Raw genomic sequence first — 282,866 nt, forward strand, 5'->3', positions numbered from 1 at the left:
TGGGCAGCCACTGCAGACAGAGGCCTAGGGGCTCAATTTATTGCATGCTCATGATTGGCAATTCACAGAGGTTTTTCAGTCAATTTCATGATGTTGTCAACAACCAGGACCTTTCCTGTGGAATTCTCTAGAAATCCCGGCTTTTAAAGTGATAATAGCTGGGAAATAGCAGGATCATCCACCACTAGATAGTGCTGTCTCAATAGAACTGAATGGAACTGAACGGAGAGGAAGTATTCAATTCAAACCCCTTGTCGCCCCTCTCCTCTCATGTAATGCAGCCCATAACAACTGCGCAAAAAAAAAAAAAAAAAAAAAACAGGAAGCAGAAAAGTCCTGGGCAAACAACGTGATTTCCTTTAATGTAGAGATGTTCTAGGTGGCCCTCTCAGTAGCAGTGTTGGGTGGAGTGCCAGGCCCACACACTTGAGCGAGAGGCAGGTGAACTAGCCAGAGTGAGAGCCAAGTGAACAAGCAGGTGATCCACAGAGGGAGAGCAGGTACAGGTGCTCTGGTGAGTGGGACCCCACAGTCTAAATGGTATAGTCCACTCGCATGCCTCAGGATTCTACCGCTTCAGTTAGTGCATACACAGAGCAGGACTCAGTCAAGGTGGACAGGGGAAACTGTGTTGCTTCTGCATCCTATATATAACACCCAGCCCAGAGCTAGCGCTAAGGAAGTGTAGAAATATATCATCACTAGCAGCCTGTATACAAGCGAGATCATAGCTTGTGCATGAATTTGCATGTAGTGAAAAGCAACGGCTGTTTGTCTTCTGTATTTTCAGCATCATAAGAGTCTCAGCTTTCATTTAAAAACAACAGCAGCATGTTCCTAATCCTTACGGCTGCAAAGTCAAGCTTAAAAATATACACACAAACTCCATGCCCTTTGCCACATCTAACAAAAGCACAATGTTGTTCAGCATAATTTGTCATATGCAAACTTTTGCCATGTATGCTGTTGGGTTTTCCTGGGCACAGAATCTGGATTTTCCTGCCCACCCCCAAACCCCAAATTAAATAAAGACCGGAATACATGTAACCCTCCTCCAAATCTCTCTGTATCATCGCCTCCGTAGCGGCTGTCGTTGCGTGGCAGTTCGAATGACGCCCCAGGACCCCCGGCTCCCTGTTCTTAGAGGCACCAGTGTGAAATGGAGCTCAGAAGTCCGGCTGTGAGACCCGGCGGCCGAGCTGTCTGCTGGAATGCGCTGCCCCGGCCTCCTGTGCGGTTGGATCTCCTAGAGAAGCTGATCTGAAAACCAGGTTAACACCTGTCTTCACATTTCACGGGGCTCTTCTCCTTTCCTGCGCCTGGACAAAGAGAGTCTTTCATGGGCTTTGGGGAGAGAGACATTCCCAGGTTAACATTCCAAGTTGGCCTTTGCGCCGGGGGTGAATGGCGTGAAATGCCGGAAGCGGCAGTCCTTAGCCATGACGAAACGTTGGTGGCACGGGCCAAGGAACGGAAGAGCAAGAAGGCCACAGGCTCACCTGTTTGCAAGTATCACACACTGGACGAGGCTCTTACAAGATACAAGGAGATCCCCCCCCCACCTTGACAATTTGCTATGGGGCCTGGAAGCAGAGAGGGACCCCGCCTGGCTTGTCTGCCAACTCCCCTACAAGAACAGGATTCTCCAGATGTAAACTATGCCTGACAGTTGATCACCCATGCAGTTGTCTCTTCAGCTTTGTCCATGGGAGGCCATTCTACATCTTCTCTGGCTGATACACCCCACTGCCTCAAATGTAGGGTGACCATATGGAAAGGAGGACAGGGCTCCTCTCTCTCTGTGTGTGTGTGTGTGTGTGTTTCTCTCAGGTTTGGTCTCTCCCCAACCCCTCCCATCTGCAATAGGTAGGATAATGGTAGTAGGGTGACCATATGGAAAGGAGGCAGTTCTAGGCACCACACTTCAAGAAGGACGCAGACAAGCTGGAGGGGGTTCAGAGGAGGGCAACCAGGATGATCAGGGGTCTGGAAACAAAGCCCTATGAAGAGAGACTGAAAGAACTGGGCATGTTTAGCCTGGAGAAGAGAAGATGGAGGGGAGACATGATAGCTCTTAATAAAATAAAAATCAATAAAAAAATAGGACTCTTCAAATCCTTAAAAGGTTGTCACACAGAGGAGGGCCAGGATCTCTTCTTGATCCTCCCAGAGTGCAGGACACAGAATAACGGGCTCAAGTTACAGGAAGTCAGATTCCGGCTGGACATAAGGTGATCCACTGTCTGTCAATGTGGTCCATTGGTCCACATGGAATAATGGGCTCAAGTTACAGGAAGCCAGATTCCGGCTGGACATCAGGAAAAACTTCCTGACTGTTAGAGCAGTACGACAATGGAATCAGTTCCCTAGGGGGGAGGGGGGCTCTCCCACACTAGAGGCCTTCAAGAGGCAGCTGGACAGCCATCTGTCAGGGATGCTTTAGGGTAGGTTCCTGCACTGAGCAGAGGGTTGGACTCGATGGCCTTATAGGCCCCTTCCAACTCTGCTGTTCTATGATTCTATGAGGACCGGGCTCCTGTATCTTTAACAATCGCGTAGAAAAGGGAATTCCATCAGGTGTCATTTGTATGCCTGCAGCACCTGGTGAAATTTCCTCTTCATCACAGCAGTTAAAGCTTCAGGAGCCCTGCCTAGCATGACCAGATCCAAAAGAGGGCAGGGCCTTGAGCTCTTTGAAAGCAAGTTGGGATATACAGGTCAATGCTCTTCCTCCTTCAACTGTTTTTTTAAAAGCTGTGCAGCATTGCTCAATAGACGGCTTTTGTGCTAGGCTCCGGCCCTGTACCTGTCCCCAAATACTTGCTTGGGAGTTGATGGGAGTTGTAGTTAGGGATGTCCATCACTGGGAAATCCAGTTCTTTTTGACTTGATAGGCTTCTGCAGCATGTACGGCTGGATTTATGTTTGCGAGCTGAACTGCGGGATTTCCCCTGAACTCTGGAAACTTTTATTTGTGCATTTCCCCCCTGTAGGTTCTTCAACTTGTGCGCATTTCTGTGCAGGAATGTTATTTGCATTTCTGTGCAAATAACAACCGAATTCGTACAAATTGCTCAGAAATTCGGGCATATTGCTCAGGAATCCACGCAAATTGCAGGACCCACAAAAGAAAATGTGCAAAATGCCGGGAAAGTCCTGGCTTGCTGCAGATTGAGTAAGGTGCCAAAGTGGGAACCGAAACAAAGTCCAGGAGGGAGGGGAGAACCCAGTGGAAGCTGGTAGCTCAGATGTCAGTGGGGTAGTTAAACCCCTCTCAGCCAGAACCAGTCAGAACTCTAAAAGAGCTCTCCAAGGCATGGAGTGGATTCACAGCTCCGCTGACATGGATGCCACCATTGTCCAACCCTAGAAAAACTCATTGAACCTCCCCCAAATAGAATTCCCCAAAATCCCTAACTGTAATCCAATTCGAGAGCACCAGGTAGGGGAAGGTTGCTAGGTGGACCAACCTTTCTGCCACTACTTGGTGATGATTGAATCATAGAATCATAGAATAGCAGAGTTGGAAGGGGCCTACAAGGCCATCTAGTCCAACCTCCCACTCAATGCAGGAATCCACCTCAAAGCATCCCTGACAGATGGTTGTCCAGCTGCCTCTTGAAGGCCTCTAGTGTGGGAGAGCCCACAACCTCCCTAGGTAACTGGTTCCATTGTCGTACTGCTCTAACAGTCAGGAAGTTTTTCCTGATGTCCAGCTGGAATCTGGCTTCCTTTAACTTGAGCCCGTTAGTCCGTGTCCTGCACTCTGGGATGATCGAGAAGAGATCCTGACCCTCCTCTTTGTGACAACCTTTTAAGCATTTGAAGAGTGCTATCGTGTCTCCCCTCAATCTTCTCTTCTCCAGGCTAAACATAGAATCATAGAATAGTAGACTTGGAAGGGGCCTACATAGCCATCGAGTCCAACCCCCTGCTCAAGGCAGGAATCCACCCTAAAGCATCCCTGACAGATGGTTGTCCAGCTGCCTCTTGAAGGCCTCTAGTGTGGGAGAGCTCACAACCTCCCTAGGTAACTGATTCCATTGTCGTACTGCTCTAACAGTCAGGAAGTTTTTCCTGATGTCCAGCCAGAATCTGGCTTCCTGTAACTTGAGCCCGTTATTCCGTGTCCTGCACTCTGGGAGGAACAAGAAGAGATCCTGGCCCTCCTCTGTGTGACAACCTTTCAAGGACTTGAAGAGTGCTATCATGTCTCCCCTCAATCTTCTCTTCTCCAGGCTAAACATGCCCAGTTCTTTCAGTCTCTCTTCCTAGGGCTTTGTTTCCAGACCCCTGATCATCCTTGTTGCCCTCCTCTGAACACGCTCCAGCTTGTCTGCATCCTTCTTCAATTGTGGAGACTAGGCTTCTAAACCTAGAATCCAGACTAGGATTCTAAACCTTGATGTCCCGGGGCAGGGTCTGGTAGCAGGCCAGGCCTGTGAAAGGGTTAACTCCGGGCGGGTGATGTCATACGCGAGCGGCCTGGAAAGTCTGCCGGAGAAGGGACTCCTGATATTTTCTTTCCTTGAAAGTCAATCCCGGGCCCCGCCGGAGTCCTTGGGGCTCGAGCAACGCGAAACTAATAGCTCCATGACTTCAGCCGTCACTAACGCAGCTCACGCACACCATTAGAGCAAGCAACAGCTCGTCCTGCCGGGGGACCGGCATGTCTGCACAGCACATGTGTCGGGAATCATGCGCCCTTGGGGAGGCCGAGATGGGGGCGGCACTGGTCCTGTTGCTTGTGGCGGGATCCGTGTTCCCTTTCCAGACTTCAAGGCAAACTCTGAGCCAAACTGCCATGCGGCTCTTTTAATTATTATTATTATTTTTAGAAGGACGCACTTTCCAGAATCTCCTCCTTCATGTTTGAGGCCTTGCTGAAGCAGGCGGTTTGCAAGCCGACAGCAAGCTGATTTCAATTACTTTGCCTCTACTTACATACTTCTTTATTACGATCCATAGATCCATGAAAAAAACAAAGAACAAGAATCAAACATGAAATCATACAGTTGGAGCTATTATCAACTTATGTCTAATACATAGAGAGCTCTAATCCTGGCCGCCACTGTAAGAAATTTAGCAACGGCCAACGTTATTCTTGAGGACTTATCTTCCAACAGAAACTTAACATAAAATTTGTCTGAACTTCTGGACAGTTTGCTCAACAATGGGGTGATCATAAGATGGCGGGCCTGATTATAAAAGCTACAGGACAGAAGGATATGCTCCATCGTCTCCACTTCCATGTTCCTACAGGGGCAGATGACTTTGCCTCTTGTCATGAACAAAAAATGCCGGGTGAATTCAACTGCAGCCGCTGCTCAAGACGGCAGGATTCCGTGCGCGGGTCCCTCAGCCAGCACCAACACGGCCTTCGTATTTAAATTTGCTGTTCTTCCCTGGCCCGAATTTTATTCCTACGCCTCGCTAGAAAATATTTTACGGCCTTGTTGAAGGAGGTGTAACCGGACCCCTCTTGTAGGACCCAGAGTGTCTGTAACCCGTTGAACGTGGGCCCTGCTCTGCTTTTGCTGCTCTGCTTTGAAAGAACATCCCATTTTGACCAGCCGGACCACGTCATCGGTGCTTTGCTTGTGGGCTTTTGCTTTGGACGCCGGAGAAGAGTTCTGTGTAAATGGGAAGTTTGGTTCCAAACCCACCACAACTCATGACTGAAGGCTGATTTCAGGCTACTTTGTTTTTGTTTTTAAGGATCTTTTGTTTCGTTGTCGTTGGGTCTTACAGCATTATTTTTGCTCCTATTGCAGTGGAGGCTGGTGGCTCTGATATCAGTGGGGTGGTGAACCCGCTCCGGGTTTCAGTCAGAATCCGTCAGAACTCTGACGGGTTCCGACTGAAACCCGGAGAGGATTCACCATCCCACTGACATTGGAGCCACCAGCCTTTACTGATTGATGGGCGCCTTCAACGCCTCTGCCTACTCTCCTTCCTTATGGGTCTTTTTTGGCCAGATCTACATAAGCAGGATATATCACTTTGAAAAGGGTTTGAAGACTGTATAGGGAGTGTGTCCTGGGCCTCAACAGTTGTCACTACTGTTATAAACTGTTTTAAAATGGTAGTGTGGATCCTGCCCTGATCTTTAAACCGGGGATGGACTGGACAGTCCTTCAAATAGAGGCATGTAAAGTAGGACCCATGTCCATGCCTGGCATCGACCATGGCTGACTGGTTTTGACTGAAACCCAGAACGGAATTACCACCCTACTGACATCAAGCCTCCAGCCTCCACAGCCAGCTTGGTGCCGCCCATGCTGGTTGTGGATTATGGGAATTGCAGTCCAACACTTCTGGAAACACAGATTCGACAAGGCTGTCCTAGGCCAACCTGACGCACAAATCCCCACATGCAACAGGGGTTTATTGCATCCTGGTCAGGAGCAGGAGGCCCCATGGACCTGGCAATGGAGACCCAGCCAGGCTTCCGGTGTGTGCGTGTCTTGAACCAGGTGGTCCCAGCAATCGAGCTGCGGGGTCTTATCTCCGCCCCCCCCTTAGTTCTATGGCCCCACTGTAAGCCTGGCAGATGTGAGCTCTACGGTTTGGGGGGCGCCATCTAGGGCGCAGTCCCAGCCTGCCTGAGCGTTCTGTCAGGTGATCCCAGCAGGGCCAATCCCAGCCCACCAGGCCTTATAAAGCCCTAGCCTCAGGGCTTGCGCTCAGTCTGAGCAAGTTACTTCTGAGGTAAAGACACTGCCTTAAGCTCCTGTTCCCAAGTTGCTGATTTGCATGTTGACCGTCGGCTGGTTTTGACTGTGCATCTTCTTCTGGCTCCATTGATCCCGCTTGCTGCTCTGGGACCCCTCCCCACCTCATGCTCTGAACCATGCACCTGCTTCCAGGACATTTTTGCTACCTGAGGCAAAGGGCAAGGTGGTGCCCCACCCCCACCCCATTCCACATACAAAAGCTGGCTAGACCGGCAGTTGAATTTTCTTTAACACTGATGATGGGCTAAGATCCTTCACTGCACCTAAAGGGAGGAGAATAGATTAGTGGCACAGCACAGGACACGCAGAACACAGCACTCTCCTCCGAGACCTTGCTGCCGCCTCCCAGCGTCTGCCGCCTGAGGCAACTGCCTCACTTTGCCTAACGAGAGGGCTGGCCATGCCTCCCTCTGGCCTGCTTGGCCCTCTCAGCCAGTGCCCCTGGCAGGCCTATCCAGTAGAATTTTAGGATATTTTTAGTATGTTTTTAGGATGTTTTTAAACAGTGTATGCCATGTTTTTAATCAGTATTTTATGTATTTCATCCTTGCTGTTGTTTCCTGCCTCGATCCAATCAGAGAGGCGGGTAAGAAATATATTATTATTATTATTATTATTATTATTATTATTATTATTATTCCAGAACCCAGCAGCCTGACGTCTGTCCCTTTCTGAGGCCTGACAGACCCATGAGCCTGCTGGCCCATCAAGGCCATCCCCACCATGAGGCAAAATGAAGCAACTGCCTCAGGCGGCAGGTGCTGTGGGCGGCAGTAGCAATCCCTTGGCTGTTTCTCTTGAACCCCTTAGGCCATTCCCCTCTGTTGGGGGACAGAGCTGTTGTGTACCCCTGTATGTGTGTCCTCATCCTCCAAACTGGCCTGTGGCCATGAGGTGTGGTAGAGGATGCTATCCCAACGCCAGTACTGAAGTCAGATTCAACTGGCACCGAAGTTGGCTTCTGAATGTGGATTTTTCGAAGGAGACCCCCCTCCCATATTGTCCTTTCCCTCATGCAGAAAAATGTCTTAGGCCAGCCTTGCTGCCCATATGCTTCTACAGTCGCTAATTTGCCGCTACTGCTGTTACTTCTAATTTATATCATGCCATCAGTAAATACAGCATTTTACAGAGTATAAGACTACAGACCTCTGCCCCGAGTCCCTTACAATTTAAACTTCAGCACAAGAGAAACAACTGGGGAAAAGAAGAGAAAGGAAGTTGAGGCACAGGTACATCGCACTGGGGAATTAATGCGCATTTGCCTTCAGGGAGCTTTTGGAACACTTAAAAAAAAAGATCCAGTGCAGAACACACTTTTGCAAAGTAAAATAGTATAGCTGAAGCAGAGAAGAGCCTGCCACAATATGCAATACTTTCAATTTAGCCTGTAAAAATGTGTTGTTTTAACGTTTTTAATGTTTTTAATGTGCTTGTTGTTAGGTTTCCTTGTTTAAAATTGATGTACAATGCCTGGATGACTTTTTAGCAGATAAAGCAATCTATAAATAATAACAATAAAGAAAAGAAAAAACCACACTCTTTAGGAAATTTCCCATCCTTTCACGTAAGGTATGCTTTAAGGTGGATTCCTGCATTGAGCAGGGGGTTGGACTCGATGGCCTTGTAGGCCCCTTCCAACTCTACTGTACTATGACTATGAAAAGAGCACTCTCTTTGGGGTGGGTAGGTGGGTCATCACACCGGTGTTTGTGGGATTTGCCAGCATGAAATCATCAAAGGTGTTGCGTGAAATCATTCCTCCTTGTAAGACATCAAGGGTCAAGTTGACCTCTATCTCTCGGCTTGTTAAAGTGTCCAGATTACCGGTATGTACATCTTCATGTTTTGTCATACTTTGTTCCCTAGTCACTCTCCCAAATGCCTCACGAAACCATTTAGCTAAAGTTGGTGGCATTATTAAGCCCAAAGCTCAACACTCGTCTCTAAACAGTAAAAGAGATGCCTCTGATGTTTACTGGGTTCAGTTTTCTGAGGTTCTGAGGCCCAACCATTAGATAGATAGATATGGAACACATCCAGCGTTCTTCTTCCCCAAAGGTCACTGCTTTTACCGTCACTCTGCCATCATATGTTGACTCAGGAGGAAGATAATCCAATTTGTACCTTGACGCCCTACCATGGAAATCTGAATACTTCAAGGAAACCTGACACAGCAGACATAACAGAAGAATTAACCCCTCTCTTTTGTGTGAGGTGGAGAAGTCTTTCTCGGAATGGACAAGATGGCAGAAGGGCCATGGCAGCCAAGTGTAAACATGACCTGTGGAAACTTTTGCGTGTTGCCTCAGGAAAGCGCACTTGTATGATTTCGCTAGGGCAGGATCTACACGACTGCTTTAAAATGTTTTATAACTGTAGTGACAACAGTTGGGACCCAGGACACGCTCCTGTATCTTTAACAGTTGTATTGAAAAGGGAATTTCAGCAGGTGTCATTTGTATATCTCAAGAACCTGGTGAAATTCCCTCTTCATCACAACAGTTAAAGTGCAGGAGCTATACTAGAGTGACCAGATTTAAAAGAGGGCAGGGCTCCTGCACCTTTAACTGTGGCGATGAAGAGGAAATTTCACCAGGTTCTCCAGATATACAAATGACACCTGCTGAAATTCCCTTTTCAATACAACTGTTAAAGATACAGGAGCCCTGTCCTCCATTTCATATGGTCACCCTAACCTAGCCACATTCCTGGTGAAATGTGCTATTTCTATTTAAACTATAATAATAATTTACAAATTAGCATCTATAATATAAATTAGTATATGTAAAGTTTATGCAAATAACGGTCCTCTTTTTGGTGATTTACAAGCGGCCACCCTAACTGGGGCTTACAGGCCTCTACATCTGACTGGGTGTCTTTGGAAACAGCGATGGATCAGAGGCACTTCTGGTCTGATCCAATATGGTAGTGTAATGTTTTTATTAAGTCCTCCGTTGTACGCGATGAGTACATCTAATCCCCTAAAATAGAGCCATCTGGCCACACTCTTATAAATATGCCCTGATATTTGAAGATGTTGAGTCCAAACGGCTGGTTTTCCTCAGCCCACCCTGATGCCTGTGAAAGCAGAAGGCTGTTCTCTGTTTCGCAGGATTGGGCCCTTAGGAATGGCATATAAACTAGTGATGGCAAGTAGAACGGCATTCTGTTTCACAACATCTCTGGAATAGAATGAAAAATGTCGCGTAGCTTTGGCCATGAGAACAACAACCCAATAAAAACCAGAAATGAAGCTTTTCTATTTCTATAATTGGAATTCCCACGAGATTGCCATTCTTCGACTCAAAGACCCCTTATTTTACAAGAGTTCCTCTGGGGTTGATAGGCTGTAATACAGGCCTTGAAATCATGCAGGAAGAGAGACGGCAGACACAACTGAGGCAAACCAACAGGGGCTCTTTATTCCAGAGTAGTAGGGTGGCTATGTGAAAAGGAGGACAGGGCTCCTGTATCTTTAACAGTTGCATTGAAAAGGGAATTTCATCAGGTGTCATTTGTATATATGGAGAACCTGGTGAAATTTCCTCTTCATCCCAACAGTAAAAACTGCAGGAGCCCTGCCTTCTTTTGTATCTGGTCACTCTAGTATAGCTCCTGCAGCTTTAACTGTTGTGATGAAGAGGAAATTTCACCAGGTTCTCCATATATACAAATGACACCTGATGAAATTCCCTTTTCTATGCAACTGTTAAAGATACAGGAGCCCTGTCCTCCTTTTCATAGGGTCACCCAAGTTAACCTGGATGCAATCATTGGAAGCTGGTGGCTCTGGTCTCAGTGGGGCGATGTATCCGCTCCAGGTTTCAGTCGGAAGCAGTCAGTACAGTCAAGGGGCTCCGCAGCTTGGTCAGCTGTTTTAGAAGTCTGCCAGAAATCCGGAGCGGATTCTCCACCCCACTGAAATTGGAGCCGCCAGCCTCCACTGGGTGTACTGCAACCAAAAGCATTTTCCTGAGGTGAGTCAATCTCAAACAGGCAAGGATGGGGACGATCCCAGGAGAGGCCGGCCGACGGCGATGACTCCTCTGTCATAACAACCCTTGTAAACTTTACTCTTTCAAGCAAGCTGTATTTTATGGGATGAGAATGTAAACGGGGATTCTCCTGAAGGTCAGGGGGCAACCTAAAAAGAAATGGGTGCACCCAACGGGAGCCAAGCCACTGCTAAGAGACAAATCTCTCTTTGAGGAAGCCCTGCTCTACCAGATTTCTAAGCCTCCTGGGAGGCCTGAGTGAATCCTGGATGTTTTAAGTGGAAAGATTGAAACCCACAAGCAAAAGCAATTTGGTCAGTTTCAGGAGCAAGCAAATCACAGGTTACCTTTTGAAATGACTGTATTATTGCGATTATTTTACACCGTTCTGGGGAATGCTGAGTGGTGGGCCACTGAAAAGCAGGGTTTAAATTTTAGAAATAAAAGAGAGGAATCCCATGTCTAGCATAAGAACATCAGAAGAGCCCTGCTGGATCAGACCAAGGGCCCATCTAGTCCACAGGCCAACCAGCCATCGGCCAGGGACGAACACGCAGGACATGGTGCAACAGCACCCTCCCACCCATGTTCCCCAGCAACTGGGGCACACAGGCTTACTGCCTTTTATACTGGAGGTAGCACACACCCATAAAAACCCATCTAGTCCAGCACTCTGTTCACACAGTGGCCAACCAGCTATCGACCAGAGACAAACAAAGCAGAACATGGTGCAACAGTACCCTCCCACCCATGTTCCCCAGCAACTGGGGCACACAGGCTTACTGCCTTTTATACTGGAGGTAGCATATAGCCATCAGGACTAGTAGCCATTGATAGCCTTCTCCTCCAGGAATTTCTCCAACCCCCTTTTAAAACCCTCCAAATTGGTGGCCTTCGCTACATCTTGTGAGTAGTGAGTTCCATAGTTCATCTATGCGCTGTGTGAAGGAGTCCTTCCTTTTATCTGTACTGGATCTCCCACCAATCAGCTCCAAGCTTGCTTCTCTTCACTTCGGGCCAAACTACACGTTACATAGGAGATCTTTAATCAGGAATGGCGAAGTTTTATTTTTTATGTACAAGCAGATGCAGGGAAGGCAGTGTGAGTGAGTGTGTGTGTGTGTGAATTGATTGGATCCTCTTTCCTCCAGTGCTGTTGCTCTAATCCAGTTCAGGCCTCTGTGATTGCTTTTCAGTGAAAATCAAAAATATGATCATTAAGTGTAATTTGGACCCATGGGGCTCCTCTAAATGAGCGGTTTTTTACACGCCCATAATTGGCCACTCACAGAGGTTTTTTGGTCCATTACATGAAGTCGTGAATGACCAGGATGTCTCCTGCAGTATCCCCTGGAAATCCCGGTATGAAAAAAAACACCTTTAAAGTGGTAATAGCCAGGGGAAGCAGGATCTTCCACTACTAGATGGCCCAGTCTCAATAGAAGTGAAGGGAGGGGAAGTATTCATAAGAAGAGCCATGCTGGATCAGACCAAGGATCCATTTAGTCTAGCATTCTATTCACATGGTGGCCAACTATCTCTCTGCCCATGTAATGCAGTCCATAACAATTGCGCCAGAGAAAAAGGAAACAAAAGCCCCGGGTAAACAATGCGATTTCCCTAAATGCAGAGACACTCATTGTATCAAGAAGACAGCTCAGTGCAACAGCGTGGGATCCCAGGTCTGATCTTGGGTTTCCATTGGACGAAAAGAAAAAGAAGCTCTTTTTTCCGTTAACTTTTTAAATTGTCAATCGTTGTAGCCCGGAGGCTTAGGTTCCTTGCTGAAGTGCAGCTTTAGCCTTTGCCTCAGATCGGTTCCAAGAGAGAAAGATGGGAGACAGATGTATATGGAAACCCAGGGAAAACAGCTGGCTCCCTCTCTAAACAACAGCACAATGGAGACTGGAACACCGCCAACCTTGAATTTTTAATTTCTCTAGACATAAGCAAGGATGACATCATTAAACCTTGCAGCCAAGCTAATGTAGAATGGCTGCATAGCCAAGGATACTTTCTTCCAGCTACCTGATTTCCTTGCAATGCCGAGGAATAGCAGACGTCCAGGATTAGGCAGACTGTACAAGAATGAATTGTTATGTCCGCTGTCTAGCACAACATGCATCCTGGGCCGCTTCCATGTTATGGCCCTTTTGGCATTTATGAGGCTTTGCTTTTCCACAGTTGGCTGGAAATGGAAGGGTTCTACCACACTTAATATAGGACTATCTTATCTGGCAAATGCCCATCCTCACGGTTAAGGTCCTTCTATCATGTTTACTTAGAAGTAAGTCCTGTTGAATAAAGGTTCCTTGCAACTTTATTTAGAAGCTTCCTCCTTGAAGGTTCTGCCTGTGTAATTGCTTTAGAATGGAAGTGTTATTAGTGAATTGACACTTATTTGGCTCTTCGTTACTCAATTTCTGTTCCCAGCAAAAGAGGGTGTTTTAATTGGTGGTTTCCTCTGTTTTTTAAATAAAAAAAAAGTATTGGCATATTAAAAACAATAATGAGGGGAAACCAGTAATTAAACTAAGCCCTGTTCCAAATGTTTTGTGAACCGCCCAGAGAGCTCCGGCTATTGGGCGGTATAGAAATGTAATAAATAAATAAATAAATAAATAAATAAATAAATAAATAAATAAATAAATAAAAAATGGGGAACAGGAAATGAGTAATTAAGAGCCAATTAAGGGGGAAATTATAAATGTTGTGACCCCACAGAACAGAAGAAATGGCAGGGGCTAAAGCCTCAAGAAGAAGCTTCTAATTATAAGCACAGTAGCCCTGAAAAGCCTCAACAGCTCTTTGCCAGTTGACACTGAGCAGGCTGACACTGCAGTTATATTTCAAGAGGGGGAAAATTGCCATAAATCATCTCTGAAAAAAGACAGGGGCACAACCAAGAGAACATTGGAACGCAGCGGGCTGGCACTGAAGTATCTGAGGAAAATGTGAGTGAGCAAAGGATTTTCTGCTCTAGACTAAATGGCTAGTACGGAAGAAATATTGGATTTATTGTGAGGATAAATTAAGGATTCTGCAGCTCTGAATTCTCTCCCCTGTATAAAGCAGGGGTAGGCAACTTGTGGGCCTCCAGATGTTTTGACCTACAACTCCCATCAGCCCTAGTCAGTGGAGCCAATGGTGAGGAATGATGGGAATTGTAGGCCAAAATATTTGAAGGCCCACAAGTTGCTCACAGCTGGAATAAAGAGTGTTGCTGTTAGAGAGTAGGGCTGGATGTTTGAGGGGGCCCTCAGCAAAGTGCACTCCAGTAAGTCTTCTCCTATACTGGTAGGTCTTCTCCTATACTGGTAAGGCTTCTCCTATACTGGTAGGTCTTCTCCTATACTGGTAGGACATCCATCATGGGCTTCTCTGGTGACTGACTGCAGCATTAGGTAGACATTTCAATTTCACACAATGCCCCTGCGACGGTACACCTATACTAGGCCTGTCGCATAAACTTTTCTCGGGCCAAGCATCACCACTTGAAAACCTGAAGGAGGGTTGAATAAAACCTTTCCTCTAGCTATGAGGGAAACAGGTGAAATATAGGATCAGTTTTACTACTGTGGGTATATTCCGGTGAGGGTGTTTGATAACTGTGAAGCAGGTAAATAATGCCAAGCTGACAAGCGGGTAATTGGTAGCTAACAAAATAATAATAAATTTATTGTCACGTTAGGGTGACCCTATGAAAAGGAGGACAGGGCTCCTGTATCTTTAACAGTTGCATAGAAAAGGGAATTTCAGTAAGTGTCTTTTGTATATATGGAGAACCTGGGGAAATTCCTTCTTTATCACAACAGTTAAAGCTGCAGGAGCTACACTAGAGTGACCAGATACAAAAGAGAGCAGGGCTCCTGCAGCTTTAACTGTTGCGATGAAGAGGCTTTTTCACCAGGTGCTGCATGCATACAAACGACACCTGCTGAAATTCTCTTTTCAATACAACTGTTAAAGATACAGGAGCCTGTCCTCCTTTTCATAGGGTCACCCTATGTCATGTTAACAGCTTTAAATGAAAATATAATGCTTCCAATCCTGCCTAATCCAAACTCCCCACACCAACCACCTCTCTTTCTCTCTCCACACCAATCCTAAATCCCTAGCAATTAATCTCCTCTCACTCCTCAAACAACTCCAATCTCCATTCCCAACAACACCTAACTCACTGCTCCACCCCTCAGTCACTCTTTATATACTCCTTCCCCCCACCCTACCTATGACATCACAAACCACACCCACTCAGTTCTAACATTCCATACTCACCAGACATACTAAACTAGAATATATACAAGATACTCAATTGTGGGGTAACGCCACAGCCCCCAATATAGAATGGGAAATTTAAATAGCTGACTGCCATGTGTAAAATTGCAGCTGGGGCCCTGACCAAGTCACCCATTGTGGGCCAGCTTTACAATTAAGCAATTATAAATGCTATGTATATAAACGTGAATATACCCGGTCACTACGTTCAACATCTAAGGTCCTCCTCCGGGTGCCTGCTCCGAGAGATGCTCGGAGTGTGGCAACGAAGGACAGGGCCTTTTCGGTGGTGGCCCCCAGACTATGGAACGATCTCCCTGACGAGGCTCGCTGGTGCCAACGCTGCTATCTTTCCGGCGCCAGGTTAAGACTTTCCTTTTTGCCCAGGCATATGGCAGCACATCTTAATCACCCACATGTTTAGTTTTTTAATAGTTTTTAATGCTTTACGTGTGTATGTTCTGTGTTTTAGAATTTTAAATTTTGTATACTCGTTTTTATCTTAATTTTAGAATTTCTGTAAACCGCCCAGAGAGCCCTGGCTATGGGGGCGGTATATAAGTGCAATAAATGAAATAAATAAATAAATAAAAGGCCGGAAGCACACCAAGCAGGTTACAGTGGTATGAAAGCGGTCTATGGTATGTTTTCAGTGGGCCCCAACAGTTGTCAGTGTACTTCAATACTGCTATGAAGCAGTCGTGTGGCTTCTGCCTTTTATATACCGCTTTCATAGTGCAATATCCTGCTTGGTGTAGATTGGGCCAAAGACTAGCAAAGGATACCTGCAATGCTGGGGAATATCTCTTTCAGGGCGCGTGCCCCTTGCACGTAGAGTAAAAAAACCACATCCGGTCATGGCCATGTGTTCCCCCACACCGCAGCCTGCTTTGGAAAGCCCCATGAAAAGCTGACCTGCGTTTCGACGGAGTGCTTGAGCCGAAACATAAGACCAAACATGGCTCCATTTTTGTTTCCATTTTCCAAACAATCGCTATTCAATAATCTCGTCTCCCTTTTCTCGGAGGTCATCCGAACCACCCTGAGAGCGTGGGACCCCCAGTGCAAATCAAAACAATATTTTATAGCAGTTGCTGATTTGCGTGCCTTTCCGTCGCAGACCAATTCGGCTTCCCTGTAAATCTTTGAAAGTTGAGCCAGAGTTACTTAACTCAATCTGAACTCCGAGTTTAGCCATGTTCCCGGTCATCATCCTGCACCCGCGGAAGGATTACCAGTGTGTGTCTGTCTTGCTTTGCTCCTAATGGGGCGAAAGCTACAAAGAGCTGAGGGAGAGACAGACATATATTTGTCATCACTTTCTAATTCCCTGGCTCTGGCTAAGCACTCCCTCTGGAACAACCTGCTCTTCGTGAGAAGTCCAACTCCATTTGTCTTTCTGTCGCCACCGTAAATTTGCCAGGAATGAAGGCCACAAATATCAAACTCTTGGATGAGGGTTATGAAAGACCATCATGAGAAATGTTTTCTTTTTTAATGGTCTCTTTAAATCTCTCTCTCTCACACACACACACACACACACACAAAATCAGGACTTCCAAAGCATTGTGGTGCTGACAGCTGCTACTTGTGTGTGTGGAGGCAGGCGTTGGCTCTAAGAACAAGGCAGACGTGTAGCAAAACGAGGCTCAAAGAACTATGAATATGCATTGAGCTCACTTTTAATTTAAGTGTGGCTGTAGCAAGCGTCAAATCGGAAGCAGCTAAGCTAAAGCCCCTGAGCTGGCTGCTCCATCAGGGCTACCTCTTCCTCCTCTACTTATGGCTCAAAGTGCCTGCAGCCGCTTCCCTGAGGTGGGAGGAGCATGTAGGTGGGAGGAGCTTATAGGTGGGAGGAGCTTCCTTTCCCAGCTGCAGCAGGAGCAAGTGACTTTCCTGTGCACAAAAGGGAGGCGGCTTACTCAGCCTTGGTATAGCAGCCTTCCCAGACCGGTTGCCCTCCAGATGTTTTGGACGACAAATCCTAACATCCCTGGCCATTGGCCAAGCTCATTGGCACTGATGCCTGTTGTAGTCTAAAACATCTGGAGGGCACCAAAGCTGAGCCTTAAGAGCCTTCTCCAACCTCTGCCCTCCAGATATGTTGGATCACACATTCAGAGATAGGATGCTGGGAGTTGTAGTCCAACACATCTGGATGGCACTGGGTTGGGGAAGTTTGGGCTCTAACAGCTTTCAGTTATCCTAGTCATACATTCGCACTTACTATGCTGATCGGAACACAGTTACCCTTTGGGTTTTCACACTTCTTTGAATTCTGTGATACAGTTCTCGGTGCTACAAATGTAGTAAAATGTCTATAAAACTGTGCAGTTAAGGGTAAAGTGTACAAAAGTGGATATTTTATGAAAGAACATAAGAACAGCCATGCTGGATCAGAACAAGGGTCCATCTAGTCCAGAACTCTGTTCACACAGTGGCCAACCAGCTGTTGACCAGGGACCAACAAAGCAGGACATGGTGCAACTGCACCCTCCTACCCATGTTCCCCAGCAACTGGTGCATACAGGCTTACTGCCTCGAATACTGGAGATAGCACACAACCATCAGGGCTACTAGCCATAGATAGCCTTCTCCTCCAGGAATTTATCCAACCCCCTTTTAAAGCCATCCAAATGGGTGGCCATCACTACATCTTGTGGTAGTGAGTTCCATAGTTTAACTATGCACTGTGTGAAGAAGTCCTTCCTCTTATCTTTCCTGAATCTCCTACCAACAGGTGAAAAAATGCAGACTTCCATGCAGTTTCCTTTTCTTCTAAAGCAAATGGATGCGGACATTTAGCATGGTTGCATAGCGGAACCACAGGGAGTGGCACGGTTTCTGTTCGTGTGGCAGGCCAGCTTGTCATGGACCTGTTACCCTTCTCCTCTGCCTACTTCCACAACCAACCACCGGCCCTCTGTTTTGCCTTTTGTTTCTCTCTCTCTGCTAATTGCCTTTCCAACAGGAAGCATCAATACTAAATCACGCCATCAGGAACAAGGCAAAGAAGTGTGTGGTCATCTGGGGAGCCCTGGAGGGCTGTATTGGGACTGCAAGACGACCAGAGTGGCCCCCGGGGCCTGAGGTTCCCCACCGCTGCTTTAGGGTGTGTGCGACACCATGCAGAACAGGCGGAACACCCACCAACGATCACTCCTTTTGCCTGGATAGCGTCTGATTGTTCGACCTCCTCCAGTCTATTATTACACCCCAGAACTGGCTCAGACTTGCTGCTACCTGGCTGCAGACAGCCCCAATCACACCGCAAATTTGACGGAAACCAGGTCAGGTCCTAGAGAACTCCGAGAGACTCCTGTGCAAAAAGCGAGGCAAGGAGGAGCTGCATGGCAGGGAAGGCGTTCGAAATCAGGGAGGCTCCCTTTACAAACAGCGACTAGGTTGAGGTTATCTTGGCAACCCCTCAAAGGCAACTCCCTGTTCCACATGAGATTGCCCTTCTGGAGCTGGGCCAGGGTAAGAGGCAAGGCCGGGTGCAATGAATCAGCAGCCCCAGGAATGGTAACAGCAGCAGATCAGGAGGGATGTGGGAAAGGGCCAAGCCTCCTCCTTGCTTGCGCGACAATCTTCGGAGTCCACGGCCAGGAAGAAGGAAAGGTACATAGAACTCCTGCATGCGCCAGGTGGCTTCACGTTTTATGCTGTCTGCTTTGTTGTTTTTATTAGAATCTTTGTGGTACAGCTACGTTGTAATCAAGCACAGTGACTACTTCTTCTTCTTCTTCTTCTTCTTCTTCTTCTTCTTCTTCTTCTTCTTCTTCTTCTTCTTCTTCTTCTTCTTCTTCTTCTCCTCCTCCTCCTCCTCCTCCTCCTCCTCCTCCTCCTCCTCCTCCTTCTTCTCCTCCTCCTCCTCCTCCTCCTCCTCCTCCTCAACCACCAACCACCAACCACCCACCACCACAAAATTTATTGGACACTTTTCTCTAAAAAAAAGACTCAAAGTGCCTTTCAGCAGGGGTTAAACCATACACAACATTAAAACAATTTAAACAATTTTAAATGCCAAGTCTTCGTAAAATAACTAAATAAGGAAGCCCCTGCATATGCCCTCAAATGCCTGGGACTGGAGGAAAGCCTTAACCTGGCACTGAAAGGGTGACCGTGTCAGTGGCCACTGGGGAGAGCACGCCACCAGGGCCGGCCCTACCATGAAGTGTTAGGAAGCAGGTGAAGCAGGTGGAGGAGGAGGAGGAGGAGGAGGAGGAGAGGAACAGGGGCACTTCTCCCCCTCCAACAGGTCAGCCGCTTCTTGCCAGACATGCAGGCAGCCAGCAGGCCCAAGAAGCAGCTGCCGCCACTTGCTCACCTGTGCGCCATGTGACTCCTGCCTCGCTGCGCTTCCTGACCTTGCCAGCCAGGTCAGCTTACTTTCCCGAGCAGGGACACGCGTGCCTCTGCAAGGTGGGCAGGCGTGCGGATTGTGCACGGGAGGGGGGACGGAGGGAGGGGAAAGTCACGGGGGGAGGGGATCGTGGGAGAGGGCACTGGAGGCCGTGGGGGAGGGGATTTCAGGAGGGGAGACGGGAGGAGTGGGTTTCCACTTCACAGAGTGCTACCACCAAGAAGCCCCTCGCCTTGTCTCTATCCTCCAAACTACCCTCGAAGGAGGGCCTCAAATGTTGATCGTAACACACCAGAAGGTACATACTGGGAGAGGTGTTGCGTCAAGTATTTCGTTCCTGAGCAATGTATTTATTCATCATGCCATTTAATAGGGTGATCATATGGTCACCCTATTGGCTGGATTTTTGATGACAAATCCAGGAGGGGAAATCCGGATTTTTCCAAAGAGCAGCTCTGATGGGAATTAACAAAAATGCTTATAACTCCATCATTTTTTTTAAGATAAAGACATGAAACTTGGCACGATGATAGCTTTTAGGTAGAGCTTTAGCCATACCAAATTTGAAACAGTTCTGTTCATCCATTGATTTTTAGGAATGTTTTAAAATTTGAGGGTTTTTTTAAAAAAATGTTATTTTTAAAGATCAAGAGATGAAACTTGGCATCATGATTGCTCTTAACAAGGACTTTAGCTATGCCAAGTTTGAAACAGATCTGTCCATCCATTGAGTTTTAGGAGTTTTTTTTTTTAAAGTTTGAGGTTTTAAAATTATTTTTAAAAAATAATTTTAACATGGTGACCATGTTGTCCTCCTTTTTGGTTTCCAAAATATGGTCACCCTAATTAGATCTCACCTTTAACATTTTGCAAGGAACCAGGGGTGGCTTACATAGTCCTCCTCCTCATTTCATCCTCACAACAAACCTGTGAGGTAGGCTGGGCTGAGAGTCAGTGACTGGCCCAAATGTTACCCAGGGATTTCATGGTCAAGTGGGGTCTAGAATCCGAATCTCTGAAGTCCCGGTGAAACTCTACATCTTTAAAGCCCTGTAGGTCAACGCCAGCACCTTGAATGGGGCTTGGAAACACAAAGGCAGCCAGTGCAAGTGGGCGAGAAGCAGAGTTATATGCTCAGACATTCAGGTCCAACCCCCTTTTAAGGCCATCCATACTGACGGCCCTCACAATATCATGTGTTAGTGGGATCTGTAGTTTAACTATGTGCTATGCGACGAAGGATGATTGCTCTCAGGCTTATGAAGAACTGAGACCCACTAAGAACAGTATTCTTTGCAAGAATATCAGCAATCATCACGTGCTCTAGGTGGGTCACCAGAAACGAGGTGGGCCACAGTTCTACCTTTTGTAGACAAGTAACATCTTTACAAGACACTATTGCAAAATCATAGAACCATGGAACGTTAGAGTTTGAAGAGTCCTTGGAAGTCACATAGTCCAACGCTAGTTTCCCTCCATTGGGCACTGGTTTGGCCTCCTCCTGAGTATTGCGTCCAGTTCTGGGCACCACACTTCAAGAAAGATGCAGACAAGCTGGAGCGTGTTCAGAGGAGGGCAACCAGGATGATCAGGGGTCTGGAAACAAAGCCCTATGAAGAGAGACTGAAAGAACTGGGCATGTTTAGCCTGGAGAAGAGAAGATGGAGGGGAGACATGAGAGCACTCTTCAAATACTTAAAAGGTTGTCACACAGAGGAGGGCCAGGATCTCTTCTCGATCCTCCCAGAGTGCAGGACACGGAATAATGGGCTCAAGTAACAGGAAGCCAGATTCCGGCTGGACATCAGGAAAAACTTCCTGACTATTAGAGCAGTACGACAATGGAACCAGTTACCTAGGGAGGTTGTGGGCTCTCCCACACTAGAGGCCTTCAAGAGGCAGCTGGACAACCATCTGTCAGGGATGCTTTAGGGTGGATTCCTGCATTGAGCAGGGGGTTGGACTCGATGGCCTTATAGGCCCCTTCCAACTCTGCTATTCTATGATTCTATGAGTATAGGTTTGGCCCAAATTATTACCGCTGCTGCTGTTAGCATCCCTTATTTCAGGGATGCACAACCTTTTCTGTGGATGCTGGTTGAGGTTTGGGGGCTGCATACATATGCGCAAGCTACCAGACACATGTGCAAGCTACCAGACCCAACTCTGCTATTCTATGATTCTATACAATGCGGCAGGGCCTTGCTATTTACTGTTTTACTCTTTACAGCACCATGTACATTGATGGTGCTATATAAATAAATAATTAAATAAATAATAATAATAATAATAATAATAATAATAATAATAATAATGGAACCCATGACCTAGGGAGGTTGTGGGCTCTCCCACACTAGAGGCCCTCAAGAGGCAGCTGGACAACCCTCTGTCAGGGATGCTTTAGGGTGGATTCCTACATTGAGCAGGGGGTTGGACTTGATGGCCTTGTAGGCCCCTTCCAACTCTATTATTCTATGATTCTATGATTCTATGAACCCACAGGTCCATGCAGGATCTAAAACACAAAATGGGGCATGTGTTAGGGATGCTGGTGGCTCCGATGTCAGTGGGGTGGTGAATCCACTCCAGGTTTCAGTCAGAACAGTCAGAACTCTGAAGGAGCTATCTAAGATATACTTTGGAGAGCTCCTTCAGAATTCTGACTGGTTCTGACGGAAACCCGGAGTGGATTCACTGCCCCACTGACATCAGAGCCTCCACTGTCTCTGTCAGATGGCCGTCCAGGCTATGCTTAAATATTTATTTATTTATTACATTTTTATACCGCCCAATAGCCGAAGCTCTCTGGACGGTTCACAAAAATTAAAACCATAATAAAACAACCAACAGGTTAAAAACACAAATACAAAATACAGTATCAAAAGCACAACCAGGATAAAACCACGCAGCAAAATTGATATAAGATTATAATACAGAGTTAGAACAGCAACATTTAAATTTAAGTTAAAATTAAGTGTTAAAATACTGAGAGAATAAAAAGGTCTTCAGCTGGCGACGAAAGGAGTACAGTGTAGGCGCCGGGCGGACCTCTCTGGGGAGCTCATTCCACAGCCGGGGTGCCACAGCGGAGAAGGCCCTCCTCCTAGTAGCCACCTGCCTCACTTCCTTTGGCAGGGGCTCACAGAGAAGGACCCCTGTAGATGATCTTAAGGTCCGGGCAGGTACACATGGGAGGAGGCGTTCCTTCAAATATTTCCAATGAAGAAAAGCCATCCACCTCCTGAAGCAGACTGTTCCACTGTCAAACAGCTCTTACCTTTAGGAAGCTTCTCCTGAGGGTTAGCTGAAATCTGCTTGTCCTACAGTTTCCACCCACTGGATCTAGTCCTGCCGTTGGGAGCCACAGAGAACAACTCTGCTCCATCTTCTGCCGACAGCCTTTCAGAGATCTGAAGTCCACTATCATGTCTCCCCTTAATCGCTTCTCCTCCAGGCTAATGCCATCAAGAGTGTTAAAAAATATATAAAAGATTGAATTCCTCCCACACACCCTGTACAAGATTACAGGTAAAGGAATGATTATACTCCATTTTAATTTTACTAAGCTTGCGCCTGTTCATTGGACACAAAAGAGCCTTTTCAACAGCTTATGATTTAAAACCACAATACAATTTCCATAACCTTCCGCCAATCCAAATAATTTAACCGGCATAAAATATAATAAAATATGTCTAGGATATATGCAACACACCATAAACTTGATGCTGCTCAGTTTCTAGTCCAGCAAAAGCCGGGTGGAGTCAAACCAGAGGGTTTCTAGGAATGAATGAACGTCTCACTCACTACCTGCCACCTCCTTTCTTGTGTTTTTTTCCTCCCCAGGGCCGGCTCTAGAGGGTGGTAAAATTGGGCATTTGCCAGGGTCCCAAATTCAGCAGAGGGCCCACTACTCTAACAACGCGACCATTTCGAATTTTCACAGAGCATCCAAGAAGTTCCAGAGCAGCCATCTCTTCCAGGGACTTGGCCATACGGCTTGTTTACCACGACCTAAATGCGCATATTCGCGTTTTAGGTTACATGACGCAGCCGTCCATTCGCCACAGTGCCGGGTTTTTAACCCGATAATGCGCATCTTCGCATTCGCGATTTACCACGACTTTTAGATCACGTCCGAGTTTGCACCACGTTATGGCTATGTGTCTTTGGGGGAGTTAAATTGGATTTTGACATGTGGGCGGAGCTTTGAGGGTAGGACAACATGATTGGCCGATTTCCCGATTTTGCACCCGTCGGCTGCCACGTTGGTTCGTGCTGATTTTAGTTTGAAGTCTCTTTGCGGAGCACTGCAGAGAAAGCTTCTTAGAACAAATTTCTTTACGTACGTATGTATTTATTGCATTTCTGTACTGCCCAATATGCGAAGCTTTCTGGGAGGTTCACAAAAACAAAGAGAGGGAAATGGGCAGCGAGACGAAGGAGACGTGTTCTGCTGCCTCGTTCCTTTCCCTCTGCTGCCTCTTTCCTTCCCCACCTCCCGCTCCCGGTTTGTGTGTTATATGAATCTGCAGAGCTCTGCATATAAAATTTATAGCTTCGATCCTCTCTCCTCCATAGCATCGTATCATTGTATATGCGATAATGCGCATGTGCGCATTTATAACTCACTAGAAAAATAAATTCAGGCCATAAATCACTGTTGCTGTTGCAGTGTGACGCTCTTTACCTACATTCGAATCAACGAAAAATCGGGTTTATATTTAATGAGGAGCTATCCCGTTGTTGTATAGATGGGAGCCAGGTATCCCATCTCTTCCAGGTTGGGGTCCCACTAAAGATTTATACGCCCAAGCCATCCCCAGCCTCTGCCACATCCTGCAACCAGCACTGTTTTTATTCAACCAGTTATTTCAAACCCGTTGATTATTTAAAGCCTGACTTTTTTACCTGTGTTTTTTTTATCTTGCCCCACACATGTGGATAACTCACTTGCCCCCTTCCGTCTCATCCTTAAAGACTTTTTTAATTCCTTCATGCTTTGTATTGTTGGCCCCCAATATATAATTTCATCCATTTTTTTTTAATGATACGCTTGTTCCATATATTTCAAAACACACATTGTAAACACATGTTAATAAGTGACGGTGAATGAAATCAGTATCATCACTTTGCTGCTGCTGTTTTGGTGCTAGCATTGTTTTGACATCTGAAAACTGCTAGAAATCCTCAGAGCTGGGGCAGCAGGGCTGGCATCAAGGGTAGGCCTGTTGGAGCACCTGGGTCCTCTCCTGCTCCTCCTTATTACCACCACCGTTGACTGGGCTAGAACGAGAGGCAGGTGAACAAGCAGGTTGCAAGAGAAGATTGAGGGGAGACATGATAGCACTCTTCAAATACTTAAAAGGTTGTCACACAGAGGAGGGCCAGGATCTCTTCTCCATCCTCCCAGAGTGCAGGACACGGAATAATGGGCTCAAGTTAAAGGAAGCCAGATTCCGACTGGACATCAGGAAAAACTTCCTGACTGTTAGAGTAGTACGACAATGGAACCAGTTCCCTAGGGAGGTTGAGGGCTCTCCCACACTAGAGGCCTTCAAGAGGCAGCTGGACAACCATCTGTCAGGGATGCTTTAGGGTGGATTCCTGCATTGAGCAGGGGGTTGGACTCGATGGCCTTGTAGGCCCCTTCCAACTCTGCTATTCTATGATTCTATGATTCTAGGGAGGAGGTTATGGGGTCTCTCTTGTCAGTGGGCCCCTGCTGCGGCGTGGGCCCTTGGCCAGTGCCCGTACATTCCCACCCTTGACAGCCCTGGCCAACAGGTCAGGGAGTACATTTGGCCCAGCTCTCAAATCTGTAGAGTGAGCTGTGCCTTCAGCTTCAATCCATAAATAAAAGCATACCTCAAGAGGGTAGCGACAAGAGAGAGGGCCTTCTCTGCGGTGGCCCCCCAACTGTGGAACAATCTCCCTGACAAAGCCCACCTGGCGCCGACATTGTCATCTTTTCAGCACCAAGTCAAGACTTTTCTCTTCTCCCAGGCATTTAGCAATATGTAATGACCGTGGGTCTGGGATTTTTTTTATTTATTTTTTGGCTCATCGTTTTTAAAGATGTTATAGTGGTTTTAAATGTATGTGTATTTTGCTTGTTTTTGTGGTTTTTAATCTTTGTATATTGTTTTTAAGTGTTTTTATCTTATGTGAACCGCCCAGAGAGCTTCGGCTATGGGGAAGTATACAAATACAATAAATAAAAATTTAAAAATGGGGGGACATTGTAAGTAACACACTGGTTGGAGCACAGTTTGAGATTTGGATAATAGGGCCACGGAGCAAGAGAGTTTGGGCTGACGGGAACAAGTCCATTGGTGCTCCAAATCAAGGCAGGCTCCGGCCTGGGTTTCAGGCCAACTGGCCTCTCTCATAGACACTTCAAGTTGCTATTTATTTAGCTAGTTATTTTCAAGTTTGGCCAACTTGATACATGTTTGCCCCCTAGTGGCTAATGTTGTTATTGGCCTCGTAAAAAGTGTAATGCTCAACTCCATCTTCATCAACGAAGGTGGAGCAGCTTGGTTTGTCAGATATAGGTTCAGAACAAGCCTAAAGGAAGGACATGCGTGTCTTCGGCCAGTGCAAAACTGGCCTGTGGAATTCCTTGCTGCAGGATGTTGTCAGGACACTAGCCAGCAGGGGTGCTTTTCTTTCAAATCTGGCCCTTTGGGGAGGGGGGTGTCGTGTTTCTCAGAACACTCCTGCTTTCGATTGCTAAGTAATCCACAAAGCTTTTATTAAGCAACAAACGTCTCTTCTACCTGAATAGAGTCTAACCCAGTGGTTTCCAAAGTGGGCGGTACTGCCCCCTTGGGGGCAGTGGGATTGCATAGGGGGACGTTAAGAGGCAAGGGGGCAGCAGGGGGGCGCTCGAGGTGGTCTTTTCCAAGAAGCGCCTCTCCATAAGGTCTTAAAACCCAGGGATATTTTTATGGGAGAAGGTAGTTTGGTCCCAAGCCATATAGGGGAAGAATCCACACATGTATTAATACCGTTTAAGAAGAGTCCTTTTAACGGTGAATTGAAATGTTTCAAAAGCACCAAAACGCTAATGAAGAGACATACCCTGCTTGGTGTGCCCTGCCATGCCGGCTGCAAAACAGAGGCATTCGCTCTTTTCCCTCCCTCCCTTGGCAAGCCTGCAGCAGGTGCTTCGGATTTTGAATAAATATTCAATTAATTGTTACTGTTTTGAATTTTATTGTTATTATCTTCCTTTGTGGGTCGCTGAAAACCGCTATTCTGAATAATGATTTTTATAGTGTAGGGTAGGTGGCACTGGGCATGAGTTTGTGGAACCAAGGGGGCGGTTACCTGAAAAAGTTTGGGAACCACTGGTCTAACCTCTTGGAAACGTCCCCCTAGGCAAAACTATGCAAACTAAGCAAGACAATTGTCCGTTCAAGAAGAATAGGAAGCCACTTCCCAAACGCCCATAACTTTAGAGCGTCTGGTGTGGAGGCCGATTCTGGCGTAATCGAACCGACTTTCTCATGCCTTCCTTCCGCACCATGCGTTTCAGCTTCCAGCGGACCCTAGCATCAGCTAGCTTGTTGGGACGCTCACCTCCAGAAGAAGGCTCACTTCCCACCGAGTGTGTAAGATTTGGCCTTCAGGAGATAAGCTCTGGAGAGGGCTGACTCCCAGCTGGGGAATCGACCATGAGAGCTTCCTCCCTCACTGGTACAGGCTGGCTGGTGTCTGGCGCTGCGTCTTCCAGTTCTGAATCTGAGTCTGATTGATTACCTGAAACATCTTCTCCCAAAAAAGGGGCAGTAGGGTTAGACATGACGGGGGTGGTGGGTGGTTGTATACCCTGACAATGCTGTGTAAAATAATAAATTGTTGTTTATTCGTTCAGTTGCTTCCGACTCTTTGTGACTTCATGGACCAGCCCACGCCAGAGCTTTCTGTCGGCCGTCGCCACCCCTAGCTCCCCCAAGGTCGAGTATGTCACCTCCAGAATATCATCCCTCCATCTTGCCCTTGGTCTTCCTTTTGCCTTCCACTTTCCCTAGCATCAGCATCTTCTCCAGGGTATCTGTCTTCTCATTATGTGGCCAAAGTACTTCAGTTTTGCCTTTAATACCATTCCCTCAAGTGAGCAGTCTGGCTTTATTTCCTGGAGTATGGACTGGTTGGATCTTCTTGCAGTCCACGGCACTCTCAGAATTTTCCTCCAACACCACAGTTCAAAAGCATCTCTCTTCCTTCGCTCAGCTTTCCTTATGGTCCAGCTCTCGCAGCCATAGGTTACTACGGGGAATACCATTGCTTTAACTATGCGGACCTTTGTTGTCAGTGTGGTGTCTCTGCTCTTAACTATTTGATCAAGATTTGTCATTGCTCTCCTCCCAAGAAGTAAGTGTCTTCTGATTTCCTGGCTGCAGTCAGCGTCTGCAGTAATCTTTGCGCCCAGAAACACAAAGTCTGTCACTGCCTCCACGTTTTCTCCCTCTATTTGCCAGTTATCAATCAAGCTGGTTGCCATAATCTTGGTTTTTTTGAGGTTTAACTGCAACCCAGCTTTTGCACTTTCTTCTTTCACCTTCGTCATAAGGCTCCTCAGCTCCTCCTCACTTGATACTCAGCCATCAAAGTGGTGTCAGGATAGGCCCTTTACCTCCTCTCTCTCCTCTGAACGGTCTCCCTGTCCCCTGTTGAAGCTTTAAATTGCAAACGACTTGGGGCAGCGGCTACCTTTACAGCAGTGGTATAGAAGCTGAGGCACAGGGACCAAATCTGGTCTACCTGGGGTCCCAATCCAGCCCTCCAGGTTTTCCGAGAAGGCCCTGCCCTCTTCCTTTGTCCCCGCCTCCTTTTACCCAAGCACTAACCATTGAGTGGTTTCTCAGGTTTTGTGCCGTTTTCGCCCCATTCTAAAAGGTTGAAATGCAAACGCCTCTCCTTAGCCTTCATGACTGGCAGGAGCAGCTATAATCTAAAATATGCCGGTGTCGTGACTCCAAACCCTCCGGCCGAGATGTGAGACAAAAAAGAGGTCATTCCATAAAGTTAATTCAGTAAATCGACGTCTCTTCACACCTGAAGGGAACGTGAAACAACTGGGCATGTTTAGCCTGGAGAAGAGAAGATTGAGGGGAGACAGGATAGCACTCTTCAAATACTTAAAAGGTTGTCCCACAGAGGAGGGCCAGGATCTCTTCTCGATCATGAGTGCAGGACATGGAATAACGGGCTCAAGTTACAGGAAGCCAGATTCTGGCTGGACATCAGGAAAAACTTCCTGACTGTTAGAGCAGTACGACAATGGAACCAGTTCCCTAGGGAAGTTGTGGGCTCTCCCACACTAGAGACCTTCAAGAGGCAGCTGGACAGCCATCTGTCAGGGATGCTTTAGGGTGGATTCCTGCATTGAGCAGGGGGTTGGACTCGATGGCCTTGTAGGCCCCTTCCAATTCTGCTATTCTATGATTCTATGAATGCTATGAGCTATCCTGTAAGCTTAAGTAGCCTAACAAAGCACAGCAGTTGCCTATCAACTAAATAGATGGTTTCCCGCAGTGCCTGATAGGTGTTTACTAAACCCCTCCTTCGGGAGTGTCTTCAAGTTGTAACTTCTGGCGAGTGGCTAGCCTAGTGGACCGCCTCCCACCTCCACCCACTTGGTCCTGTGGAGGACTCTGGGATCTGTCCATTCCGATGCTCCCTCCTCCTCTGACAAAGACAGAGTTCCCAGGGGTAAAGAGGATGATCTCTGAGCCTGGGCCTCCTATCTGATAAGTTCCTGGGAAGATTCCTCCTTGACTCCTGGAGCATCTTGGAGAATTTCCTCCCCTGCTTCCTGTCTTGGCTGGTCCACTTCTTCCTTTTCAGGCTCGGAGTGCAATTCGGGATACACTCCAGGGAGACCAAACCTGATCCCGACACTTGGTATTTTTGTTACTTAAGCCCTGCCCTTCTCCCACACCCCAGACTGGAATGTGCACCCCCCCAAGAGTTTGTTCAAAATGGAATTGACCCTCAGGCTGGAGGTGTTGGTATCCAACTCCTATCATCTCCAGCCAAGACCAAATGACTGGGGATGACGGGAATTGCAGTCCAATCACATCTAGAGAGCTACAGGTTCTCTACCTTTGATCTAAGTGTTGGCGGTTGATGTGACGACATTCGGAGGGCAGAGAAGGAGCAAATCTGATAAACAGCTAGTAGTGTGGGGCTCAGCCAAAAGTTTTACAGAAAAGGTGTGTTTTGAGGAGTTACTGGGGAGGAGGGCTCTCAGTTTCATGCCACATATTTTCTTCCACTACATTCAGAATTTTTTTTAACAATTTTTTTTTTTAGAAATGCAACTCGCTTGTCTGTGCATGTAAGTCGTTAATTTCCTCCTTGATGTTTCCATTTTAGCTAACAGCAGACCAGCCTCTTTTGCCTCCATGTTCTATTACATACACATGTGGAAAAACCTGAAAGGGTCCCCTTTGACAGAGAGTTTTAGCCTACGGCTAGGAAACTGTAGAGATTTCCCCATCTGCTCAAGACCTTTTTGTATTTAGCATCGATGCAGACAGATAAGGCACCAGCTGCAATCTGGATTCAGAAAGAGCTGGAAGATACTATTTAACCCTCAAAGGCTTGTGCTTTTTTGCTTTTTTTTAATGTTGTCTTCTTCTTTTCTCAAGGCAATAAAAATGTATTTTTTGGGGGGGGGGTTCTTTTTAAAATCGCAATTCTTCCCATCTCCAACCGCACAGGGGATGCTCCTGAAACTGGATTTTCCTCGCTTACGTTGCCTGCCGCCTTTGCCATTGCAGCTTTTCTCCTGTTGCTTCTTCCTTGTCAGCCTTTGGGTTTTAAGTTCCTTGGGGCAGTCCTCTCCCCACCTCACTGCTTTCTTGATCATTCTGAAAAGTTCCACGTACGTTGACAGCGTTGTGTAAATGAGAAATTATAATCACTCCCTCCAAAAGTGGCCAGTGTGGTGTAGTGGCTAGAATGTCGGACTGGGTGTCTGGAGATCCGGGTTCTAGTCCCCACTCGGATAAGGAAACACACTGGGTGACTTTGGGCCAGTGACAGACTCTCAGCCCAACCTACCTCACAGGGTTGTTGTGTGGATAAAGTGGAGAGGAGGAGGAGTATGTACACCACCTTGGGTTCCTTGCAGGAAAAAAGGTGGGATATAAATGCAATAATAAATAAATAAAATAAATAAAAGTGAACTCAGGGGATGAGTGCTGATGGCTATTTATTTATTTATTTATTTTGCATTTCTATTCCACTTGGTAGCTCTCTGAGTGGTTCACAACGATTAAGATCATAAAATACAGCAGGATATAACACAATGTAAAACTTTTTAAAAGTTTAAAACTATAGTATAAAACCAAAGTTAAAAAAACAGCAGCAGACTAAAGACTTTAAAAAATATGGTAACAGGTTTAAAAAAAGAAAGAAAGAAAGAAAGGGTTGGGTAAATACGACCTTCGTAAACCTTATAGGCTCCTTCTAATTATACTATTGTATGATTTTATCTGGCCCCCAAAACAGCACAATGTAGGCACCAGGCAAACTAGTCTGGGAAGCTCATTCCACAACTGGGAAACATGGAAAAGACCTTCTCCTTTAAGCTAAAATGAGGCCACTGAGAAAGAAGAGGCGGGTGTGAACTTGCTTGGAGTAGCCCCAAAGTTTGAAGAAGTACAAAAGATAACTCCCTAAGTGGGCAACTCCTGTCAAAAAGAGAGGACAGAGCACGCTCAGTAGCTATGGAATTTTGTAGCTGGAAAAAGCAACAATGGAGTATCCTGCAAGAGGGCATGTTGGGTTTGCTGGAACCTTGAGGAGGAGAATTCCTGTTTAGTGGTGAGGTTATAGTAGAGCAACTACATAATTAATTTTTTTTTGGCAATTTGGTTTCTGTTCTGCCCACAACAGCCATTCCATGCTTTACAACTAGAGATGTAAAATTTCCAGAAATTTTGAAGCCAGAGGGGGAAAAACTTGTCTTTTTCCCATGGGAATCAGAAATTTTGGGGAAAATGGAAAAATAAGAAATACTTAGTTTTGAGATGGAAATAAGGAATGGAAGGAACAACTCTGCTGGGTATCTTACAGAGAGTATTCAAAAAGCATTTCCCCTTTGGCTTCATTATTTCCAGACATTTTATATCTCTAGTCTTCCTGTACAAGAGTTCTTATTACACAGTTTTTAGAAGTTATTTTGGGGGGAGTAAAGGGTAAAAATATATAAACACCATGTCTTAAATTCTAAAAGAAAATATTTCATAATCTAAAGCTCTTCAATTTTTACAATACTTGGATGTATGAGCATTTCTTTTCTGTGCGCAAATCTTGCAAACGTGTCCCGTTGCAATGCGAACGAGAGAACACGTCCTCCAAAAATGTTCGCAAATCCCCAAATTTGGGTTTGTGCTCGGGAAAAATGTGCCCTTTTATTCTATGGGGGAAACTGCGCGTTTCTGTGCATTTTTTTTAAAAAAATGTGCCTTTTTTCTCTACGAGCAAGATGAAAAAACAACAGAAAGGCAAGTGGAGAATGAAGGAAAATGAGCTGCTAATTGATGTTCATTTGATGAATGTCGTTTGTTCACCCGTCCATAGCTTACACTGTTGTCAGTGGGCGTCCCGTGCTTACCACGATTTCTACTTTTGCCCCGGGATTGAATCATATCATAGAATCATAGAAGAGCAGAATTGGAAGGGGCCTACAAGGCCATCGAGTCCAACCCCCTGCTCAAGGCAGGCATCCCTGACAGATGGTTGTCCAGCTGCCTCTTGAAGGCCTCTAGTGTGGGATCCTGACTTGGTGTAGATGCTCAGATTATTCAAGATGGTGGAAACACCTGCAGACTCCAAAACCAGGTGAATGGGCAATGAAATGGTCAGTGTGGTGGAATGCAAGTCAGCGTCAAGTGACTCACGTTGGGGTAAAAATAAATAAATCCTAACTTCACCTGTACACTGATGGGATCAGGGCTGGCTTTTGACTCACCAGGAAAGTTTGTACGGTCAATAGCTTAATGAAAATGTCAATTGAGTGTGCAGCGGCTGTGGAAAAGGTAAGTTTTGGAGGAGGAATTATAGAATCATAGAATAGCAGAGCTGGAAGGGGCCTACAAGGTCATCGAGTCCAACCCCCTGCTCAATGCAGGAATCCATCCTAAAGCATCCCTGACAGACGGTTGTCCAGCTTCCTCTTGAAGGCCTCTAGTGTGGGAGAGCCCACCACCTCCCTAGGTAACTGGTTCCATTGTCATACTGCTCTAACAGTCAGGAAGTTTTTCCTGATGTCCAGCTGGAATCTGGCTTCGTGTAACTTGAGCCCATTATTCCGTGTCCTGCACTCTGGGAGGATCGAGAAGAGATCCTGGCCCTCCTCTGTGTGACCTTTTAAGTATTTGAAGAGTGCTCTCATGTCTCCCCTCCATCTTCTCTTCTCCAGGCTAAACATGCCCAGTTCTTTCAGTCTCTCCTCATAGGGCTTTGTTTCCAGACCCCTGATCATTCTGGTTGCCCTCCTCTGAACTGGACTGAAAGGACGTAGAACTCTGGGGAGCTCCCGGTTGGGGAAAGATGCTGAAAGCAATATTGAACTAGATGGACCAATGGTCCGACCTAATGGAAAAGGTCGCTTCTGTTTCTAGGGCTTGTCTATATGGCTTATTTACCCTGACCTAAATGCGTATATTCGCATTTCAGGACACATGACGCAGCCATCCAGTCACTGTAGCGCTGAATTTTTAACATGATAATGTGCATATTCACATTTGCGATTTACTGCAACATTTGGATCACGTCCGAGTTTGCACCGCATTATGGTTATATGTCGTTGGGGGAGTTAAATTGCATTTTGACATATGGGCATAGCTTTGAGGGTAGGACAAAGTGATTGGCCGATTTCCCGCCTTCCCACCTATCGGCTGCCTCGTTCCTTCGCGCTGTTTTCAGTTTGAATTCTATGATTCTGCGAAGCTCCGCATATAGAGGTTATTAAAACAAACGGGGAAACGGGCAGCCAGAGGAAAGAGACGTGTTCAATCCCCCTCTTGCATCCTCCTCTGCTGCCTCGTTCCTTTCCCCCCTCCTGATTTGTCTCTTCTATGAATCTGTGGAGCTCCACATATAAAATGTATAGCTTCCCTCGTCTCTCCTCTGTATCATCGCATCATCGTACATGCGCATGTGCGCATCAATAACTGCACTACAAAAAAAATCAGGAGATAAATCGCTGTTGCTGCTGCAGCATGATGCACTTTGCCTAGTTTTGAATCAACGAAAATTTGGGTTTATATTCAATGAGGAGCAATCCCGTTGTCGTATAGATGGGGCCTAATAAGGCATTTCTTAAAAAGCAAAAATAAAGACTAATCAGGGCTGGAGCGATTCACAAAAGGACAGGAACAAAGAAATGTGGCAAACGGAACATGGCTTCTACATAGGCTGTGTTTGAAATCTCACTCGTGAGCTTCTAACCTTTCGCCCTGAGCCAGAAGAAAAAGCTTTAAATGCAAGATGTTTAGGAGCGGTGGGAAGGGAAAGCAAGTGGTGCGCTTGGCCCATGTGTTAGCATTTAAGAAAATTCAGGAGCTATAAAACAGGCCCCCGGCCAGGAGGCTTAAAAAAAGTCCCCCCCCCTCCAATTCCCTCCTCCCTATAACTTGGCACGCAAACAGCTCCTTTACTGTAAAGCAAACCTAAAGGGCTTGTTCATAATGGAAAAAATGTCAAGCCGCACCTCTCCGGGGCTCCGCGCCCTGGGCCTGACGGCGTCCAAACTAAACAAAAAGCTGCGTTCACAGACGGAACTAGTTAAGGGAAGAGGATGGAAATGCACGGCTCTCCTTCAGGAAGAGGCCAGGAGACGGGGCAAGGTGAGCGGCAGGCATGGAAGCAATTAAGCGACCGTTCAGAACTAGGCAGAGCCAGCTGGAGAGGTTCAGGTGCCCCAAGCAGCTGGCGGCTCAAAATGGCACCCTCTGCTTCCTGCTAGGGAACTTAAGAAACTGATCCTCTGTGCAGAGTTCCCCTGCATCAACTCCATTGGCAGTATCCGGAAAGGGAATCTTCACAAAGTGAGGATTGGGCTTCCTGGGACAAAGCTGCCTGCAAGGGAGGGGGTGGGTGGGAGTAGTAGTGGCTGCTTTTACTTCATTTTCTTCCCTTTTTCTGCTCCCAGGGCATCTCCTGTCCTGTCTTGCAAGGCTCCGGCAAGCTTCAACCTGGGAATCTGGCAGCAGGGCAAAAGCACGTTATACTCATTGCCACTGGAACAGCTCACGAGTGGAGGGAGGTTCTAGCCTGATCCCTGCTGCTCTACAGCGCCACTCTGGTAATGGCCAGAAGGGGTACTGCAAGTGCACCTCCCCACCGTGCCTGGGTCCAGCTCCAGCTGAGAGCCCCCTCCCTCCTGATGTCAACTGTCTCTGCAGAGGCCACCAGTGAGGGAGGAAGCAGCAGCCAGGCACCTCTCCACCGTGCCTGGGTCCAGCTCCAGCTCAAAGCGCCCTCCCTCCTGCTACCAACTGTCTCTGGAGAGGCCACCAGTGAGGGAGGAAGCAGCAGCCAGGCACCTCTCCACCGTGCCTGGGTCCAGCTCCAGCTGAGAGCACCCCTCCCTCCTGCTGTCACCTGTAACTGCTGAACTTTCCAACTAAGATTGTAGTGCCTGAATTTGCTTTCCTTTCCCTCCTCCCCCCTCCCAGTCCCCTTTCCTTTTGTGTCATGTCTTTTAGATTGTAAGCCTGTGGGCAGGGACTGTCAAGAAATACTTTTGTAAGCTGCCGTGAGAGCCTTTTTTGGCTGAATGGCGGCATAAAAATCCTTAAATAAATAAATAAATAAATAAAATAAGTGATCTGGGCAGGTAATAGGGACCCTGCTGGCCCTATGTAACTTAAGGTGACAATACGAAAAGAAGGACAGGGCTCCTGTATCTTTAACAGTTGTGATGAAGAGGGAATTTCAGCAGGTGTCATTTGTATCTGGTCAAGAGGGCAGGGCTCCTGCAGCTTTAACTGTGAAGAAGTTGAGGGAATTTCACCAGGTGCTACAAATGACACCTGCTGAAATTCCCTTTTCAATACAACTGTTAAAGATACAGGAGCCCGGTCCTCCTTTTCATGTGGTCACCCTATATAAGGAGGGGGGCCTTCTCTGCTGTGGCACCCTGGCTGTGGAATGAGCTCCCTAAGAAGGTTCGCTTGGCACCTACATTATAGACCTTTAGACACCAGGTGAAGACCTTTTTATTCTCCCAGCATTTTAACAGTCTATAAATAAATTTTAACTTGGTGTTTTAAATTTGTAATTTTGCATTGCTGCTGTTTTTATCTGGTTGCGCTTTTCTACTGTATTTTATATTATGGTTTTGTACTGTTGTTTTATACTTTGAATGTTTTTAATTTTTGTGAACCGCCCAGAGAGCTCCGGCTATTGGGCGGTATAGAAATGTAATAAATAAATAAATAAATGCTACCTCTGTTTTAGCTCTCCAGTCTAAGTATCTTATCCACCAGACTAATTATCCTACAAGAAATGGTAGTGTTGCCTTAAACAGCACCTTTTACCAGCTTCACTGGTTTATCAGCTGTGAGCTTTCCTGGACCAGTAATCCAAGCTAGAGGTTATAAGGGCAGGGGGCAGTGTTTGTTTATTTATTTATTTATTTAATTACATCTATATACCGCCCCACAGCCGAAGCTCTCTGGGCGGTTTACAACAATTAAAAATAGTAAACATTAAAAGTATACAAAAATTTAAAAAACATAAAAACAGTATATGTCCTTGTAACCGCTAGGTTGGATTACTGTAAAACTTTCTACGTGGGGCCGCCCTTGGAAACAGTTTGGAAGCTCCCAATAGCAGGAGCCGCCTATTTGCTATCGAGCCCAATTCAAGGCGCTGGTGTTTTAAAGACCTAAATGATGTGTGCCAAATAGCTCCTCCTCCCATAATCAGAAGAGGCTTTTCTCTCTATTCCTGCCACAAGAAATGTATATATTTTCTTCATCTACAACAGAGAGGGCCTGCTCTGTGATGGCACCCCGACTTTGGAATGGGAGGTACATCTTGCACCAACATTGTACTCTCAACACCAGGTTAAACCCTTTTTATTTGAGCAGTTTTTTTTTTAAAAAAAATTGCTTGCCACCTTGAACGTCATTTGGGGCAGAAAAGCAGGAAATAAATGGAATAGATAAATCAGGAAAACGTGAATGAGAAAACCATCTCCTGCTGCACAAGGGGTGAACATGGCCAGTGAACCAGGCTGTGAACTCACTGTGGCTGTTTCAAGTTTGTTTATTTATTTATTTATTTAATTACATTTATATACCGCCCCATAGCTGAAGCTCTCTGGGCGGTTTACAACAATTAAAGTCGGCTTTGATTTCATAGTTTGGATGTCATTTCATAATTTATTTATTTATTTAAAGTATTTTTATCCCACTCCTCAGCAAGAAAGTCTCCCAGGGTGGCTTACATGCAACGCGTAAAACAAGTCCCTGCCTGCAGGCTTACAATCTAAAATGTCACAACACACAAGGAAAAAGAGATGGGGAGGGAAGAGGAGGGGGAAAAGGAAGGCAGTCTTTCAGCTGGGCGGGTTGAATGGCCCTATTTCTCCTCTCCTTTCCCTCTGTTACAGCCTGCTGGAACGGCGGCTGATGTATATATGGGACCTGTGTGTCTAATATGTTTCAGCATCTTGTCTTTAAGGGTAATTTGGTTATGTATTCATAAGAAGAGCCCTGCTGGATCAGACCAAGGGTCCATCTAGTCAAGCACTCTGTTCACACAGTGGCCAACCAGCCCTCGGCCAGGGATGAACAAGCAGGACATGGTGCAACAGCACCCTCCCACCCATGTTCCCCAGCAACTGGTGCACACAGGCTTACTGCCTCGAATACTGGAGGTAGCACACAACCATCAGAGCTAGGAGCCATCGATAGCCTTTGCCTCCAGGAATTGATCCAACCCCTTTTTAAAGCCATCCAAATTGGTGGCCATCACTACATCTTGTGGTAGTGAGTTCCATAATTTAACTATGCGCTGCATGAAGAAGTCCTTCCTCTTATTTGCCCTGGATCTCCCACCCATCAGCTTCATGGGATGACCTCAATGGGTTCTAATATTATGGGAGAGGGAGAAAAATGTCTCCCTCTCCACATTCTCTACACCATGCATAATTTTGTACACCTCTATCATGTCCCCCTTCAGCCTCCTCTTCTCCAAGCTAAACAATCCCAGCTGATGTAACCTTCCCTCGTAGGGGAGATGCTCCAGCCCCTGAATCATTTTAGTTGCTTTTTCCTGCACTTTTTCCAGCTCTATAATATCCTTTTTTAGGTCTGGTGACCAGAACTGCACACAGTATTCTACGTGTGGTTGCACCATAGATTTGTGTCAAGGCTATATGATACTGGCTGTTTTATTCTCAATTCTTTTTCTTATAATGCCTAACATGGAGTTTGCCTTCTTTACAGCGGCCGCACACCTCTCCTGTTTTGGTGGGCATGGCATTTCTTTTCCATTGCGGCCCATAGTTCCCTCTCTTTGGCTTATTCGTTGACGCCTCTACTTTATGCACGAGAAGGCAGTCACACTGTCTGGCTTGGTGTCGCCTAACGTGAGCTGGAGCACCAAACAGATCTGGTCCACAGCTACAGCGAATGCTAAATCGCTTTTCCTGTCCACCCTGCCCCAATGAGCCAACCAACCAAAACTTGGCTGCCTGGCCGTGGTGAAGATTTTTCCGACTCTGCATCTCACCACTTCGTTGTTTTTGGACCAGGTTGGCGACTTTGGAATAAAGCCGCAGGCTGCAATCCAATGCCAATAAATTCTCCTAGCAGCTGCCAGCAACACATAACGGGAGGAGTCACATAGACTGCATGAAAAGAGGGGATAAACCCCGAAGTCACACCTGGGGATGAACAGTGTTTGAATTGGAGAGCTCTCGGTTCATAGATCACAAAAGTCGGAAGCGAAACAAGAGACCAAGCAAGAGAACCTATAAATAAAGAGTCACTGGTCCAAAAGAAGCTGGTTGGCCACTGTGTGAACAGAGTACCGGACTAGAAGGTTTGATCCAGCAGGGCTCTTCTAATATTCTCATGAGACTCCACCACGTCCTTTGAAAACTTAGTAATTTCAGGGCTGAATTGCTCTTTTATCATTCAGAGGTGCTTCCTAATCAACATCAGTCGTCTTATCTGTAATCTAAGCCCATTGCTTATATTATTATTTATTGTATTGCTTTTATATGTATTATATTTTATTTGGTGTGGTTCCCTGCCTTTATTCAGAGGGAGAGGCGGGTAATAGAAACCAAATGCACAGTTACAAGATGGGGGATACTTGGCTCAGCAATACTACAAACGGGAAGGATCTTGGAATTGTTGTAGATTGCAAGCTGAATATGAGCCAACAGTGTAATATGGCTGCAAGAAAGGCAAATGCTGTTTTGGGCTGCATTAATAGAAGTAGAGCTTCCAAATCATGTGAGGTACTGGTTTCTCTCTATTTGGCCCTGGTTAGGCCTCATCTAGAGTATTGCGTCCAGTTCTGGGCTCCACAATTCAAGAAGGACGCAGACAAGCTGGAGCGGGTTCAGAGGAGGGCAACCAGGATGATCAGGGGTCTGGAAACAAAGCCCTATGAAGAGAGACTGAAAGAACTGGGCATGTTTAGCCTGGAGAAGAGAAGATGGAGGGGAGACATGACAGCACTCTTCAAATACTTAAAACGTTGCCACACAGAGGAGGGCCAGGATCTCTTCTCGATCCTCCCAGAGTGCAGGACACGGAATAATGGGCTCAAGTTACACGTAGCCAGATTCCAGCTGGACATCAGGAAAAACTTCCTGACTGTTAGAGCAGTGTGACAATGGAATCAGTTACCTAGGGAGGTTGTGGGCTCTCCCACGCTAGAGGCCTTCAAGAGGCAGCTGGACAACCATCTGTCAGGGATGCTTTAGGGTGGATTCCTGCATTGAGCAGGGGGTTGGACTTGATGGCCTTGTAGGCCCCTTCCAACTCTGCTATTCTATGATTCTATTAAATAATAATAATAATAATAATAATAATAATAATAATAATAATAATAATAATAATAATTTCAGTGGAATGTACAGGGAACTGTTCTCCACCAATTTATTTTTCAGATTAGGGCTACATTGCCTGAAGTCTTCCCATATATTCATGCCTGGACCCTAAAATAATCTTCAGCAGTCCTTCTCCGAGAGTTCCTGCCAAAAGAAATACTGTCAGGTGGATGGCTACTAAGAGGAGGGCCTTTACTGTTGTGGCACCCCTGCTGTGGAATAAGCTTCCCAGAGAGGCTCACCTGGCACCCAACATTGTGCTCTTTTCGGTGCCAGGTGAAGATCTCATTTCCCCAGGCATTTTAGTCTTTAATTTTCTGTTGTTTTAAATTTATTTATTTATTTATTACATTTATATACCGCCCCCATAGCTAGAGCTCTCTGGGCGGTTTACAGAAATTCTAAAATGAGATAAAAACCAGTATACAAAATTTAAAATTCTAAAACAGAGAACATACGTACATGAAGCATTAAAAACCGTTAAAAATAAACATGTGGGTGATTAAGAAGTGCCGCCCTATGCCTGGATAAAGAAGAAAGTCTTAACCTGGTGCTGGAAAGATAGCAGCGTTGGCGCCAGGCGAGCCTCATCAGGGAGTTCGTTCCACAGTCTGGGGGCCACCACTGAAAAGGCCCTGTCCCTCGTTGCCACACTCCGAGCCTCTCTCGGAGTAGGCACCCGGAGGAGGACCTTAGATGTTGAATGTAGTGACCGGGTATATTCACGTCGGGAGAGGTGTTCCGTCAGGTATTGTGGTCCCAAGCCGTGTAAGGCTTTATAGGTCAAAAACAGCACCTTGAATTGGGCTCGGAAACATACAGGCAGCCAGTGCAAGAGGACCAGAGCAGGTGTTATATGGTCGAACCTTCTGGTTCCTGAAATCAATCTGGCCGCTGCATTTTGCACGAGCTGCAGCTTCTGAACCGTCTTCAAAGGCAGTCCTACGTAGAGTACATTGCAGTAATCTAACTTGGAGGTTACCAGAGCATGGACAGCTGAAGCCAGGTTATCCCTGTCCAGATAGGGGCGTAGCTGGGCCACCAACTGGAGTTTGTAGAAGGCACTCCCTGCCACTGAGGTCACCTGAGCCTCAAGTGACAATGACGGATCTAAATACGTTATATTTAAAATCTTTGCATCACTGCAGGTTTTGAGAGCACTTCTAAAACCTGCAAAACCTATTCAATGAGAGATCGTAACGGGACAGAAAATAACTGACCACATGCACACATGGTAAATGATATATTTCACCGCCTATTGGTGGCATCTAGCCAGAACATGAGTGCTAAGAAACCACAAAACGCCGAATCCTTTTTCACGCTGGTGTTGCCGTACCTCCTTTGGGGCGCTCTGGATGCTGGTGAAGCGTAAACAGTTAAGAGCCGGAGCTGTGAACCGGTGCGCCCACGTTCACCTCCATTCTGACGCAAGCGCGGCGCCTCCGAAACGGGAACAGCGGGGAAATTATTCTGCATGGGGTTCTTGCAAGGCGTGCGCGCGGGCGCTTTGCGTGTTCAGGACAGCACCATAAGAATATTAAGAGCTATTACGGGAACAGGCTGCGAAGGAGAAGACCCCGCCTGTCCGGCATCAGACGGCAGATTTCTCATAAATACTATTTACATCCTTTAAATTAAAACCATTTCTGAAGAGTTGCCTGAGATCAGCGTGACGAGAACGGCCTTGCGTGGCACGGGCTTGGTGGCACCCTGGAGCGGCACCTTCCCGGGTCGATCAGTTATAGGAGAGGAAGTCGATTAATCGCAGAGGAATGTGGAGCTTGGAGATTTTCTCCAGGGCTTGCCGGCCAAGGGCTCTCCTCAGGCTCAGCCGGCAGAGCTGGGACAAGCACAGCGGAGTTTCTGCAGGGGAGGAAAATAAAATGGGTGAGGTGCGGTGGAGGAGAAAGGAGGCAGAACTTCCTTTTTTAAAAAAAATCAGAACTTAAGAGCAGTGCTGGATCAGGCCAACGGGCTGTCTCGTCCAGTCAGTGGTCTTCAACTGATTCAGACCTAAGATCCATCTTATTTATTTATTTATTTATTTTATTACATTTATATACCGCCCAACAGCCGAAGCTCTCTGGGCGGTTTACAACAATTAAAAATGGTAAACATTAAAAGTATACAAAATTTAAAAACCATAAAAACCATAAAAAACAATATAAAAACAACAGTATCCATTTAAAAACAACAATTCTGGGGTTCGTTAAAGACAAACTTAACATTGTTAAATGCTGTTAAAATGCCTGGGAGAAGAGAAAAGTCTTGACCTGGCGCCGAAAAGATAACAATGTTGGCGCCAGGCGAGCCTCATCGGGGAGATCATTCCACAGTCGGGGGGCAACCACCGAAAAGGCCCTCTCCCTTGGAGCCATTCTCTGAGCTTCCCTTGGAGTAGGCACTTGGAGGAGGACCTTAGATGTTGAGCGCAGTGTATGGGTAGGTTCATGTCGGGAGAGGCGTTCCATCAAGTATTGCAGTCCCAAGCAGTGTAAGGCTTTATAGGTCAAAACCAGCACCTTGAATTGGGCTCGGAAACATAAAAGCAGCCAATGCAAGCAGGCCTGAATCGGTGTCATATGCTCAAATCTCCCTGTTCCAGCTATCAATCTGGCCGCTGCCTTTTGCACAAGCTGCAGCTTCCGGACCGTCTTCAAAGGCAGCCCCATGTAGAGGGTATTGCAGTAATCTAATTTGGAAGTTACCAAAGTATGGACAACTGAAGCTAGGTTATCCCTGTCCAGATAGGGGCGTAGCTGGGCCACCAACCAAAGTTGGTAGAAAGTACTCTGTGCCACCGAGGCCACCTGAGCCCCAAGTGACAAAGATGGTTCTAGGAGAACCCCCAAGCTACGAACCTGCTCTTTCAGGGGGAGTGCAACCCCATCCAGAACCAGTTGAACCATCTTGGACTGCCAACCTGCAACATGGGACCCACTTCGACAATGCCACAATGCCAGATACAAACCAAAGGAACCCAAAAGGCGACCGCTGTAGAAACAAAATAAACCCAACGAAATAAATCGTCATTCAAAAATTACACACACTTATTTATACAAGAATAACTGTTTTCAATACAATACTAATACAAGTCTACAACAATCCACTATCACATCAGTGTGGCATTTCATTACCGTATTTCTTCGATTCTAAGATGCACTTTTCCCCCCATATAAACATCTCTAAAAACAGGGTGCATCTTAGAATCGCAGGTGCGTTTATAGAATCATAGAATAGTAGAGTTGGAAGGGGCCTCCAAGGCCATCGAGTCCAACCCCCTGCTCAATGCAGGAATCCACCCTAAAGCATCTCTGACAGATGGTTGTCCAGCTGCCTCTTGAAGGCCTCTAGTGTGGGAGAGCCCACAACCTCCCTAGGTAACTGATTCCATTGTCGTACTGCTCTAACAGTCAGGAAGTTTTTCCTGATGTCCAGCCGGAATCTGGCTTCCTTTAACTTGAGCCCATTATTCCGTGTCCTGCACTCTGGGAGGATCGAGAAGAGATCCTGGCCCTCCTCTGTGTGACAACCTTTTAAGTCTTTGAAGAGTGCTATCATGTCTCCCCTCAATCTTTTCTTCTCCAGGCTAAACATGCCCAGTTCTTTCATTTATTATTTCTTAGAATCAAAGCTTTTCTTTATTATTTCTTAGAATCAAAGCTTTTTTTTCTGTTGGTGGTACTGAAATTAGTGTGTGTCTTACAATCGATGGTGTCTTACAATCGAAGAAATACGGTACATGTCAGTATAGCATTCAATTGTAAATTAACAATAATTTCAAACCAGATTTAAACAGTCATTGCATTGAAATCCGACCCATAGACACCAGGCACTAATCACATAAACAATGTATTAAGACCAAATTTAGTCAACAAAGTTCATGTTATTCCTTGTTTCGAAGTATCTTCTTCGAAAACGTCGGTCTAAGTAGTCGCCAACAGGCAGTGGAAAAACTCACCCAATCTCTCTTTATTAAATTTTTCAAGGTGAGACCATCTTCCGGTATTATATCAAGATCAGTAAAACGTATTTGGCTTCGTCACACTGAGAAACAGAAAACGATGTGACGAAACGAAATACGTTTTACCGATTTATGTGATCAGGTGATGGCGTCTGATGTCTGCGGGTCGGATTTCCATGCAATGACTGTTTAAATCTGGTTTGAAATGATTGTTAATTTACAATTGAATGCTATTGATATGTAATGAAATGCTACACTGATGTGATAGTGGATTGTTGTAGACTTGTATTAGTATTGTATTGAAAACAGTTATTCTAGAATAAAGAAGTGTGTATAATTTTTGAATGACGATTTATTTCGTTGGGTTTATTTCGTTTCTACGGTGGTCGCCTTTTGGGTTCCTTTGGTTTACATTTTCACCACCACTGCCTCCCTTACTATAGTTACAATGCCAGATACTTCTGTTAGTTCACTTGCTTTCAATAAGAAAGTTAAGGAGAAATGCTGGTCTTAAATACTATGTAAGTAATGGTTATTCTATATGTTATCTTATCCCCTATGATGTTTAACATATACATGAAGCCGCTGGGGGAGGTTATCCGGAGATGTGGACTGAGGTGTCATCAATATGCGGATGATACCCAGCTCTACCTTTCCTTTTCATCAAACCCAGGTGAGGCAGTGGCTGTTCTGAACCAGTGCCTGGGCACGGTAATGGACTGGATGAGGGCTAACAAACTGAGACTTAATCCAGACAAGATGGAGGGACTGTTAGCGGGTGGTTCATCTGTCCGGCGAGGTGATGTTTGCCCTGTCCTGGATGGGGTTGCACTCCCCCTAAAGGATCGGGTCCGTAGTTTGGGGGTGCTCTTGGATCCAGAACTGTCACTTGAAGCACAGGTGAACTCAGTGGCAAAGAGCACCTTTTATCAGCTGAGGCTGATATACCAACTGCGCCCTTATCTGGATGGAGATAACCTAGCTACCATGCTCTGATAACCTCTCGTTTGGATTTCTGCAATGCGTTATACGTGGGGCTGCCTTTGAAAATGGTCCGGAAACTTCCACTGGTACAAAACAGGGCAGCCATTTACTAACAGGGACTGGCCAACGAGACCACATCACGCCAGTCCTTTTCCAGCTTCATTGGCTGCCAGTCCAGGTCCGGGCCCGATTCAAAGTGCAGGTACTAACATTCAAAGCCCTAAACAGTTTGGAGCCAAGTTATTTGAAGGAACGCCTCCTCCCATATATATCTGCCCGGACCTTAAGATCATCTACAGGGGCCCTTCTCTGTGAGCCCCTGCCAGAGAAAGTGAGGCAGGTGGCTACTAGGAGGAGGGCCTTATCCGCTGTGGCACCCCAGCTGTGGAATGAGCTCCCCAGAGAGGTCCGCCTGGCGCCTACACTGTACTCTTTTTATCGCCAGCTGAAGACCTTTTTATTCTCTTAGTATTTTTACACTTAATTTTAACTTAAATTTAATTTTTACTGTTCTAACTCTGTATTTTAATCTTATATCAATATTTGCTCTGTGGTTTTATCCTGGTTGTGCTTTTTATACTGTATTTTGTATTTGTGTTTTTAACCTGTTGGTTGCTTTATTATGGTTTTAATTTTTGTGAATCGCCCAGAGAACTTTGGCTATTGGGCGGTATAAAAATGTAATAAATAAATAAATAAATAAATAATATTTTTTTATGTTCTATATAGCGTGTCCTGAGGAAGCATTCCTGGCAAAACAGGTTAAATGTACCGGACTCCTGTTGTTACTGAACTACAACATGCTGCATAATTGTTTTCATTACATGAATGTCATTACCAAACGCTGTAAAATTGTTTTCATTATATTAATGTACTTTATCGTGAGCATTACTAATGTATATGTTACACGCCACCAATATACACACACATATACATACTTTTGAAATAGAATAATTGGCCATAAGTATTTTGTTTTAAATTGGATAATTGGCCATAAGTATTTTGTTTAAATTGGAGATAGGACATGCAATAGTACATTGATGTGATAGGTTATGATTTAAAAACAATATGTTTACATAGTTTGAGGCAGTGTAACATAACTTGCCAATGAGAACAAGATATATATATATATACATCTAATTAACAGTTTTTGTGTTTATTTGGTTTTTTCTGTTTACGGTTAGAGGGTGTTCACCCACAGCTTTGCCGTGACCCATCTGGGCTGATCGCACGACCCACCAGTTGAAGACTGCGGATCTAGGGCACGTCTACACCTGCCAGATTTCACAGGGTTATCTCTAGGTTGTCCCTGTGTGCATCCATATGACGCAGGGGGTATCCCGGGGGGAACCTGAGACGACCAGGGGCTTTCCCCGGGATATCTGGGACCATGGATTTCCCAATATTTTGTCATAATTCTCTACCAGTAGATAATTCCATTGCCAGGGTGCCACCAATGAAAAGGCCCTGCCCCACGAGCTGCATTCTTCAAGAGCACCACAATGGGCTGCATTAATAGAAGTAGAGCTTCCAAATCGCGTGAGGTCCTGGTTCCTCTCTATTCAGCCCTGGTTAGGCCTCATCTAGAGTATTGCATCCAGTTCTGGGCTCCACAATTCAAGAATGACGCAGACAAGCTGGAGCGTGTTCAGAGGAGGGCAACCAGGATGATCAGGGTCTGGAAACAAAGCCCTATGAAGAGAGACTGAAAGAACTGGGCCTGTTTAGCCTGGAGAAGAGAAGATTCAGGGGAGACATGAGAGCACTCTTCAAAGACTTAAAAGGTTGTCACACAGAGGAGGACCAGGATCTCTTCTCAATCATCCCAGTGTGCAGGACACGGAATAACGGGCTCAAGTTACAGGAAGCCAGATTCTGGCTGGACATCAGGAAAATCTTCCTGACTGTTAGAGCAGTACGACAATGGAATCAGTTACCTAGGGAGGTTGTGGGCTCTCCCACACTCGAGGCCTTCAAGAGGCAGCTGGACCACCATCTGTCAGGGATGCTTTAGGGTGGATTCCTGCATTGAGCAGGGGGTTGGACTCGATGGCCTTGTAGGCCCCTTCCAACTCTGCTATTCTATGATTCTATGATTCTATGAAAAAACCTCCCCGGCTGATCTTAAACCCAAGGATGCTCCCCCAATATACAGCTGTCAGGACTAATAACCATTGATAAAAGTTATCTCCTATATGCATTCATTGATGGCTCTTTAGAAAGTCTCAAGAAATTGCAACAGAGGAATGCACATCGGCACGTGACAAATAGGGAAAAGGTAGTGGGAGGAAGGGGCTGCCATGCTCAGCCACCGAGAGACAACAGCAGGACCCTCACTCACTTTCGTAATGCTCAAAGCACTTGGCCGCTTGGCTGTTGCTCCAGGTATAGTCCGAAGGTTTCTTGCCCCGGTTGTCCCGGGCATAAATGTTTCCCCCGAACTCGACCAGCATCTCCACCAGATCAGCGTTTTTCACCTTGGCGGCGTGATGGAGGGCTGTCTCGTGAAGTTTGGCGGCATTCACGTTGGCCCCTGATGGCACGGACAAAAAATAAGAGAGAGACGGTCGACAAAGTGAGATGGGTACAAGTCAGAAGAACCCGAAGTCGCCAGTGGTCCCTGTGGCTTTGCGGACGAATTTCAACCTACGCCGTGACGCGAGGTTGGTTTCCCATCAGTTTATGGGAATATGGGGTTAATCACCCTTCCCCAACTGGGTGCCCTCCAAATGTTCAAGTCCCATCAGCCCCGGACAGCATGTCCAATAGTCAGGAATCCTGGGAGTTGGGTGGGAATTGTGGGAGCTGCAGTCCAATACATCTGGAAAACTCCAGGGGGCTGTCTATACGTCTTCTAAGCTGCGCAGTGGCGCTGTGTCAGTTATATGATGCAGCCACCACCACGCAGCCATCGCCGGGCTTTTCGTCAAAGCTGCGCGGTAAAAACGTCGGGAACTTACACTTAACTTTTTCTTTAAAGTGAGGTCACCACGGCCCTTCCGCTGTGTGACCTTGCTCCAGGGTTGAGCCGGGGGCGGATGGCAACCCCTGACTGGTTGCCGGAAGCCGGGCAGGGTTGTGCTAATTAACTTCTCTGATACTGCGTTAACTCACCCCAATTTATGTCCAAAACTGCGCATTTGTGCAGGGAGCTTTTATCCTTTACTTTGCTGATGCACAGCTGTGCATCTCCAGTTTATAAAAACAGGGATCTGCTGTGCTCCCTGACAGTTTGCTTTAATGGGGTGAAATGGGGGGTGCCCTCCCTATGAGAGCACCCCCTCCCAATTTCGCCCCATTAGAGCAAACGGTCTGGGAACGCAGCAGATCCCTATTTTTATGAACTGGAGACGCACAGCTGTGCGTCAGCGAAGTAAAGGATAAAAGCTCCCTGCGCAAATGTTCAGATGCTCCTTTCAGATCCTGTGCTGGATAACTTGGAATTTCTGCTTCTTCTCAGAACAGTGGGCATAATGGGGGGAGGGGGTGGGAACTATTACATCCGCCCCGCCCCACCCGGAAGTATGTTTTCCGGGTTTTAGGGACGGCCAGCTCTGCTGTATAACGCTGTAGGTGAAGAGCTGATTTCATCCTACTGCAGAGAATAAGAGCAATGCGCTTTCCTCCCGTGCTCCTCAGGATGAAGCCCAGGTTGGGGAAGGCAGGTCTTTGGGCAACTTGAAATGGATATTGGCCATTGGTGGGAGATCCAGGACAAATAAAAGGAAGGACTTCTTCACACAGCGCATAGTAAATTATGGAACTCACTACCAGAAGATGTAGTGGTGGCTACCAATTTGGATGGCTTTAAAAGGGGGTTGGATCAATTCCTGGAGGAGAAGGCTATCCATGGCTACTAGCCCTGATGGTTGTGTGCTATCGCCAGTATCAGAGGTAGTAAGCCTGTGTGCCCCAGTTGCTGGGGAACATGGGCGGGAGGGCGCTGTTGCACCATATCCTGCTTGTGGGTCATAGAATCATAGAATCATAGAATAGCAGAGTTGGAAGGGGCCTACAAGGCCATCGAGTCCAACCCCCTGCTCAAGGCAGGAATCCACCCTAAAGCATCCCTGACAGATGGTTGTCCAGCTGCCTCTTGAAGGCCTCTAGTGTGGGAGAGCCCACAACCTCACCAGGCAACTGATTATATTGTCGTACTGCTCTAACAGTCAGGAAGTTTTTCCTGATGTCCAGCTGGAATCTGGCTTCCTTTAACTTGAGCCTGTTATTCCGTGTCCTGCACTCTGGGAGGATCGAGAAGAGATCCTGGCCCACCTCTGTGTGACAACCTTTCAAGTATTTGAAGAGTGCTATCACGTCTCCCCTCAATCTTCTCTTCTCCAGGCTAAACCTGCCCAGTTCTTTCAGTCTCTCCTCATAGGGCTTTGTTTCCAGACCCCTGATCATCCTGGTTGCCCTCCTCTGAACACGCTCCAGCTGGGTCCCTGGTTGACAGCTGGTTGGCCACTGTGTGAACAGAGTGTTGGACTAGATGGACCCTTGGTCTGATCCAGCAGGGCTCCTCTTATATTCTTACTGACTACACAGCTCATGAAAACGTTCTTCCCTCGCCTGCTGGATCCTGAAATCTCAGGGCTCTTTGTTGTCCAGCCATGCAAGACTTTTCTGCTGGACCTCGCATTCAAAAGCCGGGAGTTAACCTGGTCAGACGGGGTATCAAACCTCTTTCAGGCCAAGGGCTGAATTCAATTTCAGACAAGGTCTCGGGGAAAGGGGGGGCACATTCCAGGGATGGGTGGGGCCGAAGGAAAAGAGGTGTGGCCAAAATGCCAGCCTATTTTAGCTTAAAACTCTGAGTGCCAGTAACTAAGGGGAGACATTTCAACATTTTAGAATGGGGGGGGGAACCATGCAAAAGCCAGAAAACCACCAAATAATTGACAGTCATGAGAGAGTTGGTGGGGCCAGGGCAATGGGGCGTGGCCATCTACGGAATGCCGGAGGGCCCGATTAGAATTCCAAGTGGGCCAGGTTCGGCCCACGGGCCTGAGGTTCAACACCCCCGTGGCAGGAGGCCATTTTTCAATGTGTTACATGGCTCATCTTGCACCTTTCAGATCACTGCCCTCTTGTACATGACACAGGCCTGGTTGCTACCCATCCTAAGACATTGGGATACACATAAACAGGATACCCCACAATATGGAAACCAGGGTGCATGTTTCCCACACCTGCGTTGAGCAATATCTTCACGCAATCCAGGTGCTCTCTGGCGCATGCCAAGTGCAAAGGAGTCCCGAAGTGGCAATCGTGGGCCTCCAGGTTAGCGCCGACGCAGATCAGCAGACGGACGCACTCGGCACTGCCTTAAAAAAAACAGAACAGAGGTGGCCAAATCAACAGAGAACACTGAGATTGTCTCGAACAGGGGTCCGGAATGTAGTGCCCACACAGCCCTTTTCTCCCTGCTCCCTTCAAAAGCATTTATTTTAATTACAAAGATAGAAAAATATTAGGGGACGACAGGTTCTTCCTTTTCCTGAGCCTGCCGCTGATCAGCTGTGCAGTGGGCTGGAAGGGAAAGCAAGGGGGAAAGGTAGAAGAGAGAGAAAGATCGAGGCTAGAGGCTGGGAGTGAAAGAAACAGGAAAATAAAGGGGTGAGTAGAATAGGAAGTGCAAGGCTAGGCGCTAGGAATTGGAGAGGCAGAAGAGGGCTGGGGTCAGGGAAAAGAGAGAAAGAACGAAGGAAGGGGTTGGGGAGAGAAATAGCGAGGCTAGAGGCTGCGAGTGGAGGGAGAGATTGAGAGAGATCATAACCAATGGTGGTTTAAATAGAATCATAGAATAGCAGAGTTGGAAGGGGCCTACAAGGCCATCGAGTCCAACCCCCTGCTCAATGCAGGAATCCACCCTAAAGCATCCCTGACAGATGGCTGTCCAGCTGCCTCTTAAAGGCCTCTAGGGTGGGAGAGCCCACCACCTCCCTAGGGAACTGATTCCATTGTCGTACTGCTCTAACAATCAGGATGTTTTTCCTGATGTCCAGCCGGAATCTGGCTTCCTTTAACTTGAGCCCGTTATTCCATGTCCTGCACTCTGGGAGGATCGAGAAGAGATCCTGGCCCTCCTCTGTGTGACAACCTTTTAAGTTTTTGAAGAGTGCTATCATGTCTCCCGGAGGGCTTTCTCCCCTGTGGCACCCCGGTTGTGGAATGAGCTCTCCAGAGAGGTCCGCCTGGCACCTACACTGTACTGCTTTCGTCGCCAGCTGAAGACCTTTTTATTCTCTCAGTATTTTAACACTTAATTTTAACTTAAATTTAAATTTTACTGTTCTAACTCTGCATTTTAATCTTATATCAATTTTGTTGCGTGGTTTTATCCTGGTTGTGCTTTTTATACTGTATTTTGTAATTGTGCTTTTAAGCTGTTGGTTGTTTTATTATGGTTTTAATTTTCGTGAACCGCCCAGAGAGCTTCGGCTATTGGGCGGTATAGAAATGTAATAAATAAACAAATAAATAAATAAATCTTCTCTTCTCCAGGCTAAATATGCCCAGTTCTTTCAGTCTCTCTTCATAGGGCTTTGTTTCCAGACGCCTGATCATCCTGGTTGCCCTCCCCTGAACATGCTCCAGCTTGTCTGCGTCCTTCTTGAATTGTGGAGCCCAGAACTGGACGCAATACTCTAGAGGAGACCTAACCAGGGCTGAATAGAGAGGAACCAGGACCTCACGCGATTTGGAAGTTATACTTCTATAAATAGACAACTGTTGGTTATTTAACCCGCCATCGGTTATCGTGTTGTGTGGAGGGCACCGTCGGTTCCTTCCTTGGCCATCGTAGGTTATTTCATCAGCCACAGAGTCGCAAAGCAAGAGTGGTCGAAACGGTGGCTGCCGCTCTAGTCCAGCTGGTTGGATATGATTTTGGGCAGCAATGGCTGCTGGGATACTAGTGGGAGGACTGAGAAGGGAGAGAGGGCGGGGGATGAGTGAGTCAACTCAGCGTGGACTAGTAGTCAACTCAGCGTTAACCCTAATCCACACCACGGTTGATTATTATCACGTCGTCTGGGAAATAACCCCTACATAAACAACGGTCGAGTTGATTATTATTAGGGGTGTGCTCCGCTCCGTTACGGATCCCCGGATTCGAAGCGGAGCAGGCCAAACCAGACCTCCGAAGCCCAGTTCCGGAGCAGATTGGGGGAGGTTCGGATCGACCCGAAGTGATTCGGGCCCGATCCAAAAGGTCTGGATCGGGTTCCGAAGCGGTTCGGGTAGGAGGTGCACAACCCTAATTATTATCCCACCATTGACTATCGTGTTGTCTGAATGCAGCAGATTGGGCAGGCCAGGAAGCAACTCCTTCCGTTTCTCCCTCCCTCTCAGCCTCTAGGCTCACTATTTCTCCCCCTGTAACACACATCTCTTGACTAGCAAGGCCCTCACAGCAGCCATTATGCGACTACCCACATCCTCCATGGGATCTGTTCCTAAACATGCCCGCAGTTCTGCAAGTCTCCAGAAAACCTCGTGTGTAAATAAGGGACGAATCCTATTTTCAAATTGTCATCGGAGGGCCTGTAATACGTCTCGCCACCTAGAGAGGTCAGGTTGGTGGGAATTCAAAACAGGGCCTTTTTTGTAACAGCACCCCGATTCCGGAACCCCTTCCCTCGGGAGACCAGGGGTGGATATTGTTCCACCCCGCAGGGGTATGGATGACATCAAGGGGCAAGGGCCCTCAAACTCCGCCTCTCCCCCAAGTCCCACCCCCCTACCCTTATTGGACCTCCTGGCACAGAGAAGCAAAAGGGAACAGAGAAAGGGGCAGCCCTTTCTGAGCACGAGAGAAACGCTGCCTTTCTCTAGCCTTGAGAAGGGATTAATTGTCACGGGCCGGGCCGGCACGGAGGGAGGAGGCTTTCGGATGTCTTGCTCACGGGCCCTCAGAAACGTGGCGCAGGCAGCGGTCCCAAATTATCTGCCTCCTGCATGTCCGTATGTGACCGGCGGCTGGTTACCACAAGCGAGAACTGCGGTTGTGCTGTTCTGTTAAGGGTGATTGTTGGGTGAGTGTGGGGTACATGGCTGAGAGGAGGTCTGAACGGGGGAATGAGTGTTGCGAGGGTGTAGGTAAGGATGTTCTTGGGAAACCCTGATGCAGGGACCCCGGGAGAGGGCAGGAGGACACATGGCAGGAGAAGGGCGTCGGGACACCAATCTGGAATTAGGAGTGAGCAGTGAAGTGGCAGAGTTTGCTGATGACACGAAATCCCTGAAGGTAGTTAAAACACAAAGGGATTGCGAAGAGCACTTTGTTTCTTTAAAAATGTACTTCTAATGTGCTTTTCTTCTGCTTTTCTTCTATTTTATTTTGTCCACCGCTCCGAAATTCTGAATGGGGAGTGGTATATAAATATTGTAAATAAATAAATAAATTATTTTATTGCTATAATGTATGAGTTTGATTCTGCTTTTATTGCTGTTTTACCTGAGTCTTGCAAATCACCTTTAGCACCCAGTGGGCCATGGGGAGATTTATACATAAGTCAGATAAACAAAATTTATTTATTTAATTTTTAAACATATGTATTTATTTATTAAATTTATATCCCGCTCCATAGCCGAAGCTAAACACAGCCTTAAAATTACATGTTAGGTTTTGGGGCATCGGTGTTCATTAGAGACACAGCTAGATTTCAAGCCGAGCGATAAGAGGCAAAGAGAAAAAATTTAAAGTTTATAATGAATTTTCAGGAAGGTGAAATCTCTTTGTGCACCGGGTGTGTGTGTGTGTGAGGCAGAGCAAAAAAGTAAAGTCTGAAGGATGAAAAGGGACTCAGAGGAACTGGAGACCTGTGGAATCGCAGAGAGGAAAAAAGGCGTGGATATAGGCAAAGAGATAAAAAGAGGGGGGAAATGAGATAAAGTGTAACAAAAATTGCTTTTCTATTGTTAATGTATTTGTATTTACCGTATTTCTTCGATTCTAAGACACCATCGAGTGTAAGACGCACACTAATTTCAGTACCACCAACAGAAAAAAAGCTTTGATTCTAAGAATAATAATGGCACCCGCAATTCTAAGACGTGCCCCGTTTTTAGAGATGTTTATATGGGGGGAAAAGTGTGCCTTAGAATCGAAGAAATACAGTATATCCCTTCCTTTCCTCCAAGGAGCCCAAGGAGGGATGCCTCGTCCTCCTTTTTGTTTTTTCCCTCACAACAACAACCCTGTGAGGCAGGTTAGGCTGAGAATCAGTGCCTGGTACCTGGCCCGAAGTCACCCAGTGGGTTTCAGGCCAAGTGAGAACTAGAACCCAATTCTCCCCAGTCCAGCGCTCCAACCACTACACCACACTGCCTCCCTGTAACGGAGCCATGCAACCTGCTTTTTTGTAACATCTTGCCTGATGAAGAGATCTGGTAATCAAAAAAGCTTACACATTTTATTTTAATTTTTTGGCAAGCTTTTGTTTGGCCTAAAAAGGGTATTACTCTAAGATGGATTTTAATAACATAAAGTGGTCCTCAGAGAGCGATTGGAGTACAGCGCTGTTGAGGCAGCTGAATGCTACTGTGGGTGCTGTCGGCTTACCATTCATGCAGGCCTCGTGGAGGGGAGACGCCGTGTAGAGCGGAGGGTTAACCTTGGCCCCATGTGAGAGCAGGACTTTCACACACTCTAGGCTCCCAGAGGCACAGGCGTCGCAGAGGGGCGTGCTGCCGTCTATGTTTCTGGCATCCACCTGTGACATAATAGTAGAATCATAGAATAGCAGAGTGGGAAGGGGCCTACAAGGCCATCAAGTCCAAACCCCTGCTCAATGCGGGAATCCACCCTAAAGCATCCCTGACAGATGGTTGTCCAGCTGCCTCTTGAAGGCCTCTAGTGTGGGAGAGCCCACAACCTCCCTAGGTAACTGGTTCCATTGTCGTACTGCTCTAACAGTCAGGAAGTTTTTCCTGACGACCAGCTGGAATCTGGCTTCCTTTAACTTGAGCCCATTTTTCCGTGTCCTGCACTCTGGGAGGATCGAGAAGAGATCCTGGCCCTCTTCTGTGTGACAACCTTTTAAGTCTTTGAAGAGTGCTCTCATGTCTCCCCTCAATCTTCTCTTCTCCAGGCTCAACATGCCCAGTTCTTTCAGTCTCTCTTCATAGGCCTTTGTTTCCAGACCCCTGATCATCCTGGTTGCCCTCCTCTGAACACGCTCCAGCTTGTCTGTGTCCTTCTTGAATTGTAGAGCCCAGAACTGGACGCAATACTCTAGATGAGGCCTAACCAGGGCCGAATAGAGAGGAACCAGTACCTCACGTGACTTGGAAGCTATACTTCTATTAATGCAGCCCCAAAGAGCATTTGCCTTTCTTGCAGCCATATCACACTGTTGGCTGATATTCAGCTTGTGATCTACAACAATTCCAAGATCCTTCTCGTTTGTAGTATAGCTGAGCCAAGTATCCCCCATCTTGTAACTGTGCCTTTGGTTTCTATTTCCTAAATGTAGAACTTGGCATTTATCCCTATTAAATTTCATTCTGTTGTTTTCAGCCCAGCACTCCAGCCTATCAGAAAGGCCTCTGTCCATGATTGGCTCAGCAGCCTGCTGCTCATCCAATCAGAGAGGCCTCTGGGTCCGATCAGCTGAGCAGCTCAGCTCCTAGAAAAAAAGCAGAATCCGCAGGGTAAACGTTGGAATCTTCACAACCAGCCTGCAAGGCAGGCCGGTTGTTATCTCCATATTACAGATGGGTGTCGAAAGACGGCAGCTTCTCTGCGGCCGCCTAGTCTCTTAGCCCCCATGCTGCCCTAGCTCTCGTGGGCCAGGGGGGCTGTAGAGGCGAGAAGGTCTCACATACGGATTTGAAATAACTCAGGTTAGTGGGTGCTCATTTGGCTTCCGTATCCCCCTTCGTCTGCTCCCAGCAGGCTCTTGGGTTGCTTGGAATCTATGCTGCTCTTTCCTTGACCCTGAACCATGCACACACACCCACACCCACAGACACACCTGTGCCCCTGCGGCCAGGAGGATTTTCACGCTCTGGGTCTGGCCGCACAGGCTGGCCTCATGCAGCGGCGTGATGGAATCATAGGTGACCAGGTTGACGCAGGCGCCGCTCTTAATGAGCTCTTGCAGCTGCAGGATTTCTCCCCTCCGGGCTGCTTCGTGAACCGGCGTCCTCTCCGCCCAAAAACCTGGCGAGGAAAAGGAGCAAAGCTATTGAGCGGGACGGAAAGAAGAAAAGACAGATGCACGGGGGAATAAAACAACCCAGTCTCGACGTACCAGCTTCCCCTAACCTAGCGTGTGTGTCAGGTGTGATGGACTACAACGCCCATAATCCCCAACCAGCATGGCTGTAGGCCTTGACAGCACCCCACCCACCCACACATATCAAGATCAGAACCGGGACGGGCACGATTATTTGCAGAAACAGAGTCAAGCTGCACAGGAGACTTGCAAAGATGCAGAGATGGATCAGGGCCAGGGCAGCAGTGAGACTGAGAAACAGACATCATTTCCTGGGGGTGGTTGGTTGTTGAATTAGGCAGAAAAGGAGTTGCAGGGAAGCCGTCCTTAGTCTCCTGGGCAGAGATTCCAAGAGACTAAGGACGCAATCTTGTGCATGTTTAGATAGGGGGGGGGGGAACTCTTATAATTCCCACGGCTGGCTGGGGAAAGCTGGGCGTCGCAGGGCTTTTTTTCCCCTGTCTAAACGTGCATAGGATTGCACCTTCGTTTGGGCTTCTCTCCTTTCACCTCTGCACAACCAATGCGGCGGCAAGTTACACCTCCTTTTGAGTAGGGTGACCATATGAAAAGGAGGACAGGGCTCCTGTAACTTTAACAGTAGTTTAGAAAAGGGAAGTTTAGCAGATGTCCTTTGTATGCATGCAACACCTGGTGAAATTCTCCCTCCAGCACAACGTTTTAAGCTGCAGGACCTATACTGCAGCTATACTGTGACTAGATTTAAAAGAGGGCAGGGCATCTGCAACTTTAAATGTTTTGATGAAGAGGAAACTTCACCAGGTTCCCCATATATACAAATGACACTTGCTGAAATTCCCTTTTCGATACAACTGTTAAAGATACAGGAGCCCTGTCCTCCTTTTCATAGGGTCACCCTACTGTTGAGCCACGAATACCACATTCATTGCAACATCCAGCAGTCTTGCATTGGAGTTAACTGCACAACATCGAACTGCACTGAAGCACAGCGAGTGTTTGTTCCCTTAACTGTTGACAGAGAGAGAGAGAGAGAGAGAGAGCTGCTGCTTCACGTGCATGCACTGCAAGGCTGCCTTCCCCAACACATTGTTCTTCACAAAAAACGTGGTTAAGCAATGGAGTTTGGTCCCACAAGATGCAGTGATGGCCACCAACTTGGACGGCTACCATTCCAGATGGCTATTAGTCCAGTGGCTACTAGTCCAGATGGCTATGTGCTATCTCCAGTACTAGAGGCAGTAAGCCTATGTGCCCCAGTTGCTGGGGAACATGGGTGGGAGGGTCCTGTTGCACTCATGTCCTCTTTGTGGTCTTCCCCGTGGGCATCCAGTAAGCCACTGTGCAAACGGAATACTGGACCGGGTGAGTTTTTGGCCTGATCCAGCACCGCTTCTATGTTCTTAATCCTATATCCATTTACCTGGTAGTAACTCCCATTAAAACCCATGGGATTTACTTCTGAGTAGACATGTGTAACATTGAACTGTAAATTCTAATTTAAGATATCTCTGATTGATCGATTGATTGATTGCATTTTTATACTGCCCAATAGCCAAAGCTGGACTTTGGCTTTTTATTCTCTCAGTAGTTTAACACTTAATTTTAACTTAAATTTAAATTTTCCTGTTCTAACACTGTATTTTAATCTTATATCAATTTTTGCTGCGTGGTTTTATCCTGGTTGTGCTTTTTATACTGTATTTTGTATTTGTGTTTTTAAACTGTTGGTTGTTTTATTATGGTTTTAATTTTTGTGAACCGCCCAGAGAGCTTTGGCTATTGGGCGGTATAAAAATGTAATAAATAAATAAATAAATAAATAAATAACAGCTCCCTGGGCGATTCACAAAAATAAAACCATCCAAAGTATAAAACAAACAGTATTAAAGCATGATATAAAATACAATATAAAAACTATACATACATATATACACCGTATTTCTTCGATTCTAAGACACACTTCCCCCACCCCATATAAACATCTCTAAAAACGGGGCACGTCTTAGAATCGCGGGTGTGTTTATTATTTCTTAGAATCAAAGCTTTTTTTCTGTTGGTGGTACTGAAATTAGTGTGTGTCTTACAATCGATGGCATCTTAGAATCAAAGAAATATATATATATTGCTTTTATATTGCTTAATTACTTTATATTGCTTAATTACTTCTGTATATGGGGAAAGATAAATACCAAAAAATGGAAATGAAAGTAAATATTAAACATCCTGTTAAGTAATGGTCGTTTTACATTTGTATGCTTAACACCGGATTTGTATAATATCAGACAGTGATCCAAAATACGTATTACGCAAAAGGGAGGAACCCTCACTGCGAAACAGGAACAAACAGAAGGACATCTGTTACTGTTTAAATGTAGATGTGTGTGTTAGATAAATGTGGGTTTATGTTCATGAATTTCAAAATACTGTATACATGTAAGGTGACCATATGGAAAGGAGGACAGGGCTCCTGTATCTTTAACAGTTGTATTGAAAAGGGAATTGCAGCAGGTGTCATTTGTATGCATGTCGCACCTGGTGAAATTTCCTCTTCATCACAACAGTTAAAGCTGCAGGAGCTATGCTGCAGCTATACTGCGACCAGATTTAAAAGAGGGCAGAGCACCTGCAGCTTTAACTGTTGTGATGAAGAGGGAATTTCACCAGGTTCCCCATATATACAAAGGACACCTGCTGAAATTCCCTTTTCAATACAACTGTTAAAGATACAGGATCCCGGTCCTCCTTTTCATATAGTCACCCTATATACATGTGTTTACTTGTATCGATGTCCTGTATATGAGTCTGTGCTTAATGAGGTGAATAAGATATTTCGCCCCAAGTTGTAATCTCATATCATGAGCCTTGCATCTGTGTAAGGGTTGTCATACTTCAATGCATATTGACCATTCATATCAATGTTTGTATAACATATTGTGCAACGTCAACAAATTTTTGCATATGTTGAGTTTTTGGTGATACATACAGCCCAGATAATACAGATTAAGAATCACCCCCAAAAAACCCAACTTGTACACAGTTCTATTCATTACTTCCCTGGGGTCATTCTGTTTGTTCCAGTGACCCCCAAATACAACAGCTCTACAGAGAGGTGGGTAGGGTGAGTTAACAAGCAATTGCAAAAGAAGTGCTTAAGCTAGCACAAAAGGGCAAAATAAATGGTTAACAGTGGATTCCTCCGCATGTTCACTTTGAAATAAGTCCCACTTTGCTCAGTGGGGCTTTCTTCCATTCCTAGTAATTGCATCGAGGATTGCAGCAGGAAAATATTTACCACACGCACTCCCCGGACTTAGGCCACGTGGACTGCATGCTGTTAACCCGAGGAAGGCCAAACAAAGACATGGGAAAGGCAGCCAGGGCATATTGATCTTCAAATACTTAAAAGGTTGTCACACAGAGGAGGGCCAGGATCTCTTCTCAATCCTCCCAGAGTGCAGGACACCGAATAACGGGCTCAAGTTAAAGGAAGCCAGATTCCAGCTAGACATCAGAAAAAACTTCCTGACTGTTAGAGCAGTACGACAATGGAACCAGTTACCTAGGGAGGTTATGGGCTCTCCCACACTAGAGGCCTTCAAGAGGCAGCTGGGCACCCATCTGTCAGGGATGCTTTAGGGTGGATTCCTGCATTGAGCAGAGGGTTGGACTTGATGGCTTGTAGGCCCCTTCCAACTCTGCTATTCTATGATTCTATGATCAGCTCCCAGACTGCAATCTAGTATTAGGTACAAAGTTTGGTGCAGGGAGAATAGAGAAACCCAGGGCTCCATCTAGACCAAGTTATGCACGGGAGCAACCAAATCCTTAACATGTTTACCATAGTGTGGGCAGCACATTTCATTAGGGTGTACACCCAGGGAATTATTATTTTTTAAAGGTGAACATTTATTGAATATTCAGTCATAAGTATCCTAAGGTCCAGCAGAGGCCTTGTGGCTGAGGGGGTGCAGCTCCCAGCACAGAGATTCCTTTTCGCTATTAGGGTGTGCCTGAGCACCCCAGGCACACACACCCCCTCGTGCATGCCTACGATGTTTACTTGGAACTGAGTTCCACTGTGTTCAATACAGCTGACTCCCTTTAAGGGGGCATAGAATTGCAGCCCAACACCCCAATATTTCAGCAGGAGAGATTTACGAACATGCGGTATCTTTTCCATGCAACTGCGTGACCGGATCATGCCCTTCCCCAAGCAGCGATAAAAACCATCTATGGCCTACTAAACAGGCAAACTCGGGAAATATTTACAGACCCTTCCTATGCTCTTTTAATTGTATGTATTTGATTGACATTGTATTGTTGTACTAATGTTGTTCCTTGCCTCGATCCAAATAAATAAATAAATTATTATTCCTCTCTGCTATCATCAGAATTACATCTGGCTTGCCTTCCCTAAGCTGAGGCTGTCCAGATGTGTTGGACTACAACTCCCATAATCTCACAGCCAGCTTCGTGACTTCGTGGACCAGCCCACGCCAGAACTTTCTGTCGGCCGTCACCACCCCCAGCTCCTGTCACCTCCAGAATATCATCCCTCCATCTCGCCCTTGGTCGGTCCCTCTTCCTTTTGCCTTCCACTTTCCCTTGCATCAGCCTCTTCTCCAGGGTATCCTGTCTTCTCATTATATGGCCAAAGTACTTCCGTTTTGCCTTTAATACCATTCCCTCAAGTGAGCAGTCTGGCTTTATTTCCTGGAGTCTGGCCTGGTTTGATCTTCTTGCAGTCCAGGGCACTCTCAGAATTTTCCTCCAACACCACAGTTCAAAAGCATCTATCTTCCTTCGCTCAGCTTTCCTTATGGTCCAGCTCTCGCAGCCATAGGTTACTACGGGGAATACCATTGCTTTAACTATGCGGACCTTTGTTGTCAGTGTGGTGTCTCTGCTCTTAACTATTTTATCAAGATTTGTCATTGCTCTCCTCCCAAGAAGTCAACATCTTCTGATTTCCTGGCTGCAGTCAGCGTCTGCAGTAATCTTTGCGCCCAGAAATACAAAGTCTGTCACTGCCTCCATGTTTTCGCCCTCTGTTTGTCAGTTTTCAATCAAGCTGGTTGCAATTTGGGGGAAACTGGGCGTCTCAGGTGGCATTGCCCAGCTACAAAATTCTAGAGACCACACTCAGGACTAGCAACATGATAAGGCTAAACCCCAGGGGTAACCTGAGAGAAAGCGCCCGCTTCTGATCTCCCCTCTTCTTTAGAATCATAGAATCATAGAATAGCAGAGTTGGAAGGGGTCAACAAGACCATCGAGTCCAACCCCCTGCTCAATGCAGGAATCCACCCTAAAGCAACCCTGACAGATGGTTGTCCAGCTGCCTCTTGATGGCCTCTAGTGTGGGAGAGCCCACAACCTCCCTAGGGAACTGATTCCATTGTCATACTGCTCTAACAGTCAGGAAGTTTTTCCTGATGTCCATCTGGAATCTGGCTTCCTTTAACTTGAGCCCGTTATTCCTTGTCCTGCACTCTGGGAGGATCGAGAAGAGATCCTGGCCCTCCTCTGTGTGACAACCTTTTAAGTATTTGAGGAGTGCTATGTCTCCCCTCAACCTTCTCTTCTCCAGGCTAAACATGCCCAGTTCTTTCAGTCTCTCTTCATAGGGCTTTGTTTCCAGACCCCTGGTCACCTTCATTGCCCTCCTCTGAACACGCTCCAACTTGTCTGCGTCCTTCTTGAATGTCCCCCACCCCCTTTCCCCCACCCCCCCTAGCAACACCCCCCAGCCCACCCCCCAACTTCCCCCTTCAAGCCTGGACTCACCAATCTCGCCCAGCAAGGAGCCGCTGGCCATAGCCCTCTCCATAGCTTACCCAGCCCAAACTACAAGTCCCAGGAGCCCCCCCCTTCCGCCGCCGGCGCACGGAGAGGCGGCGCGCTTCGCAGGCCTTCGCCACGCGCCGCGGGGCCTGTTGTTGTTGTTGTTGGATGCCGGTGATCCAGGGACTTGGGGAGCCGGACGCGAAAGGGCAGGGCGTCGTCGCAAAGGCCGCTGGGAGTTGGAGTTCTTTCCGCCGTCTGTGGGCCGCCGGTGTTATGCAATGCTGCGGAGGCGGCGGCTGCAAAGAGGAGGGAGGGGAGCCAGAGTCAGAACGCAGCGCGTCTCCCTGGGAGGAGGAAGCCAGTGGTTCTGCCTTTCTTTCTCTTGCAAACATTTTCCTTCCTTCCTACACATTTTCTCTCTCAGCCTCAGTCTCTCCTTTCCCACATCCATCCTTCCATCTCCTTCCTTCCTTCCTTCCTTCCTTCCTTCCAACACATTGTCTCTCTTAGCCTTACAGTCTGTCTGGCTGAGTTCGGACAACCGTTGATTAATGTGTCGTCCGAACTCGGCCTCTGCCTTTGCCACATCCATCCCTCTCTCTCTCTCTCTCTCTCTCTCTCTCTCGCCGTAGGGAGACCTAAGGTTTATCCCAGGATCACCCTGGGGGTGTCAAACCTGTTCATCTAAGACCGTAGCTAGTCCTAAGGTTTATCCCAGGATCACCCTGGGGGGTCAAACTTGTTCATCTAAGGTCATAGCTAGACCTAAGTTTTATCCCAGGATGGTCCTGGGGTCAAACCTGTTCATCTAAGGGCCTAGCTAGATCTAAGGTTTATCCCAGGATCGACCTGGGGTCAAACCTGTTCATCTAAGGCCGTAGCTAGACCTAAGGTTTATCCCAGGATGGTTGGAGTTGGAAGGGGCCTACAAGGCCAACCCCCTGCTCAATGCAGGAATCCACCCTAAAGCATCCCTGACAGATGGTTGTCCAGCTGCCTCTTGAAGGCCTCTAGTGTGGGAGAGCCCACCACCTCCCTAGGTAACTGATTCCATTGTCGTACTGCTCTAACAGTCAGGAAGTTTTTCCTGATGTCCAGCTGGAATCGGGCTTCCTGTAACTTGAGCCCGTTATAACATGTCCTGCACTCTGGGAGGATCGAGAAGAGATCTTGGTCCTCCTCTGTGTGACATGTCTCCCCTCCATCTTCTCTTCTCCAGGCTAAACCTGCCCAGTTCTTTCAGTCTCTCTTCATAGGGCTTTGTTTCAGTTCAGTTGTCACAGGGAGATAGAGCTGTGTGTCATCAGCGTATTGATGGCATTTAGCTCCAAATCCCCTAATGACGGCTCCCAACAGCTTCATATAGATGTTAAATAACATTGGGGACAAGATGGTGCCCTGTGGCACTCCATAGCTCAATTGCCAAGGAGCTAAGGAGGTGTTGAGTGCTGTCAAGAGAGTAGCCAACACAGAGCCACTAAAAAACAAAAGGAGATTATGGCTGGCATGTTCAGAGGAACCCTGAAGTTTGCAGAACTACAAAAAACAGGGAGAGAGTGCGGACTTTCTGTGGTCATGTGATGTTTTGTTGGGGGAAAACATGTTTATGTGGTTGCATGCGGTTCAAAGGAATATGAAATGTTTGCACGCGGCTGATTTGGGCTGGGAGACAGCCTAACGTGGCAGCTGAACTAAGTCTAACAAGGCAGTTACTGTGATCTGATGTTTGATCGGGGATATTTTTGGCTGGAAAACTAGATCTGCTATTGGCAAAAAGTGACCATTATGATGATGATGATGGTTGGCTGGGTGCAGCATTTTAAGGCACTGCTTAACAACCCTAAGATTCGAATTACACTTGGGCTCAGTTCAGACGACACAATAACCACTTGCAGTTTTAGTCGTCAACTGTTAGTTGAGCAGTCAACCGTTGGTATTTGTGTTGCCTGTTGGGTAAAAACCACGCCACAGTTGACTTTTTCGTCAAAAAAACCCCACTGGAGAAACACAACCGGCTGCAGACTTGACTAGCTGCACAACTGGTGGTTACTGTGTTGTCTGAATTGAGCCAGTTCAGTTATTACTATTTTGCAGGGTTGAGTTGACTATCTCGGCTGGCTACAGAGTTCCCAGCCAAAAGTGGCCAAAACCGCTCCGGCAGCTCTGCTACACCTGGCACAATTTGCAGAGGCTGCTGGGATAGCACCGGGAGGACTGAGGGAGGGAGGGGGCGGGCGCTGTGTCAGTCAAATGCCAGGTTGACTATTAGTCCACTCAATGCCAGCCCCATCCAACCACGGTTGTGTTGGAACAAATAACCAACTGAGGCCGTAGCTAGACTTAAGGTTTATCCCAGGGTTGTCCTGGGGTCAAACCTGTTCATCTAAGTGCCACACAGGGCATCCAGTGCTCAGGCAGGGATGAACCCGGGATGCTCCTGGGATAAACCTTAGGTCTAGCTACGGCCTGAATTGACTGTTCCCCCCAACATTGGCTGAATTTGGATGATGCACTAATCAACCAGAGGGCGGGTGGAATAGGAACAGAATGGGAAACAACCGTTGATTAGTGTGTCGTCCAAACTCAGCCATTGGCTAGAACAGTGGTTCCCAATTGGTGGTCCGTGGACCCCAGGGGGTCCGCGTAACCCACCCAGGGGGTCCGTAGCACCATTCACATATTAGCTCTGCAAGGTCCGCATTTTAATAAAAGAAAATACGCCATCTCCCGTGCTCCGTTTGCTTCGACGGTGACGTCATGCGCGAAAGCACCTGCGTGATTTAGTGGCTAGCTTCAGAGATTACTTCCCTGCACCTAATCCTGAAAACTCATGGAGAAGGAATCCTTTTGAATGTAGTGATGTACAACTAACAACTCTATCTGCGGAAGAGCAAGATGCACTTGTTGCCGTGACTTGTGATGGTTCACTAAAATCATTTTTCAAAGAATATAGACTGGACCGGTTCTGGGTGAAGGTTTTTCCTGATTATAAGAAGTTAGGTGAAAAAGCTTGGAAACATCTAGTTCCCTTTTGTTCCACATATCTTTGTGAACAAACATTTTCGACATTTTGTTACATGAAGAACAAATATAGAAATCGGCTCGATGTTGATCCGGATTTGAGAGTAAAAGTAGGAAATATTGAACCGGATGTGTCAGGGATTGTTCGGGACAAAAAGAGGCATGATTTCTCCCATCACATTTAGGTTTAGTAGCTGCTAGACAAGTCATAATTTGTTAAACTGTAAACTAGACGTTAGTAAAATTAAATTCGTCTTTATGTTCCTAACTAAATCATTGTCATTTCCCCGTGGTAATATCACAAATTTTATGGTCTGTTTTTTAGTATCCCTAAAATCCTTTGCTTATTAGGGGCTACCTCTTATTCTCTCCAAAAAATTGCTCCGCACAGGTAACTACCATAGAGATAACAATTTTTTCAAAAGTAGGGGGTCCATGGCTTGGCATTTGAAAAACAAGGGGTCCGCAGTACTTAGCTAATTGGGAACCACTGGACTAGAATGTTGTCCAAACACAGCCATTTTTTAAAAAATGAGGGGGGGCACGAAGCTGATTGGAGAAGTGGCAACTGGGGAGGGGTAGTTAACACTTTCCCTTCAGGTTGTTTTTGCAATCAAAATACACCCAACTACATGAGAACCCTGTTTCCCACAGCTGACTGGGGAATGCTTGAAATTACAGGACTTTTTTCAGCCTAAACGTGTGTAAGATTGCACCCTTTAGTGTATTTTAGGCCACAGCTAGACCTAAGGTTTATCCTGGGATCATCCAGGGTTTGCCCCTGCCTGAGCACTGGATCCCCTGTGGGCCTTGCTAGACCTACCTGATAATCCGATGGGGAGTCGGGGCGAGGCCGCGCTGCAGCTAGCGTGCGTCGTCGCCCCTAGCTAGACGTAACACGCGACGGGGTAAGGGAAAGCCCCGTCGCGTCCTCCATTTTTTTTTTAACTTAAAGGGCTATGTGCGCAGGAGCGCACCAATGGAAAAGTAAGTCATTTTTTTAAAAAAATAAAGGGTTCCCTGCTCCCCCTGCCCGTGATTCCCCCCAAAGTCTGATGCCCCCCTGCCCGCTCACTTGCCCGTCCTCGCCCCGCTCGCCATGCCCGTCCCCGCTCGCCACGCCCGTCTCCGCTCGCCGTGCCCTGGACCCGTTCTTCCCTCCACCGTCCGCCATGTCTGATGCCCCCCCTGCCCACTCGCCATACCCACCCAATCACCTGCCTGCCATGTCCGATGCCCCCTCCGCGCGCCCCCGTCTGTGATCTCCCCCCCCCCGGCTCCGCTCTCCCCCCCATCTCTCCTGCCGTGTCTGCTCTTTCCCCCAGCCCCCATCTCCCCCCGTGATTCCCCCCCCACGGCCCGATGGGCACAGCGCTCCTATGGAGTGCTGTGCCCAGTGCGTGGCTTCTCCCGGCTACTTGCGAGTAAGCGAGCAGCCGGGAAAAGCCATTGAAGTCACTCAGCCCAGGGCTGCGGAAAAGCCGGGCCATAAGCGGATCCGGTTATCCCAGGTCAAGGGAGGACGTAGCCCAGCCTGACCCCAGGATCCCCTGTGCGTCGTCTGGATGCACAGCAGGGAGCCCGGGCCTCACACCGAGCTAAGTCCTCGTCTAGCAACGGCCTGTGTGTCTCCTAAATGAACAGGTTTGACCCCTGGACTATCCAGGGATAAAACTTAGGTCTAGCTATGGCCATAGTGTTCATATGCTATACCAGAACAAAACAAAATACCACCAGTAGTGCATTGAGTTTATAAATGTATAATTTAAATTTTTATTTTTTTATATAGATTGAAAAATGACTCTCTCTCTCTCTCTCTTCTCTATACACAATTTTTAATATGTGAAATGTTTCCGTATAAAACACCAGCTTCAGTCACAAACAAGAGTATGCTACAATTCCATTTATAACCTGAGCCAGAACCAATCAGGAACAGGCCAAAATTCAGGGAGGGAACATGGATTAACAATCACCACTTGGATTCAACAGCCCATCAAGGCGCATTAATACACATCTTGGCTTGTTTCATCTCATCCTTTACATTGATATCTGATCTGGCATGTATAACCGAGACCTGGGTGGGTGAGCAGGGAGGAGTCAGTCTCTCCCAGCTATGCCCACCGGGGTACTTGGTTCAGCATCAGGGTAGACCTGAGGGCCGGGGAGGGGGGGTTGCTGTGGTCTGTAGGAATTCTATCTCCCTCTGCAGGCTCCCTGTCCATGTGACTACTGGTCTGGAGTGTTTGCACCTTGTGTTGGGTCAGCGGGACAGATTAGGGATTCTGTTGGTGTACCGCCCACCCTGCTGCTCAACAGACTCCCTAGGTGAGCTGATGGAGGTGGTCTCGGCTGCAATGCTGAGACCCCCCAGACTGTTGGTTCTGGGGGATGTCAACATTCATGCCGAGGGTGCCTTATCCAGGGCGGCTCAGGATTTTATGGTCTCCATGACAACCATGGGACTGTCCCAACATGTCATCGGCCCAACACATGTAGCGGGGCACACTCTTGACCTGGTTTTCACAACTGGACACGGAGATGGTGATCTGGAAGTGGGGGACCTTACATCAGTCCCTTTGTCATGGTCGGATCACTGCTTGCTGAGGTTTAGACTTACAGCAGCTTTTCCCCTCTGCAAGGGTGGGGGACCTATTAAGATGGTCCGCCCCCGGAGACTAATGGATCCGGATGGTTTCCAAAGGGCTCTGGGGAGTTTTCCGGCTGATAGGGCTGGCTCTCCTGTCGAAACCCTGGTTGATCTGTGGAATGCAGAAATGACCCGGGCAGTTGACAGGATTGCTCCCGAGCGCCCTCTCCTGAGTAGAGCTCGTACGGCTCCGTGGTATACCCCAGAGCTGAGAGCGATGAAACAAAATAGGAGAAGGCTTGAGGGCAGGTGGAGACGAACTCCTGGTGGATGCAATCAAATATTGGTAAGTGCCTATAGTAAGGCATATTCAGGGGCACTGAGGGCAGCAAAAAAACAATACTTTGCTGCCACTATTAAATCTTCAATTTGCCGCCCAGCGGAGCTTTTTAGAGTTGTCCGGGGGCTATTACATGCTGGTCCCAAGGACACGGTAGAATCATCTGAGGCCCGCTGTAATGAATTTGCTAGGCACTTCCAGAATAAAATCTTTTGCATCCGCCAGGACTTAGACTCCAGTGTTATAGCAGGTGAATCTAGTGAGGTGTCCAGAGTACAGTCTTGTCCTGTAATCTTGGATGAGTTTCAGTTGGTACAGCTCGAGGATGTGGACAAGGTGCTTGGACAGGTCCGCGCAACCACCTCTGTACTGGATCCTTGCCCCTCTTGGCTAATAAAAGCTAGTAGGGATGGAACAGCCGGCTGGGCCAAGGAGGGGATTAATGCCTCTCTACGAGAGGGAGTGGTCCCAGACCGTCTGAAAGAGGCGGTAGTGAGACCACTCCTGAAGAAAACTTCCTTGGACCCGGAAAATCTTAGTAACTACAGGCCGGTAGCAAATGTTCCATTCCTGGGCAAGGTCCTTGAGCGGGAGGTGACGGGCCAGCTCCAGACACTCTTGGATGAGACTGATTATCTGGATCCATTTCAGTCGGGTTTCAGGCCCGGCTTTGGCATGGAAACAGCCTTGGTCGCCCTGTATGATGACCTATGTCGGGAGAAGGACAGGGGGAGTGTGACTTTGTTGATTCTCCTTGATCTCTCAGCGGCTTTCGATACCATCGACCATGGTATCCTTCTGGAACGTCTGGCTGAGTTGGGAGTGGGGGGCACTGCATTGCAGTGGTTCCGCTCCTACTTAGCAGGACGGCTCCAGAAGGTGGTGCTTGGGGGACATTGCTCGGCCCCGTGGACTCTTCAGTATGGAGTTCCGCAGGGATCGGTCTTGTCCCCCATGCTGTTTAACATGTACATGAAACCGTTGGGTGCGGTCATCCGGAGTTTTGGAGTGCGCTGTCATCAGTACGCTGATGACACGCAGCTCTACTGCTCCTTTTCATCCTCATCAGGTGTGGCTGTGGATGTGCTGAACCGGTGCTTGGCTGCGACAATGGACTGGATGAGGGCTAATAAACTGAGGCTCAATCCAGACAAGACTGAGATGCTGCTGGTGGGTGGTTCCTCTGATCGGATGGGGGGTGTTCAACCGGTTCTGGATGGGGTTGCACTCCCCCTGAAGGAGCAGGTTCGTAGCTTGGGGGTTCTCCTAGAACCATCTTTGTCACTTGAGGCTCAGGTGGCCTCGGTGGCACGGAGTGCTTTCTACCAACTTCAGTTGGTGGCCCAGCTACACCCCTATCTGGACAGGGATAACCTAGCTTCAGTTGTCCATACTCTGGTAACTTCCAAATTAGATTACTGCAATGCCCTCTACATGGGGCTGCCTTTGAAGACGGTCCGGAAGCTGCAGCTTGTGCAAAATGCGGCTGCCAGATTGATAGCTGGAACAGGGAGGTTTGAGCATGTAACACCGATTCTGGCCCGCTTGCATTGGCTGCCTATATGCTTCCGAGCCCAATTCAAGGTGCTGGTCTTAACCTATAAAGCCCTACATGGCTTGGGACCACAATACCTGATGGAACGCCTCTCCCGACATGAACCTACCCGTACACTGCGCTCAACATCTAAGGTCCTCCTCCGAGTGCCTACTCCAAGGGAAGCTCGGAGGATGGCAACAAGGGAGAGGGCCTTTTCAGTGGTAGCCCCCCGACTGTGGAATGATCTCCCCGATGAGGCTCGCCTGGCGCCAACATTGTTATCTTTTCGGCGACAGGTCAAGACTTTTCTCTTCTCCCAGGCATTTTTAACAGCATTTTAACAGCATTTAACAACGTTAAGTTTGTTTTTAATGGACCCCACAATTGTTGTTTTTAAATGGATACTGTTGTTTTTATGTGTGTGTGTGTGTGTGTGTTTTTAAATTGTATACTTTTAATGTTTACTATTTTTAAATGTTGTAAACCGCCCAGAGAGCTTCGGCTGTGGGGCGGTATATAAATGTAAATAAATAAATAAATAAATAAATAAATATCAGGTTTCAGCTAGCAATAAACATTGGCTGTAGTTAGACCGCGACGGAGGGGTGAAAATGTCGCAATGGTTTTATCACAAGATCCCTCCTAAGTTTAAACACGGCACATGATGACCTCAGAGAGAGAAGCATCACGCCCGCCATTTTTTAAAGTAAGGATTCTTTTTTAAAAAATAATAATTTCCCTGCTAACAGTTTCTCATATATCATATTGCACAGATGCTGGATTATATATGTCATGGAACTAGAAGGATATTACAGTATCCTGTTACAGTATACCTCTCCTCATATGTACTGTTATTTTAAATGGATACCGTTGTTTTTATACTGTTGTTTTTACGTTTTTGATGGTTTTAAATTTTGTATACTTTTTAATGTTCAGTTTTTAACTTTTGTAAACCACCCAGAGAGCTTCGGCTATGGGGCGGTATATCAATGTAATAAATAAATAAATAAATAAAGATCAGTATGGTATTTGACTGAATAGTTATATTGTATGATCTTATTATACAGATCATGTTTGTTTGTTTATTTCGGTCATAGACCAACACAGCAGAAAACATCATCACAATAATATTAAAAACCCCAACATACAATAAAATACATACATAAAATACAAAAAACACGGCAGTCTCAGCTTAAAGGTACAATAAAATTCTTCAACATCATGGATTTTTGTACTTATTTTGATGTGACTGTGTGAGATTTGATGATGGATTTATTTATTTATTGTACAAGTCACTTCTAGGTTTCTTTAACACCAATCTAAAAAGTGAAAATGAAAAACTAAAGGAAGACTACTGGAAAACCAGATGCACTTGTGTGTCGCCTGTATCTTTTGTCGACCTCCACGGCAATGCCTTTGATTAAAATAAAAATAAAGAAATAGCCAGAACCATCTACTAACGCAACTCGTGAGAATGTCTGCACACACACACACACCACTTCAATCAAAAACCCAAAGCAGGTTAATAGCACAATCTAGCCTCCCCACCCACCGACCCACCCTCTCTCTCTCTCTCTCTCTTTTGCACAAACAAAATCTCCATTTGAAGACACAAAATCCTCCTCCTCCCTCCCAATCCCCTTTCCTTTTGTGTCATGTCTTTTAGATTGTAAGCCTGTGGGCAGGGACTGTCAAGAAATACTTTTGTAAGCCGCCATGAGAGCCTTTTTTGGCTGAATGGCGGCATAAAAATCCTTAAATAAATAAATAATAAATAAATAAAATCTCTCTTTTTCTTTGGCCACAGCTAGACCTAAGCTTTGCCCTGGGATCATCCAGGGTTCGCCCCTGCCTGCGCACTGGATCCCCTGCGTGTCACCCAAATGAACAGGTTTGACCCCTGGACGATCCAGGGATAAACCTTTTTTCCTAGCTAATGGCCCCAAGCCTCAAAACAAAAAAAACCCATCAAACAACAAAACCCCGTCGCGGTTTTGAACGGGTGGCAACTCCCTGCATCGCTAAGCCTCTTTCTATCCCTCTTACTTTATTTTAAATTATTTCCAACCCCCCCCCCTCTTTTTGTGTGTGCTTTCTTTCTTGCAATCGTGGCGCCTCGTGGCGAATCCTTTCTTTGGCAGAGCGCACAAATCCCTCCTGCTACGCATTGAGCGCATTGCAAAAATAAAATAAAATATTTATTTATTTATTTATTTATTTAAAAAAAAATTGCACATCCTCCTGGCTCTGCAGGAAGTTCAACTGTCCTGGAGCCAGCGGAGGACCGGAGCCTTTCCGGGTCAGTTTTCACTTTCTTTCTGTCTCTCTCTCTCTCTCGTCCTGTTCTCTCTCTGGCGTCTCCACGTTCCCTTCCCTCGGTTTGCAGCAAAGCGCCGTTTTCACTTCCTGGGGTCGGCGGATGAGTGGTTCGCCTCCCACCTACCCCAAAGGAGACTTGAGCAGACGGACATGTTTCTCTTTTTCTGGGGCGCCTAACAGGGTCCCCTTTGCCCCTCTTTTTGGGGGCGATGCGGATCCCCCCCCAACCCTCTCCTCGGCTTAGACAACTGAAGGCGAGGATGAGGCCATCTTAAAAGGCTGCGATCCCGTTGGCATCAGGGGTTTTATATTTCCCCCCCTCCTCCTCTTCATCTTTGCTTTCTTTCTTTCTCTTGGATCTCGCAAGAATCAGCATTTGGGAACTGAATCACAAAAAGAAAAAAGGGGTGGAAAAGAACACACACACACCCCAAAAAAAGTTGCCTTGCAGGTTTCCTTCTCTTCTTGCGTTTTTATCCCAGAAGATTCGAATTGATTCTTCTGCCTTTTTCTTTCTTTTCATTTTTTTGTGTATTTTTTGGCGATCTCTTGCATTTTTGTTGCCGTTGAAATTATTGGAGACCCTTCTCTCAAAACCCAAAGCTTGGAGTGGAAGGGGTGGGGGAAATATATCTGTAGGAATAGCAAACCTGAGGGTTGCTGCGTTCTCACGTGACGTGAAGGAACGCGGGTTGGCTTCGGATCTTAGCGAAAGGCCAGGACGGGCCGGGGGGGTAAGCAAAAAACAAGCAGCGGCAGTTTTATGGTGTTTGGGGTATTTTTTTTTTAAAAGAAGAAGAAGAAGTGGATCCGAAGGAGAGGGCGAAATCTCGCTGGCGCTTCGACCATGGAAGAGCACCGGAGCAAGTGCCAGAGGATTTTGACACCTGTTACGGGTGAGTGTGGACGCGGAGACGGGAGGACACGTGTCGGCCGATCGGGTTAAGTGGACGAGTGCGGCTCTCCTTCGCAACCGTGCCGTGTTTTCTCGGGAGTAAGCCCCCATTGCAGTCGATGGGGTTTATTCCTAGGTCCTGGGAGCGTCGTCTTCGTTGCAAGCTCGGGCAGCGTGCGCGGAGCTCGTGGGAACCCAGCGCCGCCGTCTTCTACTCGGGAGTAAGATCTGGGTAGGGTCGCAAAGCTGTCCTCCTGTTGGGTGCTGGTGGAGGATGGGATGGGAGATCAAGGAAGGATAGAGGAAGAGCCATCCGTTGGGAAGCTCTCCTGCGCTAAAGCCCCGCGGGGTGTGTGAAAGGCAGCTGCGCAGGAGCATTGCCGTGGAATGGATGAGAAAGAGGATGCCAACCCTGCGGGAAGTGCTCCTGCGCAAAAAGCGCAAGTGGAATGAATGGGACCTGCTCCCATTCATTCCGATGGATTACCCCCTTCGGTGATCGTTGTCTGGTTGCGTTCGGGGAACGAAAAGGAACCGTGGGCGGTTGGTGGATCCGTTCCGAGTTGTGCCTACGTCACAAATCGGTTCTGAGAAGGGCAAGGAACGTGGTTGACACACGGCCCCGATCCTCTAGGGCAGCGCTTCTTCGGAAGTGAAGCCCCACCTGGCCTCGGGGCTTACTCCCGTGTAAGCCTTTGAGAGGGGGACAGCCTTAAAATCGTTCCGAGGGTGTTTGGGTGTTTGGGTTTTCTCCAGACGTTTCCACCGCGATCCTGTGCATGATTACTCAAAAGTAAGTCCCACGTGCTGTCCAAGGGGGGCTTACTCTGGAGAAAGTATATTTAGGATTGATTGACATTGTCATGTTTGTGTATGAGAGAGAGAGAATCCACAAAACAACCTATCCTAGCTGCACAACCCAAAATCCAATACCTTAAACCTGCAATCCTGTATGTACTTACTTGGGAGTAAACCCCATGCAACCTAATGGGACTTACATATGAGTAAAGCCTGCATAAAGATCCAGCTTCAAATAAAACTGGTGACCAGGTTTCCATGAATTTTGAGAGTGGCATCTAGTGCCTGCTTGCTTGGAAATAAATCCCACTGTTCCATGACCCCTGCTCCTGAGTAAGTCTGCCATGGATTGCAGAACTTGGTCCTTCATTTTATAGTTTTAAAAAGCATTTTACGATTTTGCTGTTTCTATGCAGCCTTTGGGTAGCTGGCATCAGGGATTTGCTCAAGATCCAGTATTCCTAAAAGTTGCCCCTGCATCAATAATTTGGCAAAAGCCCTAAATGAGAGTAGGCGTTCTTTTTGCAGTTTTAGATTTTTGAGATATGTCTCTGGACAAATGATAGCTTTTTGGTGTGTTTCCTTCACTCATCTTCCTCTCTCCTTTACTAGGAAACTTATCAGTAAGGGCATAAGAGGAAGAGAATGTAAAATGACAGGTTTTTTAAAAAGTATCAACCGAAACTACAAAAATACCTTTATAAAAAGTCTTAATTGAAGGGTAGATATTTTTTCTTGGTGTTTTAAATCAAGTCCCATTTTATAATTCTTATTTTTCCTGAACAAGCATGAGTTGCTATTATACAGTTTTTAAATTATTTTACACAATGTATACAACTCCAGAGCATAATCAAAGCCTTTGGATATATATCCTACATGCCTTTATAATCATACAGAGCAGTCCTATATATGTCTACTCAGATGTCAGCCCCATTGCATTCAGGGCTTACTCCCAGGAACTTTGAATAGGATTGCAGCTTTAGAGAAAAGACTTTGTACACAATGCAAGAATATTAAGAAAGTTCTGAGTAAACATACATAAAACATGAGATCCTTCATATAGGCTCAGTGGATGAGTTACCCTGATGAGATACAGGATAGCATTTTCTGGATCCTAGACCTGTGTCTCTTGAGTCTTCTAGAGAGTCCTTTAAATAAATATAACAGAAGACTGTGCCATTAACGCAGCAATCTACAGTGACCTGGGAGTAAAACCTGTTGAACTCAATGGTGGTTCATCCGCCCGGCTAAATGATGTTCAGCTTGATGTGCAGGGGGTTGCACTCCCCCTAAAGGATCAGATTTGTAGTTTTGGGGTGCTCTTGGATCCGGCATTGTCGCTAGAGGCAAAAGTGGACTCAGTGGCACAGACCACCTTTCATCAGCTTAGGCACTTTATCTGGACAGAGTTATCCTAGTTACAGTTATCCATGCTCTGGTAACCTCTCATCTGGATTACTGCAATGTGTTATACATGGGCTGCCTTTGTAATTGGTCTGGAAACTTCAGCTGGCTCAAAATAGGGCCGTGAGATTGTTAACAGGAAATTCCCAGTACTTTTCCATCTGGTGTGGCTGCCAGTCCATTTCCAGGCCCAATTCAAAGGTCTGGTATAACATTCAAAGCCCTAAATAGGTTCAGACCAGGCTACCTGAAGCATCATCTCCGCCCGCGTATATCTGCCCAGACCTTCAGATGGGCTTCAGCAGTTCTTGTCCGACAGCCCCCGCCAAAGGAAGTGAAGTGAAGTGAAGTGAAGTGAAGGCTCCCAGAGAGCCTTGCCTTGTGCTTTTTTCCAGACCAAGTGAAGACTTTATTTTCCCAGGCATTTTAGTGTTTCCGTTTCGGTGGTTTTAAATCTGGGACTGGATTTTCAATCTTTGCATTGCTGTTAGCTTTGTTTTTATTTTACAATGTAGTTTTACACTTTTATCATATTTTATCATATTGCATTTGATGGTTTTAATTGTTGTGAACTGCCCAGAAAGCTTCAGCTACCGGGCGGCATGGAAAAGTAATAAATCATAAATAAATGAGACTTAGTTCAAGACATAGGATTGCACTGTAATAGTACTTAAGCGCACGTTGGATTTTTTTTCACCATGTTTTTTTTTTATGTAGGAAAAAAGCAATCTTTTAACTTGGTGAGTTTGACAGATGGTCATGATTCAGTGTATGAGATTAGGTTGTAACTTGCTTGTATTAAATACAGATTTCCTTTTCAACCAGATGATTTTTAAAATTGATTTCAAAGAAGGAGAAGAAATAATTAAGAAATGCTTTGCCTTCTGTCCATCCGTGGTGAATTGTAATGAATTCCAGTTGATTTCTAATCCTAATTAAAGATGCTTGTTCTTACCCTACTGGCCTGGATCCTGTATGCGTTGCCTCCTCCATTTTGTGACACCTCCCCTGCCCTGCAAACACATCAAATATCAGTGCCCAAATCCTGCATATTCCACCTTTAAGATTTTAAAAGAACACGTAACAGGCCTTTCTTAGTTATTCCACCTTCCCAGGTGAACTCCCTTCTTAGGAACCATTAAAGATGTTGTTACTCACAAGTAAGTCCAATGGAATTCAGTGGGTCATACTCCCAAGTATGGGTGCAAAAGTTTCCAGCCTGTTGAATCTTATGGTTTCTGGATTTTAATTACAGCATGGCTCTTACTGGTTCCTTCCACACACCCCTTTCCATCTCTGTGTTTATGGTTTGTATAGCTAATCCAGACAAAACAGAGGTGCTTGCTGTCAAGGGCTCTGACCTAAGTTTGGAGGTGTGTCAACCGGTTCTGGATGGGGCTACACTCCCCCTTAAAGACTGTGTTTGCAGTTTGGGGGTGCTCCTGGATCCGTTGCTCCAAATGACAGCCCAGATAGATGCGACAGCCAGGAGTGCCTACTATCAGCTTCGGCTGTTGCGCCAGTTGCGACCTTTTCTAGAGTTGGAAGACCTAAAGATAGTAGTGTATGCGCTGGTAACCTCAAGGCTTGACTTCTGCAATGCGCTCTACATAGGGCTACCATTGCACCTAGTTTGGAAACTTCAACTAGTTCAAAATATGGCAGCCAGGTTGGTCACCAGTACATCTAGGGGTGAGCATATTACCCCAACATTAAAATCACTCCACTGGCTGCCGATTAGTTTCCGGGCAAAGTACAAAGTGTTGGTCATTACCTTTAAAGCCCTACATGGTTTGGGTCCAGGTTACCTATGGGATCGCCTTCTCCCATACAGTCCGCCCCGCACACTCAGGTCCTCTGGGGAGAACTTACTTCAGGCCACAGCTAGACCTAAGGTTTATCCTGGGATCATCCAAGGTTCGCCCCTGCCTGAGCACTGGAGTCCCTGTGTGGCACTTAGATAAACAGGTTTGACCCCAGGACAATCCTGGGATAAACCTTAGGTCTAGTTATGGCCTTAGTTAAGGCTGGTTGTAGCAGCGTCGCTAGTGATGTGCTCTAGCATCACCTGGCAACCCAAACACCTGGATGGCCTCAGTCAGCCAAGAGTAGGCTGACATCAGTTTCCCAGAGGACCTTTTCTTCTGTCGCCCCTGGATTGTGGAACGGCCTGCCGGATGAGATTTGTAAAATTAACTCTCTATATGTGATTTTAAGGCAGCTTTGAAGACTAGCCTTTTCTGGCAGGCCTACCCAGACAATGTATAATCAAGAGTTTTTAAGATGTGTTGATTCCTGTACTAATGTTGTTCCCTGCCTCGATCCAAAGGGAGAGGTGGGTAAGATGATATATTATAATTATTATTGTTATTATTATTATTATTATTTGGAGAACTGCATTTTTGTGATGATATACATTGCTTTGAGCGCCCTGTGTGGGGTTGGGATTGTAACTCAAAACATTTTAGAAATAATAATAATAAAAAATAAAGACGAACAAACCCCCAAAACTAAAAAGTAAGGCTGAAATGTTTTAACTGATAATGACAAAGTGGGCCGGTTCGCATGACACGACAGCATAACCATGGTTGCATATTCATAATGGTGGACAGCGCAAGCAGAAGCTTCTCTGGGGTAAATGAACCCACGATCCAGGCCATTGCATCCTTGAGCCCGGTCATTAGAAACTCAAGATGTGTGTGTGTGTGTGTTTGAGCACTGCCATCTTATTAAAGGGAGTCTTTTGTGCTGTTAGTAAGAACGTCATTAATCTGTGTATGTCACTTGGTTCAGCTGGTGTGTTTTAGGATAATTTTTTAAAACATTAAATTGCTTGTGTTTAAGACAAACTCCAGTTTCCTTTAAGTTCAAAATATCCGTTGCACTGAGAACGTTGACCTCGTGGAGGAGAAGATCAAGTTACTAACAGTGCAACAGTCAGAAGGTAATGAACCCAATAGGAATTAATGTGGGCCAGGGTGGTGAGGAACAGTTTTGATATGTTGCAAACTATTTCTTCGATTCTAAGACATCATCGATTGTAAGACGCAGACTAATTTCAGTACCACCAACAGAAATAAAGCTTTGATTCTAAGAAATAATAAACGCACCCGCAATTCTAAGACGCACCCCGTTTTTAGAGATGTTTATATGGGGGGAAAAGTGTGTCTTAGAATCGAAGAAATACGGTATTTTGTAGAATCATAGAATAGCAGAGTTGGAAGGGGCCTACAAGGCCATTGAGTCCAACCCCCTGCTCAATGCAGGAATCCACCCTAAAGCATCCCTGACAGATGGTTGTCCAGCTGCCTCTTGAATGCCTCTAGTGTGGGAGAACCCACAACCTCCCTAGGTAACTGATTCCATTGTCATACTGCTCTAACAGTCAGGAAGTTTTTCCTGATGTCCAGCTGGAATCTGGCTTCCTTTAACTTGAGCCCGTTATTCCGTGTCCTGCACTCTGGGAGGATCAAGAAGAGATCCTGGCCCTCCTCTGTGTGACAACCTTTGAAGAGTGCTAACATGTCTCCCCTCAATCTTCTCTTCTCCAGGCTAAACATGCCCAGTTCTTTCAGGCCATAGCTAGACCTAAGGTTTATCATGGGATCATTCAGGGTTCGCCCCTGCCTGAGCACTGGATCCCCTATGTGTCACCTAGATGAACAGGTTTGACCCCTGAACGATCCAGGGATAAACCTTAGGTCTAGCTATGGCCTCAGTCTCTCTTCATAGGGCTTTGTTTCCAGACCCCTGATCATCCTGGTTGCCCTCCACTGAACACGCTCCAGCTTGTCTGCGTCCTTCTTGAATTGTGGATCCTAGAACTGGACGCAATACTCTAGATGAGGCCTAACCAGTGTGGAACAGAGAGGAACCAGTACCTCATGTGATTTGGAAGCTATACTTCTATTAATGCAGCCCAAAATAGCATTTGCGTTTCTTGCAGCCATATCGCACTGTTGGCTCATATTCAGCTTGCAATCTACAATTTGAATAAGTTTCATCTGGAACTTCCAGGAACTTCCAACTTGATATGTTCTCAATGTGCTGGTAGGCAGCAGAAGGTCGGCAGCGAGGTCTGGTGGGTGCCCCCAGGAGCCCTGGTGGGCATTGCTGAGCCCGTGGGTGCTGTGTCGCTGAGCCCTGGCTCAGTAGTATAGCACTACTTTGTATGTAGAAGCTCTTGGATTCAATCTCTGGCATTCCTGGTTAAAATAAGCATCAGCTATAGGTAAAACCATCAGTAAAACGTTTAAAAAACATTAGAATCACCAACACTACTAAAACAATTTAAAAAGTTAAGGAGATGCACCTTGACAACTTTTCAGAAGCTGGGGGATGATGGGAGTTATAGTCCAACGTATCAGGAGGGCACCAGGTTGGGGAAGGCTGCCATAGACCATACTGGGCTAGATGGACAATTGCTCTGGTATTATTATTATTATTATTATTATTATTATTATTTATTTATTTATATAGCACCATCAATGTACATGGTGCTGTACATAGTAAAACAGTAAATAGTGAGACCCTGCCGCATAGGCTTACATTCTAATAAAACCATGATAAAACAATAAGGAGGGGAAGAGAAAGCAAACAGGCACTGGGTAGGGTAAAACTAACAGTATAAAGTCAGAACAAAATCAACTTCCGACGTTACTGGTAGTGAGATCTTTTTGGAGAGTTGCCACCTTTATTTCCTGACACTGTTCCCATCTGTTAAAAGCTAGGCACACAGAAATTAGAAAGAGGTGGCTTTCTAACTGCTCTCCATGCCAGAAAAACCTCACTTGTTAAACGTTTGTATCCAGTTGCTGGAAATATAAACCGGGACAGTCCCTCTACTTCCTGTGCGATGTTCTGGGAGATGGTTGAGTTGTTTCCTACGATCAGGTGAGCTTTGTGTATTTGGAAAAGCCAGGTAAGAGGCCTTCAACGTATGCCTCATACGAAACTATGCAGCACGAAAGCCTGTCTAACAAGTTTAAGCAGCTGGTCTCCTGGAGAAACCATGGAGCAATAAACTGCTTTTTTGAGGATCCCAGCCGTCTGGCTTTCTAAGGTTTTCGTTGGTCCTGTTTCACGTCACATACTTTGCAGAGAATGAGAGACAGCAGCAAGTGAAGTTCTTCTGTTGTGATTTTCTTCCTAATGATGGCACCGTGCTCTGTAAGCAGCAGTACTAATTGGCATACAACAATGGAAATTAATTTGAGAGTTCGTTATAACAGCATGTGCATGGATAATAACACAGTTTCTTGAGTTGTTGTGGCCCTGTGAGACGTAAGCAGAATGGATTAGTCTCCCGGGTTTGTTTGCCTTCTGAAATAACGAAAGCTACAGAGGCCTGCCTCAGTGATGCGACTTGTAAACCAGCAGAATCGCTGGGAAACTAGCTGTGCGGTCACTTCCAGTTGGGGTGGTGTTTGCAGTGAGGGAGTGTCTGAACCCAGCCTCACAAACAAACCATGGTTTGTTAACCAGCTCTAAACCAAAAATGGATCCCATCATTTGATCGTTAGCTTGGGAAGTCTATCTGGTTCCTCTCTATTCGGCCCTGGTTAGGCCTCATCTAGAGTATTGCATCCAGTTCTGGGCTCCACAATTCAAGAAGGACGCAGACAAGCTGGAGCGGGTTCAGAGGAGGGCAACCAGGATGATCAGGGGTCTGGAAACAAAGCCCTATGAGGAGAGACTGGAAGAACTGGGCCTGTTTAGCCTGGAGAAGAGAAGACTGAGGGGAGACATGATAGCACTCTTCAAAGACTTAAAAGGTTGTCACACAGAGGAGGGCCAGGATCTCTTCTTGATCCTCCCAGAGTGCAGGACACGGAATAACGGGCTCAAGTTAAAGGAAGCCAGATTCCAGCTGGACATCAGGAAAAACTTCCTGACTGTTAGAGCAGTACGACAATGGAATCAGTTCACTAGGGAGGTTGTGGGCTCTCCCACACTAGAGGCCTTCAAGAGGCAGCTGGACAACCATCTGTCAGGGATGCTTTAAGGTAGATTCCTGCATTGAGCAGGGGGTTGGACTCGATGGCCTTGTAGGCCCCTTCCAACTCTGCTATTCTACAATTCTATGATCTTGATTAAATCATGGCTTGTTATGATGTCTGAACCCAGAGGAGCACATGTTTTGCATGCAGAAGATCTGAAGTTCGATCGCTGGAAAGTCTGGAAAATCTCCTGCCTGAAAGCCTGGAGAGGCACTGCTGCCGGTCGGTGTCAACAATACTAAACTAGATGGACCAAGGGTCTGACTCCGGGCTCATCTACCCCAAGCAGGATATTGCACTATGAAAGTGGTATGAAAGCAGAATATAAAAGGCAGGAGCCACACTACGGCTTTATAGCGGTACTGAAGTGCACTGACAACTGTTGGGGCCCATTGACACAGACCATAGACCACTTTCATACCACTTTCGTAGTGTTATATCCTGCTTGGTGTAGATGTGTCATGGGCCCCAACAGTTGTCAGTGCACTTCAGTACCACTATAAAGCAGTAGTGTAGATCCTTCTGTGCACATCAATACTGCTATAAAGCAGTCTTGCGGCTACTGCCTTTTATATACCGCTGTCATACTACTTCCATAGTGGAATATCCTGCTTGGTGTAGCTGAGCCCTCAGTGTGAAACAGTGCCTTGTGTTCCTAAACATGACTTATTCCTGGCCTGTTTGTGCTGCTCTCTGCCCTGAAACAGAGGTGCCCAGCAAGAACAGGCTGAAAATGGAACCTTTCGGACCACTGGCAAAAATGCACAGGAGAGAAGCAAACCAGAAATAGGGAAAACAAACTGTGGTTTGTTTGCTTGTCTGCAAAACAATGGCCTGGTTTGGATGTCACAACAGCCCTGTTTTCGTTTCGTTTTTTAAACCCTGGGTTGTTGTGAAGGATGCGGGAGCACTTGGGCTGGTTCCTGCTGCCTGATCACTCCTGCTCTGTCCCTGGGTTGTTAAACATGATGTGTGAATGGGGATTTCTGGGTTGTTGGGGGAGAGACAACACAGAGTTGGAACTGATGGCTTACCAAGAGATGCCCACAAGTGCACAACTGCCACTCCCCCAGAGAAATCCCTTTGTAATCTCCAATCACACATTGGAAGTAACTAGGAGATTCCCTTTCCTGCCTCTTTCCAAAGCCCTCGATTGCCTCCAGGCCAGGGGGTAGGCTTGGGAATGGGGAGGAGCTTGGAATGGGAGGGGAAGGGGTCCAAGCCTCTATGGGCCAGATGGGCAACTTCTGCAGGCTGGATTAGGCCGATGAGCCAGAGGTATTATTATTATTATTACTATTATCATATTTATTTGTATCCCACTTTTTCCCCAATACTGGGCCTCATGGCAGTATTACAAAGTTTAAAACATAAACATTTTAAAACCTAGGAAAAGAAATTACATTTTTTAAAAAAATTACAATATTAAAACATTAAACGTTTAAAATACACGACAATTTTACAAGTCATTAACATAGATGGAGGACCAGATTATTCTCCAAAGGCCTGCTGGAACAAAGAAGTTTTTGCCTGCTTCCGAAAGCCCATCGAGGAGGGAGCCAGCCTAGCTTCCCCGGGAAGAGAGTTCCAGAGCACTGGAGCAGCCACCGAGAAGGCCCTCTCCCATGTTCCCACCAGACGCGCCTGTGGTGGGACTGAAAGAAGGGCTTCTCCAGAAGATCTCAAAGCATGGGCAGGCTCATAAGGGAGAATACGGTCTTTCGGCTAACCTGGAACCGAGCCATATAGGGTTTTATGCTCTCAAAGCCCACCTATGCTTTAAGAACATAAAATGTACTATGTATAACTTGGTTTGCTCATTAAATTATAATTAAAAATTAAAAATGAACTGTAAATTTGTACTTATTGTCTGAATAAGCTATACTTTTATGTTTAATGTAATTTACCAAACACAATGATTTTATAGTAGCCAAGTTATAAATAGTACATTTTCGTTTCCCATTTTGTGCCAGAACAGAAGAACTTTGACAAGTTGTTCCGGAAACATTCAGTTCCCATTTTATGTCTGAATAGAAGAACTCTGGGAAGTAGTTCCTGTGGCATTCTAGAAGCCGCAAGAATCAGGAAGAGCTGGAGGCAGAGGCAGACTTGTGTACAGTATCGATTCCTGTTTTCGTGGAAGACATATTTTCAGCAAATGACCTGACGGACTCTGTGCTGGTAGACACACCTTTCTGGTGTACATTTGAGATCCGTTGCCCATGGGCCTAGGGTCCTGGCTCTCCCAAACCCCTTCTGAGGTTGGAGACTTCAAAGTGGCCATGATACCTACCCATCCATGTGAACTAGAAAGAGGTTATTTTCTGGTGTAAGAGGAATCTTTGGGGTTCTACTGATGCCATGGGGTTCTGTGCCACTGTGTGCACAATGGTTATCAGTTTCCGTTTGGCAAAATCAGATAATTCTGTAGTGAGCGTTTTCTGCCTAACTGAATTGTCTTATCTTAAGGAGTCAGATAAATTTGAGGGTTACCAGTGCATACTAATGTATCCCTTAGTTTATGAAATTAAGGTATTTCATAAGAACATAAGAAGTGACCTGCTGGATCAGACCAAGGGTCCATCTAATCCAGCACTGTGTTCACACAGTGGCCAACCAGCCATTGCCCAGGGAACAACAAAGCAGGTCATGGTGCAACAGCACCCTCCCACCCATGTTCCCCAGCAACTGGTGCACACAAGCTTACTGCCTTGAATACTGGAGAATAGCGCACAACCATCAAGGCTAGCAGTCATTGATAGCCTTTGCCTCCAGGAATTTATCCAACCCCCTTTTAAAGTCATCCAAATTGGTGGCCATCATTACATCTTGTGGTAGCGAGTTCCATAATTTAACTATTTCAAGAGATTAATCCCCCAATTGTTCATGCTGAGTGTAGCTTTACACACATTTTTACAGACTCCGATTTTGCTGTAAAAATAGAGCTTCGGCTATTGGGTTAATGTAATAATTAAATAAATAAATTAGAACAGCATGAAAGTTGACTATCGAACAGCTTCGTACAGCACCATGTACACTGATGGTGCTATATAAATAAATAATAATAATAATAATAATAATAATAATAATTGCAGAATTACATTACTACATTAAGAACTGAGCGAAATAGGCTTATGTTTGAAAAACTGGGATTTTGCAGCATAACATTGAAGGAACCACCGGTAAAGCTGTCAGCAAAACCTTGAATAAAGTTAAAAAGCTGAGATGATCACTTTAAACTGAAAGTTGCAGCCTATGTTTCATATTGACGTAGATTCTTTTGTCTCTCTGGTAGGGCGCTTGCGTGGTAGAAAGAGCAAAATAGTTTCACTCTTGTTTCTATTTTAATCAGTTTCACTTTCCACTTCTCAGTGTTAGAGAAGCATTAAGCACGTTTTCCTCTGGATTATAATACAACTACTACAAAACGATTAAAAGTTATTCTTAAAATTTAAAATTGAAACCTAACTACAATATCAGAGGGGTGGGAAATCGAAAATTACATTATGTGGTGTACTTTGAGTCTCTTCTATGCATAACCTGGATTTACAGTGGTTGTTCCATTCAAACTTGCACACATTCATATGAGAATATTATTGCTTTATTTGCACTGTGTTGCTTTGGAATATAACAGGCTTCATGGAGGATGGGCTTATTGATGTCAAACTGGGAATAAAGCCAAAGCTCCTGCTGTTGTTGTTATTTATTCCTTCTCCTCTCCTGAAAACCAAAAATGGTCCCTTACTACTCCCTCTCATATTGGCGCTAAAGGATGGGCTACATGTCTAAGGAATGTTTTATTTAATGCTCCCCCCTATAAAAATATCTCCCTGTGGGCTGAAAGCTAGCACTTCAGGGATGAGTCTCGCTAAAGATATTTTCTCCTGATGTGCTGGTTTTCTACACTGAAGAACATTCACAAATGCAGTTTCTTCAACCTGCAGTCCAAAGTGAAAGGGTTTAAAAAAGGAAGGCCTCCACTGTGTAATTTTCCTGAATGTAGCTGTTCTTCCACTACTTGCTCATTTTCTCTACACTTAGTAGACAGGCCCAGCTTTCCAGCCATGGCCATAAAAGCCTGCCCCCGTACCTTACTTCCTTACCAGGATTAGGACCTTCTATAGGACATTTTTCCTGTGCTCCTTGCAAATATTGTGAACCTTGTTTGAAACTGAAACATTTTGTGAACCCATGCCCTGCTTTTTATGCGAGCAGCAAAAGCTGCAGGAGCCCTGCCCTCTTTTGTATCGGGTCACTCTAGTATAGCTCCTGCAGCTTTAACTGTTGTGATAAGACGGAATTTCACCAGGTGCTGCTCGCATAAAAATGACACCTGCTAAAATTACCTTTTCAATACAACTGTTAAAGATACAGGAGCCCTGTCCTTCTTTTCATATGGTCAACTTAATCATAATTATCTTTAATCCGTTGATGTATACTGAACTAATTATTGTGATTGATAAAATTGACTTTTTGTCTTTGTAAATATTATACATACATATATACATATATATCAGTCCTTGGAGATTACCCTGAGGAAGGACTTTTTGGTCCGAAACGCGTTGGTAATTTTTTAATAAAATACCATATCTCTGTTTTCACCCTCTTGCCTCTGGCTTATTTGGCTTCCTTCCTGGGGGTTCCTTCCTTTTTTGGATTTTGTTCTTAAGACCCGTCATAATATTAACTAATAATTAGTCTTTGGTACTCATTTTTCAGTGGCTCAGTATTTCCCCCCTTCTGTCTAATGCAGGACAAGGCTTTCTCCGGCCAGAAGAAAATAAGTGGCTATACCAAGGAAGAACTTGAGGAGACCTACGATTTTCTCTTGCTCTGTAACAAAACAGAGGTAAAAATTTGTAACCTTTATTGAGTCTCAGGAGGCGTTTATGTGTATCGTCGCTTTGAGTGTGGTTCATCTCTAGGGAAGCCACTTCGACTTGCTCCTAACCACTTTTAGTTTCAGTCTGTACGTCGGGCTGGCAGTGGTGACGACTTTTGATTATGGTTGCTTAATGCAAGGGATGAGTTATCTGGATTGAGAAGGGCCCTTTGCTTACCATCGGATTTACAGTTCATTGTGTTGATGTTTATTGTACAAGAACAAACAGACCTCTGCAAACAGAGTAAGTAAACTAATCCCCGTTAGACATATTTGCCAGGATGAGAGTAGGTGTGGCTCTCTCCTGTGCATTCATATCCCAGTTAAGAACATAAGAAGGACCCTGCTGGATCAGATGAGGGTCTATCTAGTCCAGCACTCTGTTCACACAGTGGCCAACCAGCTGTCGGCCAGGGACCCACAAAGCAGGACATGGGTGCCACAGAACCCTTCCACCCATGTTCCCCAGCAACTGGTGGACACAAGCTTACTTCCTCGGATACTGGAGGTAGCACATAACTATTGGGATATGTTGGTTTATATTTACAACCTTATTTAGTTATTGCCAGACTGGGCTTCTGGCCAATAACCATATAGCAGAGTTTTTGCAGCGGTTTCTAGCAAAGTCAGCACAGACACAGATTAAGACTGAGACTTTCAGTAGGTTTAAACAAACCTTTACTGGCATATAAAAATATAATTTAGTTATGGCAATCACAAATACAAATACTTACATACGGTCAGTCAATACAGCTCTGATACATAGATGGAGTGATCTCTGATAGAGTGATCATTACTGAGTGATCATTTCTGATACATGTACATGGGAATACATTCCTTTTTATAGGCTAACTGTACAGTGATGCAACTGCTTGCAATCCCTTAATTGAAACAATCAAGTTACCAATTATTCAATCATGACATCAATGTCCAGGTGCAACGTTGACCTTTAAGTTTTCTGCTGAGTCTTCTGATTCCTCCAGCTCCTCAGCAATTAGTAAATCCATGGAAACATAACCAGGATCCATTCCAGGATCCAACAATAACCATCAAGGCTAGTAGCCATTGATAGCCTTCTCCTCCAGTTAAACCAATTAGGCCAAACTACGTGGCAAGAAAGGCCATAGCTAGACCTAAGGTTTATCCCTGGATCGTCCAGGGGTCAAACCTGTTCACCTAGGTGACACACAGGGGATCCAGTGCACAGGCAGGGGCGAACCCTGGATGATCCCAGGATAAACCTTAGGTCTAGCTGTGGCCAAAGCCTCTCAAGTCAGTAACCATGGTTGGCCCAAGTCTACATTTGTTGTCTGAACTAAACTGTGTATGGGGCTGCAGGGTTAAGAAACCACTCGGTAGCCCCCTGAGTGGGGCCGTAGCCACAGGAGAGCCTGAGTGGTGTTTTTTTTGGGAGGGGGTGTCTGCTTCTCAAGAATATTCCAGGTCTCCTCCCTGAATGTTCAATGCTCATGAAGGGCCTCGCCCTTAAAAGCAGCCTAAAAATAATATTAAATAAACAGCAATTAAGACTGCATCTATAGTCCTTTAACTTGTGAAGAAACACAACAACTTGCTCACTAAGACATTATTTTTTATTATTATTATTATTATTATTATTATTATTATTATATTCAAAGTTGGAAGTTTATTGCTCATCCCTTTTTAACTGCCTTCCCATTGACTGATTGTCACGAAACTTATTTCATAGGAAAACTATTGACGCACAGATTCTACAAATAACAATGGTTTTCACTATAATTCAAAGTCGAGGATTTATATGTCCATAAAGCTTCCTTATTTTTTTTTAAAGAACTAGACTATCTTCCATAACAGTGTACCTTTTATTTTTAATATAAAAATATCAAATATAATTAAACAAACCTAATTAATTGCAAATTGAACAAAATGAAATATGAACAGACAAAAAAAAAAGTCACTCTACACCTTTATAAATACCAGTGCTGGCCAAAATACAGTGATATACCAGTAACATACGGCCTTTAAACAAGTCATGAAGGGATTTGTTACTTAGTTAAAAGTAACCCAGTCAAAATTTAGTTATTGCTCTGAAAGGAAGTCTGTAGCTGTTAGATTTAACAGAATAACATTTAAATGTCTTAGTACACCTTTACTTAAATTAAAACTTTTGTAAGATTTGATTTCCCCCCAAGAACTCTGTCTGCATGGAACCATCTGGTGCTTCTTGTTAGATGATGATGATGATGTGATTCAATGTCAGTCAGTCAGTCAAATTTATTGCTTTTGGCCAGTGACCTTTTATCTGGTTGAGCTTTTATATTGTATTTTATATTATGGTTTTATACTTTGAATGGTTTTAATTTTTGTGAACCGCCCAGAGAGCTTCGGCTATTGGGCGGTATAAAAATGTAATAAATAAAATAAAAATAAAATAAAATAAAATAAAATAAAGAGCTCCGGCTATTGGGCGGTATAGAAATGTAAGAAATAAATAAAACAAACGAACAACAATACAATTGTTAGAAAAAAGAGACTCCTGCACTTTAACTGTTGTGATAAAGAGCGAATTTCACCAGGTTCCCCATATATACAAATGTCACCTGCAGAAATTCCCTTTTCTATGCAACTGTTAAAGATACAGGAGCCCTGTCCTCCTTTCCATAGGGTCACCCTATTACACTTATATACCGCCCCCATAGCCAGAGCTCTCTGGGCGGTTTACAGAAATTCTAAAATTGAGTTAAAAACAAATATACAAAATTTTAAATTTTAAAACACAGAATGCGTATAAACATATTGCATGTAACGGATGATATACATAATTTAAAAGTTTTAAAGTATGAAATAGCATGTCACGATTCAATGTTTTTCAACACGTTAGACCAGCGGTTCTCAACCTGTGGGTCGGGACCCCTTTGGGGGTCGAATGACCCTTTCACAGGGGTCGCCGAAGACCATCAGAAAACACATATTTCCGATGGTTTAGGAAACTGTATTGACTGAACTATATCATGTATCATCTTTTGTATTATTAAAGCTATTGCTATGTATTATTTTCATTAGCAAACCATCCCATGACAATGGATTGTGTAGAGAAGAATGAAAATAATTTCATGGTTGGGGGTCACCACAACATGAGGAACTGTATTAAAGGGTCGTGGCATTAGGAAGGTTGAGAACCACTGCGTTAGACGATGTGTGACATGCGTTTGGGCCACTGTGTAATGATTCCCTGCCCCTTGCTATAAAATGTCTGTTACAAGACATAAGACCCCTTCCTGCCTCTCCCAGCCCATGGTGGACCCTTATGGCCTCCCTCTGTGTCTGTCCCCCCCCCCCGCTCTTTTTGCTAGCGGTTACAATTTGGGGTCTTTGAACCAGGTTACTCGGTAACCAGGTTCAGTGGCAGTTGGGATTTTGAACTGAGGGAGATTTCCCTTCCTGTCAATATGGAGGGCTGAAAATACTTGCAGAGCAGAGGTGGGCCTCTCTGCAGGCTTAACTGACACTGTTCTAGAAGATTCTCTTGCCTATAAATGGGCAAACCATTTCCTCTCTTTGTCTCCTTCCTGGAGCTCAAGTAGTCAATTGGAGAAGGAGTGTGTGTTTGTGTTTGTGTGTGTGTGTGTGTTTACAGTTTTCTGCTGCCATTTTTTTGTTAAATCGCAGAGAAGCAGTGAGATGGTGTAAAAAACAAAAAAACACCCTCACAGATGAAATTCTGTTAGGGAAATTCTTTACATGCCCCCGTGGTGCAAGATGCTCTATGTCCTACGACTTTATGAGGACCACATCTCCATGAGGGCTAGTGTACACTGAGGTGTCTCCTCTTTAAATCTCACTTCAGCCATGAATTCACAGGGAGGCCTTAGGCAAGCCATTGTGCCTCAGCTCCCCAACTGCAATGTCGGGATTGTAATATTGATCTATGTTACAGAACTGTTGTTGGGCCTGTTCAAACAACACACTAAGCCATGTTTAGGCCTCTAACCCTTTTGCAGAAAATGGTTAGTAAGCGTGATTAAATCCCGGTTATGTAGCTGTTGTCCCTTAACCAGGGATTTAAAGGCCCGCTTCCCCGGCGCGTTAATAGCCAATCAAACACACGAGGCTGGAGAATACACTTAATCCATTTACTTCCGATACTGCAGTATGGGGGTGCTCTCCGGTTCCACAAGATGGAGGCACCCAGAACAAAGGAATCTCACAGTATATATAGGCCCTGACTACAAGAGGGTGTTAGTCTCTTTCTAACCCTTCTATTGGTCAGTTCTGGATTAGCAAGTTAAATTACATTCAGTTTTCAAGTTATGGTGCACAATCTCAACGAGTCATAGGTTACATTCGATGCTCTGTTGGTTGAAAGTTTTTCCCTTTGTCTGATGTCCACCATTAAGGAATGCAAATCTGGCATATAGCCACATGTAGCCACCCTTTGGCAGAGAAGCCATCTTTAACCCTTGGCACATTACATTCATTAGAGAGATGAAACCTCTCCCTGGGGCCATCATAGGCACCATAATTGGGAATGGTTCACATGACATGCTAAGCCATAATGTTTAGCTCAAAATGCTTAACCACCGTGGTTTAGCGTGTTGTCTGAACAGGGTGGTCATTAAGATTACTGAGATTATGTTTGTAAAGAAGTTTGGACACTCAAAAAGGATTATTATTATTATTATTATTATTATTATTATTATTATTATTATTATTATTTGTATCCTGCCTTTTGCCCAATACTGGGCCTCACAGCAGCCATATTGAGCCTTAGACTATGTACTTTTAAATTATTATTACTATTATTATTATATTTATTTGTATCCTGCCTTTTGCCCAATACTGGACCTCACGGCGGCCATATTGGGTCTCAGACTATGTACTTTTAAATTATTATTACTATTATTATATTTATTTTTATCCTGCCTTTTGCCCAATACTGGGCCTCACGGCGGCCATATTGGGCCTCAGACTATGTACTTTTAAATTATTATTACTATTATTATTATATTTATTTGTATCCTGCCTTTTGCCCAATACTGGGCCTCACGGCGGCCATATTGGGCCTCAGACTATGTGCTTTTAAATTATTATTACTATTATTATTATATTTATTTGTATCCTGCCTTTTGCCCAATACTGGGCCTCACGGCGGCCATATTGGGCCTCAGACTATTTACTTTTAAATTATTATTACTATTATTATTATATTTATTTTTATCCTGCCTTTTGCCCAATACTGGGCCTCACGGCGGCCATATTGGGCCTCAGACTATGTACTTTTAAATTATTATTACTATTATTATTATATTTATTTGTATCCTGCCTTTTGCCCAATACTGGGCTTCACGGCGGCCATATTGGGCCTCAGACTATGTACTTTTATATTATTATTATTATTATTATTATATTTATTTTTATCCTGCCTTTTGCCCAATACTGGGCCTCACGGCGGCCATATTGGGCCTCAGACTATGTACTTTTATATTATTATTATTACTATTATTATATTTATTTGTATCCTGCCTTTTGCCCAATACTGGGCCTCACGGCGGCCATATTGGGCCTCAGACTATGTACTTTTAAATTATTATTACTATTATTATTATATTTATTTTTATCCTGCCTTTTGCCCAATACTGGGCCTCACGGCGGCCATATTGGGCCTCAGACTATGTACTTTTATATTATTATTATTATTATTATTATTATTATTATTATTATTATTATTCCAGCATTACTTGTATGAATTTTCTGCTTGTGGAGTTGTGGAACATCCTTGGCGGATCTGCCCCTATGTAACTATCGTTCTTTAGTGCTGTGAGCTTCAAAGGATGCCGCCATTAAACCACAAGAGCACGTAAGCAGCTTTAAAACTATAAAATAATTTGTGCTTTATGGTTTCTTCTGTTTTAAAATAACCCTTTTCTTCTTCTTCTCTCTCCCACCCCCTCTGAATTTAGAGCTGAATGTACGACAGAAGGTAAGAGCTCCCTTTGCTGGTATGGAGTACCTTTCATTTTTGAGGTATTGCCCTCTTCTGTCACTGAATTTAATCTATTCCCCTCTGTGATTTTTAAAATGTTTAGTGCTGTATCACGCCTGGAAAGGACAGCTATTCATTCACGAACAGCCACTGTGTGACGTCGTCTTTCAGTCACCATTTAGTAGTCCCATCCCAGCACAATTGTAAGCATGAATATTTATTTATCATTTCTCGGATGTCTGTAGAGGAGCAGGAGGGAAAAGAAGAGAACATGTCAGGAGGCTGAGAGTGCTCAGCTTAGCATTTATACAGCACTTAGAGCGTCTAGAGCTGTGGTTCTCAACCTTCCTAATGCCGCGACCCTTTAATACAGTTCCTCATGTTGTGGTGACCCCCAACCATAAAATTATTTTCGTTCTTCTCTACACGATCCATTGTCATGGGATGGTTTGCTAATGAAAATAATACATAACAATAGCTTTAATAATACAAAAGATGATACATGACATAGTTCAGTCAATACAGTTTCCTAAAACCATCGGAAATATGTGTTTTCCGATGGTCTTAGGCGACCCCTATGAAAGGGTCATTCAACCCCCAAAGGGGTCCCGACACAGGTTGAGAACCATTGGTCTAGAGCATTTCACTAAGGGTTGTCGCAACGACGCCCCTGCAAGGTAGGTCAGGGAGTGAAAGCTGTGAAACCTGTTCCAGTCTTGCCTTGGCTGGGAATGCTCTAGATGGCTTTAGGCAAAGCGCTATTACCAGCCTCCACCTTGCCCTGCTATCTATAAAATGGGGATAATTTTAACCTGGGGAAAACCTCCAGAATCCAGCAGGTGGATGAGACAAATGTTTTGGTAGCAGTTGTATAAATTGCAGTCTGTTTTAAGCAAATCACTCTTCAGCATATCTGTTATTCACACCAGGAGGTAAAGTACAAATATTATAATTTCTTAGATGACTTCATCCAAAAAGAGCCACTACTGAAACCGACAATGGTGGGTTCACTATACGTGTGTGTATTCCTTTTACCTTTCATTCTTCCCCGCTCCAGAATCTGTTTAGATGTGGAGTGGTATATAAAAGGTGTGAGCGATATTATGAACGGTAAAAGGAATAAAATGAAATATTAAAAGTTCAAAACAAAACATCAGAATACCAAGAAAAACTGTGACTGGTCAATCAAGGAAGGCTTGTTTTATTATGGTTTTAATTTTTGTGAACCGCCCAGAGAGCTTCGGCTATTGGGCGGTATAAAAATGTAATAAATAAATAAATAAATAAATTGTTGAAATAAAAAATGTCTTCAGCAGGTGCTGAAAATAGATAAGGCTCAGGATTGACTAGTCCCCAGTAGTGATAGTGGTGCTGGTAGGGGAGTAACAGCTCTACTATTAATATGGCAACCTAGTTATTTGGGCTTTGTGGACAAAAGAACAGTTCAAGTTCTACTGTTTGGCCTCGTATAGTCCAAGACATTGGTCACATTCTCACAGAACAATAAGCCAGGATTCTGGAAAATGCTGCACATAGCCCATTTGCTCCTATTTGTCACCTCTTGCTGGCGTGACCAGGACCACAAACCAGGGTTTGTTCTTGGTTTACAAATCCTGACTTGTTTGGGTGCGACAAGCCAAAATCCTTAGTTCAGACAATATGCTGTGGTTTCCTGGTTTGGACAGCATGCTAGTGGAAGAAGCTAATCAAGAATGAACAGGCAGCTGCTGGAGAGGTTGTCAAAAGAAAGGAACGTATTTACACATGTGGTGGGAATGCGAATTTGTACAAAAATTATAGAAAATGGTGTTTAATGAGATAAAAGAAATTTTAGGAATGGAGATTGACGAGACACCTATAGTGGCATTGTTATCATTATATGGAGAACTGAATTGTAATAAAGAGACAAAAGAATTGATAACGAATTTGTTAACAGCAGCAAGATTAATGATATCTAGAAACTGGAAGGTTCAAGGGGATTATCATATAGAAGATTGGTATAAAGAAATATGAGATATTGCTATTAATGATAAATTAACATGTAATATAAAAGTGAGAAGAGGGATGATGAAAACAAATGATTTTGAGGGAATATGGAAACAGTTTCTAGAATTTGTTTTATCAAAGGGGAGAGGGAAAACACCTTCAGAGGAAGCAATGAGATTCTGGAAACATGAATAAGATCCCGTGGGTGGGGGGAGCACTTTTATGCTAAGTATGATTATGTTAATAGAATTAATCTAGAATATATGTTATCAAATGTTTATTTTATATTATTGTGTATTGTGTAGTATTGTTTTATTTGTATTGATGTATTGATTTGTGTTGATGTTTAATAAAAAGTTTTTTTAAAAAAAGAATGAACAGGTAGCTTATACCACCATTTGGAATAAACCAGGATTCTCCAGAATTCTTGATTATCGTTCCATGCGAACATGGACATGGCCTTGCCCTCACCTTCTGTTGCTTCCTGCAGCCAACCTGGGTGGTTACTTATCTCCAGCCGTGTTTACTTAAGAGCCAAGTAATTCCATTTTTAATTACTCCCAATTTGAGCACTGCAGCCAAGATGGGTCAGTTTTAATGTGACTTTTTAAGATTGTCGCTGGACTGGGAAGTTTCAGGGCATGCCTCGTATGTATAACCTCGTCCTTTCTCATTTTGCTAGACCAGCCAAACTAGAGGTCAGACATGTTGTGGGTGTATCTGAGTTGAGAAAAAAGTTTCCCGAAGCAGCATTTCAGAAAAACAGTTACGCAAATCCTGAAGGTACAGTTTTAAATGATCTATGCAGTGAAGAGAGCTGCTTCCTTAATTTCTTTTTAAAGTGGTCAGTAGCTTCCTTTTGGTGTCATTTTCTGGACGTGGTGGCTGTATGGGACAATGATTGCTTTCATTCTATTGTGGTGTTCCTCTAATTTTTCATAGATCTTTTTTTTCTGAGTTGAAATGGGAAGCACACTTCACTCTTATGCCTGGAAAGCATTTATTAGGATCTTGTGCCTTTTTCTTTCTTTCTTTTTGAAGTTAAAAGAATCATTGCAGGGGGACTTCTGTTGGAACTTCATCGCTCCGCTGGTAGGGGAGTATTTAGCCCTCCTAGACTTTTCCTGGTTTAAACCCCACTCTCCCCCGGTGGTGGCAGTGGTGGTAGGGGAATAAACAAGCTCATATAGTGATTTATCATTGAACCCACTGGTTGTAATATTCTTTTATGTAAGTTTTATTGTTCTTCTGAAGGTATGGAAGTGGTCGTTTATCTTTTAACGGTAGCAAGGATGGCTACGAGTTATAAATAGAAAAAGGAAACTCACCTTTGGGACACGGTATATATAGGGTGACCATATGAAAAGGAGGACAGGGCTCCTGTATCTTTAACAGTAATGTAGAAAACGGAATTGCAGCAGGTGTCAATTGAAGAGGGTGAACTTCCCTCTTCATCACAACAGTTCAAGCTACACTAGCTATAGTAGAGTGACCAGATACAAAAGAGGGCAGGGCTTCTGCAGCTTTAACTGTTGTGATGAAGAGGGAATTTCACCCTCTTCAATTGACACCTGCTGAAATTCTCTTTTCTACATTACTGTTAAAGATACAAGAGCCCTGTCCTCCTTTTCATATGGTCACCCTAGGTATATATCATAGTGCAGAACCTCAAGCCTGGGAGCCATATCCAGGCTGCCTTGGGGGGTATATGTTGTCCCCATGCCCTCTCTCTTCACCCCCCCCTTTTGTTTGGGCATTTTCTGGCTTTGTGGTATTTTCCCCATTCTAAAAGATTGAAAGGCCTCTCCTAAGGCTTAGCTTTATTGGCAGTCAGAGCTTTAAGCTAAAATATGCTAATTTGGTAATTTGGTCCTACCGTTTTTGCCTATGGCACCGCCCACCACTGGATTTTGGTTCCTGAGAGCTGCTCTGAAATGGAATTTGACCCCCAGGCTGAAAAATGGTTCAACGCCCATGAGATATATATATATATATATATATATATATATATATATATATATATATAATTAAATTAACAAATACTATCGATGGGAAGGAGGGAAGGTGGACAAATAATTTATTGAGAAAAGGAAAGGAACCTCTCGTGCAAGCACTGAGTCATTATTGACTCTTGGAGAGACGCCATCTTTCGCTGACGTTTTCTTGGCAGACCTTATAGCGGGGTGGTTTGCCATTGCCTTCCCCGGCCGTGATTACCTTTCCCCCAGCTAACTGGGTACTCATTTTACCGACCTCAGGAGGATGGAAGGCTGAGTCCACCCAAGCCGGCTGCCTGAAACCAGCTTCCGCTGGGATTGAACTCAGGCCGTGGGGAGAGTTTCAGCTGCAGAAACTGCTTATGCATTTTTTCTTAACTGACCCCAGAATAGTTGTTTAAATGGATATTGTCTGTTTTTATGCTTTTTATGCTTTAAAATTTTGTATATTTGTTTTTAATGTTCACTGTTTTTAACCTTTGTAAACCGCCCAGAGAGCTTTGGCTGGGGGAGGGGGAGGGAATATAAATGTAATAAATAAATAATTTTTTTTGAACCATTGCTGTTGGTTTGTTTTTGGTGGTGTTTATTTTTAAATGACCACAATAATTATATTATGGGACTCACACTGTATTGAGTTCTTATGTACAGAATAACATTTAAACACAGTTTTACTTAAATACTTAAATTATGAACGTGTTTGTTTTCTCTGCAGTCTGCTATCAAGGAATTTTGTTCTGTTTATATGAAGTAGAAATACTAAATCAAAGTGAATTGAAAGTGGATCAGTTATTACGGAGTTTGAAAGAAAAAGATCTGGTAAGGACTTGAACCATTGGTGAGCAATTATCTATCTGGATTTTTGTGGATGGGTGTTTGTTAATTCTGTCTCCTAATTATTCCGAGCAAATCAACATCTGCATCTCTCCAGTTTGAAAGATCTTTGTGGCCTTGGACTTTATTCAGCAGATTCTCATTCTTGGGAAACCTATGAAGTCCAGTGCCTGTTTTGATTTAATGGATGTGGTGTGGGGGTGAGGTTGCTGCATGGGTTATATAGCTGTGTAGGTTATGAATTAATATATAATAACTGTTAATATTTAAGTGGTCCTGCTGAAAATATGTAATCATGGACCGCATAAACTGGCCAAAGTTGAAAAGTTTTAAGGCCCACACATTTCAATTGAATGAAGCGAATGGGACTTAAAACATGCTTGACTCTGGAACGTGCACAGAGATGTTTACTCAGCTTAACAATATATCCTGGTTACGGCAACTGCAGTGTAACTCACAATCCAAACTCTTGCAAAAACTTGAATAAAAAGAGAAAGTTACAATACGGGCCAGCAGCAAGAAGGAACATGTAATGCAATGTGAGGGCCCAGTTTGGCACGGTCCTTTGGTGATGACTTTCTTCCCCCATCCCCCGGTGCTTTTAGCATAGCTAAAAGCGAAAGTAAAACGTCTCAGCTATCAAACCACAGCTGTCAATACTAAAAGTGAAACCAGACTGCCCTACAAGACTTCTCCACTTCCACTACTTTAAATGAATTTTAAAAAAACCCAGTTGATTTGTACAGAGAGCTGGTGTTTTGTATTTTTCAGGCACAGGGAGAGCGGCCAACACAGCTGGGGTAGTGTGACCAAGGATGCTTCCAGACTTGCCTTTTATTTTGCAATTGCACTTCTTCAAACACAAGTTTTATAGGGATCAAGACAACTTCGGACTCATCTACGATAAGCAGGATATTCCACTATGAAAGTGTTATGAAAGCAGCATATAAAAGGCAGGAGCCACACGACTGCTTTATAGCGGTATTGAAGTGCACTGACAACTCTTGGGGCCCATTGACACATCTACACCAAGCAGGATATAGCACTATGAAAGTGGTCTATGGTCTGTGTCAATGGGCCCCAACAGTTGTCAGTGCACTTCAATACTGCTATAAAGCAGTAGTGTGGTTCTTGCCTTTTATATACTGCTTTCATACCGCTTTCAGAGTGGAATATCTTGCTTGGTGTAGATCAGCCCTTCATCTTCAGTCTATAATTTTCCCATCCCTTCTTCCATCTTTTTTTCTTACCAGAAAAAAATCCATTAGGGAAGGGTAAATGGAATAACTGGTAAGGAATTTAATTGTTAGCGCTCAGAGCCTTCAATCTGGGAGCACCCTAAGAGACTGAGTTAGGAATCACAGAATCATAGAATAGCAGAGTTGGAAGGGGCCTACAAGGCCATTGAGTCCAACCCCCTGCTCAATGCAGGAATCCACCCTAAAGCATCCCTGACAGATGGTTGTCCAGCTGCTTCTTGAAGGCCTCTAGTGTGGGAGAGCCCACCACCTCCCTAGGTAACTGATTCCATTGTCGTACTGCTCAAGAAGTCAAGAATCAAGAAGTCCCTGGTTCAGATATCACCTCCATAGTCAACTCACAAGGTTGCTCCAGGCAAGCCCCTCCCATAACGGCAGTAAACAGGATAACAGCACTAATCCACTTTGCAGGGTTGTTGTGGAAAATGCAACAAGATAATGTGTGTGAAGCGCTTTGAACACTCAGAAGCATTTGATAGATGCTGGATGGTATTCTTATTCTATTCCAGCTATTAATGAAACATTTTGAAAGGGAAAGAAAAGCACACCCTGGCATTATGAAGAATGTTGGATCTGGCCCAGGGAGATGTTGGTTGAACATAGGAGAAGTCTCACTGGATCAGACCAGTGATCCATCTAGTCTACCATCTTGTTTCCCATTATGGCCAACCAGTTTGAATCCCCACTCCCCCACCCACACCTTGCTGGGTGTTACCCTGGACAAGTCACACACACTATTAGTCTAACAGACTTGACTTGGCTGCTGTGTGGATAAAATGAAATCACTCTCATTTATGGTGCCTTGAGCTCTTTGGAGATTAAAATGTATGCACAAATTCACATAAGCATTTAAAATAAATAGGAACCATATTTATTGCCTTGATTGATCAAACCAAGGTTAATTCAGAGCAGCAGGATTTTTTTTCTCCCAAACCAAAAAAAGGGGTTAAATTCATGTTATTTCTCTGTTTTGTAGGCACTTGTCAAATATTTAAATGACCGGGGTGTTCTTGTCTTACTTGCCTCGTCTTCCTTGGTAAAAGAAAAAGGTAAGAATTAAAAGTCTTAGGGCCTTGCTAGACCTACCAGTTAATGCGGAGAGGAGAAGGAGCGAGGCTGCGCTACAGCTAGCGCAGGCCGTCGCCCTTTTCTACACGTAAGACGCGACAGGGAAAGGAAAGCCCCGTCGCGTCCTGCATTTTAAAAAAAACCTTAAAGGGCCATCTGCGTAGGAGCGCACCAACAAAAAGGTAAGTCCTTGTTTTTTTAAAAAAGGGTGCCCCGCTCCCCCTGCCCCCGATTTCCCCCCCACAATGTATGATGCCCCCCCGCTCGCCCCCTCGCTCACCCCGTCCGTCCGCTCACCCTCCCACTCACCCCCTTGCTCGCTCGCCCCCCACTCACGCCCTCACTCGCCCGTCCAGCCTCACTCACTATGTCCACCCCCCGCTCACCATGTCCACCCCTCCGCTCGCCCATCCACCCCCCCGCTTGTCCACACCCCGCTCACCATGTCCACCCCCCGCTCACCATGTCCTCGCCATGTCCACCCCTCCACTCGCCATGTCCACCCTCCACTCGCCATATCCACCCCCCGCTCACTATGTCCACCCCCCCGCTCACTATGTCCACCCCCCCGCTCGCCATGTCCACCCCCCGTCCATGCCCAGTGCGCGGCTTCTCCTGGCTACTCTCGTGTAAGCAAGCAGCCGGGAAAAGCCACGGAACTAACTAGACCTTCTGCAGCCCCGGCCTGAGCCCAGGGCTGCAGAAAAACCAGGCCATAAGCGGATCCGGTTATCCCGGGTCAAGGGAGGGTTTAGCCCGGCCTGACCCCGGGATCCCCTGTGCGTCGTCTGCACGCACAGCAGGGAGCCCGGGCCATGCACCGGGCTAAACCCTCGTCTAGCAATGGCCTTAAACTTACAGTGGATTAAAAACTTATATACATACATGCATTTACGGAGGAGTCCAATGTATAACGTTTATCATTCCACCTGTCTCCCAACAGATTCTGACCCAGATGAACCTACATGTCTTCAGGCTTTGTTTTTGATCTCGTCACCAAGGCCAAAGTGTTTAACAGGTAGAACGTCTTTGCCCGGCATAGAGGCAGGATTCAGGCAACCCTTCAAGGAACCAGAAATAACTGGCAGGCCCACATGGTCTTCCTTCCTCTGTCCTCCCCCATCGCAGATGGCTTCCGTTTCGGTCTGAATTGGCAAATTCTGGTTTGGAGGGGAAGCGCTAGCCATAATTGCGAATTTGGATGTTATGGTTAACACTTATCCGGAAACAAAGTGAAACCACATGCGCCAGGAGAGGAAGAACGCAAACCCTCAGCTAGTTCGTCATCCTACATTGGCTGGAGGATTATATGAACACAGCCATGGAATCTTCCTCTCCCTGCAACCCTTTACATTGGCTGAGTTCAGACGACACTTTAGGCCAGTGGTTCTCAACCTGGGGCGCTCCAGATGTGTTGGACTGCATCTCCCAGAATGCCCCAGCCAGCTGGCTGGGGCATTCTGGGAGTTGTAGTCCAACACATCTGGAGCGCCCCAGGTTGAGAAAGGCTGCTTTAGGCAAACGGGGGGTGGGGGGAATGGGCAATTCACCGTGTGTATGTTGTCCTGCCCCTGCCCCACAGCTGAAAGTCCAGCTGTCCTTCCAGGCGGGTGGTACTCCTCCCTCAGTACCCCCGGCCCTATCCCATCATGCATTGCCAGTTCTGCCAGCTGTACAGGAGCAGCCGGGGCACTTTCGGCCGCTCCTGCTGGAGAACTCTATGGCCAATGGAAATAACGCAGCTGCCTGCAATTAAAGTGTTAAGCGTGATCTGGTGAAGCTATGAAACAGCTATAAATATCTGGAGTAACTGTTATCTCATACTGTTGTGTATCCCACTCTTGACTATTTGGCATTCATTATTTGTATTTATACGTTCACAGTAATTGTTCATTGTGTCATAAGTAGTTCTCACCTACCACAACAATTTTTTATGTATCAGCGGTACCTTTTGATTCTTGTGTTCTGGTTGGTGACCCCTCTCTTTTTACAGCATTGAGTGGATCTCTCTGTTTTTTTACTTAAGCTTTTGGTGCCGTAGTTGGTGCCGTACTTGGGTGAGTTGCAAAGCCCTCAAGCGCTTTGCCACAAAAGGCAGCTTCAGAAATTATGGGCTTGCTGTGCGATTGGACCGTTGGTCGTGTAACGGTCTATTCATTCTGTTGTATGCCACATAGTTTAATGGCTTGTGCATCACAATGAAAACCTTAATTTGGCATCTGATAGAGTGGGCTGTGGTCCACAAATGCTTATGCCGTAGTCGCTTTGTTAGCCTTTAAGGCAGGGGTACAAAATACCTTACAGCCTGAAGGCCGGATTCTGTTTTGGTGACGCTCTTGGGGGCCACATTCCTGTGGTGAGCAGAGCTGAAGGCTAGTGAGGTGAAGGCCCAAACCCAAAAATACAGTATACTGCCAGAAACTAAGACTGAGAGCCATTTCAATCTTTTGGAATTGTGGGGGGGGGGGGGACTGAACAAAAGCTAGGAATTCACCTAAAGATTAGTGGGTAGGGAAAAGAGGGGGGGCCAAGGGCCCGTGACCTTCTGGGGCCCTGTAGGACTGGATTTGACTCCAGGGCCTAAGGTTCAATGCCCCTACTTTAAGGTGCAGGACACGGAATAATGGGCTCAAGTTACAGAAAGCCAGATTCTGGCTGGACATCAGGAAAATCTTCCTGACTGTTAGAGCGGTACAACAATGGAACCAGTTACCCAGGGAGGTTGTGGCCTCTCCCACACAAGAGGCATTCAAGAGGCAGCTGGACAACCATCTGTTGGAGATGCTTTGAGGTGGATTCCTGCATTGAGCAGGGGGTTGGACTCGATAGCCTTGTAGGCCCCTTCCAACTCTACTATTCTTTGAGGTGCCATAAGCAAGAATTCCTATTTTTTTGCTGTAAAAAAGCTACATCTCTGGAAATTGCTTTCATATAAACCTCTCACAGGTCTGGTATAGATAACATACAGGTTTAGCCTGGATTTTCTCTCTAGAGTAATTAGAAACTGTGGCCATAGCTAGACCTAAGGTTTATCCCTGGATCATCCAGGGGTCAAACCAGTTCATCTAGGTGACACACAGGGGATCCAGTGCTCAGGCAGGGGCAAACCCTGGATGATCCCAGGAGAAACCTTCAGTCTAGCTGTGGCCTGTGAGTTCTGTTGAATTGCTCTTCCTCCTGCTTTCCAGAACATTTAACGTGTGTGGCTTACCTGGTAGACGGGGCTGTGCATTTTTGCTTTCATTTTAATTTGTGTACGTTTTCTTAAACCTTTATCTCTTCTTGGTAGCAACCGATTGGAAATGTGAACGTGGGGAGAGTGACCGATCTTTGCAAGTCACGTTGGTTCTGCCGGGCCTTCGCCACGCCTTGGTAGAAGCAGCCAAGGTGCCAGATGGTGGAGCTTCTCCTAGTTCCTTGGTTAAGCTGCACATCCAAGAGTTTGCAAAGCTGCATAAGGATTTACCACCAACCTTTGGCAGCCTTGATAGCCAACCCTTCTCTTTTGATCTGTTCCTAAAGAACCCGGACCTCGATGCTTTTTCCGAAAAGTGTCTCCCAACCTCTTTTAATCACCTGCAATTCTACCTGTCGCATCCTCAAAACTATATCCTGGAAATGTCAGCAGCCGTTGCTTGTTTGAAAGACCGCTCTCCGTCGGCCGGCAGCGGTGGCGTGCAGGATGCTGACAGTTCTTCGGGTTTAAATGTGGACTCCTTGCCTCCTGGTGGCACTCCTGAGGCTGTCGAAACCACCCGGCCCCGGCGTGCTGTGCAGTCAAATCCGTCGAACAAAGATGCTGCAGCGAAAACCACCTTGACGGGTGATCGACCTTTGCAACGATGTAAAAGGAAATCTAGCAGGCTCCTTGGGGCAAGTGCGAGGAAGAAATGGTCCCCTCTGAAGGTCCTTTGCCTCATGGAGAGCAACAAAAAGCGGAAGAAAACCAGGAAGAAAAAGAAGAGTCCTTCTCCCTCATCTTCTAAAAATTCGGGACCTGCAGTAAATTCTAATGAACCCACCCTTAAATTAAAAAACCTTCAGAATCCACTAAGGAGGAAGAGGGGTAAGTGCGGTCTAAAACCTCTTCTGTTGATGGTTTGGGTTCCTTCAGGGGTCATCGGTCCAGGGCCCCAGGTTGATGGTGGGTGGGGCCACCCCACTTTCTCGTTGTGTGCCTGTGTCTGTCCCCTTTGTTTGCCTCCTGTATGTGTGTGTCTTGCTGCCCCTTCTCTCTCACACGCACACCCTTTCTGTGTGCATGTGTGTGCAGCCCCTTCTGTCTCTTTCTCTCTCTTTCTGCCACCCCTTTTTTGTGTGTCTGCCACTCCTCCCTCTCCCCCTCTCTCTCTCTGTCTTCCACCCCTTTTTCTCTTTCTCTGTCTGCCACCCCACTTTCTCGTTGTGTGCCTGTGTCTGTCACTGCTATTCTCTCTTTGTTTGCCTCCTCTGTGTGTGTTTTGCTGCCCCTTCTCTCTCTCTCTCACCCCCTTTCTGTGTGCAGCCCCTTCTGTCTCTCTCTCTCTGATTCTTTTTTTCTGCTACCCCTTTTCTCTTTCTGCCCCCCTTTTTTGTGTGTCTCCCACTCCTCCCTCCCTCTCTCCCTCTCTCTCTCTCTCTCTGTGTGTCTTCCACCCCTTTTTCTCTTTCTCTGTCTGTGCATGTATGTGTCTGTTAGCCCCTTCTCTCTTTCTGTGTATGTGTGTTTGACACGCCTATTCTCTCTCTCTGTGCCAACCTCTATTTTTTCTTTTTCTCTCTGCTACCCTTTCCTGTGTGTGTCTGCTATCCCATCTTAGAGAGAGAGAGAGAAAGCTCCTTTCTCTTTGTTGGCCTCCCTTCTTTGCCTGCCACTTCCGCTTCCTCCTCCCCACCCAGTGAGCTGCTGGAGAAGGGAGAGATTGGTCTAGCCAGGGGTCAGAAGTAATCCACTGCAGAAGTTAGGCTGAGGGTCTCAGGCTGCCTACCCGGCATCTAACCAAAAGACCTTTATGACCACTGCACTATGTACTCGTTCCAAGTTGACTTGTCTCAAGCGCAGGCCATGGGAAAGCACTTCCATGCATTTAAAAGCACGTTGCCTTGTGCACGCAGCCCATGGTGTCACTGCTAGCACAGGCGTACAGCACTGGCAGGCAGACTCTACAGCAGCCTTTCCCAGCCTGGGCTCCTCCAGATGTGTTGAACTACGGCTGGCTGGGGGATGCTGGGAGTTGTTGGGGAAAACTAGTCTACAGTTATTCATGCTGTAGTAACTTCTGGGCTTCATTCCTGCAATCCATTATAAATGTCTTCAAAACCTCAGCTGGTACAGAATGCTGCAGCCGTTCTGTACCAGCTCCATGGGGGCTGGCTAGTATGATCCCATCATACAACTTCTTAAAAGAGCTTTAACTCCCAATTCGTTGCTGGGCATCATATTTAAGATTTGGGAATTTGAGAAACCGCTATGAGTACTACCACAAAATGGCTCCCGCAGAGATTGTGGTTAGTCACAGAATGACTGCTGTGGGGGGTCTGGCTAGTCAAAGGTCAACTAAAGAGGTAGAGCAGGGGGGGTGGGCGGGGCGGGGGAGAGTACTAGTAGGGGGAGGGGGAAAAGCAAGGCAAGGGGGTAGAGGGCAGAGAAAGACCAAGATTAGAGACTCGAAAGGGAGAGAAAGAAGAAGGAATTGTTGTAGATCACAAGCTGAATATGAGCCAACAGTGTGGTGTAGCTGCAAAAAAATCAAATGCTATTTTGGGCTGCATTGATAGACGTACAGCTCCCAAATTGCGGGAGGTACTGGTTCCCCTCTATTCGGCACTGGTTAGGCCTCACCTTGTTCCCTCTTCACCACAGCAGTTAAAGCTGCAGGAGCTATGCTAGAGGGACCAGATATGAAAGAGGGCAGGGCTCCTGCAGCTTTAACTGTTGCGATGGAGAGGGAATTTCACCAGGTGCTGCCTGCATACAAATGACACCTGTGGAAATTCCCTTTTCTATACAACTGTTAAAGATACAGGAGCCCTGTCCTCCTTTCCATGCGGTCACCCTATCCTGCTGACAGGAGAAGACAGGTGTATATATGGAGAAGGATCAGCCATATTTTCTGAGCCTCCTTTAAACTCCTTAAGCACCTTGTTAGCCAAGCAGTCCAGTGCAGAGACTGAAACAACTGGGCATGTTTAGCCTGGAGAAGAGAAGATGGAGGGGAGACATGGTAGCACTCTTCAAATACTTAAAAGGTTGTCACACAGAGGAGGGCCAGGATCTCTTCTCGATCCTCCCAGAGTGCAGGACACAGAATAACGGGCTCAAGTTAAAGGAAGCCAGATTCCGGCTGGACATCAGGAAAAACTTCCTGACTGTAAGAGTGGTACAACAATGGAACCAGTTACCTAGGGATGTCGTGGGCTCTCCCACACTAGAGGCATTCAAGAGGCAGGTGGACAACCATCTGTCAGGGATGCATTAGGGTGGATTCCTGCACTGAGCAGGGGGGTGGACTCGATGGCCTTGTAGGCCCCTTCCAACTCTGCTATTCTATGATTCTAGGTGTATAACCATCTCCAAGCTAGGCAAGACAATCAGACCAGTTCCCGTACAATATAATTATTAAGAGCCAAGCAGAGAGAATGTGAGGAATACTCAATTGCTTTTAAAAAAAATCAAAGGAAACATCGAACCTAGCTCATTACACATTAATTAGTAAGATTCGAAGAGTAACTCACCCAAGCAGCTTTACCGCTGGGCCCACACCTGGGACTTGTAGCTAGGCTGATGTTGCCTCTTTGCTTTCCTCTCAAGGACAAAGAGCATCTCGAAAGAGCCCAGGTATTTCTAAGAGGCTGAGGAGTTTCCAGAGAGGGAAATGCAAACTTCTCAACCAGGAGCTTGGGAGCTCCTGGTCTTTTCATCCCCCCAGGCGATTCCTGTTGTACTTCTTTTATGTAAGCCCAGTTATGAGGGAGGGGAAAGTGAAGCCTGCAAGGCATGGAGATGTAAATGGTGTGTGGGTGTGGGGGCGTGTCTGTTGCATCCTTCCGCAGGCATTGCCCTGTTCTTTGTTTGGGGGGGGGGGCGGGGGAGGTGTTGCTTGGTTCTTCCCAGGTGGAATAAACTTTTTTAAAATAAGGATGATCCATATGTACTATTCTTTTATATTGCCTAATGATTTGCAGTTCAACGAACGAATGAGTGGCGTGGTGGTGGTGCTGTTTAAAATATGTGAAGTAAATAATGATCACTTTAAAAACACATGAATTAGGGGCTGAGTGTACAGAAGGCTTTTTTAAACAGGCGGGGCTGGTGGGGCTCTTCTGTGGGCTGTGCGTGGGGCATGCGTCGACTTTGGATTGAGCCAGCATTTAATGTCGCTCATGAGTTCTCTGGGGCAGGGGCTGTGTCTTTCCACGCACTGAGCCTGGGGCTTTGTTGGGTGCTTTAATAAATGCAAATCAGCAATGCGAATGGCTGCTTGCGTCCGCTAAAAAGGCCTTTGTTTTGCCAAGGTGCCGAGGTTTTGTCTGCGGAGTTTGTGCAGAGAACCAGGTGCGAGTCCGCTTCGAAAGCCGCTTCTGAGGGCCTTGGGGGTCAGGGAGAAAAAAAGCCCCGGCTCTTGAAGCACAAAAAGGATACCGACAAAGTTAAAAGTGAGGAGAAAATGGACACAAGGAGGCAAAGTAAGAACATGGTGCTTGAATTTTGGAGATCTTGCGGTTTTGGGGGATGGGGGAGGGTTTCAGGATCTCCGGTGGTGGTGGGCAGAGCTGAAAGTGGGCAAAGACAAAGCACTCTTTAATCCCTCCTCTGCCTAGAGTTAAGTGTGGCAGAGGTGCTGCCCATGTTCGCCACTGATGTGTCTTAGGCCATAGTAGACCTAAGGTTTATCCCAAGATCATCCCAGGTTCATCCCTTCCTGAGCGCTGGATGCCCTGTGAGGCACTTAGATGAACAGGTTTGACCCCAGGACCATCCTGGGATAAACCTTAGGTCTAGCTATGGCCTCAGCCTTTCTCGCCCATGTGAGAACCCAGGGTGAAGAGTGAGCACCCGATCCCAGGGAAAAAGGGAATTCTCATGAGGCCTCTTGCAGTTTGTTTATTTATTTATTTCATTTCTATACAGCCCAATAGCCGAAGCTCTCTGGGCGGTTCACAAAATTAAGACAATTCAAGTATAAAACAACAGTATAAAACCATAATATAAAATACAATATAAAAGCACAACCAAGAGAAAAACAGTAGCAATGCAAAATTACAAATTTAAAACACCAAGTTCAAATTAATTTATAGACTGTTAAAATACTGGGAGAATAAAAAGGTCTTCACCTGGCGTCTAAAAGAATATAATGTAGGTGCCAAGTGAACCTCATAGAATCATAGAATAGCAGAGCTGGAAGGGTCCTACAGGGCCATCGAGTCCAACCCCATGCTCAATGCAGGGATCCACCCTACAGCATCCCTCCTTAGGGAGCTCATTCCACAGACGGGGTGCCACAGCAGAGAAGGCCCTCCTCCTGGTAGCCACCTGCCTCACTTCCTTGTTAACAGCAGGGAGTAGGGAGTTGTTCTTCACGTTTTCTCAAACATTTTAACTACGCATAACAGCATTTGTTACCATTATTTTACTTCAAGGACAGATTCAAGGTGGTCTCCCTCCTTTTTGTAAGGCTTGAAATATCCCACTACCAGTCAACATCCATTAGGGTGACCTTATGAAAAGGAGGACAGGGCTCCTGTATCTTTAACAGTTGCATAGGAAAGGGAATTTCAGCAGATGTCATTTATATATATGGAGAACCTGGTGAAATTCCCTCTTCATCACAACAGTTAAAGCTGCAGGAGTTATACTAGAGCGACCAAATACAAAAGAGGGCAGGGCACCTGCAGCTTTAACTGTAGTGATGGAGAGGGAATTTTCCAGGTTCTCCATAAATACAAATGACCCCTGCTGAAATTCCCTTTTCTATGCAACTGTTAAAGATACAGGAGCCCTGTCCTCCTTTTCATAGGGTCACCCTAGTGAAGGTTCTGGGGAACTGGCAGCTACCTGAGTTTGAATGGATTTATCTCTATTGATCGATTGATATTTGTGTTTCTATTCCGCCCATTCTCTTAAGAGCTTAGTGCAGTGTACAAGACTCCCCAGAGTTTATCCTCACAAGAGCTCTATGTTAGGGTGAAAGAGACAGACAGACAGACTATCCGAAGGTTATCCAATGACCTTCATGGCTGAATGAGGATTCTGCATCCTGGCCTGACGCTCCAATCGCTACAGCTGATTAGCATTCAGAAATTAGCATTTGATGCTACTTTCTCCCTATTGAACTACATTAGAAGCCTGTTCTGATGCTTATTCCCTTTCTTATACAGTCACCAGGAAAAGCGCCCGTCGCAATATGGATGACACCCCACTGGAAAGCCAGCGGGTGGTTGCCGATGAGAACGATCCGGTGGGTGAAAGAGCAGCGACTCAGGAGGCTTGCCCAGCTCCAAAAAAGGAAGAATGCGATTCCCACGCCTTGAACATGTTGGCTGACCTGGCGCTGAGCTCCTGCAACTCTCCGTTGGTCAGTAACAGCAGCAAGGCTTCCTCGCCCTCCGGCCCATTGCGGGAGCGCTGCCGCCTGCAGAGAGGGAAGCCTTTGCACAAGTCTTCTGACCACGAATATCATAGAGCCACCAAAAAATTGAAGGGTGCCTCCCTTTCGAGCAAAACTTGCCCAAAGGCTCTTTTGACTCCCGGGCAAAGTAGCCTAGCTTCGGAATCTCCTTCTAGCTCTCAAGAGAGAGGCCAAGTGAGCTCTAGCAAAAAGAGGACCGCGAGGCCTGGTCCGGCTAAGCCCCACGCAGCCCCTCCGAAGGAGGCCGGGGATCTCTTGGACTCGGGCATGCACTCCCTGATTTCCTCTGAGCACTCGTACGCCTCTCCCGTAGCGGAGTCTTTGAAGAAAGGCGCGCCGGGTTCTCCCAGCTCCAAGAACGGGGTGAAGAATGTCAAATCGGGGCCCTTGGTTGGGAAAGTGCTGCCTTTCCGGCACCAGCAGAGCGTTTGCCACCCGCACAAACAGTTCAAGAACTACTTGCCCTTCATGCGCTCCACCGTCATGGCTGCGAGGTTGAAGGACGACTTCTCCAAGTCCCACAAAGTGGCCTTTTGTGACAAAACTGTTAAAGTGACGTTCCAGTGGGAGGCGGAATACCTCTTCAGTTTAGATAGCAAATACACTAATAGTTCCTTAGAGAAAACAGTGATTCGGGCTGTGCACGGGTAAGTGATGGTCAGGTTTGGAAAGATAAGCCCTGGTTTTTTTTTCTAGACCAGGATGGGACCCGGTTATGTTGTGTATCTGCTAGAAAGAGAAATCAACTCTGGTGCTTGAAAAACGTGTTAAAAACGATTTTATTCTTTTAATCCAAAAATGCTCTGCTCAACGTTTCGGACGTATCGCCCTTCGTCAGGAGCTGGAAACAGTTGCTGTGCTAGCAGGAGCTACTGTGTCTCCCTGGTTTTCTCACCCGCAGTTATGCTAGCACAGCAACTGTTTCCAGCTCCTGACGAAGGGCGATACGTCCAAAACGTTGAGCAGAGCATTTTTGGATTAAAAGAATAAAATCGTTTTTAACACGTTTATCAAGCACCAGAGTTGATTTCTCTTTTTAGCATCCACGTTTATTGGTGCGGTTTTCCCCCCTACATTGGGCATACCGGTATATGTTATGCATCACCTTCTCTTGTCCTGTGTGTCCAGTTCTAACAAGGCTGAGCCCAGAGAAAGATTACTGGGGAGGGGGCAAGGAAGCCAGTCTAGGAAGCAGGATGTAAAGAGGGGCTCCCCTCCCAGGCCAGGAACCATAGACTGGAAAACAAGGGCAACGAGAGCTGGGTCCTTACGTACCGTGCGCCAATCACAGGGAGCAGATGATACCTGGACACGCCAGTGTAGTGCCCATGATGTTCTCTGCCCCTTCTGGTTTTTAAAGTTCTTGGCCAACTTACTTCTAGCCTCAGCAATTTGTCTTCTGGGATATGGGTCTTTAGCGACTGTCCATGGCAGCCATTTTTCAAATGGGGAAGCCCCTGCCCCCATGGCAGCCATTTTGTAAAAGCAACCACGAGACTGTCTCAAAATATGCCCTCTGGGCCTGACTGTCCTTTCCGGGCTCTCCCACTTCTTGAGGAGCACAGAGCTTTCATAGAATCATAGAATAGCAGAGTTGGAAGGGGCCTACAAGGCCATCGAGTCCGACCCCCTGCTCAAGGCAGGAATCCACCCTAAAGCATCCCTGACAGGTGGTTGTCCAGCTGCCTCTTGAAGGCCTCTAGTGTGGGAGAGCCCACAACCTCCCTAGGTAACTGATTCAATTGTCGTACTGCTCTAACAGTCAGGAAGTTTTTCCTGATGTCCAGCTGGAATCTGGCTTCCTTTAACTTGAGCTTTAAAGGGGCAGCCCTCTGGCCTGAGGCCTCTTTGCTATTTCCCATTGGGCATGTTGCCTGTATTGGTGGACAGATCCTGAGGAACATGAGGCCCTTGCTGTTGAGGACACTGCCCCCCACTTTGGAGGAATGTAGCTATAGAGTTTGCTGTCTCTGGGGTTCTCTAGCTGGTTTGGAAAAGTCCAGGGTCTCTGCAGTCTACGCCACTGATCTCCAGAGCAAGCTGGCTCCTATCCTCTTGTGTCCATGCCCAAGTCATTCCTCATGGTTGATGTCATGGCAGTAACCTTCAATGGAATGACAACGAGCCACTATGAAGGCTTAAGGACAAATTTAGCTTGTTTTCAAACAGGCCTAATTTAGTTAGTGGTGAAAGCTTAAAAAGAAGTTGGATTGGATAAGCTGAATATGAGCAGGGCTGACACGTATAATCAGAGCAGAGTTAATATACAATATGTTTTGGACATGCCCTAAAATAGTTTGGAAACTTCAACTAGTTCAAAATATGGCAGCCAGGTTGGTCACCAGTACACCTAGGGGTGAGCATATTACCCCAACATTAAAATCACTCCACTGGCTGCCGATTAGTTTCCGGGCAAAGTACAAAGTGTTGGTCATTACTTTTAAAGCCCTAAATGGTTTGGGTCCAGGTTACCTGCGGGATCGCCTTCTCCCATACAGTCCGCCCCACACACTCAGGTCCTCTGGGGAGAACTTACTTCAGTCAGCCAAGACTAGGCTGACATCAGTTTCCCAGAGGACCTTTTCTTCTGCCGCCCCTGGATTATGGAACAGCCTGCTGGAGGAGATTCGTAAAATTAACTCCCTCTGTGATTTTTAAGGCAGCTTTGAAGACTAGCCTTTTCCGGCAGGCCTACCCAGATTAATGTATAATCAAGAATTTTAAAGATGTGTTGATTCCTGTACTAATGCTGTTCCCCGCCTCGATCCAAAGGGAGAGGCGGGTAAGAAATAAATAAAATTATTATTATTATTATTATTATTATTATTATTATTATTATTATTATTATGTAGAACCAAGTTTTCCTTGTCTAGAAGGCTTTGAAAAATAATAGGGAATTTTTTTTATATCCCTTAAAAGACTTTTCTATAATTTCAGCAGTGGTACCACCACTGAAAAGACCCTGTTCCAGCCAGCCACAGGCTGAACCTCTCTAATGGATGGCATTTAGGGGAATGGGAAGGTCTATATGGGAGGAGGTGCTTCTTGGGACATGTGGGACTCAAGATGTATAAGGCTGAAGTGATGTGTGGCAATTTTGTCCACTCAGCTAGACAAACGTAAAATGATAAGACCACTCAAAGATCAAGGTATGTTGCTCGGCTTTCTCTTTTTCTCTAGGCCCTGGGATGTCAGCCGGACAGATGATCTGGAAGAAATGAAGCTCATCCTTCACATGTGGGTGGCTCTATTTTATAGCAAGCCATTCAAATCCCCTACAGTAAGGAAAGTGGTTGAACACAGCAACCCTGCCAAGTATGTATCGCTGAACAGTGTCGTGGATCCTTTGGAACTAATTGACGACTGCGAAGGGCCTTACAGTTTGGAGAAATGCCCAGCGGATTCTCTCTCCGACGCTAACCAGCCCCCCGGCGAAGTGGAAGAGAGAGCGGTTTCTCCCTCTGAGAAGCCCCTCTCCTGCAATGAACTGTCCTCCACGAATTGCCTAGAGGATGAGGGGCCCCTTGTGAACCCTGAGGAACCCAGCGATCTGCCTTTGAAGGAAGATCAGCTCCGCACCACCGCCCACAATTCTGAAGACACCATGCGTTCCTTGGATAAGGTAAGGCTTTTGTAGATCAGCCAGGGCCAGCTGCCAGGGCTGAGACATAGGCAGCTAGCAAGGGCCACGAGTCATGTACCAGCAAATGCTATTTTGGACTGTGTTAATGGAAATCTAGCTTCCAAATCGCGCAAGGTACTGGTTCCCCTCTATTTGGCACTGGTTAGGCCTCATCTAGAGTATTGCGTCCAGTTCTGGGCACAGACAAGTGGGGGGGTGGTCAGAGGAGGGCAACCAGGATGATCAGGGGTCTAGAAACAAAGCCCTATGAGGAGAGACTGAAAGAACTGGGCATGTTTAGCCTGGAGAAGAGAAGATGGAGGGGAGACATGACAGCACTCTTCAAATACTTAAAAGGTTGTCACACAGAAGAAGGCCAGGATCTCTTCTCCATCCTCCCAGAGTGCAGGACACGGAATAATGGGCTCAAGTTAAAGGAAGCTGGATTCCAGCTGGACATCAGGAAAAATTCCTGACTGTTAGAGCAGTGCGACAATGGAATCAGTTGCCTGGTGAGGTTGTGGGCTCTCCCATACTAGAGTCATTCAAGAGGCAGCTGGACAACCATCTGTCAGGGATGCTTTAGGGTGGATTCCTGCATTGAGCAGGGGGTTGGACTTGATGGCCTTATAGGCCCCTTCCAACTCTACTATTCTATGATTCTATGGATTTGACAACATAGTAAACTTGGGGCTATTTAGCAAGAAAGTCTTGAAGATTATAGAGCATATTGCATACAAAAATCTAACTAAGATTTAAGCTTAAGGCCTGGAATCTCTCACAGTTTTGAAAAAGGTGTTGCTAAGCAGTGGAACTTTGGGTGAAGTTCCTGATACATCTTGACTGTTTTTTGTAGGGCTGTTAGGGGGAAGAAAAACAACTGCTTCAAGGGCTGGATCTGGGCCACATGCTGCTGCTTGTGACCCTCCACGTGTGCAAAACCTGTGGCCCACATGCTGCTCCTAGTGCGCCCCGCACAGCTGGACTACTGGAGGAAAAAAAATTGCTGTTATTCCAGTGCTGCTATTAGTGCTGGAACAATAATCTCACAAAAGCCTTGAGCTGCAGACTATGCAATGAAAGAAGGGGCAGAGCAAGCCAATATGTTGCTTGCAGCACAGACATGCTTGAGAAAGAGCCAGGATATATGAAGAGCCTTTTCCTTCTCACTTTAGTGACTACGGGTCTTTTCTGATCCGATGGCTTCTCAGATGCTGGGGAATGTTCCTGAGACCCTCTGCATGCAAAGCTATGGGACTCTCAGCTCCTTTTTTAAATTATTTAGCTTATCGCTTGTATTTCTGTGGCAGTATTTCCCGTCATATATTGCACTTCCCACAGAACTTGATACCTCTTTTTCAAAGAAGATCAGAAAAGCTCAGGAGGACATGATAGGGAGACATGAGAGCATGTCTGAATACTGAAAGGGTTGTCACACAGAGGAGGGCCAGGATCTCTTCTCCATCCTCCCAGAGTGCAGGACACGGAATAACGGGCTCAAGTTAAAGGAAGCCAGATTCCAGCTGGACAAGAGGAAAAACTTCCTGACTGTTAGAGCAGTACGACAATGGAATCAGTTACCTAGGAAGGTTGTGGGCTCTCCCACACTAGAGGCCTTCAAGAGGCAGATGGACAACCATCTGTCAGGGATGCTTTAGGGTGGATTCCTGCATTGAGCAGTGGGTTGGACTCCATGGCCTTGTAGGCCCTTCCAACTCTGCTATTCTATGATTCTATGATTCTAGGATGAAAGAAATGGGGTGGGACTGGTAGGTACTTGTATTTACCCACAGGTTGGGTCACGGCACAGCGAGATGGCCTTAGAATCATAGAATAGTAGAGTTGGAAGAGGCCTATAAGACCATTGAGTCCAACCCCCTGCTCATTGCAGGAACCCACCTTAAACCATCCCTGACAGATGGCTGTCCAGCTGCCTCTTGAAGGCCTTCTTAATATTAAATTGATCTGGGTCCTATCAGTTGTTGGAATAGTGTTTTAGAACCGGCCACATAACAATAGAGCAATGGCCCATGACAAAACCCCTCTTTTTGCTACCTACCTGGAACTGTAAAAATTAGGGTTGTCCCTCGCAGGCCACAATGCATAGGTAATATTTATATATTTACTTATTCATTGCATTTCTATACTGCCCAACAGCCAAAACTCTCTGGGCAGTTCACAAAAATTAAAACCATGAAGGCAATTCAAAATATAAACCAACAACAGTATAATAACGCAGTATAAAAGTACAATATGAAAGCACAACCAGGATAAAACCGAGCAGCAATGCAGAGATTAATACAGATTTAAAATACAGATTTTAAAACAGCAAAGTTTAAAAAAATACTAAGATGATAAACTGTTAGTATATTGGGAAAATAAAAAGGTCTTCACCTGGCATTTTGTTTGGGAGAGTGACAGGTTGTGGCAGCTTGTTCTAGAGTCATCCTATCCAGGTGAGCCTGGAAGGAATTAGAAGGTTGGAAGAGGCTGAGGTGGTTCGATTATTTATTTATTGCATTTTTATAATTTTTAGGCAGAAGGTGTACTAGTAATGCTTGGTAAAAAAAATTGCACTGTTTGCTGACTCTGTTTTAACTGTTCTCAGATAGTTGACAGTTTTTTAAAACTGCAGGGATTGTATCTGTGGCTGCATCAGTCTCTCTGAACGTTTGAAACTTGAACATTTTCAGGTGGTGGCTGGAGCGGAACCTGAAGAAGAATGCTTGCTGGATCCTGTTCTCTCCGGTGAAACCCCGAACGTAAACTCATCGGGGGAACACAGTACCGGGTGCTCCAGGCCTTGGGCGTATAGAACGGAGGCAGTGTCAGATGCAAGTCGAGCTGTTCACGTAGTTGAAGCTTCCCAAAGTGATGCCACTGCCGTATGTGCTGAACCTCCAGAGGATTCATCAGGCAAACAGCCTGCAGCAAGCAACCAGGCTGCCGTTTCTGTGGGGAGTTGGGAAATAAACATTGCCACTCCTTCCGCAGAGGGGAAGGAAGACAATCACCAGACTGGGGGTGTTGAATTACTACATATGTCTGAAGCAGTGTGGTTAGAAGCAAATGCTGATTGTAGAGAAGATGATAGCCCTTGCCAAGACGTGAGAGAGTTACAGGACCAGCCCATGGACGAGGAAGATGCAGAGAGTGTGGAGTGGGAATCCATTGATCTCGCTCTTTCAGAAAGCAACGATGCGGACATGGAACCCCGAGATGTGGACCTGGATGAAGAGAACAAAGAATTTCCTGGGGAATATTGCGTGACGGAAGAGAGAGAAACAGCCAGTGTGTGTGACTTGGCATCATCAGGTTGTGACAGCCGGTGCAGTTCTGTAGCATCACCAGGTACAGTTTCTGTGTGTCAGGCGGAATTGCCCGAGAGCCAAGAAGAGCCTGTAGTATCAGACCAAAATTCTGCATCTCTGACCCGAAACGATGTGGTTGAGGATTTCTGCCTTTTGGAGAAAGATAGGGTAGACAGTCTGGTTGATTCGGTTCCACGACAGGATAGCCCTGTTCATCAAAAGACCCTTGATGAAGAAGCTGAATTGCCAAGGATTGATAACGCAGTTGTTCCAGCCAAACGTCCCATATCTCCAGACCAAATGGATGTGGTTGAAAGTCCCTATATTTCCCAGGAAGATAAAGGCATCAGCTTGGCAGACTCAGCTTCCGTACGAGCTTCTGAATCATTCCAACCACAGAATGATATGGAAACTGAAGGAGAATCAGCAGGAAGCCAAGATCCTCCAGTATCAACAAAAAACTCCATCCTTCCAAACACAGTTGATTTGGTTGATATTTCCTGTGTTTCCATGGAAAACAAAGGAATCAATCGGGTCGATGCAGTTTCAAGGCATTCTAATCCTGTCCATCATACGGCTCCTAATGAAGTAATAGAATTGCCAACGAACCAAGAAGATTCTGCAGAATCAACCAGGTTTCATTTATCTACAAATCTAATGGATTTGATTGAAGATATTTCCCAGGAATCCATTCACCTCTCCGATTCAGCTCCACTGCAAATGTCTGAAGAGTGCCAAGTACAAAACAGGATGGCGACTCAAGGGGAATATTCAGGAAGCCAAGAAAATGCTGTTGTACCAGCCCAAAATCTTGCACCTGCAAAAGAAATGGATTTGGCTCAAGGTTCCGGTGTGCCCCAGGATGAGGAAGGAATCCAGATGGCTGATACAGCTCGGTTACGGGCTAGTCCTGTCAATCAAGCAACATCAAATGAAGTAGCAGAGTTGCTAGGAAACCCAGATAACGATGCCATGTCAGCCAAAAATACTGTACTTCTAGAGCAAACGAATGTGGCTGAGGATTCCTGCGCTCCCCAGGAAAAGGAAGTAATCTACCTGCCTGATGCAGCTCTGTTGCCTGCTAATGAAGTTCACCAAATACAGCACAGTACAGTCACTCAAGATGGACTGAAGGTTAGACAAACAGCAGAAGTACTGAATGATTCTCAAAGCAAAAAAGAATACCAGAGCTTGGAGATGGAAGATATGGCGATTGAAGCTAACTCTGCAAATGAAAGGTTTTGTGTCAGAAGCGAGGGCACTGGAGTCTCTTCTGCAACTCCAGAAGTAGCATCTGATGTTGATACAGTAAATCAGATGGACGTTATTGTATCTGAAGATATCAAGTCTGTCCTTTATGAGTTGATAGACACTGTGAGTGCCACGGCTATGGAGTGTGAAGGAACTTGTGTTAAAGAGAATCCAGGCTTGAACTGGATTAGTTCTATAACCCTCGAGTGTGTGACCCCTCCTGAGAGTGATGGAGAGAGTTGTACAACTGACCATTTTGCCCGTACTAATCCAGCATGGATGGCTAATGAAAGTTTAGAGCAGCATAGCATCTTTGTTGACCAGGAGAAAGCAACTTCACAAGGGCAAAGGCAGCGTCCTTTGGGGCCGCATGAAAGTCTGAGATCCGGTCAAGTGGATGTGTTTGAAAGAAGGTCCCTCCAAGAGAATGAAGCTGCTATGGGTGTCCTTCCAAGCCCCTGTTGCACAAATTGGGGAAAGACGGGCAGAGAAAGCCTAGAATGCAAATCTCCACTGGCTCAAACAGCTGTGTCATCAAGGGAGGACGGTACCATGGTTTCCATGTTGTATGAAGTTGACCCAGGGCAAGCTAGCCAGGAAGCATCTGCGTCCCAGGAGGAAGACCAGTTCAGGGAGGCACGTACAGAAATCTTGCCTTTTGTGCCTGCAGAAGGTCAGATTGAATATTCATCGGAAGAATCTGATTCACTTACAGATGAAAACGCAAGAGAGAGTTTGGGGTACTCTGGAAACTCTCTGCAGGGAGACACAAGAGAGAGTTTGCGGGATGCTGAAGATGCATCAGCCGGTGAAATAATATCGCCCACTGAAGCTGCAGATATGAATATGAACTGGGAAGAGGAGTCTTTTTCTGTCGATGGTGACCAAGAACTTGTTGGAGATCCCTATCAGAGAAATAAGCCTGGGAGTTCTTGTTGTATGAGATCCTCTGCCCCATCAGAAGCTACTGTAGCTAATTATGTCTGTGACTTGGACCTCGAGGAAGACATCCATAAAAGTGGCCATTGGGAGTACCTGGAAAATAAGGAAGGAGTGTCTGATGCTGAGGCTGAGGCTAAGAAGCGTGACTGGCATTTTACGTTTAAAGAAGGTGAGAGGTCTGTACCGTTTTCTCTTGATCCGGACCGTGAGCCGGGGCTCTTAAAGGATTATATAAACTTTTCTGTGACCACGAAGCACAAAGAAAAAACTAGAACGTTTCACTCTTCCATGAAGCATGACATTTTCACAGGAGAGTTGGGATTTATAAACTCCTTGAATAGGACTTGGAGATTTTTGAATGATCCCGTTCAAAACACTTTAGATATGGAGTGTTTGCGTTTCCATTACAAGGTAAAACAGATCCTGAAGAAGTCACAACATTCTACCTCCACTGAGACCTTGACGAAAGAGTTTTCACCTCAGGTAATAGCAGAAACATTACCATTGAGAAAGGTACCTGACCCTCCTGCTTTGAGTCAACCGCCCAGAAGCCAAAGTCCACTTCTGGTTACTATTGTGAATCCAGGCTTGAGACCTAGCGCCTCACATCGGCACCCAAGGAGCAGCAGATATGGTGACTCCTTTGAGCCTCCTCCTCTCACTTCCACACAAGATACAACCAGCAAAGCTGCTAGGCTTAGAAACCAAGGACAGGGCGCAACGGCTCCTTTCCATCTCAACAAATTAACTTACAATAATAAGCTAAAAGATTTCCGAGGAGATATCTCGGTTATCATGGATGAGTTTGCCGAGTTAAGCAGGGTGATGACACTGGACAACAGGCAGACAGGTAACAAAGGCAGAGACCCAAATACTACCTCAGAAGATGCTCCAGAGAAAAGGTGCCCATCCTTGTCCAGATGGACAGCATCCTACGAGCACCTCTTCAATGAACTGAGCAACACACTACATTTCAGACTGAAAAATGTTGCCCACGAAGCGTGCAAAAAACCCTACGCGTTCTACCTGATGGAAACGGACGACGATCCTTTCTTTGGGAGAGTAAAGGTAAAAATATTGGCTTTTTAAGTTTGTACATTTTAAGTACTTGAGAAGTAACAGGGTATAGCAGAATTTTAATGCTTGTTAGATCTAGTAGAGATGTAACTCCTGGCTTCCAGCAAACCATCCAGGGTGGATAAAAATCAATGTTTTTTTTAAAAAAAAAACACGTTTTTTTTATTTAAATCAGATTTTTTTTTAATAAAATGCTTTTTGAGGAAAAATCTATCTAAAGATAGTTTTCTATTTAAAATACATTATAGTCCAAAGGTCATCATGAAATAAGGATTAGTTTTTAATTGTGTAGCATGAGGCTGTTTAAATTTTTTGGTAAATGAATTCCATTTATCCATTCACAATGTCATGCTCTTCCAGAGGTTTCTGTAAGATTATTTTTCTCCTTCCAATAAAGTACAGCAGAAAAGTTCTCCAAATATGAATGATTAACCTATTAAACTGAAGATACCGTATTTCTTCGATTCTAAGACGCACTTTTCCCCCCCATATAAACATCTCTAAAAACGGGGTGCGTCTTAGAATTGAGGTTCCGTTTCTTATTTCTTAGAATCAAAGCTTTTTTTTCTGTTGGTGGTACTGAAATTAGTGTGCATCTTTTAATCGATGGCGTCTTAGAATCAAAGAAATATGGTAGTTCACCTTGCAATAATTTCAAAATTATCTATCTAGGATGTGTTTCTAATAGTATAACTAAATCAGTATTTTTTTATATATAACTGCAAAACTAATCTGAAAAGTTGCTATTCTAAAAATGAAACCTTCATCTGGTTCTAAATATTAAGATTATACCAGCAAAAATGAATCTTTGGTGACTCTGAGTTGTGTAAAATATAGCGAGGAAGAGTGCACTTTTTTGCGGGGAGGGGGGTGTCACATGATTTAATCGAGTCTTTCTGAGTAGTGATTTAAATCGTGATTTAAATCAAATCCACCCTGAAGCAATCATTTGCAAATTGGGAACCATCTTCTGGATTGCCCAAGCTGTCCCGCATGGGTGGTGGTTGTTGTTGTTGTTGTTATTATTATTATTATTATATTTATTTGTATCCCGCCTTTTGCCCAATGCTGGGCCTCAAGGCGGCCTTACAAAGTTTAAAACATACATTGCCGGGGGAGTGGGAAACAAAACCATAAACATTTAAAATACACAACAAAATTATAAGACATTAACATAGATGGAGGGCCAGATTATTCTCCAAATGCCTGCTGGAACAAAAAATTTTTAGCCTGCTTCCGAAAGCCCATCAAGGAGGGAGCCAGCCTAGCTTCCCCGGGTAGAGAGTTCCAGAGCACCGGAGCAGCCACCGAAAAGGCCCTCTCCCATGTCCCCACCAGGCGCGCCTGTGAAGATGGTGGGACTGAAAGAAGGGCTTCTCCAGAAAATCTTAAAGCACGGGCAGGCTCATAAGGGAGAAGACGGTCTTTCAAATAACCTGGACCCGAGCCATATAGGGCTTTATAGGTCATAACCAGCACTTTGAATAGTGCCCGGAAACAGACTGGAAGCCAGTGGAGCTGTTTTAACACAGGAGTTTCCACCTCCCTTCCCTTAACCATGGATTAGCATAAGGCGAGGAATGACACTAACAAGGAATCCCCTCTTAGTCAACTTCGAATTCTGCTTTCCAAACTCTGGTTACGAGGGGACCCCTGGGTAGCATCTTTATACCTGTAACTATAATATGAACCGCCCAGAGAGCTCCGGCTATTGGGCGGTATAAAAATGTAATTAATAAATAAATAAATAAATAATATATGGTTAAACAAAGGAAAGGAAGGGGTGTTCTGCAATCCAGAGAGGAAGCACGTGTTCCTTGTTTACAAGCCGTGGCGTGCAATGAGCCAGCGGCTGTCTGTGCTCAGCCTTAGTGTTCAAATGGCGGCACCAGCAAGGATGCCTGACCTCCCTCCGTCGTAAATGGCTTCGACATCCCATCCCATTTTCATCAGCACCTCCTAACGTAGAAAGCTTTCCCGCTCTTCGTGGGCTATTTGCTGGATGGCTAGAAGTGGTTTTTGGAGGGAATGTAATACTAAAGCATCCTCTGGTCTGTGGGGGTGCTCCATTTGGCCCACAATGGGTTGGCCACCCTCGATGGGCCTCTTCACACCCCACCTATTATCTCTGATCAAAGATAACAAGGGGATTCCCCTGCGAACAAGGGTGTGAAGGGGACTCCCTTTGTGATCTCCGGTGGGAGAACAGAAATAACCTGGGGGTTCTTCCTGTAAGGCCCCGGCTGCGTTTCTTTCTCCATGCAGAAAATGGTACAGAGCTCTGTTCCTCTCTTGGTATGGAGGGGGGGAAAGTGGCTGGGGGTGGATGATGTCACAGGAAAGGGAAGGGGAGGGTGGTCTCACTTGAAGTCATAGAATCATAGAATAGCAGAGTTGGAAGGCGTCTACAAGGCCATTGAGTCCAACCCCCTGCTCAATGCAGGAATCCACCCTAAAGCATCCCTGACAGGTGGTTGTCCAGCTGCCTCTTGAAGGCCTCTAGGATGATGGAGAGCCCACAACCTCCCTGGGTCATTGGTTCCATTGTCGTATAGAATCATTGAATCATAGAACAGTTGAGTTGGAAGGGGCCTCCAAGGCTATCGAGTCCAACCCCCTGCTCAATGCAGGAATCCACCCTAAAGCATCCCTGACAGGCGATTGTCCAGCTGCCTCTTGAAGGCCTCTAGTGTGGGAGAGCCCACAACCTCCCTGGGTAACTGGTTCCATTGTCGTACTGCTCTAACAGTCAGGAAGTCATCTGACCTAATGGCTTGGTCCGGGAGGCCATCTGGCCTCTGGACAGTAGTGGTGGTCTGGACCATAGTGGTCACCTGCCCCTGAACTAAATGGTGAAACAGATGGATGACTTCATGGCAGGAGTCCTGAAAACAGAAGAAGAGCGTCAGCAACCCTACAGCTATGTCTAAACTGCAAACAAAAATCGCTTCGAATTCTCGGGGCTTGCTGTACCTCCTGACCCCCATCCTCAGAAGTCTGAGAGTAGAGAGCACAGGAAGCAGAAGAGGGAGCTTTGACTACCCTTGTATTTATTTATTTATTTATTTATTTATTTAATTTTTAATTACAATACATTTATTTATTATATTTATATACCCCGCCCCATAGCCGAAGCTCTCTGGGCGGTTTGCGAAGATTAAAACATTGAACGTTTAAGAAAACAGATATAGAAAATTTAAAAACCATAAAAACATAAAACAGATAATATACAAAGACAATATCCATTTAAACCTGCCCAATAATGAACATTCTCAGTAATATCCGACATATTTGCATCTTTTAAAATCGGTTTTAAAGTGTTTTATTCTGTTTTTATTTTATTTTATCTCGTGCACCGCTCCGAAATCTTCAATGGGGAACGGTATATAAATATTGTAAATAAATAACATTTCTCAGCAAGGAGCCACGGAGAATCCTGACCCTGGTCTATCACTTAGCCACAGAGCGCTGGTCATTTCTACACCAGTAATTCTTTGCCTCACCCTGGTTTACCACCCATCCACACCTAGTTCTCTCTGAGGTCATCAACCAGGCTTTGGGCTGTACCACTTCAGGTTGCAAGTGAGGACTCACATGACTGAGATGATTTGATTTGATTTTATTTATTACATTTATATACCGCCCCATAGCCGAAGCTCTCTGGGCAGTTTACAACAACAACAAAAAATGCTCCTTCATTTAAAACAAAACAAAGCAAAACAAATCCCTGCATATAGAAAACTAGCATGTCAGGATGAAGGCTAGAATTTGGTATGGAGGAGCATTCAGTCTTGTGAACTCTGCAGTTTGTAGTGATACAGCCCAGACACAGGTTGAGCAACTTAAGTGGCAACTGGGCTACAGAAACCTCCGTTGTGTATGTGAATTGTAAAATGGATACATTGATTTTGAAAGAATACCTGCTGCTGTTTTTGTAGGTTGGTTTGGTGGCTTGCTAGTTATTAATGGATCGAGGTAGGGTGTTGTTTTTCTAAATGGAGTTTTAGGAAAGAATTTGCTTTTTCATTACTATTATTTCTCCGGAATTGGTTTCAAATGAGAAGCAGCATATAAATTTTGCTAATGAATTAATTAACATGTTTGTAGTAGCACTTACAGATGTTTTGTCAGTAAAATTTCAGATCTTATTTAAGTTACTTTAACATATTATTTCATTTTACGTTGGTTGATTACGTTTCAGAAGTTGCCCTTTAATCAAGTTTTATTTCACATGCTTTAATTATTCATTTTTACACTATTGTTTTAATATAAAAACCCAATAATTTAAAAATGTGGACTGAACCTATGAAAAATATGTTTACGCTGGCAGTGCTAACACAGATGTATGATTAACAAATGTCTATATGAGGTGTTCTTGTAGCCAGTGCGATGTGGTGCTGAACTCAGGGAGACCCAGGGCGCGGTGTCCTATTCGATGGCAGCGCGAACATGAATTACGTTGTGCCAGCGGAAGTGGCCTCAGTGCAAGCAGCATCTGCTGGCAAGGCAGGCTTCAGGTGAGGCCTGTCCCAGCAGCAAGCGTTATTGGCCTTGTACTTGTGTATGTTACTGGCTTCCGCTAGGACAACAGAATTGACATTAGCACTACTGTCAATTTGATCCTGCCCCTGGATTTAAATCTCCGCTGCTGGTTAGGCCTCATCTAGAGTATTGCATCCAGTTCTGGGCTCCACAATTCAAGAAGGACGCAGACAAGCTGGAGTGTGTTCAGAGGAGGGCAACCAGGATGATCAGGGGTCTGGAAAAAAAGCCCTATGAAGAGAGACTGAAAGAACTGGGCATGTTTAGCCTGGAGAAGAGAAGGCTGAGGGGAGACATGACAGCACTCTTCAATGACTTGAAAGGTTGTCACACAGAGGAAGGCCAGGATCTCTTCTCGATCCTCCCAGAGTGCAGGACACGGAATAACGGGCTCAAGTTAAAGGAAGCCAGACTGTTAGAGCAGTATGACAATGGAACCAGTTCCCTAGGGAGGTTGAGGGCTCTCCCACCCTAGAAGCCTTCAAGAGGCAGCTGGACAACCATCTGTCAGGGATGCTTTAGGGTGGATTCTTGCATTGAGCAGGGGTTGGACTTGATGGCCTTGTAGGCCCCTTCCAACTCTGCTATTCTATGATTCTATGATTAAGCTCATTGGGGTGATGTTGGACCAGTCACACATTCTGCCTCACTTACCTCTCATGGCTGTTGTGAGGCGAAGACTGGGGAGGCCATGTATGCCACGTTGAGGTCCTTGGATAAAAGGCGGGATTAAAAAAAAGAATTAAATTGTCTAATAAATGGCATTTGTTTTGATTTTTCTTTTCTTGAAAAAACAAAAAGACCTGTTTGTTTGTTTTTGCTAGCTGCTTCCACCCCAAATCGTTTTTGTAAGTAAATGAAATCCTGTGTTCTGCAAATGTTGTATGGCTGAACAAGGGCATGTTGGCAGGAGGATACTGCATCACAGGCGCGTGGGCCATGGGTTTGGGGAGATACGTGTTTTAGAGAGGAAAGTGAGAGGAAGGGCTACATTGATTAAAGTAGGTCTATCCCCATCCCTTAGTTAAAGATTCTTGAGGCAGAGAACCGCTTAGAGATATTTTAAATGTGGTATATAATTTTTAAAAAAATGTTTAAAGGTTTTTAGTTTTACTGTATTTATTTATTTATTTATTTATTGCATTTTTATACCGCCCAATAGCCGAAGCTCTCTGGGCGGTTTACAAAATATAATTTTAATTCTGTTTTAACTTTCGTAAATCTATATTTGTATGTTTTGTATGCCTACACTGTACTCCTTTCGTCGCCAGCTGAAGACCTTTTTATTCACTCAGTATTTTAACACTTAATTTTAACTTAAATTTAAATTATCCTGTTTTAACTCTGTATTTTAACCTTATATCAATTTTGCTGCGTGGTTTTATCCTGGTTGTGCTTTTTATATGGTATTTTGTATTTGTGTTTTTAACTTGTTGGTTGTTCTATGATGGTTTTAATTTTTGTGAACCGCCCAGAGAGCTTCGGCTATTGGGCGGTATAAAAATGTAATAAATAAATAAATAAAAATAAAATAAATAAATTTTAATTGTATATGTTTTGATCTTGTAAACCGCCTTGAGTCCCAGTATTGGAAAGGCTGAATAATTTATTTATTACACTTATATACTGCCCCCATAGCCAGGGCTTTCTGGGCGGTTTACAGAAATTCTAAAAAATTAAGATAAAAACAAGTATACAAAATTTAAAATTCTAAAACACCTAACATACACACATAAAGCATTAAAAACCGTTAAAAAAAACTAAACATGTGGGTGATTAAGATGTGCCGCCATATGCCTGGGCAAAGAAGAAAGTCATAACCTGGCACCGGAAAGATAGCAGCGTTGGCGCCAGGCGATAATGATGATGATGATGATGATGATCATGATAATAATAATAATAATAATAATAATAATAATAATAATAATAATAGCAGTACAGTCCTGTGCCTGTTTAGATAGAAAAAAGCCTTCCAGCATGCCTGAGCCGGGGTTGTGCCCTAAATCTATTAAATATAATAATACTAATACTAATAATTAATAATTAATAATAATAATTTGGCTTGTGGCACTTGGTGGTGCTCAGGCCTCGCTCGCCCTTTCTCCTCACCTGGCTTATAGGTATGTTTGACATCGTCAGAGTAGGTCGGTTGGTTGAATGAGATTTCTATGCCATCTTTCAATCTGAATTTCCTTTTTTTTTTTTTTTATAATAATTTTTATTCATTTTCAACACTATATAAACATAGATAAACATTTCCAAAATATAACTGAAACTAACACAATAAGAAAAAAAATACATCAAATATCTGCTGCATACATATTGAATAATTGTTGAGTACAAATATCAAAAACTATTACATATGCCTTATCACACTACAACATCTTCATTCTTAACATAAATGTGCACCCCCCACCTCGGGATCATTCTTGAGTCCAAAATCTAATTTCTTCTGCTGGTGGTTTCCCACTTCCCTTAGTAAACACAAACACTAGGAACTGTTTCCAGATTCCTTCGAACTCATTTATTTTAGTTACGCCTTTTCTCCACTTAATATTGCATGTCAGTTTATCATTAATGGCTATGTCCCATACTTCTTTGTACCATTCCTCAATAGAATATTCCCCTTGGATCTTCCAGTTCCTAGCTATCATCAATCGTGCTGCAACCAACAAACTCGATATCAGCTCTATAGTTCCTTTTCCACACTTTATATCTTCAAATAGTGACAGCAATGCTATTTTTGGTGTTTGTTCTATTTTCATTCCCACTATTTCTTCAATTTCTGAAAACACCATCTTCCATAATCTTTGTACATATTTGCATTGCCACCACATATGTAAATACGTTCCTTTTTCCCCACATCCTCTCCAACAATTTGCTGAATGTTGATCACTTATCTTATTCAATCTAACCGGGGTTAGGTACCACCTCCATAAAATTTTAAAATAATTCTCCTTTATTCTTACTGATAAACTTCTCAACACTCTTTGTTTCCATAGTCCCTCCCAGCTCTGTCGCCCTATTTGTATCTTCAAATCTGATTCCCAAATCATTTTCTCTGTATTCTCTCTAAACTCCTTCTCTAACAATATTTTATATATTTCACTCATTAATCCTTTTGAAACTATACTACTTCCTTTTCCTTTCTCCTTACTTACTACTAATTCTTCAAACCTCGTCATCTTTCTGCACATTCTATTATCTTTAATCCACTTTTTATTCCATTGTTCTAATTGACCATATTCTAGCCAAGATAGCTTCTTCTCCTTTAACAAATTTTCCATATCTTCTCTTGTTTTAATATCTCTTACCCAATCCTTTAATTTTATTTTATTTTTCTCTTTTAATATTTTACATAATCTATCCTTTAGATCCTCTGGGAAATTCTTTAACATTATTATCGGTGCTAAGGGAGAGTTGCTCGGAAGCAGCTTCCCTTTAAATTTACTCCAAATTTCCCATTGAGTCCTCAGGAGTGGATTATCTATACTTCCAACCCACTTTCTTCCTCCATCTTTAAAAAAAACATTCTCCAGATTCATCTCTACCTTACTTATGATTTTTTCTTCCATCCAATATAAATCTCCTATTCCCATAATTGCTTCTACAACATGTCTTAATCTATTTGCTACGTAGTATAATTTTATGTTTGGGAGACCCATTCCCCCCTTTTTTTGGCTTAGGTACCAATTATTTTTATTCACTCTTGCTCTCTTTTCTCCATTACAATATTTATTAATAATATTTTGCCAACTTTTTATCTCGGTTTCTGATATTTTTATAGGTAACATCCTAAATACAAAATTAATTTTAGCTAATATCTTCATTTTTATCAAAGCTATTCTCCCAAACCAAGATAAATTTAATCTTTTATATTTTTCCAATTTCTCTAGTACCTCCTTCTTTAACCTCGTTAAATTTTCCCTTTCTAAATTCTCTAGATTTTTTGTAATTTTAATTCCCAAATATTTAATCTCGTTCTTAACTTTCAATTCCATTCCCTTAAATTCCCAATCCTTTTCTTCCTTCTTAGTATAGTTAAACAACATCATCTCTGATTTAGACCAATTTATTTTTAACCCTGTAATTTCCTCAAATTCCCTCAACTGATATTTAATTCTTTCTAATTTTCTTAATGGATTCTTAATGGTCAATAAAGTATCATCCGCAAACATGTTTAGCTTTATTTCCCTTACCTCTCCAATTCCTTCTAATTCTTTATCCTCCCTTAGTGCCTTCGCCAAAACTTCCATAACCATTACAAAAAGGACCGGCGAGAGCGGACATCCTTGTCTTGTTCCTCTGGCTAGTCGTATCTTTTCAGTAAGTCCGTCATTTACCACCACTACCGCCGTATTTTGGGAATATAGCTGTTCTATTACATTTTTAAATTTATTTCCAAATCCCAATTTATCTATAATACTCTTTAGTGCCTGCCAGCTCACACAATCAAAAGCTTTAAAAATATCTAATGCCATAATACCTGCCTTAATATTTGCTTTTTTTATTACATTTATTACATTTAAAACTCTACCCACTAAATTATGCATATGTCTTCCTACCACAAACCCACATTGATCTGCTCCTATATATTCTGCCAAAAATTTATTTAGTCGTTTGGCCATAATAGATGTAAAAATTTTAGCATCCTGATTTATTAAAGAAATAGGTCTATAAGAATCGGGATTAGTCAAATCTTTATCTGGTTTTGGGATCAGAATTATCACTGAATGTTCCCATGATTCGGGTATCTTCTCTCCTGATAATATCCTATTATAAAGTTCCATTAATTTTGGAACTAAACAGTCTTTGAAGACCTTATAATATTCTGGACCCAAACCATCTGCTCCTGGTGATTTACCCACTTTTAACTTATCAATAACCTCTTCAACTTCTCTTTGAGTTATTACTGACTCCATTAACTCCTTATATTCTGATTTTATTTCCTTCTTTATAAACCTTCCAATATACTCCTCCACCTTTTCTTGTTGAATTTCTTTACCCTTGTACAATTCCTGATAAAATTCCTGAAAAATTTTTATTTTAGTTTTCATTGCATGACAATAATTCCCTCGGCTATCTTTCAACGTTTCTATCCCATTCCTCCCTTTTTCTTTTTGTGTGAGCTTGGCAAGCAACCTCGAGTTCTTATCACTGTTTTCAAAATATTCCCTTTTCATATACATTAAATTCTTTTGAATCTCTTCTATATTTAAATTTTCTAATTGTTTCTTCTTAGCTTGTATTTCCACTAATTTATATTTATCTTTACTTCGCCAATATCTTTCCTCCAAGTTTTTAATTTCTATCTCTAACTTTTCCTGTTCTGCACGTTGTTGTCTTTTTAAACTACATGTTTCTCTAATACAGATTCCTCTTGCTACAGCCTTCATGGTGTCCCAAATGACTGACCCAGCTGTTCCTCCTTTTTCATTAATTTCCCATGACTCCGACAGTTCCTTCCGAATTTTATCTACTATTTTATTGTATTTCAATATCTTTGTGTTCAACTTCCATCTATATGCCTCTTTATAATCTTTCTTAACTGTAAATTCTAAACTTAACAAGGCATGATCAGTTACTTTTATTACCCCCATTTCCATTTTACAAATCCTCGTTGCAAAGTCTTTTGAAACAAATATATGATCTATCCTGGAGTATGTATGATGAACTGGGGAAAAGAATGAGAATCCAGGCCTATTCCCATTAAGTAAGCGCCACGAATCTAAATAATCATTTTCTTTTACTAATTTATTCAATATAGTCATATTGTTCCTCTTTTCAGCATTAGTGGGATTTGACCTGTCTCTTTTATTATCCATAACCATATTAAAATCCCCAGCTAATATAGCATACCCCTCCTTAAATTCTTCTATTTCTTTAAACAACTTTATAAAAAACTCTCTATGCCTCTCATTTGGGGCATAAACATTAATCAAAGTATAAACCTTTCCCTCAATTTTACCTTTTAACATAAGATATCTACCCTTATCATCCTTTTTTACCTCTTCTAATGTAAACCCACTTTTTTTTTAAATCAAAGTGGCCACTCCATTTTTTTTTGATGTCCCTAATGCCTTTTCATAATAGGCTAGCCACTTTAATTTTATCATATTCGAATTCTCGGAGCCTTGGTGTGTCTCTTGGATCATTATAATATCTGATCCCTCTTTATTAAGCATTTGTTCTATTCTCTTCCTTTTCACGACTGCCCCTAAACCTTTAACATTGAGTGTTGATACCTTTATCTTTTTATCCATAATCACCCTTTTGAAATCTCTTCCGATCCCTTGTGCTCAGCAGTTCAAACTTGCTTACATAAAAACACAAACTCCATACATAAAACCCCCACCCTCCTACCCCAATCCCTCCTCCCCTACCTTCCCCCCCTCCCCACCCCCCCACTCTAATCCCCCCCATATCCCCGTGAGTCTAGTACTCCAGCCATCTACTTTAAAGGGGGAGGGGGGAGGGGGGAGGCAGTGCTGTGCCTGGCCGGCAGGTTTCTATATTAGCATTTTAGCCAGCTACAATATAAAACGGCCACAGCCAAGTCATAAAACAGAAGAACGGTTAAAATACCAAACCATAAATAAACCACAGGGCGGTCCGAAGTGTGTTAGGGGTCCTCAGCTTCCAATTGGCACAACTGAAAAAGAAGGTCTCCGTCTGCTTCTGGAAGGATGACGGAGGGGGGGCCATACGCCCCGCGCCCACCCATGGGAGAGCATTCCATAGTTTTGGGGCTATGGCAGAAAAGGCCCTGGGCTTCGCAGGGGCCAACCTGGCCTCCATGTTAGCTGACCCAGTTGTGCATTGGGACATGCCTATTCATGCGTGCACACCTCTCTTTGTTTTTTCTTTGTTTATTTATTTATTTATTACATTTTTATACCGCCCAGTTCACAAAAATTAAAACCATAATAAAACAACCAACAGGTTAAAAGAACAAATACAAAATACAGTATAAAAAGCACAACCAGGATAAAACCACACAGCAAAATTGATATAAGATTAAAATACAGAGTTAGAACAGTAAAATTTAAATTTAAGTTAAAATTAAGTGTTAAAATATTGAGAGAATAAGAAGGTCTTCAGCTGGCGACGAAAGGAGTACAGTATAGGCGCCAGGCGGACCTCTCTGGGGAGCTCATTCCACAACCAGGGTGCCACAGCGGAGAAAGCCCTGCTCCTGGTAGCCACCTGCCTCACTTCCTTCGGCAGGGGCTCACGGAGAAGGGCCCCTGTCAATCTTAAGGTCCGGGCAGGTACATATGGGAGGAGGCGTTCCTTCAGATAACCTGGCCCCAAGCCATTTTATTTATTTATTTATTTATTTATTACATTTCTATACCGCCCAATAGCCGGAGCTCTCTGGGCGGTTCACAAAAATTAAAAATGTTTAGGGCTTTGTATGTTAGTACCAGCACTTTGAATCGGGCCCGGACCTGGACTGGCAGCCAATGAAACTGGAAAAGAACTGGTGTGATGTGGTCTCGTCAGCCAGTCCCTGTTCGTAACTGTGCTGCCCTGTTTTGTACCAGTGGAAGTTTCCGGATGGTTTTCAAAGGCAGCCCCACGTATAATGCATTGCAGTAATCCAAACGAGAGGTTATCAGAGCATGGATCACTGTAGCTAGGCTATCTCTGTCCAGATAAGGGTGTAGTTGGTATATCAGCCTCAGCTGATAAAAGGTGCTCTTTGCCACTGAGTTCACCTGTGCCTCAAGTGACAGTTCTGGATCCAAGAGCACCCCCAAACTACGGACCCGATCCTTTAGGGAGAGTGCAACCCTGTCCAGGACAGGGCAAACATCACCTCGCTGGACAGATGAACCACCCGCTAACAGTACCTCCGTCTTGTCTGGATTAAGTCTCAGTTTATTAGCCCTCATCCAGTCCATTACCGTGCCCAGGCACTGGTTCAGAACAGCCACTGCCTCACCTGGGTTTGATGAAAAGGAAAGGTAGAGCTGGGTATCATCTGCATATTGATGACACCTCAGTCCACATCTCCAGATAACCTCCCCCAGCGGCTTCATGTATATGTTATATGTTTTTTCTTTGTTTAGAGAAATGCAATATTTAATGTGAATGTGCAGCAATGGTTGGCCCTCTGCTCTTCCGGTTTGTGTACTTGGAAAGAGCCTATGGGTGCAATTTATTGGCACATCTCCCATCGCGACGCGGTTACAGATGTGGACGACAAAGCATGACAACACGTATTTTGCTGCGCGAAAGCAAACGCCTTTGTCCCTTTTCCCCCCTTCCCTTCTCTGCTGATTTATCATCCGATTGCTGCTAGAAGACCTAGAAAATTGCTGTCTTGTTTTGTGTTTAAGCAGAAATGTAAAAAGTGTCGCCCAAAGTGAAATTCTGTTTCAGTGTTGGATTTTTATTTTATTTTTTAAAAATCATTTCTTTCAGAATTTGCTGAAAAAAGGGGGTCACACAGAAACTGAGCCCCTGCATTTCTGTAAGGCAAGCCACGCGGAAACGGACTGTCTGATGGTCATCATTAGAAATGAGGACATATTTCCACATATACATAAAGTATGTTCAAAAATCTCTCTCTCATCACAGAAGATAATTTCCCGATATTAAAACCCTGCCTTACCCCTAAATTCTTGCCGCTCTTGCAGGTACTTATATGGATAGGGTATTATCTATATAAGTACCTCCATAGTGTACAGAAGTAGCTAAGAGAGCAGGGCGGTGTAGTGGTTAGAGTGCTGGACTGGGGAGACCCGGGTTCTAGTCCCCACTCGGCCATGAAGCTCCCTGGGTGATTTTGGGCCAGTCACTGACTTTCAGCTAAAACCTACCTCGCAGGGTTGTTGTTGTGAGGATAAAATGGACATGAGGAGAATCAGGTAATTGTGCTCTTTGGAGGAAAAGAGGGATATGAATGTAACAAATAAATAAGGATCGGGACAAAATTTTAACACAGGCTTTCCTAGCCTGGTGCCTTCCAGATGTGTTGAACTAATGGGAGTTGTAGTCCAACACATCTGGAAGGCACCAGGTCAGGGAAGACTGTGGTAATGTATTAATTAGCGGCATGCACTCTGCCCCTGAGCTGATTAACCCTTGCTTGGGTGGCTTTCAAATGGGATTAGACCTTCATGGAAGAGAACAGGGCTAACCATAGCAGTCAGTCTTGATAATGAAATGGAACTTCCATGTACAGGCCCAGTGTACCTTTCCAGACCAGTTGATGGGGAATAAATAACAGAGATCTGTTGCTTTTACGTCCTGCTTGGGAACCTTTTAGAGTCAACTGGTGGATCATTGAGGACAAGGAAGTGGGAGGGGGGACTAGGTAGACCTTGGACTGATCCACCAGTTTGGTTTCGATGGTCATATGTCCCATTCTGTCCCGTCCCCTTGATGCAGATGGTTAAATTTTAATCTTAGGTTCTCACTGTAGGTTGAAAGCTGTATCAGTTGCCCAAATGAATGAATGCCTCACACTGTGAAGGCCCCAGAGTTAGGGCCAGCAGGGTCAGTTGTGCAAGCAGTCAGCCGGAGGGGGCCAGGCACCCACAGCTTTGCCCAAGGCCAGTTTCCAGGGATGGCCATCAAAGGGGTCGTAGGGCGGGTCCAAAGCAGGCGAGTGGTCGCATCCCGAGAGCGGCAGCAAAAGGGCCGGCAGCAGGAGATGCAACCTAGCCCGGCTTGGCTGGTTTCCAGCAGAGAGTCTCCAGAGCAGGCGCGGGGGATCTTTTGCCCATGAAGGGCCACTGGCCCATGGGAAAAGCCAATCGCCTGCAGCCGATGAGCCCAAAGTACGGGCTTGTCGCTCTGCGGGATTGGCTAGCTCTTTCTCTCTGTGTGCCACCCCATCCCTTCTCTACTTCCCGGAGGGGGCAGTCTGGGGGACAAGAGTCACCCTGAAGCCCCTGGAGGGCCACATGATAATAAGCTGAGGGCTACGGGTTCGCCTCCCCTGGCTATGGAGCCACGACGTTGACTGACAAATTGCTCAGTAGGAATCTCAGGAGATGTTCTGCCAGCTTTGCTCAGTTGGCCCTGAATGTGAATAGCCTGCATGAAGATTTTAAATGCTTGGGGGCTTTTTGGGGTGGGGGAATAAGCCCTGGTTATACCTCTGGCGGATGGAAGCTCTCCGTTCCTTTTGTGCCTCCCTCCTCCAAATCCGAGAAGGAACCGGCCTCCTTACGGGTGTACGTGGTCCACCTCCCCATTGTCTGTTGCCATACAAGCCAGGCTTAGCCCACCCTAGGCAATCCGAACAGCTGGAGAGATGCTATACACGAGAAACCTTTGTGTCTTGAACAGATCCCTTCCTTGCTGCGGCTAAAGCACTTTCCCAGTGTGACGTTTGCTGGCGTGGACAACCCTGAGGACGTCCTGGATCACACCTATCAGGAGCTGTTCTGCAGTGGAGGCTTCGTGGTGACGGATGATGCAGTGCTGGAGACGCTGACGCTGGGTGAGCCGCTGCATCTTCTTTGCCCACAGGCTCAGAAAAAAGCAAAGCCCTCTGGGAGCTCTATCATAGAATCATAGAATAGCAGAGTTGGAAGGGTCCTACAAGGCCATCAAGTCCAACCCCCTGCTCAATGCAGGAATCCACCCTAAAGCATCCCTGACAGATGGTTGTCCAGCTGCCTCTTGAAGGCCTCTAGGGTGGGAGAGCCCACAACCTCCCTAGGTAACTGATTCCGTTCTCGTACTGCTCTAACAGTCAGAAAGTTTTTCCTGATGTCCAGCCGGAATCTGGCTTCCTTGAACTTGAGCCCGTTATTCCGTGTCCTGCACTCTGGGAGGATCGAGAAGAGATCCTGGCCCTCCTCTGTGTGACAACCTTTTAAGTATTTGAAGAGTGCTATCATGTCTCCCCTCAATCTTCTCTTCTCCAGGCTAAACATGCCCAGTTCTTTCAGTCTCTCTTCATAGGGCTTTGTTTCCAGACCCCTGATCATCCTGGTTGCCCTCCTCTGAACCCTATATTGCTAGGGACTGCAAAGGGGAATTCCTGCAATCACATTTTTAGCCAGTGTTAACAGAACAAAACCTCCCTGCACATAGAAAAGTAGCATGTCAGGGAAAATCTGCCTGTCGTCTTTCAGTTAGACAAAAGGAAGGGAACAGAATGTTTTCAGATCACCCCTTTTCTCACAGAGACCAATGCCAAAGTGACCTTTACTTATCCAGATTTTAAAAATGCAAATTTTTCAGTTCTGCAGCATTTTTAACGTCTGATTGTTAAGTTATTAGATTAATGTAGAGCTGGTGGCCTGTAGTGGTTCAAGGGTCAAGCTGTGAACTAGGAGCTCAATCCCAGCCATCAACTCACTGGGTGAGTTAAGACAAGCTGTACTTCCTCAGTCTAAGACAGACATGCACACACTGTTCAGATGTAATGACGGTGTTCAGTGGCAACTCCGGGGTTAATTAACCTATGGTTTGTTCTTGGGTTAACTTGGGGTTGTTTAACCCACGAATAACCCCAAGTTCAGATGTCACGGTAACATGCAGCATTCATACGTTGTTGCTAGAAACTAGAAGTGGCTCATGGGCGGCGTGTATCCCCTGCATTTTGTGGGTTAATTAATTGCATGGTGTGGGGGTTAATTAACCCACAAATTGCCACTGAACACCTCCATTATGTCTTAACAAGATCACGCACACTGTTCGGATGTAATGGTGGAGTTTGGTGGCAGTTCTTGGGTATTGCTAGGTTGTTGCTAGAAACCGGAAGTGGCTCATGTGTATCCCCACATTTCATGGGTCGATTAATTGCATGGGGTGGGGGTTCATTTAACCCACAAATTGCCGCCGAACACCACCATTCTGTCCAAACAAGGTCACAGACAGAGGCAGATAGATACACACACACACACACACACACACACACACACACACACGCATTGAAATATGGGGAGAATAACCCTGGCCTACTCAACAGGGGGGTTGTAAACCTCACTAGGGCAAATGGAACCTTCGGTTGCCGCCTAGACATGCGTGGCCCCCTGAGGCGGCAGCTCCGTCCACTTTGCCTGCCCCTCGCCTTGATGGGGGTGATGGGTGGCGTCAGGAACGGCAGCTCCAGAGCACTTTGACCGCCTTGAGGCGGTGGCCTCCCCTAGAGCTGGCTCCTCTCTCACCGTTCTCCAGGCGGCCGGCGTTTCAGGTAGGGGGCCGGGTCTTGGCGGGCTGAATTAGGCCTGCAGCCGGAGGGTTGCCTTCTCAGCCCTGGTGCGCATAAAACTCTTTGAGCACTTCGTTATGCAAATACACTGATCAGCCTCTTTTCTGTCAATGGTCTTGAGACAGTAGCTGCTTATAATGCAACAGGCGGTATATATATAAAAAAAGCAGATTGGAAGGAGGAAGGAACTTTGCGCAGTTTTAGATGCCGGCTCTTTCTCTCTCTTGTATAGTGAAGTCATAGAACGACCAGGGGTGGGGGTGGGTGGGGGTGGAACCCTGCGCTAGCCCCCAAGGGGTTGGAAGAGACCTTGATTTCTTGCCTCTGTCCGGTGGGAAGGCTGCTGACGGAGGCCGTTCTGCTCCACCAGAAGCCGCTCAGGGCAACTCTCTGACAAACCCAAAGCCTTAGCGATATGAGCAATCAAGCCATACCTTGTGCCGGCCAAGAGCTCGCCCAGGGCCGCCAAACTTGACAATTGCCACTGCTGTCTTACCTCGACGCTCTTTCCGTAGGGGAGCTGAAGGAGATGGTCAAAACCCTGGAGAAGCTCAATGGTCACAGCAGGTGGAAGTGGCTCCTTCACTACAAGGAGACGAAGAAGCTGAGAGAGGACGCCAGGTGAGGACGGGGGGCAGCTGCCACGGAGGCCCTGTCAGGCACCTGAGGTGCTTGGGTTTGGCCGTCGCTTGCGGGGGCCCCAAACGCTGTGCCCCGATTCACAGAAAGCCCCCCCCCCTTCTTCCAATGGCTGCTGGCGAGAATTTCAGCCTGCCTTTCCCTGCCAACCCACAGGCACCAGAATCAAGCAGAGCAAGTGGGAGCAGTGTGGCATAGTGATTAGAGAGCTAGACCGTGAGATCTGGGTTCTAGTCCCCACTCAGCCATGGAAGCTCCCCAGGGGTCTTTGGGCCAGTCATTTGACTCTCAGACTAACCTACCTCACAAGGTTGTTGTGAGGATCAAATGGAGAGGAGTTGGAGGAGGACCACGTCTGCCATCTTGAGCTCCTTGGAGGAAACGCAGGATATAAATGAGAGGCAGTGTGGTGTAGTGGCTAAAGTGTTGGACTGGGAGTCGGGAGATCCGGGTTCTAGTCCCCACTCGGGGTGACTCTGGGCCAGTCACAGACTCTCAGCCCGGCCTACATCACAGGGTTGTTGTTGTGAGGATAAAGTGGAGAGGAGGAGGATTATGTATGCTGCCTTGGGTTACTTGGAGGAAAAAAGGCAGGGTATAAATGTAATAATAATAGTAATAATATAAATGTAATGCTTAATTAATTACTTTTATTTAACCCAAGTGCTCTGAAGCTGGAGCACTCCGACATTTCCTAAATCCCGCCAACTCCTGCTGTCAAGGCAGAAGGAGCGGCATTCCTTCCAAAAAATTAATCATTTCCCTCCCTTTAGACCAGCTCTAGAGCTGGTCTGAATGTCCCCCATGCTGGGGCCATGGTGGGGACTGGGACAGCTTTGGATCCTTTAGCGCTCTGACGCTTGAAGGGTCAGGGGCACAGATCTACCTGCAGAACCCCGAGTCTCCAGCCTCGGAGGGGATTTCCACCCTGCGGGCCCCTAGGACACTTGCCCATACATCCATGAGCGGTGCAGTCAGCTACATGCCATCACACGCACCCATAGGAACATGACGAAACGCTGTGCAAAATATGATGGCATGTCGGAATGGCTGCATCCAGGTTACTTAAGGCGAGTTCATTAGCGCAGGTAGCTGTCCTCGCTGGACAGGATCTGCGTCACGTGTCAGAGAGGTGTCTTTGAGCAGAGCGTAACTCAAAGCCATTGAGGCCCGGCCTGACTGTCCCTTGCCTCGCAGGGTGGATCCCGCCGCTCATGCCAAGGAATCGCTCCTGCAGTCCTGCCAGGGGGCCAACATCACTAAAGCCCTGCACTACCATCAGTGCGATTCCAGGTCCTGCCCGAGAGATGAGCGATCGCATTGCTTGCTGCTCTTGCAGGTCCAGCAGATCAGTGAGAGGTTTGCCGTGTTCCTCACAGGTAAGAAACCCACCTGGGCCTTCCCTTCTCGTCACACCCTTCGGTTCCGGCGTGCCACGTCCTAGCTGGCGTTGCAGCTGTGATGCAATTCCCTCCCCCCTACCTCAAAAAAACCCCTAAAGACAAAAACCACAGGAAGGGTTTAGGAAGTATCCACATGAATAAAGAGACCTGCAGAAGCACCATTTGCAAGTGTCACTACCGTGATGTAGGGAAGGACGTTTCCTTGGCAGTCGTGCCAAGGTGGGTAACATCTGCGTCACGCCAACTTCTTGACTTTTTGAAACATCTTCAGAGGTTTTAGCACATCCCTGAGCTGGGGAGCAGCCACCAAGGACATGACGCACCTAGAATATGGATCTTATTGGAAAGGGAAAGGAACCTCTCGTGCAAGCACTGAGTCATTACTGACTCTTGGAGGGACGCCAGCTTTCGCTGACGTTTTCTTGGCAGGCCTTATAGCGGGGTGGTTTGCCGTTGCCTTCCCCGGCCGTGATGACCTTTCCCCCAGCTAACTGGGTACTCATTTTACCGACCTCGGGAGGATGGAAGGCTGAGTCCACCCAAGCCGGCTGCCTGAGAACCAGCTTCCGCTGGGATCGAACTCAGGCCGTGGGGAGAGTTTCAGCTGCAGAAACTGCTGCTTTACCGCTCTGCCCCACACGAGGCTCATGGATCTTATTAAGGGGGTGGAAATGGGCCCCTGCAGCCTCCAAAGTTTCCTCCCCCTGCTTTAATCCGCCAACAAATTGTGCTGAGCCGCCTTGTCTTTTATGTAGACAGCAGTAACCCCTCCCCCTCATTCTCCCATGGCAGGAAAGACCAGCGCCAGCCGAGAGGCCTTGGAGAGCAAAGGGATCCTCGTGCTGGATGTAAATACTTTCATTGCAACCGCTCAAGATATGGTGACATCGTCGAGAAGTGGCTATTGGTAAGGAGAGCCGGGGTGGGGGTGGGGGCGTCCCTGGGGGAGTGAATCGGGCAGGGAGGCGAAATGGAGGAACTGGACGTCTGAGTAGGGTGACCCTATGGAAAGGAGGACAGGGCTCCTGTGTCTTTAACGGTTGTATAGAAAAGGGAATTTCAGCAGGTGTCATTTGTCTGCATGTAGCACCTGGCGAAATACCCTCTTCATCAAAACAGTTAAAGCTGCAGGAGCTATTCTAGAGTGACCAGATACAAAAGGGAATGACCAGATACAAAAGGGAGGCCAAATGGAGGAACTGGAAGTCTGAATAGGGTGACCCTATGGAAAGGAGGACAGGGCTCCTGTGACTTTAACAGTTGTACAGAAAAGGGAATTTCAGCAGGGGTCATTTGTATGCATGTAGCACCTGGCGAAATACCCTCTTCATCACAACAGTTAAAGCTGCAGGAGCCCTGCCCTGCCCCCTTTTGCATCTGGTCATGCTAGGCAGGGCTCCTGCAGCTTTGACTGTTGTGATGCGGAGGGAATTTCGCCAGGTGCTGCATGCGTACAAATGACACCTGTTGAAATTCCCTTTTCTACATAACTGTTAAAGATACAGGAGCCCTGCCCTCCTTTTCATACCATCACCCTAAGTCTGAGATCATCTGGAATGGTTTTTTTTTTTCATGCATGGGGGAGAAATGCAGAGTTTGGGAGCCCCTTCCATCCCTCCCAGAAGCCGCTTTGAGGACTGCTGCTTGCATGAGTTAGCGCAGCGTAGCGCTAAGGAGGCTGAGCTGCGAATCAGGAAGCCCCCAGCTGGAGGCTCACCTCTGCCGTGACCCCACGGAGAGGGCTAAAGCAGGTTTTTCTCAGCCTCACTCCCCGTTCCCTGCAGTTGCAGTATGTGGATGATAAAAAATTGGCCTCCCTTCCAGGCTGGAGTGTGTGGATTGCTTTGAAGCCTTGAAGACACCATTCAAATGCAAAGTTTCGTTGAGATTATTAATGCTAAAAGGCTGCCATCTGGTGGCTTGTAAGACCTGTGTTTGTCACTCAATTCTTCCTGCCTCTTCTGATTTCCTACTCTCCAGTGCTTCTTTACTGCTTTTAGCCATTCTGTTTGCCTTCCTCCCAAGCACTCAGGATGCAATCCGTGGGCTCCCCATACTTCCTGTTTTATCCTTGCAACAGCTGTGTGTGTGAGAGAGCGTCAGCTAAGAGGGAGGGGCTGGCCTGAGCTCACTGGGTGACCTCATAGAGGAAGAGGTATCTGAGCCTCAACTCCTGGCGGTGGCTGTTTGGAATGGCTGCTGTTTGGCAGGGAGAGGTGCAGATCCGTAGGCACCTCTTGGTTAATAAGGTCGGTCCTGGATGCTCTTGAGGCAAGAAGATTCCAGGGCCGATGTTGTGAGCAGAGGCTATTGAGCAGTGGGGGCGTTCCCTTCTTTAGTCTTAAACTGGAACGGAAGCGGTGTCTCGTAGATCTAAGGTGAGACCACGCCTCGAACAGAATGATCAGAAATGGCAGCCAGGCCTGCTTGGACAAAGGGACAAGGGATGCTTTCCCTTTTGGAAATATCAACCACCAATAGCAATGGAGATCTGGTTCTCACCCAACCAGCCTGTAGATGTTTCAGCTAGTGGGCAACGGGGGAATGTTTGTGGGGCAGGAAGCAGCATAGGCTGCCGCGCATCTATGACTAACAAGAAATGCTGCTGGATCTTTCGATGAAATGGAAACCCTGGGTTTGGTCTGAAAAAGCTTACTAGGCTATTCATACCGTTTAGGAACTTCCTGCTTGGGTACAATTCTGAGAAACGTGTTGTGGGGGACTAGAGTTCAGAGGAAACACCTTTTGGAATGGCAGAATCTCATTGGCCCTGTTCAGAAGACACCTTAAACCACAGTGGTTAAAGGCTAAGATACACCGTGGTTTAAGGTGTCTTCTGAACAGGGACAGTCTATTGCTCTAGTGCTGGAGTTGTCAAGTTGTTAGGGTGACCATATGAAACAGAGGACAGGGCTCCTGTATCTTTAACAGTTGTATTGAAAAGGGCATTTCAGCAGGTGTCATTTGTATATATGGGGAACCTGGGGAAATTCCCTCTTCATCACAACAGTTAAAGCTGCCGGTGTCCTGCCCTCTTTTAAATCTGGTCACTCTAATATAGCTCCTGCAGCTTTAACTGTTGTGATGAAGAGGGAATTTCACCATATATACAAATGACACCTGCTGAAATTCCCTTTTCTATGCAACTGTTATACAGGAGCCCTGTCCTCCTTTTCATAGGGTCACCCTATAAGTTGTGGCCTCCGGTATGTTTGGCCTACAAGTTGCCCACCCTAGTGCTAGAAGGCGGCATGCTACTAAAACAGGGTAGGCGCTGCATTTTTTCACAGCCTCTCCTTCCAGACCTTTAGCAGTTAGATGTTCACCACTTCTTTTTTGCAGCTTCTCAGCATATCTTGAATGGTCCTAACCGTGGCTGGTTTCCCTTTATTTCAGAAAACCAAGATGGATGCCTTTCTGACCCTTTAACACAGAACAAACCTCTTTTCTGTTTTCTCTCTCAAAATCCTTGGAGACACATCCTCGGAGGCACATGCACAATAAAAGCTGCCCATGCAGCCACAACGGAATATATATTCTTTTTAATTTCCACTCCTCCTCCCTTGAATAGAACGGTAGCCGTTTTATTTAAGCTCTGCAGAGAAGACTTCTCTTTATTTAACCACAATGTGGTTATATAAAGGAAAATGTATTTTTAATGTTCTCAGTTGTCTTGACTAGAAGAAAGCATTTAAAGTATGATTGTGAAGCTAAATAGAACGATCATAGGAAAAAATAAATAACCCTGTTTACTTGAAGGTTTAGAAATCAGTCCATTTAAGCCAGTTTTGCAGACAAGGTACATAACGGCCTCACTCCAACTAGAAGTTTTCCTCTTCAAGCTACGTTACCACCAATGCTTTTGCACAGCTCCCATTCATTTTAGCAGAGCTTGTGAAGGATGACCCCCAGGTGGATTGTGACAGGTGTACTTGAATCTCAAACATCTTAGGGTCCTGAAGTTTTTTGTACATCAAAACCAATATTTGATGTTCCTGTGCAATGAACGTTACCTTTCAAGTTTTTCTTTTTTGCTGATGGGTATTATTAACTAGTAATGAATAGAACTTTCTCCTCTTGTAGATAGCATGGTTTGAAATCTGGAATTGGGCTTCCTTCCTTTTGACAAGTCTATTTATGGTATTGCAATAAAGGGTTTCACTAAATTGCAGCACTAATAAAAGCAAACCTTGTAAGATACCGTGCATATCTCTTTGGAGACTTTTTTTTGTAACTAATCTTTATAAATAAAGGTGACTAAAAATGTGTTAGCCTGACTTGGTGTAGATGCTCAGATTATTCAAGATGGTGGAAACACCTGCAGACTCCAAAACCAGGTGAATGGGCAATGAAATGGTCAGTGTGGTGGAATGCAAGTCAGCGTCAAGTGACTCATGTTGGGGTAAAAATAAATAAATCCTAACTTCACCTGTACACTGATGGGATCAGGGCTGGCTTTTGACTCACCAGGAAAGTTTGTGTGGTCAATAGCTTAATGAAAACATCAATTGAGTGTGCAGCGGCTGTGGAAAAGGTAAGTTCTGGAGGAGGAATTATAGAATCATAGAATAGCAGAGCTGGAAGGGGCCTACAAGGCCATCGAGTCCAACCCCCTGCTCAATGCAGGAATCCACCCTAAAGCATCCCTGACAGACAGTTGTCGAGCTGCCTCTTGAAGGCCTCTAGGGTGGGAGAGCCCACCACCTCCCTTGGTAACTGGTTCCATTGTCATACTGCTCTAACAGTCAGGAAGTTTTTCCTGATGTCCAGCTGGAATCTGGCTTCCTTTAACTTGAGCCCGTTATTCCGTGTCCTGCATTCTGGGAGGATGGAGAAGAGATCCTGGCCCTCCTCTGTGTGACAACCTTTTAAGTCTTTGAAGAATGCTATCATGTCTCCCCTCCATCTTCTCTTCTCCAGGCTAAACATGCCCAGTTCTTTCAGTCGCTCTTCATAGGGCTTTGTTTCCAGACCTCTGATCATCCTGGTTGCCCTCCTCTGACCACGCTCCAGCTTGTCTGCATCCTTCTTGAATTGCGGAGCCCAGAACTGGACGCAATACTCTAGATGAGGCCTAACCAGGGCCGAATTATTCGGAAAGCGATTGAAAACCAGCCTGCCAGAATCATACATGTCCATATATAGATATGGAATCAGTTACCTAGGGAGGTATGGAACCAGTGACCTAGGGAGGTTGTGGGCTCTCCCACACTAGAGGCCTTCAAGAGGCAGCTGGACAGCCATCTGTCAGGGATGCTTTAGGGTGGATTCCTGCATTGAGCAGGGGGTTGGACTCCATGGCCTTGCAGGCCCCTTCCAACTCTGCTATTCTATGATTCTATGATCTACTTAAGCATAACCATCTTAAGAGCAGCCCTGCTTGATAACTACTTCCAAAGTCTCTATTGCCGACCAACAGACAGTTTTAACTGTATGACACCTGTGTTCTAGCACAACCTCAAGGAGCATTTGGGAACATCAGAGTGCACCCTGCAATATTCATGGAACTCCCCCCCAACTTTCCCTGGACAGCTGCCACAAGCTAAGCCGGTCTCCCTTGTAAGCAGTACAAAAGTGACAAAGCTGCTTTATATGGAATCGGATAATATTGCCCTAGATGGGCTAGTAGGTCTGACTGGCAGTGACTTTCCAAAGCCCCACACCCAAGCCTCTGCCAATCTTCCTACTGGAAGAATCAGGGAGGGAACCGTGACCCTCTTACAAGTAAAACGTGTGCTGTAGCACTAAGATACGTGGTCATCAAACAGCCACCCCAGTGCTGCTTTTTCCCATTACACCAGGAGGAGTTTGGGTCTTTCTTGAAAACCGAATTACTGGGTGGCGGAGAAGAGGAAGAGAAATGGGTGGGTGGGAGAGTGGCAGTCCCACCCACTGCAGGTAGAGAAGCAGCCTTGGGGGTGTTGGGGTTGCTGCTCACCACCCCTGCTGTAGATAGTTCCTGGGCTTGCACCAATCCTAGGACCTGACTTAAACCACTCAGTGCATAGTAGCGATAGGCCCTATTTACTCTTAAACTGAAGTCAGCTTACAATCCTTACTTGCTGGGAGTTTCTCATGCACAGGGCAGAACTGTAGCCCCTGAACTACTAGAGGGACCCCTGTGTATTTGCATATTTAGCTTTACTCTTGTTTCCTTTGACCCGTTGGCAGAAGTAATTTCTTTAGGGCAGGGACATCTCTATTTTGGGATGTTAGAAAAGGCTCCAAACACTGGTGGCACTATAACGCACCCCACTACTTTTTGCTTGATATCTGAGGCTAATACCCAAACTACCTGTCCACACCAAAGGCAACCTCTAGTAATTACTCTCCCTCTACCCACACTTTGCGTCAGGTTGCAGCTGCTTTGAAAGATGCACATCCCTGCCTCCCAAAGTTTGACTTCTATTACCCAAAATACATTTCGAGGGTTACACAAAACATGTAGGAAACACCTGCCTTCAGTGCCGGCCTGCTGAGAGTCCTGGCTCTACCCATACGAGCTTGATTGGAGTGCAGCCCAGCGTCTGCCTGCCAGGCAAGTATGATTCTTGCAGAAGGCACGATATTCTGTTTTCATCATATACAGCGTTGAACGCTGAACTCCAAAAGAGGAACTTCAGTTACTGGAGAACCAGATTGCATAAACTGGTTTCAGAGGTATTGCAAGCTGCAATTTCTTGGTGGGGACCCTGGAAATTACGACAAATCGCTTCACGGAATTCTCACTTCCCATGCTAATGAATTCTTTGTAAGAGGTAACGACTAGGGCTGTGCTCCGCTTCTCCTCGGACCGGAGAAGCAGAAGCAGATCGGGGTGCTTCGCCTCCCCTTAAGGCGGAGGTGAAGAGGATTGGGGGAGCAGCGGAGCGGATCAAGGTGAAGGCGGATCCTTCGCTTCGATCCGGAGCTCCGCAAAAAAAGTAAGGGGGGGGTTACTTGGCCCTGCTGCTGCCCGTGCGGCGACAGCAGCAGAGCCAGGTAAGGGGGCAAGGGGGGTCTTACTTGCATCTTTCCGCAGTCCCACAGCTACTTCAACTGAGCCCGAGGACTCAAACAGGAAGACCAGGCTCGGGCTCAGTTGAAGCAGCCGCGGGACTGCGGACGCAGGTAAGGGGGAGGAGGGGGGGTTTACCTGGCCCTGCCGCCTCCGCCGCCTGTGCGACGATTGTGGCAGAGCCAGGTAAGGGGGCAAGGGGGAGGGGGGTCTTACCTGCATCTGTCCGCGGTCCCGCAGCTGCTTCAACTGAGCCTGAGGACTCAAACAGGAAGACCAAGCCGCAAGCGGGGCCTACAGTTCCTGGTTAGCTGCAGGCTCTAGTAAAGCTGGCGCCGGGCCAGGCCGGACGCAGGTAAGGGGGAGGGGGGCTTTACCTGGTGCTGCCCCCCGCTGCTGCGGAGCTCCGATTCGGAGCCAGATTTCCGCAGTGGAACAGAGCGGACCCTAGGTGGATCAAGGCGGGGCGGAGCAGGCCCGATTCACAATTTGCGAATCTGGAAGAGAAGAGGATCGGGGCCCTAGTAATGACCACTAACTTGCTCTCTTCTAGTGTAAAACCGGGAGCATACGTGCAACCTTAAAAATGTGTTCGGGCTGCTAGGATGATGTCTAGAAGAGAAGCATAAGCCAGGAGCATAATGACAAAGCAGTCGCGCATTGGACGGCAGACTAGTACTGGCAGAAACAGCTACAAATTGCCCATTAAATTCCCAAGGGTTTATTTGTGCCACCCCCCTTTTAGGTGCCCCCCAGCGTTTCTGCTCATTTGTGCGTCATCACACAGGGTTTGGAAGGTGCATGGAGTGCCCTCTGATGAAAGGAGGCTGGTGTATGGTCCTGATCCTGCATACTTGCAGCACTTTAGAGCCCCCCCTCCTTTGTCAGGGAGATGCTGGAAGCACTAAAAGCCCCTGTAATTTTACCCCACCTCTCTCTTCCCTCGCTGGGATATTGTGGAAGGTTAAAACACGCTGCTGCAATGTTGTCAATGGGTGAAACAGCGCCACAGCTGGGGTGGGAAGACTGCAGCAGGAGAGGGGGCCGGTGAACAGTCGCTTGTTTGTCTGATCGTGGGAGGGATTACTAGTTTATTTTCAAAATAAGCTACTGTATTTTTATTAACCCACCATGCTTAAAATGCCATCCGACATTTCTCTCCCTCCCAACTACACGCACAATGATTTATTTGTCTGCCGTACAATCTTGAAACCTCCCTGGCACCCCTGTAAGATCTGAACACCCCAGATTGAGCTTGTTCTGATACATGGAAAGTCCTCAGTTTTCTAGTTCTACTTCTGCCGCTCCAGAAGCACACATTTAGAACCAGGAGCTGGATGCTGTACAATTGCACTAAGTTTCCTTTAGCGTGCCTGATTGACCTTTGCTCACACTCAAAATGCAGTATTTAATGAGGGTGTCTGTCCTGGGCTGAGCCCATGGTCCCTTTAAGAGAACATCTTTTGCTTCATCCCAGGGAGAGGGAGAGGGGTTTCTTGTGTCTGAAAAGGGAGTAGCAAGCGAAACACCAAGGCTGCGCTGGGCGAGAAGCGCCTGGCGTCTGATAACGCCTCCCCGGGCTGGTACCGGGGGGGGGGGGGGGGAGAGAGAGAGTAACAAGTTGCAGCTGTGCAATGTCTGGGAGCATTCCCCCCTCCCTTTGGGAGAGGTGTGGGTTGCTATGGGGTTTCTGTCAAGGTGGATCTGGTGACAAGGGGGTCCCAGAAAGGGATAAAAAGCCTAGACACCCAAGGGTCCGGTCTCTTTTCCTGTGGGTGTCAGGAGTCCAGTGTGTGCGTGGCGAGTTAGAGCATCCAGGCCGGGCCGGCTGGATGGCGGAAGCTCCATACGGCCGCTGAGGGAAGGCGTTCTAATTCAAGTGGCGTAAAGCCAAGTCGGAGTGAGCAACAAAGGCGTTGAGTCGCAGAGTTAAATGTTTGTTATGTTTTAGTTCAGGTTTGGGTACAAGTGGGCAAGGGGCCTTGCTGGAGTTATGGCTGGTGGGTGGTTAAAGTGGGGAGCGAGTGCGAATTTAATTGACTTGAGCGTGTGAAGGGGGAGGGGGAGGTATTAGTCCCTGCTGTCCTAAGTGTGTCATTCCTTTGTCCATGTTTTCCCCCAAAACCTCTTACGTGTTTGCCTTAATGTATGGCCCCTTATGGAAGTGTGTAGTGTGAAGAATAAAAGTGTGTGGTCCCTATCTCCAGAGTGTGGAGTTGTTTCCTTGAGAACCCAGACCCTAAAGGGTTAACAAGCGGCAGTGAAGGGGCGTGTGTCTGGGCTGGCTGAGTCAGACCCCCCTTTCTCTGGCTGGGGAATCACTGAGCCAAACCAAGCGATTCCACCACTGTGACCATATGAAAAGGAAGACAAAGCTCCTGTATCTTTAACAGTTTAACAGCTCTGCCCTCTTGTATTTGGTCACTCTAGTATAACTCCTGCAGCTTTAACAGTTGTGACGAAGAGGGAATTTCACCAGGTGCTGCATGCATGCAAATGACACCTGCTGAAATTTCCTTTTCTACGCAACTGTTAAAGATACAGGAGCCCACTTTCCATAGGGTCACCCTATGATAACAGTGCAATCCCATTGCCACTCCCCTAAAAGTTAAGTGCCACTTAACCCAATGGTGCTTACTTTTAAGTAGGTATGTAGAAGACTGCACCTCTTAAAGCTTTTTTGAAGATATTCTACAGGCACAAACCTATGCATGGCTGGCTGGTGCATGCTGGGAATTGCAGGACTTCTTTTATGTCTAAACACGCTTAAGTTTGCACCCTACATCTGTTAAGAATAAAGATACAGGAGCCCTGCCCTTCTTTCCATAAGGTCACCCTAATTTAACTCAGCTCAGTTGCTAGTTTTGTGCCTTCCAACAGCACAGTGCAGTTTGTCTCAGTTCCTCTGAAGCAACGTGCTGTAAAAACTGCTTTCCTGCCGTGCTGCGGCTCTCTACTCTGAGTAGGCGGGGTGGTGTCTGCCTTGCACAGGCTGGTAATTGGAACGCAGATGTTGCCACTATTAAGAAAAGCGGTGTTGGGGGCCTTCCAACTGCAACTTTATAGGAAGTATTGAAGTTCCTGCTGTTTCCTGCACTGTCTAGGCTTCTCTAATAGGGCTGGTATTGCTAGAGTAGAGGAGTCAGGGCAGTAACAAGCAGGGCCGTGTGTCAGAGGCAGTTCCCGGGCGTAGAACATCCTCTGCCTCTACTGGCCTCCAAAAGGAAGAGCTGCCACGAGGATAGCAGCTTGGCCTGCCCCTTAGTCATGAGGTTTCTATAATTCACAAGCAGCTTTTGCACATGGGGGGGGGGGGGGAGGAGAGGAAGCGGTGATGATTTCCCTGGGCATCATCAGATTTTCCCTGGAACATCTGCAGGGAGAACCAGATGTTGCCACAGCAACACTTCGGCAGCACGTCCCTCCTCCATTTCTTTCCCCATTTTGAGATTCTGCTAAGGAATGGGCGGCAGCCACACGGGGACTCAAAGCCCGCAGGGGGGGGGAGACGTGCCAGCCTCGACCTCGAGACCATCTTCTCTAGGGAACCAACCAGACCTCGGGCGAATGTCTGCTACCGCCAACGACTGCAAGGCGTAGCCGTAGCACCTTCCGCAAGCCGACCGGGTGGATGAAGAGTGAATCAGACCACAGCACAGAACTTTTTGTTTCCAGAAGTTGGCTTTACTTGGCAGTACAGAAGTCATCTGGAGCCTTTTCCAGACAGGACCCCAGGCTCCGTCAAATCAATACTGCAGTGCAGTTTGGTCCACCCGAGAAGCCAGACGAGGTACGCCGGGGGGAGGGGGGGCAAGGGGAGGGGGGGGGAAGAAAAGAAATGAAGATACTTGCACACACCTTGCCTGCTTTGGAGTTTCGTTCTTGCACCAAGTTTTTTTTTTCCTTTTTATTATTAGTATCGCTTTTAAAACACAAAAAGCCTTGTGGCACAGTTGTGTCCTAACAGATGTAAACGGTTTGAGAAGCTTTTAGTAAAGGGGGGGGGGGAGGCGCTTAAAGGAGGAGGAGAGCACTGGGTAAAAACCCTACTGTGTGGCTACAGTTGCTGTGGGCTTTGGCCATGATGCAGCTCGCCATGAATTTAAGACGAGATGAGAAGGGGCTGCTTGGGATGAGCTCCCGCCCCCCCAAGAGGGAGGGGGCAAGGTTGAAAGACGAAAGATGGACAGGAGGGGACCTGTCCCTTTCACTGAATCAGACCCACAGAGGGCTACAAAGTTTCAGATAAAGGTAACAGGAGGTGTGTGGGGGTTTTTTTTGGCTTGCACCCTCCACAGCTAGGTCAGCGAGAGAAATTTAATGTCTGCTTATCCTTAAGTTAGCAACAGTTAGGAGTCAGGAGTGTCAGTATCCGCCAATTTTGACACAGCAACCTTGTTTAAAGAATAATTAACACATGATTATATCCAAAGAGGGAAGGAGCATTTTTTTTACCAGTGCAGGACTCTTTCAATCTCAGAGATATGATTACAAAAAAAGCAGGCCTTACAATATTGAACTTCGTACGGTGCTCGCTCAAGTTCCTCTGTGCATAAACACCGACACCAGCCAATTTAGAACTAACTTAAGACTTAAAAGCACCGTTACTGCTGGTCTTCCTCTCCGTAGATATCGTTCTTCTTCCGTTTCATCTCTTCAAAGTCGAAATCTGACCCCATCATCCTCTTGTAAATATCTTTGATGTCATCGCACGTCGTCTCAAAATGGGTGGTTGCATCATAGGTGCGGGAAATAAAGATCTGGAACGTGAAAACCCGAGGGGTTTATTTCGAAACCTTGCCCTTCCCAGCCAGCCGGGGGGGGGAAAAAAGAAAAAGCACACATCTCCCAATTCATACAAACCTGGCTCTCTCTGCCCAGGTCAGTTGGTGCAAACAGATCGCAGACACTAACAAACCTAGGAGGAATGTTAAAGGGGAAAAAAAAATCAGTTCAGGAATGTTTAAGACACAGTGTGGTAGACACAGACTCATGTGAATCTACTTTGTCAGGGCAGGGGTTCGAATCACTTTTCTTCAATGGTGGAAATAAGCGAACCCGTTATATTCAGTGGGAGAACTCCTGCTATGCAGGAAGGAAGTCCTCAGGTTCAGGAACCGGCCTGATAGGACAGAGGAAAGACTTCGGGGTTGTTTTTAGAGCCGTCAGTCAAAGGACACAATGGTGGCCGAGATGGGCCAGTGGTCTGGCTAAGCGTAAGGGCGTTCCGCATGTGTCTTTCGCTGCAAGGAGATGCCTTGGGATGGTGCTGCGTACATTTTCCTACGCCAAAGGGATAGATCTACGTAGGGAGGCACACTTGCTGCTTCCCGTACCCCCAAAGTTATTTTCTCAACCTCCATTTCTACCTACACGTGTGAATAATGCATGGGTAATAAAAGGCCTACCGCACGTCTGGGGCTAAGGGCTTCGCACCAAACAGTAGTTCTAAAGGCCATCCCAGGCTTTACGCTCTTGCAAATGCAGCGTGCTCGGAGCCACACAAAACATTCACGCGGCCTCACGCAGATGGCGCCTAGGACATACATGCTTGATTAGATAAGCCATGATGGAAACTCTTCTCTCTATATGGGTGGGTGACCTCCCCACTTCCCGCTCCGGGGCCTTTCCTCTGGAGCTCACGCGCCCGCCTCCTCTAGCATGGTGTGGGAGCCAATACAACAAGGCTGGAGCGACTGAACACCGCAACGCCTGCAGGCCGCCTTACTTCTGCTCAATGGGTTCAAGGAGCTCCAAGGCAGGCTTGATTTCCTTTTCCGGGTCGTCTGTCTCCACAGTAGTGCTCACGATGGCAATGTACTTCCCTTGTGCTGCCACATTGTGCGCGGATGAGATCATGCAGACGTAGATGTCTAAAAAAAAAAAAAAAGACGCAACGGTGCAGGAGTTAGCAGCTCAAGCTGTCGCGTTTCCCAAGACCTCCCGCCTTCTGGGGAGACAATAACAAGGCCTGCCAAGTAATCCACAAAGCTTTATTCCTTCACACCAGAGTCTCACCTCTAGGAACTTTCCTCTAGGCAAAACTATGCAAACTAAGAGAGAAAACTGTCCTTTCCAGAAGAATGGAAAGCCCTTTCCCAAAACATGTTAACTTCAGAGAGACTGGTTGTGAGACAACTTCTGGCGAGATACTAGCCGGGCTGACTTTCTCTCACCTTCCTTTAGCTCCGCCTGTTTTAGTCTGCGGCATACTCTAGGATCGGCTAACCTCTCTGTGCCCTCCCCCTCAGAAGAATACTGGCTTCCCACTGACTGTGTGTTGTTTACGCTTGAGGAGATAAACTCTGGAGGAGGTTCATTTCCAGCTGGTGAAGAGCTTGTGAGAGCTGCCTCCTCCACTGGTATATAATCTGGCATGTTTCTGGCGCCATCTCCTCTACTTCAGAGTCTGATTCTGATTGATCGCCTGAAACACCTTCCCCCAACCCAAGGGGAGCAGGGCTAGACATGACACAAGCCAGAGACCATCATTTCTCCTTTCATAGTTCAGACTAGATTAAGATTTGAACACAAGTGGACACACACTACCGCCCAAGCTTTGAACAGCTGCTGCTGCTGGATGGATACTGGCAGGAGACTCTGGCTCAAGGGATGGATGCAGCTAATGTGACCATATAGGAAGTGGGGTCAATCTAGGGGTATCTGCCAGGTCAGGGGCAGCAACCTGGGGCCTTCTAGATATTGGCCCTGCTGACTGGGGGATTCTAGGAGTGGTAATGTAAAACATCTGCAGGGCACCAAGTTACCAACTCCACCATTCGAGGATAGCTCTGAGGACCAGAGAACGCGCTGAAACAGCTCACAGGATCCAAACCAGATCCATAAAGGGCTCAACTTACTTTCCCATATCTAGAGGTAGCGAAGGGACTTTATCCAGTAATGTAAAATCTTGATTTGTATTACATCCTAGTATGCAAGTGGCATCGTAGGACACCCAAACATCACTGCTGTGACTCACAAGGGCCGCTCCAGAACCTGAGTGAGACTTGGAACCCAGGAATGCAAGGTTTCCAGCGCCTAGCAACATGCACAGCCTTAGGAGAGCATGTTTTACATCAATTCCTGCAAAATCCACTTTGTTAGGCACAAAAGTGCTGCAAATTCATAGAGATAAGGACGTGACCTTGGATCCAGTATAAATATAGGTACATCTCAACAACTCTCAGCTACTTTGACCACTGAGCTGGCAGAGCGTACCTGGAAAGTTCACTAAATGCCTCCAGGAACCACGCACTAGAATAGTCTCCACTAAACCCAAGACCACCCTACAACGCAAACACACTAATGCAAATTCAGGTTGGGGGTCACTCATCTATGAAATGAACCATCAAGAAGAGCCTTGATGAAGGTAGTTTGCGGGGGGGTGGGGGGTTCCGTACGCATCCAGAAACTGAGAGTTTTTCCAGATTTACCTGATTTCCTGTTAACCTGGTTCTGGGGAATGATGATCTGACACGAATTGGCATCATTTGTGTTCTTGATTGGGTGGCTCAAGATACAGATGACCCGGATGACTTTTCCGACCTTTTTCACTCTCTCTGGGACGTAGCTGGGGTCACAGATGAGCTGCTTGCAGCGGGCAACCTGCAGGGATTACACCCAAGTTTAGCAAACCAGCGACTTCCAAGGGCACCAGGAGTTCGGCAGTAAAAGTACCAGAAATGGCCAAGCTAACAGGCGGCCCATGGAGCTGCCTCCCGGTTTACGGTCTGCTCAGAGTGCGCACATTGACCCCTCACTGCCTTTTCCAGCCTGCAGTGATGCATCCAGCCTTCTACACCTAAAAGAGCACCTTTTATCAGCTTAGGTTGATATACCAACTGCGCCCTTATCTGGACAGAGATAGCCTAGCTACAGTGATCCATGCTCTGATAACCTCTCGTTTGGATTACTGCAATGCGTTATACGTGGGGCTGCCTTTGAAAACGGTCCGGAAGCTTCAACTGGTACAAAGCAGGGCAGCACGGTTACTAACAGGGACTGGCCGGCGAGATCACATTACACCAGTCCTTTTACAACTTCATTGGCTGCCAGTCCAGGTCCGGGCCCAATTCAAAGTGCTGGTATTGACATTCAAAGCCCTAAACGGTTTGGGGCCAGGTTGTCTGAAGGAACGCCTCCTCCCATATGTACCTGCCTGGACCTTAAGATCATATACAGGGGCCCTTCTCTGTGAGCCCCTGCCAAAGGAAGGGAGGCAGGTGGCTACTAGGAGGGCTTTCTCCACTGTGGCACCCCGGTTGTGGAATGAGCCCCCCAGAGAGGTCTGCCTGGCGCCTACACTGTACTCCTTTCGTCACCAGCTGAAGACCTTTTTATTCTCTCGGTATTTTAACACTTAATTTTAACTTAAATTTAAATTTTAATGTTCTAACTCTGTATTTTAATCTTATATCAATTTTGCTGCATGGTCTTATCCTGGTTGTGCTTTTTATACTGTATTTTGTAATTGTGCTTTTAACCTGTTGGTTGTTTTATTATGGCTTTAATTTTTGTGAACCGCCCAGAGAGCTTCGGCTATTGGGCGGTATAAAAATGTAATAAATAAATAAATAAAATAAATACTGCTTCTAAGCCTTGGGGCGAGAAGACCAGAGCCACTCAAGCTGGCTGCTTTCCAAGAGATGGACTGCTGAAGGAGGGAGCGATGCTTCAACAAGAAGGAAGCGCCATGGCGTTTCCTGGCGGTAGCGCTCGCCACCACCACCGCCACCACTCGTCTTCAGAACGGGCTGGAAGGACACCTGCCTGAAACCCTGGCTAGCCGCTGCCATTTCTAGTTCACAACTGTGTACTAGATGTACCAAAACTCTGACCTGATATATAGAAGCCTCAGAAACACAGGTCTGCTGCAGCAGTCAAACCTCCCCCGTCTTTTTCCTTATAAGTGTAGGAAACACATCCCACAGTTTAACTTTTATAAACCGCCCAGAGAGCTTTGGCTATGGGACGGAAGGAAAGGAACCTCTCGCGCAAGCACTTGAGTCATTGCTGACTCCTAGAGGGACGCCTGCTTCCGCTGACGTTTTCTTGGCAGACTTCGTAGCGGGGTGGTTTGCCGTTGCCTTCCCCAGTCGTGGCTACCTTTCCCCCAGCTAACAGGGTACTCATTTTAACGACCTCGGAAGGATGGAAGGATGAGTCGACCTGAGCTGGCTGCCTGAGAACGAGCTTCCGCTGGGATCGAACTCAGGCCGTGGGGAGAGTTTTGGCTGCAGTGACAGCCGCTTGCCACTATGCGCCACACGAGGCTATCAGCTATGGGGCGGTATATAAATGCAATAAATAAATAAACTACCGTATTCCTTCAATTCTAAGACACACTTTCCCCCCCCTATAAATATCTCTAAAAACGGGGTGCGTCTTAGAATCGCGGGTGTGTTTATCATTTCTTAGACTCAAAGCTTTTTTTTCTGTTGGTGGTACTGAAATTAGCGTGCATCTTACAATCGAAGAAATACGGTACCTCACTCATTACTCATTCCAAGCAATGTGCAATGCTAGGGTGGTGGTAGTGGTGGTGGTATCCTTTCTACCAATCCTCCAGAGCGAGTGAGGGAAGGGGGACTCCAGAAGTGACGCCGCAGGGCTCTCCTGGCCTTTTGCAAGCTTGACACACCCATTGATGCGATCCGCAGCTTCAGCTTAGTCAAGATACAGCAGCAAATTTACCAGGGCAAGAAGATGCCAGAAGCAGCATCTTTAGATACGAAGAGGGAAGGGATATTTGGGAGGTGGGAGTGGGCAGGGAGGCCCACGGCGTGCAGAAGGATGTCCCTTCTACACGACATGCTACAGGACGGTCATTAAATAAGCTCCACAGACAAATTCCAGGCAAGTGGCCGGGTTAAGCCGTGGCAGTAAAAGGAAAAGCGGCGTTTCTTGTCATGTATGAAGCGCCTTCAAAGAATGGTGGGGCTGTTATGTCAAAAGGAAACCAGAGAAAGGGGATCTGAATCGCTCTAACAGCCCGAAGGACTCGAAAAGCCGCTTTGGGCCCGTGGCTTCCAGCCCCGTTTTCACATCCTTGCTTGGAGGAAGATCGATAGCAAATAGTTCTGAGCAGATGAAAAACAAAAGCGTCACTGTACCTCCCCTTCAGATTTCACTCCAACCACTTTGCCGTTTTCTACGACAATCTCTTCAATCGGTTTGTTCAGCATATAGGTGCCTCCGTAGATAGCGCTTAGCCTGTCAACGGGATACAAGAACAGAGACATCAGTTGGTGAACTGGGGTTGATCGCAGGCTCAACAGGCAGAGCCCCAAGGTTACTACTGGCCCATGCAACAACTCCACTTCTGCCTACAATTACTGCATGCCAGGAGAACTTCCTCCTCTATTGCTACCCGCACCTCCAAAGCGGAGGCCAGGCAAAGGTCGAACGCACCGGACTAAAAAGTTGGATTAGGCCAGATTCAGTCAACAGGAGTTAGCTCAGGGTCCATGCTGGAGTCTTTACAGCATATCTGAGGTCGGAAAAGCTTTATGCAGAAGGTGCTGGCGGATCTATTTTCTGGACTGCCTTACCAGAGCTGCGAGGCTTTACTTCAGGGATATGTTTGAAACAGACAAGCGAAGCAGCGATGCCTTTCCTTGCATGCAACTCTGCTGAGGGGACAGTCGGCCTGCTTTTGAGGTTTGCAGTGACTGATTCTCCTCCATGAAATGGGCCTACTTTTATTTAAACTTGTATCTCGCTTTCTCTACATTCAAGGCGGTTGTACTGAGGACTACCAGCAACACAGTCTCCCCACCTAATCATTACAAGGCGGGTGGTTGTATCCTCCGGGCAAAGGGGACATTGAGCATTCAGAGGGCAGCTCCACAATCCCCTACAAGGCGGGCTACTGGCTTCCGCACGGGCCCCGCGCCCTCCGATTCCTCACCGAGGAAAACCATGCCCAGAGCACCACCTACCAACAGCATACCTTCCCCACTCCCAACTCCACGTGATTCCTCAGCCAGCTGGCTGCAAACTTCCACAGGATTCGCCGGGGAAAAGCAAACGGAACGGGAGGCCAAGCGAAAGGGAGGAGACCAACATCTGAACAAGCAACTTATCAGAACCGCCAGCCCAAAAGCGCCTCACCTTGCAAATCCCTGGGGCAGCTCTCCCAGGCCATAAAGAGGATACAGGTAGGGGCTTTTGCCGTATCTAGCGAGGGACTCGCTGTACAGTTTAATCCTGTTGATTGTTTCTTGGCAAGGTTGGTCTAGGTAGCTGAGAGAGGGAGAGAATGTAGAGAAGCAAAGGAGTAATGAGTAGCAGCTGTTCAGACACTTTCCTTTGCCACTGTCTTTGTGCGTTTCCCAGTATTCACCCCCTAGTTCTAGAGCGGGCCCCTTCCGTCTCTTCAAATGCTTCCTCACTAACTCAGCCTTCTGTACAGAACAAGGTCACCTGTGAAATGTCCTGGCCTTAAGGCCAAAAGACCCCACCAATGTGTTGATCCTCTCTGCAATCGCAACGAAGATGAAGCTGGTGCTCAGGGGGAACAAACTCTGCACAAGTGGCCGGGTTAGTTCTACACTATCCAAAAATAATCTGAAGTCCAAGGACTGGCTTCCATTCATCTACAGGCCCATCACTGACTTGCCTCAATGGTTCCCAGAACTGAGAGGCTCTCGAATTAGATCTTTGAGCGTATAAAAATGCCCGCCGATCTCAGCACACAGCAAGAGGCTCTCTTGAGCGTTAGGGAGTGCAGCCACTTACTCGTCGGTTCTGTACAGTGCGAGGGCGTGGCCTGTGAAATCTATGACATCCTGGCCCAAGTCAAACTTCTTGTACACATCACGCATGGTGCTCTTCTTGGGATCAACCCCTTCAAAGGTGCGGGCATCGTTCTCGTCAAAGTTGGCAACATACACCAAGAATTTCCTGAAGCGCCTTTTCTCAAACAAGCCCATCAGACCTACAAAGGCAGGAAACTATCACATCACAAAGCATATACAGTATTTATTTGTCCAACAGTTTTTAAGTTATGAGGTTTGCTTCCCATCATCAGGTTCTACAACAGGTTCTGTTGTAGATCACAAGCTGAATAGGAGCCAACAGTGCGATATGGCTGCAAGAAAGGCAAATGCTATTTTGGGCTGCATTAATAGAAGTAGAGCTTCCAAATCACGTGAGGTACTGGTTCCTCTCTATTCAGCCCTGGTTAGGCCTCATCTAGAGTATTGCGTCCAGTTCTGGGCTCCACAATTCAAGGAGGACGCAGACAAGCTGGAGCGTGTTCAGAGGAGGGCAACCAGGATGATCAGGGGTCTGGAAACAAAGCCCTATGAAAAGAGACTGAAAGAACTGGGCATGTTTAGCCTAGAGAAGAGAAGATTGAGGGGAGACAGGATAGCACTCTTCAAATACTGAAAAGGTTGTCACACAGAGGAGGGCCAGGATCTCTTCTCGATCCTCCCAGAGTGCAGGACATGGAATAACAGGCTCAAGTTAAAGGAAGCCAGATTCCAGCTGGACATCAGGAAAAACTTTCTGTCAGAGCAGTACGACAATGGAATCAGTGACCTAGGGAGGTTGTGGGCTCTCCCACACTAGAGGCCTTCAAGAGGCAGCTGGACAACCATCTGTCAGGGATGCTTTAGGGTGGATTCCTGCACTGAGCAGGGGGTTGGACTTGATGGCCTTGTAGGCCCCTTCCAACTCTGCTGTTCTATGATTCTAGACCAAGAAAAAGGGGATTTCAGCATTAACCTGGATTACGTTACTGAACAAGAACTGCCAGCAGCAATACTGGCTCAGTTCAGATGAGGCAGTCTAAACCATGGTCTGGAGAATCATCTGGACTGAGCTACTGTTAGCTTTAAAAACAAAACAAAACAGTAAGGCTTTAAAAATAAAATACTGCAACCAGAACAAGCTGACACACTTCAATACTGGCTGGGCTAAGCCAGCTATTTGGGAGAAATGAACCGGTCGATACGAAGAACAGAAAACAAGCCAAACCAGATTTATGTTCTCATACATATCAAATCTTGTGCAGATTTCTCTCTGTGTTGCAAGCTCTACTGGCGAAGAGGACAATGGTTAGAACTAGGCTTGTCAAACCTGAACCTTTCCCCAGTTCCTCAGAAAGCACCAATCAATTCTAGAGAGCAACCTGGTTTGCACATAACACTAACCCATGGCTTGTTTAACCCATGGCTTGTTGAATTCTGGGTTGTGGTGTGTGAACCCAACTGTGCTAACAAACATTGGTTGCTTATCTGTAATTGTATTTCAGCGGCCATCTGTGCAGACACAGATATGGGTTCTGCGCCTGTGCAGAGCCTCCGTCGGAATCTTCTAGAGCTGATTTTAGGTTGGAAGCCCATCTGAACCCCACCCCCTGTGCATGCCTAGAGTGCAGCGCCACAGCCTTTCTCCTCAGTTTCTCTGAAGATGCCACATTGACAGCTCGAGACCAAGAGGAATGGAGAAAAGAAACCTAGAACACCTGTATAAGGGCAGGAGGGTGGGCCTTCTTCACAATGGATCAGCCAGGTGTCAGAATCTGACTGAGCTGATGGATCTGACTGTGCCACAGGACACAGAATTCGTGATGTGCCTGATTGAGTTGGAACCGAAGGTTGGGATGGAACCAACAAGGACTGTTTTGAAGTAGCTTCTAAGACCACCACGAGGGATAACTTTGAGCAGATTGAAAATCATAGAATAGCAGAGTTGGAAGGGGCCTACAAGGCCACTGAGTCCAACCCCCTGCTCAATGCAGGAATCCACCCTGGATGGGTTCATTCCCAAAGTACTGCACGAAGGTGAGAGGAAATCATTTTGTCATTCCTGTTTGGTGAATCAACAGTGTGAGCATGACTCTACACAAGAGACAAGTCTATTTGGCCCTCAACCAAATAGAAAAGGCACAGGTTAGGGTTTGTCGGGAGGTGGTAATTTGTTCCCACAGTCCACATATTTATGTAAGGGCCCCCAAAGGGCCCGAGGCTGCCGAAGGACCACAAAGGTAGCAAACATGCTCACAGCATAAAAGGAACCATTCGGAGTATAATGTAGTACTAAAATAAAAGTGGAGAGAAGAAATAAGCTAGTACAGAGAGCTCTCAATGCTGCAGTTGAAAAGAAACTGAGGGGAAAGGGGGAAGCCCCGTGCTCTGGGCATGCAGAGAGGGGGAGACAGGTGGGGCTTCCCACCCGAAGGCCTCAGTTCTAGAAAGTTCCGGTGGAGGCTCTGCACAGGCGCAGAACCCGTGCATGGGATGCGGAGAGACCATGAAGAAGAACCTTTTATATGATCTTATGGAACCATTATGGCACAAAGTAGCTCTTTGCCATCGCATCAACAGCTTTATGTGTGATGAGATGAATTCAAGGGGTGAACTCCTTTCATCCCTTGGTGGCAGATGGGGGGGGGGGCAGTTACTTCAGGGGCATCTCGCTAGTCACTGCTGGGGCAGCAAGCGAGCACCAGACCTCTGGTTTCATCCTGCAAGGCAGTTCTTATCTTCTCTGTTACTAGAAGTGGCACAAACATAATTCTAGTACACAGAATCATAGAATAGCAGAGTTGGAAGGGGCCTACCACCTCCCTAGGTAACTGGTTCCACAGCCGTACTGCTCTAACAGTCAGGAGGTTTTTCCTGATGTCCAGCTGGAATCTGGCTTCCTGTAACTTGAGCCCGTTATTCCGTGTCCTGCACTCTGGGAGGATCGAGAAGAGAGCCTGGCCCTCCTCTGTGTGACAACCTTTTAAGTATTTGAAGAGTGCTATCATGTCTCCCCTCCGTCTTCTCTTCTCCAGGCTAAACATGCCGTTCTTTCAGTCTGTCTTCATAGGGCAAGGTATGAATCCACCAGTAAAGCTGACAATGACATAAACCTGTACAAGTCTGCCACACAAATGCATCTATTTCTGATGAAGTCATATAAGCCGATTCAAATACTCTTTAGTGTTTTTGATATAAATAAAGAATCAGCCTTCTGGATTCATTTCAGTTCTACACTAGGAAGCTCTAGCGCAATAATCCAACATGGGTACAGAAAAAGCTCCGTGTGCTTACTGGATGCCAGGGCTTCTGCCTCAGTTGAAGGAACTTTGTAAATCTTTCCTCCTTTGTAGACAAAGCTTCCTTCAGTCACTTTGAAGTCCAAGTAGCGAGTGACTTCTGTGTACAGCAACATCTTGACCAGCTGGCCTGAAACCAAAAATATGTTTAGCGTGAGCAGCTAGAGGCTAACTGCTTGAGGATCTATGTAGGCTTAAGGCTGAAAGGAGACTATATGGCAGATACAGACTCACTAGAACACTTTTTTTTTTGCCTCAGAGGGGCGTATGCAGCAGTGGGCAGTGAGCTGGAGACTGCCATTTCGGTTGGCAAGGGCCATCTCCCCTTCCCTTCAAAGGCCCCACCCTGGGTTTGGAGGTTTGTCAACCAGTTCTGGATGGGGTTACACTCCCCTTGAAAGGCTGTGTTCGCAGCTCAGGGGTGCTCCTGGATCCGTTGCTCCAAATGACAGCCCAGATAGATGGGACGGCCAAGAGTGCCTACTATCAGCTTCGGCTGATATGCCAGCTGCGCCCCTTCCTAGAGTCAGAAGACCTAAAGACAGCAGTGCACGAGCTGGTAACCTCAAGGCTTGACTTCTGCAATGCGCTCTACATAAGGCTACCTTTGTGCCTAGTCCAAAAACTTCAACTACTGCAAAATATGGCAGCCAGGTTGGTCACCGGTACATCTAGGGGTGACCATATTACACAAGTTTTAAAATCATTACACTGGCTGCCAATTAGTTTCCGGGCAAAGTATAAAGTGTTGGTTATTACCTTTAAAGCCCTACATGGTTTGGGTCCAGGCTACCTGCGGGATCGCCTTGTCCCATACAATCCGCCCCACACATTCAGGCCCTCTGGGGAGAATTTACTTCAGCCAGCAAAAACTAGATTGATAACTGTTACCCAGAGGACCTTCTCTGCTGCCGCTCCCAGACTGTGGAATGGCCTGCTGGGAGAGATCTTTCTGAATATAAAAAAGCAATAAAGATTGATCTCTTCGGGCAGGCCTACCCAGTTGAATTTTAAGACGTCTGGCTGTTATTTAGTTTTTATATGTTCTAATCAGTTTTATGTATTTTATATGATTTGTATTTTATGTTGTTCCCTGCCTCAATCAGGAGGGAGAGGCTGGTAATAAATAAACATATTACTATTATTATTATTCCCTGCTCCCGCAGCACAGTAAAGCCAAACAGCCCGTCCCACACAGCCACACACACATATCACAGGGTACCATCCTATCATAATCATGCTCCCACAAGCCCAGCCCCTCAGCTTTTCGGCAGGTGGGGGGAGCCCAACTGTAACGGAGAGGATGGCACACAGGAAAGGCCATTCGCGGACGCGCTTCTCCCCAAGAAAATCACCCTTCCTCAAGCCCGCTAACTAGCGGAATGGCAGGCTTGGGGGAGAGCAACGAAAGGGTCAGCGAAGTCCAGCTGTGGCTTGGGCGCCTGGACAGGTTGCACTGAAGGCCACCCAGGATTGCCCATATGGGTACGAGAAGGGGAACATCTTTGGATGACCAGCCGGTTGCACATTCATCGTTCTGAGGTAAAGATTGCCTGAAGAGGCTCTTTATAGTATTAGCACGGCTTACAAAACTGCCAGCGTGGTTTTTGAAAAAAATTAAGAGCGTCCCAAGATTGAAAATTTAACTGCTGGTACTTATTTTGCACAGGGTAAATCACGCTCCCAGCATGCCCTTATTCATATAAAACTCAGCCCATGCAAGTGTCTGCAAAGTGGCTTGTTTTGGTCCTGCTAGAACCGATTACGGGGGAATCATACAGGCTGCAGGCCACCTGGTAACCTTTGGGGTTCACTGAACGTCCTGGGCAGGGTTAGCCTCCGCAGCAGCCAGGTATCAAACCCAGCATATCTTGTATTGAACAATGACAAGCCCCAGTCCTGCAGTGCCTGGATCTGGACCAAAGGGCTTTCTGGGCTTTTGGCCAGGATTGAATGGTAAACGGCAGAAACGGAGGCGCTAAACAGATAGCTTTCCATGCAAATTAGCAACACTTAGAATAACGCTGCTGAAGCCCTTTGAAAGATGCTGAAATTAAGCAGTTGTCTTCCTATCTACGGATCGCACGAGGCGGCGCTGCCATTTTAAGCAGATGCTATGCAAACACTTGAGCTACGGCCATCGATCCTGAGGACAGCTAGCTTGGTATTGGCTCCTTAAGCTTAAATGGATCCCGGTACTGTTGAAAAAGTGAAAGGGCCAAATGAAAACACAGGGCACTGATGCGAGCGCTGCATCTGACATGCAGAGGAGCACAGCATTCCCAGGCATTTGAGCCACTCAGATATAGAAGAGGGAAACCCGGGCCGTTTCATTTCGGTCAGGAGAAGGTAGGCAATCACTCACCATTAGCCATAAGGAATTTGGGAATCAGGTCCACGTTCCAGTCTCTTCCTCGGCCCATCGACTCTGGTGGACATCCTGGCAGGTTAAACCTTTTGTACAACTTTAAGAACAAGGAGTCGTGCAATTAGGAACGCGTTACGCTCACGGGAAAGGAGCGAGGGACCTATCAACGGTGAAAGCTAGGGCTGTTCGAATTGCTTCAACCCAATGTCTTGTTAACAAAAATCAGGACGTGCACTCGGGGAGAATATTTATTTATTTATTTATTTAAATTTATATCCCACCTTTTCACCAAAAAATGGAGCTCAAGGTGGCACCTATGCGGCAGGGTCTTGCTATTTACTGTGTTATCTGTACAGCACCATGTACATTGATGGTGCTATATAAATAAATAATAATAATAATAATAACCATACCACAGGCCCCAAGTTTAGCATAGCCCCTTGTTCCTGCTGCCCAAGTTCTACGTACCAACCCTTCATTACTGTTACCAGATGCAACCCTGGGAACCTATCAAGAGAACCTAGTATAAATTCCTTAAATAGAAAATATGTCTGCCAAAGCACATGCCAGATTTAGAATAGATTGCAAATCTAGCACCAAAATTTGATTTGACATAGTGACCCAGTTCACACATCACAGCAGCAATTCCTGGGCTGTTTAACCCAGAAATTGCCAGGGTCGAGTACCGCACCCGCCATTTCCAAGTCTGATCAACAGACAAGAAACTCCCTGTTCCTGGCTTTTTTGGGACATCCAAGCCCAGAAACTCACCTGGGTTCTTAATTAAAATTGGAAGTGGCTCACACACGGCACTCATCCCTGTCAGGAACTGCCACTGGGGTGTGCAAACTGGTTGAGCATAAGCACCAAATAAGCAGCTGATATCACAGTCCTCTTGTTTGGGTTTCTCTTTCACCCCACCAGCCTTCCCTAACCTGGTTCTCTCGAGATGTGTTGGATGACAACTCCCCATGCTGGGAATTGTAGTCCAAGACATCTAAACCAGGTTGGGTAAGGCTGTCTTAGACCTTTTAAAACAAGAGAAGAAGCAGTCTGATGGACCAGACTGTAACAGCCAGAAACAGCTTCATTCCACCAATTAAGCTAGACTGGCTCAGAGAAAATCTGCCTATTTAGGATACTGAAGGCTTACAGAAAATAAGCCTTTCAGCAGCCATTTTGCAGTATTATATACAGATTGATAATAAATCCATTACAGTTTGAGTAACCTGACATTAGCTAGGGATATGGGGGCCATGCATTCCAAGAGCTTTCCACAAATCCCACATGTAATCAAGCTAGGTAACTGAGTTAAATACTACTCTGTGATTCTAAGCGTAAGATGCACCATCCTGCCCTAAAGTGCTGCATGCAAAACAAGCACTGGTTACCAAGTGAGCAAGAATGAGACGTGGCAGGCGTCTCTGGGGATGGGAAGGAGAGAGAACTGGGACCAAAGCCAAGTCCAAGAGGCAATCTGAAAGAAGTCTACTCTTGCTGGCATAGGGAGGGTAGTCAAGGGTTCACACAGAAGCATCCTGTAATTGCCGAATGTAAATCCCATGATTATTTTATAACTGGTAGAATGGACTTGGACAAGGAGGCTCTATTCCAGCCTCAACATAATGAGAATGTTTTAGAAGCCACACACCAGCCTTCTAAGTCCCCACAATGCCTCCTCAGTGGTTTCCACCCCCACCCCCCATCTCCTCCACCTAGTCTCCTCCATCCTACCAAATCACTTGTTAGAACGCAACACCTCTTCCAAATAACCAGCCTGGCCAGGAACCTATCCTGTTTCTATTTCAATGTAAACTCTCTCCCTTATTCAATCCCCAGATGGAAAACCCCGAGAGTCTGTCTTACTCCAGATGGCACCTTTTACCATTCTAATCAAAGATCAGATGAGCTACCTGGAGTGGAGACACAGCAACTGACCCAGTTTGGACATCACAACAACTTAGTTGTGTGTTTTTTTAAAAAAATCCTGGGTTCTTGTGAGAGAAGCAGGAACAAGCGAGCAAACCCATTCTCGCTGCTGCTCATTTGCCTCCGCTGAAGCTGGGTGGAGATAGATGTCCCATCTCAGGTTGTTGGGCGTGATGTCTCAACGGAGAACTTTGGGTTGTTGGGGTACAGACAACCCAGAGTTGTAACCCAAGAACAAACTATGGTTTGTTTAGCTCGGTCGGAGCGATCTTGCAGCCGAGAGCCAGCTTGCTCCCGCTCGTTCACGGCCATCCAGAGTTTAAGTGAGGTGTCATAGCTAGCCCTCTGTCATAATTGGGGATAAAAACAACTTCAAACTTCTGAAATTTTAGAAATATGATCTCCCTAGAACTCTCACCAAGGCATTACCATCTTCTTAGCCTCTGTCATTCCAAATTCCTCCCCTCCCCGCCCCGCCCCGCCCCTTGCTGGCTGGCCACTCTTACCTACAACAGCCCCAAGCCACAACAGCTAAAACAGATCTATTCTTCCTATTAATCTCTACTGCGTCCTGCACTAGACCATGCAGGTTGGCCATGGAGAGTTCTAGGTCTCTGAGCCTTACCCATTGACATCAACCTTCCTCCCCTTCACTTTTGCCTTTCACTGTGTAGGAAGCTCTGGGCCTCTCTCAGCACAAAGAAAGTAGCTCCTCCCAGCGCCAGCTGTGTCCCTGGTACCACAACCCCTTGGTTATCTCCTATTTATGACTGGAGATAACGATATACATTCCCCAGAGCACTGTTCCAGATTGGGAGGGGGAATGGTGTGTTAAGAGGAATCCTAACAGTGGAGATTCCTGGACAAGTCCAAGGGGGATCTGTAGGCCAGAGGTTCCCCATCCCTACCTTAAGTGTCTATGCCCTACCATCACTATGCTTATAGTACACGTAATGGCAACAATGCCTGTTCTTCTCTGTTCCCCCCTTCTTCACTTCCTTCCCCTTCCTGTGTCTCCCCAATACTGAATTATAAACTGTAAACCTCTGGATAGAGACCTGTTCTCTTGTACAGTCTGCGCGCATGCACACACACGCATGATGACAGTTATATTTATGTAGGATACATCTTCTCTCGAGAATGAATTATTTGGCAAATTGTTCTGCAAGAGAACCGAGTTTATTTTAATCCCCCGTTTACCCATGCCTCCATCTTCTTCCCCGTCCTGCAGTGGCCTCCCATACCTTATTTTAAATGGAAAGCTCCTTGGGAAGGCACAGTATAGCAGCACCCCACACACCAACGTGTTATATAACTTCTTCCTAAACCCAACAGAGAAGTACAACAAACTTGAATATTCACAAGGCCCGGAGGTACTCACATCTTCCAGGGGGGTAATAGATGCGCTTTCACCTCCATAGTAAGCATTGCGATCCATGTGAAGGACCTTCTTTCCATTCACTGACATAATGCCAGAGAGAATACATTCCTGCATGAGAAAGATAACACAGCGTTAAACAAGATGTGCAACAACTCCCAATGAGACAGAGAAAATACATCTTGTGCTGACTGAAACCAAGACAGTGACAGAAGAGTTATTTGAAGGAACGCCTCCTCCCATATGTACCTGCCCGGACCTTAAGATCATCCACAGGGGCCCTTCTCCGTGAGCCCCTGCCAAAGGAAGTGAGGCAGGTGGCTACTAGGAGGAGGGCTTTCTCTGCTGTGGCACCCCGGCTGTGGAACGAGCTCCCCAGAGAGGTCCGCCTGGCGCCTACACTGTACTTTCGTTGCCAGCTGAAGACCTTTTTATTCTCAGTATTTTACCACTTAATTTTAACTTTAATTTTACTGTTCTAACTCTGTATTTTAATTTTATATCAATTTTGCTGCGTGGTTTTTATCCTGGCTGTGCTTTTTATACTGTGTTTTGTATTTGTGCTTTTAACCTGTTGGTTGTTTTATTATGGCTTTAATTTTTGTGAACCGCCCAGAGAGCTTCGGTTATTGGGCGGTATAAAAAATGTAATAAATAAATAAATAAGAGGCAACCTGCACGCCACACCTTGCACCGCCACTATTTTACAGCAACAGAAAATCGATGCAAGGATATGAGCATCAGGGAAATGGCAGGTGTTATTCATTAACTTCCTGTAGCAAACCTGTATCAAGTTGTTATCCTGCAACAGCTACTTCCTATAAAATAGCATAAAGAGCCAATTAAAAGACTAAAAGCTCAGAACTTCCTGATATGCAAGCAAAAAAACTGCAGCACTAGTAACCTGAGCAGGGAGTAGAAATGTGTTCACTTTAGGCAGGTCCAGAGCTAGCTTGAATTGTTTTAATGCTCTATGTGAAATTTATTGCAACTAAGACGTGAGTTGACTAACTGGGAGAACAGTTTGGCCTTACTGACACCAAGTAGTAGAAATGTACTGTTTTCGATGAACATTTCTGTTGACGAAACCGCTTCCAAGGCAGACGTGGTGCTCAACTATTCCAGATCAAGTTCCAGGATTTTGAAACACTCGCCTGCCTGCCTGCCCAAAGCAGGGGTGTGGCTCTGTGGTGGGCAGGCAAAGCGAATCTGCCACATACCCAACCACTTCCACTTCTTTCAGCAACTGCAAACTGCAAGTTCAATTCCGGCTTTCCCTGGCCTCAAGCAGAAAGCCCGGCTGATCACAGTGAGAGGAGAAGCTAGAGAGCACACAGCCAAATCTGCATATGCACTTCTGAAAGGCAAGCAACGCATAAACACTGGTTTCTCTCCATCCTTACACTACTCCGAGGATTTTGGCCGCCCAGCTTTCCCAACACGAATTTGCTGCCAGGAGACAGAGAATATTGCAGATCAATGAGGGGGCTGTTTGTGGGCTGACAGTGTTATTATTGACAAGTCCACTTGCAACTCGTATTCTTCCCTTCCTCTGGAAGGAGCCTAGAACCTGGACTGTATCACCGATGGCCAGAAAAGACTGCCCCTCCAGACCAATATATCATTAATTATAGAGTATGTGTGTGTGTGTGTTTAATTGTAAGCTGTTCGGGGAGGCAACTTAGCCAAAAAGTACGGTATTATATTCTCTACCGATGACATCCCATTTTTTGAAAGCCTAATGCAAAAGAATACAGGATTGGCAGTGCATCTGGCTCCATTCTGACCTTTGCACTTAGTCCTGCTCGAAGTTTCTTTTAGTATTAACTGAAGAATGTAAGCCTATGAGCAACCTAGACTGATCATCCCATCGTCTATACCAAAAGATTTTTGAGTCAGCACATCAAAGGTTAAATGCAGCAGAGTCATTCAGTGCTGCTGGCGAACAACAGGCAAGCAAGTTCCTGCCTACATTTTCTTGGTTGGTTCAGTGCCCAGTCTAAAAAACTTGAAAATCTAGATTTAATCAAAGATCAACTGTCGGCTGTCCCAAACATATCTACAGCTTAATGTAGCACCCTAATTTCTATCACTTGATCCCATTTCTTCTGCTTGGTTCAGAAAGGCTGCAAACTGAAGAGATGCCAAGAAGGGTCTACTGGATCACAAAATAGCAGAGTTGGAAGGGGCCTACAAAGCCATCGAGTCCAACCCCCTGCTCAATGCAGGAATCTTCAAATACTTAAAAGGTTGTCACACAGAGGAGGGCCAGGATCTCTTCTCGATCCTCCCAGAGTGCAGGACACGGAATAACGGGCTCAAGTTAAAGGAAACCAGATTCCAGCTGGACATCAGGAAAAACTTCCTGACTGTTAGAGCAGTACGACAATGGAATCAGTTACCTAGGGAGGTTGTGGGCTCTCCCACACTAGAGGCCTTCAAGAGGCAGCTGGACAACCATCTGTCAGGGATGCTTTAGGGTGGATTCCTGCATTGAGCAGGGGGTTGGACTCGATGGCCTTGTAGGCCCCTTCCAACTCTGCTATTCTATGATTCTATGATTCTCCCCCTGACTCCGCGTGCATGCACCTAGTGTTTGCATAATTACCCAAGCTGCAGCATGGGATGGCGTGTCATGTGAACTCAGCATATGGCGAGGATGGCTTTGTACCTACCCTACAAGCCCTTCTGCAAGTTGTCAGTTGTAGCGTGGGTACGAAGCTACTGCCATCGCATGGCATGTCCAGTTTGGATGACACACCAGCACAAGCTGCAGCGTGGGTAATTATGCAAACAACAGGCACACACTGGGAGAGACGCCGCGATGGCTTCTTTTACCTCCATAACTGTCCAAACCAGGAGTATGTAACGAACCTTTGGAAATAACTTGCATGGGTCCAGAAGAAACTTGTGACCAACACATAGGCCGAGAAGTTTCCAGTTAAAAGTAGAAGTGTTTTTGGATTTTGCCCAGGAAAGTTTAAGCCATCGCTTGTGTAATCAAAGACTAGAGCTGCCTACACATCTCTAGCTCTGCAGAGTTAAATATTCTAATGAACTGTACTATCCCACTAGCTTAAATCTATGAAATGTTATGCTATCCTTGTCCTCCAGTAATTACAAGTCCAACGCATAACAGCTTGCTCATAAGAAATCAACAAAAACCATCACTGGAAGACCAGCTGGGCAAGACATGACAGTAGCTGTCAAGAAGTATCCACAAGTTCTCCTGGCCTCTTCTGCCAGAGAAGACACCATTCAAGTCCCATTTGTTCATTGTAAGCCAGACATCATGTCTAGGACAGTTTTGCTGAGAAAGGGTTGGATCCATCAACTAATGATAGAGCTCTGTCTAGATCAAGACCATTAGATAAACACAACATTGTTGTTAAACCACTAGAAGATTGTTTGCTTGCACTTCAGACAACCAACTTGCCAGTGTGAAGAAAAGACTGACCGGTAAACTACTGAACTAATCTGTAACACAGGATCAATGTATTAGTAACCCTCCTCCAAATCCTACATATGTAGAAATGTAGCTAGGTGTCTGCTGCTCTAGCTAAGAAATAACTTAACGGTTAGGGCACAAAAATAATCAGGTCAACAGAATACAACTTAGCTTCCAAAACTTAATATAACCACACATCACAACAAAACATTAAACTATACACAGAAATCAAATTAAGGCAGTGGAAAACTAAAACATACTACTCAAAAATTACAAAATTTGTAAATTTTGAATAATATGTTTTAGTTTTCCATGGCCTTAATTTGATTTCTGTGTATAGTTTAATGTTTTGTTGTGATGTGACTTCCTTTTACAACTTCATTGGCTGCCAGTCCAGGTCCAGGCCCGATTCAAAGTGCTGGTATTGACATTTGAAGCCCTAAACGGTTTGGGGCCAGGTTATTTGAAGGAACGCCTCCTCTCATATGTACCTGCCCGGACCTTAAGATCATCTTCAGGGGCCCTTCTCCGTGAGCCCCTGCCGAAGGAAGTGAGGCAGGTGGCTACTAGAAGGAGGGCTTTCTCCGCTGTGGCACCCCGGTTGTGGAATGAGCTCCCCAGAGAGGTCTGCCTGGCGCCTACACTGTACTCCTTTCGTCGCCAGCTGAAGACCTTTTTATTCTCTCAATATTTTAACACTTAATTTTAACTTAAATTTAAATTTTACTGTTCTAACTCTGTATTTTAATCTTATATCAATTTTGTTGCGTGGTTTTATCCTGGTTGTGCTTTTGATACTGTATTTTGTAATTGTGCTTTTAACATGTTGGTTGTTTTATTATGGTTTTAACTTTTGTGAACCGCCCAGAGAGCTTCGGCTATTGGGCGGTATAAAAATGTAATAAATAAATAAATAAATAAATAAATGTGTGGTTATATTAAGCTTTGGAAGCCATCTTGAGAGTGTTTTTCTTTAATGGTGGCATACTACATATTTCTAATAATGTACATTGGAGTTTTCAGCTGACCCTCTCCATGGCTTTAAAATACACAGGCCTGTTGGCTTTGCCTGTAAAATGGGCACCTAGGATACTGACCTAGTCTATGCTTAGTTCTTCTAACAAATTGCATTTCAAACAGAAGGCACTGAAATCTGATTTTTGTGAAATAATCTAACCCTGTTCTCTACACCCCAGTTAAAAGGCCTTTCTACATACTTAAGTGTAGAGAGCTTTTATTATATTTTTGTCTATTGATGCTCTGCCAATTCATTTTATTTATTATTTATCACTATCTTTCTTAAGATAGTGAAAAACAGTGATAGTGTTGGATGTTTTATGTTCTTAATGGTTTTAATTTTTGTGAACCGCCCAGATAGCTTCGGCTATTGGGCGGTATAAAAACGTAATAAATAAATAAATGGTTGAACAGATTGTTGGGGGGGGGCAGCACATGCAGATTATTTGCACAAGGTCATTCAGTGAGGCCAAAGTCCTTGTATTTGAATTTGAAACTTATGCACACTTGGAATAAGTTTGAACTCCGTGCTGCTTACTTCAGGTAGAGATGTAACTGGACTGGAAGTCATCTCAGCTTCAAACCTGATGGTTGTGGAGGGTGATGTAACAGTGGTCTCCAATCAGTGCCTAGTTCCTCCTTGGCAATTCATAGACTCATAGAATAGCAGTTGGAAGGGGCCTACAAGGCCATCGAGTCGAATCCCCTGCTCAATGCAGAAATCCACCCTAAAGCATCCCTGACAGATGGTTGTCCAGCTGCCTCTTGAAGGCCTCTAATGTGGGAGAGCCCACCACCTCTCTAGGTCACTAGTTCCATTGTCGTACTGCTCTAACAATCAGGAAGTTTTTCCTGATGTCCAGCTGGAATCTGGCTTTAACTTGAGCCCGTTATTCCGTGTCCTGTACTCTGGGAGGATCAAGAAGAGATCCTGGCCCTCCTCTGTGTGACAACCTTTTAAGGATTTGAGGAGTGCTATGTCTCCCCTCAATCTTCTCTTTTCCAGGCTAAACATGCCCAGTTCTTTCCATCTCTCTTCATAGGGCTTTGCTTCCAGACCCCTGATCATCTTGGTTGCCCTCCTCTGAACACGCTCCAGCTTGTCTGCGTCCTTCTTGAATTGTGGAGCGCAGAACTGGATGCAATACTCTAGATGAGGCCTAACCAGGGCCGAATAGAGAGGAACCAGTACCTCACGTGATTTGGAAGCTATACTTCTATTAATGCAGCCCAAAATAGCATTGGCCTTTCTTGCAGCCCTATCGCACTGTTGGCTCCTATTCAGCTTGCGATCCACAACAGTTCCAAGATCCTTCTCGTTTGTAGTATTGCTGAGCCAAGTATCCCCCATCTTGTAACTGTGCATTTGGTTTCTATTTCCTAAATGTAGAACTTGGCATTTATCCCTATTAAATTTCATCCTGTTGTTTTCAGCCCAGCACTCCAGCCTATCAAGATCACTTTGAAGTTTGTTTCTGTCTTCCAGGGTATTAGCTATCCCACCCAATTTTGTGTCATCTGCAAATTTGATAAGCGTTCCCTTAATCAAATTCTGTTTTGAATAGCTCATTAAGTCTGCATATGATTTGGGATTCAAACTTTGTCTCTTGATAGGAATGTAAAGATTCTCAGAGTATTGCATATGTTCTCAACCATTGTAGACTTGGCTTCATTGAAAATTACTGAAGGAAGAAATAAGTGTGGGATTTCTGCTGCGCTGGATGAAATCGGTAGGCAAATTCCTAAGGAAGGTCCTAATAAAGGCTAGTAAGGGCGCAAACCTATGTATGTTTAGACAGAAAAGAAATGCTACAATTCCCAGCATTCCCCAGCTAGTCATGTTGGCTGGGGATGCTGGGAGTTGTAGGACCTTTTTCTTTCTGAAAATGCATAGGATTAATGTTCTTAAGGGCTCTTTTTGAAGACTGTAAGGAAGTATTGCTGATATTGAAAGTGGAAATGCATTGTTACTGTTCGAAAGTTCTATTCAGGAATCTTTGCTGGGCAGAAGGAGTGTGAGCTATTAAGCTAGGGATAACATCTTTATAGCCCAGGAGGAGCTTTGAGTGATACTAGATCTCTAGGCATCACTTATACTTGGTTACAGTTTTAAAGACTGAAATAAGATGACTTTGTTCACGAGTGAGTTATGCTGGAATGCCTTTTCTTGTGTGCTAGAGAAAGTGGGTGACTCCCAACAGTTTTCGTGCCACTCCCAGTAGCAACAGTTTGACTACATCAAACGGCAGCCCTTGCTTCACTTGATGCCTAAAACAGATGGAGACTTCAGTAGCAATGTTACATAAAACGCGTCACAGATTAAACTGACTTGCAAGTTTGGGGTTTGCAGAAATTATTTCAAGGTGAAGGAATTAATTGCCGTTTGTGAGGAATTCTGGACATTGTCATGCTTACTAGAGGATGCCAGCATGCTTGCTGTTTTGAGTAAAATGGTTCGAGCCTGGTAAGTGTATTAAACTCTAGGCTTAATAAAGTTCCCAATTAGATCTCACCGCTAGGGAATGCTGCCTCAACTATAAAACCTCTAGCTGCTGCTATGCTCTACCTAAAAGAAACTCAGTAGCCTGGTTCCTATGGTGGAGGAATTGATACCACCATTAGAAACAACCATTCAAACTGAACAAAAATGATGTTTATTAATGGAAATTATTTGCAAACAAAAATAAAATGTTACTCATCAAACAATAGGTTGAGATTGCTTAAAGTTTCTTAAATATGGTTGCTAAATATTTCAATAGCTTTTCCTTCAAATCAGATTTCCCTAAACTCCACCCCACAAACAGGAATAGGTTTAGAAATTTCCCTAAACTCCGTTATAAACAGGAAGAGAAGCTGTACACCACTGTTCCTGATTCTTATTGCTTCTTCTGGCTTCTAGGTTGGTTCAGATATTTCAGGGACTACTTTCTAAAGTTGCCTCTGGTCAAATATAGGAACCTAAAACATTGTATGTATAACTTTGTTTGCTCATAAAAAAAGTATTGTTTATTCAAACAATTACGAATTTACTGATAAAGTTTAGTTTTAAATGATAATTTTAAGAGCAAACCAAGTTATACATAATATTGTTTATGTACTTAAAGCAGCCTTCCCAAACCTGGTGCCCTCCAGATGTTTTAGACTACAACTCCCAGCATTCCTAATTTTTGACCATGCCACCTGTGCCTGTTGGGAGCTGAAGACAAAACATCTGGAAGGCACCAGGTTGGGGAAGACTGGATTTAGAGTTGTTTTTTGCTTTACAGAGTGCTAAAAATGCTTATTTTTCCAATTTTCTCAAAATGTCCGATTCTCCCCCCCCACACACCCCCGAAAATTAATTTTTTATTCCATGGCTTCACAGCTAGAAAGCATGTTTAGCGACTGCCACCTCCTGAGCTTCCCCATTTAGTGCAGAGTCTAGGAGAAGTCCCAAATTGCATGTAGTGCAACCCTATGCAAGACCAGAGCCTCCATCCAGAATAGTCTGTTTCCCTTTCCACAACACCTCCATCTTGTCTGGATTAAGCCTCAGCTTGTTTCCCCCGCCCACTCCCAAATTGCTTCTAGACATTTCTTCACACTTCCACAAGATGCAATGATGGCCACCAAATGGCTTTAAAAAGAGTAACGAACCAATTCATGGACTATCAATGGCTAGTAGTCCTGATGGCTATCTGCTACCTCCTATATCAGGGGCAGTGTGCCTATATACACCAGTTGCTGGGGAACACAGGCAGGAAGTTGCTTTGCACTCATGTCCTGCTTGTCGGTTTCCCGTGGGTAGCTGGTTGGCCACAGTGCGAACACAATGCTGACCTTGATGGACCCTTGGCCTGATCTAGCATGGCTCTGAAGTTCTTATTACGCTGATTCAAGACTTCCACAGTCTCCCTGGGACAAGTACATGGAACAAAGAAGTAGATCCAAGTATCATCTGCATACTGGTAACACACCAGCCCAAACCTGTGGATTACTTCAGCGGTTTCATGCAGATGTTACAAAGCACTGGAAGCAAGATGAAAATGTATGGGGACCTGTCCTGCTCTACACTGAGTCCTGGCTCTTTGCAAGCACATATAGAGAGCTAGGCAATAGAATAATCAGTATGGCAAGCTGATGGTTAAGCAGACAGGTTAAGGCTAAGGCAGGAGTGGTCAAAAATCCAGGCAGCAGTCAGAACACAGTCAGTCAAACAACAAGGATCAGGCATCAGGAGTGGACAAGTAACAAGCAGAAGGTCAAGCACAGTAAATCAGTCAGGTACATTACTTGATACAGAAGCAGGGTCAAGCAACAGTCCAAGGGTCAGTAGCACAGAACATCCATCACGGGGCTAGGCAGATAATGGAGCTGGCAGGGACACCGTTTCCAGCAGCTCTCATGTTACCAGTGAGAACCGATATAGCTAAAGCTACTAGATCCCCATCCAGTACTCAACTGCTTCTTGTCAAAGACTCGACAGATGTCCTATTATTATTATTATTATTATTATTATTATTATTATTAATTTATATAGCACCATCAGTGTACATGGTGCTGTACAGAGTAAAACAGTAAATAGCAAGACCCTGCCGCATAGGCTTACAATCTAATAAAATCATAGTAAAACAATAAGGAGGGGAAGAGAATGTAAACAGGTACAGGGTAGGGTAAGCAGGCACAGGGTAGGGTAAAACTAACAGTAGAAAGTAACAGTAGAAGTCTGCACAACATCAAGTTTTAAAAGCTTTAGGAAAAAGAGGGCCCAACACATAAGTATTCTTCTTTAGTAGGAGAGCACTCCTTCACCTGGCAATCATCTTCTCATGGACTTTAAAGCACCTGCATTCTTAGGGGAAGGAGGTGATGCAGCACTTTCCTCTGCCTCCGAAGCTGAACTCTCGGCTTCTCTAACAAGCAGATTCAAAGGCCTCTCCCCAGAAGGTCCTGGATCATCTTGGCTAGTGCCAAGGACTTCTGAGACTTCTGAGGGGCCAACTGGCTCTGATGGTTCTGGCTCCTCCTCTGAAGAGGACTCCAGTGGCAGCATGACATCTGGGACCATGACAGCACCCTATAGGCCAATGGTAATGGGGTGGAACAGAGCCTCAAATACCACCTTCTAAAACTGGTTCAATTCTTCTTTGAGGAATGCAATGCCTCGTATATCCAGCCCAGACAAACAGTCCAGAAGAATACCATGATCGATGGTATACTCCCCATGTCCATTCCCCAACATGGTAGCAAGGCAATTTATCCCATAAAACTGGATTGGAATGGATTTAAATAGCCAGTATCATCCAACAATACCTGGAGCTGAGAAGGCACCATATTCTTCAACACCTTGCCTAAGAACGGCAAATTAGATACTGGGATCCAAGATGTCTTTAACTTTTGTAAACCGCCCAGAGAGCTTCAGCTATGGGGCGGTATATAAATGTAATAAATAAATAAAAGCAGTGGGGATTACAGCATACCTTAAGGAGGCTTTTAGCACCATTTCAGAAGCCAAGATGGGAAAGGGTACAGAGATGAGGAGGTAGGTCTCAATCCTCCAAGCTGTTTGTCTACATTGTGCAAGCTGAAACATATCCCTAACATGACTAGACAATGCAGTATTCCCATCCATCTCTGATTGTCACAACAATGGCATCTAGGCAGACACATATATGAGCAACTTGATCCTCATACATGTCCTGCAAAATGGTCATAGTGGGACTTTGAGGGTTCAAGCCAGTGTGGTGTAGTGGCTAAAGTGCTGGTCTGGGAGTTGGGAGATCCGGGTTCTAGTTCCCACTCAGCCAGGGAAATTCACTGGGTGACTTTGGGCCGGTCACAGACTCTCAGCCCAACCTACCTCACAGGGTTGTTGTGAGGATAAATTGGAGAGGAAGAGGGTTGTGTGTGCCATCTTGGGTTCCTTGGAGGAAAAAAGGCAGGATATAAATGCAATAATGAATAAATATTGTATACCAGGGCTACACAAAGGAGGCCTTAAATCCAGTGATAGGGAACCTTTTCCCGGCCTGAATTAACTCCAGACAAGCATGTCCAGGCCTGCATGCCAGCAATAGGCAGGGTGACCATACTGCTGGTACATGGCCAACATGATTACCCAGACTTCATTCATACACTCATACATATTCCTCCTTCCTGAGCATGCCCCCACCCTGCAATTATGCTTTTAAAATGCTTCCACTGATACCAGTGGAGGCTTTTAAAAAGCCTGCTTGCAGTGGGGAAGGGGGCTATTTTTTGAGGATGGGTTGCAGGACTGGGGAGGGATCACTCCTTTTATCCCTCAGCTCCTCAAAATAACAGAGCTGACATGACTCTGAGTGAGTGAAGGTCATTTGGGAGCTGGCATATTGATGGCTTAGTGAAGCCTTCCTCAACCTGGGGCGCTCCAGATGTGTTGGACTGCATCTCCCAGAATGCCCCAGCCAGCTGCTGGCTGGGGCATTCTGGGAGTTGTAGTCCAACACATCTGGAGCGCCCCAGGTTGAGGAAGGCTGGGTTAGTGTGTCATCCGAACTCAGCCAATGTATAATTAACTTTTGTAAACCGCCCAGAGAGCTTCAGCTATGGGGCGGTATATAAATTAAATAAATAAATAAATCACCCTGTCATTCCAGGAGGAGAGCAGGGCTTTGGGAGAACCGCCAGTGAAACGTTCAGGAAAATCCCTGAGACCTTAGAAAACAATGCTGATTCATCAATCTCCAAGGTAGAACCATCAAACTGGATCTAGCGGGCAGCCTGGAAGTCAAGCCTGCTCCCCCATTCCACAGATCATTTCCCCTATATATTAAAAAAACAGATCCGAAGTGCATATTGCCACAAGTGTTATCCGTTTTCACAGATGGAACATGAGACGATTCCAGGTTTGCTAACAATAGCAGCCCAGATGTAGGAAATCCCAGTCTGATTATACAAGACTCCTTGTATATGTACACAACCTAATTAAACATGATTCCTTTTTTTACTGCGTTAACAGGTTCAAAGGTGGCAGCCTCTGTTACTTTGCTTATCTCTAAATTCTGGACAAGGAAAGCTATTTTGTCTGTGGCGTTTATATTTATCAAAACCCTGGAGTCTTTCAACCCTGGTCCAAAGCCTCAAAGGCAAGCCCTGCCAGGCAAGGGACAATAAGCTTATGGCAATTAATCCTCTGAGTAGAGAAGAACATGCAAGAAGAGTTTTACCTGCTGGAATTATGACATTCACGTTTCAGTCACAGCATTTCCTTAGACGACAGAGAGGAAGGCAAGTATGTCCTAAGAGGTCAAATAATTCAGTTCAACATGCACATGAGCATGAGAAAATTTATTATCTTCACTTCTGGGACATGCTTACATTGGACAGCTGCTCATACTAAGTAATGAATGGCAGCGTCTTAGCTTTCTGTGTGTACTGTCCATTTCTTCTCTGGACAACAGATCTGCGTTAATGCACATAGCAAAGCAAATGCCTATGCAACCATATGCTTGAGTATGGTCTAATCTGGACCTGAGCAGACTCCATTAGTTACTAATGACCTTCACTATGACACCCAACTGCTAGCCACAGTAGAACTAAGATGCTGGAAATGCACACAGCTATTAGCAGAATTATACCCAAGGGCCCCCAAAGTCAGGGAGGAATGCAAAGCATGCTTCACAGATGAAATGCAGAAAGAGCTGCTCTATCCATCCAAATGAACAAAGCTTAGAAAACAAAGGCAGGAAAGAGCAGGCTTCAACAATTGCAGGAAGAGTGCATTCATTTAGAGCCATATTTATTTCTCCCAGAGCTCTGAAAGAAACAATGCCTCCTCTCTTCCTAGGACTTGCCACCCGTCATTTATTCAGACCTGTTCTTTACTATAAGCACTGAAATCGGTTAAGTTTCAGTAGAGGAGTGAAATAAGCCATTTTATGAGCAGAAGACACATAGGGCTGTAAAAGATCAGGTGACTGGTCTTTTCACCATGACTGCCACCATTTATACATGCATCTGCCTTATATAGCGTTTTCCTTGCCGCCTGCAGGCTGTTACAGATCATAAAAGCTACAGTATTCCTACAGATTCATCTACCTCCAAAACAAGGGTGAAAGGGAAGATCCATGCCAGCTATAATCCATCTTCTGGGGATCAGTATTAAATCGCTAAAGACAATTAGCCTTTATTGTTTTGCAACAAATCAACTTCCTGAAGCCTCCTCAGGAAGTGATTTTATGTATCAAGCCATCTCAAACACAGAAGATAATCCAGCTCAAACACACTTTTATGAAAAGAAGTTGACCACTGACCTCCTTCCACAGCCAGGGCACCAAAGCAGAGAGATAATGACAACTTGAGATTATAGCAATGTAAACAAGCCCCCTTCCAACTCTACTATTCTATGATTTTAAGAGAATAACCGAAATGAGCAGCAGAAAGCCGAGAGTCAATATTTGACCAATGCTTTTGATTCCCCTGCCCACATTTAAACCTGCCTTTTCTGTCATTTTCAAATATGTGCAAATAGAACAGTTTGCAATAGGAGCTTCGTTGATGGCAAGAGCATTTTGGACAAGGGTTAATGAAAATGAAAAACCATTCTCCCAAGCCAACTAACTACAGGAAAGGGTGGAGCAGGGCTGCAGGGTGATTCTAGTGGTATATAAAGGGGGAAGCTGTAAATGGGCAAGATCAGTGACATAAAGCAAAGGACTTAGACGGATGTGACGGGGGGGGGGGGGGGGCAGCAAAGGCGAAATGGTATTGAGACAAAAAAGGATGTATTGCTTTTAGGAAGACCAAGTGCGCAGAATGTACGTTATAAGTAAATACATCGGTGTTGAAAGGTGCACTATTGACAAGACAAATAGAGGAACAAGGTGTAAGAATAAACAGTAGTACACAGGATTTAGTTTTGACAGGAATGGAAAGAGTGGCCTGTATATAAGCACCAAATATATTAGTTAAGAGATCAGTGATGTATAAAGAGATGGCACATGATGAGAGAATAGGAGATGGGGGGGGGGGCTGTGAACGGACACTAGAGTGATGACAAGTGGTTGCAGCTACAGGTAAGACACACCACTGGAAATGAGGTAGGAGGGTGGAGAAGCAAAGATAAGGGAAGAAATATTCTGACAAAAGAGGGTTGAGCACAAGACTTTGGAACACAGCAAGAAGCTTTGAACACAATGAAAAGTGTAAAAATCTGAGATGTACCAAGTACCAACAGAAACTACATTCAAGTTTAGAGAGGCAGCTGGACAACCATCTGCCAGGGATGCTTTAGGGTGGATTCCTGCATTGAGCAGGGGGTTGGACTCGATGGACTTGTAGCCCCCTTCCAACTCTGCTATTCTATGATTCTATGAAATATGAGGCATGTTTGACAGGAGAGACGGATGCGTGTGCAATTCCTGAACAGGCTCAGGGAGGGAGAGACAGAGATGTATGGCATGCAGACCCAGGATGTGAGGGTGATGAGACATTTAAACAGGGAAGAAGGGTGGCTGAATAAGAGCCAGTGTAATGTAAGCCACTGAGGGAGGAAGCAGCAGCCAGGCACCTCTCCACCGTGCCTGGGTCCAGCTCCAGCTGAGAGCCCCCTCCCTCCTGCTACCAACTGTCTCTGCAGAGGCCACCAGTGAGGGAGGAAGCAGCAGCCAGGCACCTCTCCACCGTGCCTGGGTCCAGCTCCAGCTCAAAGCGCCCTCCCTCCTGCTACCAACTGTCTCTGGAGAGGCCACCAGTGAGGGAGGAAGCAGCAGCCAGGCACCTCTCCACCATGCCTGGGTCCAGTTCCAGCTGAGAGCCCCCTCCCTCCTGCTACCAACTGTCTCTGCAGAGGCCACCAGTGAGGGAGGAAGCAGCAGCTAGGCACCTCTCCACCGTGCCTGGGTCCAGCTCCAGTTCAGAGCCCCCTCTCTCCTGCTACCAACTGTCTCTGGAGAGGCCACCAGTGAGGGAGGAAGCAGCAGCCAGGCACCTCTCCACCGTGCCTGGGTCCAGCTCCAGCTGAGAGCACCCCTCCCTCCTGCTGTCACCTGTAACTGCTGAACTTTCCAACTAAGATTGTAGTGCCTGAATTTGCTTTCCTTTCCCTCCTCCTCCCTCCCAATCCCCTTTCCTTTTGTGTCATGTCTTTTAGATTGTAAGCCTGTGGGCAGGGACTGTCAAGAAATACTTTTGTAAGCCGCCATGAGAGCCTTTTTTGGCTGAATGGCGGCATAAAAATCCTTAAATAAATAAAATAAAAAATAAAATAAATAAATAAATGTAGCAGGTACTGTTTAATAAGGAAGATTAGATTTTGTATGCAGGATGTCCAGATTCAAATCTGTAACTCACTTTTATCTTATACAAGTAGCCCAAAGTAGCTAATCGCTTCTTTCCAGCCTAACTCCCTCAGAGTTGCTAAGTACAATAATGCCATGTATGCTGCCCTGGATGAAATGCAGGATACAAGTGTTATCAATTAAGATAAAAGAAAAGTTAAGGGAGAAGGACAAAGTGCTCTTGTCACACCAATACAGGGCAAAGGGAAGATGTTGGACTTTTTTTTTTACTGGGAATCCACTCAGTACTTTGCCAAGGAAGGGGTTGAAAGGGGAATTCTGGAGTGGGGGGGGGGGCTCCCTTTGATCTTTCTGAATGGGTGAGAGTCTACAACAAAGAAAGAATGTATTTAGTTATAAGTGAGCCAGAGAAAATGGGGCAAGATGGAGAATAAGTTAAAAGAAAGTGACAAACATGAGGAAGGGAATGGGACATCGGGAAGCCTTTCCGGACAGATTCGGGCAAAACGCAGAAAAATAGTGACATGAGCGCAGGGAATGATGAGGAAGACACAGAATGTATGTAATTACAGGAATAGGAGAATTAGATTGGATGGAGGATAAAACTACAAGTAATATAGAGATTAATTTGGAAAATGTTTTTTTTAGGGAAGGGAAAAAAAATGGGTAGAAAGTATAGATAACCCGCTTTTGAGGTCTCACTGGGAAATTTGGAGTAAATATAAAGGGGAGCTGCTTCCAAGCGGCTCCCCTTTGTCACCGGTAATAATGTTAAAGAATTTCCCGGAGGAATTAAAGAGTAGATTAAGTAAAGTTTTAATAGAAAAAAATAAAATGAAATTAAGGGAATGGTTAAGAGGAATGAGCACAAGAGAGGATATGGAAGAGGTTCTGAAGGATAAAAAATTAACTTGGTTAAATTATTGGCAATTAGAACAGTGGACTAAAAAGTGGGTAAGAGATAACGGAGATTGTAGAGAATTGACAAAGTTTGAGGAATTAATAGTTAAGAAAGAAAATGATAGGGAGAAAAGAACAGTGTTAAAAGGGTTGATGAGTGAAATATATAGAATACTGGTGGAGAAAGGGTTGATGGATAATTCAGGCAAAATGGTTTGGGAGACAGATTTGAATGTACAAATAGGACAACAGGGCTGGGGGGGACTATGGAAACAAAGAGTGTTGAGAAATATGTCAGTAAGAATAAAAGAGAATTATTTTAAAATTATATGGAGGTGGTACCTAACTCCGGTTAGATTGAATAAGATAAATAATCAGCAATCAGCAAACTGTTGGAGGATGTGGGAGTAAAGGAACTTATTTACATATGTGGTGGGAATGCAACTATGTTCAAAAAATTTGGAAGATGGTGTTTTTGGAGATTGAAGAAATTGTGGAAATGAAGATAGAACGAACACCAAAAGTTGCATTACTGTCACTATTTGAAGATTTAAAATGTAAAAAGGAAATCAAGGAATTGATAACGAATTTAGTTATGAGATTTTGGAATCAGGAATGAGATCCCGAGGTGGGGGGTGCACTTGTATGTTAATTTTGATTATGTTATTTAGATAAGATATTATGTATTCAACATTTCAATATTATGTAGTATGTTATTTTTTTTGTGATGATGTAAATGTGTATGTTTAAATAATTTTTTTTTTAAAAAAAGAATGTGTGTAAGGAACAGAGGGGTAAAACCCAAGTTAAATGGGAGGGAGGATGGAAGAGACTTTGGAGAGGTACTAAAAAAGGAATAGCAGTGCCATGAAGGTGGAGAATGAAGAAGTAGAAAGGCAAGAAGAAAGGGGTGTGAGCCAAAGGGAAACATGGGGGGGGCGGGAGAGAGAGAATTAGTGTCATTTGGGGTAACCAAAGAAGTATAAACCAAGATAATAGGGCAGACAAGAGGAATATGAGAGGGGTGAAACAAGGGCTATAAGGTAAACGGGAAAGGGAAGGGGCAATAAATCAGAGTGATGCTTGAAGGGGGAAGAGACTGCCAAGTAAGGATATAGGAATGGGTATGGGGAGAAACGTGCGAGGAAGGAGACAGGAGCTTTGTGCTGAGAGCTGTTATGTCAGGGAGGTACTGATGACAACACAATGTCCATACAAAAGGGAGACACATAATTGGCAAGAGGAAAATGGGATGGTGAAGGGTCTACTGCTGACAAGAACGAGGTTGTGAGATAAACAGACTAGAGTTAGACAGATGTACCCACTGAAGGATGCAAGGTTCAGGACAGATAAAAGGAAATGCATCCTCACACATTGTTTAGTTAACTTATGGGGTTCTGAGGCACAAGATGTAGTGGTGACAACCAACGCAGATGGCTCTAGAGGTCAGGGAGGCACCAACTTTGTATTCCTTTGGGCACCTCCTGAAACCGTCATTGTTCCAGGAAGCCTTTCCTTAATAACCAGCCACAGTTCACTTTTCATTTTGCTTCTTTTAAAAACCTATCTTAGGGTGTTTTATTTTGTTTTTATTTTATCTTGTACACCGCTCCGAAATTTTGAACGGGGAGCGGTATCTAAATATTGTAAATAAATAAAATTTTAATATTTCTAGTGGCGTTGAATCCAATTTTGGAGAGAAAGACAGGATGTAAATTAAATGAGAACAAATAACAACTACTGAGATGCAAGGGTGGGGGAGAGACTGGGTTTGAGTGTCACTTGGTATGACGAATCAGTACCTAGAGAAAAGGGAGAACAGCACAGAATAGGGTGGGGGTGTAGGAAATGCATCGAATGGGAGGTAACAGTAGTTGACCCTTGAGCAGCAAGACTTGAGGGGGTATAAAGGACAGGCACAATTTCCAAGGGAAGATATGACGCCGAAAATTTAAAAAAAGGGGGGGGGAATGAATGCTTTAAAACAGCTCACCCCCACACATGTGCTGTCTGGGGTTGATGGGAGCTGCAGCTCAGCACATCAGCAGTGTACTGGGTGGGTGGATGCTGTCCTACGGCAGACAAAAGCTGCCCCCCCAAAATAGAGCAAAGGATGTTAAACAAGGGGGGGTGTTAAGTGGGAAAGCTGAGTGGCAAAGGCAAAGTACAACTCCCTGCTCACCAAAGGATCAACCCTCAGAGAAGGCTGCTGCGCATGATGGGAGCTGCAGTCCAACACGTCTGCAAGGCACGTGCGGCGGGGGGGGGGGAGAGAGTTGTTTGGGGGGCATTAACACTTAATGGAGAATAAGATGGTTCAGAGGAATTGGGGGGGATTGGACGGTAAGTAGGGGGAGGAGGAGGAAAATAGAAAACGAAACTGGTGTTTGACTCTCCCCAGTTGTATGTCTCGGATGGATGGGGCCCGGGGGGGGGGGCAAGGAATTTGGTTTGAGTGACATTTGGCGGTTATGGCAGACCGTTGGCACCCAGAGGAGATTTTGGGGAGGGGGGGAGAGACCCCGGAGCGTTGAGGGAGGGGGGAAGGGGATGAGGAGACGAATGGAAAAGATTTTGGGGAGGGGAAGAACCCCGGAGCGTTGAGGGAGGGGGGAAGGGGATGAGGAGGCGGATAGAAAAGATTTTGGGGAGGGGAAGAACCCCGGAGCGTTGAGGGAGGAGGGGAAGGGGATGAGGAGGCGGATAGAAAAGGGGAGAGCTGCGGTGGGGGGGGAGGGGAGGGGAGACGAGACGGTGCCGCAGCGTAGGCGAGAACGGCCGGGAGGGAAGGCGGCCTTGTGAGGTAAACGCCATCCGGCCGCTGCTTTCCGGGGCCTCCTAGGCCGCCGCTCGCCTCGCCTTGCCTCGCCTCGCCCTGCCTGCCTCTCCGCCCGCCTCTCCTCCCGGCCGCTCCCTTTTCCTTCCCTCCCTCCCTCGGCTCGGCCACCCGCTCGCTCACCGTCAGGCCGGTGCCCAGCACGATCACGTCGTACTCCTCGTTCATGGCGTCGGCGAAGAGGCGTCGGCGTCGGCTGCTGGGGCAGGGCCGGGGCTCCGGGCTGCGGGGCCTGGCTGCGGCGTCGGGGGGACGGCTGCAGCGGCGCGGGGGCGGCTGCGGGGCCGGGGGCGGCTGCAGGAGGGGCGGCGGCGGCTGTCGAGGGCGGCCGCAGCAGCTTGCGCTCGGCCAGGAGGAGGAGCAGAAAATGGAGGCGCCGCCGCCGCCGTGAAGAGACCGCGCCAGAGGGGCGGGGCCGCGGCGCTGGGCGGGGCCTCCGCGGCCACCCGAGGGGGAGGAGCCCCCCGGCGCCCCAATCCTCTCCATCGGCGCGGCGCGGCGGCCAGGGGGCGCTGCCGGAGCCCGCGCGCGGATTGGTCTCCCGGGCAACGTCGATCATCGCGGCTCCGGCCGCCTGCCCCGCGTCCCCATTGGCCGCAAGGTCGCTAAGGGGCGGGGCCGAGGCGAAGGCCTTGCCGACGGCTCGATGCCACGCGGGTGCCAGCGCGCGCCTGCGCAGGCTCGCGGCCGAGGCCGCTGCCCTTCGGTGGGCTGCGGAACCCGGTGCTGGAGAGAAACGGACGCGCGCGTGTGGATTTGCGGCGGGCAGAAGGGAAGCGGCCCCTGAGCAAGGAGGGCTTGTTCCGAGCGTGCAAATCACTTGCGCTGCAATGCCCTGCAAACGTTCTTTGGTTTGGAATCCAACCTCAGCCTTACTCAGAGTAGACCCATTGGAATGAATAGGGGCGCGCGTTACACCAGCATCGCAACCCTCTTTAGCAGTGAAACCCGCAGCGGGTGGGGCGCATCCCTGAGTAAACGTGCCCAGGATCTTGCCCTAAAGCGAAGCGCCGGCTGACTTCGGAGTAAGCGCCGTGGAACCGCGCAAGCAGGGCCGGAGAGGATCGGGGCGCGGTCCTCGGCAGTCAAGGCCCGACTGGGAATTCTATTGCATGTTCCGGCAATCCTATTGCATGTTCAGGCAGAAGAAGAAAAAGCCCTGCGATTTCCAGCGTTCGCCCAGACACCCATGCTGGGAGTTGTAGGTCCTTTTTTTTAAAGTCCTTATCTTAAATAATCTTAAATTGTTTAGCTTGGGGGGAAAAAGGAGGATAAAGGGAGACATGATAGAGATGTACGAAATCATGCATGGTGTGGAGAAGGTGGACAGGGAGACATTTCCCTCCCTCTCCCATAATACTAGAACCCAAACAGGGGTCATCCCATTAAACTGACTGGTGGGAGATCCAGGACCAGGGCCGGTGCCTGGTTATTTTGCACCCTAGGCAAGGTGAGCTACTTTCACACACACCCAGCCCCCCCAAAATGCCAACTTTGATTTTTAAGAACATCTGTTTCCTGGACAAAATAAGCAGAAAACTTTAAACTGCTAAATTTATTTTAAAGTGCAAGAAAAATGTCATGCCAATTACCGTATTTCTTCGATTCTAAGACACACTTCCCCCCCCCATATAAACATCTCTAAAAATGGGGCACGTCTTAGAATCGCGGGTGCGATTATTATTCTTCGAATCAAAGCTTTTTTTTCTGTTGGTGGTACTGAAATTAGTGTGCGTCTTACAATCGATGGCGTCTCACAATCGAAGAAAAACGGTATAGCAAACAAATTGGAAAGGAATGTCTATGGGTCTAAAATGAATTATTTAATAGGAATAACATCTCCAAATCATCCCCCCAACTCACACACGCACGCACACACACACACACACACACACACACTCAGCATCACTCACTCCAAACACACGCATGAACACATGCATTCACTCAAAGACCCCAAGTACCCCATTCACCCATACATTCTCTCTCTCTCTTCCGGGCGCGTTCCAGAAGTCCGAACGTAGAGCTGCCCCACCCCCACCCCCACCCCCGCGTCCCTGGCTTCACTTCGGCTGGGCAGGTGTGGGGCGCCATCTTGCCCACCCAGGCTGGCTCACAGCCAACGCGCATGAGTGCTGCGCTGTGCCCGGCGCCCCTCTTAGCTTGGTGCTCTAGGCGGCCGCCTGAGTGGCCTCTATGGTAGCACCAGCCTTGTCCAGGACAGAACAAGGGAAGGTCTTCTTCACACAGCAAATATTTAAACTATGGAACTCACTACCACAGGATGTAGTGATGGCCACCCCTTTGGATGGCTTTGAAAGGGGATTGGATACATTCCTGGAGGAGGAGGAGGCTATCGATGGCTACTGGCCCTGATGGCTATGTGCTATATCAGAGGCAGAAAGCCTATTACATACACCAGTTGCTGGGGAACCTGGGTGGGAGGGTGCTGTTGCACCGTGTCCTACTTGTGGGTCTCCTGTCAACAGCTGGTTGGCCACTGTGTGAACAGAGTGCTGAACTAGATGGACCCTTGGTCTGATCCAGCCTCAGGACGCCTCTTACGTTCTTATAACCCTTCCATTTGCTCAGGGAAGGGGAAACGTCTTTCAGCCTCTGGGCCGAATTCAATTTCAGAGAAGTTCTTGGGGCCACAATCAAGTGGTGGACGGGGGGCAAAGGCAAAAGGAGTAAGGCAAAACAAAACAAAAAACAGTCACACACACACACACACAAAGTATATTTTAGTTTAAAGCTCATTCTGCCAGTAACAAAAACTGAGAAAAAAACTGCGCCAAAGCTGGGGAAATCACCAAACAATTGGTGATCGGGGGGCGGGGGGGAAAGAGTAGGGCCAGGGAATGGGGCATGGCTGGATTGGGACCCCAGGCATGAGTTTCCACCAGCCTTGGTCAGCGTGCCTTAAGAGCTCCCTGAATTTCAATAAAAGCATGTTGTATGTAAGTGATCTCACAGATCTTTTACCGGGGTGTGTGTGTGAATACAGTGGCCAAAACCTTCTATTGGAGGGCAACCAGGATGATCAGGGGTCTGGAAACAAAGGCCTATGAAGAGAGACTGAAAGAACTGGGCATGTTTAGCCTGGAGAAGAGAAGATTGAGGGGAGACATGATAGCACTCTTCAAATACTTAAAATGTCACACAGAGGAGGGCCAGGATCTCTTCTCGATCCTCCCAGAGTGCAGGACATGGAATAACGGGCTCAAGTTAAAGGAAGCCAGAGTCCAGCTGGAGATCAGGAAAAACCTCCTGACTGTTAGAGCTGGTAAAGTGCTGGTATTGACATTTAAAGCCCTAAACGGTTTGGGGCCAGGTTATTTGAAGGAACGCCTCCTCCCATATGTACCTACCCGGACCTTAAGATCATCTACAGGGGCCCTTCTCCGTGAGCCCCTGCCAAAAGAAGTGAGGCAGGTGGCTACTAGGAGGAGGGCTTTCTCCGCTGTGGCACCCCGGTTGTGGAATGAGCTCCCCAGAGAGGTCCGCCTGGCGCCTACACTGTACTCCTTTCGTCGCCAGCTGAAGACCTTTTTATTCACTCAGTATTTTAACACTTAATTTTAACTTAAATTTAAATTATACTGTTTTAACTCTGTATTTTAACCTTATATCAATTTTGCTGCGTGGTTTTATCCTGGTTGTGCTTTTTATATTGTATTTTGTATTTGTGTTTTTAACTTGTTGGTTGTTCTATGATGGTTTTAATTTTTGTGAACCGCCCAGAGAGCTTCGGCTATTGGGCGGTATAAAAATGTAATAAATAAATAAATAAATAGAGCAGTATGACAATGGAATCAGTTACCTAGGGAGGTTGTGGGCTCTCCCACACTAGAGGCCTTCAAGAGGCAGCTGGACAACCATCTGTCAGGGATGCTTTAGGGTGGATTCCTGCATTAAGCAGGGGGTTGGACTTGATGGCCTTGTAGTCCCCTTCCAGCTCTGCTATTCTATGATTCTATGCTTTAGGGTGGATTCCTACAATGAGCAGGGGGTTGGACTCGATGGCCTTGTAGGCCCCTTCCAACTCTGCTATTCTATGATTCTATGATTCTATTGCTGGACCTTCCATGAATTGGTCTAATTCGCTTCTAACGCCATCTGTCCTTAGCCATTGTGCAGCTGCGTGGAGCCGCTGTGTGAAGGAGTACTTCCCCTTTTATGTCTGTGGTGTGAGACTCCTGCCAAAAAACTTGGTTGATTCTATTTCCTGTATTGTGAGAGTGGTTGACACATTTCTGTGTCACTTTGATTTGATGTGGTGGTGCAAGGCCTCTGCTCCTCCACAAGAATGTAAGAAAACCACGCTTTATCAGACCAAAGGTCCGTCTAGTCCAGCGTTCTGTTCACACTGGGCCTGTTCAGACAACACACTAAGCCGTGGTTAAGCCACTAACCCTTTTGCAGAGCATGGTTAGTGACTTGGTTCAGATGTCACGCTAAGCCACGGTGGTTAAGCATTTTGAGCTAAACATTACGGCTTAGTAGGTCGTCTGAACCGTTCCTAACCATGATGGCTACATAACCACAGTTTAAACATGCTCACTAACCATTTACTGCAAAAGGGTTAGTGGCCTAACCATGGCTTAGCGTGTCGTCTGAACAGGCGTATTGAGTGTGTTTAAACCATGGTTATGTAGCCACCGGGGTTAGGAATGGTTCACATAACATAACGTTTAGCTCAAAGCGCTTAACCACTGTGTCTTAGCATATCATCTGAACAGGGGCACTGTGGCCAACCAGCTGCCCCAATGGGAAACCCACAAGCAGGACGTGACTACAACAGCAGTTTCCTGTTTGTATCCCCCAGTACGCTGTCTCTGATCCAGGAAGTAGATTCTAGCCCTCATGACAAGTAGCTATGAGAACATAAGAAGAGCCCTGCTGGATCACACCAAGGGTCCATCTAGTCCAGCACTCTGTTCACACAGTGGCCCACCAGCCATCAGCCAGGGATGAACAAGCAGGACATGGTGCAACAGCACCCTCCCGCCCATGTTCCCCAGCAACTAGTGCACCCAGGCTTACTGCCTCAAATACTGGAGATAGCACACAACCATCAGGGCTAGTACTAGCCATGGATAGCCTTTGCCTCCAGGAATTGATCCAACCCCCTTTTGAAGCCATCCAGATTGGGGGCCATCACTACATCTTGTAGTAGTGCGCTCCATAATTTAACTATGTGTTGTGTGAAGAAGACCTTCCTTTTCTCTGTCCTGAATCTCTCACCAATCAGTTTCATGGGTTCTAGTATTTTGAGAGAGGGAGAAAATGTCTCCCTGTCCACATTCTCCACACCATGCATGATTTTGTACACCTCTATCATGTCTCCCCTCAGCCTCCTTTTTTCCAAGCTGAACAATCCCAGTTGAAGTAACCTTCCCTCATACGGGAGATGCTCCAGCCCTTTAATAGTTTCAGTTGCCCTTTTTCCAGCTCCATAATATCCCTTTTTTAGGTGTGGTGACCAGAACTGCACACAGTATTCTAAGTGTGGTCGCACCATTAATTTGTATAAGGGCAGTACGACACTAGCCGTCTCTATTTGGCCCTGGTTAGGCCTCATCTAGAGTATTGCGTCCAGTTCTGGGCTCCACAATTCAAGAAGGATGCAGACAAGCTGGAGCGTGTTCAGAGGAGGGCAACCAGGATGATCAGGGGTCTGGAAACAAAGCCCTGTGAAGAGAGACTGAAAGAACTGGGCATGTTTAGCCTGGAGAAGAGAAGATTGAGGGGAGACATGATAGCACTCTTCAAATCCTTAAAAGGTTGTCACACAGAAGAGGGCCAGGATCTCTTCTTGATCCTCCCAGAGTGCAGGACACAGAATAATGGGCTAAAGTTACAGGAAGCCAGATTCCAGCTGGACATCAGGAAAAACTTCCTGACTGTTAGAGCAGTACGACAATGGAATCAGTTGCCTGGTGAGGTTGTGGGCTCTCCCACCCTAGAGGCCTTCAAGAGGCAGCTGGACAACCATCTGTCAGGGATGCTTTAGGGTGGATTCCTGCATTGAGCAGGGGGTTGGACTCGATGGCCTTGTAGGCCCCTTCCAACTCTGCTATTCTATGAATCTATAATTCTCAATCACTTTTCTTATAATGCCTATCATGGAGTTTGCCTTCTTTACAGTGGCCGCACACTGGGTGGACATTTTCATCGAGCTTTTCCACCACAACCCCAACTTCTCTTTCTTGTTCGGTCACCGCCAGCTCAGTTCCCATTTGGTTATACTTGAAGTTGGGGTTTTTTGCCCCAACGTGCATCACCTCACACTTGCTCACATTGAATCGCATCTGCCACATGGACAGCCTTGTTTCTAAGAGTGCTCTATATCTCGCACCTCCTGCAAAATTGATTCCTTCCAATCTATTGCATCGAACGTGAGCTGGGGAAAGGAATGGGAAATTGAGGAATAAATGACCTCCTGGCCTCGCTGCCCTAAATGAGTGATGTTTGGGTGGAGTTTCAGCAACCCTTGCGGTGATGCAAGAATCTCCCACTCACTGGGCCTCTGTCCCCCAACTCGGGCTTTTTCCACCCTGATTTCCTGTGCACAGCTGGAAGGATAACTGTTGAATGTTTTAAACTAGCACGCACAGGGATTCAATTCATCACGCAATTGCAAAGAACAGACAGGACAACGCCTGGCCTACTTTTGGGATGGCTCTGCTCTTTCACTAGAGCCACATGATGAAACGCAAGAGGCTTGGTGAATACGCACAGAGAACTGGGTTCAAGCCTGGAGAAGGAGAGGAGTTCAGCTGCTCTTTGCGTAACCCTCCTAGCCTTGATTTACAACCAGAACCAAATCTAAGCTCACTTGTTCACCTTATTCAGAAGAAGAGCCCCGCTGGATCAGACCAAGGTCCAGCATTCTGTTCACAGAATGGCCAACCAGCTGCTCACGGCCACGGGAAGCCCACAAGCAGGACATGAGTGCAACAGCACCATCGCACAGGATGAAATTTAATAGGGATAAATGCCAAGTTCTACATTTAGGAAATAGAAACCAAATGCACAGTTACAAGATGGGGGATACTTGGCTCAGCAATACTACAAATGAGCAGGATCTTGGAATTGTTGTAGATCACAAGCTGAATATGAGCCAACAGTGCGATATGGCTGCAAGAAAGGTAAATGCTATTTTGGGCTGCATTAATAGAAGTATAGCTTCCAAATCACGTGAGGTACTGGTTCCTCTCTATTCAGCCCTGATTAGGCCTCATCTAGAGTATTGCATCCAGTTCTGGGCTCCACAATTCAAGAAGGATGCAGACAAGCTGGAGCGTGTTCAGAGGAGGGCAACCAGGATGATCAGGGGTCTGGAAACAAAGCCCTATGAAGAGAGATGGAAAGAACTAGGCATGTTTAGCCTGGAGAAGAGAAGATCGAGGGGAGTCATGAGAGCACTCTTCAAATACTTGAAAGGTTGTCACACAGAGGAGGGCCAGGATCTCTTCTCAATCCTCCGAGAGTGCAGGACACGGAATAACGGGCTCAAGTTAAAGGAAGCCAGATTCCAGCTGGACATCAGGAAAAACTTCCTGTCTGTTAGAGCAGTATGACAGTGGACATAAGTTTACTACAAGTTATTAGATTGTAAGCCTATGCGGCAGGGTCTTGCTATTTACTGTGTTATCTGTACAGCACCATGTACACTGATGGTGCTATATAAATAAATAAATAAATAAATAAATAATAATAATAATAATAATAATAATAATAACCAGTTACCTAGGGAGGTTGTGGGCTCTCCCACATTAGAGGCTTTCAAGAGGCAGCTGGACAACCATCTGTCAGGGATGCTTTAGGGTGGATTCCTGCAATGAGCAGGGGGTTGGACTTGATGGCCTTGTAGGCCCCTTCCAACTCTGCTATTCTATGATTCTATGATATGATCCTCAGCATCTAGTGTATATAACCTTACTGGAGCTAGCATAGAGCCATCAGGACTAGTAGCCACAGATAGGGCCCGTTCAGAAGACACCTTAAACCATGGCTTTAACCACAGTGAATAAGGCCTTTTGCTTTATTCACCATGGTTAAGGCCGTGGTTTAAGGTATCTTCTGAACACAGCCCGGCTTTCTGGCTTAACCACCGTGGTTAAAGCCATAGTTTGAGGTGCCTTCTGAACAGGGCCATAAGCTTCCCCTCTTCCATTAATTTATCCAAACCCCTTTTAAAGCCATCCAAATTAGTGGCCATCACTACATCTTGGGGAAGTGAATTCTATGTGCTCTGTGCTTTCATCTGATCTTACTCTCTCCTCTCCCCTTCATTTCATCCCTCCTCATCGGCAGCTGTTAGACTGTAAGCACCATGGGGCAGAGACCTATCTGTTTTTTGTTTTTCTGCTGCTGCAAAGCATCACATTTATTGATTTTTTAAGAAATATTTATCCTCTGCTTTTAAAGTTTCACAATTCCCAAAGTTGGCAGGCTTACAAATCCAATGCTATTAGAAGTTCCAGGGCTGGTGTCCTTCATAATGAGGTCACTGGAACTTCTAATAGCATTTGTTATAACTGTGGGTTTTGGGGGGGCTTTCTTAATATTTGCATCTATTTACAGATATACAGAGTCAAGAGAGTGATGTTTTAATGTGATTTTGTCTTAATTTGTATTTTATTATTCATAGAATCATAGAATCGTAGAGTTGGAAGGGGCCTCTAAGGCCATCAAGTCCAACCCACTGCTCAACCCACTAGGGAATACATGGCAGATGCTTATGTTTTTTATTTATTAATAACATTTGTCCCCTGCCCTTCCGTGGCTGATCGGCATTTTCAGAATGGCAGAGAAAATAGTAAAAATAGAAAGATTTACTCCCACCTAAAAAAAACCAGAGTTATAGCAACAGCACAGTACAAAACCACTGCCCCCCCCCATCCAGTCCAGTGTTCTGAGCAGCCCGGGGCAACTAGGTCTAGCTAGCTACCATTTAAATGATCCATAATGCCCTCAGTGCTATGGCACGTGGAGAAAGTCAAATGGCGGCTCCTCCCTGTTGCAATTTGGGGTGTTGCTGGTTACCACTAGAGCCCACAAATGGAGGAGAGGGCATTCCAGAAACCATTCAGACCTTGCACTGATCCTGCCCTGAAACAGAGCTCAATTGTAAATCTCAGCCCATGGGTGGATGGGCGTGGGAGGAACCGGTCCCATAAAAACTCGGGATGCGACAGCAACCGTATCCACCTGAGCATCCCGGGCTCACTGGCACATCCCATAATTTGCCACTCTGATAGCGGAGATGAAACCTTGCCCTGGTTTTAAATTAGGTACCTCTCTGGTGCTTTTATGTTTTCCACCTTGGGGCAAATACGGGCTGAATGGGGACACCATTTCCATCAGGAAAGTAGCAAAGGGGTCACTCCCAAGATAACCATCATGGCAAGGGGGAGACCAACCCAGCCCCACACATCAGCCAGAGAAGGAACAGCTGCAGGGGGGTTGTTTTCACCCTACCCTGATAGAAAAAGAACACCTATAAAAACTTTAAAACAAAGAACCGGTGTTTCGGTTTTGCTATTTCCCCCTCCTTCTCCCTCCCTGTCGCTTTTCCTTTCGTGTTGTATCTTTTAGATCATAAGCCTGAGGGCAGGGACTCTTTCATTATTAATCTTGGTAAGCCACTCTGGGAGTCTTTTTTGTTTTGGCTGGAGAGAGGTAAAAAAATTCTGGAAATAAATCTACCACTCATGGGAGATCCTGTCCAACACGGATCTCCCTGCCTGCCTCTCGTCTAGCTGCACCCTAAAAGTAAACTATTTAGTTGTTTGTGAAATTTAGTGTGCTTTAGTTTTGAGAAAAATAAATGTGCCACTGCGGCTCTCCCTTAGAGCAACCATGGGCTGGAGGAACCGTAGAAGTCAGAGGATGGTGGGATGACGTGGCTGTGAAAATGTCAGCTTTGCCTGAACAGAAATGTAAGAACCATGACGTAGTGGCTAAAGTGTTGGACTGGGAGTCAGGAGATCCGGGTTCTAGTCCCCACTCGGCCATGGAAACCCACTGGGTGACTTTGGGCCAGTCACAGACTCTCAGCCCAACCTACCTCACAGGGTTGTTGTTGTGAGGTTAAAATGGAAAGGAAGAGGATCATGTATGCCTCCTTGGGTTCCTTGCAGAAAAAAAGGCAGGATAGAAATGCAATAATAAATAAATAAAAAGTCCAAAGTAGAGAGATGACACAAAAGACCAACGTAAGCTGCTTCTGGGTGTGGCTGGAGCCTTAAGAAGGCAGAAAATTGTTCAGAGAGAGAGAGAGAGAGAACATACAGACGGGGAAGGAAAACCTGGCCCTCTTTGTTGGTTTTTCATTGTATGAAGCTAACGTAAAGCCTTCCTAAGTACTTTGGCTGCTGCGTCGGCTGAAAATACAGCCCCGTCTATGATTCTCCAGTTTTACGCTGCTTTGATTTTTCAACGGTGCCGCTTGCCTGTGCATGCCAAATACATAATCAGTATCCAAATGTGGAGGTTGAATCAACTGGTTCACGTTGCATTCGTCAAGAAGGTGCGGCTTTGCCTTAGGAACTATTAGGAAAGGGATTGAAAATAAAAGCTTAAGTCTTGTAATATTTATTTACAGATTTGAAGCATTTTCATGCCACTCCAAAACCCAAAAAGGCTCCCAAGATGGCTTACATATAATGAATTAAAGCAGAGGGCTCTTGCCTGCAGGCTTATGACCCAAAAAAAGACACGACACACAAGGAAAAATGAATGAGGAACAATACTCCAATACTATTATATCATTATATGATATTTTAATCTAATCTGAAGGAGGGGAAAGTGTGGCTCCCCATATATTGTTGGACTGCAAGTCCCATCAGCCTGCACCGGCCACCATAGCCAATAGTGACGGATGATGGGGCTTGCAGTCCAACACCTGAAGGACCACAGTTGCACCATCCCTGAGCTGATCTGTCTGTAGTGTACAGCTATATTTAGAATGTGTGCAATTCTTGTCACCCCATGTTGAAAATACAGAGCTAAAAAAAGGGAACACCCAAACGTTACAGGTGTTGGAGGCCTTTGTAGAATGGCTAAAGCTTTGCGTGTGCAGACGTGTGCGGGACAGGGTTTCACAGACGTCCACAGAGGAGGATGTTTCGAAAACAATAAATAAAGATCTCAAGGCCAAACTACATGCAACACGGTTCGTGCGATTAAGAACTGCATGAATGGTTTTGTCTGACTTGTTTTGTTAAAATAATGGATATCCTGACTTTCCACTTTAGAATGAAGCTCAAGTTTGTATCCTTTTAACCTTAAAAGAATACCATAAAAGAGTAATAACAATGAAAAGTATTGAAACAGTGTCAGGTTCTGGGTTCCACAATTCAAGGACGCAGACAAGCTGGAGCGTGTTCAGAGGAGGGCAATGAAGGTGATCAGGGGTCTGGAAACAAAGCCCTATGAAGAGAGACTGAAAGAACTGGGCATGTTTAGCCTGGACAAGAGAAGATGGAGGGGAGACATGAGAGCACTCTTCAAAAACTTGAAAGGTTGTCACACAGAGGAGGGCCAGGATCTCTCCTCGATCCTCCCAGAGTGCAGGACACGGAATAACCGGCTCAAGTTAAAGGAAGCCAGATTCCAGCTGGACATCAGGAAAAACTTTCTGAGTGTTAGAGCAGCACGACAATGGAACCAGTTACCTAGGGAGGTGGTGGTCTCTCCCACACTAGAGGCCTTCAAGAGGCAGCTGGACAACCATCTGTCAGGGATGCTTTAGGGCGGATTCCTGCATTGAGCAGGGGGTTGGACTCAATGGCTTAGTAGGCCCCTTCCAACTCTACTATTCTATGATTCTAACAAAAAAAGATGCATTCCAAGCATTGGTCAGTATGTAAATCTAATAAAATCTAATAAAAAGCCTGCCTACTTTATTTGTTTAGAATATATAGCAATTGCGTGTTTGGGGGTAATGTTCTGGATCAGGACCCTGCAGGGGATCAGGGGCTTTAACCCTTTCTTTTCCATTGCATTCCTCATCTGGGTGGGGGGAACATGGCTGCTATTTGCAGCGGGAAGAAAGCTCCGATTGATACCAAAGAAAATTTTCTTCCTAATGCAAATAACAAAAACAAAATACATTCTCCCACCTCATTTTGGATCAAGCCCACAGCAGAGAGGCAAAGGTTTTTTTAAAAAATTCTGCCAGGGTCTCTATCTGGAACACACACACACACACCATTTTATTTACTCTCAAAATTGTGTGAATGTCCTTACATCTTGTTTTATACACTTTCAAAATAGCTTAAAGAAGGGGGGGAATTCCCCACTTATGCTAGGATTCAGAGCAGAATTGCTTCAGCTTTAGAAGAAAAAGGAAGTACGTATTTATAGAATAAATAAATAACTTGCACAAGCCACTGCCGCAAAATGGCCACTAGGTTTGAAAAGATTTAAATAAATTCATGAAGGACGAATCTATTTTACTACTGACTTCTGTTTCCTCTTGTTTCATTTACCCTCTTCGTGGCTATAGTGTCTACAGCAAAGGTGAGAAACCATTGTCAAGGCCGGCGTTACCGCGGCTGAAATCTGTCAGGGTCCGTGTTCTGGCAGTGGGCGTGGCCAGAGCTACAAGTGGGCAGAGCCAAAACCAAAAGTGGGCGGAGTTACAGATGTTCCATATGCAGTGGGGCCAGGGGGAAGGTCATTTGCATCCTGGCACTCTCCTTGCCCCCTAAGTTATGCAAGGTCCCCTCTATCAGTGTTTTAGTTGGGGGACAGAGGAAGAAGGAAAAGATAATCTCATAATAACCCAGAGGAGGGTTGAATCCACAAGTCTAGCTTGAGAGGTTTGGAGGTGGGCATTGGCCCACGACCTGGAGGTAATCCACCTGTTGCTGCCATCTGTCACCACCATCACCAACACCACGGGGAGCACGAGAAGAATCATCCCTTTGCACCCTCTTTCCCTGCGGAAGCACGCTCCCGCCAGAACAATTCTGTAATAAAGGATTGGTATCAAACTTCTTTGTTTCTGTACACATCTATGGGAAAATAAAGCTGCATTATTTCTTCGCAAGCTTTTCTAGCAAATGTACCATCTGCACCACGCCCCTGCAAAAGATCTCTACGTTTCCGGGTTCATCACACACCCGTGTTCATATGCGGGATTGCGTGCACGTTTGAACAAGGACAGGGGGCTCGATTAAATCAAGGAGAAAACACTGAGCCTGGTGCAGCTGCGAAAATGGCAATTTCCATCCTAGGGTTTATTTATTTATTATTGCATTTATATCCCGCCTCTTTTCCTGCAAGGAACCCAAGGTGGCATGCATAATCCTCCTCCTCCTCCTCTCCATTTTATCCTTACAACAACAACCCTGTGAGGTGGGTTGGGCTGAGAGTCTGTGACTGGCCCAAAGTCACCCAGTGGGTTTCCACGGCCGAGTGGGGATTCGAACCCGGATCTCCCGACTCCCAGACCGACGCTCTAGCCACTACACTACACTGGTCCATGCCCTCATACACACTATGGTGCAACCACACTTGGGAATATTGTGTACAGTTTGGGTCGCTGCACAACTAAAAAATAATAATGTAGAGCTGGAAAAGGCGCAGAAAAGGGCAACCGAAACGGTCAAAGGACTGCATCCACTCCCCCAATGAGGAAAGGTTACGACAATTGTGCCTATTTGCTTTAGAAAAGGGGGGAGTAATAGTGAAAAGAAGTGGATAAGGAGGTGTTTTCGCCTCCTCTCGTAATACTAGAACCTGGGACAATCCAATGAGTTCTGGGAGATTCGGGATGGACAGAAAGAAAGACTTCTTTGCACAGTGCATAGTTAAACTATGGGATTCGCTGCCACAAGACTGCATGCCTATGTACACCAGTTTCTGCAGAACACGATAGGATGTAGCAGTCTTACTTGTGGGCTTCTCATGGGCTGCTCTTTAGCTGCTGTGACAAACAGGCTGGTTGCTGGACTAGACAGATCAGCCGTCCACAACCTGATGTTCTCCAGATGTGTTGGACTAAACTCCCAGCATGTTCCACCTGGAAGGCTGAGAGACAGGCCTTTGGTGTGGGCCAACAGGGCTCTTCTTACGTTTTTGTCCCTGTTATCTCAGCAAACATGGGTTTGAGATCACACATTTGCTGTGATAACATCCACGTTGGCTGCACCTTGCCTACACAGGTGGGACGGCGGAAATAAACTCTCCCCACAATGCTACTGGCTCAGGGTTACACAACGAGCTTCCCTGTTAACTGAGTATGTTGTATGCGTAGTTCCATGGGGGCGGAAAAACTGGGAGATGCCGGAATGAAATTATTTTATTCTCCTTGGCACAAGCCAGTTCTGTGCATCTCCTTGAAAAGCTGGAGGAGGCTGGACTTCTTCACCAACTGCTGCGCATGCGTTCCGGCAGTGTCTGGAGAATCTCGCAACCCCGCCTGCAGGAGGAGTTGCACACATGCCGCATGCTGCCCGGCGCATGCCATGTGCAGGGCTGTGAGAAGAGAGAGAGGAAGAAGAGGAATAACATTGAAACGGAACTAGAGAAAGATTTGGTGTTACCATAGATGGCTCAGAGCTGCCTCTCAATTGATTAAATCTTAGCTGTTTAATTAACCTGTAGGAGCTTTTAGTTATTTAAGAGCTTTTGTGGGTGTCTTTTATTGTCAGAGCCTCGTGTGGCGCAGAGCGGTAAAGCAGCAGTTTCTGCAGCTGAAACTCTCCCCACGGGAAGCTGGTTTCAGGCAGCTGGCTCGGGTCGACTCAGCCTTCCATCCTCCCAAGGTCGGAAAAATGAGTAGCCAGCTAGCTGGGGGAAAGGTAACAATGGCCAGGGAAGGCAACGGCAAACCACCCCGCTATAAAACCTGCCAAGAAAACGTCAGCAAAAGATGGCGTCCCTCCAAGAGTGAGTAATGACTCAGTGCTTGCACGAGAGGTTCCTTTCCTTTTCCTTTTATTCTCATTCTTCACTCATGGTTGTTTAGATGATGTCTTCAACTTCCAGTTTCCCTTCTGGTTTTTAACAGCAATTTTGGGCGGGGGGTGGGGGAGTATGGTGTGTGTGGGGGGAAATCCAGTATTTTTACAAAAGTGAAACAAAGCGCCAATCTCCACCAGTGTACTTGCGTTATTCCGCTATACCACACAGCCACCTAGAGGTTATGTAGCGGAAAGTACGGAAAGGCAGGACATTAAAACAATCCATGCAGAGTGGAGAATCTTAATTCTGCAACGAAATGGAAGTAGACACTGCAGGCTAAACAGCCTTGTTTAGAAAAGCTCTAAGTTGTTATACGAGTGCTTATTAATATGACATTTTAAAGCCCAAAATGGGATAGGACCCAAATACCTAAAGGAGCACCTTTTCCCATATGAATCAGCTCTGGGCGTTAAGATCTTTTGATGACTCCCTTGTCTGGGTGTCTCTTTAATCAAAGGTAACCAATTCAGCAAAGGAAAGGGCCTTCTCGTGGGTGGCACCCCTGTTGTAGTCAGCCCTTCTAAAGAGGCTCGCTTGGCACCTACACTGCAATCTTTTCGGCACCAGGCAAAAGCATCCTTGCACAACTGGGCATTTTAACGTAACTTTAAGAACGTTAATACTGTGTTTTGACCTTGATGCAATTAGTTGGAATTCCTAAAATGAGATGAAGGGTGGTATATAAATGCTTTAAATAAATAAGTAAATAAATAAATGTAAATAAAATGAACAGGTTATGAAGGGGGTTAAAAAAAGCCCACTTGCTTTGGTTTTAGATGATGCATATTTCTATTGCAGCAGGAACTAACTTCGAAATTCTCCCCTGCCATCTGCAGATTTTACTTTTATTATATAAAACCTCTGCTCGTTTATTTTAATTGCATTGCCCAATCAATCAGTGGAACTTCAAAATAATAATATATTTTTTTATCTGTTTAAGTGGACCTATACACATTCAGAAAGAAAAAAAAGTCCTACAACTCTCAGCATACCTGGGAGTTCTAGGACTCTTTTCTGCCTACACATGCATAGGATTGCGCCCTGATTTTTTTTAACTGGGACAAGCTCCTTTAAGGCACTCGTGAATGAGCTTCAGGCATGTGAGTTTCCATGGAGTGTAAAAGATATGAGCCTCTTTAGACCAGCACTGTCCTTAAGCTTCAGAACTAGGTGGTCAGAACCCAATATCAAAGCGTGCACTGAAGGCCCGCACACGTAGAATCATAGAATAGCAGAGTTGGAAGGGGCCTACAAGGCCATTGAGTCCAACCCCCTGCTCAATGCAGGACTCCACCCTAAAGTATCCCTGACAGATGGTTGTCCAGCTGCCTCTTGAAGGCCTCTAGTGTGGGAGAGCCCACTACCTCCCTAGGTAACCGATTCAATTGTCGTACTGCTCTAACAGTCAGGAAGTTTTCCTGATGTCCAGCTGGAATCTGGCTTCCTTTAACTTGAGCCCGTTATTCCGTGTCCTGCACTCTGGGAGGACCGAGAAGAGATCCTGGCCCTCCTCTGTGTGACCACCTTTCAAGTACTTGAAGAGTGCTATCATGTCTCCCCTCAACCTTCTCTTCTCCAGGCTAAACATGCCCAGTTCTTTCAGTCTCTCTTCATAGGGCTTCATTACGGCCTGGATCCAAATCTCTCTTCTGTGTACAACGAAACAGGGCTTTATTGCCTCCTGCTTCTTCCTGCAATCCCCTACACTCCTCCTGCCCCAAATCTGGTCTTGTGGGTTGGGGGATCCTTGGGAATTTGTGGTTTGTGGTGCAAGGGACTGCAGTTGCATTGGGTGCAGCTAGAAATCCCAGCCCACTTGCAAGCTCCTGAAATGGCAAGTTTGTCAAGACACCAATCTTAGCTGCTGCGGGTTTTAAGCGATGCCTGCCACAATCCCATTGTGAAAGATGAAAGGAAGGTCATTTACCGGTCCGGTTTTTCCCATCCTTAGCGTTCAGATCTGCGCCAAGAGAGAGAAGCGTCTCGATTGTGCCTGCGTGTCCTTCCTGAGTTTATAAATGAAAAGACAGAATTTTCAAGGCTCAGCAAAACAGAACTTTTTCCATCCAACCTCCCTCACACGCTACTACAACTTCCATCGTCCCCAGCCAGCAAGGCCCATGGCCCAGGTTGGGGAAAGCTGCTTTGGTCCAATTTCCCTTGTGTGTGCGAGTGAGAACAGCTCAGTAGCAAATCACATAGAATCATAGAATAGCAGAGTTGGAAGGGGCCTATAAGGCCATCGAGTCCAACCCCCTGCTCAATGCAGGAATCCACCCTAAAGCATCCCTGACAGATGGTTGTCCAGCTGCCTCTTGAAGCCCTCTAGTGTGGGAGAGCCCACAACCTCACCAGGCAACTGATTCCATTGTCGCGCTGCTCTAACAGTCAGGAAGTTTTTCCTGATGTCCAGCTGGAATCTGGCTTCCTGTAACTTGAGCCCGTTATTCCGTGTCCTGCACTCTGGGAGGATCGAGAAGAGATCCTGGCCCTCCTCTGTGTGGCAACCTTTCAAGTATTTGAAGAGTGCTCTCAATCTTCTCTTCTCCAGGCTAAACATGCCCAGTTCTTTCAGTCTCTCTTCATAGGGCTTCGTTTCCAGACCCCTGAACATCCTGGTTGCCCTCCTCTGAACACGCTTTACTTGTACAAAGTCCACTGCTTCATACGATGAGTGACGCTCCCCTTCTCTTCGGTTTAATGCTCTGATTTATCTGTCACAGGCCACTTGCCGGCAGCTCAAGATTTATCGAGAAAATCAAGCCCCACTGAGATATGAAAGGTCGACTTCCTGGCTGCAAATTGTGCACCACTTGCATCACCAAGGCCGGATTAAGGTGGCTGCAGGGCTCACAAGCAGCTCTAACAAGGAATCCCGTTCCCCCACAATGAACACAGGGAATTTAAAAACACACACACACACATACATAGGGAATTTAATATGTGTTTTTAGTACAGCTCCTTACGTTAGTAATAAGTCTCAAACAACCCAACATCAGTGGCACTGAAAAACCCTACAATCACTCAAGGTTGAGATGGCCTCATTGGCACGGAATACCTTCTACCAACTACAGTTGGTGGCCCACCTATGCCCCTATCTGGACAGGGATAACCTGGCTTCAGTTGTCCATGCTCTGGTAACCTCCAAGTTAGATTACTGTAATGTGCTCTACGTGGGGCTGCCTTTGAAGATGGTTTGGAAGCTGTAGCTTGTGCAAAAATGCAGCAGCCAGATTGATAACTGGAACCAGAAGGTTCGAACGTATAACACCAATTCTGGCCCGCTTGCATTGGCTGCCTATACGTTTCCAAGCTCAATTCAAGGTGCTGGTTTAACCTATAAAGCCTTACATGGCTCGGGACCACAATACCTGACGGAACGCCTCTCCCGACATGAACTTACCCGTACACTACGCTCAACATCTAAGGTCCTCCTCCGAGTGCCTACTCCGGGGAAAGCTCGGAGGATGGCAACAAGGGAGAGGGCCTTTTTGGTGGTGGCCCCCCGACTGTGGAATAATCTCCCTGATGAGGCTCGCCCAGCGCCAACACTGTTATCTTTTCGGCGCCAGGTCAAGAGTTTTCTCTTCTCTCAGGCGTTTACCAGCATGTGTTCAAGTTTTTTAACTGACCCCAGGATAGTTGTTTTAAATAGATATTGTCTGTCCTGGTACATAATCTATTTTTTTTTATGGTTTTAAAATTTGTATATTGGTTTTTAATGTTCAGTGTTTTAGTCTTTGCAAACCGCCCAGAGAGCTTCAGCTATGGGGTGGTATAGAAATGATGATGATGATGATGATGATAATAATAATAATAATAATAATAATAATAATAATAATAATAATAATAATATGCTTCTAATCCAAGGAAAAACAGAACCGCTATCCTTTTATGCTATATGGTGGAGATTTATTCAACATTTGTCACAACCGGACTTACAACAATATATGCCCACTTCCGCTCTAAGCATTTGGACATTATAACAACAAATGAAGATCATATAGCTCATTTATTAATTAGTATATTATTATTATTATTATTATTATTTATTTATATAGCACCATCAATGTACATGGTGCTGTCCCAAAAAATTATTTTTTCTTATCCTTATATAACAGCTGTTTAGACATCAATTTTAGGGGACTGCTCGTCCTTTTGGTTACAATTTAAAAATATATAAAGTTGATAAAATAAAATTTTAAAAAAAGAAACTCAAGACGCTTCCGGGATTTGAAGGTTCCCCCACTTCCATTCCTCACTTCCTGACAGATAACTCTACAACAGCATTAAATTATTATTTTATTTTTATTTATTTATTTATTTATTTATTTATTTATGGCATTTATATACCGCTCCATAGCCGAAGCTCTCTGGGCGGTTTACAAAAGTTAAAAGCAGCAAACATTAAAAACAAATATACAAAGTTTAAAAACATAAAAAGCATAATAAATAAATAAAAATTAAACTACTCTGTAGATTGGACTCCAAGCCCGTGAAAGCTTACACCAAAGCTGTCAAACTGCAAGGACAGAATTCAGTTTCAGAGAAGCTGTGTGTGTGTGTGTGTGTGTGTGTGTGCGTGCGCGCATTCCAGTTGTGGGTGGAGCCAAAGGCAAGGGGGCATGGCCAATGCAACAAAAAACTGATTTGTTTCTTTGGGGTGGGGGCAGGGGGTTGGCATTCCTACAATAACGCAGCGCCCCTGAGCAGAGTTGCAAACATCTTTCTGTCCAAGGGGCGGATTTAATTTCAGAGGAGCTCTCGGGGGTGGCGGGGGGAAGGTGTCCCACGGGACCAAAATCCCAGCGTATTTTTGCTTAAAGGTCTAAGTGCCAGTCATGAAGCCTTTAGGTACTTCAACCTTTTAGAATGGTGAGGAGGGAGAGAAGAAATATAAAAAGTGGTGAAAGCACTGAATGTGGGGGGAGAGGGGGAGGAAGTGGTCATATTTGATTGGCAGGCCTGAAGTTTGACATTCCTGGATACTATTCTGCACCCAGAGGGAATCATGGCCGATGACCAGGGCTGGCGCTTCCATAGAGGCCAGTTAGGCGGCCGCCTAGAGCGCCAAGGTAAGCGCCCCCGGAAGTCGCCCTCCCAGCCTTCCGCCCTGCTCCCCAGCGTCCCTGGCTTGGCTTCAGCTGGGCGCCTGCCCAGCAGCCAAAGCCAACCCGGGAACGGGCGGCTCCACGTTCTGACATCTGGTGCGCGCCAGACGTCAAAACATGGAGCCGTCTAACCGCCCTCCCCCAGCTTTCCAGCTTGGCTTCAGCTGGGGGCTCCCAGCCAAACCCAAGCCGGGACGCGGGGTGGGGGGAAGGAACGGCTCCACGTTCTGACTTCCTGCGCATGCCGAAAGTCAGCACGTGGAGCTGTCTGACTGCCCTCCTCCAGCTTCCCGGCTTGGCTTCGGCTGAGGGCTCCCAGCCAAAGACAAGCCAGGACACTGGGGGGGGGGGGGGCAGCGAACAGATGGAAGGACTTCAGGAGGACTTCAGCCAGGAGGACTTCAGGCGAGGGACAGGTAACCTGTCTCCGCCTACCTGGGGTGGGGGGGATACGGTGTGTGTGTGTGTGTGAAAGCAGCTCACCTTGCCTAGGGCGCAAAAAGGCTTGGCACCGGCCCTGCTGATGACGTTTTCCAATTTTTAGTGAGAGTTCAGGCTGTGTGTCCAGCCCATGCTCTCTGGGTTTTCAACCATGGGTAATGTGGGTTTTGGTGCAAGTTCTTCACACGGACACAGGATGGTTTTGCTATTTTTTTAAAAAAAGGATGAATGTCTCTTGGGAAAGCAATGCTTGGATTCAGCCAAAGCACCCCACCAGCAAGCCTCAAAAGAGGAAGAGCACGGACCTTGGCGGCGTAGTGCAGCGCAGCGAGCTGGAGGGAGGTGGCTCTCGCGTTGACGTCGGCGCCCAGACCCAAAACCAGGAACCGGAGGGCGCCATCTTGTGCCGCGAGGGCAGCTTGGTGCAACGGCTGAGCACCGAGCAGGTCCCTGGCGCTGTAGCAAGCCTAAAGTTGGGGATCATAAAGACTGAGATGAGAAATTATTTCTCTTGGGTAAATCCTGCTGAAAAGAATGCAGGGAGATATATATAGGATCATAGAGTTGGAAGGGGTCTATAAAGTCATCAAGTCCAACCCCCTCCTCAGTGCAGGAATCCACCCTAAAGCATCCCCGACAGATGCTTGTCCAGCTGCCTCTTGAAGGCCTCTAGTGTGAGAGAGCCCATAACCTCCCTAGGTAACTGGTTCCATTGTCGTACTGCTCTAACAGTCAGGAAGTTTTTCCTGATATCCAGCCGGTATCTGGCGTCCTGTAACTTGAGCCCACACCCTCCCTAGATACCTGGTTCCATTGTCGTACTGCTCTAACAGTCAGGAAGTTTTTTCTGATATCTGGCCAGAACCTGGCTTCCTGTAACTTGAGCCCACAACCTCCCTAGGAAACTGGTTCCATTGTCGTACTGCTCTAACAGTCAGGAAGATTTTCCTGATATCCGGCCGGAATCTGGCTTCCTGTCACTTGAGCCCATTATTCCGTGTCCTGCACTCCGGGAGGATCGAGAAGAGATCCTGGCCCTCCTTCGTGTGACAACCTTTCAAGTCTTTGAAGAGTGCTACCATGTCTCCCCTCAATATATATATTTTGCAGTGCTGGAAGATTACTCAGAAAAATGCTAGAATATCCGGATGCTCCACAAAAGGTTAGGAAACAAAGGATGACAATCCTATAGAAATGGGCTGGCTTGGAAGCAACTAGGCCCGCAGTGGTTCTCAACCTGGGGCGCTCCAGATGTGTTGGACTGCATCTCCCAGAATGCCTCAGCTGGCTGGGGCATTCTGGGAGATGCAGTCCAACACATCTGGAGCGCCCCAGGTTGAGAACCACTGAACTAGGGTCTTAGATTGTAGCCCACTAACTTGCTCCCATAGAACTGAGAGACGGCTCAGTTCAGGCAACACGTTTCTCCACGCAGTGGGAAAACTTCCGGCATGACCGTTGTGTTGTGTGTCGTGCGGTGGGCTCCGTGGAGTTTTCCATTGTGTTGGGTTGACTTTTCCCACTGGCTACAGAGTTCTTTGGGACAGAAAAATGGAGAGAAACAGGTTCTCAGGATGCTTAAAGCACTTTATTTCAAAGCCCAACACATTTCGGCCTGTGTTCTTTCAAAGGCCTTCTTCAGGGGTTGGATAAGAGAAGTCTGCAGAAATACTCCTAGCAAGGTGATCATTGAGACCATCACCTTGCTAGGAGTATTTCTGCAGACTTCTCTCATCCAACCCCTGAAGAAGATCTTTGAAATAAAGTACTTTAAGCATCCTGAGGACCTGTTTCTCTCCTTTTTTTCAATCCTCACCTGGATTATCTCCACCTTTTTTTGGTTGTTTTCATTTTACAGAGTTCTTTGGCAAGAGCGGCGAAAGGAGCAAGTGCCGCTCTAGGAGAGCCGCCGGGATTGTTTTTTTGCAACGATGGCTGATGGGATACCATTGGGAGGTCCAGGGGAGGAGAGACAGCGGAGGAACTGTCAATCAAATGTCGCCATGGGTTTTACTCAGCTCCACGGGAGCCCGCAGTCACACAACGGTGGCGTTAGGACACGTTGTGTGGGGAGCACCCCCTAGAAACTCAACCCTTGAGTGGAGTTTTCACACTGCGTTGACTAACGTGTTGTCTGAACTGAGCCATTAAAAAAATACCCACAGATGATATCAAGAAAGAATGACGACAAACGGATTCCCCGCTTTTTAAAGAAAAAGCTCACGGCCTTCATATCCACGTCATTCACACATACCTTGTGTTTTTCTAGAAGCAGCTGGGCGACAGCGAGGTGCCCGTTTTGTACTGCATCCATAAAGGGAGTGACTCCGCATTTGTCCATGCTGTCTGGTTCGTAGCGGCACCTTGGAATAAGGACAGAAAGGACGGGTCTCAGCCACACAGTGCACTATGGATTTGGCGGCTCGGCCTTGTCAGGAGGGCAAAGCTGGCATGTTTCTGCCCCCATAATGCACTATGACTGCATGACTGGCGTCTCCAATATGGTGCCCATGTAGCAGCGGAGGCTGGTGGCTCCGAGATCGCTGGGGTAGCGAATCTACTCCAGGTTTCATTCGGAATCAGTCAGAACTCTAAAGGAGCTCTCCTGGCTGGTTCTGAATGAAACCTGTAGACACCTCTTTATTTATTTATTTATTTATTTATTTATTTATTTGTTTAATTACATTTATATACCGCCCCACAGCCGAAGCTCTCTGGGTGATTTACAACAATTAAAAATAGTAAACATTAAAAGTATACAAAAATTAAAAAAACATTAAAACAGTATAAAAACAACAGATGTCTGCCCTTCCTGATTTTTATTTTATTTAATTTTTTAAATTTTATTTATTCTGAATCTCCCACCAATCATCTTCATGGGATGATGACCCCACTGGGTTCTAGTATTGTGAGAGAGGGAGAAAAATGTCTCTCTATCCACTTTCTCCACGCCATGTATAATTTTGTACAACTCTCTCATGTCTTCCCTTATTAAACAGAGCCGGAAACTGTAGAATAGAACATCCTAGGTAAGATGGATGAATGGTTTGACTCAGTCTAAAACTGCTTCTTTACTTCTGTTGTCTGGAAAAGGCATCTTTTTTCACTCTGTTTTTATGGAGAATCCAGTCAATGCCATTGCATTCATACAACATAGAATAGCAGAGTTGGAAGGGGCCTACAAGGCCATCGAGTCCAACCCCCTGCTCAATGCAGAATTCCACTGTTGTCACTCTGTCTTTCTCCAACCTTAAATTGTGGTCCACCACCACTTAAAGCACAACTGCAGTACAAATCTGTCCATTTTGGTGTAGTGGCTAAGGTGTTGGAGTTGGGAGATCCTGGGTTCTAGTCACCACTCGGCCATGGAAACCCACTGGGTGACTTTGGGCCAGTCACGGACTCTCAGCTCAACCTACCTCACAGGGTTGTTGTTGTGAGGATAAAATGGAGAGGAGGAGGAGGAGGATTATGTATGCCACCTTGGGTTCCTTGGAGGAAAAAAAGGTGGGATATAAATGAAATAAATAAAAATATATACACTGTACTCCTTTCGTCGCCAGCTGAAGACCTTTATTTTAACACTTAATTTTAACTTAAATTTAAACTTTACTGTTTTAACTCTGTATTTTAATTTGATATCAATTTTGCTGCGTGGTTTTTATCCTGGTTGTGCTTTTTATACTGTGTTTTGTATTTGTGCTTTTAACCTGTTGGTTGTTTTATTATGGTTTTAATTTTTGTGAACCGCCCAGAGAGCTTCGGCTATTGGGCAGTATAAAAATGTAATAAATAAATAAATAAATAAATAAATGAATGAAATATTTGGCTTCTCTGGGAAGTTATTTTTCTTTTAGTCTTGCCCATTTACCTACCGGGAAAGGAGTGTTTTGTGCCCAGTCACGCCCACTGTGATGGGCATTTTGTGAGAGAGCCCAAGACACTCTCTCAAAATTCCAAACGTGCCCAGTGACCGATGTACAGGTTGCAGGATATATTTATTTATTTGTAACATTTATATACCGCTGAATGTAATAAAATCTCTCAGCAGTTCAGAACAGTAATCTATGCTGGGTTATTGAGGATAGCCCAGCATAGAGAGGACTGTGATGTACCATATAGCTGTGAAAGATGAGGCACCTACAAGAAGAAAGACGAACCAGCCCTAATTCGACTCTAACATGGTTGAATATGCAGGGATTCAAACACACACTTTTAAGAGCCGAGCACTCAAAGCCTAGATGTACGAATTGACCTGTCTCAGTTTCTCCAACATTTTTTTATATCTCAAGTTCTTTTTGTCCCAATATGGAGGACTTCAGGAATTTTGGTAAGTTCTGGCCAAAACCAATCTGAAATGTAATTCTCACCCACCCCTAGCTATGGGGAAGCGGTGGGAAGGGGTCAGAGAGAGAGAGAGCTGAGTCACGGGGGAAACTAGTACAAGAAGTCTGCTTACCTTTCAAGGAGCAGTTCCACGACTTCCAGGCACCCGTGCATTGCTGTGCGAGAGAAAGGAATTAGAAATGGTTTTGATGCTCTACAAAGAAAGAAGAGAAAGAGGCTACATCCTTTAAAAACAACAACAATAACCTTCCCGTTTTGGTCACAAATAGAAATTCCTATCATGGTTACTGTTATTTTGTTGTTGTTCAGACTCTTGATATCATTGGGATAGGATATTTGTTATGATCTTTTAATTATTTGTTTTTCTCTTTGTATCAGACTTGATAGCTTTGTAACAGATGCTTTAAGAACATCAGAAGTGCCCTGATGCTGCATCAGACCAAAGGTCCATCTAGTCCAGCACTCTGTTCACACAGTGGCCAACCAGCCGTCGGCCAGGGGTGAACAAGCAGGACATGGTGCAACAGCACCCTCCTGCCCATGTTCCCCAGCAACTGGGGCACACAGGCTTATCGTCTCGGATGCTGGAGGTAGCACATAACCATCAGGGCTAGTAGCTATTGATAGCCTTAGCCTCCTGGAATTTATCCAACCCCCTCTTAAAGCCATCCAAATGGGTGGCCATCACTACAGCTTGTGGTAGCGAATTCCATAACTTAACTATGCGCTGTGTGAAGAAGTCCTTCCTTTTATTTCTCCTGAATCTCCCACCCATCAGGTTCATGGGATGACCCCAAAGGGTTCTAGTATTTTGAGAGAGGGAGAAAAATGTCTCCCTATCCATATTCTCCGCACCATGCATAATTTTGTACACCTCTATGATGTCTCCCCTTAGCCTCCTTTTTTCCAAGCCTCAACAAACCCAGTTGTTGTAACCTTCCCTCATAGGGGAGATGCTCCAGCCCCTTAATCATTTTAGTTGCCCTTTTCTGCACTTTTTCCAGCTCTATAATATCCTTTTTTTGGTCTGGTGACCAGAACTGTACACAGTATTCTAAGTGTGGTCGCACCATAGATTTGTATAAAGGCAGTACGATGGCAGTTTTATTCTCAATTCCTTTTCTTATAACGCCTAAATTTTTAACAATGAATTTAATGAAACTGGACTGGTGACCAAGGAAACTGGACATCACTCTTTGGGGGTGGCCGTGTCTGACCCCGGGGCTGATAGTTGAAAAGCACAAGCCCCTGGTATTGGACGTGGGGTGGGCCAAAGAGAAATATTATACCTTCCTAAGTTGCAAGACTACGGTCTGTTTCATTCATGAAGTATGTGGGCAACTCACCACTCTTAGGATAACACCCCTCGTAGCATACGAATTTACCTGCTGTATGTAGAGGAGTCCTTTTGATCTTGCTTTCTGTGTCCCAGATGCTAGGAGAGACATCCAATAAGTACCCAATGACCTGGGGGTCCCCCTCTCGGCTGGCTATATGGAAACAATTCCAGCCATCTTTGTTCTTCAGCAAGGGGTTTGCTCCATGCTGGACAAGGTCTCGGATGACCTCCACATTCCTCCTTGTACAAGCCATCATTAGGGGAGTCCTAGAATGGGGAAAGAGGAAAGCGGTGTGGTGGGGAGGGGACGTGAGTGACAGAGGTCATCATTTATTATCAGTGATGGAAAAATCATTTGAATTAGAATCATAGAATAGTAGAGTTGGAAGGGGCCTACAAGGCCATCGAGTCTAACCCCCTGCTCAATGCAGGAATCCACCCTAAAGCATCCCTGACAGATGGTTGTCCAGCTGCCTCTTGAAGGCCTCTAGGGTGGGACAGCCCACCACCTCCCTAGGTAACTGATTCCATTGTCGTACTGCTCTAACAGTCAGGAAGTTTTTCCTGATGTCCAGCTGGAATCTGGCTTTCTTTAACTTGAGCCCGTTATTCCGTGTCCTGCACTCTGGGAGGATCGAGAAGAGATCCTGGCCCTCCTCTGTGTGACAACCTTTCAAGTATTTGAAGAGTGCTATCATGTCTCCCCTCAATCTTCTCTTCTCCAGGCTAAACACGCCCAGTTCTTTCAGTCTCTCTTCACAGGGCTTTGTTTCCAGACCCGTGATCATCCTGGTTGCCCTCCTCTGAACATGCTCTATCTTGTCTGCATCCTTCTTGAATTGTGGAGGCCAGAACTGGACGCAATACTCTAGATGAGGCCTAACCAGGGCCGAATAGAGAGGAACCAGTACCTCACGTGATTTGGAAGCTATACTTCTATTAATGCAGCCCAAAATAGCTGAATTCATAAGAGCCGGTATTTAGAACATTAGGCCAGTCAGGAAAAAACACATTTCAATCCTGAGGAGCACAGGAAAGTTCATATGGCAAATGTCCGTTCCTGCTTTTACTCATTGTTTTTAAAGTATTGCACAAGAGTTGTTTTACACTCCCTAGTTCATGGGATGGTCAACTTGTAAGCCAAAGTATCTGGAGGGATAAACTCCCATCAACCCTAGCGAGCATAGCCAGTGGTGAAGGATTGTGGGAACTCTAGGCCTAAACAATTGCACGGCCATGTTTCCCATGGCTGCAATTAGTCCATTGGCTCTAAAAACAGTTTTATAGAGGTGTCACATATTTCAATGTTTTGAAGGATAAAATATTTGTTGGGAAGCTGGTTCTTTGACCAATATTTGAGGGCAATTTGGGCATGTGTGTGTGTGTTAACAAAAAATGGCATTACTGAGTAAGCAGTGTTCTTTGGGAGCATGATAAGCCCTTTGTATATACTGCGCTGTTTGACGTTTATTATATTGCATTTTATTCTTTTAAATATGTGCATTGTACTTTATATTTTAAACTGTCTTAAAATGGCTTTGTAGTTTTCTAACTGGTTAAACCCCGCTCAGACAAACATTCGTTATTGGGTCGGTTAGACACATACTAAATAAATAAATCTAAATTTGTAATCTCCAGTATTATTTTACCTCACGCAACACATTTACATTACTCATAAAGCCATCCGTTGGAACAAACCTCTTTGTGGGTAAGGGCTAGGGCCAAATGTGGAGTCTAACTGCCAGTCAACATTTATTATTGTGAAGTTTTAATGCTATATTTTATTGTTGTTTGATAATAATGACATTCTGCATTCACGGCTTTGAGAACTCTGGAAAATGGTATATAAATTCGAGTAATAAAGAAATAAATCTCCAGAAGACAGGCTCTGGCAAAGAGCAGGCCTGGTTTTAATTCTAAAGAAATAATTTCATCAAAAGAGGACAGAGAGCCACGTTCTCATGTTACAATGAAAAGACACAGGAGCATTTTTTGCATTTACAAAAATGTGGCTGAAAGGATTACTATATATAACTGGTTCAGTGATCAAAGAGACTGTGTGGTGTAGTAGTTAGAATGTTGGACATTAGACTGCAATCCTACATACATTATGAGCTGTGAGTTAAGTCGAGATCCATAGGATGGGATGTATCCATGGAGATGCCAGGGACAGAGCAAGGCCATGCTCCATCTACAGCAGGGGTGGGTGACATGCGGCCCACGGGCCTTAAGTGTGGTCCCCCTGCTCCCTGCCACTGTCACATATAAGGCGGTGGTGAAAGCACAAGGTGTTTGGCGGCATGCTGCCAGGTTTCAGCAGCAAACTAAGATGATGGCCGAAAAAGGCCAAATTTAGTTCTAATGCCACGGTTTTGACATCACTGATTGTTTTGAGGATGCCGCTGGCGAAATGCGATGGCAGGTGGAAGCAGCCCCAGGGTGAAACTGGATCTCGGTGCCCCAGAGGCAACCCATCCCTGACCTGTGGGGAATCATAGCTGAAACCAGCTTTCAGTTTAATACTGGAGCTCAGTTGGTCTATCGGTTAAGATGTGGTTTGGGACTAAAAACAAGCCAAGGAGGTGTTGCAAACTCCACACACGTCCCCTCCACCTTCTGCACTGACTGCTTAGTTACGTGTTGGTTTCCAGCAAACCACAGCTTGCCATTCCAAACTGTAAAACCATGGTTTTAACTTGCACTGCAAACCAAGGTTTGTTCTGGGTTTGTAGGACAAGCTCAAACCATAGTTTGCTGGGTTGTTTGTAATGGCATACTATGATATGTCCAAAAACCAGGAAGTAATCACTACGAGCTTGCGAAAGGGTGAGGGTGTTCACTAGCCTCCTTTTAGGCTTGGTTTTGCAAAACCTTGCCATGGTTTGGTGTTAAGTCTGAACTGAGCCTTTATGTAACTCTAGTCTCTTCTTTTCTGCTCCGAACATAGGCAACACAATTTCTCGTTTTCAGTCTCAGTCACGTATGTGAAGTCCTTAAGACACTCCTAAAGCATTACTTCCTACATCCCAAGTGCAAATTCATTTTCCAAGCACGGATCCATATGTAGCCATAACAGCACGATCCATGCAGAAGAGGGAAATATCGACAGACTTGAGGGAAACCCAAGTTCTGCAGAAGTACAAAAATATATATTTAGGGTGCAATCCTATGCACATTTAAGCAGAAAACAATCCTACAATTTCTCCTATTGAAAAGGAGCTGTATTTCTCCTCTTCATCTTCAGCAGGAGAGACTGTGGATGTGTTGAACGGTGCCTGGCTACAATGGACTGGATGAGGGCTAATAAACTGAAACTCAATCCAGACAAGACTGAGATGCTGTTAGTAGGTGATTCCGCTGACAGGATGGGGGTGGTGGTCTTCTACCGGTTCTGGATGGGATTGCACTCACCCTGAAGGAGCAGGTTCGTAGCTTGGGGGTTCTTTTAGATCCATCATTGTCACTTGAGGGCTCAGGTGACCTCAGTGGCACGGAGTGCCTTTTACAACTCCCGTTGGTGGCCCAGCTACACCCCTATCTGGACAGGGATAACCTGGCTTCAGTTGTCCATGCTCTGGTAACCTCCAAGTTAGATTACTGCAATGCCCTCTACGTAGGGCTGCCTTTGAAGACGGTTCGGAAGCTGCAGCTCATGCAAAATGCAGCGGCCAGATTGATTTCGGGAACCAGAAGGTTCGACCATATAACACCTGCTCTGGTCCTCTTGCACTGGCTGCCTGTATGTTTCCGAGCCCAATTCAAGGTGCTGGTTTTGACCTATAAAGCCTTACACGGCTTAGGACCACAATACCTGATGGAATGCCTCTCCCGACGTGAATATACCTGGTCACTACGTTCAACATCTAAGGTCCTCCTCCGGGTGCCTACTTCGAGAGAGGCTTGGAGTGTGGCAACGAGGGACAGGGCATTTTCAGTGGTGGCCCCCCGACTGTGGAATGAACTCCCTGACGAGGCTCGCCTGGCGCCAACGCTATCTTTCCGGCGCCAGGTTAAGACTTTCCTCTTTGCCCAGGCATATGGCGGCACATCTTAATCACCCACATGTTTAGTTTTTTAATGGGTTTTAGTGCTTTATGTGTGTGTGTTCTGTGTTTTAAAATTTACAATATTGTATACTTGTTTTTATCTCAATTTTAGAATTTCTGTAAACCGCCCAGAGAGCTCTGGCTAAGGGGGAGGTATATAAGTGTAATAAATAAATAAATAAATAAATACAATTCTCAGCATCCCTCAGCCAGCAACTGGAAGCTGAAACCCCCCCACCCACCCCAAACATGCATAGGATTATGCCTTTAGAAAAATAACCTCAAGGCGTGCAGAGAGTCTGGGCCTTGTTCTGAAGCAGAAATGGGCTCCTGGAAGCTTCCTGGGAGCGCCATTCCGCTTCTAGGCAAGGCGTGCACTCCAAGCGAGAATGGCCTTCTTCTAGAATTGTGCGGCAGGTGGGCCGGGGAGGGCCCATGCAACCCATGGCTTGCCCAACCCCTATGTGAATGGAAGCCGTGCACACAGCAATGACGTGTTGCAGGTCCTGCTTGGCCATGCTAAACAGGATGAATTGAAAGCAGAGCTGAAGCCCAAAGAAATCTGGGGGCAACGTACCAGTCACCTTTCTTCAAGCAATCCACGGCAGCTCCTCTGTCCAGCAGGTACAAGACGCAGTCCCTGTGACCCATGGAGGCCGCTTCGTGGAGGGGCTGTTTGTAATCATTATTAAACAGTTCAATGTCCGTATCTAAGGTCTCGACCAAGTAGCTGAGGATGTTCAGCCGGCCATGCCTGGCCGCGTAGTGGAGCAGGGTGTCCCCCGACCTCCCAAAGTGCTGAGTCCTCACGTCCTTGTTCACATCCCCAACCCTTTCAATCTCCTCTTTAAGAAGAGGGAGCTTCCCTTCTTGAATTAATCTGGGAAGCAGTTTCTGCGATTCCCCTTCGGCCATCGCTGACCAACGTCAGAATTTGTGGCTTCTCCTGGCGGCAGAAGAGACAAAAATCCAGAATGAGAGAGAAAACCTCAGCATTTATTAATAATAATTCACCACAACTTAAAGGAGCTTCTGATCAATCATGTTCAACCGATATGCAGCCAATGCGATGTGCATGATACAGCACACCAAAAACAAAACAAATGGCCACTTAGTAGCGCATCTAGTTTATACATTTTTATAGCTTTAACATTTTTAAAAATTCTAAAATGTAAAATTTCATAGCTTTAAAATTTCAAAACATAGTGCTGGTACTAAACATTCAAAGCCCTAAACGGTTTGGGGCCAGGTTATATGAAGGAACGCCTCCTCCCATATGTACCTGCCCGGACCTTAAGATCATCTACAGGGGCCCTTCTCCATGAGCCCCTGCCAAAGGAAGTGAGGCAGGTGGCTACTAGGAGGAGGGCCTTCTCCGCTGTGGCACCCGGGCTGTGGAATGAGCTCCCCAGAGGGGTCCGCCTGGCGCCTACACTGTACTCCTTTCGTCGCCAGCTGAAGACCTTTTTATTCTCTCAGTATTTTAACACCTATTAACATAAATTTAAACTTTGCTCTTTTAATTCCATATTATATCAATTTTTGCTGTGTGGTTTTATCCTGGTTGTGCTTTTTATATTGTATTTTGTATTTGTGGTTTTTAGATAGTTGGTTGTTTTTATGCTCTTCATGATTTTAATTTTTGTAAACCGCCCAGAGAGCTTCGGCTATTGGGCGGTATAAAAATGCAATAAATAAATAAAATAAATAAATATAAACAGATTTTAAAATATGTTTATATATGTTTACACATTTTAAAGCGAAGTAATACAATTTTACATTCTAATTTTTTTAAATCTATAAAAATTTATAAACTGAATGTGCTACTAGTTATCATTTGTTTTGACTCTCATATTCAGACAATCTCTCTCTTAATCCCTCTTTTGTTTTAGATGAATCCATAAAAGGCTAGAATCCCATGCACACTTATTTTATTTATTTCTAAGCCTGCATAGGATTTTGTAAAAGGTCAATCAGACTGATCTCGATTTTTTTATGTGAAAGGGTGGTGTAATATACCTGAGCGAGTAACTTCTTGGTGTTTTAAATTGCTTCCGGCCAGTCGCTCCAAAAGTCAGGTATGGCACCAATGGGTGAAAATGGCAGAGAAGCAGATTTGGGCTAGACAGTAGGAGAAACATGTAGTCCAACAAACTTAGTAGGCTTCCAGGTTCTAGTGTTGAGAGAGTAGAAAGAAAAGGATGTGGAATCCTGTGTGTCAGAGAACCCACCTTGAATTCAGCAGAGGAGAAATACCACACACTTAGGGCTAGATCCTATGTACGCTTAGACAGAAAAAAGGTACCCATTTCTCAGGATTGCCCCCCCCCCTTTGTCTGTGGGCATGCTCAGAAGTGTCCCGTGTGATATTTTCAGAGTTAAAACTAAAAGCCAAAAGAAAATACTCTGAGGATTATCATCTGCACAAGAAATAGCAATTCAACACACACAGCGAAATGCCAGAGGGTATCAGTGATCGTGGAAACTGATCATTGAGCCTAATCTATGGTCATGGATTAAAATAATGCAATTAAAGGAAATGCAGTTACTACCACCACAACTGCAAAATGTAGACGCACTCAAGTGAATAAACGGAGGCTCTGAACGTTGCACCGCTAAAACAGGACTTAGTCAGAGAAATCAGGAGTTCCCTGGAGAAGCCTGCGTTTTTTTATAATCAAAGAATCATAGAATAGCAGAGTTGGAAGGGGCCTACAAGGCCATCGAGTCCAACTCCCTGCTCAATGCAGGAATCCACCCTATAGCATCCCGGACAGATGGTTGTCCAGCTGCCTCTTGAAGGCCTCTAGTGTGGGAGAGCCCACAACCTCACCAGGCAACCAATTCCATTGTCCTGCACTCTGGGAGGATCGAGAAGTGATCCTGGCCCTCCTCTGTGTGACAACCTTTTAAGTATTTGAAGAGTGCTATCATGTCTCCCCTCCATCTTCTCTTCTCCAGGCTAAACATGCCCAGTTCTTTCAGTCTCTCTTCATAGGGCTTTGATTCCAGACCCCTGATCATCCTGGTTGCCCTCCTCTGAACACGCTCCAGCTTGTCTGCATCCTTCTTGAATTGTGGAGCCCAGAACTGGACGCAATACTCTAGGTGAGGGCTAACCAGGGCCAAATAGAGAGGAACCAGTACCTCACATGATTTGGAAGCTATACTTCTATTAATGCAGCCCCAAATAGCTTTTGCCTTTCTTGCAGCCATATCACACTGTTGGCTCATATTCAGCTTGTGAGCCACAACAATTCCAAGATCTTTCTCGTTTGTAGTATTGCTGAGCCAAGTATCCCCCATCTTGTAACTGTGCCTTTGGTTTCTATTTCCTAAATGTAGAACTTGGCATTTATCCCTATTAAATTTCATCCTGTTGTTTTCAACCCAGCACTCCAGACTATCAAGATCACTTTGAAGTTTGTTTCTGTCTCCCAGGGTATTAGCTATCCCACCCAATTTTGTGTCATCTGCAAATCTGATAAGCGTTCGCTGCACCTCCTCGTCCAAATCATTAATAAAAATGTTGAAAAGCCCTGGGCCCAGGACTGAGCCCTGTGGGACCCCACTCGTTGCCTCTCCCCAGTTTGAGAAGGTTCCATTGATAAGTACTCTTTGAGTCCTATATTCTCCATAGAAGAGGCAAGCATTGTGCACATGTTTAGCGAGAAGGGTGTCACACGGATTCAGTGGAGCTCCCTCTCACGGCAATCTTTTTACAACAGCCTCTGAGCAGTGTATTTGTAAGCAAGCAAGCTGGAGGTGCATGAGTAGCGGCACCGGGCACAGAAGACGTCCTCCTTTCTTTTCTTTTTTTTGCAAATACATCCCACACCAGTGAGGACAATGAAAAATATTACGCAACAGTTCTTCAATGCTTCCCAGACTCTGCATAGGTGGTGCAAACAGGCTTACCACTTCGTGGTGCATTTCCTGGCCTTTTGGCTCCACAGGCTCTGAAAAAGAGGAAACAGGAGAGGGTGAGAAATAATGAGAAAGGCTCCGCCTGTTGAATTGCAGCCCGCCAGGTTTTAAAGGCACAGCGATGTGCCGCATCTTTTAAAGGCAACATGTCTTTCTTGCTGCTACATACTTTGCCACATGTCTTCCTTGTGACACTCTCCAAGGGGGCTAACTACACCTTCCCACACCCCCAGAGATCTATTAGTACAGGCGATGGCAGAAGCAGGCTCACACAGGAACTTAATGCATAAGAAGGAACAAAATAAATAATAATCCTACATACCAACAGTGAACTCCTAAAACAGCACCCTCCACACACAAGAGGAAGGTTTCGGTGGGGGGATCCAATTTTGCAGAAGTACGCACCCCCACCACAATCTTTTAAAGAAACCTTTTTTTTTAAAAAAAAAAAAAAGCCCCCCAAACAGCCCAGCAAGGGCTTAACATGCTCAGTGGGCATGAAATGGGGGGCGGGGGGGGCAGAGAAAAGCCAGTGGGAAGGGTAATGGAGTATGTTGGAAAGGGTATGGCTGGCTGGCACCTTGAAGAAACAAATACCCAGGGTGCCCCTGCCCCAGACACACAAAATGTGTGTGTGTGTGTGTGTGTGCGTGTGTGTGATATCAATAACACATTAAGGAATGGCCATATCATATTAAAATCACAGCATTAAAGAGAGAAACGAAACACACACTCCACCTCCCAAAGGTGGACATTCACATGACCAAAAAGGGCTGGAAGATATTTAAATCCTGTTTGGATTGTTAAAAGTCTTCCACCTTTGTCTGAAAGGCAACAAGGACAGAAAAAAAGGGGGCTCACTTATGTCAAAGCATTGCAATGAAAGGAAGCCCCCAATCTCATTGAAGGTGCATGTTTAGACAGAAAACAATCCAGTGCAACTAACCTCCAGCGTGCTAGGAACTGTAGGACTTTTTTTCCTGTCTAAATAGGCACCCTTAATTATTATTATTTTGGTACACAGATTCCTGTGCGTGTTTTTCCTTTTCCCTCCCACACCCCGCTTTTTGCAGCATCTTGCCTGATGAAGAAACCTGGAGATCTCGAAAGCTTGCAAATTTTGTGATCTTTTGGTTGCCCTAAAAACATATTAGACTAATGTTTTGGATTTATACTTTTTTCTTAGGCTCCAACACGTGTACCCCCCTTCTATGGACTGCATCCACTGTTAGTCCCTTTTATCTCAATAGGTCTACTCTAAGTAAGACTAAACCAGCATACAACCCTTTACGTCTCCTGATTCTTCCTTACCCCGCATGGAAGATTCTAAGCGCTATTATGAGAAACCGGAAGTAAGCACTGACTTGCTTTTTCCCATATCTCTTTGGAATGGAACACAAAAACACGCCCACTCACTCCGGGCAAAGTTTCGCTCCTCCTCCTCCTCCTCCTCCTCGAGCCATAGCAACAGCACAGCTGAACCCGGAAGAGGAACGAGCCAGCGAGGTCTCGGGTTGGCCAGCCGGGGTGTCACTCGGAGGCAGAGGGCAGGCTTTATTCCCTATGGGCGTAGTAAGGGTAGGTTGTAGGAGAGGCGCTGGAAGCAGGTTGGGCTGCGCGTGCAAAGGTGGAAGTGAGTCCTGAGTTCTAGTTCGCAAAATTGCACCGAGATCAGAGTAAGTCGGTGGGAAGGGAGGGGTGATTAACCCAAGCCCTAATTAATTGCTCATTTACTCTAATGAACCTAGGAACTAGATATTGAAAGCTAACATTAATTCCAGGTTTCCCCAGATCCTAATTTGGGGAAGGGGGGGGCATTTAAATGGCGTTGGGTGTGTTGATCGTGGAGGTAGCTTTAAACCACACACCCCAAACCTGGTGCCTTCCAGATGTGTTGGACTGCAACTCCCATTATCCCCAGGCAGCAGGGCCAACGGCTGGGGATGATGGGATTTGCAGTCCAACGAGCCCTGGGAGGGGGGCAGGGCTTTAAGCCTCTAATACCTTCATTTTCTGGGATGGGGGGGGGATGGATATAGTTGGGGTTTTTTTAAAAAAAGATCCCCCTCCTCCTACTCCCTCCCTCCCCTTTATTTATTTATTTATTTATTTATTGCATTTTTATACCGCCCAATAGCCGAAGCTCCCTGGGCGGTTCACAAAAATTAAAACCATGAAAAGCATAAATAGTAATAATAATTTTATTCCTTACCCGCCTCTCCGTTTGGATCGAGGTGGGGGAACAAGAGTAAGTATATTTATTTATTTATTACATTTATATACCGCCCCACAGCCAAAGCTCTCTGGGCGGTTTACAACAGTTAAAAATGGTAAACATTAAAAAGTTTACAAAATTTAAAAACCATCAAAAACATAAAAACAACAGTATCCATTTTAAAACAACAATTCTGTATAACAAGTATAAATAGGGTGACCATATGAAAAAGAGGACAGGGCTCCTGTATCTTTAACAGTTGTATTGAAAAGGGAATTTCTGCAGTTGTCCTTTGTATATATGGGGATCCTGGTGAAATTGCCTCTTCATCACCACAGTTAAAGCTGCAGGTGCCCTGCCCTCTTTTAAATCTGGTCACTCAAGTATAGCTCCTGCAGCTTTAACTGTGGTGATGAAGAGCGAATTTCACCAGGTTCTCCATATATATACAAATGACACCTGCTGAAATTCCCTTTTCTATGCAACTGTTAAAGATACTGGAGCCCTGGCCTCCTTTTCATAGGGTCAGCCTAATAGTATAAAATACTGATTAAAAACATAGTATGCACTGTTATCCTAAAAGCATGCTAAAAGCACCATGTACATTGATGGTGCTATATAAATAAATAATAATAACAATAAAAGCATCCTAAAATTCCACTGGATAGGCCTGCTGGAAGAGAGAGAGTTTTATACTGTATAAAACAAACAGTATAAAAACATGATATAAAATACAATATAAAAGCACAACCAGGATAAAATCAGCAGCAGTACATTTAAAATACAAATTTAAAACAGCAAAGTTAAAACTAAATTTATAGACTGTTAAAATGCTGAGATAATAAAAAGGTCTTCACCTGGCGTCTGAAAAAATATAGTGTAGGCGCCAGGCGAACCTCCTTAGGGAGCTCATTCCACAGCCGGGGTGCCACAGCAGAGAATGCCCTCCTCCTCGTAGCCACCTGCCTCACTTCCTTTCCACCCAGCCTCCCTGCAAGGTAGGCTCTGGACCAATCTGATATCAGTGACCTGATACAAAAGAGGGCAGGGCTCCTGCAGCTTTAACTATTGTGATGAAGAGGGAATGTCACCAGGTGCTGCATGTGTACAAATGACACCTGCTGAAATTTCCTTTTCTGTACAACTGTTAAAGATACAGGAGCCCTGTCCTCCTTTCCATAGGGTCACCCTATATTAGGTATCTTGATTCCCTTCAAGAAGATACGTAATATATTGGGTTTTCTCAAGGCTGAACAGGACGGACCAACGTACAACCTTGTCTCTTGTGTCGATAACAGTGAGACGTTTTAAGCAGCGTCGCCTCACCGCCAGTGACTGTGAAGCTCTGAGCCAGAGTCAAGAGGGCGCCTCACCCTTGACGCAGCCGTTCGGTCAAAGGCAGGGCAGCCGGAACACCCACCAAGGCCTCTACCCCACTCGCCGGACGAAGAAGCGTCAAAGAGGTACAGCGGGCACCCTGGCGCGTTATGTTCTTGGAAGCTGGGGTGTGGGTGTGATTTCCTGGTAAAGATGGAGTTGATGAGCTTCAACGAGGCCCCACCTGGGCTCTTTAGGGCTTTTAAAGTGCACTCCTGTGCATGTTTACAGAATAATGTCCTACAACTCCTGGGGAATGCTGGGAGTTGCAGGACATTTTTCTGTCTTAACATGAACACATGCACAGGATTGTGGTCTTAAAGGCCAAAACAACTCACTTGTCTGACGGCAGTCATTCCCTCAGGCTGCATTGGTGGAAGAACGCCAAAGCCGGGCCAGTCCAATGGTTCTGCTTGAGAAACCAGCGCCTCCTGTCCATGAACTTGTGTCGGTAACAGTGAGACATTATCTGGTTCTGTCCATTGCAACGTTGTAATTTTAAGAATCAGTACTTGAGCTCGCTCTTTTTCCTTTCCCCTCCTTGCCCCGATTTCCTTTGCTGCTGCAACTTCTAGATTTTTCAACCTTGAGGACAGGGACTGTCCTGCGGATTGGGAGCCACCACAGAGAAAGCCCTGTCTCTAGTACCTGACAGCCTTATGGAACTCTCTCGTGGGCCAGAGATTACGGCTTCTGATGCTGATCTTAATGGTTGAGCAGGCTCATCCAGGTGTAAGCGGTCCTTCAGATAACCTCAGTACACACGTACTGTGTATATCAACACCGGTTGAATGAGCGGAGGTGGGGGATTCATTTCCAGTGTTGGGGATGTGGTGGGCGTCACCACACAGTTCATCACAACAGTTAAAGCTGCAGGAGCCCTGCCCCCTTGACCAGGTACAAAAGAGGGCAAGGCTACTGCAGCTTGGAATGTTGTGATGAAGAGGGAATTTCACCAGGTGCTGCATGCATACAAAGGACACCTGCTAGGTATGTTTAGCCTGAAGAAGAGAAGATTGAGGGGAGACATGATAGCACTCTTCAAATACTTAAAAGGTTGTCACACAGAGGAGGGCCAGGATCTCTTCTCGATCCTCCCAGAGTGCAGGACACGGAATAACGGGCTCAAGTTACAGGAAGCCAGATTCCGGCTGGACATCAGGAAAAAAATTCCTGTCAGAGCAGAACGACAATGGAACCAGTGACTTAGGGAGGTTGTGGTCTCTCCCACACTAGAGGCCTTTAAGAGGCAGCTGGACAACCATCTGTCAGGGATGCTTTAGAGTGGATTCCTGCATTGAGCAGGGGGTTGGACTCGATGGCCTTGTAGGCCCCTTCCAACTCTGCTATTCTATGATTCTATGAAATTCCCTTTTCAATACAATTGTTAAGATACGGAAGCCCAGTCCTCCTTTCCATATGTTCACCGTAATTTAAAATAACCCCAAATACCAGTGTATTTTAGTTTAACGCTCTTGCTGCTAGTAAACAAAGCCTTAGAGGCATTTCGACTTTTTTGATGGGGAAATCCCTCAAAAGCCAGGAAACCATGAAATGATGGGTGCTTGGAGGAAAGGAGGTGAGGCCAGGCAAGGGGGCGGGGACACCTGGAGAAGCCTGGAGGGTTGGATTGGGACCCCAGGGAGGTCAGGTATGGTCCTTGGGCTTTTGGTTCACCTCCCCTGATTTAACTGGAGGGGCAGACGGTTAAACCCAGCACTTTATGTATAGCCCTGAGACCTGCTGATTCCAGTCTTTGCTCGTCCATAAGGTAATTTGGGTCGCTTTGGAAAACTGCGGAGTCTTGGCCCAGTCAGCCACACAGAGTTATTGCGGCAAGAGAAAGAGGGCAGGAAGTATTTTTGACCAACACTGAGCCCTTAGAACAAGGCAGGAAATTGACATACATAGAATCATAGAATAGTAGGGTTGGAAGGTGCCTATAAGGCCATTGAGTCCAATCCCCTGCTCAGTGCATTAATCCTAGGGTGACCCTATGAAAAGGAGGTCAGGGCTCCTGTATCTTTAACGGTTGCATAGAAAAGGGAATCTCAGCAGGTGTCATTTGTATATATGGAGAACCTGGTGAAATTTCCTCTTCATCACAACATCTAAAGCTGCAGGAGCTATACTACAGTGACCAGATCAAAAGAGGGCAGGGCACCTGCAGCTTTAACTGGTGTGATGAAGAGGGAATTCCACCAGGTTCTCCATATCTACAAATGACACCTGCTGAAATTCCCATTTCAATACAACTGTTAAAGATACAGGAGTGCTGTCCTCCTTTCCATATGGTCATCCTAATTAATCCACCTCAAAGCATCGCTGACAGATGGTTGTCCAGCTGCCTCTTGAATGCCTCTAGTGTGGGAGAGCTCACAACCTCCTTAGGTAACTGGTTCCATTGTCATACTGCTCTAACAGTCAGGAAGTTTTTCCTGATGTCCAGCAGGAATTGGGCTTTCTGTAACTTGAGCCCGTTATTCCGTGTCCTGCACTCTAGGAGGATCGAGAATAGATCCTGGCCTTCCACTGTGTGTCATGATAACAACCGGGCTGCCTCTTATCCAGACATTGTTAACATTCTTTTTTGTCTCTCCTGGAGGAGCTGGCCAAAGTCGCATCACTGACTACTTCAGAACCAAAACCCGTCCCTCATGGCATCCTGCTGACATGGCAAAAAGCGAAGAGGTCCAAGCCGAGGACCCCTTAGAATCCTTATTTGCTCATGATGACTTCCTCGGCTCTGAGGACTCCTGCTCCCTTCTTGAAGATGGAGGGAATGTGGCTTCCGGTAAATGGCCATCTTTCTCCCAGAGCAACCACAGTTACCAGGGAGAGAACAGCTCATGGGACCAAGACGATCAACCTTTCCTGGAGTGGCTGGCGGAGTGCACCCCAGCTGATGGAAGCGTCAATCAGGAAGTTGACGTCAAACAGGAAGTCGATGACGTAGAAGTCGACCCTCTGCTTGACGCGTGTTTTGGGCTCTTGGGGACCGTGCGCTGGGACGTGCCCCAGGGACAGATTGACCAGCTGCCGGACGAAGTCCTCTGGGAAATCTTTTCCCTGGTGCCTGCCCTTGATCTCTATCGGACCCTGAGCCTAGTGTGTCGCCGTTGGCAACGGATCATCTCTGACCCAAAGGTAAGCCCCGTCTTCACCTGCGCATGAGCTGGTGCTGCTCTGTGCTGAAGGGAACCCACAAATTTTCGACTCAAAAGGCTGAAACGTCTGAGTCGTGCTGCACTCTACAAAATAGCTGTGTGTTGTCCCAGATGGCTTAAAAGATATCAAGTAGGGTGACCCTATGAAAAGGAGGACCGGGCTCCTGTACCTTTAACAGTTGCATAGAAAAGGGAATTTCAGCAGGGGTCATTTGTATATATGGAGAACCTGGTGAAATTCCCTCTTCATCACAAGAGTTAAAGCAGCAGGAGTTATACTAGAGTGACCAGATTTAAAAGAGGGCAGGGCTCCTGCACCTTTAACTGTTGTGATGAAGAGGGAATTTCACCAGGTTCTCCTTATATACAAACAACACCTGCAGAAATTCCCTTTTCAATATAACTGTTAAAGATACAGGAGCCCTGTCCTCCTTTCCATAGGGCCACCCTAATATCAAGTACATTCATATCTCTTTGACAAATTAGATCCTTTGCATAATTCATTTGCCAAATAATTAAATGACAGTTCTTCCTCTTGGACCTATATTTTAATTTAATGCATGGGTGAGCAACTTTGGGCAATTTGGGGGCCCATTTTCAGACCCTAGAGCCGCCCTCCCCTAGTGCTGCACTCCTGATATAGCCACGCTGCTGAATTTTGCAGTGGCTAGAAACGGTGTTTTGCCCCTGAAATTTGGTAGCAAACTGCTACTGACACTCAAATAGGCCACATTTAGTTTGAAAGCAAGCTAAACTTGGCACTTTTGAGTCTCCAGAAACAAAAGGAGAACACCCAAGCCAGGTCAGAAAACAGGAGACGGGTTCCCAGGATGCAAATAATTTATTTTCACGAAGCCGGACGCATTTCGGCCTGTGTTTTATTCAAAGGCCTGCCTCCTTGGGATTGTTAGAAGATAGTGTCTGCAGAATTTCCTTTAGCAAGATAATTGTCTCCTGTTATCCTGCTAGAGGAGATTCTGCAGACGCAATCTCCTAACAACCCCCTGAGAAAGGCCTTTGAATAAAATATAGGCCGAAATGTGTCCGGCTTCATGAAAATAAATTATTTGTATCCCGAGAACCCGTCTCTCCTTTTGATTCTCTATAGCACTTTGCTAGGGTGTTTTTAAATTGTTGGATGTTTTATTATGCTCTTCATGGTTTTAATTTTTGTGAACCGCCCAGAGAGCTTTGGCTATTGGGCGGTATAGAAATGAAATGAAATGAAATGAAATAAATAAATAAATAATAAATAGGGTGACCCTATGAAAAGGAGGACAGGGCTCCTATATCTTTAACAGTTGTATTGAAGGTAGAATTTCAGCAGGTGTCATTTGTATGCATGCAGCACCGGGTGAAATTCCCCCTTCATCACAACAGTTAAAGCTGCAGGAGCTATACTAGAGTGGCCAGATACTAAAGAGGACAGGGCTCCTGCAGCTTTAACTGTTGTGATGAAGGGGGAATTTCACCAGGTGCTGCATGCATGCAAACGACACCTGCTGAAATTCCCTTTTCTACACAACTGTTAAAGATACAGAAGCCCCGTCCTCCTTTCCATAGGGTCACCCTAGGTTTGCAAACTGCCGGGGGTGAGATATTGCCATTTCAAAATGGCTCTTGCCCATGAGATGTCCCCGGTGGACTTCATCCTTAAAGCTGAAGACGGATACATTCAAAGTGCATCCAGTTTCAAACACGATCTGATGGGTTGTCTTGGCATTTCAGTTCATTCCTTGGAAAAAGCTCTACCACCAGTACATGAAGGGTGAGGCCCAAGCTGTGTCGTCGGTTAATAAAACTCTGGAGCAATATGACCTCAACCACGGTAGGGTGGAGAGCATGCAGACACTTATTCGGTGAGTCGCATCTTTTTGAGCAGTGATGCATTGCCGTATTTTAGTTACCTATTGCATTTGCATTGTGGCCTGTCAACAAATTTATTTTATTTATTTATTCAATTTCTATACCGCCCAATAGCCGAAGCTCTCTGGGCAGTTCACAAATAAAGGTTTTTCTTACTATTATTGTGTGTGTAATAATAACTTTCTAGGCAAGGAATCAGAAAAAAATCAACAACCCCAACCCAGGTGACATGTAGTTCTGTACCTTAGTAAACTCTTTTTCTGATTCGGAATGGATCACAAATGCAAGCACAATTGTGGCTAATTATTCCTCTCATTAAAGCATGCCCCACTGATAGCGATGTCTCTTGATTGGGACAAATCCCTTTGATGTATGAGTGCAGAACTGGCAATTGTATTCCACACCAGGAGGGTTGAATATCGATTGGAAGAGCAATTGCTGGCGTACTCTCAGGGCTTGTAAACAGTGTTCAGAAACCTCGGTGGCACGGAGTGCTTTCTACCAACTCTGGTTGGTGGCCCAGCTACGCCCCTATCAGGACAGGGATAACCTAGCTTTAGTCGTCTATACTCTGGTAACCTTCAAATTAGATTACTGCAATGCCCTCTACATGGGGCAGCCGTTTTCCAGTTGCTTGTTATTAATTGTCTTGCAGCTGTTAGCATATAACCTATTAGAGGTTTTTCTTTTATCTCTTTATTTTCTTTGGCAAAAATATTAAATAGTGCCAATTCTGGTTTTTTATATATTTTTTGATCCGTAATTTTCTCCATTTCCCTGAAGATCCTATCCCAAAATTTCTTTCCTTTTCCACAATCCCACCACATATGTACTTGAGTTCCATTTTCCTTACACCCTCTCCAACATGAGGGTGTCAAAGTCTTGTTAATTTGTACCAGTCCAGTACCATTTTTTAATTAATTTTAGGGCACCATCTTTTATTCTTGTGGATGTTCTTTTGAAAGGGAATCTTTCAAAAAAAATATTCTCCCATTCTTCTTCAGTCTCTTCTTCTATATCCCCTTCCCATACCTGTACACTGTGTTCAACATCTAAGGTAGGGTGACTGTAAGAAAAAGAGGACAGGGCTCCTGTATCTTTAACACTTGCACAAAAAAGGGAATTCCAGCAGGTGTCATTTGTATATATGGAGAACCTGGTGAATGCCCTCTTCATCATAACAGTTAAAGGTGCAGGAGCTATGGCAGGGCACCTGCAGCTTTAACAGTTGTGATGAAGAGAGAATTTCACCAGGTGCTGCATGCATACAAATAACACCTGCTGAAATTCCCTTTTCAATACAACTGTTAAAGATACAGGAGCCCTGTCCTCCTTGTCATATGGTCACCCTAATCTAAGGTCCTCCTCCAAGTGCCTACTCTGAGGGAAGCTTGGAGGATGGCAGCAAGGGAGAGGGCTTTTCAGTAGTGGCCCCCCAATTATGGAATGATCTCCCCGATGAGGCTCACCTGGTGCCAACATTGTTACATTTTCAGCGCCAGGTCAAAACTTTTCTCTTTTCCCAGGCATTTAACAGCGTTTAACAATGCTAAGTTTGTTTGTTTGATTGACAGTTCCTCCGCCCTCTCTCCTCCCCCGGTCCTCTCAATGGCATCCCATCAGCCATTGCTGGAAAAAAACCAAAACCAATCCCGGTGGCTCTCCTAGAGCGGCACTCACTCCTTTCGCCGCTCCTGCCGGGGAACTCTGTAGCCAGTGGGAAAAGTCCACTCGACGCAACGGAAAACTCCACGGAGCCCTCCACACAACACGCAACACAACAGTTTTGCAGGAACTCTCCTCTGCCCAGCGTGGATATTCAGCGTGGATATTCTTTCTCAACGGTGGGGTAAAAACTCCAGCGTGGAGTTCCAAAACCATCGTTGAGAAACCTGTTGCCTGAACTGAGCCTGTGTGTTTTTGCATGTATATATTTTTGTAGCGTTTTTGTCTTGGACTCTTCCTTAAGAGTATTTGACCCTTCAAGGCGTGCTGAAAACAATTTCAAACAAATAAATGGGTTCTTATCTAATGTGATGAGCTGGGCAGAAAGGCCTCCCTAGGGAGGGGACCATCACAGGGTCCGTCTTTAGCATTTGGAAGCTCCCGTGGCCCCCAGACTGTAGCTGCCAGTCAGAGCAAGCAGGACCGGGTCAGTGTGACCTGGCATATGAGGCAGCTTCTGACATCCCCCTTTTATTTTCATGCAGGCGTGTCGTCGCCGTTAACAGCTGTCGCCTCCGGGACACTGCAGCCATCCTCAAATGCCTGAAAAACCACCCTCTCTTCCCCCAGGCAGAGATCTCCATCGTCAATCGGCTGCCCGACTTCAAGAGCCCCGAACCAGAAGTACGTCCCGCGTCCTTCAACAATCCCCCTCTGTATATTTATTAGTATGTTCCGTTGAGGCTGGTGGCTCCGATTTCTGTGGGGCTGTGAATCCGTTCTGGGTTACAGTTGGAAGCGGACAGAACTCTAAAGGAGCTATCCAAGGTGTTTCACCCTATCCCCAAAATAGGTTCAACACCTTGGAAAGCTCCTCTAAAGTTCTGAGTGAAACAAAGAATGGATTCCCAGCCCCATCAGAATCGGATCCACCAGCATCCACTGACTACATTTCTGTCCTGCTCTTTTCCCCTCTGGTGCAAGGAACCCAGAGTGGCTTGCCTGATCCTCCTCTCCATTTTATCCTGACAACAACAACCCTGTGAGGTAGGTTAGGCTGAGAGTCAGTGACTGGCTCGAAATCACCCAGTGAGCTTCCATGGCCGAACGGGGACTAGAACCCAGTTCTCTTGAGTCCCAGTCCAATGCTCTAACCCAGCCTTCCTCAACCTGGGGCGCTCCAGATGTGTTGGACTACAACTCCCAGAATGCCCCAGCCGGCTGGGGCATTCTGGGAGTTGTAGTCCAACACATCTGGAGCGCCCCAGGTTGAGGAAGGCTGCTCTAACCACTACACCACACCGTGTACTCCTATAACAAGGGAGTCAGCTCTTCTGTGGTGTTTTCAACCCTCATTTCTGTTGTGCAGGTTTTTAAACGGGTGGGCAATTTGTGGCCTGCAGGCCCATATGTACTCCCTGTGTGTTTCGGCGTGTGTCCATTTATTTTTTGAATTTATATCCCGCCTTTTTTCCTCCAAGGAACCCAAGGCGGTGTACATAATCCTCCTCTTCTTTTCCATTTTATCCCCACAACAACAACCCTGTGAGGTAGGCTGGGCTGAGAGTCTGTGACCAGCCCAAAGTCACTCTGTGGGTTTCCATGGCCGAGTGGGGACTCGAACCCGGGTCTCCCAATTCCCAGTCCAGCACTTTAGCCACTATACCACACTGGCTTCTTCAGGGGGTTGTGAGAAGGTGTCTGCAAATCTAGCAATAAAACGTCTCCTCTGATAACTGGCCAACGAATTATTAGATAAGACGTTTTATTGCTAGAAGAAAATCTGCAGGCATCTTCTCACAACCCCCTGAAGAAGGCCGAAATGTGTTGGGCTTCATACAAATAAATCTTCTTGCATCCTGAGGACCAGTTTCTTCTTTTGATTTGACTTGGATGGTTGCCTCCTTTTGGTTTTGGTATCTCATAGGGAGCCCTGGCCGCGAGTGCTGAGTTTGTGGCTGCAGCGGCAAAAACCACGGCGATTTCGCAGACATGCCCAGTTCTTTCAGTCTCTCTTCATAGAGCTTTGTTTCCAGACCCCTGATCATCCTGGTTGCCCTCCTCTGAACACGCTCCAGCTTGTCTGCGTCCTTCTTGAATTGTGGAGCCCAGAACTGGACACAATACTCTAGATGAGGCCTAACCAGGGCCAAATAGAGAGGAACCAGTACCTCATGTGATTTGGAAGCTATTCTTCTATTAATGCAGCCCCAAATAGCATTTGCCTTTCTTGCAGCCATATCGCACTGTTGGCTCATATTCAGCTTGTGATCTACAGCAATTCCAAGATCCTTCTCGTTTGTAGTATTGCTGAGCCAAGTATCCCCCATCTTGTAACTGTGCCTTTGGTTTCTATTTCCTAAATGTAGAACGTGGCATTTATCCCTATTAAAGTAACAAGGGGGTAATATGGGTTACGGAGCACGTGTATCAGTAGGGCTTTGGACTCCCACCAAAATGCTAGGTGAAATGCTAAATGTTGTTTCTGGTCCTGTGACGCCGTGATGGAACTATAGACCTCTGTTTGTCCTTCAGTAAATCCGTCTTCCAAATTCAATGATTTGCCTCCCTCTTTTTTCTCTCCTCCTCCCCCTCTCCCGCCTCAGTACGTTTGGGCTGTGATGGTGGCAATTGTGCTGTTTTCCGGAGGGGTCTCTGACATCCAGGAGCTGGTGGCCTGTCTCTGGAGACCCAGCTCCACCCTCTCGCTAACGGACATCACGGAGGTTTTGTACTGTGTGGCCACCCTGCTGTACGCCATGAGGGAGAATGAAGTTTACGTCAGCAACAGGTGTGTCTGTCTGCAGAGACGGGAAGGCCGAGGTCACGGCAGTGGCTGAACTAAGTGATGTCCTCAACCGTCTATGTATGTAAAGCTACCTTAGACCCAGGGTCTAAGCTGCATTCCGTGGCCAGGACTGCACATAACAACCCAGAGTATGGGTTGTCATTGAATCGTGGGTTGTTGTTACGTGAGAACCCAAGCGCTATGGTTCAGGGGTTTGATTGTTCTGGATGGGGTTGCACTCCCTCCGAAGGAGCAGGTCTGTAGTTTGGGGGTGCTCCTGGACCCCTCTCTGACACTGAAGGCCCAGGTCACCTCGGTAGCTGGGAGCGCCCATTATCAACTTCGGTTGGTATGGCAGCTATGCCCGTTCCTGGACAGGGAGAGCCTAGCCACGGTCATTCATGCACTGGGAACCTCATGATTAGACTACTGTAATGCACTCTATATGGGACTAGCCATGTGTGTGGTTCAGAAGCTGCAGCTAGTGCAGAACGCAGCTCATTGTTAAAACCAGTGTTAAAAGACCTGCACTGGCTGCCTGTTAGCTACTGAGCCACATACTAGGTTATATTTTTATCCTATAAAGCCCTAAACAACTTGTGACCAGGCTACCTAGCAGAGCGCCTTCCCTTATATACACCCGGATGACAGCCATGATCCTCAGAGGAGGCCCTGCTGGCCATTCTGAGTCAAACAGAATGCTGCCATGAAAAACCTCGGCGGCAGGGCCTTCTCTGTGGCGGCACCCTCCCTCTGGAGGGGACCCTCCCTCGTGCAGTTCGGGAGGCGGAAAACGTAATATCTTTTAAACGTCTCCTGAAGACGTACCTTTTTACACAGGCTTTCTCTGGTCTTTAATGTAGCTGGTTTTTATATTGTCTTTTCAGCTTTTAATGTTTTAAATTTATACTTGTGTTTTATGGTTTTGAATTGTGCACTGCCCAGAGAGCTTCGGCTGATGGGCAGTATAAAAATGAAATAAATAAATAAATAAATAAACTATGGGTTATTATTCACAATTCCTGGTTTGTTGTTGGGTTTTGAACTCTGGCTTATTTGTGATGAACAACCCATAGTTAAACCAAAGTGCAGGGGTCGCATGTAGCAACAGCCTACGGTTCAACGGCAACCCACGCTTCAACGACAACCCATACTCAACCTGTACTCTGGGTTGTTCTGTGTGAAGCAGGACTGTGTTAAAACTGTTGCTGCATTTTCTTGGCTGGCTTCTTTTGCTCGATAGCAACCGAGGGAGAAGCCGTCTGTTTTGGGACAACAGGGAGAAAGGTTGAACCTTTTCCTTTTGTGCCCGCGATGTGGATAAAGATCTCTGCCGGTGATTGCTGCAGAAAAGAAGCTGCTATTCAGAAGGCACCAAAGACGCTTTCCTTCCCAGACTCAAAAACGCAGCTTTGACGGGAATGCCGTTGTTGTTGTTTGCACAGGATGGGGTTAAAAAAACACGCGTCAGGAGTAGTTGGCTGCAGGTCAGACCATCGTCCACGTAGGCCCAACGTGGTGCCCTCCAGGGGTGTTGGACTTCAACTTCCATCACTCCCAGGGCTGGGTTGATGGGACTTGCAGACCACCAGGTGGGGGGAACACTGATCCAGGGCAGGGCTGGGGAGCTTCTCTTGGGTGGTTGGACAAACGGTACTCCCTCCCCAGCCCTCTGTGGGCCAGATCATGCCGGGGAGGACGCCCCGTGACACCACCCTAGCCAAAGCGCCATCTGAAAGCCCAGACCCAGGGACTCGGCTTTGTTGGACACGGGCTATATATTCTAGGCCTACATAGTCTCGACTCCAGTTGGTCGTGGTTCTCCCCAGGGTCTTGGGCGGAGGTTGTACCCATCCATGCTGCCTGAAACCGTTGAATTGGAGATGCTCAGGACTGGGCCTGGGACCTCAGGTGTGCAAAGCGGGTGTCCTAGCACAGAGGCAGAGCAGGGGTGCAGAAGCTCTGGCTTGCGGGCCAGTTTCAGGCCCGCCTCGCATCCCAATCAGGCCACCTGTAGTCCCCCGGATGGCCACACCTCTGCCCCACAACCACTGATCGTTCGGCAGCTTCTGGGCATGTGCGCATTTTCCCCTATTCCAAAATGGTGGAAAAACCTCCCCTAAGGCATAGTTACTGGCAGGAAGAGCGTCCAGGCATCCTTCCTCAACCTGGGGCACTCCAGATGTGTTGGACTACAACTCCCAGAATGCACCAGCTGGCTGGGGCATTCTGGGAGGTGCAGTCCAACACATCTGGAGCGCCCCAGGTTGAGGAAGGCTGAGCTACAGTATGCTGCCATTTTGGCCCCACCCCATTTTGCCTTTAGCCCCGCCCACCTATGGAATGCCAACTTACCTGGCTCCACTGCCGTCGCCGCATGGACTGCAGCGGCTCCAGGTAAGCCCCCCTCTCCCACTTACCTGGCTCTGTCGTCCGTCACGGTCTGGACAGCGGTTTCAAATGACGCCCAGGCCTAAGGCTGGAAATAGGCCGCAGCCTGTTTCCGGCCTTAGGCCTGGGCATCAGTTGAAGCCGCCGCCTGGACCACGATGGAGCCAGGTAGGCCCCCTTCCCCCCAGGTAAGCCCCCTTCCCTGGCTTTGCTGCCGTCGCCATGCGGACGGCGGCGGTCAATGGGGGAGCCAGGTAAGCTCTCCTCCCCACTTACCTGGCTCCGAAGCTTCAGGAACGGTCCAAATTGCTTCGGGCTGATCTGGACCTCCCCTGAACTGCTCTGGAACTGGGCTTCGGAGGTCCGGATCGGCCCGCTCCGCTTCGGATCCGTGGATCCGTAATGGAGTGGAGCACACCCCTAGCTTTCACTTCCCCAAGACGTAGTGGTGGCCACCAATTTGGATGGCTTCAAAAGGGGGTTGGATCAATTCCTGGAGGAGAAGGCCATCAGTGGCTGCTAGCCCTGATGGCTATGTGCTTCCTCCAGTGTCCGAAGCAGTAAGCCTATATGCACCAGTTGCTGGGGAACATGGGTGGGAGGGTGCTGTTGCACCATGTCCTGCTTGTGGGTCCCTGGTTGGCCGCTGTGGGAACAGAGTGCTGGACTAGATGGACCCTCAGTCTGATCCAGCAGGGCTCTTCATATGTTCTTAAGTTTTTATATTCTTTACAAATCTTTTCCTAGTTGTCCCCCACATGCGCTTTGTCAAATGATGGTTGAAACCTTGGATGGTGCCAACTTCCAACTTCAGAGAGACACTCACTCCATGCTTAAGTGAGAGGCCCCGCTTTCCCGGCATGGAAGAGTGTGGGCTTTTACGTATCACCCTTTATCAAAAAAATAGAAGACCTTGCTAAGAGTTGCCTTTAGGGCTCCCTTTGGATTGATCTGCTCCTTCTCTGTGTTCTTTTAGGATTCACTACAATATTTTCTGCTGCCTGCATCTGATGGAGAACTATGGCTCGGCGTTCAGAACACCGCAATTATCCAGCTCCAGGTATGAAAGGGGCCTACCGTGTATCTTTATCTATAATGAAAGCTGAGATGAATTCTGGCCGTTTGCTTACCAGCAAGCCTTTCAGAGATTGGCCAGGCAGCACCAGTGACACAGAATGCTCACAAACGGTCTAACTGTTCAGAAAGGCGCACTTATTAGCAACATAAGACCTATTCCTGACTGTTAGAGCGGTACGACAATGGAACCAGTTACCTCGGGAGATGATGGGCTCTCCCACACTAGAGGCCTTCAAGAGGCAGCTGGACAGCCATCTGTCAGGGATGCTTTAGGGTGGATTCCTGCATTGAGCAGCGGGTTGGACTCGATGGCCTTGTACGCCCCTTCCAACTCTGCTATTCTATTATTCTATGGCTGCAAGAAAGGTAAATGCTATTTTGGGCTGCATTAATAGAAGTATAGCTTCCAAATCGCGTGAGGTACTGGTTCCTCTCTATTAGGCCCTGGTTAGGCCTCATCTAGAGTATTGCGTCCAGTTCTGGGCTCCACAATTCAAGAAGGATGCAGATAAGTTGGAGCATGTTCAGAGGAGGGCAACCAGGATGATCAGGGGTCTGGAAACAAAGCCCTATGAAGAGAGACTGAAAGAACTGGGCATGTTTAGCCTGGAGAAGAGAAGATGGAGGGGAGACATGATAGCACTCTTCAAATACTTAAAATGTTGTCACACAGAGGAGGACCAGGATCTCTTCTCAATCCTTCCAGAGTGCAGGACACGTTATAACGGGCTCAAGTTAAAGGAAGCCAGATTCCAGCTGGACATCAGGAAAAAATTCCTGACTGTTAGAGCGGTACAACAATGGAACCAATGACCTAGGGAGGTTGTGGGCTCTCCCACACTAGAGGCCTTCAAGAGGCATCTGGACAACCACCTGTCAGGAATGCTTTAGGGTGGATTCCTGCATTGAACAGGGGGTTGGACTCCATGGCCTTGTTGGCCCCTTCCAACTCTGCTATTCTATGATTCTATGCGACGGCACCGACCTTATACAGAAGGCCTTACCTAGCACACCCTTCTCAAGCCAAGCACTACCACTTGAACAACCTGAGGGCAGGGTAAAACACAACCTTTTCCTCACATGAGCGGGTAAAGGCTAGAATCTGGAAAGGTTCTGCTGTGCATGTAATAAGCTGAAAGATATCTCTATCTATCTATCTATCTATCTGGTGTTTATGATTGTAACTGTAGAGCAAGTGATAAAGCCAAGCAGACACGTGGTTTGAGGTAACAAAACAAAATAAAATGTTGGTTTTTGTTTAACATATCTTAGTGACTTTCAATGCCAGTTAACCCGCTTAATCTGCTAGTTCTAATAAAAACACTAATCTTCTCTCCATATACTCTCCACACCACTGGACACTCTCATGACTAAACAAACCCTAATTCACTCAAAACTAAAAAAAACCTGTTCTCTTCCCCAGGCTAAACATGCCCAGTTCTTTCAGTCTCTCTTCACAGGGCTTTGTTTCCAGATCCCTGATCATCCTGGTTGCCCCCCTCTGAACACGCTCCAGCTTGTCTGCGTCCTTGCTGAATTTAAACACCCCCCCTTTTTTTTGTTCTGTTTAGTAACAAGCCTGTCATGCAACTGACATGTGAACAGCAACAGATCCTGAGCCATGCAGTCGCCCCCGGGCAGGTGGTGAAAATCATCGCTTTTGCAGGTAAGGTGGCGTTTAATCGCTGAGCAGACCCTGACAGCGCCCCACGGCCCCATGCACCCGCTGCCCCACGAATCCAGTGGAATTTTAAGATGAATTTTAAGAGGTTTTAAAAATGTTTTTAGGATGTTGTTTAGGATGTTTATTTATTTATTTATTATTAATTAAAACTACATACAATAAAATAAAATAGACAAACTTTCACAAAACAAACCACAAACAAAAAAAGGAAAAGGAAAAGAATAGACAAGAAAAAATATCTTAAATAATTTGCTATATATAATTAGTCTTCCCTTAATAACAGGCTCAAGTTAAAGGAAGCCAGATTCCAGCTGGACATCAGGAAAAACTTCCTGACTGTTAGAGCAGTACGACAATGGAACCAGTTCCCTAGGGAGGTTGTGGGCTCTCCCACACTAGAGGCCTTCAAGAGGCAGCTGGACAAGCATCTGTCAGGGATGCTTTAGGGTGGATTCCTGCATTGAGCAGGGGGTTGGACTCGATGGCCTTATAGGCCCCTTCCAACTCTGCTATTCTATGATTCTATAAAATCCAACATATAACTTCCCCTTTCATGCTCCCCTACCCTAGGGCCGTCTATCTTTCTAACTTATCCTGTCATCCAAAATTGATATGATACTTTTGGAGGTTTATACCTTTTCTTTTTTTAAAAAAACATAGTCTACCAATGTCCTCCACTCATCTACAAAATCACTTCGCTTCCCTAAACCTTTTTTTTAATCTTAGGCTACAAGTCAATTTATCATTAATAGCTGTTTCCCAGAGTTCCTTACACCATTCCTCTAATTCATAATTTTTTGCTGTCTTCCATTTCCTTGCTATTATTAACCTTGAGGCCGTTAAAAAAATTGTAATCAAATATTTATTTATTTATTACATTTTTATACCGGCCAATAGCCAAAGCTCTCTGGGCGGTTCACAAAAATTAAAACCATAATAAAACAACCAACAGGTTAAAAGCACAAATACAAAATACAATATAAAAAGCACAACCAGGATAAAACCACGCAGCAAAATTGATATAAGATTAAAATACAGAGTTAAATCAGTAAAATTTAAATCACTTGAGTACAGTTTACACCCTCGTATATTGATAACAGTGCTGTATCCGGGGATTCCTTTAGCCTAATCGCTGTTATCTCTTTTATTTCTTTGAATACCATATGCCAAAAGTTCTGTACATATCTACAGGGAGGGAAAGGAACCTCTCGTGCAAGCACTGAGTCATTACTGACTCTTGGAGGGACGCCAGCTTTCGCTGACGTTTTCTTGGCAGGCCTTAGAGCGGGGTGGTTTGCCGTTGCCTTCCCCGGCCGTTATTCCCTTTCCCCCAGCTAACTGGGTACTCATTTTACCGACCTCGGGAGGATGGAAGTCTGAGTCGACCCGAGCCGGCTGCCTGAAACCAGCTTCCGCTGGGATCGAACTCAGGCCGTGGGGAGAGTTTCAGCTGCAGAAACTGTTGCTTTACCGCTCTGCGCCACATGAGGCTCTATACATATCTACAAGCCCACCACATATGGACAGACATGCCAATTTCTTGACATTCCCTCCAACATAAAGCAGAATGCTTCTTGTCCATCTGATTTAATCCTACTGGAGTTAAGTACCATCTCCAAACTAATTTGTAATAATTTTCCTTTATTCTCACTGACATACTTTTTAAATTTCGTAAATTCCATATTTTACTCCAGCCTTGATCGGTTGTTTTTCGTATTAGATGTTGTTTAGGATGTTTTTAACAACGTATATTATGTTTTAATTGAGTATTATGTATTTTATCGTTTATTGTTATTCCCCGCCTCTCCAGTTTGAGACTTGCTTCCAACATCTAGGGCAGAAATGACCCAGATGCTTCCTCTTTGCAGTAGAGCAACCTTCCCCCTCCGTGGGACAAAATCCAGCACAGATCCCACTTAGAGTAGACCTATTGAAATAAATGGGTTTACTCTAAGCAAGACTTGTGTGGGATATTGCCCGTGTCCTACAGATGTGTTGGACTGCAACTCCCATCATTCCCAGCCATCTTGACCAATGGCTTCCGAATACCATTTGCTGGGGAACATGGGTGGGAGGGTGTTGTTGCACCCAGGACCTGCCCGTGGGTTTCCCATGGGCAGCTGGTTGGCCCCTGTGTGAACAGAAGCCAGGGCTGGACGGACCCTTGGTCTGATCCAGCACAGCTCTGCCTAAGTTCTTAAGCAGAGATTGCTACCACCGAAAGACGATAGGTTGGGGGTAATGGGAGTTGTAGTCCAAGGCATTTAGAGACCACCCAACCGGGGAAGGCCTGGTTCTTGAATGACTGAAGTGTTTAATACCCCATCTGACCCCCATAGGCACTGGGAAGACGTCTACTCTGATCAAGTACGCGGAGAAGTGGTCCGGCCTCCAATTCCTGTACCTGGCGTTCAACAAGACCATTGCGGAGCAGGGCCGGAGGGTCTTCCCCCCAAACGTGACATGCAGGACGGCCCACTCTTTGGCCTTTGCTGAAGTTGGCAAGCGGTGCGTGGGACCGCCATAGTGGTGGTGGCCGAGGCCAGGGCTGGTTTTGCCGCTGTTTCTGTCCCCCCCACCTCCCTACTCTCATGCACACAGCCGTAGTAACATAGGGCCTTGCCTTCCCCAGCTTGGCACCCTCCAGATGTGTTGGATGTTCTGGCAGCTGCCGTTCGACACATCTGGAGGAAGACCCCAGCTGAGGAGTAGGCTGTCTTACGCCAAGGCAGGCTCTTGGTCCGTCTGTCTGCCGCCTCGTGCAGAGAGCCGCACAGCTGGAAGCAGCCGTCGCGGGGCCTCGCGAGATGTCATCCGTGTCTTGAGACCCGGGGTGAACTCTCACGGGAACTCCGCTGACATGGCTCCTGTCCGCGCGGCTCTCCGTGCAAACAGTGGGTGGGCAGCAGTGGTGGTAAAGGCAAAGGGGGGGTTGCTGTGGCATTGGCAGCAGGAAGGGGTGCGCTGCGGTGTTGCACATGTTCTGCCCGACCTGGGGGGGGGAGCAGAGCGCTTGCACCGGAGCTCAGCCCAGCTTCTGTTCTGGAAAGTGCCTGGATCGGGTCCTTGGGTCTCACGCTGTTATGTCCGGGGCGTGGGCGGCAGGGAGCTAGGCTGGGCCGCCGGGACCCAGAGGAGTGAGGCAGAAGAGAACACCACACTGAAGCGGGATCAAGAAGTGTTCAGCTTTATTGACCGTCACTAGCGTGGGCCAGGGCCACAGCCAGAGGCCCCCTCCTATAGCGTGCAAGAGTTCAGAGGCACAGTTGAACCTGAGTCTGGGCCGAGCTGGAGCAACGGCACAGAACCGGCACGAGGGTCCAGCACCGCCTGCCGAGACAGAGGCAGAACCACGGCGTAGTCTAGAGGCAGTCCGAGGGTCAGGAACCAACAAGGCATGGCAGAGGCAAGGCAAAGTCCAAAGGCAGTCCAGAAGTCAGGAACCAACACGATCAGGAATGGGCATAGAGGTTTGCGGGAAGTGGTGCCAGGTAGCACAGGAACGGTGTTGCTGTAGCGAGGGTTGAGAGAGAAGTGCAGTGCTTAAATAGCTCTTACCTTGGCCACACCCAGCTGGATTCCAATCACACCCCCTGCGTGTAGTTAGTCAGGGGACTGAGGCTTGCAAACACCCCAGCAGGACAGGTCCCGACCGAAGACCTGGGTCCTGCAAGCACTCGGTACAGCATAGACCAGGGTCCTGCAAGCACTCGGTACAGCATAGACCTGGGTCCTGCAAGCACTCGGTACAGCATAGACCTGGGTCCTGCAAGCACTCGGTACAGCATAGACCTGGATCCTGCAAGCACTCGGTACAGCATAGACCTGGGTCCTGCAAGCACTCGGTACAGCATAGACCTGGGTCCTGCAAGCACTCAGTGCAGCATAGATCCTGACACACGCGTTGCCTAAGGAGGGGTTGGGAGTCTCCTTGCTTAGAAGACGTGTCGAGGTTTGGTATGAGGCGTATGACGCCCTGTTTTAGGGCAGGGCAGGAAAGGAATTAAATTTGGCTCGCAGGACCTATTTGACCTTCATGGTTCAAGCATTTCCCTGGGCTGTAACTGCTGCCGAGTTTATTTGGGTTTTATGTGCTCTTTTTAAGTATTTAAATACTTTGATCTGTTGTGATTTATGGTTTTAAATGTGAGCTGCCCAAAGAGCAGTATAAAATAAATAAATTAATTAAAAAAAAAGCCTGTTCCTGTCCCTCCCACCCCTCTCAATCGGCTTCAGGTACTCCAAAAAACTCAACCCTGGTTCGCTGACCTCCTTCTGTATCAGCTCCGTCCTCCGCGAGCGCGAGGGGCAGTCTCTGTTCGTAAGGGCCAAGACGGTGGCCCAGACCCTCGCGGCCTTTTTCGCCTCCGGCGACGACAGCATCAACGTGGAGCACACGCCCGTCTGGTGTAAGAACAACAAAGGAGAGAAGGTTCTCGTTCAAGACGACGAGAAGCGGGTGAGTTTTCGTTAGCGGAGCCGGGTAGAGGTGTAAAATTTCTGGAAATTTTTGAAGCCGCCGGGAAATAACGTTTCCTTCCCCACCCACCCCGGAGGTTTTCCGGGTTTTTTTCCGGGGGGAAATGGACATTTTTTTGGAAAAATTGAAAAAAACCTGCAATATTAGCACTTTTTATAAATTAAAAGTCACTTTGTTACTTTAGGAGTGTAAAACGTAATTATGTACAAGTTGGTTTGGCATGAAATTATCACATTTGGTATATTAGAAGTATAGTGTATTCAAGCAATTATTACCATTGTGAACCGCCCAGAGAGCTTCGGCTATTGGGTGGTATAGAAATGTAATAAATACTGGGCATGTTTAGCCTGGAAAAGAGAAGATTGAGGGGAGACATGATAGCACTCTTCAAAGACTTAAAAGGTTGTCACACAGAGGAGGGCCAGGATCTCTTCTCGATCCTCCCAGAGTGCAGGACACGGAATAATGGGCTCGTTAAAGGAAGCCAGATTCCAGCTGGACATCAGGAAAAACTTCCTGACTGTTAGAGCAGTACGACAATGGAATCAGTTCCCTAGGGAGGTTGTGGGCTCTCCCACCCTAGAGGCCTTCAAGAGGCAGCTGGACAACCATCTGTCAGGGATGCTTTAGGGTGAATTCCTGCATTGAGCAGGGGGTTGGACTCGATGGCCTTGTAGGCCCCTTCCAGCTCTGCTATTCTATGATTCTATGAAACAAATGATAAATTTATTTGGAAAAAAACCAAAAAAAGGCTTTGGAAACCCCCAGGGAAAAAACCGTTCCCCCCCAAATTTCCCCAGGTTTTTTTCCAGACCTTCACATCTCTAGAGTTGGGAAACTCACGGATGGCATTGGGTTGGGGAGCAATGTATTGAGGATGGGCCGGCGGCTTGCGGGGTATGCCAGAGAAAGCATGGATGAATGGGGTGCAGGCGTGCTTGCTGGTTGGCTTGATTGATTTGTAGCTCGCCTTTCCAGCAAAGAACGGCACTCAAGGCGGCTAACAGCAATAAGGCCGAAGCATCAAAAAATGAAGTGAGACAATCATAAAAACAAATAAATTTCGAAAACGCACTTAAAAGTTCAAGAATGAAAGTAATAAACAGCACCGAACCCAATTGAACTCTGTTCAGCAGCAACAGACCAGACCTACACACCAAAGGCCTCTGTGGCGTTACCCACTTTTCTGTTCCCTTAGGTAGAGTATGTCTAGAGAGTACGGAACGTTAGGTAGAGTATGTCTAGAGAGTGCGGAACGTTGGGCTGAGTGGGTGTGGCTGGTGATGCTGTGGAAAGGGGGAGGAGCCTATATATGGGGGAGCGGAGTGGTTTGAGGGGTTCGATTGGTGATGGGGCTTGGAGGGTAGATGTGTTTAGCTGAGTGATTTCTTCTTGTCAGGAGTTGTGTGAGGAGTGCGTGAACATAAGATCACAGGGGCTAAGGATTGTTATTAGAATTACTACTACCAGTATTCTTAAGAATAGGCAGGATTGGAATATAATTTGAAGGAACTAAGAACTGTAAACTACAATAAACATTTTCGTTATTTTGCTACCATAAAACCACGTGTCAGTTTGGCTGTGTCTCCTGCTCTATTGGTTCATGAATAAGCACATTACATTAAACCTTCGGCCTGCTATATTCACAGAAAAGCCTTTTCCAAATCTCCTTACCTTTTCCCTCTGCTATAAGGGAAAGGTTTACTTTTTCTTTTTACCCCCTTCCTCAGGTATTTAAGTGGTGGGGCTTAGCCTGAGGGAGGGGTGTACGTCAAAGCCTTGTGTGTGAGGTGGGGGCATCGCAGCCTCCTTGAATTGAAACGCCTTTGCCTGCCGGCAGAAGGGCAGCAGAGAGGGGGGGTAACCTAGCCTCCCACGGCAGGGAATTCCAGAGCTTGGGAGCAGCCACCAAGAAGGCCCTTCCTTGGGTCACCACCAAACATGTTTCCGATGGCAGCAGGACCAAGAGAAGGGCATCCCCCAAAGATTGTGTGAGAGTGGGGGGACAAAGGGGGGGAGGGGAGAAAGAGAGGTGGGAGAGAGAGAGTAGGGATTTGGTCCTCTGGAGTTGAAGGAGGTTCGGCACCCTTGGGTTAGGAACATCCACCAGCAGCAGCCCTATGCTGCAAGGAGTTTGCCCAGATACTCTGCAAGTTCTTATGGTGAAGGACTATGGGACTTGTAGTCCAAAATGTTGGGCATACCAAGGTGACTATGTAGAGTTGGGGAATTCGGAGCTAGTGCAGAATGCTGCAGCTCGGCTGTTGTCTGGAGCTGCCCCTTTCCAGCATGTAACTCCTCTGCTGAGGGAACTGCACTGGCTGCCTATTCGCTACCGGGCCAGGTTGAAGGTTCTTGTACTTGTGTACAAAGCCCTAAACAACTTGGGACCAGGATACCTGAGAGAGCGCCTTCTCCCTTACCAACCTGCCCGGTCACTGAGGTCATCCGAGGACCTGCTCCTGGTGGTTCCACATAGATCCATCCTCCGATTGGAGTCCACCAGGGGAAGAGCCTTCAGCGTGGTGGCCCCCTTCCTATGGAATTCCCTGCCCCTGGAGGTCAGGCAGGCGCCAACTTTGTATTCCTTCCGGCGCCTCCTGAAAACATCATTATTCCAGGAAGCCTTTCCTTAATGACCAGCCACGGTTTACTGTACATCTTGCTCCTTTTAAAATCTATTTTTAAAATGTTTTATTCTGTTTTTATTTTCATTTTATCTTGTACACCGCTGCGAAATTTTGAATGGGGATCGGTATTTAAATATTGTAAATAAATACATAAAATTTCCCAGACAAACAATAGCCAGTCTTTGCTGAGCAACCAGGCCAATGTCTTTGCCGGACACTGGCCTCTTCGCCGGAGGCTATCTCCATGTCTTGATGGTGTGTTTTCAGGCACTGGCTGCTCTCGAGAGCGGCGTGGTGGTTTTGATGCCTCTTTCCCCGATCTGACGGGCCTACTCTTTTATGCCCTTGCATGTTCTAGATCATTGTCGGAGAAGCAAAACGAATATGGTCTAATATGAAAATGCTGAACTCAACTGGAGAGTTGGCATATAAGATGACCCATGATGGTAAGTGGGGTTACATGGTGTGTGTGTGTGTTATAGGTTGTACGCTGAGCATTGTTCTGTGTGTGCGTGCTTTGGTGTCATGATTCCAAGCCGTCCCGCCAACACATGAGACAATAAAGAGGTCTGATACGCAATCCACAAAGCTTTATTCAGTAAACAGACGTCTACTGAAGGGAGCGTGAATGCTGGGAGCTATCCTCTAAGTTTCATTAGCCTAACAAAGTGAGGCAGTTGCCTATCAACTAAATGGACGGTTTCCTGCCATGCCGGACCAGCTTCACCAGACCTCTCCTTCAGGGAGGGTCTTCAAGTTGTAACCACTGGCAAGCAGCCATCCTAGTAGACCACCTCCCGCCTCCTCTCAACTCTGCCTGCTTGACGCTGTGGCGGGCTCTGGGACCTGTCAGTTCTGATGCTCCCTCCTGCTCCGACAAAGACTGAGTTCCCATGGAGGGAGAGGAGGGGGAAAGTGATCTCTGAGCCTGATCATCCTGTTTGATAAGCTCCTGAGAAGATTCCTCCTTGACTCCTGGAGAGTCTTGGAGAATTTCCTCCCCCACTTCCTGTCTTGGCTGGCCTACATCTTCTTCAGGCTCCAAGTTTGATTTGGGGTACACTCCAGGGAGACCGGGCCTGATCCTTGCAGCCATTTCTTGCAGGCAAAAGTGGGGTACTCTGGAGTGGAAGGATCCTATTTTGGGGCCTTGTATGCCAGGAAGAATAAAAGCCGAGATGTAGAGCAGCCGTCAGTAACCTTCTGCCCTGCAGATGTGCTGGTCAGCAGCTCCCACCAATGGCCATGCTGTCTAGAGGATGGTGGGAATTGTAGTCCAGAACATCTGAAGGCCACCAGATTCAGAGAAGCCCTTCTGCACGTGCAGGGTTCCTCACCTATAGCTATTTTCTGGAGCAAAATGCGCCCCAAGCTGGTTTTTCACAGCTAAACAGGCACACTACTTTCACAAGAGTTTGCCACGTGTCCCCGAATGTGGAGCTGCATGCACGTCGGAGAGCTCCTTTAGAGTTCTGACTGAAACCTGGAGCGGATTCGTTGCCCTGTTGACATTGGAGTCACTATCCTGCACTGTAGCCTTTCCACCCTGTGACTGTCTGAATCGTTTACGGCCTAGTAGAGATTCAGAATGGAACTCGCCTTCTGGAGTGGCGTTGAGCTGTGGGTTGCTTTAATGTAGAGAAGCCCTGAGGGTTAAAAACTCTGGGTGGTATTATATCAGACACTGAATAATAATAATAATAATAATAATAATAATAATAATAATAATAATAATAATAATAATAATAATTTGCAATACCATGTCTTCCTTTCTAGGTTACTTGAAGCTTTGGCAACTTCAGACACCTTTGCTTTCTAGCTACGATGTGATCATGGTCGACGAGGCCCAGGACTGCACCCCTGGTGGGTAATGCGTAAGGCCGTGCTGAAATGAGCGGGGTGAAACTTTACAAGGAATGTTTTGCCCCCACCTCCCTGAGAAGGGCACCGTGTTTTGGCAATTATCAGGGAGGGAGGGGTATCACGCAATTTCCTCTTGGCCAAAAGAATGAGAGGCATTGTGGGGGTTTTGTTTTGTCCCCCCTCCCCCAAACGAACACTGAACCACACAGAAATACAGCGCACTCTGTGTACGCCCGGTCAGAACTTTTGGGCTTGGATCAATTGCGCTTATGGAAAAACTTCAGCTATATGTACATTCCTTAAGGATTGGAGCAGGGGGTTGGACTCGATGGCCTTGTAGGCCCCTTCTAACTCTGCGGTTCTATGATTCTATGATTCTATGATGAGGGTCACGCTGTTTATTTCTCACACTAATAGGAATACTGACATCTTGTGTAAATTTATGGAAGATCTGGTGTATAGGACTCAATGGCCTTATAGGCCCTTTCCAACTCTACTATTCTATGATTCTATGATTCTATTAACCATGATCGTCACCTCTGAAGTGATGGCCACCAATTTGGATGGCTTCAAAAGAGGGTTGAACAAGTTCCCTATCTCTGAGCATAAAACTTTGCTTACTATTCTGCATGCTTCTGTTCATTTTTCTCTCTTTAGCAGTGGAAAGAGCAGCTGTGGATCACCTACTGCAGCCTTCCTCAACCTGGGGCGCTCCAGATGTGTTGGACTACAGCTCCCAGAATGCCCCAGCCAGCTGGCTGGGGCATTCTGGGAGATGCAGTCCAACACATCTGGAGCGCCCCAGGTTGAGGAAGGCTGACCTACTGCATATATGGTTCTCCAACCTGCACACGTGCTGTTTCTTTTCATGACAGCCCTATGGAATTCACTACCACAAGACGTAGTGATGGCCACCAATTTGGATGGCTTTAAAAGGGGGTTGGATAAATTCCTGGAGGAGAAGGCTATCCATGGCAACTAGCCCTGAGGGTTGTGTGCTATCTCCAGTATTTGAGGCAGTAAGCCTGGGTGCACCAGTTGCTGGGGAACATGGGTGGGAGGGTGCTGTTGCACCATGCGCTGCTTGTTCATCCCTGGCTGATGGCTGGTTGGCCCCTGTGTGAACAGAGTGCTGGACTAGACGGACCCTCGGTCTGATCCAGCCTCAGGGCACGTTCTTAAATTTAGAAGAATAAAGATACGAGCTTCATACCAGGAAAGTTCATAGAATCATAGAATAGCAGAGTTGGAAGGGATCTACAAGGCCATCGAGTCCAACCCCCTGCTCAATGCAGGAATCCACCCTAAAGCATCCCCGACAGATGGTTGTCCAGCTGCCTCTTGAAGGCCTCTAGGGTGGGAGAGCCCACAACCTCCATAGGTAACTGGTTACACTGTCGTACTGCTCTAACAGTCAGGAAGTTTTTCCTGATGTTCAGCTGGAATCTGGCTTCCTTTAACTTGAGCCCGTTATTCCGTGTCCTGCACTCTGGGAAGATCGAGAAGAGATCCTGGCCCTCCTCTGTGTGACAACCTTTTAAGTATTTGAAGAGTGCTCTCATGTCTCCCCTCAATCTTCTCTTCTCCAGGCTAAACATTGTCTACCTTTCGGAGGTATTTTGTGCGTACAGTTTGGTAACTTTGTCATTGTCCATCTGATTATATCCTTTTTGTGTATGTGTTTATTGTTAGTTGTATAATAAATTTTAATTAAAAAAATAAAATAAAAAAGAACTTTTGTGCTTGGGATTCTTTACAACGAGGAATGTCTCTTTCTACACTAAATCTCTCATTCCTCTTCCTGTGTAGCGATTATGAAAATTGTCCTTTCCCAACCATGTGGTGTGGTTCTGGTAGGAGACCCACACCAGCAGATCTACACCTTCCGGGGTGCCGTCAACGCTCTGTCTGAAGTGCGTCACTCCCATATCTTCTACCTCACACAGGTAAGACCCTTCACTTCACACCAGGTGAGAGCCTTCAGTGCCGCGGTTGCTGTTTTTATTGCTATTTTATCAATTTTTAATACTGCATCAGTTTTTTTATGTGTTTTTAGAATCATAGAATAGTAGAGTTGGAAGGGGTCTACAAGGCCATTAAGTCCAACCCCCTGCTCAGTGCAGGAATCCATCCTAAAGCATCCCTGGCAGATGGTTGTCCAGCTGCCTCTTGAAGGCCTCCAGTGTGGGAGAGCCCACAACCTCCCTAGGTAACTGGTTCCATTGTTGTATAGAATCATAGAATCGTAGAATAGTAGAGTTGGAAGGGGCCTACAAGGCCATCGAGTCCAACCCCCTGCTCAATGCAGGCATCCACCTTAAAGCATCCCTGACAGATGGTTGTCCAGCTGCCTCTTGAAGGCCTCTACTGTGGGAGAGCCCACCACATCCCTAGGTCATTGGTCCCATTGTCATACTGCTCTAACAGTCAGAAAGTTTTTCCTGATGTCCAGCCGGAATCTGGCTTCCTTTAACTTGAGCCCGTTATTCTGTGTCTTGCACTCTGGGAGGATCGAGAAGAGATCCTGGCCCTCCTCTGTGTGACAACTTTTCAAATATTTGAAGAGTGCCATCTTCTCTTCTCCAGACTAAACATGCCCAGTTCTTTCAGTTCTTATTGTTGTTCATTGCCTTGAAGAAGAGATAGTTTAAATAAATACAAATAACATTGTGGGGTAGGGTTGTCAGGTTTGAGCCATGGGCAGTCATTTGAAATGAACCAGGAATGTGGGGACAACCCCAGAATCAGGGACGAAGAATAGCCAAAGACTCAGGAAAACGTTCACGCTCAGGCCAGGCTCGGCTGGAACAGGAAGGTCTTTGTACTTCTTCCTGTCCAGAAAGGAGCCAATGGTCTGCCTGGGTGGGCGGAGTCAGTCCAGAAGGTTCTTCCTTGAGAAGGCAGTTCCGTGATTCACCACACGGGGCAGCCACACATGGATGTGTGGGCACCGCTGAGATCTCTTCAAGCCAATCTGGGACCGCTAAGCCTTTTGCTCTGATAACTTTCTGTCAAGAGCATAGGAGCAACCTTTTTTTAAAAAAAAGGACAGAGAGACATTTTCCTTAGCCTTGCAAGATATGGCAGTTGCGAGTGTGCTGGAGAGAGAAGCAGGAAATGGGCTTAGACAGAAAGGCAGCAATTAAGGCCTAGAGGCCAGGGAGGTTTCCCACAGAGCTCTGCTGTGGGCCTGAAGACTCAGCAGAGCTGGGTGATCCACATGCACGGCACTGCATCATTGGCCATGCATGGTGCCCCCCTCCTCCAGCTGATGGGCTGGGATGTGGAGAAGCCAGCCTGGCAAGAAAAAGAGGCCATTGTCTGCATGTAATGCTAAGCCCCCATGGGATAATTTCCCTGCGGGGTTTAACGGAATGTGATGGCCGCCGTTTTGAATGTGTAAACGGCAGTTGTATGCTTGTAACTTCCTGTGTTGTGTGAACCCAGCTCCGGGGGTTGTTTGAGGGGGTAGAATAACCCATGACACCAGGTTCACACTATTTTTATTTATTTTTTTCACTTCTATACCGCTCCCATAGCTGGAGCTCTCTGGGCGGTTTACAGAAATTCTAAAATTAAGATAAAAACGAGTATGTAGAATTTAAAATTCTAAAACACAGAACATACACACATAAAGCATTAAAAACCGTTAAAAACTAAACATGTGGGTGATTAAGATGTGCCGCCATATGCCTGGGCAAAGAGGAAAGTCTTAACCTGGTGCCGGAAAGACAGCAACGTTGGTGCCAGGTGAGCCTCGTCAGGGAGATCGTTCCATAGTCTGGGGGCCACCACCGAAAAGGCCCTGTCCCACGTTACCACACTCCGAGCCTCTCTCGGAGTAGGCACCCGGAGGAGGACCTTAGATGTTGAATGTAGTGACTGGGTATATTCACGTCGGGAGAGGCGTTCCATCAGGTATTGTGGTCCCAAGCCGTGTAAGGCTTTATAGGTCAAAACCAGCACCTTGAATTGGGCTCGGAAACATACAGGCAGCCAGTGCAAGCGGACCAGAGCAGGTGTTATACGGTCAAACCTTCTGGTTCCTGAAATCAATCTGGCCGCCGCATTTTGCACAAGCTGCAGCTTCCGAGCCGTCTTCAAAGGCAGCCCTACGTAGAGGGCATTGCAGTAATCTAACTTGGAGGTTACCAGAGCATGGACAACACTACATGGGAAGCTGGGGGGTGCCCACGGGTGCCATGCCAAAGGGTACCGGGCATGACACGAAGGCCCCCGTGGTTGAATTAAGCCACAGTGGGCTTTCGTGCGATTTGGGCACCGCTGAGCCAGCTCTCACGGGGAGTGAGCTGCGTTTGGGGCCTGTTGGAGCGAGATGAGGGCAATATATAGGATCCTGGAAGTGTCAGTTCGCCCTGTTTCTCTCTCTCTCTCTTTGTGAATTTTATCTGAGTTTCTCAAATGTCCTCCCCCCCCCCCGGCTCGCTTTTACTTTTGCAGAGTTTCCGGTTTGGCTCCGAAATCGCTTACGTCGGCGCCACCATTCTGGATGTCTGCAAGGGAGTCCGGAAGAAGACCCTGGTGGGGAGCAACCGGGAGGGTGAGGAGTTCTTCAAACCAAGTCCTGTTGCTCTTGCGTCTGGGTTTAAGGGCTCACTTTCTCTCTTGGCTCAGCCTGGCTAACTCGGACCGCTGTGTTTGGCAGGTGATGTCAGTGGAATTGACGTGACGGGGCAGGTGGCCCGCTTATCCCGGAACAACAACACTGTCTTTGACGATGCTGTGAACGTTACTGGTCGAGAACCACCAGCTAAGATCCACTTGCTTGGGGTATGTGTGTTGCGAAATACGTGGCAAAGTAAAATTAGGGCACCCTCAGAGTGTACCTTGGCTGCTTGGAAGCCTCTGAACTCTGAGGTTCACTGTGCCCTTACCAGGCTGAAGCTGGCAAGGCGGGAGGAGCAGTGGAAGCCGTCTTTGCTTCCCTATCCTCTGATCTTTGTGGGTTTTTTTTGCTAGATGGGCGTTTTGAGCCCATCTAGCAAGTGTGCTTCAGAGGGGTTGGGAAGGCGGCTGGAGGAGGCTCGGGATAAAACGTATCGTGGTTTCTCATCGAATCATAGAATAGTAGAGTTGGAAGGGGCCTATAACACCATTGATTCCAACCCCCAACTCAATGCAGGAATCATTCTCAAAGTACCCCTGACAGATGGTTGTCCAGCTACCTCTTGAAGGCCTCTAGCGTGGGAGAGCCCACAACCTCCCTAGGTAACTGGTTCCATTGTCATACTGCTCTAGCAATCAGGAGGTTTTTCCTGCTGTCCAGTCGGAATCTGACTTCCTTTAACTTGAGCCCGTTATTCCGTGTCCTGCACTCTGGGAGGATCGAGAAGAGATCCTGGCCCTCCTCTGTGTGACAGCCTTTTAAGTATTTGAAGAGTGCTCTCATGTCTCCCCTCCATCATCTTCTCCAGGCTCAACATGCCCAGTTCTTTCAGTCTCCCTTCATAGGGCTTTGTTTCCACCCCCCAATCATCCTCGTTGCCTTCCTCTGAACCCGCTCCAGCTTGTCTTCATCCTTCTTGTCAAGAGTATCATCAGTAGGGTTATTGCAAGGCCAGTCGACGACGCTCCTCTAATGCCATGTTTCTCACCTGCCCAAGGGCCTCTACTTCCCTTGCTCGGCTTCGTCCATTTTCTTCTTCCAGAACATTTGAGAACTACAAGTTCAATCGCAGCTTTTAAAGCTCAGCTAAAAACTTTTCTTTTTTCTAAAGCTTTTAAAACTTGATTTTGTTCTGACTTTTATACTGTTAGTTTTACCCTACCCTGTGCCTGTTTGGTGCATTCATTCTCTTCCCCTTCTTATTGTTTTATTATGATTTTATTAGAATGTAAGCCTATGCGGCAGGCTTTTGCTATTTGATTGTTTTACTCTATACAGCACCATGTACATTGATGGTGCTATATAAATAAATAATAATAAAATAATAATAATTTTGACTCTGTTCAGACGACACCCTAAGCCACGGTGGTTAAGCATTTTGAGCTAAACATTATGGCTTAGCCTGTCATGTCAACCATTCCTAATCATGGTGGCTAAATAACCATGGTGGCTACGTAACCATGGTTTAAACACACTCGCTCACCATTTGCTGCAGAATGGTTAGTGGCCTAACCATGGCTTAGTGTGTCGTCTGAACAGGCCCATTCTGTTCGGAGGACACAGAGGGGCACAGAAGCACAGCAGTGTGACTAGCACAAGATCAGTCAGTTACGTGGAATTCTTAAGCAGAAACTCGGGATGTCTTAGACCTTCTTCTCTTTTTCTTAGGGGCTTAAAGCCTTTGGTCTCGAGAAGATTCATGACATTTGGAAGCTCCTTCGTCCCGAATGTGAGTATCCTGGCTGGGGCGTGTGGTGAGACGCTGTGGTTGCAGCAAAAAGCTTCCTTTCTGAGTCTCTGCCTAATCAGGGGAAAACAGAGCCAGAACTCATTTGAGATCTTCCAAAATGGGGCCATTGGGATCTTCCAAAATGGGGCAACTGGGATCTTCCAAAATGGGGCCACTGACAAGCAAGAGGGGGATGTCAGCTTGTGGGGGGCGGGGGCGGGCGCCACACACAAAGATAAAAGAATCTTTAGAAAATAAACTCTTAGGGGAGCCCAACGCCCTCAAAAAACAGCACAGTGCAGACTGTGCATATATTCAGTTGCCACAGAATGTGTTTGGCGCAGGGCAGGGGGATGGAAAATTGTGGGAGGGGAAGAGGGTAATGGAATGGAGTATCGTAGAAGAGGGCACGGCCGGCGGGAACGCTTAACCGGAGCAATCCGCACTGCAACGTGTGGCTGCAGACCCTTCTCGTGGCATGGGATTTAGCCCTGTTCTTCTCATTGTGTCAGGGATTGGGTCAACAATCCTGGCTTGTGAGCGGACTTCGGCACGCTGATCCAGAGTCCAGCTGTAATGTAGGCAAGATGAGTAAGTTTGCAGGATTATGCTCTCTTTATTAATTTGGTTGATTAGGCATGATGAGAAAAGGAATTGAGCATAAAACGGCCAGTATCATACTGCCTTTATACAAATCTATGGTGCTGCGACCACACTTAGAATACTGTGGACACTTCAGGACACCACACCCAGAAAAGGATATTACAGAGCTGGAAAAAGTGCAGAAAAGAGCCCCTAAAATGATTAAGGGTCTGGAGCATCTCCCCTACGAGGGAAGGTTACATCAACTGGAATTAGGGAAGCTAAAGGGAGTTAGACATGTACAAAATCATGCATGGTGTGGAGAATGTGGACAGGGAGACATTTTTTCTCATTCTCTTGTAATACTAGAACCCAGGGTCATCCCATGAAGCTGATGGGTGAGAGATTCAGGGCAGATCAAAGGAAAGACTTTTTCCACACAGTGATAGTTAAACTATGGAACTCACTACCCCAAGATGTAGTGATGGCCACCCATTTGGATGGCTTTCAAAGGGGGTTGGATCAATTCCTGGAGGTGAAGGCTATCCATGGCTACTAGCCCTGATGGTTGTGTGCTATCTCCAGTATTCGAGGCAATAAGCCTGTGTGCACCAGTTGCTGGGGAACATGGGTGGAAGGGTGCTGTTACACCATGTCCTGCTTTGTTGGTCCCTGGCCGACAGCTGGTTGGCCGCTGTGTGAACAGAGTGCTGGTCTAGATGGACCCTTGGTCTGATCCAGCATCAGGGCACTTCTGATGTTCTTAGATGCCTTTCAGTATGTTGGTTTTCTCCATTTGACTTACAATAGAAAAAGAGTTCAGTTCATCATCATCATCATCATTATTATTATTTACAATTATATACCACCCCATAGCATAAGCTCTCTGGGCGGTTTACAAAGATTAAAACAATGAACAAGTTATAAAAAACTAACAAATTATAAAAGGTCCATAAATGTAGAAAGATTTTAAAATTACACCCATTAAAATCAAATACATTTTCATATATCTTAACCATACAACCAAATGCCAGGGTGGGCACGTATGGTTTTCAGCCCTCTTAAAAACAGTCACCTATCTCTTGGGAAGGAATTCCATAGTGTTGGGGCCACCACTGAGAAGGCCCTGTTGCTGCCGCTCTCCAACCTTACTGATCTTAGTGGAGAGCCAGTGAGTAGGGCTTCCAAGGAGATCTTAGAATCACAGAATCATAGAATAGCAGAGTTGGAAGGGGCCTACAAGGCCATCGAGTCCAACCCCCTGCTCAATGCAGGAATCCACCCTAAAGCATCCCTGACAGATGGTTGTCCAGCTGCCTCTTGAATGTAGTGTAGGAGAGCCCACATCCTCCCTAGGTAACAGATTCCATTGTCGTACTGCTCTAACAGTCAGGAAGTTTTTCCTGATGTCCAGCTGGAACCTTAAAGCACAGACAGCTCCATATGGGGGCAGGTGGTCCTTCAAATACCCTGCACTCAAATCAGAGGCAAGGCAGAACCAGATCTGAGCCAGAGCAAAGTGCGGACCACGCAGAACGATCAAAGAGAGGACAGATTTTGAGAGGCCTCAGGAAAGAACTCGGGGGCTGAGATGACCAGCTTGCCTGCCAGGAGGGAAACTCACCGTAAGGCTGCCATTTTCTGCAGCAGCCCCGTGTCCTTCGTGACGTTTAGCTCTCCCCTCGCTTTGTCCTGGTTTGTGTGTGTTCTCAGTGAGACTGGAGGTGAGGGACCCCTTCATCAAGCGGTGGGTGAAGAAGGGCTTTGCGGGCATCAAGGACTACGTGATGAAGGCGGAAGATAAGCAGCTGGGGATGAAGATTGCTATCGTGGAGAAGTACAGAGACCGCATTCCTGAGCTGATAGAAAGGATATCGCAGTGTCACGTCCACGCTCTGGAAAGTGCAGGTGAAAGACCCTGAGGATTTTCTTTAAAGCAGGGCTGTGGAACCTCTGAGCCGGGGAAAATCCGGCCCTCCCGGATTCCTCGGATGGCCACGCCCCTTCCCCACATCACCAGGTGATTCCTGCTGCCCCCCGTTAGTGTCTTGGCTTTTGCCCAGTTTCTTCCCCATTCCAAAAGGCTGAAATGCATCTCCTACAGCGGCGTTACAGGCAGGAAATGCATTCAGCCAAGCCATGCTTGTATTGCTGGCATTTTGGCTCTGCCCTTTTTAAGTTCACTTCCCCGCTTTTGCTTTCAGGCCCCAACTACCACTCCGAAATGGAATGTGGCCCTCTGGGTGAAAGAGGCTCCGTGCCCCTGGTTTACACCTTCATAAACCGATCGTTGAAATGAGCTGGAAGGAGGGAGGGCCAGATAGCAAGGCACTAAGATCTTGGATCGGTTTTAGACATATGGCAGCCTCTTACTTCAACCTTCCTCAGCCTCTTTTGGACCACAACGCCCAGCATTCCTGAGCGTTGGCCATGCTGGCAGAGGCTGATGGGAGTTGAAGTCCGCAACTTTTGGAGGGCGTCGGTTTGGGGAACTTCATCCGATGCCTATTAGGGTGCAAGCATTCATCAGCAAACCTTGCAAAGGTCTTTCCACGCCCTTGTTTTCAGACGGCTGCTAAATCCAGGAAGAGATCAGCTTGGATCCATGGACTGGGGTCTTCGCTTTCCTCTCTTGTTTGGAGGGCTGGTGTAGCGTCGTGGGTTGGTGGTGGGCTGTGAGTTTTGATTTATGTGCCCCAGGCACAGAGTTCCTGATTGACCGTAGTTTACCCATGCAGCTGAATGAAATGGTAGAGTCCTGCAGTGGCAAAGTGGACTTGAAAGTTCTGGTAGGGAATGCAGCATTTGGAAATTCCTCATTATTATTATTATTATTATTATTATTATTATTATTATTATTATTATTATTATTATTTTATTTCTTACTCGCCTCTCCGATTGGATCGAGGCGTGGAACAACAGCAAACATAAAATACTGATTAAAAATATAGTATACACTGTTGAAAACATCCTAAAAGCATACTAAAAGTATCCTAAAATTCTACTGGATAGGCCTGCCGGAAGAGATCAGTCTTGATAGCTTTCTTGAATGCTAAAAGACTGTCAAGCTGATGAGTCTTCTCCGGCAGGCCATTCCACAGTCTGGGAGCAGCAGGAGAGACCGTCCTCTGAGTAACAGTTGTTAATCTAGTTTTTGCTAGCTGAAGTAGATTTTTCCCAGAGGACCTGAGTGTGCGGGGCGGATTGTACGGGAGAAGGCAATCGCGCAGGTAGCCTGGACCCAAACCATGTAGGGCTTTAAAGGTGATAACCAACACTTTATACTTCGCCCGGAAACTAATTGGCAGCCAGTGAAGGGATTTTAAAACTGGTGTAATGTGGTCACCCCCAGATGTACACCAACCTGGCTGCCGTATTTTGAACTAGTTGAAGTTTCTGGACTAGGCACAAAGGTAGCCTTATGTAGAGAGCATTGGAGAAGTCTCAGTTGTTTCATAGAAGCATAGAAGCATAGAATAGCAGAGTTGGAAGGGGCCTACAAGGCCATCGAGTCCAACCCCCTGCTCAATGCAGGAATCCACCCTACAGCATCCCTGACAGATGGTTGTCCAGCTGCCTCTTGAAGGCCTCTAGTGTGGGAGAGCCCACCACCTCCCTAGGTAACTGGTTCCATTGTCGTACTGCTCTAACAGTCAGGAAGTTTTTCCTGATGTAAACAAATAAACAAACAAACAAATGACACCCAGGGGTGGGGGGAACACCCAACAAACGCTTTCCTACCCATATTACTTTTGTGAGGATTTCTTTATGTAAGGGAGTGTTGGAAAATAGGAAAAAAACCCTCCCATGGTCTTAAATGGTACAGCCCATTCCACCAGCTCAAGAGTCCACCCTCTCATTCTGCTTGTGAGTCATCCAGGCCTTTCTCTCCACCTGCAATGTGAGAATTCTCTGGCCCACCTCGCTGGGCTGAATCCATGACACTTGAGAGAGCACCTTTCCCCTGATCAATCTATCCAGTCACTGAAGTCCTAAGACGGGATGCGCCTGGTGGTTCCACATGGCCCAGTTGGAGTCCGCCCAGAGTAGAGCCTTCCCTGTGGTGGCCCCGTTTCTGTGTGGAACTCCCTGCTTCTGGAGATCAGGCAGGCACCAACACTGTGATGTTTTCAGCGCCTGCTAAAGACATCTTTATTTCAACAACCCTGCCTTGACTGACCAGCCACAGGTTTTATTGGTATTCTGTTTTTTTAAAAAAAAAATTAATTAAAAAATTGATTAATATGGTGTTTTATTCCATTTGGCTTTTATTGTTCACTGCTCCTGAATATTTTTCGATGTGGAGTGATATGTAAATATATATATATATTTTAAAAACATGGTAATCATGTCTGTGAAGAACTTGGTGGTAAACGCATCCTTTTTTGTTTTGCTTTGCGTGTGTTAAGATTATGTCCTGGGCACCGTGCATAAGGCCAAAGGGCTAGAATTCGACACCGTCCAAGTATCGGATGACCTTTTGAATGTTCCTATTGCACAGTATTTTTACAGAAGTTTTAAGAAGTACCGAACAGGTAAGGAAGACTCTCTGCTCCCTCTTTATTTATTTATTTCATTTCATTTCATTTCATTTCTATACCGCTGAATAGCCGAAGCTCTCTGGGCAGTTCACAAAAATTAAAACCATGAAGAGCACAATAAAACAACCAACAATTAAAAAACACAAAATACAATATAAAAAGCACAACCAGGATAAAACCACACAGCAAAAAAATTGATATAGGTTAAAATACGAGATGAAAACAGCAGAGTTTAAATTGAAGTTAAAATTAAGTGTTAAAATACTGAGAGAATAAAAAGGTCTTCAGCTGGCGATGGAAGGAAAACAATGTAGGCAGCAAGCGAACCTCTCTGGGGAGCTCGTTCCACAGCCGGGGTGCCACAGCAGAGAAAGCCCTCCTCCTAGTAGCCACCTTTGGCAGGGGCTCGCGGAGAAGGACCCCTGTGGATGATCTTAAGGTCCAGGCAGGCACATATGGGAGGAGGCGTTCCTTCAAATAACCTGGCCCCAAACATTTTAGGGCTTTAAATGTTAATACCAGCACTTTGAATCGGGCCCAGACCTGGACTGGCAGCCAATGAAGTTGTAGAAGGACTAGCGTGATATGATCTCGTCGGCCAGTCCCTGTTAGTAGGCGGGCTGCCCTATTTTGTACCAGCTAAAGTTTCCGGAAAGTTTCCCTCTGTCACCTATTACTGGAGTTTATTTATTTATTATTGCATTTATATCCCGCCATTTTTCCTCCCAGGAACCCAAGGCGGCATACATAATCCTCCTCCTCCTCTCCATTTTATCTTCACAACAACAACCCTGTGAGGTGGGTTGGTCTGAGAGTCCGTGACTGGCCCAGTCATCCAGTGGGCTTCCATGGCCGAGTGGGGACTAGAACCCAGATCTCCCGACTCCCAGTCCGACACTCTAACCACTACACCACACTGGCTACACCGCATTGACTTACTACAGGGGTGGGCAACTTGTGGCCTGTTTGGTGCATGCAGCCCCCGCCCCCCATTTTTTTGTGTGGGCCTCAACATGCCCCCGGGCTGCTGCTGCTGCCACAACTGCATTGCCACCGAATTTCAGAGCCACGGCAAACAGAGGGAAAAGCTACCTGTTAGCTTTAAAACCAGACGAAAATTCAGGCTTTCCGGGAGTGCAATTTTACACGAGAACAAGGCTTGCGGCCCCCAGGCCATGCTTAAAGGGGAAAAAATGGCTACCAAATTGCTGCCAAATTTGCTAATGGCCGTTTTGGCAGGGAAGATAAGCGAACATCCAAACTGGAGCGTCCCATGACGATTTGTGTTTGGTATTTCCCAGACTCGTCGCCTGGAGGATCTTGGGATCTACCATTTGGTAGCTTTCTTGTCCTTGTAATGAGGAGGCAGGAGCCCAGGACTGTGCAAGCTTGAGGCTCATACTTCCTCTTCCCCCACCCCTCCCGGAAGAAATCCTGGAGGGGAATAACCTGCAAACAGACCTGTCTTGAGAAACGTGCAACTGGAAATCATCTGGTTCCTGATTTGGGTCTCCCTTGTGCCTTTGTTTCAATCTCCTTCTAGACACCATCCTGGAGGATGAATGGAACTTGCTGTATGTGGCCGTCACGCGGGCCAAGAGGCGCCTCGTCATGCCCATATGTCTACGCCATCTCCTGACCTTGGCCGGGGTGAGTTAAAGCTTCAAGAAGGATCATAGAATCATAGAATAGTAGAGTTGGAAGGGGCCTACAAGGCCATCAAGTCCAACCCCCTGCTCAATGCAGGAATCCACCCTAAAGCATCCCTGACAGATGGTTGTCCAGTTGCCCCTTGAATGCCTCTAGGGTGGGAGAGCCCAAGACCTCCCTAGGTCATTGGTTCCATTGTCGTACTGCTCTAACAGTCAGGAAGTTTTTCCTGATGTCCGGCTGGAATCTGGCTTCCTTTAACTTCAGCCCATTGTTCTACGTCCTGCACTCTGGGAGGATTGAGAAGAGATCCTGGTCCTCTTCTGTGTGACAACCTTTCAAGTATTTCAGTCAAGATTCAGATAAGCTGGAGGGGATTCAGAGGAGGGCAACGAGGATGATCAGGGGATCTGGAAACAAAGCCCTATGAGGAGAGACTGAAAAAAATTGGACATGTTTAGCCTGGGGAAGAGAAGGTTGAGGGGAGACATGATAGCACTCTTCAGATACTTGAAAGGTTGTCACACAGAGGAGGGCCAGGATCTCTTCTTGAACCTCCCAGAGTGCAGGACACAGAATAACGGGATCAATTGACAGAAAACCAGATTGTGGCTGGACATCAGGAAAAACATCCTGACTGTTAGAGCAGTACGACAATGGAACCCATGACCTAGGGAGGTTGTGGGCTCTCCCACACTAGAGGCCTTCAAGAGGCAGCTGGACAAACATCTGTCAAGGATGCTTTAGGGTGGATTCCTGCATTGAGCAGGGGGTTGGACTCGATGGCCTTGTAGGCCCCTTCCAACTCTACTATTCTATGATTCCTCTTTCTCATTCCACCTACTTCCTTGACCTGCAGCGAGTTTTCAGATTGGAAGAAGCTCTGTTTTAAAGAGCTGCTGAACCATGGGCAGAAACACGCAGAAAACGTTGGGTTTCTGCCTGTTTAAACTCAAACCCCGTTTCCTCACTCCTGTGCCTGAGGAAAGAGAAAAACGCTTCTTGCGCAGCTCCAGCGAAGTGTTGTTTTTCATTGAGCAGGGGGTTGGACTCGATGGCCTTGTAGGCCCCTTCCAACTCTGCTATTCTATGATTCTATGATTCTTCCTCTCCAGGAGCACTATGTGCGACCGGTGTTGATGAGCGAGGCCTGCAAGGAGGCTCCCCTGCTGTGTTCGGTGGAGGAGTGCTTCAGTTCCCTTTCTGACGAATTGCTCATAGTTGTGAGGAGAATGCCTTTTGTTTATGTACGTATCCCGGCTTACTTGTCTGAGGACTGAGAGACTGATGGAGATCAAACACAATTTCTCCACTCCCCTCGTGCTCTAGTTTTGATAACTCCGGTTTAAAACGTTGTCTGGATCTGCACAACTGGAGAGAGTTTGCTGTACAAAATTAGAGTTGATATGAATGATAGCAACCAAGGAGTGCCAAAGTGCAATATTCTAAATACTAAACAATATTAGCAAGGGGGTGATAGAAATCTGAATAATGTGGTTTTTTTTAATTTGACATAAACTTCTTTCTACAGAATAAGAAAATGTCACAATATTTTTTGAACTGACATAAATTTCTTTCAACATAAATGTCTTTCAATAGGCTTTTTTAAACATTTATTTATTTATTTATTTATTTATTACATTTCTCTACCGCCCAATAGCCGGAGCTCTCTGGGCAGTTCACAAAAATTAAAAACATTCAAAGTATAAAACAACAGTATAAAACCATAATATAAAATACAGTATAAAAGCTCAACCAGATCAAAACAGCAGCAATGCAAAATTACAAATTTAAAACTCCAAGTTAAAATTTATTTATAGACCATTAAAATACTGGGAGAATAAAAAGGTCTTCACCTGGCGTCAAAAAGCATATAATGTCTTTCAATAGGCTTTTAGGCATAAATTTCTTTCAATAAGCTTTTTTAACTAATTTCTTTCAATAGGCTTTTAGGCTTTTTGTAACAAATTCCTTTCAATAGGCTTTTTTAACAGATATCTTTCAATAGGCTTTTAGGCTTTTTTAACATAAATTTCTTTCAATAGGCTTTTTAAACATAAATTTCTATCAATAGGCTTTTTAACATAAATTTCTATCAATAGGCTTTTTTAACAGATTTCTTTCAACAGGCTTTTAGGCTTTTTTTAAAACATAAATTTCTTTCAATAGGCTTTTAGGCTTTTTTTAAAACAAATGTCTTTCAATAGGCTTTTTTAAACAAATTTCTTTCAATAGGCTTTTAGGCTTTTTTTAAAACAAATTTCTTTCAATAGGTTTTTTTAACATAAATTTCTTTCAATAGGCTTTTTTAACATAAATTTCTTTCAATAATCTTTTTTAACATACATTTCTTTCAATAGGCTTTTAGGCTTTTTTAAAAAACATAGATTTCTTTCAATAGCCAAACAGGTTACCGGTATAAATTAATCCTGTTTTCGCTGATTTTGTGTCTTCAGAATTACACCAATCAAAGGGATAATGCCATGGCCAAAAAGGCAGGGATTCCAAACATCATTCTTGAATGCTCAAAGCCCGGCAGAGGAACCTCAAACAATATTGTGACATTTTGTAATTCTGTGGAAAGAAGTTTATGTCAAATTAAAAAACAAACAAAGACATTATTGAGATTCCTATCACCGCTTGTTAATATTGTTTAGTATTGAGAGTTTGCTGTAGCCATGATTGACCTGCTGTGAAGATTTTCATTGCTGTGTAAGGGCGCGATCCTCTGAAGACTTAGGCAGAAAAAAGTCCTCCAGTTCTCAGCATTCCCCAGCCAGCATCCTTCAAAAAGTTGGAGGACTTTTTTTTTGTCTAAGCATCCAGAGGGTTTCACCCTACATCTCCCAGAGTATTTTATTTATTTATATATTTATGTATTTATTACATTTATATACCGCCCCATAGCCGGAGCTCTCGGGGCGGTTTACAAAAGTTAAAAACAATGACCATTAAAAACAAATATGATGCAAAAATTTAAAAGCATAAAAACAGCAATATCCATTTAAAACAGCTATTCTGGGGTCAGTTAAAAACTCAGCATATGTTGTTAAATGCCTGGGAAAAAAGTCTTAACCTGGCTCCGTAAAGAGAACAATGTTGGCGCCAGGCGAGCCTCGTCGGGGAGATCGTTCCATAATTGGGGGGCCACCACTGAAAAGGCCCTCTCCCTTGTTGCCATCCTCCGAGCTTCCCCCGGAGTAGGCAGTCGGAGGAGGACCTTAGATGTTGAGTGCAGTGTACGGGTAGGTTCATGTCGGGAGAGGCGTTCCGTCAGGTACTGTGATCCCAAGTCGTGTAAGGCTTTATAGGTTAAAACCTTGAATTGGTCTCGGGAACGTATAGGCAGCCAATGCAAGCGGGTCAGAATCAGCCTTATATGTTCGAACCTTCTGGTTCCAGTTATCAATCTGGCCGCTGCATTTTGCACAAGCTGCAGCTTCCGAACTGTCTTCAAAGGCAGCCCCATGTAGAGCGCATTGCAGTAATCTTATTTGGAGGTTAGCAGAGCATGGACGACTGCAGCTGGGTTATCCCTGTCCAGATAGGTGCATAGCTGGGCCACCAACCGAAGTTGGTAGAAGGCACTCTGAGCCACTGAGGCCACCTGAGCCTCAAGGGACAGTAATGGTTCTAGGAGAACCCCCAGACTATGAACCTGCTCCTTCAGGGGGAGTGAAACAGAACAGGTTGAGCACCCACTATCCTGTCAGAGGAACCACCCACTAACAGCATGTCAGTCTTGTCTCTTGTGCTTGAATATCGCTTCTGTGCTTTAAAGTAGATTCCTGCAATGAGCAGGGGGTTGGACTCAATGGCGTTGTAGGCCCCTTCCAACTCTACTATTTATTTATTTATTCATTCATTTATTTAATTAATTTATTACATTTATATACTGCCCCATAGCCGAAGCTCCTTGGACAGTTTACAAAAGTTAAAAACAGTAAACGTTAAAAAAGTATACAAAATTCAAAAAACCATCAGAAACATAAAAACAACAGTATAAAAACAACAGTATTAATTTAAAAACAACAGTTCTGGGGGCCGTTAGAAAACAAACTTAGTGTTGTTAAATGCCTGGGAGAAGAGAAAAGTCTTGGCGCCTGAAAGATAACAATGTTGGCGCCAGGCGAGCCTCATCGGGGAGATCGTTCCACAGTCGGGGGGCCACCACCGAAAAGGCCCTCGCCCTTGTTGCCATCCTCCGAGCTTCCCTCGGAGGAGGCACTCAGAGGAGGACCTTAGATGATGAGCGCAGTGTACAGGTGGGTTCATGTCGGGAGAGGCGTTCCTTCAGGTATTGCAGTCCCAAGCCGTGTAGGGCTTTATACGTTAAAAACCAGCACCTTGAATTGGGCTCGGAAACGTGTAGGCAGCCAATGCAAGCGGGCCAGAGTTGGTGTTATATGCTCAAACCTCCCTGTTCCAGCTATCAATCTGGCCGCTGCATTTTGCACAAGCTGCAGCTTCCGAACCGTCTTCAAAGGCTGCCCCATGTAGAGGGCATTGCAGTAATCTAATTTGGAGCTTACCAGAGTATAGGCAACTGAAGGTATTCTATGAGTCTTCTCTCACTTCACGCTCTTTGCTTCTGCAGTAGCACCACAGTGCTATTGTGGCACCTAGTGGCAGAATACAAGCATTACAACCCCGTATTATAACCCTAGTGTCAGCTGGGAGGGAGGAAGCACCCACATATGCCAATCCAGAGTAGGGCGTGTCTATACCAACCATTACAGAAGGCTGCATGCAATCTACAGTCAGACAGGCAACCCTACGCGTTAAATCAATGCTAGCCCAAGTTGAAAATGGGCGGGCTTCCTTTCTGAAATGTATTCCGGCTCAGCCTTGAGTTAACCCTCCAATGGAAAGACGTCCTCATAGCAGTGTGGATATGTGCCCTTGTTTTGTGAACTTCGTGGACAAGATGGCATCTCTGCTCTTTACAGATCTTTAAAGCGATGCTCATGAACCTGAGGCATCTGCTGGCTATGATACCCAAGCAGCAACATATACAAGAGATAGGTCAGCCTTCCTCAACCTGGGGCGCTCCAGATGTGTTGGGCTACACCTCCCAGAATGCCCCAGCCTGGCTGGGGCATTCTGGGAGGTGTAGCCCAACACATCTGGAGCGCCCCAGGTTGAGGAAGGCTGAGATAGGTGGACAAGGGGAGAAATTCGTTCGGTTCACATTTTAACGCAAACGTCCCTAAGTTCGCACTTTCAAAGCAATACGTGAACCGAGACTGGGTTATCCTTCAAAATTCACACAGTGCTGAATTTTGCAGCGAAGCAAAAATGAGACTATTAGTCGAGATAGCATTAAAAATGCATGACCTTGGGAACATTGCTTGCGAAAAGGGTCCTATTTTGGCAAAACCGCATTAAAATGCATATGTATTACAGGAAATGTGCACCAAAACGTGGGCGAATTTTTGTGCCAACTTTTAAAAAAACAATTCAGAAAGTTCAGGAAGTACTAAGCATTTAAGATTTCGTGACAGTTTTTCATTTCTGTCCATCCCTGTCATGTGCCGAGTTAGTGTTAAAAGGACCCTCTTGGCCTGAATGTGGGCCCTGCAATAGCAAAATGGATATTATTTTTTAACGGCAGCTTTAGTGCTACGGAGTGCTAAACAGGCCAAATTTCTGAAGTTAAATTTGACCCAGAGAGCACTCAGTAGCCAATATGGAGTGCTTAACTGGTCACAGTTCGCTTCAGAACCTGCTAGTATGGTGTAGGGGTTAGAGTGTGGGACTGGGAGTCGGGAGATCCTGGTTCTAGGCCCCACTCGGCCATGGAAACCCACTGGGTGACTTTGGGCCAGTCACAGACTCTCAGCCCAGCCTACCTCACAGGGTTGTTGTTGGGAGGATAAAGTAGAGAGGAGGATTATGTACGCCCCCTTGGGTTCCTTGGAGCAAAAAAGGTGGGATATAAATGCAATAATAAATAAATGAAATAAATTTGGCCCATTTAGTGCTTTGTAGCGCTAATGCTGCCATGAAAAGCACATTTTTTCTTGCCCCCCCCCCCGCACTAGCTTACAGCATGCAGGGACTGGGGGTCCCCCCCCCGAACTCCTCCCCCGAAGATGCTTGCCATTGCTCTAGATTTACAACTCTTCATCACAACTGTGGCTGCTGGAGGGGTGTAGCCAGAAGAAGCATTAAGGTTGGAGTTAGTGGGCATACCCCCCCCCTTCCACACACTCAGTGAGTCAGCGGAGCGCGGGGCGTTGCAGATGTCATAATTTCTACAAACCTTGTTTTCCTGGCAGAGCGACGGCACCAAAGACCCCGGGGGTGTCTGTTGCCCCGGCTGCATGGACCAGCGCCTGGGCCCTCTGGCATGGCTCACCTTTGTCCCGACCGGGTCGTATGCCATGGAATTCAGAGATTACATTTTTCGGATCCCGGACAGGCCCTGAAACGGCTTTGGGTGGTTTTGAAAACTGGGCGAGGCTGCGCTCGGGTTGTGGCTGATGGAAGGAGAAGGGATGTGTGTGTCTGTACATTGATGGCGCTATAAGTAAATAAGGAACAAATGCAAACCAAAGACTGCCGGTCATTCAAGAGGCAGCTGGACAACCCTCTGTCAGGGATGCTTTAGGGCGGATTCCTGGATTGAGCAGGGGGTTGGACTCGATGGACTTGTAGGCCCCTTCCAACTCTGCTATTCTATGATGCCAATTTTGCCTTTTTGGTGAGAAGTGATGTGGGCATACTGCACTTTGGAGAACGCCGTCATTGCGATCCAGTGACCACGAATCCGATAGACGAGCCAGGAGAAAGCCATCCGTAGGAATATTACTGAGCTGCCGTGTGGGTCGGCACCCCTCTTTGCAGTGTTTGGGGCAGAGAGAAGGGTCTTTTCGTACCGCTGCCAGTTCTTCCATTTACACCTAGCTCTAACCACCGTGCCCGCTGTACCCTATGATACGGGTGGAGCTTGTGGGAGCCAAGTGGGCAAGTTTTAGCGTAAACAGTGGCTGACGTACTGTTCTGTTTGGACTGGCGGGCATTGGGGTAATGGCAGGCGAAATTACAAGTACAAAGAGGAATAAAACAAAAAGATAACTTTAAGAGAGATTGGCAAAGATACATCGAATATATGAAGAAAGAAACGAATAGAACAACTCTGGCAGAGGCTTATAGGATGCTCTGGGACTCATAAAAAACAAGTAGAGTTTAGGAAAATTAACAAAGGAAGAGACAAATAGAAGTGATCTAACATGCCAGAAGAAGAGATGGAAAAACCTGTGAGAAAGTCTTCCAGGCCGGGGTGGGGAGGGAAAAGGAAGGAAGAGCTAAAAAAATGGTTACAAGTTAAAACTCGAAAAGTAATTATGTTTATAAATTTAGGAGGAGAAAAATGTTACTTTATAATGAACATGGACCTATTTATGAATATTTGTTTAAATGTATATCTTGGAAAAATAAATAAAGCAATTTAAAACCGAAAAGCACACCACAGCAATGGCTGACGTACTGTGTAGTTTGGAATGGCGGGTGTTGGCGTGATGGCAGGCGAGCGTTGAAGGCTGAAGAGGGCTGCACCCCACTTCTGCAGCAAAGGCCTCCCCTGTCTTGATGTGCCTGGGCCTGTTTTTTAGGCTCATCGTTTTTTTAAGTCGTTATAGTGATTATAAATGTAGGTGTATATTGTATGTTTTCGTGGTTTTTAATTTTTGTATATTGTTTTTACGTGTTTTTATCTTACGTAAACTGCCCAGGCAGCTTCGGCTACAGGGCAGTACACAAATGATAATAATAATAATGATGATGATGACGATGTCTGCTTTGGTATTCCCTACTGACGCATTGCTTCCGGAATGGAAGCCGTGAGCATGAGTAAGAAAGCTGGCCAGATTCGGCTCAAAGCTTTGGCTCTGGAAATGATACGCAGAGCAGCCGTTCAGATTTTACATTTTCAATCCTCCTAGTGATCCAGACGCCGTCTGAAGTTTACATCTGAATTGAACTTGTCTGGGGAGCAGGTGGTTTATTTATTTATTACATTTTTATACCGCCCAATAGCCGAAGATCTCTGGGCGGTTCACAAAAATTAAAACCAGAATAAAAACAACCAACAGGTTAAAAACACAAATACAAAAGACAGTATCAAAATCACAACCAGGATAAAAACCACACAGCAAAAATTGATATAAGATTAAAATACAGAGTTAGAACAGTAAAATTTAAATTTAAGTTAAAATTAAGTGTTAAAATACTGAGAGAATAAAAAGGTCTTCAGCTGGCGACGAAAGGAGTACAGTGGAGGCACCAGGCGGACCTCTCTGGTCCGCTTTTTGAATTTTTGTGCAGCTTTTTGAACTTATAACGTGTGTAAAAGGGAATTTCATTTTCTGGAATAAGTCTATGCTCCAGGTGGAAGGTTAAGAACCCCCCAACATTCCTGCATGGCATATTCTATGTGCATCTTGAAAGGAAAGGAAAGGAATCTCTCGTGCAAGCACTGAGTCATTACTGACTTTTGGAGGGACGCCAGCTTTCGCTGACGTTTTCTTGGCAGGCCTTATAGCGGGGTGGTTTGCCGTTGCCTTCCCCGGCCGTGATGACCTTTCCCCCAGCTAACTGGGTACTCATTTTGCCGACCTCGGGAGGATGGAAGGCTGAGTCAACCCGAGCCGGCTGCCTGAAACCAGCTTCCGCTGGGATTGAACTCAGGCCGTGGGGAGAGTTTCAGCTGCAGAAACTGCTGCTTTACCGCTCTGCGCCACATGAGGCATCTTAGACAAAAGAAAAGCTTTCAACCAATCAGCGTTGAATGTAAGCTTTGTTGTTTATTCGTTCAGTCGTTTCCGACTCTTCGTGACTTCATGGACCAGCCCACGCCAGAGCTTTCTGTCAGCTGTCGCCACCCCCAGCTTCCCCAAGGTCGAGTCCGTCACCTCCAGAATATCATCCATCCATCTTGCCCTTGGTCAGCCCCTCTTCCTTTTGCCTTCCACTTTCCCTAGCATCAGCCTCTTCTCCAGGGTATCCTGTCTTCTCATTATGTGGCCAAAGTACTTCAGTTTTGCCTTGAATACCATTCCCTCAAGTGAGAAGTCTGGCTTTATTTCCTGGAGTCTGGCCTGGTTGGATCTTCTTGCAGTCCAAGGCACTCTCAGAATTTTCCTCCAACACCACAGTTCAAAAGCATCTCTCTTCCTTCGCTCAGCTTTCCTTATGGTCCAGCTCTCGCAGCCATAGGTTACTATGGGGAATACCATTGCTTTAACTATGCGGACCTTTGTTGTCAGTGCGGTGTCTCTGCTCTTAACTATTTTATCAAGATTTGTCATTGCTCTCCTCCCAAGAAGTCAACGTCTTCTGATTTCCTGGCTGCAGTCAGCGTCTGCAGTAATCTTTGCGCCCAGAAATACAAAGTCTGTCACTGCCTCCACGTTTTCTCCCTCTATTTGCCAGTTATCAATCAAGCTGGTTGCCATAATCTTGGTTTTTTTGAGGTTTAACTGCAACCCAGCTTTTGCACTTTCTTCTTTCACCTTCGTCATAAGGCTCCTCGCTTTCAGCCATCAAAGTGGTGTCATCTGCATATCTGAGGTTGTTAATGTTTCTTCCTGCGATTTTAACTCCAGCCTTGGATTTGTCAAGCCCAGCACGTCGCATGATGTGTTCTGCATACAAGTTGAATAGGTAAGGTGAGAGTATACAACCCTGCTATACTCCTTTCCCAATCTTAAACCAGTCCGTTGTTCCGTGGTCTGTTCTTATGAATTGTATACACCTTAGTAATGTAACCTAGTTTGAGCATGGGCCAGTAAGGTCCGTTAGAGATAAGCAAACTGACCGATAATGTTACTAACAAAGGGATGTAATCAGAGTCTATATATTCAAGAGGATCCCTTTGTTCGGGGAACTCTTACTTTGCATTTTGCGCTGGAGTTCCATGTTGCAACATTAATTTACGAATAAATCTTAATTTGCATTTTCCAACCTGGTGTGTTGGTTGGCAAAGTATACGCCGAGGAAGTGGACCTATTCAGTTCCCCCTCGTTCTGGGAGCTATCATAACCACATAGAAAGTTGTTTCCAGATGAGGATCTTGACCCACAAACGTGTTTAGCCGCACGGTACCAAGAACACACAGCTGCCGTCTGAAATGGCAGCCCTGTGTCAGTCCCCGTTTCTGCTGTCTCTTCTGGATCCTGCTCTCCTCTGAGATGAATAAAACGAACTGAATCCTGATGTCAGCACATATTCCCCCCCCCCCCCCGCCCCGCAGCAGCTGCTGCCAATAGTATCTGGGGTAGAGTTACAGACAAGGCGATGATGCCGGAACACAGGCGTAAATTGTACTAGCTACTGAGGAGGAGAAGGCAGGAGGAATTTGAGAACGCAGACAAGCTGGAGCGTGTTCAGAGGAGGGCAACCAGGATGATCAGGGGTCTGGAAACAAAGCCCTATGCAGAGAGACTGAAAGAACTGGGCATGTTTAGCCTGGAGAAGAGAAGATTGAGGGGAGACAGGATAGCACTCTTCAAATACTTAAAAGGTTGTCACACAGAGGAGGGCCAGGATCTCTTCTCGATCCTCCTAGAGTGCAGGACACGGAATAACGGGCTCAAGTTACAGGAAGCCAGATTCCAGCTGGACATCAGGAAAAACTTCCTGACTGTTAGAGCAGTATGACAATGGAACCAGTCATTTTTGCTGACAACCGAACAGGCACAATTTGCGCTTCTGAATTTTTAGGTGTGTATCTTTCATTCTCCTCCAGTGTGCCTGGGATCCCTTTTTAGCTCCTGCAACACCTAATGAATGTGTTCTTTATATATATTCATGCCTTATCCAGGAAACTTCAACTCATCAGATACAACATAGGCCCTGGAGCAAAGTTTTTATGAAGCAAAATCTTATTTTGGAATTTGCAGAAAGTAATCAAGCAGAGTGATTTTTCCAACTATCTAAAGAAGAAAGAAGAAAGAAAGAAAAACACCAGCCTGGTTCTTAGCCTCATGTTCCGGCTGGAAACCAGGAAAAACGTCCTGATTGTTAGAGCAGTACAGCAATGGAACTAGTTACCTAGGGAGGTGGTGGCCTCTCCCACCCTAGTGGCCTTCAAGATGCACCTGGACAACCGTCTGTCAGGGATGCTTTAGGGTGGATAGAATCATAGAATAGCAGAGTTGGAAGGGGCCTACGAGGCCATCCAGTCCAACCCCCTGCTCAATGCAGGAATCCACCCTAAAGCATCCCTGACAGAGGGTTGTCCAGCTGCCTCTTGAAGGCCTCTAGTGTGGGAGAGCCCACAACCTCCCTAGGTAACTGGTTCCATTGTCGTACTGCTCTAACAGTCAGGAAGTTTTTCCTGATGTCCAGCTGGAATCTGGCTGCATTGATTCCTGCATTGAGCAAGGGGTTGGACTCAATGGCCTTAGAGGCCTCTTCCAACCCTATGATTCTATGATTCTAGATGGCCACTCTCCATCTGGGATACAACATTTCAAACTGCAGGTGGCAGCTCACACAATAGGATGCTACACATTCCTGCCACATGGCCAATTAGATGCCTTGAGATGGATTTGCCTATTCCCTGGCATGCTAGATTTCTATCCTCAGGGATTTTTGGACGAACCAGCATTTAGCCCCACACTTGCTGTCTGAAGTGTTCTTGTCCAGACCCAGGTTTACCTGTCTCAGTGAGAATTCAGATCCCTATTTCGGCCTACCCAGATGCATTTTAAACCTAAGAATTTTAAGATGTTGTGATTGTGATTTTAATATTGTATTGGTTTTATATGCTCTTTTAACCAGTTTTATGTATTGTATTGTTGTATTTAATGTTGTTCCCCGCCTCAATCCAGAGAGGGCAGGTAAGAAATAATAATAATAATAATAATAATAATAATAATAATAATAATAATGTAGTTCCTTCCCCAAATCTCTCTTTGCCACTCTGTCTTCTGTTCTTTTGTCTGTATAGGAGAAAAGAAAGTTATTTTATCCACTAAAAGGATGAACATTGTAAAACTACAAAATAATGTTGGTAATTAAAAACAGTGTTTCCATTTTTATGGACGAATTTTTCAAGAAGCATATTTTACAATGCTTATAACCTTGCCTGTGAATCTTGTTTAAAAATCAGCTAAATAATAGAGTGTACCTTTAAAAAAAGAGGTCAGTTTACATACCTAGGTTGTGGCTCAAATTAAGCAATTAGGTATGCGTACGATGTACCTGCCCGCCTATGGCGAGGCAGAATCAGCTGTGGGTGACCACGTAAGGATGTCTGTCTACATTGGAAAAGAGTTGCTTCTTTTATCTCTCTTGGGCCTTTGCTAGATGAGGGTTTAGCCCGGGCTGACACCCAGGCTCGCCCCTGTGCGTCCAGATGATGCACAGGGGATCCCGGGGACAGGCAGGGGTCAACCCTCCCTTGCCCCGGGGTAACGGGCTCCGCTTGAAGCCCAGTATTTCCGCAGTCCTGGGCTGAGCCCGGGACCGTGGAAGGTCTAGCCCATTCCGTGGCTTTTCCTGGCTATGCCACTTACTCGTGCGTAGCCGTGCACGAGGCATCAGGGGAAGATCGGAGCCGGGGCGGGGGGGAGATCAGAGCTGGGGGCAGGGGGGGAGATCAGAGCCGGGGGTAGGGGGGGGGAGATTGGAGCCAGGGGCAGGGGGGGAGATCACAGCCAGGGTGGGGGGAGATCAGAACCGGGGGGGAGATCAGAACCAGGGGGGGGGAGATCTGAGCGGGGGGGAGATTGGAGCCGGGTGCAGGGGGGAGAGATTGGAGCCGGGGGCAACGGGGGAAGATGGGAGCCGGGGGCAACGGGGGAAGATGGGAGCCGGGGGCAAGGGGGGGAGATGGGAGCTGGGGGCAAGGGGGGGGAGATCGGAGCTGGGGGCAAGGGGGGGGGAGATCGGAGCCGGGGGCAAGGGGGGGGAGATCGGAGCCGGGGGCAAGGGGGGGAGATCGGAGCCGGGGGCAAGGGGGGGAGATCGGAGCCGGGGGCAAGGGGGGGAGATCGGAGTCGGAAGCAGGGGGGGAGATCGGAGTCGGGGGCAGGGGGGGAGATCAGAACTGGGGGCAGGGGGAGATTGGAGCCAGGGGGGAGATTGGGGGCAGGGGGGGGAGCGGGAAACCCTTTTTTTAAAAAAAGAAAACATGAAGCTTTGTTGCTGCTGCGCTCCTGCGCACCCGGCCCTTTAAAACTGCAGACAAAATGGCGGACACGATGGGGCTTTCCTTTAGCCTGTCGCATCTGACATGTGGATTACAGCACCAGCATGCGCCAGCTGCAGCGCGGGCTGGCCCCTCCACACGCCCAGATTTTAAGGTAGGTCTAGCAAAGGCCGTGGTTGTCAAGAGTGTCACAAGTAACCAGTATAGAAATGTGCCGGTTTCTTTCTTGCTGTGCAATGCTAACAACTTTGTGATGCAGAGTTTTAAAACTTCATCTCAATGTGACCTATAAGGATTAAAACATTTAAGCTTAAGGACATAAGAATTGCTGGATCAGGCCAAAGCTCCATTTAGTCCAACATTTTGTCTTCATTGGCGCCCAACCAGATCATAGAATCATAGACTAGTAGAGTTGGAAGGGGCCTATAAGGCCATCAAGTCCAACCCCCTGCTCAATGCAGGAATCCACCCTAAAGCATCCCTGACAGATGGTTGTCCAGCTGCCTTTTGAACGCCTCTAGTGCCCACCACCTCCCTAGGTAACTGGTTCCACTGTCGTACTGCTCTAACAGACAGGAATCTGGCTTTCTTTAACTTGAGCCCGTTATTGTCCTGCATTCTGGGAGGATCGAGAAGAGATCCTGGCCCTCCTCTGTGTGACAACCTTTTAAGTCTTTGAAGAGTTCTCTCATGTCTCCCCTCCATCGTCTCTTCTCCAGGCTAAACAGGCCCAGTTCTTTCAGTCTCTCTTCATAGGGCTTTGCTTCCAGACCCCTGATCATCCTGGTTGCCCTCCTCTGAACACGCTCCAGCCTCTGTCTGAAGCCTACCAGAAGCAACGACAAACAGTTAACTATGTTGTTTAGTACTCTGGAGGTAGACGGTCCCTGAACATGAAGTTTCCATTATCGTGGTTTATGAGGGGTGGGGGGAGAGGCAGTGCCAAACAAAGAAAAAAAAGAGGCAAAGCCTGGAAAAGGTACTGAAAAAAAATGTTTTAGATAATAATAAAAGGCCCAACACATTTTGATAAAGACTTTCAAAGGCACAAGAATGAAGTTTTCCTAGTAAGGGAGTCTTCATAAAGGTACTGTTTCTCTTATATTTCTCCAGCCTGGCACCTTCTAATGATGTTGGACTACATCCACCATCCCCACTGGACATGCTGGCTGGGGTTGATGGGAGTTGTAGTCCATGGGGATGAAGAAGGCCTAACAATAAAGAAAGAGGCCAGCTGTTCAACAATACAATCGTTTGTCGTCCTGAGATTCTTCCCAGTTGCGTTCACCTTGGGATCTGCACCGGCTTCCGCAGGAGTTGTAGCCCAGTGCAACTGGGTTGGGGGCTATTGCTGCATAGCATTGTTATAGGACCAGCATGGTTTCGGATTCTTTTTATTCTATGGCACTCGTAGGAATCATAGAATAGCAGAGTTGGAAGGGGCCTATAAGGCCATCGAGTCCAACCCCCTGCTCAATGCAGGAATCCACCCTAAAGCATCCCTGACAGATGGTTGTCCAGCTGCCTCTTGAAGGCCTCTAGTGTGGGAGAGCCCACAACCTCCCTAGGTAACTGATTCCATTGTCGTACTGCTCTAACAGTCAGGAAGTTTTTCCTGATGTCCAGCCGGAATCTGGCTTCCTTTAACTTGAGCCCCTGATTCCGCATCCTGCACTCTGGGAGGATCGAGAAGAGATCCTGGCCCTCCTCTGTGTGACAACCTTTCAAGTATTTGCAGAGTGCTCTCATGTCTCCCCTCAATCTTCTCTTCTCTTCTAAACATGCTCTTCGTGCTAAACAGATCTTCATGGCTGCTAGATGGCAGCACTGAAACGTAAAACAAAAAGGACACTCCTGGTCTAGAGCTGTGTGTGTCAGGCAGGACTTTTATACAGCTGTGGCTTCCATCATGCTGGAGAAAGCTTCCCCGGTTGTGCACACGTATGCTGCCCACTTGATAAGATACTGCATGCACCCTTCAAAAGAAAACAGCATTTAACAACATATGTTTGAGTTTGTTTGTTTTTAACGGACCCCAGAATAGCTGTTTTTATAAGGGTACTGTGTTTTAATACTTTTTAAACTTTGTATATTTGTTTTAATGTTTACTGTTTTTAACTTTTGTAAACCACCCAGAGAGCTTCGGCTATGTTGTTGTTGTTTATTCGTTCAGTCGCTTCTGACTCTTCGTGACTTCATGGACCAGCCCACGCCAGAGCTTTCTGTCGGCCGTCGCCACCCCTAGCTCCCCCAAGGTCAAGTCTGTCACCTCCAGAATATCATCCCTCCATCTTGCCCTTGGTCGGCCCCTCTTCCTTTTGCCTTCCACTTTCCCTAGCATCAGCCTCTTCTCCAGGGTATCCTGTCTTCTCATTATGTGGCCAAAGTACTTCAGTTTTGCCTTTAATACCATTCCCTCAAGTGAGCAGTCTGGCTTTATTTCCTGGAGTATGGACTGGTTTGATCTTCTTGCAGTCCAAGGCACTCTCAGAATTTTCCTCCAACACCACAGTTCAAAAGCATCTATCTTCCTTCGCTCAGCCTTCCTTATGGTCCAGCTCTCGCAGCCATAGGTTACTACAGGGAATACCGTTGCTTTAACTATGCGGACCTTTGTTGTCAGTGTGGTGTCTCTGCTCTTAACTATTTCATCAAGATTTGTCATTGCTCTCCTCCCAAGAAATAAACGTCTTCTGATCTCCTGGCCGCAGTCAGCGTCTGCAGTAATCTTTGCGCCCAGAAATACAAAGTCTGTCACTGCCTCCACGTTTTCTCCCTCTATTTGCCAGTTATCAATCAAGCTGGTTGACATAATCTTGGTTTTTTGTGTGTGTTTTTTAGGCTTAACTGCAACCCAGCTTTTGCACTTTCTTCTTTCACCTTCGTCATAAGGCTCCTCAGCTCCTCCTCGCTTTCAGCCATCAAAGTGGTGTCATCTGCATATCTGAGATTGTTAATGTTTCTTCCTGAAATGCAATAAAAAAAAATTAAAAAATAAACCAAACATAGCCTGAACTTTCAAACAATTCTGCCCGGTTTTATAATTTGGAGGCAGACTTCCTTGTGGCTCCTTGATGTTTTCCAGAGAGATCTTGTTCCGGATACCTTCAAAGAGGTCAGGCGTAGGGGCGTCTGGAGCGGGGCTTTCTCTGCTGGGGCACTGCTATTGGGAAACCACGTGGCTGGTGTCACGCCCATCTCACGGCTTATCATAGAATCATATGATTCTCTATGCCAGCCTTCCTCAACCTGGGGTGCTCCAGATGTGTTGGACTACAACTCCCAGAATGCCCCAGCCAGCTCTGCTGGCTGGGGCATTCTGGGAGATGCAGTCCTACACATCTGGAGCGCCCCAGGTTGAGGAAGGCTGCTCTATGCCTTGGTTATTCTCCGCTTGGACTATTGTAATCTATTGACTGGTCTTCCTTCTTCTCATCTTTCCCCATTGGTCTCCATTCATCATTCTGAGGCTAAGATTATTTTTCTGGCTCTTCGTTTTGATCACGTCACCCCGCTTCTAAAATCCCTTCACTGGCTCCCTACCTCCTACAGAATCCAGTACAAGCTTCTCCTTTTGACTTTTAAAGCTTGTCATGGCCTGGCTCCTCTCTACCTCTCATCTCTTATTTCACCTTATTGTCCTGTTTGCACACTTCGCTTTCATAACACTGTGTCTCTTACTCGCCCAAGAGTTTCTACGTCTCTCGCTCGTCTTCGCCCGTTTTCGCTCGCTGCCTCCTAGGCCTGGAATTCTCTTCCAGCGCATCTGCAAACCGTGATGTCGAGCAGTTTTTAAATCTTATTTGAAAATGTTTCTTTTCTCAAAAGCTTATAATTTGTAGTGTGACGATACTAGTTTTTAGTATTTGTTTTATTGTCCCCCATGTTGGTTGGCCTTTCCCCTCCCTGTTTGTTACTGTGGTTTTAGAATGTAAGCCATACAGCAGGGTGTTTTGTATTTTATTTTATTTTGTTCTGTACAGCACCATGAAAATTGATAGTGCTATATAAATAAATAATAATAATAGAATCATAGTAGAGTTGGAAGGGGCCTATAAGGCCATCAGGTCCAACCCCTTCTCAATGCAGAAATCCACCTTAAAGCATCCCTGACAGATGGCTGTCCAGCAGCCTCTTGAAGGTCTCTAATGTGGGAGAGCCCACCACCTCCCTAGGTCATGGGTTTCATTGCTTTACTGCTCTAACAGTCAAGTTTTTCCTGATGTCCGGCCACAATCTGGATTCCTGTAACCTGAGCCCGTTATTTTGTATCCTGCACTCTGTATTTTATGGCGTTTGCATTTGTGTTGTACCCTGCCTTGATTCGGAGGGAGAGGCGGGTAACAAATAAATAAATAAATAAATATTATTATTGATGATGATGATGATGATGATTATCCTGGCCCTTCTCTGTGTGATGACCTTTCAAGTATTTGAAGTTGCCGGTGTGTCATTAAGAGAGACTGAAAGAACTGGGCATGTTTAGCCTGGAGAAGCGAAGATGGAGGGGAGACATGATAGCACTCTTCAAATACTTAAAAGGTTGTCACACAGAGGAGGGCCAGGATCTCTGCTCGATACTGCCAGAGTGCAGGACACGGAATAATGGGCTCAAGTTAAAGGAAGCCGGATTCTAGCTGGACATCAGGAAAAACTTCCTGACTGTTAGAGCAGTACGACAATGGAATCAGTTACCTAGGGAGGTTGTGGGCTCTCCCACACTAGAGGCCTTCAAGAGGCAGCTGGACAACCATCTGTCAGGGATGCTTTAGGGTGGATTCCTGCATTGGGCAGGGGGTTGGACTTGATGGCCTTGTAGGCCCCTTCCAACTCTACTATTCTATGATTCTATGAAACCCTTTTACAGTGCAATCCTTATACAGGTCTGCTCAAGCCCCATTGAGGTCAGTGGCACATGGAGGCTGGCAACATTCATTTATTCGACAGCCGTTCTTTGCTTATAGTTCTCACTGCTCCACTACGTACGAAGAAGGGTCCCCCCCCCTCTTCCTGCACATAGCAGGGTCTCCCCTTGCCTGGGTGTAGCGTGGTTGGCATGAAACTCCCAAGGCCTGGAGCGGGACCTTCAGGGGCAAAGTCCGGGCACCGGTGACGCTGCAAAGGTTGTTTCTTTCCTATGTGCAGAGACACCACGCCCACCTGCGTGTGCTTTCCACCTGTCCCCAGGGCAAACACCTCCGTCACCACTACACCCTTTGCCTACGATTGCTTTGCAGTGGGCGATTCACGTGGACGTACACAAGGGAGGAGGGAACTCCTTACCTAAGGTGACCCTATGAAAAGGAGGACCAGGCTCCTGTATCTTTAACAGTTGTATTGAAAAGGGAATTTCAGCAGCTGTCATTTGTATATATGGAGAACCTGGTGAAATTTCCTCTTCATCACACCAGTTAAAGCTGCAGGTGCCCTGCCCTCTTTTAAATCTGGTCGCAGTATAGCTGCAGTATAGCTCCTGCAGCTTTAACTCTTGTGATGAAGAGGAAATTTTACCAGGTGTGACATGCATACAAATGACACCTGCTGAAATTCCCTTTTCAATACAACTGTTAAAGATACAGGAGCCCTGTCCTCCTTTTCATATGGTCATCTTTCCTTACCCCAAACGTCATGTATAGTTGCTTACACACGTAGACAGCCTCTCGTCATAATTCATGCCGGAAGAAAACCATCTTTATTGCTTTGTAACCAGTCATGGCCCAATCCTAGAGAATTCCTGAACAGCTGGGCACCTGCAGGCTCAGGCATTTAACAACATTTAACAACGTTAAGTTTGTTTTCTAACGGACCCCAGAACTGTTGTTTTTAAATGGATACTGTTATTTTTACGTTTCTGATGATTCTTAAATTTTGAATACTTTTTTAATGTTTACTGTTTTAACTTTTGTAAACCGCCCAGAGAGCTTCGGCTATGGGACGGTATATAAATTTAATATTTATTTATTTATTTATTTATTTATTTATTTATTACACTTATATACCACTCCCATAGCCAGGGCTCTCTGGGTGGTTTACAAAAGTTAAAACAGTAAACATTAAAAAAGTATTCAAAATTTAAGAATCATCAGAAACGTAAAAACAACGGTATAAAAACAACAGTATCCATTTAAACACAACAGTTCTGGGGTCCGTTAGAAAACAAACTTAATGTTGTTAAATGTTGTTAAATACCTGGGCCTGCAGGTGCCCAGCGGTTCAGGAATTCTCTAGGATTGGGCCATGACTGGTTATAAAGCAATAAAGACGGGTTTCTTCCGGCAGGCCTACCCAGTCGAATTTTAAGACGTCTGGCTGTTATTTTAATAATGTATTACCCTATTTCTTCCACTCTAAGATGCACTCCCCCACCCCCCATATAAACATCTCTAAAAACGGGGCACGTCTTAGAATTGCGGGTGCCATTATTATTCTTAGAATCAAAGCTTTTTTTCTGTTGGTGGTACTGAAATTAGTGTGCGTCTTACAATTGAAGGTGTCTTAGAATCGAAGAAATATTGTTGTCCCTTAACCAGGGATTTAAAGGCCCGCTTCCCCGGCACGTTAATAGCTAATCAAACACACGAGGCTGGAGAATACACTTAATCCATTTACTTCCGATACTGCAGTATGGGGGAGCTCTCCAGTTCCATAAAATGGAGGCGCCCCGAACAAAGGAATCTCACAGTATATATCGGCCCTGACTACAAGAGGGTGTTAGTCTCTTTCTAACCCTTCTAGTGGTCAGTTCTGGATTAGCCAGTTAAGTTACATTCATTTTTCAAGTTAAGGTGCACAATCTCAATGAGTCATAGGTTACATTGGATGCTCTATTGATTGAAAGTTTTTCCCTTTGTCTGCTAGGACATGATGTCCACCATTAAGGAATGCAAATCTGGCATATAGCCACATGTAGCCACCCTTTGGCAGAGATGCCATCTTTAAACCTTGGTACATTACATTCATTAGAGAGATGAAACCTCTCCCTGGGGACATCAATTCCCCCATTTCGAGGGTTTTAACCTGCTTACAGAGCAGACTTTTACTCCTCGACTAAAGTATTTCATCTCTACGAATTTCTTCGCTTCTTCTCGATTCTTCTGGATTGGGTCCTGGGTAGCTGACATTACAAGCAATACATGGTTAGATGAAGTTGGCAACATTTTCTTAAAGACATTACAATATGTAGCACAGTTTGTACTGTATAACAGATCATAAGAAACACTGAACTAGTATAGTTTTCAACAACTAAGAAATCTTGGGGAGATTTGCTATGGCTATTTCAAGATGTTGTTATAAATCCTCTTAGACATTGGGAAAACTAGGAAAAAATTGTCTTGTTCTGTACAAAGTAATACATGAGTTCTGGTGTTACATGGGTTAACTATGGAGCTTCTTTGGAAAGAGGAATCAAACAAAGTCTTACTGAGTTAAACAATTGTCTTTGTCTAGAATGATGTTCTCTTGGCAGCAGGGACAAGTTTCTTATCAGCGATGAAGGTACATGGTGTTAAAAACAGTTCTAACTTGCATTTTAGCTTTTGAGAAGTGACTTTTTGCAAATTACAAGGATTGTCAACTGCTCTGGGAAAATTATACTCTGTATATGCTCAGAGTACACAGACCAAAAACATGTAATTCTAGAGACAACAGGGAAAACATTTGCACCATGGTTTTTGTGACAAGGCCATAAACCACTCTAGGGTACTAAGAAATGCTCTATGGGTGAACAACACATTTTCTAACCTTTTCTTCTTGTTTGAATAAAAAACTTAAGTGTTATTAGTTTGTCTTGTTTGTGTCAGCTTTGGGAGTGACACTCTTTTCTTTAGACAACATATATTGTATTTATATTGTATTTTTGTATTTTTGCTTTTTAACCTGTTGGTTGTTTTATTATGGTTTTAATTTTTGTGAACCGCTCAGAGAGCTTCGGCTATTGGGTGGTATAAAAATGTAATAAATAAATAAATAAATAAACATGTCTGGGGCTGCTTTCACTCCGGTATGATACAACTTTTATTCCCTGGATTTTTACTTGCTGCATAGGTGGTAAGGACTACAAGATACGGCTCTCTCTACTTCGGTTGTAGATGCTCGTCTTTCCACAACAGGATCAGGACCTCATCTTTAGCCTGGAACTTATGGATAGACGTATCCATTGGCAAAGCAAGCTGCTCATGGAAATATCTCTGGAGAGAAAAACAACACAGCGGACCGGGACTGCAAATAACTTTTTGACCCATGTTTCCCCCCTTACATGCATTTTGCTCTCTTGCACCACCATTGGATTCTTAGGATAGGGTTTCCCATACACAACAATTCAAATGGGCTAACTCTCAATTTGGCTCTAGGGGCTAATACTGGAGCTCTTGAGGTTCCCTCTCTTGTTGCTTTCTGTGCTGCTGGGCCTTGCAATGGACTACTGCTGTTTGAGTTGGCCTGGTGACAGCTTCAAGCAAGTTCAAGATTTCAGTATCATGCTTCACAGGGAGGCAGGCTGCTTGCTTCCACGATGTCCTACAGTGTGACTACTGCACACTCTGATCTCCTGGTTCCATTGTTTATGAAGCTGCTTTTATTTGGTGCAGGTGGTCTTGAGGTTTTGGATTAACTCTCAAGCAGGTTGTGATGAGTTCAGGAACTTCTCTCTAGTGACACCAAGGATCTGTGGAACTCCATGTGGCATGTGCACTTTTATATCTGCACTCATCACGATTTTCAAAGAAAGCCTTTTCTATTTCTTTATTCCATCTCCAGCTACTGATATTTTCTTGGTAGGGGACTCGTATAAAGGCTTAGCTTTCCCCCCATAATCTGGAATCTACAGCTTGCAGAAACCAGTAAGTCGTAGGAAAGGTCTCTGGGCTTTGGGGTTCTCTGGGTGGGGCATTTGTTGAATAGCTTGCACCCTTTCACTCCCCAAAGTCTGAGTCTCTTTTGTTAACTGGTAGCCCCAAAACACAACCTCTTTTTGGCACAATTGGGCATTTTCTCTTGACACTTTATAACTTTTTTTCATTTAGGGTTTCTAGCAAAAACACAGTAGCTTCTACACATCTTTCTTCTGAATTTGCAGTGATTAGAAGGTATACTGGAGCAAAGCTAAATCTTGATTGGCCTCCTTCTTTGTGCCATGGCCACAATCGCCCCCCTCTTTTCCTTCAGCTTCTTTCGAATGTCTGGGGCTGACTGGGCCATGAACATGGTGTTTAGCATCTTGGAAATTTCTTTGGCTTCTGTGTTAATGTCACTGTAGCACTTAAAAGCATCAAACAATCTTTGCAAGAAGGCTCTAGGGTCTTCTATTATTATTATTATTATTATTATTATTATTATTATTATTTATTTATTTATATAGCACCATCAATGTACATGGTGCTGTACAGATAACACAGTAAATAGCAAGACCCTGCCGCATAGGCTTACAATCTAATAAGTTGTAGTAAACAATAAAGAGGGAAGGAGAATGCAAACAGGCACAGGGAAGTGTAAACAGGCACCGGGTATTATTATTATTATTATTATTATTATTATTATTATTATTATTATTTATTTATTTATATAGCACCATCAATGTACATGGTGCTGTACAGAGTAAAACAGTAAATAGCAAGACTTTGCCGCATAGGCTTACAATCTAATAAAATCATAGTAAAACAATAAGGAGGGGAAGAGAATGCAAACAGGCACAGGGTAGGGTAAGCAGGCACAGGGTAGGGTAAAACTAACAGTATAAAGTCTGCACAACATCAGGTAGGGTAGGGTGAAGCTAACAGTATAGAGTCAGAACAAACTCAATATTTGAAGGCTATAGGGAAAAGAAAAGTTTTTAGCTGAGTTTTAAAAGCAGTGATTGAGTTTGTAGTTCTCAAGTGATCTGGAAGAGCGTTCCAGGCGTAAGGGGCAGCAGAAGAAAAAGGACAGAGCCGAGTAAGGGAAGTGGAGGTCCTTGGGCAGGCGAGAAGCATGGCATCAGAGGAGCGGAGAGCACGAGCGGGGCGATAGTGTGAGATGAGAGAGGAGAGATAGGCAGGAGCTAGACCGTGAAGAGCTTTGAAGGTCAGCAGGAGAAGTTTATATTGGATTCTGGAGTGAATTGGAAGCCAATGAAGAGATTTCGGAAGTGGAGTAACACGGTCAGAGCGGCGGGCCAAGAAGATGATCTTGGCGGCAGAGTGGTGGACAGAGACCAGCGGACTGATGTGAGACGAAGGAAGGCCAGAGAGAAGAAGGTTGCAGTAGTCCAACCGAGAGATAACCAGTGCGTGAACGAGAGTCTTGGCAGAAGAGACAGACAAAAATGGTCGAATCCTGGCAATATTATACAGGAAGAAACGACAGGATTTAGCTACTGCCTCGATGTGAGGAGTAAAGGAGAGCGAGGAGTCAAATATAAAGCCAAGACTACGAGCTTCCTTGACCGGACGTCTTCTGATGCAGTTTGCTTGACTTCCAATTTTGACAAATTGGTGGGTTTTGGAATGGCTGTTTTAAGGCTCTCCATGATCAGCCTTCTATATCGGACAAGGGCGTTTTCTCCCTGCAACTGCATAGGGGTCTCAATTGGGTTCTTTGTCAGGGAGGACTTCAGCCAGAGCTGGTCCCGTTCCTGGCAGCCTCTCTGCCTCTGCTTGTGGCTTAGCTCGGGTTTCCACCATGCATTGTTAAAAGTTCATTCAGCATGGTCTGCACATCTCCCCATTGAGGCAAACGTCCCTTGCATTTTTACGGGAACTTCTCTAAGAGAAGCGTTCTGGTTTCACCCATTAAACAAATCAAACATGGTAAAGGGAACATATATCAGTGCCTTTTCTCTATCCGGGTTAAAAGTCTCTTGAAGTGGGAACATTTTCTTTGGAATTGTTCCTAAATATCTCTCTTTTGCTGGCCCTTCAGACGGTGTGCCTTGGGGGAAAACTCAGAACTTAAATCTTGCTTCAAGTTTTCAACATTCCGCAGTCCATTGTAGTACCCCTTCACTGTCCTTGGTGGCATCTTGCCAGGACACTCATTTTTTTCCCTTTTAGTGCTCATTCTGCCTACAGATGACGCACTGGGTACATCTCAACGGAAGGGGTGATTTCCCCCTCTTCCTTTTGCTACTCCTCTTCCTTCTTTACGTCTTCCTGTCTCTAACGAAGCAGTCTCCACCCCGGAACAGAAGGAGACTAAGGCGTCTACAGCAGGTGCAGCTGGTAAGAAATCTGTGGCTGTAGAAATGTAGCTTGGTGAACGCTGACAGTGAATTCCTGCATTGAGCAGGGGCTGGACTCGATGGCCTTGTAGGCGCTTTCTAACTCTGCTATTCTATGATTAAAAATACCTGGCTGAGACAGTTGGGTGGGTGCTTGCTACAACTTTCGTGAAGTTGCTCATCTAATTTTTTCTCTGTGACCTGTGCCTTTTGAACTTTTGTCACTATTGACCTCGCACTGGACTTTGGACTTCTTGGCTTTGTCCAGGGGAGGGGGGAGGGTTCTCTTTCTTTTCCTCTTTCCTGGAAAACTGTGAGTTAACTTCTCACTGCATAGCAATCAGGAAAAGGAATGTCTGGCTATGTTCCCGCAAGACACTGATAAGCTGGCCAGAGTCCAAAGGGACAAGATAATGGCGTGGAACACAAAATTCTCTTTGTTTCTCTGGATCTTGAGTTACTGTAGATTCATAGCATTCACCTTCCATAAAAACTAACTTTTTCTCTTCAGAGGCAAGGGGAGCTGCTAGCAAAGCCTGCACCTTGGGCCAAATAGTGCCGGGTGTGTGTGTGATGGTGGGGCTAGCATGGCATCTTTTTCTTTTGTCTTTTTCTTCTCACTCTAGTGGCCACTGGGAGGGAGGCTTTCTGAAAGGCTTTTTCTAATTCCCATTTTTTTCTAAACCTCTCAATTCCCCTCCCTCTATCTGCCAGCTCCAGGGCAAGAGGGGGGGGGGCTTGCAGGTGCTCCACCTCCCTGCCTCTTTGGTGATGCAAGGTTAGGGTGACCATATGAAAAGGATGACAAGGCACCTGTATCTTTAACAGTTGCATAGAAAAGGGAATTTCAGCAGGTGTCATTTGTATATATGGGGAACCTGCTGAAATTTCCTCTTCATTACAACAGTTAAAGCTGCA

The 282,866-nt window shown here is 46.1% G+C and overlaps 5 protein-coding genes across 7 annotated transcripts; 2 read left to right on the forward strand and 3 right to left on the reverse strand.

Annotated features, from left to right (window-relative positions):
- Nucleotides 1-40,708: 40,708 nt before the first annotated feature.
- ASB13 (ankyrin repeat and SOCS box containing 13) lies at nt 40,709-61,577 on the reverse strand. Its single transcript, XM_063133959.1, has 6 exons — nt 61,423-61,577; nt 55,411-55,598; nt 53,997-54,147; nt 49,621-49,755; nt 46,770-46,961; nt 40,709-41,343 (listed from the first exon to the last, which is right to left on the reverse strand). The coding sequence occupies exons 1-6, from the start codon at nt 61,463-61,465 to the stop codon at nt 41,216-41,218; spliced, it is 837 nt and encodes a 278-aa protein (XP_062990029.1). The 5' UTR covers nt 61,466-61,577; the 3' UTR covers nt 40,709-41,215.
- A 10,443-nt stretch (nt 61,578-72,020) lies between these two features.
- Nucleotides 72,021-141,163, forward strand: TASOR2 (transcription activation suppressor family member 2). Its single transcript, XM_063134604.1, has 20 exons — nt 72,021-72,122; nt 85,076-85,171; nt 90,916-91,040; nt 91,144-91,163; nt 91,270-91,369; nt 93,835-93,935; nt 95,865-95,968; nt 98,219-98,291; nt 99,254-99,328; nt 101,600-102,376; nt 105,805-105,975; nt 107,668-108,565; nt 111,099-111,540; nt 114,234-118,112; nt 131,094-131,219; nt 132,969-133,122; nt 135,360-135,465; nt 136,681-136,862; nt 137,679-137,793; nt 140,283-141,163. Coding segments are annotated over exons 3-20 (7,350 nt in total). The 5' UTR covers nt 72,021-72,122; nt 85,076-85,171; nt 90,916-91,014; the 3' UTR covers nt 140,284-141,163.
- A 6,382-nt stretch (nt 141,164-147,545) lies between these two features.
- GDI2 (GDP dissociation inhibitor 2) lies at nt 147,546-183,559 on the reverse strand. Its single transcript, XM_063134503.1, has 11 exons — nt 183,197-183,559; nt 164,617-164,724; nt 161,304-161,403; nt 158,934-159,068; nt 155,623-155,821; nt 154,996-155,127; nt 153,996-154,095; nt 151,317-151,488; nt 149,612-149,756; nt 148,747-148,801; nt 147,546-148,643 (listed from the first exon to the last, which is right to left on the reverse strand). The coding sequence occupies exons 1-11, from the start codon at nt 183,557-183,559 to the stop codon at nt 148,488-148,490; spliced, it is 1,665 nt and encodes a 554-aa protein (XP_062990573.1). The 3' UTR covers nt 147,546-148,487.
- Nucleotides 183,560-197,374: 13,815 nt separating this feature from the next.
- On the reverse strand, nt 197,375-217,297 carry ANKRD16 (ankyrin repeat domain 16). Of its 3 annotated transcripts, none has more exons than XM_063133963.1 (8): nt 217,258-217,297; nt 213,917-214,282; nt 209,340-209,560; nt 208,067-208,109; nt 205,862-205,970; nt 203,913-204,074; nt 199,983-200,061; nt 197,375-197,566 (listed from the first exon to the last, which is right to left on the reverse strand). In XM_063133963.1, exons 2-8 carry the CDS (start codon nt 214,252-214,254, stop codon nt 197,391-197,393), a joined length of 1,128 nt encoding a protein of 375 aa, XP_062990033.1. In that variant the 5' UTR covers nt 214,255-214,282; nt 217,258-217,297; the 3' UTR covers nt 197,375-197,390. The 3 variants fall into 3 exon arrangements, with proteins under 3 accessions (XP_062990033.1, XP_062990034.1, XP_062990032.1); XM_063133964.1 differs by having other exon boundaries at nt 213,917-214,285; nt 217,258-217,272; XM_063133962.1 differs by lacking the exon at nt 217,258-217,297 and adding an exon at nt 215,359-215,512 and having other exon boundaries at nt 213,917-214,285.
- A 1,581-nt stretch (nt 217,298-218,878) lies between these two features.
- FBH1 (F-box DNA helicase 1) lies at nt 218,879-264,992 on the forward strand. The gene is made up of 21 exons (XM_063134606.1): nt 218,879-218,942; nt 220,780-220,944; nt 223,464-224,005; nt 225,754-225,884; nt 228,102-228,240; nt 230,163-230,347; nt 233,712-233,795; nt 235,384-235,478; nt 237,836-238,004; nt 239,733-239,955; nt 242,965-243,052; nt 244,383-244,469; nt 246,279-246,415; nt 248,931-249,030; nt 249,136-249,260; nt 250,765-250,825; nt 253,121-253,315; nt 255,817-255,942; nt 257,492-257,598; nt 258,714-258,845; nt 263,880-264,992. Coding segments are annotated over exons 1-21 (3,042 nt in total). The 5' UTR covers nt 218,879-218,941; the 3' UTR covers nt 264,030-264,992.
- Nucleotides 264,993-282,866: the final 17,874 nt, after the last annotated feature.

Source organism: Elgaria multicarinata, chromosome 9 (assembly GCF_023053635.1).
Source record: "Elgaria multicarinata webbii isolate HBS135686 ecotype San Diego chromosome 9, rElgMul1.1.pri, whole genome shotgun sequence".
Taxonomy (NCBI): Eukaryota; Metazoa; Chordata; class Lepidosauria; order Squamata; family Anguidae; genus Elgaria; species Elgaria multicarinata.

Excerpts from the sequence above, each read along its gene's own strand:
- ANKRD16 (XM_063133963.1), bottom strand. The coding sequence starts at position 214,254 with ATGGCCGAAGGGGAATCGCAGAAACTGCTTCCCAGATTAATTCAAGAA. Across the intron at positions 209,561-213,916 it reads TGCTTGAAGAAAGGTGACTG|GACTCCCCTAATGATGGCTT; the intron begins GTACGTTGCCCC and ends TCCCCATTCTAG. Across the intron at positions 204,075-205,861 it reads TGCTTCTAGAAAAACACAAG|GCTTGCTACAGCGCCAGGGA; the intron begins GTATGTGTGAAT and ends CCCCAACTTTAG.
- GDI2 (XM_063134503.1), bottom strand. The coding sequence starts at position 183,559 with ATGGAGAGGATTGGGGCGCCGGGGGGCTCCTCCCCCTCGGGTGGCCGC. Across the intron at positions 151,489-153,995 it reads GAGTGAAATCTGAAGGGGAG|GTTGCCCGCTGCAAGCAGCT; the intron begins GTACAGTGACGC and ends TAATCCCTGCAG. Across the intron at positions 148,802-149,611 it reads CTTGAACCCATTGAGCAGAA|GTTTGTTAGTGTCTGCGATC; the intron begins GTAAGGCGGCCT and ends CATTCCTCCTAG.
- ASB13 (XM_063133959.1), bottom strand. The coding sequence starts at position 61,465 with ATGGAGAGGGCTATGGCCAGCGGCTCCTTGCTGGGCGAGATTG. Across the intron at positions 46,962-49,620 it reads GAAGATATTGCTCAACGCAG|GGGCCAACGTGAATGCCGCC; the intron begins GTGTGGGAAACA and ends CCGTGCCATCAG. Across the intron at positions 41,344-46,769 it reads GTGCTTTGAGCATTACGAAA|AAACTCCGCTGTGCTTGTCC; the intron begins GTGAGTGAGGGT and ends CCTCCCCTGCAG.
- FBH1 (XM_063134606.1), top strand. Across the intron at positions 230,348-233,711 it reads GAAGTTTACGTCAGCAACAG|GATTCACTACAATATTTTCT; the intron begins GTGTGTCTGTCT and ends GTGTTCTTTTAG. Across the intron at positions 249,261-250,764 it reads CTAAGATCCACTTGCTTGGG|GGGCTTAAAGCCTTTGGTCT; the intron begins GTATGTGTGTTG and ends TCTTTTTCTTAG.
- TASOR2 (XM_063134604.1), top strand. The coding sequence starts at position 91,015 with ATGCCGCCATTAAACCACAAGAGCAC. Across the intron at positions 91,041-91,143 it reads CCATTAAACCACAAGAGCAC|AGCTGAATGTACGACAGAAG; the intron begins GTAAGCAGCTTT and ends CTCTGAATTTAG. Across the intron at positions 133,123-135,359 it reads GCTGGAGACGCTGACGCTGG|GGGAGCTGAAGGAGATGGTC; the intron begins GTGAGCCGCTGC and ends CTCTTTCCGTAG.